The sequence below is a fragment of the Mytilus edulis genome, chromosome 5, assembly GCF_963676685.1.
Source record: "Mytilus edulis chromosome 5, xbMytEdul2.2, whole genome shotgun sequence".
NCBI classification, from domain to species: domain Eukaryota; kingdom Metazoa; phylum Mollusca; class Bivalvia; order Mytilida; family Mytilidae; genus Mytilus; species Mytilus edulis.
This window is the reverse complement of record NC_092348.1, coordinates 79,013,800-79,302,157: the sequence shown is the minus strand read 5'-3', so window position 1 is coordinate 79,302,157 and position 288,358 is coordinate 79,013,800. Positions and strand designations below refer to the sequence as shown.

The following is a 288,358-nucleotide window of genomic DNA, read 5'->3' as shown; positions in this document are numbered from 1 at the left end:
ATTTAAGACCGCAACATGTCTAAGTGTCAAAATGTGTATATTTGGTTGCTAAGGACAGTAAACAATAAAATAAACATAAATTGCATTCCTAGCAGATTTTTTACCTTCAGAACTAAATCAAGAACATAAAAGACTTAAGATTTGTGGTAAATTTTATCTTAAAAAGTGCATTTCTGTACTTTCTGATGTGCCATAAGGTAGCACTCCACAGTTAGAAAATAAAATTAAAAATGAGCCACAAAATGTTTTATCATCTCCTATTCCTGGATTTCTAATACATTAACCTAACTGTTTGTGTTGTACATGTGCACATGTATGTAATCAGTATATTCCATAGATTTGATTTTCAAAAGTTAAAAGAGTGAAAATTAATTCCTTTTATGTGTATCCATGGCAACATTCTGCATTTATTTACCATAAAATATTGCAAAAAGGGGGGTTGACATGTCACATATCACCCCAAAATTTTGATCAAACTAGAATTTCAATGCCTTTGAGTGATACCTTTTTAGAAACTGTTTTCATAAATCTTCCTAATGATCAAATAAAAAATGGGTGTCTTTCGCCTCATTTTTTCGTAAAATCCAATCACAAAGTTCGTGCGATAAAAAGTTGGAAAAAAACATTGCAATAATTGCCGGACCAATGTATGGTAGGGACATGCAAATACGGACTGTCATACAGAAAACAGCCTATATTACATACATTACATAATCTTGATGTTCATATAAACCCAATACAAAGGCTATTTTAATACTCAGCTATCCAAAAATGAATTTTATTGCACACTAGCTCTTATATTTGAAAAATCCACAGGGGCCAAAATGCGAAACTACACACCTAACTGTGGAGTGCTACCTTAAGGTGAAATTTTTCCCCTCCTGCCTCAATTTTTATTATATTTTCTGTGTTCTACTGGCTGTTACGATGAAAATGGTACCTTAGTTTTTAAAATTGGTTCAGTAATAAAGATTTTATGAAGGTTAGCAGTTGATGTTGAAACGCGACAAAAAGTGATTTAAAAATAAATGCTGGATCATAGTGAAAAACTTCAATTCTGTCTCATTTTTGGGGTAAATTTCTAAAACTTTTCCCATTATCTTATTTAAAATCATAAAATTACCTTCAAAGAGGACAAATTGTACAATTTTTAGGTATTTGAAAGCACTTATAGGTCAATTTTGCTGTAAATAGCATACCTAACCTTGGTTTAGAAGCTCTCAAGCAGGGTATAAATTTCTAGCAGTACTGGCATCATTAAATTTAATTAATGCCAAATTATAATATAAAATCCTGCTAAAAATGTTTATTTGACTTATTCGCATTCAAAAATATAAAGCGATACATTCTGAGGATATCATATAAAGCGCATTCTTTGGTTACAATGGTGAAGCTAATTGAGTACAAATTTAAGACCGCAACATGTCTAAGTGTCAAAATGTGTATATTTGGTTGCTAAGGACAGTAAACAATAAAATAAACATAAATTGCATTCCTAGCAGATTTTTTACCTTCAGAACTAAATCAAGAACATAAAAGACTTAAGATTTGTGGTAAATTTTATCTTAAAAAGTGCATTTCTGTACTTTCTGATGTGCCATAAGGTAGCACTCCACAGTTAGAAAATAAAATTAAAAATGAGCCACAAAATGTTTTATCATCTCCTATTCCTGGATTTCTAATACATTAACCTAACTGTTTGTGTTGTACATGTGCACATGTATGTAATCAGTATATTCCATAGATTTGATTTTCAAAAGTTAAAAGAGTGAAAATTAATTCCTTTTATGTGTATCCATGGCAACATTCTGCATTTATTTACCATAAAATATTGCAAAAAGGGGGGGTTGACATGTCACATATCACCCCAAAATTTTGATCAAACTAGAATTTCAATGCCTTTGAGTGATACCTTTTTAGAAACTGTTTTCATAAATCTTCCTAATGATCAAATAAAAAATGGGTGTCTTTCGCCTCATTTTTTCGTAAAATCCAATCACAAAGTTCGTGCGATAAAAAGTTGGAAAAAAACATTGCAATAATTGCCGGACCAATGTATGGTAGGGACATGCAAATACGGACTGTCATACAGAAAACAGCCTATATTACATACATTACATAATCTTGATGTTCATATAAACCCAATACAAAGGCTATTTTAATACTCAGCTATCCAAAAATGAATTTTATTGCACACTAGCTCTTATATTTGAAAAATCCACAGGGGCCAAAATGCGAAACTACACACCTAACTGTGGAGTGCTACCTTAAGGTGAAATTTTTCCCCTCCTGCCTCAATTTTTATTATATTTTCTGTGTTCTACTGGCTGTTACGATGAAAATGGTACCTTAGTTTTTAAAATTGGTTCAGTAATAAAGATTTTATGAAGGTTAGCAGTTGATGTTGAAACGCGACAAAAAGTGATTTAAAAATAAATGCTGGATCATAGTGAAAAACTTCAATTCTGTCTCATTTTTGGGGTAAATTTCTAAAACTTTTCCCATTATCTTATTTAAAATCATAAAATTACCTTCAAAGAGGACAAATTGTACAATTTTTAGGTATTTGAAAGCACTTATAGGTCAATTTTGCTGTAAATAGCATACCTAACCTTGGTTTAGAAGCTCTCAAGCAGGGTATAAATTTCTAGCAGTACTGGCATCATTAAATTTAATTAATGCCAAATTATAATATAAAATCCTGCTAAAAATGTTTATTTGACTTATTCGCATTCAAAAATATAAAGCGATACATTCTGAGGATATCATATAAAGCGCATTCTTTGGTTACAATGGTGAAGCTAATTGAGTACAAATTTAAGACCGCAACATGTCTAAGTGTCAAAATGTGTATATTTGGTTGCTAAGGACAGTAAACAATAAAATAAACATAAATTGCATTCCTAGCAGATTTTTTACCTTCAGAACTAAATCAAGAACATAAAAGACTTAAGATTTGTGGTAAATTTTATCTTAAAAAGTGCATTTCTGTACTTTCTGATGTGCCATAAGGTAGCACTCCACAGTTAGAAAATAAAATTAAAAATGAGCCACAAAATGTTTTATCATCTCCTATTCCTGGATTTCTAATACATTAACCTAACTGTTTGTGTTGTACATGTGCACATGTATGTAATCAGTATATTCCATAGATTTGATTTTCAAAAGTTAAAAGAGTGAAAATTAATTCCTTTTATGTGTATCCATGGCAACATTCTGCATTTATTTACCATAAAATATTGCAAAAAGGGGGGTTGACATGTCACATATCACCCCAAAATTTTGATCAAACTAGAATTTCAATGCCTTTGAGTGATACCTTTTTAGAAACTGTTTTCATAAATCTTCCTAATGATCAAATAAAAAATGGGTGTCTTTCGCCTCATTTTTTCGTAAAATCCAATCACAAAGTTCGTGCGATAAAAAGTTGGAAAAAAACATTGCAATAATTGCCGGACCAATGTATGGTAGGGACATGCAAATACGGACTGTCATACAGAAAACAGCCTATATTACATACATTACATAATCTTGATGTTCATATAAACCCAATACAAAGGCTATTTTAATACTCAGCTATCCAAAAATGAATTTTATTGCACACTAGCTCTTATATTTGAAAAATCCACAGGGGCCAAAATGCGAAACTACACACCTAACTGTGGAGTGCTACCTTAAGGTGAAATTTTTCCCCTCCTGCCTCAATTTTTATTATATTTTCTGTGTTCTACTGGCTGTTACGATGAAAATGGTACCTTAGTTTTTAAAATTGGTTCAGTAATAAAGATTTTATGAAGGTTAGCAGTTGATGTTGAAACGCGACAAAAAGTGATTTAAAAATAAATGCTGGATCATAGTGAAAAACTTCAATTCTGTCTCATTTTTGGGGTAAATTTCTAAAACTTTTCCCATTATCTTATTTAAAATCATAAAATTACCTTCAAAGAGGACAAATTGTACAATTTTTAGGTATTTGAAAGCACTTATAGGTCAATTTTGCTGTAAATAGCATACCTAACCTTGGTTTAGAAGCTCTCAAGCAGGGTATAAATTTCTAGCAGTACTGGCATCATTAAATTTAATTAATGCCAAATTATAATATAAAATCCTGCTAAAAATGTTTATTTGACTTATTCGCATTCAAAAATATAAAGCGATACATTCTGAGGATATCATATAAAGCGCATTCTTTGGTTACAATGGTGAAGCTAATTGAGTACAAATTTAAGACCGCAACATGTCTAAGTGTCAAAATGTGTATATTTGGTTGCTAAGGACAGTAAACAATAAAATAAACATAAATTGCATTCCTAGCAGATTTTTTACCTTCAGAACTAAATCAAGAACATAAAAGACTTAAGATTTGTGGTAAATTTTATCTTAAAAAGTGCATTTCTGTACTTTCTGATGTGCCATAAGGTAGCACTCCACAGTTAGAAAATAAAATTAAAAATGAGCCACAAAATGTTTTATCATCTCCTATTCCTGGATTTCTAATACATTAACCTAACTGTTTGTGTTGTACATGTGCACATGTATGTAATCAGTATATTCCATAGATTTGATTTTCAAAAGTTAAAAGAGTGAAAATTAATTCCTTTTATGTGTATCCATGGCAACATTCTGCATTTATTTACCATAAAATATTGCAAAAAGGGGGGTTGACATGTCACATATCACCCCAAAATTTTGATCAAACTAGAATTTCAATGCCTTTGAGTGATACCTTTTTAGAAACTGTTTTCATAAATCTTCCTAATGATCAAATAAAAAATGGGTGTCTTTCGCCTCATTTTTTCGTAAAATCCAATCACAAAGTTCGTGCGATAAAAAGTTGGAAAAAAACATTGCAATAATTGCCGGACCAATGTATGGTAGGGACATGCAAATACGGACTGTCATACAGAAAACAGCCTATATTACATACATTACATAATCTTGATGTTCATATAAACCCAATACAAAGGCTATTTTAATACTCAGCTATCCAAAAATGAATTTTATTGCACACTAGCTCTTATATTTGAAAAATCCACAGGGGCCAAAATGCGAAACTACACACCTAACTGTGGAGTGCTACCTTAAGGTGAAATTTTTCCCCTCCTGCCTCAATTTTTATTATATTTTCTGTGTTCTACTGGCTGTTACGATGAAAATGGTACCTTAGTTTTTAAAATTGGTTCAGTAATAAAGATTTTATGAAGGTTAGCAGTTGATGTTGAAACGCGACAAAAAGTGATTTAAAAATAAATGCTGGATCATAGTGAAAAACTTCAATTCTGTCTCATTTTTGGGGTAAATTTCTAAAACTTTTCCCATTATCTTATTTAAAATCATAAAATTACCTTCAAAGAGGACAAATTGTACAATTTTTAGGTATTTGAAAGCACTTATAGGTCAATTTTGCTGTAAATAGCATACCTAACCTTGGTTTAGAAGCTCTCAAGCAGGGTATAAATTTCTAGCAGTACTGGCATCATTAAATTTAATTAATGCCAAATTATAATATAAAATCCTGCTAAAAATGTTTATTTGACTTATTCGCATTCAAAAATATAAAGCGATACATTCTGAGGATATCATATAAAGCGCATTCTTTGGTTACAATGGTGAAGCTAATTGAGTACAAATTTAAGACCGCAACATGTCTAAGTGTCAAAATGTGTATATTTGGTTGCTAAGGACAGTAAACAATAAAATAAACATAAATTGCATTCCTAGCAGATTTTTTACCTTCAGAACTAAATCAAGAACATAAAAGACTTAAGATTTGTGGTAAATTTTATCTTAAAAAGTGCATTTCTGTACTTTCTGATGTGCCATAAGGTAGCACTCCACAGTTAGAAAATAAAATTAAAAATGAGCCACAAAATGTTTTATCATCTCCTATTCCTGGATTTCTAATACATTAACCTAACTGTTTGTGTTGTACATGTGCACATGTATGTAATCAGTATATTCCATAGATTTGATTTTCAAAAGTTAAAAGAGTGAAAATTAATTCCTTTTATGTGTATCCATGGCAACATTCTGCATTTATTTACCATAAAATATTGCAAAAAGGGGGGTTGACATGTCACATATCACCCCAAAATTTTGATCAAACTAGAATTTCAATGCCTTTGAGTGATACCTTTTTAGAAACTGTTTTCATAAATCTTCCTAATGATCAAATAAAAAATGGGTGTCTTTCGCCTCATTTTTTCGTAAAATCCAATCACAAAGTTCGTGCGATAAAAAGTTGGAAAAAAACATTGCAATAATTGCCGGACCAATGTATGGTAGGGACATGCAAATACGGACTGTCATACAGAAAACAGCCTATATTACATACATTACATAATCTTGATGTTCATATAAACCCAATACAAAGGCTATTTTAATACTCAGCTATCCAAAAATGAATTTTATTGCACACTAGCTCTTATATTTGAAAAATCCACAGGGGCCAAAATGCGAAACTACACACCTAACTGTGGAGTGCTACCTTAAGGTGAAATTTTTCCCCTCCTGCCTCAATTTTTATTATATTTTCTGTGTTCTACTGGCTGTTACGATGAAAATGGTACCTTAGTTTTTAAAATTGGTTCAGTAATAAAGATTTTATGAAGGTTAGCAGTTGATGTTGAAACGCGACAAAAAGTGATTTAAAAATAAATGCTGGATCATAGTGAAAAACTTCAATTCTGTCTCATTTTTGGGGTAAATTTCTAAAACTTTTCCCATTATCTTATTTAAAATCATAAAATTACCTTCAAAGAGGACAAATTGTACAATTTTTAGGTATTTGAAAGCACTTATAGGTCAATTTTGCTGTAAATAGCATACCTAACCTTGGTTTAGAAGCTCTCAAGCAGGGTATAAATTTCTAGCAGTACTGGCATCATTAAATTTAATTAATGCCAAATTATAATATAAAATCCTGCTAAAAATGTTTATTTGACTTATTCGCATTCAAAAATATAAAGCGATACATTCTGAGGATATCATATAAAGCGCATTCTTTGGTTACAATGGTGAAGCTAATTGAGTACAAATTTAAGACCGCAACATGTCTAAGTGTCAAAATGTGTATATTTGGTTGCTAAGGACAGTAAACAATAAAATAAACATAAATTGCATTCCTAGCAGATTTTTTACCTTCAGAACTAAATCAAGAACATAAAAGACTTAAGATTTGTGGTAAATTTTATCTTAAAAAGTGCATTTCTGTACTTTCTGATGTGCCATAAGGTAGCACTCCACAGTTAGAAAATAAAATTAAAAATGAGCCACAAAATGTTTTATCATCTCCTATTCCTGGATTTCTAATACATTAACCTAACTGTTTGTGTTGTACATGTGCACATGTATGTAATCAGTATATTCCATAGATTTGATTTTCAAAAGTTAAAAGAGTGAAAATTAATTCCTTTTATGTGTATCCATGGCAACATTCTGCATTTATTTACCATAAAATATTGCAAAAAGGGGGGGTTGACATGTCACATATCACCCCAAAATTTTGATCAAACTAGAATTTCAATGCCTTTGAGTGATACCTTTTTAGAAACTGTTTTCATAAATCTTCCTAATGATCAAATAAAAAATGGGTGTCTTTCGCCTCATTTTTTCGTAAAATCCAATCACAAAGTTCGTGCGATAAAAAGTTGGAAAAAAACATTGCAATAATTGCCGGACCAATGTATGGTAGGGACATGCAAATACGGACTGTCATACAGAAAACAGCCTATATTACATACATTACATAATCTTGATGTTCATATAAACCCAATACAAAGGCTATTTTAATACTCAGCTATCCAAAAATGAATTTTATTGCACACTAGCTCTTATATTTGAAAAATCCACAGGGGCCAAAATGCGAAACTACACACCTAACTGTGGAGTGCTACCTTAAGGTGAAATTTTTCCCCTCCTGCCTCAATTTTTATTATATTTTCTGTGTTCTACTGGCTGTTACGATGAAAATGGTACCTTAGTTTTTAAAATTGGTTCAGTAATAAAGATTTTATGAAGGTTAGCAGTTGATGTTGAAACGCGACAAAAAGTGATTTAAAAATAAATGCTGGATCATAGTGAAAAACTTCAATTCTGTCTCATTTTTGGGGTAAATTTCTAAAACTTTTCCCATTATCTTATTTAAAATCATAAAATTACCTTCAAAGAGGACAAATTGTACAATTTTTAGGTATTTGAAAGCACTTATAGGTCAATTTTGCTGTAAATAGCATACCTAACCTTGGTTTAGAAGCTCTCAAGCAGGGTATAAATTTCTAGCAGTACTGGCATCATTAAATTTAATTAATGCCAAATTATAATATAAAATCCTGCTAAAAATGTTTATTTGACTTATTCGCATTCAAAAATATAAAGCGATACATTCTGAGGATATCATATAAAGCGCATTCTTTGGTTACAATGGTGAAGCTAATTGAGTACAAATTTAAGACCGCAACATGTCTAAGTGTCAAAATGTGTATATTTGGTTGCTAAGGACAGTAAACAATAAAATAAACATAAATTGCATTCCTAGCAGATTTTTTACCTTCAGAACTAAATCAAGAACATAAAAGACTTAAGATTTGTGGTAAATTTTATCTTAAAAAGTGCATTTCTGTACTTTCTGATGTGCCATAAGGTAGCACTCCACAGTTAGAAAATAAAATTAAAAATGAGCCACAAAATGTTTTATCATCTCCTATTCCTGGATTTCTAATACATTAACCTAACTGTTTGTGTTGTACATGTGCACATGTATGTAATCAGTATATTCCATAGATTTGATTTTCAAAAGTTAAAAGAGTGAAAATTAATTCCTTTTATGTGTATCCATGGCAACATTCTGCATTTATTTACCATAAAATATTGCAAAAAGGGGGGTTGACATGTCACATATCACCCCAAAATTTTGATCAAACTAGAATTTCAATGCCTTTGAGTGATACCTTTTTAGAAACTGTTTTCATAAATCTTCCTAATGATCAAATAAAAAATGGGTGTCTTTCGCCTCATTTTTTCGTAAAATCCAATCACAAAGTTCGTGCGATAAAAAGTTGGAAAAAAACATTGCAATAATTGCCGGACCAATGTATGGTAGGGACATGCAAATACGGACTGTCATACAGAAAACAGCCTATATTACATACATTACATAATCTTGATGTTCATATAAACCCAATACAAAGGCTATTTTAATACTCAGCTATCCAAAAATGAATTTTATTGCACACTAGCTCTTATATTTGAAAAATCCACAGGGGCCAAAATGCGAAACTACACACCTAACTGTGGAGTGCTACCTTAAGGTGAAATTTTTCCCCTCCTGCCTCAATTTTTATTATATTTTCTGTGTTCTACTGGCTGTTACGATGAAAATGGTACCTTAGTTTTTAAAATTGGTTCAGTAATAAAGATTTTATGAAGGTTAGCAGTTGATGTTGAAACGCGACAAAAAGTGATTTAAAAATAAATGCTGGATCATAGTGAAAAACTTCAATTCTGTCTCATTTTTGGGGTAAATTTCTAAAACTTTTCCCATTATCTTATTTAAAATCATAAAATTACCTTCAAAGAGGACAAATTGTACAATTTTTAGGTATTTGAAAGCACTTATAGGTCAATTTTGCTGTAAATAGCATACCTAACCTTGGTTTAGAAGCTCTCAAGCAGGGTATAAATTTCTAGCAGTACTGGCATCATTAAATTTAATTAATGCCAAATTATAATATAAAATCCTGCTAAAAATGTTTATTTGACTTATTCGCATTCAAAAATATAAAGCGATACATTCTGAGGATATCATATAAAGCGCATTCTTTGGTTACAATGGTGAAGCTAATTGAGTACAAATTTAAGACCGCAACATGTCTAAGTGTCAAAATGTGTATATTTGGTTGCTAAGGACAGTAAACAATAAAATAAACATAAATTGCATTCCTAGCAGATTTTTTACCTTCAGAACTAAATCAAGAACATAAAAGACTTAAGATTTGTGGTAAATTTTATCTTAAAAAGTGCATTTCTGTACTTTCTGATGTGCCATAAGGTAGCACTCCACAGTTAGAAAATAAAATTAAAAATGAGCCACAAAATGTTTTATCATCTCCTATTCCTGGATTTCTAATACATTAACCTAACTGTTTGTGTTGTACATGTGCACATGTATGTAATCAGTATATTCCATAGATTTGATTTTCAAAAGTTAAAAGAGTGAAAATTAATTCCTTTTATGTGTATCCATGGCAACATTCTGCATTTATTTACCATAAAATATTGCAAAAAGGGGGGTTGACATGTCACATATCACCCCAAAATTTTGATCAAACTAGAATTTCAATGCCTTTGAGTGATACCTTTTTAGAAACTGTTTTCATAAATCTTCCTAATGATCAAATAAAAAATGGGTGTCTTTCGCCTCATTTTTTCGTAAAATCCAATCACAAAGTTCGTGCGATAAAAAGTTGGAAAAAAACATTGCAATAATTGCCGGACCAATGTATGGTAGGGACATGCAAATACGGACTGTCATACAGAAAACAGCCTATATTACATACATTACATAATCTTGATGTTCATATAAACCCAATACAAAGGCTATTTTAATACTCAGCTATCCAAAAATGAATTTTATTGCACACTAGCTCTTATATTTGAAAAATCCACAGGGGCCAAAATGCGAAACTACACACCTAACTGTGGAGTGCTACCTTAAGGTGAAATTTTTCCCCTCCTGCCTCAATTTTTATTATATTTTCTGTGTTCTACTGGCTGTTACGATGAAAATGGTACCTTAGTTTTTAAAATTGGTTCAGTAATAAAGATTTTATGAAGGTTAGCAGTTGATGTTGAAACGCGACAAAAAGTGATTTAAAAATAAATGCTGGATCATAGTGAAAAACTTCAATTCTGTCTCATTTTTGGGGTAAATTTCTAAAACTTTTCCCATTATCTTATTTAAAATCATAAAATTACCTTCAAAGAGGACAAATTGTACAATTTTTAGGTATTTGAAAGCACTTATAGGTCAATTTTGCTGTAAATAGCATACCTAACCTTGGTTTAGAAGCTCTCAAGCAGGGTATAAATTTCTAGCAGTACTGGCATCATTAAATTTAATTAATGCCAAATTATAATATAAAATCCTGCTAAAAATGTTTATTTGACTTATTCGCATTCAAAAATATAAAGCGATACATTCTGAGGATATCATATAAAGCGCATTCTTTGGTTACAATGGTGAAGCTAATTGAGTACAAATTTAAGACCGCAACATGTCTAAGTGTCAAAATGTGTATATTTGGTTGCTAAGGACAGTAAACAATAAAATAAACATAAATTGCATTCCTAGCAGATTTTTTACCTTCAGAACTAAATCAAGAACATAAAAGACTTAAGATTTGTGGTAAATTTTATCTTAAAAAGTGCATTTCTGTACTTTCTGATGTGCCATAAGGTAGCACTCCACAGTTAGAAAATAAAATTAAAAATGAGCCACAAAATGTTTTATCATCTCCTATTCCTGGATTTCTAATACATTAACCTAACTGTTTGTGTTGTACATGTGCACATGTATGTAATCAGTATATTCCATAGATTTGATTTTCAAAAGTTAAAAGAGTGAAAATTAATTCCTTTTATGTGTATCCATGGCAACATTCTGCATTTATTTACCATAAAATATTGCAAAAAGGGGGGTTGACATGTCACATATCACCCCAAAATTTTGATCAAACTAGAATTTCAATGCCTTTGAGTGATACCTTTTTAGAAACTGTTTTCATAAATCTTCCTAATGATCAAATAAAAAATGGGTGTCTTTCGCCTCATTTTTTCGTAAAATCCAATCACAAAGTTCGTGCGATAAAAAGTTGGAAAAAAACATTGCAATAATTGCCGGACCAATGTATGGTAGGGACATGCAAATACGGACTGTCATACAGAAAACAGCCTATATTACATACATTACATAATCTTGATGTTCATATAAACCCAATACAAAGGCTATTTTAATACTCAGCTATCCAAAAATGAATTTTATTGCACACTAGCTCTTATATTTGAAAAATCCACAGGGGCCAAAATGCGAAACTACACACCTAACTGTGGAGTGCTACCTTAACAAAGTCAAGGGAGAACTTAACAATAAGAAGCACAATTTGAAATTAATTTACAAAAACTGTGCTTTTAATATTTTTCATTTTTTTCATGATAAATTAAAATAATCTCTGTGATGCCCTTAGATGTTCAGGGCCGCATGCGCGCTACACTGGAGGAATCAGCGTGTCTTTGTACTTGCCTGGAAAGGTCGGGTAACCCGTTGAACCTCCTTCATGCTAGGGATTGGGGCTCTAATGAAAGAAAGTTTTGCCGTATACGGCATACATTCCATACATACAATCATGTACTTTCTTTCTGATATGTATATCACTATATATTCTTTCCTTTATGGAATTTTAAAATTACAATTTCTCTCTCTTTAAGAATATTCCGAATATTTTAAATTTAATACATGACCTCAGAAAATTCAGCAAAGGTTTAAAGATATTTTCAGTGTTGCAAAGATTAAGCAACACAGTTAGTCTCACATTTGACCCTAACCTTATATATACAACAATTCACATATAGATGATATACGATAAAAGCAAACCATAGTCAACCAACCATGCAGTGAATGATAGTATTAGAAGAAAGCAAAGGAAGGATCATTTCATGATCGCAAATTTGTTTGTAATTACAGCATTGATATGACCAGGAACATATATATTAACAAATATATTATGTTAGATATACTGTTCCCAGATATGACTGAAAAAATATATCCGATCAAAAACGTTGAAAAGCAAACGATATGGACTATCGAAGAATAATTTCCTTAAAAAGATACGAACACAACAGTACAATTACCCACAGATCTGGTTAACACTTTAATATTGTTTGAATCAATTCTCTTTTATACAATGAACTAGACTGATAAAATGTAGCTTCATTGAAAGTATGTATTACTGAGATTTGTCTAAATGTTTTACTATCACCGACATTTATAGCATCTTATCTGATGTCACTGCCTTTTAATTGGAAAATACATGTATCGGTGTATATAATTATAAGTTTTAGGTTTTTACAGAGGATGACCTTAATTTTGAGGTTACTTCGATCATGGAAGTATTATATTGACAATATAATACTTCCATGCTCCGATGTATTGCTATTGCCTAATATGCAAATTAGTTTTGGGATTTCAACCGATCTATAAATATTATAGATCCGCGGTCATTACAAGTGAAAAAAGTGCATTTTTATACCTGGAGTTTCCGTTCTCCGTTCGTACGATGTTTCAACAAAATATGGAATCATTTCAGTTGTTGATTTAGTAATGAAAATTTGACTGAATTATCTCTAATTAATAAATACGGTTTTATATGTTTAATTGGTGTTTAAGAAAGAGGTCAGGTGCTCTTGTTCATTCATAAAATGATCGTTCATTCATAAATTTATCGTAAAATCAAAATCACTACACAGGTCACACAAGTTATAAATACGTAGTGTCAAACCTGTTATCTAAAAATAGACAAACTTAACTGACTACCGTGATAACATTTTGTGAGGGAATTCGGACGATGCTTGCTATACCACTGTTCATTTCAACGAACTTTATATGACGATACCACTTTATCAATATAGCAGTGTTTTAAGAAATAATTTTACTTTAAAATCACGTATCATTTGTGAACTATTAAGGTTCATGTGGACCCTATGGCTAAAATGGCCGTATTTTCACCTCAAAATTTACTCTGAGTACAGACAAGCCTGCGCATCTGTAAAAATATTCAGGCATAGCATGCCCTAGATAAAATAATTTCATATATGTTTTATGCTTTAGAAAAATAAAAACTTACAAGGATTTTACCGTGCACTTTTTTTCAGTCCTCCAGAAGGTGCCAAAATAAACTAAGTTGGGAAACAGGTTTGAGAACTTCCCCACAGGTAATAATTGAAGTGAGCTGTATTGATTGACATGGACATTAGATGGACAATAGATACATGACAATAATTGGTTATGTAAACTGTGTACCTGAGTGGACCATATCAAGGTAAACTCAACTGTTTGTTAATTTTATCATCTTCTGCAGGGACGAAAAAAAAGTGTACGGCAAAATCCAGTTAAGTAATGAAATTTCTAAATCATACAAGGCATTTGAATTTTATTCATCTAGGGCATGCTATGTTTTAAAGCGTTTCCAGATGCACAGGTTTAACTGTACTCATAGTAAATTTTGAGGTGAAAATACGGCCATTTTAGCCATAGGGTCCACATGAACCTTAAATGTTCTTTTCAGTTTAGTTATATGTTTCAGCACATGTAGAATTAACCCCAACTTTAGGTAAACTTGTTGTCTCCTTGTGAAATATAAAACATATTAAAAATGATTTCCTGCTAAAGACTTTTATTGATATAATAGTTAAAACCTTCTTGCTTCTCACTAGACAAGGTATACTGGTCTGTATCACTACAATATAATAGTTATTATGGTGAAGTTGAATTTCATGTCATTTATTCATCATTCACTCACGAACTTGTATCAGAAAAAAGTATCTCTGTAAATTAACCTCAGTTCCAGGTATAGAGATGTGGTCTGTTTCTGTGACATGTACTTTTGACCATCCACAACAACCTGTGATGTTCAGTACTTCAGTACATTTGATTATATTTCCGAATATCATATATAGGCGTTTTGTTTTCTAATTTTTGGTCCAGATATTAAAGCGAGGCATTTTGTTCTCTATTTTTTATTCAGATATATAAATATAGATTGGCGTTTTGTCTTTTATATTTTTAGGAAGTTCTTATTTTCCATGGAGTAGCCTACATTTCAAATATGTAATGATGGAAAACTGTCATGTTCAACAATCCCATTTTTTTCATTCAGGCCTGTGTTTGATTGGATTAGTATTTCTTGGAGCTTTTTCAAATTAATGTACTAACCAGTTTTGATGTACTGCAACTAACAAATAGTGTTATTGTCATCTTGACAAAATGACAACATAAAAGTAAGTGTTATAGTTGTCTCGACATAAATGACACTTTCCATTTGATATTTTCGGATCATTTTTTCCAATTAGCCTTCAGTATGTCAAATATTTTGCATACATCTTTTTACTGTATTTTTCAATGCTCATAATATTATTTTCCAATCCCAATCCGGCCCAGTTTTCATAATGCAAATTGTTTCCCAATATTTACTCCTATATTTAAATTGAAATTTGTGGTACGCATGGTAAGAGACATCTTTATTTTTTTTATTGTACAGATATATTTGAGATCAAGCTTTAGTGATTTCATTTTTTTTTGTTGGGCAAGTTCATAGACTTTAAAATCTCAGGTTCATTGAATATTTCATTTTTATTTCGTTGTGTATGAAACATTTCGGTTTTCATAGTAAAATTTGCTTGAAATCTTTAGGGGTACCCTGTTTTGTCCTTGGAAATTAGAATCAAAATATCTTCGATCTTTTATGTTTTCACATATTTTTATTGCAGCTAATAGTCTGAATTCAGGCTAATTTTGTAGGTGGTTGTGAAATGACAGGTATTATAATAATTGTCTTTGTAAGTGTTTTTTTTTTAATTTAGTTAATTTATAAAAAAACTAACTAACTAATTTCATTCAGTATAAAATCCAGTACAAAAGGATCATCGCTGAAATAACATGTACATGAACACATAGAAAATCAAAACAAAAATAAAACATAACAGACAACAATTGTGACACTTATAACAAGCAACATACAAAACACCCGATTCATTATTATGCAACTATTTCTACTTTATATGTTTTGGGGTTTAGTATGACGTCCATTTTCACTGAACTAGTACACAACTAGGAGCCAGCTGCGGCCTATCTCCGGGTTCGGGATTTGCTGCACCGAAGACCCATTGGTGGCTTTCAGCTGTTATCTGCTCTTCGGTCGGGTTGTTATCTCTTTGACACATTTCCCATTTCCATTCTCAATTTTATTTTCTCTTTTCTAAATACCTTTTTTATTGAATGTATCATCAACATTTTGTGTATAAGGGTATTGCATGATGTTCGGAAGGCTAAATCACATTCGGATGTTTGATTATAAAATAATGCACCATCGTTCGTGTCAAGTTACTAAAGTGAATTGTTCATTTGTTGTATTCTTTACAATAAAGAATGGTAACATGGAATGTGTCAAAGAGACAACAACTGGTGGTATAGCAATCGTAATATACACACACCAAATATATTTGCTCCACTTCTGCTCCATAAAATGAGGTCAATGTCATGTCTGACGAACGTGTAGACCGTGCTTTGGAAGGATGTCACATGCCAGTAACAAAATATATTCTCTGAAACTGACATCATCAAGATGCTTGATTTCTTGATTGACAACATATTTGTGATGTTTGGAGGACGTGTTTTCCAACAGATTGTCGGAATTCCAACTTGGGAACCAATTGTGCCCCTATTAATGCCGACTCGTTTATTTATTATTATGAGGCTGACTTCATACAGGAACTTCTTAGGAAGAAAGATAAGAAGTTAGCAATATCCTTCAACTTTACGTTCCGCTATATAGATAATGTTCTCTCACTAAATAATACAAAATTTGGTGACTATGTTGAACGAATCTATCCCATCGAACTAGAGATAAAGGATACTACAGACACAGTTAAGTCTGACTTATATCTTGACTTACAGCTAGAAGTTGACAATGAGGGTCGTTTGAAAACAAAACTTTATGACAAAAGAGATGATTTAAGCTTTCCAATTGTGAACTTTCCATTTCTAAGTAGCAACATTCCAGCAGCACCTGCATACGGAGTATATATCTCCCAATTGATACGATATTCCCGGGCTTGTATTTCCTATCATGATTTTCTTGATAGAGGTTTGCTACTCACAAGGAAGCTTTTAAACCAAGAGTTCCAAATGGTGAAGTTGAAACCATCCCTTCGTAAATTTTACGGACGCCATCACGAGTTGGTTGACCGTTATGAAATAATCGTTTCACAGATGATATTGGATATGGTCCTTATGTCGTAACTACAATACCCTTCTCTTTTCACGAATGTGACCTACCGAATTAGGCTATTTACCGGGTTTGTAATAACATAAGCAACACGATGGGTGCCACATGTGGAGCAGGATCTGCTTACCCTTCCGGAGCACCAGAGATCACCCCAAGTTTTTGGTGGGGTTCGTGTTGCTCCATCTTTAGTTTTCTATGTTGTGTCTTCTTTACTATTATTTGTCTGTTTGTCTTTTTATTTTTTAGCCATGGCGTTGTCAGTTTATTTTCAATCTATGAGTTTGGCTCTCCCTCTGGTATCTCTCGTCCCTCTTTCGTTTGTGTTACTACGTCTTTTGATTGAGGTAAGCCATTCCAATTGATATTTTATAGTGTGTCTTTCTATGATGTGATGTTACACTGTTGTTTCAGATAAGGGTGAAGATTGTACCATTAAAAACGTTTAAATCCGCTGCAATTGTTTGCACCTGTCCTAAGTCAGGAATATGATGTTCAGTAGTTGTCGTTTGTTGATGTGGTTCATAAGTGTTTCTCGTTTTTTTTTATATAGATTATACCGTTGGTTTTCCCGTTTGAATGTTTTTACACTAGTATTTTTTGGGGGCTCTAGCTTGCTGTTCGGTGTGAGCCAAGGTTCCGTGTTGAAGACCGTACCTTGACCTATAATGGTTTGCTTTAATAAATTGTGACTTGTATGGAGAGATGTCTCATTGGCACTCATACCACATCTTCCTATATATAACAAATATAATGGGACGTGAATGGTCTCAATTATTTAACAGCTGAATGAAAATAGGAAATGTGTACCGTATGAGTACAAAGTACTGAAATCTCAAATCATTTATGGCAACAGATAATGACAAAAAGTCCTAACATGCAACACTTTAAGGATAACCTTCAAAGATGTATGTAGGGGCGACAAGCCAGTGACGGATCTAGAAATTTTCATAAGTGGTACCCCTTGGCTGACCAAGAAGGGGTCCGCTCTCGTCACGCTTCAGTGATTCCCTTTATAACCAATAAAAAAATGTCCACAAAAGGGAACCCGGGCCCCGCGCCCCTAAATCCGCCTTAGACCGAATTCTTCTGTCCCTATAATGCATATATTTACTAATTTACATTTGCTTTTCATTGATTTTGCTATTTTCTATTTTTTTTTTTCTTTTTTGCAAAAAAAAAAAAAAAAAAAAAATAGAAACTAACAAAATCTATAAAAACCAATTGTAAATAAGTAAATATATCCATTATAGGGACAGAAGAATTCGGTCTAAATCCGCCTCTGCAAGCTATTTTAAAACGTGACTCCTGCAGACTATGACGACATCGAAATTTATAAGAGTTTTGTTCTCCTCTTTCAACTGATATCAAATACAGCCGTGTTATTTCGTTAACAAAAGTTGATCAAGTTCGATTACTGGGCATCCCTTCTATAAGTATTAAAGTGTATAATAAAATTGAGAATGGATATGGCCGGGAATGTGCCAAAGAGACAACAACCCGACCATAGAAAAAAACAACAGCAGAAGGTCACCAATAAATACTTAGGGAGCTACCATTTGATTTTTATGGGGGGGCTAGGATGAAATTTGAAAAAAATAGGCAGGACAGGAGTTTTGAGTTAAAAAAAAAGGCAGGATGAGACACTTGGCAAAAAAAAAAGGTAGGATGACAATTTAGGTAAAAAAAGTCAGGATAAACTAATAAAAAAAAGGCAGGACCGAATAGAGTGAAAAATAAAAAGGCAGGACAGAGATTACAACTAAAAAAAAATGCAGGACAAAATTTTTCATCCTAGCCCCCCCCCATAAAAATCAAATGGTAGCTCCCTTAGTTTATTAAAATATGCGTAGCAAACTTGTAGATGACCTAATACATTTAAACATAATGATTCACTCTGCATGGGACTAACACTTCGCTATGAGTGTTTAAGGTTGTCTACCCGTTGTAGATTAACTTAGCCCGATTTGACACAACTTTTTGGATCTTTTTTTATTCCAATGCTTTTCAATTTTGTTGTTTTCATTTAACCCTTAAACTGTTTTGATACGAGCATCACTGATGAGTCTTGATTTTACGAAACGTGCGTCTGGTCATTAAAAATATCGTACTCAGATTTAGAATTATTCAACCAATCAAAATACTGGATTTGTTTCAAGCACTGTACTTCGATTACTGAGTTTGATGTGTATACTGAATTTACAAGTCGGGTATCATTGATGAATCTATTTTCGGACCTCTGCTACTAATATCACAATGAAAATGTGCCAATCATTGACTTATATTACTGTTTGGTGTGAGAAATAAATTAGCTTTGACACCAAAAGTAATCTGCAATTATCAATGTTCTTCAGGAAAAACGTGATTTTTATTACAACGATTTTCAATCAAATTCGTCATATTGTTGTAAAGTCTGTCAATCACATATAATAAAACGGATTTTTGATATTTTATTTTCGGACATTCTTATTTTATGTTGATTTTCTGGTCTCTATCTCAAGAACAATGCAATAAAACGATGATTATAGTTCATTTGATGGACAGTTTATGGCTATTTTTACAGGCGGCTAACCATGATGACATCATTCCACTTCCAGTTTCCTGCAAGAAAAAAAAATTAGTCTAAATACAAAAAAAACACCAAAAAAATGTGAGTGAAATAAATGCCAATTGTTCATACATAACATATGTCAGTTGATCATTTTAAATTGAAAACATGTTAAAAAAGGAGAAATTTCAAAAATAAATTACAGGAACGGATTCAGGCGCCCCCGTAAAATTTGCAAAGCATGGGTTGCCCTCAGCTAGAAGAATGTTTCGATAATTTTACCTAAACAATTAAGTTTGAGCCCCCTAACCTAAAATGCTAGATCCCTCACTATGCTTAAACAATTACGGGTTGACAAATATATGACCGTATATATATATAGATTTTAAATTTGCATCCAACATATAACATAACACTAGTAATAATTCGATAACGATTTTTACAGTTCATTACTAGGGAAGAAAAGAAAGATACAATGATTTTTATGACATTGACACGTATGATATACATTATTCAATTATCCCTACATAAAAATGTTAGTTTAAGCATTCATTACAATAGTTTGACGGAATGGTTAAGATTGGAATGATACTTATTGATATAAAAAAAAAAAACTGACAAAAGAAAATAAATTGTTAAAAAGACCTTAATAACAGAACATTCGGTATAATAAATTAAATAACACTAAGTCTTAGCTAAGAGGATGGAAGAGAAGACTGATACCCCTCTAAGAGAAATTGTCAACCTCGGCTCCGTCTCAATTGACAATGTTTTTTTTTCTTGAGGTAGAAATCTGCTGTATGTCTCTCTTAGCCATGTATTTATTATTGGAAAAATAATTACTTAATGTTTGTACATTCATAATAATCTGACACTAATGACTAGAAGTTGTCAACTGTCTTTTTCATTTTTTTTAATCATATATGACGATTCATTTAAACTTACTGAGTGTTTCAATAATTATTGAACGGGAAAAAAAATATAGTTAAAACGCCTATATTACACAATCTACAGCTTAGTAACAGATAAACCATGTTAATTTCAATGTATGGGCGCAGCATTTTGCATTTGAAGGGAACATGTCGACTCGAGTGACATATATAGAGACTATCTGTGATTGGTTGTTGTAAATTACCAATTAAGCATATTTCTACTGAACACTATTATGAAGGTTTCACGAAGGTATGGTGGAAAAAATCACCAAGAAAGTCCATAAAAAACAGCAGAATTCAAACATAATTACACCAGTTTTCTAAAAATAAGAAACTGATTTCTGAAGAAAGCTTTGACAGAGACGAGGCAAAAAATGTTGTTGTCAGGGGAGTGTGTCAGGTAGATTTTGGAAATGAAATGGATATCCTAGCTAGTCTTGTAAGAACCTTATTCGAAATAGATGACAAAATATATATATTTCGTAAGTTAACAAAATACAGGAAAATAATATGATGTGGTGTAAAACCCCATTATTAAGACTCACAAAAGGTGAAATTTATATTCCGTCAGAAGGTATACTATGTATCTATCCTCCTCTCCCTTTACCCACGAATATCAAATGTTCTTCTTATTTGTATATCGTCAACTTCCAGATCTTAAGAACTTGACAAATGTTCTTTCATTTGAAGGTTTTAAATAATATACATGATCGCTTATATCGAACAAGCTGACATTTCGTTTTGTCACACGATTAGTTAGGCAGAGCCAGATTTTAGTATAAGTTCCAAAGAGCTAAAAGGAGCGTTTTATTCGCTCAAAATGTAGTGAAGGTATAAACTGCGAAATAGAATTGAAAAACATACAATATAAGATTATTAGAATTTTACTCACTAAATTTGTACAGCAAGTGGACATACAAAAACCGGGTCTGATTGAAGTACGACAAAAATAAGAGAACTTAACTATTTTGATAAATCTCAATACTTACCATGAAGATTAACGACGACGGCTGAAAACTTTAGCCATAGCCAATGAGCGTGCGTCTTTTAAGCAACAGCCAACTCCCATTGGACTGCACTTCATGAGATTGGGTAATTTATAGGTTTTCATTGATTGGATCATACACATTTGTGGCATCATTCTACATGGAACAGCTTTTACATTTTCGGTCATTTTACATAAAGTATACGGATTGTTCAAAAATTTGCCGAAAAAGCCGCCTCCTCCTTTCATCATCATTAATGCCATTGGATTCATCTGTGCATCTGTAACGAAATAATAATCACATTACAGTGTATGTTTCACAAAAGTATAAAATTTAGAATCGAAATAGGGAACATGTCAAAGAGACAACAACCCGACCAAAGAGTGACAAAACAGAGCCGAAGGCCATCAATGGGTCTTCAACACAGAAAGAAAATACCACACCCAGAGGCGGACTTCAGCTGGACCCTTAGCATAAATGTGTACTAGGTCAGTGAAAATGAATGTCATTATCAAACTCCAAAACATATATTGTAGTTTTGAAGGGCAGACGACAATAGCGAGACATTAAAAAAATATTGTATTTCCCAATAAACACCAAAGATAAAAGCAGCATCTTGTTCTAACTAAGAAAATGTTAACATACAATGCAAACATCACAATTAAAGCAAATCTTGTTTTTACTTGTCATTTCTATGTTATAGCATAAGTATGTATTTACAAGAACTAAATGCTTCTATTTTGTAATTTTGAATCAAATGATGCTCCTCATCATCGACGATACTTAAGGGGGTTCGCGGGTCTGAATCATTTATATAGGATTTCTCTATATTTTTCTATAAATGAACTTTATCTTATAGTTAATAGAAAAATAAAATAAAAAAGTGGGGTCACCGTTCATTTGCTCTCACAATCTTCCTTCAAAAGAAGCATACATTTTTGTAAAGGTGTTTTTTTTCTGTTGAAGTAATAGGAGAAATAAAGGTAATATCGAAATAAAAACAAGAAATTTATTACAGAAATCGCTAAAATTTTACAATAATTTAGTTTAAGTACAGCTTATATGGAAATTATATTAAAAAAGATAGGTCACCGATGAGTTGAAAAAGATATTTCAATTTTAGAGCCAAAAAATGGCATTTTTCCACCAAAGGGAGATAATTTGGAACTTTTTCAATGATGTATACATTTTGAAAGTCATCTGGGGCCAACACGAATTGATTGTTTTGAATGATTTTTGTACCATATGATAAAGTAACAACTACAAAAGGAAATAAATAAAATTTGTAATGAAAAACAAATGTTTGATTTTTTTCTGAAATTTTTATACCCTCGAGCCTCCTTAATAAAAAAAAGTTGTAAGGGCTCCGCGGAACCATGTTTCTCGCCTACTTTTGCGATTTTAAGTGTGATAGGTGAATGTACATAATAGATTTACAGTTAATGAAATAAAATGTTTGAAATGTATGAAAAAAGTTCTGCTTTAAAAATTAATACAGACTGTCAGTATGCAATCAAATCTATAGATTTATAAAAGAGTTGAAACATTAATTTATTAAATGAACAAATGATAGGAAGATAATTTTTACATTTTCCTCTAGATACTATCTTTTAATTGTAAGAAGCTTCTGTCCAACTTTGTTAAAAATCCAGGAGGGTTATGAATCTAATAAATGATTTTAAAACTTAAACTTCAGACTGTATGTAATGTTAACTGGCAGAAAAATAAGTCCATTTATATAAAGTAAAATACGAATAAACAGGATATTTAAATAAAAAAAAAAAAAAAAATTCTGGATACTATCTCTCCATGTTTGGTACAAATCCAGGATAGTTTAAGAACGCTTTAACCACAGAGTGAATATTTGTGGACGACGCCGACGACGGAATGTAGGATCGCTATGTCTCGCTTTTGCGAAAAAAGTCGCAGGCTCGACAAAACTTAGTATATATCATATATAAATAGAAACTCGTACTTGTGTCATATATAACTATTTTCACAGAAAGTTCCACCAAAAAATAATGTTATCCTTTCAAACAAAACCAGTCTGGTGCATAAGTTCAATTACAATATAAACCCTTTTTCGGTCAATTTTTTTACAGGTATATTTTTTTTTAATATTTAAAAAAAAAAAAAGATAGACAGAAAAATCTTATAAAATTTGACTTACATGTACATCCAATTAAAACAGCCAATAGAAATATAATTTTTGTCCTCATTTTGATATTTTTGCCGGAATGATAGTATAAGCCGCCTGTAGATCCGAATGACTGTTAAGAACAACAACGCTCACCTTATATGGCCCATTGAAGCGTGAGAGTGAGTGACAGGGGAAAATTACAACACACAAAACACAATTTGACATTTTAATGGAAAACGGACAGTTTTTATAGAAAGTCTTAATATATCTTGTATTTTGTTCTATTTATAGCATGAAATCTATTGCAAAGCTCTATGATTAAATTTAAAAATAAAATTATTTGTTGAACATATATTAATCTACAAATGAACTATATAGTATTTTATAGTCAAAGTCAAATAATAACTATGATATATATGGTGATAATGATGATGATGGGAGTTTTTAACGACCTTGACTGGCTATACAGCCCTCGCACGGTCGGTTTAGTGATGATTATCCCTCATCCGGGTACTTATGCACCGATGAAGCTTTTTCGAAATCTATGTTTGCTGCGTGTTGAATATGTACCTCCGACGCTGAGATGTCGCACTTCCATAAAAGCGTTGTTCTTTTGCTTTAGTTGTTTTTAAATGTGTGTAGTTATTTTTCCACTGTATGAAGTATTGTAATATAGCTGCGCTAAATGAGCAATTTTGACAAAAATCTTATCTAAAATTGTCTTTCTAATCCATACTGATTTGTTCAATTGTTTTTAATCAAATATTACAAATAATCAATTATCATTGCTGCATGTAAATCAAATAAGACAGATATTACATTGCTTTTTATTTTTGCATGGATGCGTAGGGTTCTTTAAAAAAATCGTCTTTAATTGTTCGAATCACACGGATCTTTGAGAAATCTACTGTCAATTTGCCAGTAAACCAACGGGTTATGAAAATACATAGTTTGTCGTAAAGCGCATCTGGTGGGTAAACTTGTTATTACTAGACTCAAATCATCCATTTCTCAGACCAAACATGTTCTTGGTGGCCTTGAGCTGTTTTCTGCTCTTTGATCGGGTTTTATATTTTTGATACATCGCCCGTTCTCAATTTTATAAGTATCGTAGCACAAGAGAATACATTTTAAAACACATTGTCCGTATACAAGGCATTAAAACTTAAAACCATTTTTCGTACATCAGTTTTATGAAATATCAGCCTTCAACATAAAAGTCATGTTTATACTTTTTATCACTTTTAACTATAAATGGATGTTCATTAATTATCAAAGTTTTGATGTTTAAAGTTGTTTGTTTATTTATGTTTTATGACATCGTCAAGTTTGTTTTCTATTTTTCTTATGTTTTTTTCTTCAATCTCTGCCGATTTAGTAAAAATAATTGACATTGAACTTTATTTTTTCCCTTTATTTTTTTTTTTCGAAAGTAATTAAGTTCTACTTGTAACATAAAAGAAAAATGGTAAGATTGATTTCAAGTTTTTCCTTTAAAAAAAAGCAATTTTAAGATTAGCCATTTTATTTCAGAAGTCGAATCCTTTTAAAGCCGATTATACGGTATTTTTTTCCCATTGTTTAACCCCATACGTTTGCCTTTAATTGCTTACACCCTATTATTTGAATTTTGGTGATAGTTGTCCCATAAGAATTATATCAAACTTTTTTTTATAAAGACTCCCAAAAGCAAATCGGTGTGTGTGTTCAGGTCATATTATCAAGACAAAAGGAAACTTTGCGACCATCTAATAAACTCAAAAGATTTTTTCTCTCATTTTGTTCTTAGTAAATATACAAATATCAGAGTTTAATAGTTCTATGTTTAACGGACAGTCATTCGGGAGTCGGCTATGATTTTCAAAGAAAAGTAAGAGATTTATGTCTTTTTACAAGTATTGTCATTTGATTGATTGTTCTTGTTCGTTTCGACTTAGTATACATATGAAATTATGTCGGTTCGTTTTAGTGGGGGGAAAGGAGCCTGGAGGAACAACCAACTTTGCGAGTTAAATTTACTGACAAACCTAATCACATAAAACTGTATATCACAATTCATTCACCAACCCCATGCCAGTAGCTTCTAAAAGAGCCGATATATTACCATTTTATAAATATTTTAGATTTCAAAACTTATTAACATATAGTATTGCTTTATTGATCGGTGTTTAACGCTTCTTTCAGCACTATTGTGCTACTTTCTGACGGTCAGTCTTTTTATATTGCTGGAGAAATCCGGAGTGCCCGGAGAAAGCATCGACCTTCGGTAGGAAAACTGACAATCAAGATTAGAACCGAGCGCACCTGTCACAGCCCTGGTTTAACAACTTTTCAAAAAGTGGATGTGGTAGGATTGCCCATGAGACAACTCCTCACAAGTGACCAAATGACACAGATATTGACAACTATATAAAGGTCACCGTACGACCGTCAACAAGGAACGAAGCCCATACCGCATATAGTCAGCTAGTATAATCATCGGCAACAAAGGCCTCTTAAGTAAAAAAAATAATAAGGGGTATACATGATTGGGACAGCATTTACCAAACGCCATAGAAGCCAAAAACAACCACCGGACACCATGGAAGCTAAAATACAGCACATGGTCTTCCACAATACACAACAGTTTCACTGTCGATGAGCTACACTTCATGCTCTCGATTCTGCAAAATAGCTGTGAATAAATATTAAAAAGACATTTATGACTGATAGGCCTAGTCCAGTCCAGTGACCAGTATTCTTCGGTGCTGGCTTGAAAATACTGATATTATGTTTTTAAAATTTGCAGATACACAAGTTTTAAAATTATTTTAAATTTAATAAGGAACATATCTCCCTCGCTCAAGGCTTTAATTCCCTGCCCGGCTGAATTAACAATACTCTGTATCCATTTTTGTTTATAAGCTCTCAATTTGTTTTAATAAATTTTGGATTTTCATATATATTTTTGACTCGAGCATCACTGAAGAAATATTTATTGACCATGTTGACGAAATGCTCGTCTAATGCAGAACAATTGGTACCATTAATGTTATTTCAAACATCTGCAATTAATCAAAATTCCTAAAATTACAAATAAAATATAACTTTAGACAATCATTAACTTAGTTTATAGCCTGCATATATTTTGACACTACATGTATATATATATTATGTATATATATCTAAACTATCCAGATTTGTCTAGATATAACTGGAATTCACACACATTAACTTGCTCTATAACTGAATCTTACACCGTATTAATGATCTTTTTATTGTTTTCCCTTGATATTATTTTCAGTTATTATGATATATTGACAAAATCAGAATTTTATATGAACAGACCAGTATGAAAACATTAACTCGTTGAAAACTTCTATATTTATAAAACGTTGCGAATGGTGATTCATGCAAAAATGCAAAGGACATACATGTATACAATGTATAGGCGTTAGTTGCTAAAAAAGATTTTACGAGCCCGAAGTGCGAATGATTAAATTTGTACGAGACCAACGGTTATACACTTTGTCTATCATTGAACTTATAAATGCTTTTTTTTACACAAATAAGGCCGTTAGTTTTTCTCGTTTGAATTGTTTTACATTGTCATTTCGGGGTCTATTATAGCTGACTACGCGGTATGAGATTAGCTCATTGTTGAAGGCCGTACGGTGACCAATGTTGTTAATTTCTGTGTCATTTTGGTCTCTTGTGGAGAGTTGTCTCATTGGCAATCATACCGCATCTTCTTTTTTTATATTTAAGGTCTTGTAACGAATACATGTTTTTTGACACTATAATTCGAAAACACACATGCAGCAAGGAACATCTTATTTTTCATTACGTAAAAACGTAAATAAAAAAAAAATAAAGAAAAGAGAAACCAAACATTAAAGACAAATAGTATCTTTTCGCCTCTTGTGTGTTAATTCTTTTCGTGGTGGTGATACCTCCTTCCTATGAAGTGTATATTTTCCATTGTGTGTGGTTCATTTAACAAACTTCACCTTAACCATATTGATTCTCCTTTGGTTATAATCTGTGTTTTAAAACATTGCTGCCAGAGGCAATCTTTGACTTTCATATGGCAATTTAAAAAAGAAAATCATCTTTGAAACTACAAGTTGTAATGTTCAGATTACAGGGGAGCCGTCAGAGCCGGAGGTTAAATTTATCAGAAGTTTTTTTTCTTTTGAATGATGAAGGAATAAATGTTCCAAGTAAGTGATTCGGGCTCATAGGAACCTCACGTTCGTATATCTATCAACGTATCAACCATGTTATTTCTATATCATGGGATGGGCTTGCCTATTCTAATGAGCAATTGTAAATGATTAGTGGACAGTAAAGAGAAGATACTAGTACATGTTTTGTGTAATTCATCTTTTAAAAAAAATCTTCTCCGTTGATATATTGATATTGGTAGTCAGTTTTTTGTACTCATACTCCAAAATCAACCAATCAAAATGTTAGATTTCATGTTTCGAGCATGATTTTTGTGCTCCGAGGCACTGATCGCGAGCCAAGTTGTATAACTTCAACCCCGGGCCTTGCGGTCATAAAACTTTCGAGTCGTTTTTTTGTACTCGAAACTCGAAAGCAACCAATCAAAATGTTGGATTTCATGTTTCGAGCACGATTTTTGTGCTCCAAGCACTGAGCAAAGTTTCAACTATTCGTAAATAGCTGTGTGGACACAAAATTTCATCAACAGTCCATTGCGATGCGTAGTACACTCATCAACAATAAAGTAATGTTTAAATGGTTTACATATCAATTATTGGTCATGTAAATGAAATAAATTAGGCTGAACTGCACGACGTGATGTGCGTAAACGAAATCTAATCCATTCTGTCAAAATATGATGGGAACATAACAATTTACCGTGATAAATAGTTCGTCGTGTCTATCTTATATAAAAATGTAAAAAGAAGATGTGACAACCAATCATGAAGAATATCATTAAATGACAGGATGAGAAGATGCAGTTTAGTTCTGATCATTAATCTTTATTGTGTTGGTATCTAAATCATAGATATAAAAAGATGTGGTATGATTGCCAATGATATAACTCTCTATCCAAGTCATAAAAGCAAACCATTATATAGGTCTTCACCACGGAGCCTTGGCTCACACCAAACAGCAAGCTATAAAGGGCCCCAAAAATTACTAGTGTAAAACCATTCAAACGAGAAAACCAACGTTTCAATCAATATTTAAACGAGAAACGAGAAACGCTTATTAACAACATCAACAAGCGACAACTACTGAACATCAGATTCCTGACTTAAGACAGATGCAAACAATTGCCTTGATATTGCATTTCCAGTTATTTACTTAAATTTCGTAAATTTAATATTTGCCTGAAATTTTTTTAAGCGACATTGGTCAAGCAATTATAGAGAAGATAAGAAAATGAGCATTTCCGTGTACAGTAAAGTTACTCTTCATGTTGTTCAAACAACTTACATAAAGACAGGGTGCGTAAACGTGTTTCTTTGCCTGACTCCCTAGATAAACATAACTAAATCATACTTGGTAATTGATTTTTTTTATTGTAAAGTGAACTTGACTGTATACTTTGTTTATATCATTAGTAATTTTTTTTTATCAGCACATGACAAGAAAAGGTGACCAGTTACAGTAATTTAGTCGTAAAGTAATCGATAGAAGATCGAAATAATATGTGGTATAATTAACCATTTTTGTTATGTTTCTTGATCAATCCATCACTTGAAAATGTCAAGCAAATATTATTTTATTGCCTGGGAAATAACACGCATACGTCTTTTGACCGAAACATATGAAAATTTGTAAAGAATTGAAAACTAATGCAATCATTATTACTGAAACAGAGTTGGATTTTTTTTTTAAAGTAAACTGTTTAACAAAAATGTGCCTATATCCTTCGTAGGTTCGTTTAGACCTCAACATGGCTAAAGGTTCACCTCTGTATCAGAATTTAATTTTCTTTTATTCACAATTGTTTGATTGTCCATAACTAAAGAATCATTTTCCACACATTCTATATATTTTAGGACTACATCTTTAATGTTTGGAGGGTGTTACTGTATTGTCAATTATTCGACTACATGACTGAGGTGTAAAGTACCGGTATTTCATGGAATACAACGTACATTTTCATAAAGATTTTTTTCGATATATGTATATATATAATACTTTCATTTTCATAAAGATTTTTTTTCAAATATATGTATATATATAATACTTTCATTCCCAATTTACTTTTTTATCAAATTGTTATTGGCTATTGATTTAACACTTCCTCGATATTTTCTTTACAAATTTTAGTTTTTTCCCCATCACCATGAAAAGATACGAATGCATTTTTTCAATTGAACCACCTCTCACGACTTTGACACCAAACACACGCAACATCGTGACAATAAATTATCTCAAATTTCTGTATTTCATCTATTTTTGTATCCTTTTGACAGTTCAACGACATGTAATATCGTTTTGTTGCCAGGTTATTAACAAAGGTATTTGTTCTGGCAAGGCTTGTGACGTATAACACAAATCACCTATTTTGAATAAATTGTTGTATACAATATCAAACGGAAGTCGTCTGCTTGCGGCTGTAAAAACAAAAGTCATTTTAGAAGAGGGTGAACTTGTATACATGCAGATTATTCTTCCGGCAATTACTTTTTATGGTATTTTGGAATATTACTGCTGTCTACTCTATATTATTAAGTCTATCTTTATCTTATACAGGTACAGAGTCGTGAATCATAGAACATTTTTTTGGTTTTTACATTTCGTACATTGGCAGACTGGTACTGTTACCGCGGTCGGTGTGTTGTGATATATGAAATATTTGCTCGACATCTCGCGATCATTAAATGGTTACCATAACGTTATGATACATATCCGGTATCTTATATAAAGAATATTTGAAATAATTTTGTTTTCTTATCTTCAGTTTTCAACCCTTTATCATTTGAAAGAGAGTTTTAAAATTCAGAGTTTATTTTTACTTTTTTTTTAAAAAGATACCTTTCTGGAAAATAAAATGCTAAATTAAAAGCAGATTTTATAATTATTGAAATAAAAGATATGATATTTGAATATATGTGTGCAACCTGATTCTGCAACTATTAAAATGTTGAAGGCATGAGAAAAAACTGAAATTAAGTATTTTCAAGTCTATACCAGAAGAGGGGGGCAAGGGGGGTCCCTATAACAGCAAAACAGTGAATTGATTTGGTGAAAAACAGATAACAAGGAATTGAAAAGGGACAATAACAGATAACAGTAAATGAAATATGAAAATAAATCTGTCCAGGACCAATCCAGTAGATGACTCTTAGATCTTAGTATATAACTTGTGGTATGGACCTAGAAAATTGTAATTTGTGTAAACAAGACGTTTCGGCCGTTGAGGCAGTTCTGCCTTGGTTGATTTTTTTCCGTAACTTGTACAATAAGTTCAATAATAGTATGGATGTTGAATTTTTCTGAACGAAATTACTAGTTTCTGTTTTTGATACACGGATATTTTTAATCTAGGGCATTTGATCACAGGCACTTGTCTCAGAAAAAAAATTTACCTATATACCTTAATATAACTGTTATATTAAGGTATATAGGTAATTTTTTTTTTCTGAGACAAGTGCCTGTGCATTTGATGGATCAATTTTTAATGATTTAGGTTTTTTTAATTAATTTTTGAAAGTAGTGCAGCCAGTGACACTTTATTATCAATTTGATTTTTAGATTTTTTATTTCTGAAAAGCAATATATATACTTTACAAGTAATAAAAAAAAAAATGATGCACAATCTATTTTTTGTATTTAATGACCTCATGATAAAACTTACTTATAAAATACAAAAATACCCAGATCAGTGAAGACAGGACATGTAACTGACACACACATGCCTGTTATGGTTCTTCTGATAATAGAAATTGACTCAAGTGACAATTCTAGTGAAAATTTGGATGACACCAAGTGCAACACCAATCATGCATCTAATGTGAAATTATAGAATATGGAAAATTTGGGTACAGCATTGGAGAAGCTGTAGGATTTTTAAAAGGGTATTTGTCGAAAAATTAAACTGAAGACACATATTTTTTTGCATTAATGGTTTCTGAGGTTCAATTTTCGCCATGTGAAGCAATTAAAAAGCTTTTAAAAATATGGTGGTCAGGGTTCTCTTTCATGTAATCGAAAAGAGAGGGAGTAGCACTTATAATATAAATGCTAAAAGAAAAAGATGTATAATTCCCAAAGACATAATTCAAACCCATACCACTTAGTAATGTCAAACAATTCAAAAGAGAAAACTAGCTGCCTAATTTATCCACAAAATAGTGAACGAGAAACTTAGTAACACAGTAACAAACTACAACCACTGAATCCAGGCTCCTGACTTGGAAATAGGCACATACAGAATGTAACTGCGTCAACTTAAGCATGCTAGTTGGTGTCCAATCCTCTCCTAATCAGGGACAGCGGTGTAATAGTACAGCATAAAGATTAATTCTATGTGGTCATTGAATAAAAAAAATCTATAGGGTGTACCGAAGCCTTTTTTTTATAACAGAATCCATACTATAAGTTATTGTACAAGTAATAAGTGAATTATAATTTGAACAAAATGCTACATGTTCACAGACAACGGAATTTATTACAAAGGATAATAATAATATATACTGGAATGGTCCTGGGTCCAATTGATTTTAATATGTTTATGTGATGTATGTTACTGAAATTCTTCTGCAAATACAGGGCCACCCGATATTACCAGTAGAAAGACCCCCAATATATATGCATTGTAAGAAGATGTGGTAAGCGTGCCAATGAGACTATTATCCATTCAAATCACAATTTTCAATTATCTTCAATTTCTACGGAAGATTGGCTGTCAAAATGCTAACATTCCAATTTTCAATAACAGTTAACAGCAAATAGATTCTCACAATAACATATAACAAAATAGATAATAGTCCTATAACAGCTAACAAAGAATAAGACAATAACAGCTAACAGTAAATATATTTTCAGAATAACAGATAACAAAGAATTAAAATGCCCCATAACAGCATAACAGTTAAACCCCTTGCCCCCCCTCCCAGAAGTGCCATCTTCGCTCGCCAAGGGTAACGATCCAATCCCTCCTCCGGTTAAGCTTGGCTAGCGCAATGCAAAAGTGAGAAACAAAGCTAAAACTGTCGATGAACTTACAACCATGTGGTCGATATTGTCCGGAGACTTCATAAATAGTCATTGCAATGCATGCATTTCTATGATTCTCTGTGGTCTTGGTTTATATTTCGAAATAATAAAAAAAAAAACCGTTGTTATGGCAAAAAATGCCTGTAACTTTTCTTTATAATTGATACTTATTATCCAATAATTGCAGTTTGACTCCTATGATATGTATTGAGTATCACCAGCCATGTTCCTTGATGTATCAGAACCTTGGATATATTTTATCAAATACCACGAAATATTCAGAATTCAGTTCGAATCTTTCCAGCCGTTTCAAAAGAGCAGAGAGGTTTGAAAAGTTAACGCCGTCGACGAACATACAGAGGCAGCAATTACAATCAAGGTACTGATGCACTGAACATCGGATTACCGCAAGTTCTTGTGGACAAGCACTTGTTCCAGTAAATAAAATCATTTCTCTATACCTGAAAGTGAGGTTAATGTACAGATATAAAAAAAAATTGAGACAAGTTAGGGCATGGATGATAAATTAATGACAGGGAATTCAACCTCACCGTAATGACTTTTATATTGTAGTGATATAAATCAGTAAAATCGGTTTATTGTTAAATATTATAAATTCAGATTTGTATATTATTGTAATTATGTTTATATAATTTTTATATGTTTATATAATTTTTATGCATTTGTATATCATTTTGTTATACCTTAGTTATCATTTTCTATATAAAATAAGTACACAGTATTTTCACTATTTTTCAAATTTCAGGCGTTGAACTATTGGATCGGTCAATAGGCTACTCCTTAGACCAATAGTTGAACCTCGGGAACAATAAACTTACTATTCCACCCACACCCAGTCAATGAGTATACACTATTCTACTATATTAATAATAAAGCAGTGCAAGTGTATGGTGGACACTCTTCTGTATAAATAGTTCGATTTTTCTAATAGATTGGATTTGAGAAGGCATTCGTATTTTCTCGCAAAAAATGTTTAATCTCCCATGCCGAGTTATCGTTCCTTACGATTGCAAACGTTCTTGAAATATGCTTCCGCATGTGCATAGATATTATATATATATATATATAACAAAAATGTTTGATATTATTAACTTTTCTTTTTTAAAAAGTATTTGGTGAGTATTATTGAAGAAATGAATTTATAACAAGCGATAAGGAATGTTATTTTGCACTCGATGATTTCTGCGTATTCATCATGTTTATAGATCGGTTAAAAACCCAAAACGAATATTACGTAATGGAAATCTAGGCGATAGCAATACACCGGAATGCTCTCACGGTCATTCGCTGTAAAAAGGATAGTCCAATCTATTTTTCATTTCTATTATAAAAGTGGTTCAATTGTTTGTTGATTTTTTTTTCAAATTGTGATTTTCATTCAGCTAATATAGTTTACAAGATATTTGCTAACAAAAACCTGCTAAAAAAACCCTACATATGTAAGAGGCTATCACTCCAAAAAGAGGTGGTAAGCCTTGATCTGACATTTTTCAATCCAGCTGATCAATTCTAGAATTCTCATTTTTATTTAGCGCATGGTAGATTTTAAGTAATTGCATAAAGTGAAAACTTCGTTAGAAAAATATCATTTCAGGGCAATAACTTTTAAGTCTGTTGCCGATTTTTTCAGGATTTTTCAAGAAAGACATGGTACGATATCGGCTGTGTTTTATGTCCCATCTAGAGGTTTTATAATTTCGGTCTTCATGTACATTCGTTCGACCGTTAGTTCGTCCGTCTGTACCACTACTGGTTAAGTTTTTTTGTCAAGGTAGTTTTGATGATTGAATACCAATCAACTTGAAACTCTCTATGGTATGATGAGGGGGGGCAAGGGGGGTCCCCATAACAGCATAACAGTGAATTGGTTTGGTGAAAAACAGATAACAAGGAATTGAAAAGGGATAATAACAGATAACAGTAAATGAAATATGAAAATAAATCTGTCCAGGAGCAATCCAGTAGATGACTCTTAGATCTTAGTATATAACTTGTAGTATGGACCTAAAAATTTGTAATTTGTGTAAACAAGACGTTTCGTTGAGGCAGTTCTGCCTTGGTTGATTTTTTTCCGTAACTTGTACAATAAGTTATAGTATATGCATGTTGAATTTTTCTGAACGAAATTACTAGTTTCTGTTTTTGATATAGGGATATTTTTAATCTAGGGCATTTGAGAGATCAATTTTTAATGATTTAGGTTTTTTTATTTCATTTTTGAAAGTAGTGCAGCCAGTGACACTTTATTATCAATTTGATTTTTAGATTTTTTTTCTAGAAAGCAATATATATACTTTACAAGTAATAAAAAAAACATTGATGCACAATATGTTTTTTTTATTTATTAATGAGGGGGGATAGGAGGGGTCTTGATCCCGAAATCCCGGACTTGAAAAAAAGAAATCCCGAGGTCCCGAATTTAAATAAAGCAAATCCCGACATCCCGAAATCCGTAAAAAGGATTCCCGGACCCCGAAAGGGTCAATCCCGAAATCCCGAGCTTAAAAACACCCGATCCCGGAGTCCCGATAAAGGTCCTATCCCCCCTCATTAATGACCTCATGATAAAACTTACTTATAAAATACAAAAATACCAAGATCAGTGAACACAGGACATGTAACTGAAACATGCATGCCAGTTATGGTTATTCTGATAATAGACATTGACTCAAGTGACAATTCTGATAGTATAATAGAAATTGGACCTAGTGAAAATTTGGATGACACCAAGTGAAACACCAATCATGTATCTTATGTGAAATTATAGAATATGGAAAATTTGCGTACAGCATTGGAGAAGCTGTAGGATTTTAAAAAGGGTATTTGTCGAAAAATTATACTGAAGACACATCTGTATTTGAATCAATGGTTTCTGAGCTTCAATTTTCGCCATGTGAAGCAGTTAAAACACACTTAATAACACAGTAACAAACTACAACCACTGAATCCAGGCTCCTGACTTGGAAATAGGCACATACAGAATGTTGGTGTCCAATCCTCCCCTAATCAGGGACAGTGGTGTAATAGTATGTATACAACATAAAGATTATTATGTGGTCATTGAATAAAAAAATCTAAAGGGTGTACCAATACTTTTTTTTATAACAAAATCCATACTATAAGTTATTGTACAAGTAATAAGTGAATTATAATTTGTACAAAATGCTACATGTTCACAGACAATGGAATTTATTACAAAGGATAATAATAATATATACTGGAATGGTCCTAGGTCCAATTGATTTTATATGATTATGTGATGTATGTTACTGAAATTCTTCTGCATAGGGCCACCCGATATTACCAGTAAAAAGACCCCAATAGCTATACATTGTAAGAAGATGTGGTAAGCGTGCCAATGAGACTTTTATCCATTCAAATCACAATTTTCAGTTATTCTCAATTTCTACGGAAGATTGGCTGTCAAAATGCTAACATTCCAATTTTCAATAACAGTTAACAGCAAATAGATTCTCACAATAACAGATAACAAAATAGATAATAGTCCTATAACAGCTAACAAAGAATAAGACAATAACAGCTAACAGTAAATATATTTTCAGAATAACAGATAACAAAGAATTAAAATGCCCCATAACAGCATAACAGTTAAACCCCTTGCCCCCCCTCGTTAAAGGGTCGATTTTTCTTTTCTGATACAAGGCATCCTGTACCAGGAAAGAAAAATAGTGTTCATATTTTATAGGGTTAATGATAGTCCTGCAAAACACGACTTCATTGTTAAGGGGTCGGTTTTTCTTTTCTGAAACAAATAAGGCATCATGTACCAGGAAAGGAAAATAGTGTTCACATTTTACAGGGTTGGTGATAGTCCGAAAAACGAGACTTAATGTAAAGGGATCGATATTTTTTTCTGATACGAATAGACAAGAGATGTGGAAATAAGGGGACAATCATTTAACCTCAAGGAAGTATGTGTTTTCCCTAAAAAAAAATCTGAGACCCAAATTGATAAAAACAAATTCTGGACAAGCAGATAACAACAAAACATATTCTAATTCCGAAGCGCTGTTCTGCAAAAAAATCACAAGTAATGCTCAAACAATACATTTCAGAAACATGCTAAATGGACAAAAACACAATAATGGCTAAATCTGAAGGAGCCGGATTCTAACTCTAATTAATAATTTCTTGAGTTTTAAGTGGTGAATGTTTACAAAATTATAAACCATGCTCACAACCGTTAACGGTTTAATTTTATCGATGCAATACTTGAAACAAAACAAACAAAGCCTGAAATAAGAGAACAAAAATATGTTTATATAACATAGAGAAAATAGAAGACAAGAAGATTGTGTGCTTAGTACACAGATGCCCAACTCGCACTATCATTTTCTTTGTTCATTGGACCGTGAAATTGGGGATAAAACTCGAATTTGGAATTTGGAATAAAAATAAGAAAAATCATAGAGGGGGGGCAAGGGGTTTAACTGTTATGCTGTTATGGGGCATTTTAATTCTTTGTTATCTGTTATTCTGAAAATATATTTACTGTTAGCTGTTATTGTCTTATTCTTTGTTAGCTGTTATAGGACTATTATCTATTTTGTTATCTGTTATTGTGAGAATCTATTTGCTGTTAACTGTTATTGAAAATTGGAATGTTAGCATTTTGACAGCCAATCTTCCGTAGAAATTGAGAATAACTGAAAATTGTGATTTGAATGGATAAAAGTCTCATTGGCACGCTTACCACATCTTCTTACAATGTATAGCTATTGGGGTCTTTTTACTGGTAATATCGGGTGGCCCTATGCAGAAGAATTTCAGTAACATACATCACATAATCATATAAAATCAATTGGACCTAGGACCATTCCAGTATATATTATTATTATCCTTTGTAATAAATTCCATTGTCTGTGAACATGTAGCATTTTGTACAAATTATAATTCACTTATTACTTGTACAATAACTTATAGTATGGATTTTGTTATAAAAAAAAGTATTGGTACACCCTTTAGATTTTTTTATTCAATGACCACATAATAATCTTTATGTTGTATACATACTATTACACCACTGTCCCTGATTAGGGGAGGATTGGACACCAACATTCTGTATGTGCCTATTTCCAAGTCAGGAGCCTGGATTCAGTGGTTGTAGTTTGTTACTGTGTTATTAAGTGTGTTTTAACTGCTTCACATGGCGAAAATTGAAGCTCAGAAACCATTGATTCAAATACAGATGTGTCTTCAGTATAATTTTTCGACAAATACCCTTTTTAAAATCCTACAGCTTCTCCAATGCTGTACGCAAATTTTCCATATTCTATAATTTCACATAAGATACATGATTGGTGTTTCACTTGGTGTCATCCAAATTTTCACTAGGTCCAATTTCTATTATACTATCAGAATTGTCACTTGAGTCAATGTCTATTATCAGAATAACCATAACTGGCATGCATGTTTCAGTTACATGTCCTGTGTTCACTGATCTTGGTATTTTTGTATTTTATAAGTAAGTTTTATCATGAGGTCATTAATGAGGGGGGATAGGACCTTTATCGGGACTCCGGGATCGGGTGTTTTTAAGCTCGGGATTTCGGGATTGACCCTTTCGGGGTCCGGGAATCCTTTTTACGGATTTCGGGATGTCGGGATTTGCTTTATTTAAATTCGGGACCTCGGGATTTCTTTTTTTCAAGTCCGGGATTTCGGGATCAAGACCCCTCCTATCCCCCCTCATTAATAAATAAAAAAAACATATTGTGCATCAATGTTTTTTTTATTACTTGTAAAGTATATATATTGCTTTCTAGAAAAAAAATCTAAAAATCAAATTGATAATAAAGTGTCACTGGCTGCACTACTTTCAAAAATGAAATAAAAAAACCTAAATCATTAAAAATTGATCTCTCAAATGCCCTAGATTAAAAATATCCCTATATCAAAAACAGAAACTAGTAATTTCGTTCAGAAAAATTCAACATGCATATACTATAACTTATTGTACAAGTTACGGAAAAAAATCAACCAAGGCAGAACTGCCTCAACGAAACGTCTTGTTTACACAAATTACAAATTTTTAGGTCCATACTACAAGTTATATACTAAGATCTAAGAGTCATCTACTGGATTGCTCCTGGACAGATTTATTTTCATATTTCATTTACTGTTATCTGTTATTATCCCTTTTCAATTCCTTGTTATCTGTTTTTCACCAAACCAATTCACTGTTATGCTGTTATGGGGACCCCCCTTGCCCCCCCTCTTTAACAATGAAGTCGTGTTTTGCAAGACTATCATTAACCCTATAAAATATGAACACGATTTTTTCTTTCCTGGTACATGATGTATAGTGTTTTCGATGTCTATAATTATCATGAAAAAAACTGAACTATGATTTTTATATTTATGTACTCTATACGTACTACTGTTTGGCGTTAAGCATGCAAAAACTACACCAATTTCAGTCCGAATGAACGTGACTGCTGCATAACATGTCCTTTATTGTCACTAGGAATTTGTTTTGTTTGTTTAAATGTTCCTTTTAGTCTGACAAACAAATACAAAAAATATCAAAAATAATTTAAACAAGAGTGCACACACTGAAATGTCTCGCCTTCTTTACTAATCATTGATATTATGTTGATAGTCCTAAGTATAAAGCTTAATTACAACTGTCACATTAACTTAACATTAACCAAGATAGCTAAACAAAGACCAATGAACCATGAAAATGAGGTCAAAGTCAGATGAACCATGCCAGGCAGACATGTACAGCTAACAAAGCTTCCATACAACAAATATAGTTGACCTACTACTTATAGTTTAAGAAAAATAGACCAAACACAAAAACTTAACACTGTGCAATGAACCCTGCAATTGAGGTCAAATAAAACCTGCGGGACTGACATATAGATCATGATATATATCCATACACCAAATATAGTTGACCTTTGGCAATGTTTGGCATATAATATTAGATAAAAAGACCAAATCTTAAAAACTTAACTTTGACCACTGAACCATGAAAATGAGGTCAAGGTCAGATGACATCTGTCCGCTAGACATGTACATCTTACAATCATTCCATACAACAAATATAGTAGACCTATTGCATAAAGTATGAGAAAAACAGACCAAAACACAAAAACTTAACTATAACCACTGAACCATGAAAATGAGGTCAAGGTCAGATGACACCTACCAGTTGGACATGTACACCTTCCAGTCCTTCCATACACCAAATATACTAGCCCTATTGCTTATTATATCTGAGATATGGACTTGACCACCAAAACTTAACCTTGTTCACTGAGCCATGAAATGAGGTCGAGGTCAAGTGAAAACTGTCTGACGGGCATGAGGACCTTGCAAGGTACGCACATACCAAATATAGTTATCCTATTACTTATAATAAGAGAGAATTCAACATTACAAAAATTCTGAACTTTTTTTTCAAGTGGTCACTGAACCATGAAAATGAGGTCAAGGACATTGGACATGTGACTGACGGAAACTTCATAACATGAGGTATCTATATACAAAGTATGAAGCATCCAGGTCTTTCACCTTCTAAAATATAAACCTTTTAAGAAGTTAGCTAACGCCGCCGCCGTAGCCGCCGCCGGATCACTATCCCTATGTCGAGCTTTCTGCAACAAAAATTGCAGGTTCGACAAAAACCCCACAGGTAACGTATAATTAATTGTAGGAATCTTATGAACAGTAAATAGCAGTTGAAGGTGTGTAACTTGTCTCAATAATAGTTAATCTGAACTGTTTCGTAAACAAATCTCTTTTTTATTGCCTAGATTTAACCGAACTTCAAAGCAACTTAACTCATTTTCGTATTTATACCTGCATTAATTAAAATATAAAAAAAAGATGTGGTATGATTACCAATGAGACAACTGTCCACAAGAGACCAAAATGACACAGAAATTAACAACTATGGGTCACCGTACGGCCTTCAACAATGAGCAAAGCCCATACCGCATAGTCAGCTATAAAAGGCCCCGACATGACAATGTTAAACAATTCAAACAAGAAAACTAACGGCCTTATTTATGTACAAAAAAAAGAACGAAAAACAAAAAAGGTAGTTTGCATAAACAAACGACAACCACTGACAGTCAGAGAAAAACACCACCTTGTGCAATGCCAAGATACAGGTATCGACAGATTGTGATCAATGAAGGTGTATACGTATATAACATACTAATAATAGTTAGTTTGCTTTTAATACACTGATAACAAAATCAATATTTATACCAATTAAAACAATATTCACTGATCTCAATACAGTGTTGAAATGGTAACCTTTTAGAATTAGTTTATTTATAGGAGCGATAAGTTTACCAGGATCATTTCTAAATTTCCGGGAACGGATAACAACATTTCCGTAAAAATGAGGATGTACTATCCCGTATAAAATAAATAAGTTTTCTACAGGTACAACCAAACTTCAAAACAAAGTTTATTATCAACTAAAAGCATCCTTTTATTACAGTCTAAATAAAGCTGAAGACTTCAGAGTGCAGATTCATAGCAAAATAAAGCTGCAGATTTCAGGGCTGAAAAAAAGCTGGAGGTTTCATTAGCGAGATAAAACTGGAGATTTCAAGACAAAAAAGCTAAAGATTTCATGGCTCGATAAAACTGCAGAATTCAGGGCAGGATAAAGCTGAATATTTTAGAGCGAGATAATGCTGCAGATTTCAGGGCTATTTACAAATTTAGATTTCAGGGCTAAAAAAAACCCTGCAGATTTTAGAGTGAGATAAAGCTGCTGATTTCAGGGCTGTATAAAACGTCAGATTTCAGGGCTGAAAAAAACATGAAGATTTCAGATCTAGATAAAGCTGGATATTTCAAGGCTAGGTAAAGCTGTATATTTCAGAATTAGATATAGCTGGAGATTTCAGATCGAGATAAAGCTGGAGATTTCAAGGCAAAATAACACTGAAGATTTCATGGCGATATAAAGCTGCAGATTTCAGGTGGAGATAAAACTGAAGAATTTAGAACTAGATAAAACTGAAGATTATAGGACTAGATAAAGCTGCACATTTCAGGGCGATATAAAGCTGCACATTTCAGGACTGAATGAAGATGAAGATAATAGGGCTTGATAAAACTGCAGATTTCAGGGCTAGATAAAGCTGTAGATTCAAGGACTGAAAAAAGCTGACGATTTTAGGGCTAGTTAAAGCTGCATATTTCAGGACGTGATAAAGCTGCATATTTCAGGGCTGAATAAAGCTGAAGATTATAGGGCTAGATAAAGCAGCACATTTCAGGGCGAGATCAAGCTGAAAATTATAGGGTAAGATAAAGCTACACATTTTAGGGTTAAATAAAGCTGCATTTCAAGTCTAGACAAAGCTGCACATTTCAGGGCTAGATAAAGCTACAAATTTTAAGTCGAGATAAAGCTGAAGATTTCAGGGCAAGATAAAGCTAAAGGTTTCAAGTCGAGATAAAGCTGCAGATTTCATGGCTGCACACGCTAAAGATTTCAGGGCTAGATAAAGCTGCAGATTTTAGGGCTTGATAATGCTGAAAATTTCGAGGCAAGATAAAATTGCAGATATCAGTTCTAGATACAGCTGCAGATTGCAGGGCTAGATAAAGCTGTAGATTTCAGGGCTAGATAATGCTGAAGATTTAAGGCTAGATAAAGCAGTAGATTGCAAGGATCGATAAAGCTGCACATTTCAGGGCTTAATAAAGCTGAAGATTTCAAGGCGAGATAAAAATGCAGATATCAGGGCTAGATACAGCTGCAGATGTCAGGGCTAAATAAAGCTGTAGATTTCAGGGCTAGATAATGCTGAAGATTTAAGGCTAGATAAAGCAGTAGATTTCAAGGATCGATAAAGCTGCACATTTCAGGGCTTAATAAAGCTGAAGATTTCAAGGCGAGATAAAAATGCAGATATCAGGGCTAGATACAGCTGCAGATTGCGGGGCTAGATAAAGCTTTAGATTTCAGATCTAGATAATGCTGAAGATTTATGGGCTAGATAAAGCTGTAGATTTCAAGGATTGATAAAGCTGCACATTTCAGGACTAGACAAAGCTGCAGATTTCAAGGCGAGATAAAGTTGCAGATTTTAGCGCAAGATAAAGCTGCAGATTTCTTGGCTGAATAAAGCTGAAGATTTTAGGGCTAGAAAGAGCTAAAGATTTTAGGGCCTGATGAAATTGCAAATTTTAGGGCTAGATAAAGCTGCAGACTTAAGTGTTGAATAATGCTGCAGATTTCAGGATAAGGCAAAGGTGAAGATTTAAGGCTGCTAAAACCATCTTTGTTATTAGTAAAAGGTACCAGGATTATAATTTAGTACGCCAGACGCGCGTTTCGTCTACATAAGACTCATCAGTGACGCTCAAATCAAAATATTTATAAAGCCAAACAAGTACAAAGTTGAAGAGCATTGAGGATCCAAAATTCCAAAAAGTTGTGCCAAATACGGCTAAGGTAATCTATGCCTGGGATAAGAAAATCCTTAGTTTTTCAAAAAATTCAGAGTTTTCCAGTTAATACAGCTAAAGTTGGCATTTCTTTTGAAATTAATATTGATTCACATAGGGTCTTTGCATCATAAATATAAACATTCATTCCAAAACCACTTGTTGGTATGATATGGGTTATCAGATATAAGAAGATGTGCCTGCCAATGAGACATCTCTCCATTCAAGTCAAAATTTGTATAATTTATGATGGCATGATACTAATTCCCCTAACAGGAGGGATTGTGCTTGTTTTTAACAGGATCTTTTGATAAGTTTAATTGATACCTGGAGCTGGTATGTCAGAAATTGCTAGAAGTCCTTTGCTAATTTATGATTATCATAGTCATGTTGCTTAGTTTCTTGTTTTCTATCCTTACATTAGACTTTGTTCAGCTGAGTTTTATTGTGCATTATGCTGTGTGTTTGTTTATTCCACATTGGTTTGAGGTATAGGGGAGGGTTGAGATCTCACAAAACATGATTTAACCCTGACACATGCTTGTGCCTGTCCCAAGTCAGGAACATCTAGTCTTAGTTAGTTTTCTGTGTTTAAAAAAAAATTGGGTTCATTTGTATGTTTCAAAGTTAAGTATGACGTCCATTTCACAGGACACAGATCTACACCTAATAGTTTAGAAATACACACTGAGCCAGATTTTTAAAGGAGCTAATTCACAAGGTAATAGTCTACTGGAAGACATGTCGTCCTACCTTGATACATTATTCTAACTTAATTTCCTCCTCCATGCAGTGTGCTCAGTTGAAAAGCAGTAAATACCAATGTAAAAGTCTGGTTTGAAATGTTGAGGTGAAGAAATAAGCCAATATTCTAGCAACTTTGTTATCTTTTTTTTTATAAAATCAACCATTTTATTTCATATAATATAACAAATTAATAAATATGGAAGCACTAAAATAATATACAGCATATATATACACATTAGATCATTGACTGTTTACCAAGTTATTTGGGTGCTTTATTTATTCACCTGACGTCAGCAAAAACAATAATATTTGAGACAATGGCAAATATGGATCTTTTCTTACTGTAAATTCAGAAATTATTCCAATGTTTTTATTATTGCGAAAAAAAATGCAACAATTGCAATAATTTAAGCTTGCATTTTGAAATTTTGTATATGAATTAAACAAGAATTTTCTCTCAGTGTTGCATTTTGAAATTTTGTATATGAATTAAACAAGAATTTTCTCTCAGTGTTGCATTTTGAAATTTTGTATATGAATTAAACAAGAGTTTTCTCTCAGTGTTGCATTTTAATCTAAAATGACAAAATAGCAATAATAAATGCATGCAATAATTTACAGTACTTAAGAAAATCACAAAAATAAATAGCTCCAAGGTTTAGTAGAAAGGGTAAATGCCTCCTAAAAAAATAGTATCACTGAAAGTAGATTTGGTTTACAGTCTTTAGAAATATATTGCACTTTTCTTAGGTAAATTCTGAATTCAAAGGATCTATTAAAATGCATTCACAGAGCACATCAAATTAATGTTTTTTTTTGTTGCTCATTGTTAGTATTGAAAAAAACAATCATATTAAATGAAAAAAATCTTATTGCACAACTAAAATTTCTAAAAAAAAAAATCAGTTATAAAATATGTATAAATTTTGTTCATCTTTAACTTGAATTTAACACTAATTCAAATAACCAGCATTACACAATAACATTTCTGGCTTATTTAGCATCCATAGGTCTTGGATTCTACAATTTTATTTGCATGTGAGACAAAAAATATTATATATCTAATCTAAATACAAAAAAAAACTACCTCATAAATAAACTTGAATACAAAAAAATAATGATTTTATATAAAATAAAGTAAATTCACCAATATCCTCCTATTCTATATTCTAAACCTTCTAATTCTGAATTAAATAAAAAGTTACCTTTTTGAATACTTATTATTGTTATGACTAGATGCTCACAAGTGATGCATGTTCCTTTGGGTATAGATCCCAAATTTTTACTTTTAAAAATAAACATGATTATACAATAAAACTAGATGTTGATGAGGCTGATGACGATGGAGTGCAGGATTGCTTCATCTTGTTCTTGTTAAAAAAATAATTGAAGCTTTGACCAATTTAGGATCTAAGACATTATTATCAGGTTTCAAGAGAGTATAAACACATAAACAATAAGATGAGCATATGAAAAATGTTATAAACATAGTTAATTTATAATTACAAATTGTGCTATATGATCCCCTTGAGTAAAATTTAAGATATTTTTATATATAGTGTAACCTGTGTTATCAGACACATGGTTAACCAGAAAAAAATGTCAGTTTAAGCAGGGTGACGGAAAACTCAGTTTTTTTCTGCCAGGATAGTCATATTTTGGAACCTTGAAAATGCATCCATTAAAGCAGGATGTTGGAATACTCGGATGTCGGATAAGGCAGGTTACACTTTACTACATTGAATCCAGAAGACATATATGTATCTGGTTAATCTTTACCACATATATTTCTACTTTTGAAGCAAATCCAGAATTATGAAGCAGACCGGGCCTTACAAGTAGGCATGTTTGAAGTGGAATAGGTAAAAAGTCTGGATTAAACATGTAGCTCAATAAAGGGAGGCTTAGGAACCCTGTCCCCCTATATCGGAACTCTGAAAAAAGATCTAAATGAACAGTTGAAAATGTGAATGTAAATATTGATAAAGTGAATTGTAAATTAACAAGTGAAATACAAATAATAAATGATCTCAATGTGAATCACATAACAAGTGAAAATTAAAACAAGAGTGCACACACTGAAATGTCTCGCCTTTTTTACTAATCATTGATAGTATGTTGATAGTCCTAAATATAAAACTTTATTACAACTGTCACATAAACTTCACATTAACCAAGAAAGCCAAACATTGACCAATAAACCATGAAATTAAGGTCAAGGTCAGATGAACCATTTCAGAAGAGACATGTACAGCTAACAATTCTTTCATACAACAAATATAGTTGACCTACTGCTTATTGTTTAAGAAAAACAGACCAAAACATTAAAACTTAACACTGAGCAATGAACCGTGAAAATGAGGTCAAGGTCAAATAAAACCTGCACAACTAATATATAGATCATAAAATATTTCCATACACCAAATATAGTTAACATATTGCATATAGTATTAGAAAAAAGACCAAAACTCAAAAATTTAACTTTGACCACTGAACCATGAAAATGAGGTCAAGGTCAGATGACACCTGCCAGCTAGACATGTACACCTTTCAATCCTTCCATACACCAAATATAGAAGACCTATTGCATATAGTATAAGAAAAACAGACTAAAACACAAAAACTTAACAATAACCACTGAACCATGAAAATGAGGTCAAGGTCAGATGACACCTGCCAGCTAGACATGTACACCTTACAATCCGTCCATACACCAAATATAGAAGACCTATTGCATATAGTATAAGAAAAACAGACCAAAACACAAAAACTTAACAATTACCACTGAACCATGAAAATGAGGTCAAGCTCAGATGACACCTGCCAGCTAGACATGTACACCTTACAATCCGTCCATACACCAAATATAGAAGACCTATTGCATATAGTATAAGAAAAACAGACCAAAACACAAAAACTAAACAATAACCACTGAACCATGAAAATAAGGTCAAGGTCAGATGACACCTGCCGGTTGGACATGTACACCTTACAGTCCTTCCATACACGGAATATACAAGACCTATAGCTTATAGTATCTGAGATATGGACTTGACCACCAAAACTTAACCTTGTTCACTGATCCATGAAATGAGGTCGAGGTCAAGTGAAAACTGTCTGACGGGCATGAGGACCTTGCAAGGTACGCACATACTAACATTACAAAAAATTTTAACTTTTTTTTCAAGTAGTCACTGAACCATGAAAATGAGGTCAAGGACATTGGACATGTGACTGACAGAAACTTCGTAACATGACGCATCTATATACAAAGTATGAAGCATCCAGGACTTCCACCTTCTAAAATATAAAGTTTTTAAGAAGTTGGCTAACACCGCTGCCGCCGCCGGATCACTATCCCTATGTCGAGCTTTCTGCAACAAAAGTTGCAGGCTCGACAAAAAATTAATGACAACAAATTTCAATAAAATTGTAAATAAATTTATATTGCAACTTATAATGCTATCAGTGTCGCCACCTGTATTTGCCATTTATACTGCGATCAACTATTTTACTATACAGATAAAGCTATACGTATAAACGTAAGCTTTATACGTCAATGACCTCAACTAACCTATTAGCCCTGCCTACTTACCGGAACTACCGTATTTCATCAACAACATCACGTCACAACCATAACAACGTGTAGTAACAATGGTCAAACTTTTATGATTTAAACTTGTTATGTCTTCAAATTGGTAATTTATATACCATGTTTATCAAATGTTATTAATAAGTTCATTTTCCCTTTCTAATTCCTTAAAATGTCAATGTCTTACCGCCTGGACTACGCTCATAGGGAATTACCCCAAAATGGTACCCCATGAGGGAAATTCCAAATACTTTATTTTTTAACAATATTTGTTACATTTTTTTTATCGATTTCAGTATAAAAACAATATACGTATAGTGTCTAAATATAAATGTATGACTTACCTATAAAATTAACAATGTATCAGTAGATTTTATGATGTTGCAATAATTCGGGGGCATATAGTCCAATGTTTACCATTTTCACCCTAATAATTATATTCTGATTAGAAGCACATGAAGAGTAAAAATATCTACCCATGACACAAATTTCCATATTTTCTACACTTAGATTAATAATAAATAAATAAATTTTATGTTTTGAAAAAAAAAAAAAAATTGTTTGGTTATTACAGGCATATTACTTTTACTTTATTCCAAAATTATTGAAAAACAATAGCAGCACTTTTCTCTTGTTTTGTCACTTCTTGTGTATATATTGATTCATTTTTATTAGTCAAATATCAACTTTCTTGGATTATCTGCATATGATTAAACAAAGAACTCAAATGTTTTCGGCAAGGTACAAATTTTCTATAAGCTTAATGCAGACTTTTGCAAACAATAAAATCATATATCCACGAAAATATAACTGTCGTTATTCATGTAAATAACTTATTCCACAGTATAAGATTTGAAAGAATATAGATTTACCAATTTTACAAATTGCATTTAAAAAAAAAGAGTACAATTGATTGTCATGATTAGTTGTGTTTGTTTTCACTCAACTAAACATCTAATAAATAATATCATCTGCACCTCAGGGGTATTTTGATTTTCTTCCTTCAACCATAATTGTGGGCAGACAACTCCTTCCAACTTAAATTTAACCTCAGATTGGGTAAAAATAGTCTTGATCTGTATGATAAGTTCCAATGATAGTTGCATGTTCCTTCAATAGAACAACTCAGAAGTTTTGTTCCACACTATGTCTATTCCAATCGTTGACACATGGAAATAACGAAATCCCCCCTTGATGTATAAAGTGTCTATAATTTTTTATCCCTATAATAGTGTTATTAATATCATCTATCCGTCTGTATTAAATCTGTTTGGTCATGATGTCTGTAACGTAACATTCTATCCTGCCATTTCCACTTAATGAATACAATTATAAATGGTACAATACAAACACACGTTAGTCCAGCCATTATATAACCGGCTATTGTTAATGATTTAGTATTTGGATCTTTCTTGTTGTATCCACAATCTTTGTAGTTTCCTGGAAAAAAATAAAGTAATGTTAGAGTCTTGGTACACAATTTGTTCGGCTGTTAAAGCAATATAGCTAAGTTGACCTCGCTTAAAAACTGTCATCCATTAACAAAAGTTTATGACAACTTAAATTTAAGGACTATACATTACCTTGATGTGATGTAGGAGACAATGCACAATTTAAAATAAGAATACATTCTTTCAATTAATTCAAATGCCACAAAATGAAAATTTTCTTCATTAGGTTATTACTTTAAAAAGACATTCTGAATAAATCATATATCTAACAAACAAAAAACACTGAACAAAATATCTTTTTTTTACAGGGTTAAAGTTTTTTTGTAATACATGAATAACTATCTTCACTGTGCCCCACATCACAAAAACAGTAAAGGCCTCAAGCCAACACCAAGGTGTATTTTGGGTCACAAGCTTGAACTTTTTGTAAAACTTCAATCTCAATCTAGATTCTTTTAGTCTTTAATAGTATTTTTTTAGGGGGGGAGAAAGGGTTGTCCCAACCCACACAATTCAGATTTGAACCTACAAAAAGCACATACATAGTAAAATTTCAGTAATACCGTTTATCCACTAAAGTAGCCAATATATTGTATTGCTTTTTTACCCATTTAAACACATAATGATGAGTGAGTTGTCCATACAGTTGTCAGTGATAATGTGATGACAACCGTTCAAACCCATTAATATTTCTCTTATCATTAGTTAATCAAAATATGTTTAGAGAAAGTGTATATTCATTAGACTGTGTCATAACTTTATAAGGGGAGACAACACTAAAATATAAAATGATCCTTTAACCAAGTTAGCTTCAATAATACCACAAAGGTTGTTGATAATCATGATGATATGATTTTTGACTACTTATAAATAACCTGAATACATTGAGTCTCACATTTATCCTTCGTTGCTAATGAATGACTAACAAGTTCCATACAAAAGATAATCAAAGAGCTGAATAGCTCTGAGGGGAAAGACGGCCCTTGTTTTTATTTAATTATTTTTTTGGAAAGGGGGGGGGGGGGGGTATCTTTTGATAGTCTTCATATAAAGAATGATAAAAAAAACCAGCTAGAACATGTAGAAAGGTTGACGATATTTAAATCAATTGTTGTTTAATGTAATTTCGTTTCCTTAGATTAGGATTCAATTTCGACCAATGGAAGAGATCTGCATCTTCTAAATCTAAACATATGATTAAAGTTGATAGTTAATTATCTAAATTTCAACTGAATTTTGTCATTTCACAACTACAATATTTTTTGAAATCTTCATTGTGTACCACTGAACTGCAGGCTAGGGCCATTTTCCATTTTTTGTGACAGTACTCTTTGATTTGTAAGTTTTTTCTTAAGAAAGTTTGGACTGAAAAATCTATTCAGTTTTAACTTTCCATTGATAAAGTTCCCAGTTACAACTCTCATCACAGGGAAACAGGTACTAATGAAAAACAATATAATTGATGTAAACTGTGTGAAGCTTGTTTCCAAATCCTAAATTTGAAATATTTGTAAGTTTCATGAATAAATAGGTTTAAACTACAAAATGCAACATTATTTTTTTTTTTTTTACCATTACAATGATTACGTTGGTACACAAAAATTTAGTTTAAATGGAAGACTACTAATCCAATGAAATGTCACATTTTAAGTGTTTAGGTACATTAACTTTTATTTTAGTGGATAATTACTCAACAATTGAGGTGCTCCTAAATTGGAGGAAGATTCTCAAAACAGCATTTTTACAACAACAAACTAGAGGCTCTAAAGAGCCTGTGTCGCTCACCTTGGTCTATGTGCATATTAAACAAAGGACACAAATGGATTCATGACAAAATTGTATTTTGGTGATGGTGATGTGTTTGAAGTTCTTACTTTACTGAACATTCTTGCTTCTTACAATTATATCTATAATGAACTTTGCCCATTAGTAACAGAGAAAAATATTTGGTAAAAATTTACATAAATTTACCAAATTAATGAAAATTGTTAAAAATTGACTATAAAGGGCAATAACTCCTTAAGGGGTCAATTGACCATTTAGGTCATGTGGACTTATTTGTAGATCTTACTTTGATGAACATTATCGCTGTTTACAGTTTATCGCTATCTATAATAGTATTCAAGATAATAACCAAAAACAGCAAAATTTCTTTAAAAATTACCAATTGGAGGGCAGCAACCCAACAACCGGTTGTCCAATTCATTTGAATATTTCAGGGCAGATATATATTGACTTGATTAACAATTTAACTCCCTGTCAGATTTCCTCTAAATGATTTGGTTTCAGAGTTATAAGCAAAAAACTACATTTTACCCCTGTTCTATTTTTAGCCGTGGTGGCCATCTTGGTTGGATGGCCAGGTCATCGGACACATTTTTCAAACAAGGTACCTCAAAGATAATTGTGGTTAAGTTTGAATTAATTTGGCCTAGTAGTTTCAGAGGAGAAGATTTTTGTAAAAGATAACTAAGATTTACGAAAAATGGTTAAAAATTGACTATAAAGGGCAATAACTCCTAAAGGGGTCAACTGACCATTTGGGTCATGTTGATTTATTTGTAAATCTAACTTTGCTGAACATTATTGCTGTTTACAGTTTATCTCTATCTATAATAATATTCAAGATAATAACCAAAAACGGCAAAATTTCCTCAAAATTACCAATTCAGGGGCAGCAACCCAACAACAGGTTGACCGATTCATCTGAAAATTTCAGGGCAGATAGATCTTGACCTGATAAACATTTTTACCCCACATCAGATTTCCTCTAAATGCTTTGGTTTTTGAGTTATAAGCCAAAAACTGCATTTTACCCCTATGTTCTATTTTTAGCCGTGGCGGCCATCTTGGTTGGTTGACCGGGTCACGCCACACATTTTTTAAACTAGATACCCCAAAGATGATTGTGGCCAAGTTTGGATTAATTTGGCCCAGTAGTTTCAGAGGAGAAGATTTTTGTAAAAGATTACTTAGATTTATGAACTAGAGGCTCTAAAGAGCCTGTGTCGCTCACCTTGGTCTATGTGCATATTAAACAAAGGACACAAATGGATTCATGACAAAATTGTATTTTGGTGATGGTGATGTGTTCTTACTTTACTGAACGATTTTGCTTCTTACAATTATATCTATAATGAACTTTGCCCATTAGTAACAGAGAACTATATTTGGTAAAAATTTACATATATTTACCAAATTAATGAAAATTGTTAAAAATTTACTATAAAGGGCAATAACTCCTTAAGGGGTCAATTGACCATTTAGGTCATGTTGACTTATTTGTAGATCTTACTTTGCTGAACATTATTGCTGTTTACAGTTTATCGCTATCTATAATAGTATTCAAGATAACCAAAAACGGCAAAATTTCTTTAAAAATTACCAATTGGAGGGCAGCAACCCAACAACCAATTGTCCAATTCATCTGAAAAATTCAGGGCAGATAGATATTGACTTGATTAACAATTTAACTTCTTGTCAGATTTGCTCTAGATGCTTTGAATTCATAGTTATAAGCCAAAAACTGCATTTTACCCCTATGTTCTATTTTTAGCCGTGGCGGCCATCTTGGTTGAATGGCCAGGTCATCGGACACATTTTTCAAACTAGATACCCCAAAGATGATTGTGGCCTAGTAGTTTCAGTGGAGATTTTGTAAAAGATTACTTAGATTTATGAAAAATGGTTAAAGATTGACTATAAAGGGCAATAACTCCTAAAGGGGTCAACTGACCATTTTGGTCATGTTGACTTATTTGTAGATCTTACTTTGCTGAACATTATTGCTGTTTCTATTTATCTCTATCTATAATAATATTCAAGATAATAACCAAAAACAGCAAAATTTCCTCAAAATTACCAATTCAGGGGCAGCAACCCAACAACCAATTGACCGATTCATCTGAAAATTTCAGGGCAGATAGATCTTGACCTGATAAACATTTTTATCCCATGTCAGATTTCCTCAAAATGCTTTGGTTTTTGAGTTATAAGCCAAAAACTGCATTTTACCCCTATGTTCTATTTTTAGCGGTGGCGGCCATCTTGGTTGGTTGACCAGGTCACGCCACACATTTTTTAAACTAGATACCCCAAACATGATTGTGGCCAAGTTTGGATTAATTTGGCCCAGTAGTTTCAGAGGAGAAGATTTTTGTAAAAGATTAATTTAATTTATGAAAAATGGTTAAAATTGACTATAAAGGGCAATAACTCCTAAACGGGTCAACTGACCATTTTGGTCATGTTGACTTATTTGTAGATCTTACTTTGCTGAACATTATTGCTGTTTACAATTTATCTCTATCTATAATAATATTCAAGATAATAACCAAAAACAGCAAAATTTCCTCAAAATTACCAATTCAGGGGCAGCAACCCAACAACCGATTGACCGATTCATCTGAAAATTTCAGGGCAGATAGATCTTGACCTGATAAACATTTTTATCCCATGTCAGATTTCCTCAAAATGCTTTGGTTTTTGAGTAATAAGCCAAAAACTGCATTTTACCCCTATGTTCTATTTTTAGCGGTGGCGGCCATCTTGGTTGGTTGACCAGGTTACGCCACACATTTTTTAAACTAGATACCCCAAAGATGATTGTGGCCAAGTTTGGATTAATTTGGCCCAGTAGTTTCAGAGGAGAAGATTTTTGTAAAAGATTAATTTAATTTATGAAAAATGGTTAAAATTGACTATAAAGGGCAATAACTCCTAAACGGGTCAACTGACCATTTTGGTCATGTTGACTTATTTGTAGATCTTACTTTGCTGAACATTATTGCTGTTTACAGTTTATCTCTATCTATAATAATATTCAAGATAATAACCAAAAACAGCAAAATTTCCTCAAAATTACCAATTCAGGGGCAGCAACCCAACAACCAATTGACCGATTCATCTGAAAATTTCAGGGCAGATAGATCTTGACCTGATAAACATTTTTACCCCATGTCAGATTTGCTCTAAATGCTTTGGTTTTTGAGTTATAAGCCAAAAACTGCATTTTACCCCTATGTTCTATTTTTAGCCGTGGCGGCCATCTTGGTTGGTTGACCAGGTCACGCCACACATTTTTTAAACTAGATACCCCAATGATGATTGTGGCCAAGTTTGGTTTGATTTGGCCCAGTAGTTTCAGAGGAGAAGATTTTTGTAAAAGTTAACGACGACAGACGACGACGGACGACGGACGACGACGGACGACGGACGACGGACGCCAAGTGATGAGAAAAGCTCACTTGGCCCTTCGGGCCAGGTGAGCTAAAAATGGTTAAAAATTGACTATAAAGGGCAATAACTCCTAAAGGGGTCAACTGACCATTTCGGTCATGTTGACTTATTTGTAAATCTAACTTTGCCGAACATTATTGCTGTCTACAGTTTATCTCTATCTATAATAATATTCAAGATAATAACCAAAAACAGCAAAATTTCCTCAAAATGACCAATTCAGGAGCAGGAACCCAACAACGGGTTGACCGATTCATCTGAAAATTTCAGGGCAGATAGATCTTGACCTGATAAACATATTTACCCCATGTCAGATTTCCTCTAAATGCTTTGGTTTTCGAGTTATAAGCCAAAAACTGCATATTACCCCTATGTTCTATTTTTAGCCGTGGCGGCCATCTTGGTTGGTTGACCGGGTCACGCCACACATTTTTTAAACTAGATACCCCAATGATGATTGTGGCCAAGTTTGGTTCAATTTGGCCCAGTAGTTTCAGAGGAGAAGATTTTTGTAAAAGTTAACAACGACGGACGACGACGGACGACAGACGACGGACCACGACGACGACGACGACGGACGCCGGACGCAAAGTGATGGGAAAAGCTCACTTGGCCCTTCGGGCCAGGTGAGCTAAAAATGAATAAAATCGTTTCTCTCCCCTATCTCATGTATCCCCACGATCTTTGTTTACTTTGAAAGTTGTTTACCTACAATTTAAAGTATTGCATGTTGATGTTTGAAACATCTACAGCATACATTATTATGTTTAAATTTAACAAATACCAATGTGTAATTAGTGCACGATCTCTGAGAATGATTTAAATGGGACAACATCCCTAATGCGCCTTGAAATGAGGAACTCAAAAGTCATGTGTAAAGAAAAAATCTCTGTGTAGTGATATTGGACATATTTCTATTTTTAGCAAATGACTGAACTTAATTATTTGTGGTGATTAGGAAAGTAGAGGAACATAGAATAAATGTGTAAAAACTATGGAGCTATTGAATGTGTTCAAAGTATTAAATTTTCAAAGAACTTATTGTGTTAAAAAGGGGATATTTTACCACAAGGAGCCGCATCACAACATGATGTTCGGGGTTTGCTAATTTACGGAAAAAGTAATCTCACTTCGTACCCCGAAAATTTAACCACATATGTGAAAATGTCACAGCTTCGAAACAAGCTATCATACATATCCAAGTTAACGATATGGACTGAGCTACAGGAAAAAACGTTACCATTACCGCCTATGTAAAAACAATTAAAGATTTTGACCCAAATTAGAAGCTTAATTCCAGAAGTTGTCAGACTGATTTATGGATGATTTCACCTTGTACACCACCGAAAATGATGGTAAGTAGTTTTTTATTTATACCTAGATATCATAAATTGTTTAAGATAAATGTTTTTGATAAAGATCAGCAAAAACTCGAGGAAATTTTCGCTTTTAAAATGCATAACTGGCACGGGGCTGAACACTTGTTTTAGGCACAATCATAAATTTGTTTACTTCCGAGAGATCCGAAAGGAATTTGTTTACTACATTAAAAAGGCAAGAAATAACTTTTAAATATTATTAAATTGTAAGTAAACATGACACAATATAGTCTTTGTTATGTAATTATCACTCTGGTCTACAGGAATACCTGATAATCAAGGGAGATAACACACTTCATACGAGTAATATGAGATTCATCATCGCATGTGCTTTTAGCCAATGATTTGACCCCTGGTCAGTAGATATCATATGCACAAAAAAACAGACAAACACATTTACATGTTTTAAGAAAATCATGAATTATTATTTTTAATGCACATGAGCAAAACAAAAGATATTGTCATTTCTCAGTGAAAAAGGGGGAGGGTCAAACCTTCTTGAAAACAATATTTCTGCACCTATTCAACTATTAAGCTAGTTAGCTACTACCCATGGTTCTAATACAAAAGGTTTAAATGAAGGTGGCTAAGCCACAAGGGAGAAGCATTTGTCTTTCTTTGTGATTAAACTTTCAAGAATAGATTTTTCTCTCTCAATAATACTTATGCATTTAAATCAAATGATAACACATGTACAGCCTGAGTATTTTTTTTGTCTTATTTCAGTTCCAGACATACATGTATCATTATTTTTCAACCTGAGATGGCAAACTAGAGGTTTTAAAAAGTCCTGAATAACTGGTAAGCATTTTGTTTTATTAGGCAAGCTCTAAATTGTTTATTTCTGGTATTTATGCAATAGAAATTACAGTCAGTATGTTAAAAATATGCTAATATGAAAACTGTTGCTATGGTCTTGGTATTAAATGAAAAGGCTTAGTTACAGATCGTTTGGACTCAATATTTCGAGTAAAATCTTGCGGCAACTGTTTCTCACGTAACACTGCAAACTATTTTTAGCGCTATTTTGATCTGTCGTTATTTAATGACGCCATAATACATGTGATGTCACAATGTTTCCGTTAAGACCTCATGTGGATTTCTCACTGATAAAAGGTTTTCACTGAAAAACATGTAAAAAACATTTTTTCTCAAATAGAATTATGTGAAAGGACAAGTTTTGAAAATTTGCACTATATTGCACTCTAATTATATGATATGGATGACTTTCCCAGTAGTTTAGAGTGGTTTCAACAGTATTAAATACAAGATTTCCACTAGTAAGAATAATTATTTTGGTGTTGTTTTTTTATAAAACCTTCAGTTTTGCATAATTTCTCTGTCAAAATGCACTTTAAGGCACAAGAAAATTTTATAGAATGCTTTATCAGGGTCTGTGTATTGTAATTAAAGGTTATAATCAGAAGTTTTGTCCTTGTTTTGACTAGTGGAGGTAATCTGGAAGAAATTACTTATACATACTCATTGTATTCAAAATAAATGAATATAGCGACGAAAGTGTCATTGCCTTATAGTGCTAAAACAACTTTATTTTTTTTCAGAAATGGACAAAAATACAAAGATTCATTCAGAATATAATACCGATGAAGATCACATAAAAATATTTGGAAAAATCAGAAGTATGGATTTCAATATGGGACAACATCCCTAATGCGCCTTGAAATGAGGAACTCAAAAGTCACGTGTAAAGAAAAAATCTCTGTGTAGTGATATTGGACATATTTCTATTTTTAGCAAATGACTGAACTTAATTATTTGTGGTGATTAGGAAAGTAGAGGAACATAGAATAAATGTGTAAAAACTATGGAGCTATTTAATGTGTTCAAAGTATTAAATTTTCAAAGAACTTATTGTGTTAAAAAGGGGATATTTTACCACAAGGAGCCGCATCACAACATGATGTTCGGGGTTTGCTAATTTACGGAAAAAGTAATCTCACTTCGTACCCCGAAAATTTAACCACATATGTGAAAATGTCACAGCTTCGAAACAAGCTATCATACATATCCAAGTTAACGATATGGACTGAGCTACAGGAAAAAACGTTACCATTACCGCCTATGTAAAAACAATTAAAGATTTTGACCCAAATAACCAGTGAAGGATATCCCTGCTTCTGCGTAGTGTGGCATTCCAAGAATGACGTCACTATAAAATACAATGTAGGTTAGATATATTTAGAATATCTCGTCATACTGATTTTTTCCGGATTGTAAAAGAAACATAAACAGTGTAAAGGAGAGCTCAAGATACGATAATTTCGTGAGAAACAGAAGGGAAAGTGTAAAAAAGTGTTTAAAGTCAAACTATTCATTTCTGGGTCTCCTTCTCTTCAATCTTAGTAAGATTTGTTGGGGGGTTTTCCACACTATAAAAACAAAATGAATGATGTGAGGGAATGTCACTATGGTCAACCCCATAGGGGATTGACGGCTTGAAGCCGTCTTCCCCAAAAACTTAAAATACAGCGGTATAAAATAAGAAACAAATTGATCTTAACATATGTTTTTTTTTTAAATCTACAAAATGTATAGGCATTAAGTCTGTATCATTTCTGGAAGATGTAAGTAAAATATTCCAAAGATTTTCATGAGTTATCAAAAGATGTTAGAAACTTATTTTAAAATATTTCTCAAGGAATCTAGGTTTCTATCTAAAACAAATTTCAAACTATTTACAAAGACATAATGGTGCATCCTTCTTCAAACATTTATATGTGAAAACCACTGATAACCTTTTACAATGACAATCTTGTATTAGGTTTTGTTAGTGTTAATAAAAATGATATGATCATTACACCAGCAAATCAACTTATACCTGTAACTGTAAGGCTTGATGATTCATCATCATATGAGTCTTTGCAACCACATATATCTTTATACAGAAAAAAACTCATAAATGTAAGAAAGAAGAAAGGCCCTAATGTAAAGAGGTTTCATATTTGTTCATTGGTTCTGTTTAAAAACTTAGGATGTCTTAAAATAGAAAAAGTATACTGGTTCAAAGATATAGAACTAATTATGGTACATTGTAAAACAAAACTTTAATGCATTCTTGAACCATGTTTTGGAATTCCTTGCCTTTACCAGTAAAAATTATTAATACTATATTATTTTTTTTTCAATCAAATCGTTTCCTGTAGGAAATATTCTTTATTACTACCAAGGACTTTAAAAAAAATTAGATTTTCCTATAGTTAAACAGGGGTAATTATAAAACATACCTTTAATAAGCTTGGATTTAACATAATCAGCAGTAATTACGAATGCAAAACCAAAAGATTTCATAATAAATATGTCATAGTATATTTTAAATCAACTGTTTACAAAATTTTTAATTTTTGAAAAACTAAGGCTTTTCTACCTCAGGCATAGATTATTACCTTACCTGTATTTGGCATAACTTTTAGGAATTTGGTCCTTAATGCTCTTCAACTTCGTACTTTATCTGGCCTTTATAACTTGTTTGGATTCAAGCGTCACTGATGAGTCTTTTGTAGACGAAACGCGCGTTTGGCGTATATACAAAATTTAGTCCTGGTATCTATGATGAGTTTATTATTGATAGGAAAATAGTTATTGACAGAAATTAGATACTAAAGGTATTATGTATACAAACCTTTATATGGAATGTTACCAAGAATAGTAGATTTTAAAGCAGTTTCATCTCTCACGGGGCATGCTGATTCACCAAAACCAATTGTATTATTGGCTCTATCAAATATAACATAAAAACCTTCCATAGCTACTGCCCCTATTACTGTTCCTGGGATAAATAAAAAAATATGAAATTAATATAATACATTTCAAATCTATATTTCTGTCAAAGTCAATGAGGTAGAACTAATATAAAATCACACTATCATGTTTTATCGTTTCTATGTAATTGTACTTCCCTGGGTTTCAAATATTTTGGTTTGAGTGTCACAATGACGGTAAAACCACATAAAAACATCTGATGCTTACCATAAAAAATTTCAAAACATTTTTGTGCTTCAGAATGTTGTAAAATTGGACAAACAGAACATTTTAAAGTGCAGATTGTAAGTGTTTAGAATATAATTAAAATCACATATCTATAATGGCGTGGATGAATGTACAGCATTTTCAAAATCAACAATGATCTAATGAAGACTCAATGGAAATGTCAAAAGATCATTTCATGATGCTAGTGTTGCCAATCAAATTAACAGATTCATCATATTATCACATTTTGTTCAGTGTGATATGAGGAATATCGTTTCATGTGAGAATTAGGAGATAACTGTATTGTATTTTAAGCTTCGACGGCATCAATTTGGGATTTGATGGTCGCAAATTAAGTTAACTGGCGTTAGCGGAGACAGTAAATGGGTATTTGCGACCATCAAATCCACAATTGATGCCGTCGGAGCTTAAAATACAATATTGTTATCTCCATTCTAATGAAACTGACAGAAAACAACGTTAAAACATGTATTTAAAATCTGTCATATGCCATCTGCGCTTGCGCGTACGTCAGATAGCATCAATTGTCAATTGATGCCATGTAAATAAGTGACATTATCGAATCAAAATGAACGTTATAAACGTTGTTGCATTAGAATAAGAGATAACATGCCACAACTATTAGAGGAAATAGAGTACTGTTGGTTCATTTATTTTCATGGGTACCATTTTTCTGATTACGGAAAACTTGCATGTTAATGGATATTTAATTTCTTGTTTTGCAGTAGTCTGTTTAAAAGCCTATAGAAAATTTGTTATTTGTTGAACATTTAATTTCGTCTTTACCTGTACCCATGAAAGCCACGAAAATTGATATCCAACAAATAATAATGTATCCACAGTATATTACCTGATGTAGAATTAGATAAACCAAACTTAAAACAGTCAACCCCTGGTCCTTCATCATAAACTTCACCAACAGGTCTCAAATATTGCTGTAATAATGTCAAATAAATGTACTAAAGATAATTTATATCACAATAATAAACTCTGGAACTGTAATGTAAATACAGATTGCTCACATTTCACCTGTTTCTAAGGCGTAAGGCTTGTACAAATACAGCTGATATTTAAAGACACTAAACATTTATTTTCTATATTATGAGCATTTTTATTTTGACTGATAGGAGTCAATATGATGTTGTGACTTTGAATGACTTGATGAACACATTGATTTTATTATAATTCCTTTATTATCAGAAATCTAGAATATTTTCTTATTCTGATATTTTAACACTTCAAATTTTCTGCCAGAGAGTCATACTTTTTAAAAGATGTAATTAACATGTCCATACCTGAGGAGCAATTCTGAGCTCAAACATTGTACCATCACCTACTGGTATAGACAACGATATCACTGGAAAAAAACTATATGGAACGGCTGATGTTTTCCAACACATATGAGATAGACCACTATAAAACTGAGCTGATGGGGGTGCAGGCATGGTCTAGAAATTAAAAAAAATAATAATTTCAGATATCAGATTACCACTGAATAACATTTTAACATACATCAAAATTCAAATACAATGTATGAGTTTTAAACCACCCATGCATAAATATAGCAAATGCTTTCATCAGATTCTATTACTGTAGATTCATTTATTTTCATGGATATCAATTTTTGTTGATTGAGGAAAACTTTCATGTTCCTGGATATTTTATTTCATGTTTTTTTTTCGTGTCTGCAGACAAGCCTATAGAAAATTTGTCATTTGTTGAACTTTTAGTTTGTGGTTTACCTGTACCCACAAATTCCATGAAAATTGGTTCCTAATGAAAAATGATGAATCCACTGTATATCAATATTGGAATATGATTTTTGAACTAACCACACATATATATATAGCAAACGCTTTCATCAGATTCTATTAACCTACAGATTGGGCTAACATAGCTCAATTTGGCTATGTAACTTAAATCAAGTTACCAGTATACAAATTATTTCAATTTGCATTTATTTTTCAACTAAATCATCGCCTTCATTTCTAATAATTTCAGCCTGAATAAATTCCTTTCAAAAGTGTCAAAGGGAGACAATTTTGTATAGCTGAATTTTGTTAATATAGTTTAAGTTCTATGTAGGTTAAACACTAGCTTCAATACATTTACTGAACCTGTTCATAGAAATAAAGCATGCAAATTTTGAGAAGAGAGAGGGAGAGATAGAGAGATAACCTTTTTGAATATATCAGAGCTTCAATATATACAATAAATACTATAACAAAACCCTCAATTTATTTCAGTGATGTCTATACAATTTAAAAAAATAATATTTTCCACTTACCTGGACAAAACTTTTAACCTTGGAAACAACCCCTGAGAAAACTTTTAATGGAAGACGAAGATTTGTTGTACCACTGTCAACAATAGTTCTGTCAAAATTATACTGAAAAAGAATAAGTTAATAAAATAAAATAATGGATGGGTGTGAGCTCTGAAGGATAAAGATTGCATTCATTATGTAGTGGAACTAAAACTTAAACATTGGATAGTATTAAGCATTGGACTACGATCATGGACAAGGGTAAAAAACTTCAATCATTAATTTTACTTTAATAATGACATCATAACATTTTTGAAAAAGATAGTAATTTAGTCTTAGATGCATGATACACGTCCAATCTGTGGGTTTGTTAGATTTATCTATATTTGTATCCATCTGATGAGTTTAGCCTTTTTTCAACTGATTTTTATATTTCGTTCTAATGATGTACTGTTTCACCACTGTCCCAGGTTAAGGGAAGGTTGGGATCCCAATTACATGTTTAACCCAGCGAAATTCTGTATGTATGTGCCTATCCCAAATCAGGAGCCTTTAATTCAGGGGTTGTTGTTTGTTGATGTGTTACATATTTGTTTTTTACTATGCGGTATTGGCCTTCTCATTGTTGAAGACCGTAAGGTAACCTATAGTTGTTAATTTCTGTGTCATTTGGTCTGTTGTTAAGAGTTGTCTCATTGGCAATCCTAACACATCTTCTTTTTTATATAAATCAATGCACCATGTACAGTTATACACTTACACATCATTTCATAACTTAAATACCTGAGTACTGTGGATTCATTTAGTTTCATGAGGACCAATTTTCATAAGTGGATCCAGGGGAGCCCAGGCCCCTGCTTTGGTGGAAAAAATTTGGTTGATTATATAGGGAATCTCTGAAGCATGACTGGAGAGGGCCCCCCTTTATGAAAAGTTCTGGATCCGTCACTGATTTTCGTGGATTAAGGAAAACTTTCATGTTTGTAGATATTTAGTTTGGTGGATTTGCCGAAGTCTGCATACAACCCTACGGAAAATTTGTCATTTGTTGAACGTTCAATTTCTTGGTTTACCTATAACCACGAAATCTATTGGTAGCCAATGAATCCACAAGTACATTATATATTTCATTGATAAATTTCTTAACTGTATATGAATAAGATGTATTGAATAATTGTGGACAATGCACTATGTTTTTATATACAATTGTACTTTAATTTCTTTACATGTTATATCAAATTACAAATTATATAACATGAGAGCATACCTCTTTACAATCTAGGTTTAAACTGGTTCCACCAACTTTTACATCCACAATAACAATATCATAATACCACTGTTTGTGTATTGGTGTATAATAAATATCTCCTTTATATAATCCATGGTCTTTTCCACCAAATGTCTGAAATTATAAGATATTTGTTTTAGAAGCAATAAAGAGAACAGAAAATTGTTCAGTCTAAATATCTCAAAGTTAGGATATCCATTAAATTAACTTGTTAGCCTAGAGATCTAAAATATTTTCAACACATATTGTTATAATTGAGATTTGTAGCATTTAAAGGTACATACTGCTAATAAATATTCTGTTACTCAACGTCCACCTTTTTTTATAATATCATTTCAAATTATTCATGATTACTTGAACAAGAGTGCACACGCTGAAATGTCTCGCCTTCTATACTAATCATTGATATTATGTTGATAGTCCTAAGTATAAAGCTAAGCTTTAATACAACTGTCACATAAACTTAACATTAACCAAGATAACTAAACAAAGACCAATGAACCTTGAAAATGAGGTCAAGGTCAGATAAACCATGCCAGGCAGACATGTACAGCTAACAATGCTTCTATACAACATATATAGTTGACCTATTACTTATAGGTTAAGAAAAATAGACCAAAACACAAAAACTTAACACTGTGCAATGAACCGTGAAAATGAGGTCACGGTCAAATAAAACCTGCGCAACTAACATAAAGATCATAAAATATTTCCATACACCAAATATAGATGACCTATGGCATATAGTATTAGAAAAAAAGACCAAAACTCAAAAACTTAACTTTGACCACTGAACCATGAAAATGAGGTCAAGGTCACATGACATCTGCCCGCTAGATAGGTACACCTTACAATCATTCCATACAACAAATATAGTAGACCTATTGCATATACTATGAGAAAAACAGACCAAAACACAAAAATTTAACTATAACCACTGAACCATGAAAATGAGGTCAAGGTCAGATGACACCTGCCAGTTGGACATGTACACCTTACAGTCCTTCCATACACCGAATATACTAGCCCTATTGCTTGTAGTATCTGAGATATGGACTTGACCACCAAAACTTAACCTTGTTCACTGATCCATGAAATGAGGTCGAGGTCAAGTGAAAACTGTCTGGCAGACATGAGGACCTTTCAAGGTACGCACATATCAAATATAGTTATCCTATTACTTATAATAAGAGAGAATTCAACATTACAAAAAATCTGAACTTTTTTTTCAAGTGGTCACTGAACCATGAAAATGAGGTCAAGGACATTGGACATGTGAGTGACGGAAACTTCGTAACATGAGGCATCTATATACAAAGTATGAAGCATCCAGGTCTTCCACCTTCTAAAATATAAAGCTTTGAAGAAGTTAGCTAACACCGCCGCCGCCGTAGCCGCCGCCGCTGCCGCCGTAGCCGCCGCCGCCGTAGTAGCCGCCGGATCACTATCCCTATGTCGAGCTTTCTGCAACAAAAGTTGCAGGCTCGACAAAAATTGTAATCGATTACAGCTGATTAACGATTACAATTACAATTACCTCAAGTCTGATCATTTGTGAAAGAAGTTCTATTGTTTCAAAATAAAACAAGGAATCAAAAAGAACTATTTGAAACAGATTTTACTGAATTCTGAACTCTTTATAAGTGTTTTCTGAAAAATTGCAGAAACTTTATAAAAGAATCTTCTAGATTACTTTTTTTTAAAAGAAATTGAACTATATCATTAATAACTCAGAAGCTTTCTATGTTAACATAATAATATGGTGTGATTCAGTGTACATTGCCAAAACCTGAACTTGTTTGTTTAAGTACGTTGTCATTTTTTATTTAAACAAAAAAACTCAATGATCTGGCTTGGGCAGGGAATGCACCAGAAATCATCTATGAACCATTCTTTATAAGCTATATAAATATATATGTAAAAAATATTATAACTCCATCTTTGTAACACAGAAACTAAAGTTAATGCATTTTTTCCCCTCAAATTAACAAAAGCCATAACTCAAGAACAACAAATACAAAATCCTGAAATACATTCCAAAATTACAAATGATTTGGTCCATATAAACTCAAATTATCATGCAGGTACTAGAAATTTCAAGGGACATTATTCTTCGACAGAAAAAAAATAAATAATTCAGAGTTTCAAACACAATCTTAATCTGTGTTTAAAAGTCCCTACCAACATTTTCCAAATTTTAAATGATTCGATGAAGGCATACTGAAGTTATTGATGCCAAAGTTTTTATTTTTGTTATCTAAAATCTTACCTGAGTGAGTCTATCCTCCCAGTGATAGAGTCTATGATTGTAATGGACAGTCAATTGAAATCTCCCTCAGTGTGGTCAGGAATATGATTCATTTTACTGAAGGATGATATCTGTTATCCAAAATATTTATTGATATTCACTTTTAATGTTTCCTTTTTTCAATAGTGGTGTTGTTTTGTACACTTTCTAGGCATTTATATAATTTTTTTATTGTGAACACGTACCGTTACTCATGAAGATCCATCGTCTTAGCAAGAAAATCGTTGACTAATATCTAGCGCTTTTATATATATATATATATATATATATTACAAATACTTACCAATGTTCCTCCCATTTCTAAATCTGACATCTGATCTTTTTTGTAGACCAATCCACACAGCTGTAAACTGAAGACATTATCCAATCCACCTGTACTCACTAGTGAATCAAAGAATGGGGTCACCGATTTGTCAGGCTATAAATAGAAACAACTTTGTCTTAAACTTCACGAAATAACAAATTATTAACATCAGGCTATAAATAGAAACAACCCTGTTTTAAACTTCATGAAATATCAAATTACAACTACCGGTATTTACACGACCAGACAAAAATATATATGAAAGTATAATATCATTAATTATGACATTCATTTACTTTAGATATCTAAATTTTATTACTTAAAAATTTAAAATTCTACAAAAATTACTATCAAGAGTGGTAAAATATTGTTCCAAACAGGGTTAAAAGGAAGAATCTGTGTCTCTAATGATCTAATGTTCCGAATAAATAAGTTCGGGAAAAATAGAATTTGAGAAATATCTATATATGTATACTTAACATACAATAAAATCTTACCCGTGATATTTCCGCATAAGCCAGACCTAATATTCCTTGCCAGTTAGAGCCATTGATGAAGAAGTTATTTGATTCTGTAATAAAGGCTATGTTCGATCGTGAACTAACATTCAAAGACTTGGGTTTCACTAAATCTGTAGCTAAGACACCTTTCCAGTTACCCTGGGTGTAAGGGACATATATTTTTGTCCCTACTTCTTTATAAGATGATGATCTGAAAAAACACATGGAATAGAGATACTTAAAAAATAAATAAAAATAAGTTATAAATTTTGTTTATATTTATATTCAGTGTCTCTTTCAAGGATTTGGTGAGCTGCTGAGCTAGCTGCAAGAGGCTTTGACTTTTAAGATATGCAATGGACAAAATACTCTTTTCCTGCTCATTTAAACCTAGCCATCTATATATGGATTTTCTTCATATTATTGCAAATGAAAGGTTGCAGTAAGTGTAAAACATGGAATAAAATAAAATCTTCATATACAGTTCTGATGATGATAGACTATATGTTTCATGTCAGAGGAGTTTAATCATTTTACTATAAAGTTTTATTCCAGTCATAACTCATTCAATGTTTCCATCATTAGATATGCTTTGATTAATTATTTTCTCTGGCATCCTTTGTCATGTTAGTTTTTATCTCCAAAATTTTAACTTTCATTATTTAGTAAGAAATACATATCTAACAGTCATACATCCCACAGATGACTACCCAGTATTATCATGATTACATGTAAACTGATAGTACTTCCATGACATTATTAATATAACATGTGTTTTACCCATTTCTCATAAAGTAGTAATCTAAATCTTTATTAGGTGAGGCTGCCACAGCAAAATTACTGCTCCCTGTGTCTATCAGGACATTTATCTAAAAATAGAAATATTACATAAAAATTTATCTTGAATCAAATACTTTATGTACCGGTTATAAAAACTATACAGACATATAACATGAATCTTATACATATCTTTCAAAAAATTTCATTAGACATAACTTTGAAATTAGATTATTAAGTCTGTTCAAAGTAAATTTTTAACAAGATCTTTTATCAATTTTGGCAAAAAGTCGGAAGTAGCATTGTAGCATATTTCAACATTTTGTACATATTTTGTACATATTTTGTTTTATCATGTTTATTGAAACTCAAAACCATATACTTATGGTATACAAAGTGATAAAAGAGATTTATATCTACATATGTATTTCCAAAATGTTCGCCTATCAGGCCAAACAAAAAAGTATGTGTGTTTACTGTCTGACACATGTTGAAAAAATAGGGTAGGTATTTAGGGATTTTTAAATTTTTTTAATATTTTTTAACATTGAGTCTATCGTAGCAACATTGAGACTTTAACAGTGCTTAATAAAAAATGGACAAAAAAACTTCAGGGTAGGGGATAAAAATTGGGGTAGGTAGGGTGCAGTAAACACACATACTTTTTTGTTTGGCCTCATACAATCTTTAAGTGACCAAAAAGAGATCAATAGTATTTTTGAACTTGCATATTATCTTTAACTACATGATTGAGGTTATCAATTACAAATGGTACAGTCATGCTTAGATAATTTAACTCAGATAATATATTCTAAAATACTTAAACTTTTGCACATGATTTTGTCACTCATACAAAAAGTAACCAGCATAAAATTAGTAAACTGTTTTAAATCTCAATATCAAAAGTTGCAGATGAATGTAAATTAGATTATCTACCAGAATTCGACTACCGGTTTTCTGCATAACTAGATGAAAATATACCTTTTGAGGAGGTGTTCCTATAGCCACCTCTATGTAATATCCTTGGCCAGGTTTTCCTCTCAAATTGTGCCTTTGATTAACAAAGTCCTTAGTTCCAACACAAAATTCATGGCAAACCAGTAAAAAGAGAAACGAATAAGATAACCATTTCTTCTTAGATGGTAACTTTCTCTTTACACGAATAAGAAACTGAACACCCATCTCTTTTCTGACATGTGTATGTATGGATATTTTGAAACTTGATACTAAGAAACAAACTCCATTGGAAGCCTGAAATTCATAAAAATAAATCATCAATGATCTACTTGAATTCAGTGTGATAATATATAATCCATGCTGTTATTCGTCTAAGAGAATGATCACTTATCATAATTATATAATGTGAATTTTGTTATAAGTTTTATCTTCCTTGTCCATAACATTCACCTAATTCCTCAGTATGAACAAATTTTGTTTAAATGCTCAAGGTTGTTTGTATAAGAATTTTGATACAACCCTTAAGTTTAATATCATTTCACTTACAACATGTACAAATGTATTATTTGGTACTTTCTCACTCACTTTAAAAGTTTAGTCTAATACATTACAATATATTATAAATAAATTTGAAAGGACTGATGCACAGAATAAACAATAAAAAGACACAGATCATTTAGCAATAAAGATGACTTACTGATACACAAAGAATATATAGATAGTCTTAATTCCAAACATCCAAACTGAGAAAAATTTAACAATCAAACCAACTTGATGGAAATATGTGAATCTCATCTGAGAAAAAAATCTGACAAGTGTTACTACACAAAATGTAGCTAGTAGAAATAAGAGTCATTAAACATGTTAAAGTTTTATAATGTATTATTTTGTGTTATTAAGAATAAGTGTGATTACATGTAATGGGATCTATTATTTCACTACATGATATTTTAAGGATGATTTTATAATATCATTTTTTTTATCTAGAATGTTAAAAATAAATCAGGTAATTAACTGAAATGGATGTGAACAACAACACAGTTACTAACATGATTGATAATATTGAAACTGTGAGCTACTGCTCACAGATGATACACTGTCAAAAAAATTTGATTAACAGGAAGTTGTTGAGTGATGAATCTGAAAACTCATCAAAAGGTATAGCTGACTTTTATTAACCCTGAAACCAAATTTCAGAAATCCTCATGATGTAGTTCCTGAGAAATATGTGATGAGAAATTTTCATGGGACGGATGGATGGACAGACTGACAGAGGTAAAACAGTATACCACCACTATTTTAAAGCGGTGGTATAACAAGAAAACTACAATGGATATTTCTTTATTGATTTACAATTCTAACAAAATTTAAATCACACCAGGCATTGTCCTTTTGTTTAAATTGTAAGATGGGACATGAAAAAATAAAGGTTAGCTATATCATATGTAATTGTATATAGATACTGTGTAAGTACTTTAAATCGTGGATATCCGTTTTTCGTGGTATGAGCAATATTTACATGTTCGTAGGTTTTTAAATTGGGGGTTTTTGTTTTCTAAAAAAAAAATTGAAAAATTAAAGCCTTTAGAAACGAAGGTTAGTTACGAATTGTCTGGATTGAGGAAATTGCAAAGTAAACTTTGACCTGCGTAAATCTTAGTGATAACACTAATTAACCCATGATAAAGTGATCAACAGATTAAAGACCATCAAATTCAAAGGTACAAAATGTATTAATTAGGCCATAAACATGTCACCTAAAGAAAACAGTAACATAAACAAATGCTATAAACTTATCTTCAATTGTCAAATAATTCTAATCAAAATCAAGCCCAGCATGAAATTATAATTTCCCATATGTACAAGAACTATGAGGATATAAAATGAACACTTTATCATACTACAATGTAGCATATCAATACCGTAAATCTGACTTTCATCAATCAAAATTACTTTTAAGAGAATTAAAAGATCAAAAGTTGTTCAGTTTAGATTATTAAAGATTAAATGGTTAATCCTGCATGCGGTTGTAGTTCTGTGACTGCTATTAAAGTATTCTCAGATTTGACTTTATTCAATATATTCTCTAGATCATATCAGTCATTTGTCAGTAGTCAAACCTACCGATTGGAATCTTTCCATGTCTTGATTTGGACAATGGTTGTTTTATTTTGTTGGACACTTAAATTTGTTGCTAAAGTCACCACGGAGACCACGAAAATCGGTACCCCAGGAATAAAAGTACTTTTACAGGTAGATGAAACTTACATAAATGAAAAGATGACTGAAAAATTAACATATTCATGATACAATGTTTTGAGGCCTGATTTATATGATGAATCCAATGCCGTCAGTCTGCTCCAGAAGCAACACATACATTTTTGACGGGAAAAATATCAATTTTTTTATATGGGACGAGCTGTCACATCCCACTGCCCCAGCTTGACTTGCAAAACAGCTATTGGACATGGGGTATAATTAAAACTCTTCCCATGATATTTAAGCCTGACAGGCTAAAAGTGGCAGCTTACTTTTAGTTTTCCTGAACCCCAATCTTTACAAAAGTACTAGATATTTCTATTTAAATGATCATGCTAGCGGTACTTTTTGGTGCATGACAAAAAATGTACACTTTCTTTCAGAGGATGAAAAATTTAAACTGGATTGGACAAATCATGTTAATTTTTTACAAAAATAACTGTTACAATAAATATTTGAAACCTCTGACGAATCATGTTGTGGATATTTTGACGAAAGAAGGTAAAATTTTAATCAATATAAAATTGAGAATGGAAATGGGGAATGTGCCAAAGAGACAACAACCCGACCATAGAAAAAAAACAACAGCAGAAGGTCACCAACAGGTCTTCAATGTAGCGAGAAATTCCTGCACCCGGAGGCGTCCTTCAACTGGCCCCTAAACAAATATATACTAGTTCAGTGATAATAAACGCCATACTAATTTCCAAATTGCACACAAGAAACTAAAATTAAAATAATACAAGACTAACAAAGGCCAGAGGCTCCTGACTTGGGACAGGCGCAAAAATGTGACGGGGTTAAACATGTTTGTGAGATCTCAACCCTCCCCCTATACCTCTAGCCAATGTAGAAAAGTAAAAGCATAACAATACGCACATTAAAATTCAGTTCAAGAGAAGTCTGAGTCTGATGTCAGAAGATATAACCAAAGAAAATAAACAAAATGACAATAATACATAAATAACAACAGACTACTAGCAGTTAACTGACATGCCAGCTCCAGACTTCAATTAAACTGACTGAAAGATTATGATTTCATCATATGAACATCAGGCACAATCCTTCCCGTTAGGGGTTTAGTATCATACCATCATAACATATATGAGAAGAACATAACCCGTGTCATGCCAACAACTGGTTTTTGAATAAATGTGTTTAGTTCCGATGCAAAGACCCTATAAGTGAATCAATATTAACGCCAAAATATGCAATCTTTAATGACCTGACAACAGTATCGTAACTATATTCCTTCTTAATAAGTCTATTCAAAGGTTTTGTTAGTTTATGAGGTGAATACTGACACCTTTGTGCTTTATAAAGAATATTTCCATAAAAAATTGGATGTGAAATACCTGAACGTATAAGAAGTCTGCATGTTTACGAATGATGTCCTTATACCGATGATAAAATTTAGTAAATGTTTTGACTAGTTTGTGATATCGAAAACCCTGGTGTAATAATTTTTCAGTAATACATAAATTTCTCTCGTTAAAATCTAAAACATTGTTACATACACGAGCGAATCGTTCAAGTTGAGATATATAAACACCGTAAGATGGTGACAAGGGAACGTCACCATCTAAAAATGGATAATTAACGATAGGAAATGAAAAATCATCTCTTTTATCATAAATTTTAGTATTCAGCTTTCCGTTAGTGATATAGATATCAAGATCGAGACCACTTTCGAGTTTGTCTGTCACCGGAAAAAACATGTCAATGATGCAAACCATTATGATGTCATTTACAATGTACCAGATAGAGGGGATCAAGCGTCTTATATTTAGTGATCCTCATTGTGCATGATACACTGGAAATAATATTTGTTCCTAATCACAATTTCCTTATGATAGCAGTGCTGAATGTCAAGTATTAAAGAATTTAATTTGCCGAATACTTTATGCAATATAGCATTATCATTTTTTCCACCAATTGCTCAACAAAGGAACGGAAGTGATGCCACCCCTAAGCACCCGAATGATGTTCACTAAATCCAAAGTTTTTGATGGATATTCATTATTAAACACCATCTAACATGTCTAACTGCATTTAAATAAGTTGGTACCAGTTAGCAGTGGTAAGAGTTTGCATTGGTATGAGTTTTTTTTAGTGGTACAAGTTGACGTTGGTACGAGTTTACAATGGTACGTATAACTATAATTCCTCGAAAGTTGTCTACTTGACCCATTCACTAGCCGCAAAATGACTGTTTGACGACTGATGTAAAGGCATCACTACACTTATACAAGAAAATATAGATTGACAGATATTGATAGATATACTGTTCCTAGCCTCATATATGCCATTATTATATGGCAAATTATGAAATATTGATAAATTTATAAATGATGATATTAAACCCTCACCCCAACGCCACCGAGGTTTATATGAATAAGATCTATCGTAAAAATAAATAATAAGGCTCTGATTTTGACCTGTTTTACTCCACTCCAGTGAAAAGTCGAGTTTTCTGCAGCAAAGAAGAGAAAGATAGGTTGAATATCTCAATGATCCAGGGGATAAGATCGAAGATCGAACAACCACCTGTTGACATTTCCACTTCCGGTTGCTTCAAAACACACCAAAAAGTAATAAAATTAAACTGTTTAACTATTTCAGAAGTCATTTATAAAGATAAAAAGAGTGTTTGGTTGTATTTATAACGATTTTTTAAATTTAATAATGTTATGCAAATTAAAAAATCTGACTAGCAACACAAACAATATGGCCGACAACGTGTGAACGCTAGGTGGAAAAGTTGTAAAACAGAGATTTTTCTTAATTAATGGAGCTGCTTCTTTAAAGGTTAAGATTTTTTTAAAACAACAAATTTAATTGAGTATTCTAATCAATCATTTTGAGAATAAATGTTGAAAACGCATAGAATTGTACATGTCAGACCACAAAATAGTGCCCCTTATAAAAGGGTTATTTATTAACTTATTGTCTGATGATACACATCCCATACTCAATTTAACTTATAGATGTTCATCCACCGATCTAGTAGATATAAAGTTGCACTAGTGGAGATCTCCTTTAGCCCAGTTTGTAGCTGTGTCTGTGGCCTATATAGGCATTATAGGACTCATGTTTTTAATCTTTCTACTTCTAGTACAGTCAGATCATGTTTTTGTACATGTAGGTCATATGAATTTGTACTATATTATAATTATTACTATGCATGCTTTTTCAATGTCACGTCACAATGCATTTTTAACAGGGATTGAACTTGAGACTTTGGCATAGTCCTATACAAGAAAAGCAGAAATTTAAGTTGCCCACACCAAAATAGTATGAAAACCAATGAGACCAAGATACATTTGTACATAGAATAAAGAAAAGACAGTGCCGATTATTTGTTATTTCAGGATAAAAACATACCTTAAGGCTGTGTGTTCTCCATTTAAGACATATCCCAATGTGACGATTTCGTCCTTGTCTTTTAACCTTTAGTTTTGGGTTGGGACTAGCTCAGCATTAAAGAGGGGGGGCAAGGGGGGTCCCCATAACAGCATAACAGTGAATTGGTTTGGTGAAAAACAGATAACAAGGAATTGAAAAGGGATAATAACAGATAACAGTAAATGAAATATGAAAATAAATCTGTCCAGGAGCAATCCAGTAGATGACTCTTAGATCTTAGTATATAACTTGTAGTATGGACCTAAAAATTTGTAATTTGTGTAAACAAGACGTTTCGTTGAGGCAGTTCTGCCTTGGTTGATTTTTTTCCGTAACTTGTACAATAAGTTATAGTATATGCATGTTGAATTTTTCTGAACGAAATTACTAGTTTCTGTTTTTGATATAGGGATATTTTTAATCTAGGGCATTTGAGAGATCAATTTTTAATGATTTAGGTTTTTTTATTTCATTTTTGAAAGTAGTGCAGCCAGTGACACTTTATTATCAATTTGATTTTTAGATTTTTTTTCTAGAAAGCAATATATATACTTTACAAGTAATAAAAAAAACATTGATGCACAATATGTTTTTTTTATTTATTAATGAGGGGGGATAGGAGGGGTCTTGATCCCGAAATCCCGGACTTGAAAAAAAGAAATCCCGAGGTCCCGAATTTAAATAAAGCAAATCCCGACATCCCGAAATCCGTAAAAAGGATTCCCGGACCCCGAAAGGGTCAATCCCGAAATCCCGAGCTTAAAAACACCCGATCCCGGAGTCCCGATAAAGGTCCTATCCCCCCTCATTAATGACCTCATGATAAAACTTACTTATAAAATACAAAAATACCAAGATCAGTGAACACAGGACATGTAACTGAAACATGCATGCCAGTTATGGTTATTCTGATAATAGACATTGACTCAAGTGACAATTCTGATAGTATAATAGAAATTGGACCTAGTGAAAATTTGGATGACACCAAGTGAAACACCAATCATGTATCTTATGTGAAATTATAGAATATGGAAAATTTGCGTACAGCATTGGAGAAGCTGTAGGATTTTAAAAAGGGTATTTGTCGAAAAATTATACTGAAGACACATCTGTATTTGAATCAATGGTTTCTGAGCTTCAATTTTCGCCATGTGAAGCAGTTAAAACACACTTAATAACACAGTAACAAACTACAACCACTGAATCCAGGCTCCTGACTTGGAAATAGGCACATACAGAATGTTGGTGTCCAATCCTCCCCTAATCAGGGACAGTGGTGTAATAGTATGTATACAACATAAAGATTATTATGTGGTCATTGAATAAAAAAATCTAAAGGGTGTACCAATACTTTTTTTTATAACAAAATCCATACTATAAGTTATTGTACAAGTAATAAGTGAATTATAATTTGTACAAAATGCTACATGTTCACAGACAATGGAATTTATTACAAAGGATAATAATAATATATACTGGAATGGTCCTAGGTCCAATTGATTTTATATGATTATGTGATGTATGTTACTGAAATTCTTCTGCATAGGGCCACCCGATATTACCAGTAAAAAGACCCCAATAGCTATACATTGTAAGAAGATGTGGTAAGCGTGCCAATGAGACTTTTATCCATTCAAATCACAATTTTCAGTTATTCTCAATTTCTACGGAAGATTGGCTGTCAAAATGCTAACATTCCAATTTTCAATAACAGTTAACAGCAAATAGATTCTCACAATAACAGATAACAAAATAGATAATAGTCCTATAACAGCTAACAAAGAATAAGACAATAACAGCTAACAGTAAATATATTTTCAGAATAACAGATAACAAAGAATTAAAATGCCCCATAACAGCATAACAGTTAAACCCCTTGCCCCCCCTCATTAAAAACCATGTCTTGCGTTATATCTAGATATATATAACATCTAAGCCTAAGGTTCTGTTAAATTTTGACCCAACAATACACCTTATCGCTATTTGTCTGCCTTGTCTCACTACCGATAGAGGCAGATGCCTTAAGAAAGCTATAGCAAACTTTCCAATAATGAACATTCCTTTGAAATCATTGCAATTGAAATATCCAATAAAGCTGTGTGCAGCAGAGTTGGCCAGTCATTTTTTTTTTGCCGCAATTTCATTTTTATTTGAATTTAACAATTATTCTAGCTGTTGTATAAACAACTGAAAATTTTCGAGCTTGTGAATTTTACCCTAAATCTATATCGTAATGCTTATGTCATAATGTCACAGTGAGAAATGATATTAAAAGGCAATAAGTTTTCTTTTCTAGATTTCGGATATTTAAGTTAACAGTCACAGAAGCTCTATATTAAAGACAGATTACAGAAGATTTTTCTTTCCTAGTTGTAAATTTTACTTTGTTTAACCGTGATGTTCTTTTTGTCTTTAATTACAATGGGTATATTTCCTAACAGTCTGTCAACACTACAGTTATGTTTTTGATTTCAATGAATGATATCTATGTATAAATTATTAAGTCAGGGTCTCACAAATTACTCTAAAAATGTTACTAAATTCTTTAAAAGATACATACTACAAAGATTGAGTTTGGAAGTTAGTACTTTATAGGATTCATACTAAAAACAGGATATCACATCCTAAAATTAACAATGAAGTGAAAAAAATATAAAATCACTATTTCTTTTTTTGTAGACTTAAAAATGGATGAAAGACTGAAATGGTTAGAAGTGAGGATTAATTCCTCTCTTCGTCCAAGGAATGAAGACCTCAAAAATATGTTTCTCAATGACGAGAACAGGTATATTGTTTATTCTCATTCCTTTTGGTCTGTCTTTGAAATTTTTTTTCTGATTATACAGTTAATGATAATAATGCTATGATTTCAGAATTTTAGCAAATTTAATATTTTAACTCTAGAAAACAAGGTTTGGGTGAATATTTGGATCTCAATTGGTTTCTTACTGATCTTGAATTAGCATTTAACCACTCTTTGATGATAATTTAAATGTTGTTTGGTCAAATCTTTATTATAGAAACTTGTGTTTACATTTGTAGGTACATATATATTTCCTTAAATATAGTAATAGATCGAAATTGCAACACATGATATTTTCGATATTGTTTATACTTTTGTAGACTCATGATATCTTTGATATTGTTTATATTTTTGTAGACTCGTGATATCTTTGATATTGTTTTTATTTTTGTAGACTCATTAAATCTGTGATATTGTCTATATTTTTTGTAGACTAGCCTTTTATGAATTTATCAACAACGAGGATGTTAGATGTTTGTATGTGTTCAACAGACCCCCTAAACAGATTGTAGCCTCACTTATACCACCACATGAGATGAAGTACAAGTCAATATTCTTCTTAAAATGTAATGCGGGTACAAAATTGACCAAAGAAAATATAGGTAAGTTTAACAATATCTGTTGAATTATAAACCTTTGAGACAAAAAGTACCCTGGAAAAAATCTTCTACTCGGAGGAAATACAAAAAATATCAATTGTTTGATGATAGGCTATTATAGATGTTAATTGATTCGATGTTCTTTTTATTGGGTATATTTCATGAACTTTATAAAATCAAACAAGGCAGTTTAAAATTGTTTTGAAGCTTCAACTTATATCAATGTCATTCATTAACTCTACTTGAAAATAAATCAGGCTTTTGACAATATTGCAGTTGATACAAGGTTTTTGTGATTGGTTGCTCTTGAAAAGGTAAATATTTATGCAAAAATGAAGAAAAACACTTTTTTGAGAAGAGTTGTCTCATTAGTAATCATACCACATCTTTTTTTTTATATTTCGTTTAAAATTATTGGAAACATATATTTTATATTTCAGGGAAGGAAGTGTTTTACTTGGACTGTACAAACATTCCACTAGAACATTTGGAGTTAATTATTAGAGAGGTTTATCTCCCTTTATTATGTACCAACCAACAAAATCTGACCACTACAGGAGGAGATAAAGTTATGGATGTCTTACATCGCTTGATGTCAGTTGTGGAAGTCTCACAAGGTCATGCAGAGGTCAGTAGAAATAATCTGTCCTTGAACTCAGAACCTCTTTAAATTTTGCATATATCTAAAATGGTTTGTCATATGATAAAAAAAAAAAAAAGCACCACCATTGCAGATATTGTAAAAGATGGCCTAACTTTTTCGATATGGTGAAATGATATTTTTTTAATTTTGAACCCTTAATTGTTAGGTGATGAAAATTCTATTTTTCATGATTTAATTGGGGAGGAAAAACCCACAGAGTTTTTGGGGAACTTAAATCTATGTTTCTATGAGATCTGACTTGAAATTCTATGACAAGAATTAAGAATAAATATTTGTTATGTCATTTCAAATGCCGGAATGGCTACTGGAAATTTCAGTAAACTTAAAAAATCCTTCATTCCTATTAAAAAATGTCAATTACTTTAAAAGAAGTGTTTTATCTTTTTAAGGGAAGAATCATACTAAGTTTACCATCTATAGAAGTTCTAGCTGAAGCTGCAGCAGCTGTAAACAGGAGAGGTGCGGTATTACATGTTCTAGAGACCACTGTGTTAGCTTGGATTAAACAGATTAAGGTAAAAATACAAAGCTACCTGGTAAAGTTGATCATCTGGTAAATTCTTCTTTTATTGGACGAATACTGCTCAGCAATTGAGGGTATTTCAACTGATATCTGAAGATACATAAAAATCACAATTTTGACAAATCTGTGTGATCATGCACAAGATAAAAGTGATACGATCAGACTTATAGAATTTTTCTGTTGCTTTTCAAAATGGTTAAACTGTTGTTTGTCTCTAATATTATTTGATTGATTGATTATTTGATTGATTGATGACAAGAGGAAAAATATAAAACGTGTATTCAGGATGATCTCTCCTAGTCTGATATTACTTTGAAAAAACACATGTTTGGCCAAGAATTGGAAAAAACAAACTTTGATTTAATGCAGCCAAGAATCAAACTTTGCGGCTAACCTGGTTACCACTGCCATTATGAGAGAACCAAGGTCATATAAAATAATTGAGATCTGTCCATTATAAAAAATTCTGATCAATAAAATTGCAAGTTGCATTTTTTATCGGACTTTTTCCAAGATATGAAGTTTTATTATTTTATTATTTTATTCAGGGTGTACTACGTCATGATCCGGTCAGTGACTTGTTTGGCCACTTTGGACCAGAGCCAGGACCTTTAGATGAGATTAAGATGTGGGAACGTCAGTTAGGAAGACTGCATTCCATTCTTAAACAGTTAGAATCACCTGTAGCTAAAGATATTCTACAGAACTTAGACTCAGCACAGAGCCAGTACTCAAGTTCGTTCAACCATGTCAGAAGAGACGTGAATAAGGTAAGAGAATAATTAATCAATTTGATATCAGTTATTAGCTACCGGTATATTATAAGAAATTCATTTTGTAGATCATTTTGGTATTTAACTTTTACAATCTGTTTTCTTCACCTTAACATCAGTAAAGAAAATAACCTTTAGCTATCCAAGATGGTATTATACACATTTGACCATATAATCATCAGCATAAAAGAAAGTTTGTAGTGCTAACTGAATATCTGAATTTTTTTATTAGTAGTTCTACATGTTTTTGTTTATTTATGTTTCAGGCAGTACAAGAAACCAATAGAACCCTGAAATTTCTTACAACCATGAGATGGTTATTTGAAGACTTCCATGACACCATGGATCCAAAACACATGCTGGAACTGTTCAAACCAATGATGCAAGTGCTTTTCCTTGTATGGCAACATTCAGTGTAAGTGGCTATTATTCTTCATTTAACAGCAGAATTTCAGCTTACATCTTCATAACAGTTTGAAAACACAGTACAACTTTTCACACTATTTAGACTGTTGAAGTAATCATATACAGTGGAACAAACTATTGAACTACATTCTCCACTGAAATGAGAAATATCTAGTCAAAACTTGTATCTTAGTCACTGACAAATAAAAGGCAGGATTAAGTTTACATTTTATCATTTTCGGTTTTAAAATATACTCACAGAGGATTGCTAGATGCAATAAATTGTATTCTTACAAAATGTCTCTGATTTGTATGCATTTGTTTGATTTTTTTTTTAAAGTTTTAACCAATTTTCGCTTTTGAGGTTCTTGATTCTTTTTTTTTTATTAATCCTTGCTCTATTCTTTCCATCAGTACCACTGCAATTATAGTTTTTACCAATTTTACATTTTTGATTTTATTTAAATCTACAGGTATTATCATCAGATGGACAAATTTCACAACTTATTGAGACTGTTATCTAATGAAGTGGTACACAGAGCTATATCATTGGTGGGAGAAAATATACTGAGAGAACCATTACAGGTACATTTTCATATATTATAAAATGTAAAAAAAAAATGGAAAGCATATACACAATATAAAAGATTAACATTTCCTCACAGTAGAAATGTATCAAGACAACATTAGATTTCTTAGACACATGCATTAGTCAAACTATTTTAAAGAGCTTCAAAGACATTTTTAGTGAGAAAACAATATATTTTTTAGACCTAGAAAAAGCTGATATTGAAGCTAAACATATATGGTAATCCAATTCATGTCAATTGACACTCCATCAATATCATGTACTATTCCAAAATTGAAGGAAACTCAGAATATGTGACTGTTCAAATTAATCTGTATTATTTATTTCAGTCATATTCCAAGTTGAAGGAAGCTTTAAGAGTATGTGCAGCATTCCGTGGAACTTACTTGGATTTCAAAGACAAAGCTGATGAACAAAACCATGAAAACATTGTAGAAAATGCTGAAAGATTGTAAGTTATACCATTTTTAGGTTAATTTTGATGACACAAATTATAACTTCTAAATATATAGATAGTTGATTAAAGAACTTAAGAAAGGGAGTACTTTGCCTTTGTTTACACATATATTTTTTGTATATTTCATCCTTAAAAAAAAAAGGAATATTATTGAATTGAATTGTTTTTGACATAATCAGCTATAAGTAGATTGTCTAACTTATTTGGTTTATATTAAACAGGGCATCAAAGCCTCAGGGCACATTGTTTTTGACAAAGATGTATGGTCCCCATGCATACGCCCCACGGTATGGTCTAAGAACAGGAGATACAGGCAGTACGTCAACATTGAATGAAGATGAATTATGGACAGACAGCCCTTGGCCACCGAGAAATGCTCCATGTTTTGACCTTCTAAATAGCTTTATGGAAAGGTAAGATTCAATTGCTAGTAAGTTTGTTTTGTATTTATGTTGTTGAATGGTTGCTTTTCTCTGAATTTTAGTTTTTCATTGATGATTAATATTTATTGAAATTTAAATACAATTTCTTCAATTTAAAAAAAAAATCTATATCTCTTTCTATGGACATATAAAAAGGACACCCAGTTGCCCATCTGCACCTAAGGATTTTTATGATACCCTCAGTTTATTGTCTGTACATGTTTGGTTCCAAATTGAGAAAGTATCAGTAGTCTAATTTTGACTAGGTGACAAGAAAATTTTGTTTTTGATGATTTAAAATGCAACATTCAAAAGTTAAGGACTTCCTCATGTTCCTCTATATTCAATTTCAGATGCAATGATGTATTAGAATTAGTGGAGACAACTCGTCACTTCCGATTGTTAGCTGATGCTGCTGAGATAGGTGGCGCTGGTAGTATGAGTTTAGATGCTTTAGTGAAAGAAATTCATCAGAAATATAGTCAAGTGATGAAAGATTTCTTCTCAGTTGTAGAAAATGTACTTAGTATTGATGGATCTCAGAACTTTGAACGGGCATTCTTCAAATTTAGAACAGTAGTAAAGGTATGTGTATTTTCTTGTTTAATGTTTTGGGGTTCAATACTTGCATTAAAAAAAATATGATTTTTCCTTGTTTTTTTTTGCCTTTTGTTCAGGGAATGCTACAAAGGAAAATCAAAGTGTATAATTGTTGCTATTTTACTTGTTGCTCTTTTTTCGTCTTAAAACATTTCTCTTGACATTTATAACAAAATGTGAATAATACATTTCTGCAAAAATACTTTTCTTAAGGCATTTTTATTTCACTAACTGACAAATGTGCCAAAATTAACAGCAAAATATTAAAACTGAGCTGTATCAGTCAAGTGACAGTCTTGTTACACTAGTATACAAAACAATAACAAGACTATTTAAATTGATCTGGTTCATTTTTAGCTCACCTGGCCTAAAAGGCCAAGTGAGCTTTTCTCATCACTTGGCGTCCGGCGTCCGTCGTCGTCCGGCGTCGTCGTTAACTTTTACAAAAATCTTCTCCTCTGAAACTACTGGGCCAAATTAAACCAAATTTAGCCACAATCATCATTGGGGTATCTAGTTTAAAAGATGTGTCCGGTGACCCGGCCAACCATCCAAGATGGCCGCCATGGCTAAAAATAGAACAATGGGGTAAAATGCAGTTTTTGGCTTATAACTCAAAAACCAAAGCATTTAGAGCAAATCTGACAGGGGTAAAATTGTTAAACAGGTGAAGATCTATCTGCCCTGAAATTTTCAGATGAATCGGATAACCCGTTGTTGGGTTGCTGCCCCTGAATTAGTAATTTTAAGGAAATTTTGCTGTTTTTGGTTATTATCTTGAATATTATTATAGATAGAGATAAACAGTAAACAGCAATAATGTTCAGCAAAGTAAGATTTACAAATAAGTCAACATGACTGAAATGGTCAGTTGACCCCTTTAGGAGTTATTACCCTTTATAGTCAATTTTTTACCATTTTTCGTAAATCTTAGTAATATTTTACAAAAAACTTCTCCTCTGAAACTACTGGGCCAAATTAATCCAAACTTGGCCACAATCATCTTTTGGGTTATTAGTTTGAAAAATTTGTCCGGTGATCCGGCCATCAAACCAAGATGGCCGCCATGGCTAAAAATAGAACATGGGGTAAAATGCAGATTTTGGCTTATAACTCAAAACCCAAAGCATTTAGAGCAAATCTGACACTGGGGTAAAATTGTTTATCAGTTCAAGATCTATCTGCCCTGAAATTTTCAGATGAATCGGATAACCCGTTGTTGGGTTGCTGGCCCTGAATTAGTAATTTTAAGGAAATTTTGCTCTTTTTGGTTATTATCTTGAATATTATTATAGATAGAGATAAACTATAAACAGCAATAATGTTCAGCAAAGTAAGATTTACAAATAAGTCAACATGACTGAAATGGTCAATTGACCCCTTTAGGAGTTATTGCCCTTTATGTCAATTTTTAACCATTTTTCGTAAATCTTAGTAATCTTTTACAAAAATCTTCTCCTCTGAAACTACTTGGCCAAATTAATCCAAACTTGACCACAATCATCTTTAGGGTTAGTAGTTTGAAAAATGTGTCTGGTGACCCGGCCATCCAACCAAGATGGCCGTCATGGCTAAAAATAGAACATGGGGTAAAATGCAGTTTTTGGCTTATAACTCAAAACCCAAAGCATTTAGAGCAAATCTGACATGGGGTAAAATTGTTTATCAGGTCAACATTTATCTGCTCTGAAATTTTTAGATGAATCGGACAACCCGTTGTTGGGTTGCTGACCCTGAATTGTTAGTTTTAAGGAAATTTTGCTGTTTTTGTTCATTATCTTGAATATTATTATTGATAGAGATAAACTGTAAACAACAATAATGTTCAGCAAAGTAAGATTTACAAATAAGTCAACATGACCGAAATGGTCAATTGACCCCCTTAGGAGTTATTGTTCTTTATAGTCAATTTTAACAATTTTCATAAAATTTGTAAATTTTTACTAACATTTTCCACTGAAACTAATGAGCCAAGTTCATTAAAGATAGAGATAATTTTAAGCAGCAAGAATGTTCAGTAAAGTAAGATGTACAAACACATCACCATCACCAAAACACAATTTTGTCATGAATCCATCTGCTTCCTTTAATATTCACATAGACCAAGGTGAGCGACACAGGCTCTTTAGAGCCTCTAGTTATAACATTTTATAATAATTTTATTGAATATTTTAATGTTTCAGACATTAGAGGGAAAGCTGGCACAGATATTAAGGATCTCGTTTAACCAATGTCCAACAGTTGAGGCACAGTTAAGATTACTGGAAGTATTTGAAGGCATCAGTGGCAGGGAGCTTGTACAGGTATTTATATAATGATGCAAGCTGTCTTCATAATGTTGTTTTATTCTGTCATGCATATTCTAGTCATATCACAGCAAGGCTTGATTCCAATGCAACTTTTCTCTAGTTTCATACAAAGATAATTAAGGTGCTGTGGATTCATTTATTTTAGTGGATACCAATTTTCATGGTTTGAGGAGAACTTGCATATTAGTGGATATTTAATTTCCTGGTTTTGGCAAAGTCTGCATTTATTCCTTTTTGTAGTTCGTTGAACTTTTCAATCATGGTTACCCTGTATGGGCTGTACCCACTAAATCCACTAAAAATTTGGTATCCAACAAATATTAGTGAATCCACAGTATACTGTCTCGGCTACTTTTAGATTCACTGTATTGTTGTGATGTTCAACATTCTATTTATTGAAAAAGATAAATTATGAAAAAAAATAATATTATAAAAAGAAAACTTACAAGCTCATGTGATAAACTAGAATTATGTGTTTTTTCCTGTTTCAATTGATGATTCTTCTTTCAGGCACATTTGAAAGACAAAGATGAACAAATAGTGACAGTATTTACAGAAGAACTACAAACTGTTCAGAATATGTTTGAGGCTAATCAACATAATCCTCCGAGACATCTGAACATGCCACCGATCGTCAGTAAAGTCATCTGGGTTACTGCCCTTATTGATAGAATTAAAGTAGGTCATTTAATAGAAAAATAAGTATTTATTCTATGTTCCTGTTTGAATCATATCTTTAATTCAACTTTTTGTTAATTATTAACCTGCATTATATTACTTTTTTTTTCAACTTTAAATATTTTATTTCACTACTGGTTGTGAACAATGTCCATTAGCGCTACAACAATGATGCTAAGGTTCCTCCCTGTGTTATTAATTGCTAATGAAACCAGGGGATTTGATTAGAAAAATAATCTTATATATATCACTACATAATTTGGCCTGGTAATTTCATCTTTATGAGGTCCTCCCCATTTCTAAGATAAATGTTGTCTGTTACAAATAAATGAATAATACGAAATCTTTAACTGCACATTTGGGATTGGAATGAAATAAACGCATGTTCCTCCTTATTATAAATTTCAGTTGTAAAGTTTTAAAAAGGAAGCTTTGGTAGTTTAATTTTTTAATTTTTTTTATTAGGAAAGTCAAAATATTAAGACTGTTCCATTCCTTTTACATATATATAATATTCCATATTTTTAAGCAATTTTGTATTGACCAATCAGTGGCTGTATAAACATCTTTTTTGGGAAAAAATTAGAAAAAAAAACACATTATAGATTAGCAGTCAGCTGAACAGCTATATGTTAGAAATATTTTTATCAAAAATTAGGCAATATTTTTTGAACATTTTAAAAGGTTTTCCAAACATTTTTTATGGGAACTGATAATCTAAAACAGAATTGTTTTGACTTGATAAGATGGAAGCAATCAAATGTTCATGGTCATTTCCTCTAGGTTGAAGATATAGTTTTTTGTTCTTTTAAGCTTAACTACCTAGTATGCACCTTTTTCATGCTGGACTGTTACAAGAGCTATTGAAGAAAGTATGATGAAATAAAATTTGTGGAATGCAGTTAAAGTTACTTCAGGCCATTTTGCTTTCAATTGTACATATATACTGGTTTTGTTTTAACATCAAATAATTATCCTATAAAAGTAATATCAGTTAACAATGCTGCATATAACAAATATTATCGCTATTTTGTACATTTTTCCTTTGATCTTTTTTTTGTGATAATTTTCATATCATGCTCCTCGCTTAATATGGAAAATTATTGCTAGAAACTAAGCAGGTACGTGGCGTTGCTAACAAAATTGACATGAAATTGACAACGTTGTCATAGGTAAAATAGCGATAAACAGATTATCATTGATCATCTCAACTCGATTGCCTTTCTCGCTTTCGCCGTCCCGGCTCAAGCGAGAATATCAATCTCGTTGAGATGATCAACGATAATCTATAACTATATATTTGATGTGTATTAACCATATGTAGCTATTTGATATGTAATTAACAGAATACAATGGATAAAGTGGACCAAGTATGTTTTTCCTCTTTTGGGAAAGGAAACGTAGATAGGGTATTAAAATATGCAGGAAATAGTCAAATATTGATCATTATTGCATGTATTGCTTATAGTTTATATATAATGGAATATGGACTTTGCTTAAAATATTATACTGGACAAATTATGGAAGCAAAAAGTGTTAGGCATATTATCAATTTGTTAAAACATCTTGTGTTTCTCTGTCAGTCTGGTTTAAGGACATTGTTGATTTTATCATATTTATTCTTGAAATGTTCTTATTTTTCTCACTGTTCACAATATTGGAGTATCTTTAGACAAAGACCTTACAGATTAATATATTGGGCTTAATTTTTATGTTTTTATGTTCTAGAACTTTTAACTTTGGTTATTACAATACCGTATTTTGTAAATCAAATTAACTTTGTGACTAATTGAGTATAATAAATAAAAATACAGTTTAACTAATATCCAAAATACATTTCAAAATTGAAAAAAAATCATTAAATGAGTATAGTATTACTATAGGGGGATTGACAGTTTTACTAAATAGATTTTTTTTATACAGGGTAGCCATAGCAAAACTATCATATTTATATGGATCTCTTAATGTTAAATATTTCCAAAAGTTGTCTCCAACTTTGACAGGTATTCTTCCTAACCCTTGTTTTCTCCTCTTTAAAATATGTATTCACAACCCAAACCTTTTCATTTAGCAAAGGTTAAATTTGAAAAAGCCATGCTTATTTTAACATTTCTTTTCTATAAGTAGGAAACAAATTGTTTGGACAATTATTAAAATGTATATTTGGTCCACAAAGTACTAATAATAGAGAATACTTTCTCCTAAGAGAGACAACTCTTGTAAAATGACAAAAAGGGAAAATAATCCAAAGGGAGATTATATCAGGAATCATCTGCTTGTATTATGCTTTAGTTATGATATATATTACCATTTCCTAGAGGAGGAGGTTAAATATTATTCTACATACTGTGGATTCATTTACTTTGTGGTTACCAATTTTCATGGAATGAGTAAATGTTGCATTTTTGTTCAAATTTGATTTCATGGTGTTGCCAATGTCTGTAAACAAGTTTGTTACTTGTACATTATGTAAACCTCTACCTATGAAATCAATAAAAAAGATAATTTAATGAAAATTGGTATCCCATAAAAAATGATACCATGAATCTGCAATGCTATTCCTACTAACAACAAAAATACCAATGATCCCTTTAATTATTTTAAGACATATAGAGGCAGTTACATTCCATTTTGAAGATATTAAGGTGGCAGAATCTTATGAATGTATAAGTCATTGTAATTTTCACTGTCTCTTTTTCAATCAGCCTCTAACAGATAAAGAAAGCTGAATCGTTAAATGTTCTGTACAATCTTAAATTCATAATTCTGTTTATATTTCAGCTGCATATTTTAAAAAAGTCTTTATTGTGCTGTTCTTTGTACTTGATTATTTCCTTAAACTTGACAAGATTTGTTTTCTCTTTACATCCACCCTGTATCATTTCTTATTCGCTTGACAAAAAGTCTTTTCAAAAATATCTTCTGAATGAAAAACACTTACAACTGATAGGAAAAAAAAATCTTAAATGTTACAGTTATATGATAAAATATTTTGACCTTTACCATTCAAGAGAAAGTTGTTTTTATATCACAGCAACTTAATGTCAAGATTGCTGATTAATGATCATTTACATGTTAGATAAGTATACAAAATTTTAATATTCTTCCTGAAAAATTTCAATAGCCAAGAATATTGGAGTATATATGTAAATTCCCAAATTTCCATTTGCATTCTTAATACAAACAATACAAGAATTAATTTTCTATATTTATGATATTATACCTGTATAATAATTTTCCAGAGACCAATGGATAAGATTCGTCAAGTGAGTCCTCATTCCATGGAAGGAGAAAATGGTTGGCAGATGAGACATAGTTATAATAATTGTATGAAGATGTTAGAGAACTATCAAACACAGATCATAGCAGAATGGCAAAGTAACATAACAGCAGAACTAACCATGAAATTAAAACAAGCCTTACTGGTGAGTTATGTCCCTTTGTAAATTGAAAAAAATTCTGAATTTGTTGTTTCCGCACTCCTACTTTACTTTGCCCCAATCACATATTATGATAGTTATTGATAAAATTGAGAATGAAAATGGGAAAATAGACAACAACCTGACCATAGAGCAGACAACAACCGAAGGCCACTAATGGATCTTCAATGCAGCGAGAAACTCCTGCACCAGGACAAGTCCCTCAGCTGGCACCTAAACAAATGTGTATACTAGTTCAGTGATAATGAACATTACACTAAACTCTGAATTATACACAAGAAAAAAAATTAAAAATCAAACAAGACTAACAAAGGCTCCTGACTTGAGACAGGCGCAAAAATGCTGTGGGGTTAAACATATTTATTGAGATCTTAACCCTCCCCCTATACATGTAGCCAATGTAGAAAAAACAATCACACAATAATGTGCACATTAAAACTAAGTTTAAGAGAAGTCTGAGTTCGATGTCAGAAAAGGTAACAAAAGAAACAAAATGACAATATTACCTTAATTAGCAAAGGACTACTAGCAGTTACTGACTGATTTGCCAGCTGCGAAATCTCAATTAAACTTATTATTATTAAATTATTACATGATTTTGTTTCAGATTGCTGAGGAGTTTGACGAGGAGGTAGAAGTGAGACCACAAGTAATTCATGTCAATCTGGATTCACAGTTACCACTGATACTACGTGAAATACACTACCTCAGTCAAGCACCATTTGATATATTATTGCCATCCTCGGCTAAAGAGATTCTTAGGAACACTGATTCATTTGAATTAAGAGTAACTGCAACCAGATTAGAGACAATTGTATCCAAGTATAATACTATAATGAGAACAATTACAGAATTTGAGAAACCATTGTTTGAGAGGAAACTACTGAAAATTGACTTGGTAAGTCTATCTATCAATACACAGTGCTTTCCCCTTGCAATTTGTTTTTTGCTTCCTGACATCAAAATTATTTATGTATACTACGTATGCAGGGCCAAATTTAAGATTTCAAAGAGGGAGCAGTGAAGGCTCCTTCCAGCCAAGTTCCAGGATGGATTAGGGAGAAGTGGTATTTTTTTCTGGAAAAATTGATGTTAATTCACCATATTGGTTGCTTCTTTTTTTGTGTCTGTTTTCAATGGCACTTATAGAAATGACAGTAAATTTAAATAATATATTTTAATACTTTATATATACATCAAGCACTACATACATCATTCAATGAAAACTTATCAAGCACAATCTACATAAATGATATAATGCAAATCAGAGCACAATAGTCTACCAATCACTGTTCAAAGTTTCTAGCACTAAGTACACTTAATTTTGTAGATTTTTCTGCTCTCTTCTCTTCTTCCATATGGCATATGCAGACTTAAAGTTGAAAGCTAGAATGGATTGTCCATGCTTTTTAATTGTCTTTACATTGTTTGTTTTATTTGCCAAATTAGTGCTGTCATATGATTTATTTACTTCATTTACAATATTTGACATAATACTTTCTGCAATACATGACTGATGTTCATTTACAGATGCCTCACTGACATGACTAGCATTGTTTGCTTTTTGAAGTTTAGATGACACGTCTGACCCTACACAGTCTAATAATTCAATTAGTTTAGGAAACATACTATTAGATTGACCTGTAACTGCTAGACAATAAGAAATTGACATGGCAGATATGATGGCTTCTTCATTTGCACTAAGTTCATCTTCTAACACCTTTTTCATGGGAGCTTTATCTTTAAGTTTCAGGAAATCCTGTGCATCTATATGGTCATGAGCTGTAAAATACAAAAATAAAAATTAAGTTTTTTTTCATTATTTTTTTTTTTCAATAATTTAAAGTATTGCCTTTATTCATATACCTCTGGTTGAGATTTGTCTCAAGTCATATTAATCATACCCCATCTTCTTCAAAAAAAATTAAAAATAATACTAAATGATAATAATAAAAAGTATACTCAAATTAATGTTGTGGCATCTAATTATTTCTAGTACAGTCTCAATGTGCATCTAACCAACTCAATTCAATTAAAATACTAAATGCAGAAAACTTACTCCTAGTATGTCTCTGTTGATTTGTTGTCTTAGCAGGAACTAAATGGCCAAGAGCATAGGCATTGCCTTTTTTAGCAGCACGACAAATTTTACAGTGCCAAAGACCTTTTGGGTCTTCTTTATACCAATCAGAACAAGCTTGGCCCGTTACTTTAGAAAACTTCTTTGACTTAACATTTTGATCAGTCTCATCTGAGTTTTTTCTTTTTAAGTTTGATTTTGGTGATTGAGACTGATTTGGTTTTGGGGATGTAACCCCTGACCAGTTGGCCAAAGACATGATATTTCCAAAGCAATTTAATTAATGTTATCAGTTTTAACAGAATTTTGAATTTGATAAGGTAGTAAAAATCAGGACAGTTATATACACTTTGATTTTCTTTTGATCTTTTATTTTTGTGTACTTGAGTAATTTAATTTTCACAGCTTACTTTTATATTTTATTATCAAAGGATAAGTTATCAAAACATTGTGTTATTGTAACTCAAAATTCTCATACTCAATGTCATCCAAGCCAACTTTCAATCAAATAATTTACCTGTTAAAGCATATTATCTTTCATCTTTGGTTCTTTGATTTTAATCCTAATTATAAAACAAAACAATAATCAGCTGATAATGCTTTGTTATAATGGTGTCTTCAACATATGCCAACATTTGATAAAAACATATTCAACCTATGCCTACAAACGAAAAACAAAAGGTGTTGTTATAACAATTATTAATTAATAAAAGGTAAAATACAGTCAGTATATTTTAGCATTAAATATTACTTTTCATAATTAGTTTAAAAATTCAAAACAAAAATAAAGTAATTTGCAAAATTATGTTGTAGTAAAAATGGAAATATCAAAAAAATTCTAGAAGACAAAAATTGTAAAATAAAACCCTTGATACTAGAAAAATTGAGTTGAACTAAATATTATTATAAAAATTATAAAAAATAGACTAAATTTCTAAAATTTAACGCGTAAATATAACAATACTTGAGAAAAAAAGAGAAAAAAGCTATTTCATTTGTGCAAATTTTAAATATTTGTTCATTATTTTGTTCTATTTAATATGAAGCATACTTCAACAAGCAACAAAATATACAAATATAACATACTTCAACAGAATTTTTTTTAAATCAAAGTAATTTTAGAATATAAAATTTAAAATAAATTAAAAAAAATAGTGATTTTTTGGTTCAACTTTCCAGTGGGACAATGCACCATTTATTTACTTTTGTTTTAGTTTTAAAAAATGCAAGTTCCCCGTGTTTTTTTTTTATTAATTATATTGAGTTGTGAGATTTATGGTTAAATTTTGTGTCTCTAATTTGAAACTCCATCATCCAAATTGATAATAAGATAATTATAAGATAATTTGCAAAATTAATATATAAAATGAGTAATTTTATAAACAAACTCTCGTGGAGTCATTACTTTGTGACCAACATTAAAAGATGTCCAAATTAAGGACCACTTTGTAAAACCCACTTAAGACTAGAATATGCCATTAAAACATCCTAAGACATGTCTTACTCCTGAGATAGTTTTGCGAAACTGATCCTAGAGACTCAAGGATAAAGTTGAACATGACACCAGTTGATTGTGCAGATGTAGCATTATATCTTATAGTGTGACTATTGAGACAATCATATTAGTGAAATTCATCTTATTCTCTGTATGTGTTGGAATTAATAGTGAATAGATATTTTACATGAGTCAGTCTTTATGAAATTAACAAACTAATTCCTTTGTGAAATAGAGATCCTCAACACACCCAATTACCTTCATTTTCACTAATACTTGTATAAAAAATGTATATTGAGTATTCTTTAACGCTAGGTTTAAACTGGTTGTAGATTGATTAGCCCCTAATTAATTTATGTTTTTATAACACTTAATCTGTAACAAATTATTCAACCTATGCCAACGTTTTTTCACACAATTTTATACCTAAATTTCAAAATGTTGGCATAGGTTGAATGAACCGTTATAATCTTCCATTCCTCTGATAACCAAACTGTTTGGCAGATGTTCTTTCCTTGCAAAATTTGAATATGAATACAAGTTACAAAAATTGCTTTGTAAGAATTTCCACCAACCTCTTGGCTGACCAAAAATTACGTCTAGTAATAAAAATATATAATAAAATAAATTAGCTGACTTTGTGATTAACCAACACCATCATTACGGCATGCATGTTTAATTCATAACAAATGATATTTCGATTTCCCTTTTATATTTTTGAATATAAAATTCAAATAGGTTTAAAGTTACTGTTGTATATATTTGAATCAAACATCGACAGTACAAGTCCAGGGCCACTTCAAAATTTCTATTTTTCTTGATGGTCATCATTTTGATTTACCTGTGCTAAAAATAGTTAACCAAAAAATCCCAAATTTCGCGAGTTATCTCCCATTTACTGATATTTCAATAGCGAGATTTAGCGATTTTGAAGATTCTTTTGGCAACTCTAAAGTTATTTCGCCAGCAAGTTTATGGCCTGACTATGTGAGATATCATAAGAATTAAAGAGATTCCTTCATTTATCTTACAATGCTCTTCTTACCTGGGCTACAGAACCAATACATGCAAGTGGATAGGGCAACTAACAAATGAATCTCCCAATTTAGAGAATGCACTATTCTATGGATGGAGTGTAAAGAAGTCATGAACGATCAGAGAAACAGCGGCAGATCCAGTCATTTTTAAAGGAGGGTTCTAACTATAAACCCTCATCCAAATGCATTGATTATCATTAAAAAGGGGGGGTTCCAACCCCGGAACCCCTCTCTGGATCCACCACTGAGAAGTGCACATGTTTGTTCAATGCATAAATATAAGTAAACAGCATAAACAGGATGTTGTTTGTAGTTGAGAGTTGATCTCTGTACCTATATTTAGTATTTTTAGTCATCAATACATCAATGTTATATTTTTGTTTATATTTATTTCAGTTATTTGAATCCGGATTACAGCAGTTTACATGGAAGATGAAGGAATCGGGTGACTTTATAGAACAAGCTATGGCCTTAGTTTGTATGGATGTATTCCAGAACCTGGACATGGTACAGACAAACTGTCATGAGATAGCAGAGATTACTATCTCATGGTCTACAGGAATGTTAGACGTGTTTGCTGGCAGGACCAAAGATACATCTTATTCCATGGAGGAGTTGCTTTCTATGCAAAAGTAAGTTTCAGTTAAAAGTGGGGTTAAAAGAAAAGCTGAATGACCTGAAATTGAAAAAAAAGATGTACCAATAAAACACCTGCAAGTGAATAATTCATCATCAATGTTTCTTACCTTATTTTGACAAAATTGAACAATACTGGCTGCTAAAAGGGAATTATCATATCACTTTTCACTATCATTAATGATTGAACAAAAATATCCTATCTTTTTTTTTTTTTTTTTTTTTTTAAACATGTGTCAAAATTCAGAAGTAGCTCTGTTTTGATTGCTATATTACTAGACAAATTCTCTCTTCTTGAATCTTAATGTGAGTTATGGAATGGCAAGAATGTAAGATACAATTTACAGATTTCATACAAGTCAGGACAGATACAAATAATTCAAGTCTAACCAGAAATACAAGCAACCTTATCATTTACTTTTTAGGATGTTAACAGAAGAACATGAGGCCATAGTGGTACCATCAGGTTATAGGATACATTCGCTGGTTCAGATGTCATTTGAGGCTGTACAGATAAGTCAGGCCTCTCCAGCTTGGCAGGACTACATTGATTATATAGATGCCATTGTATTAGATGGATTGAAACAAGCCACATTGACCAGTCTTAAATCTATGTTGAATAATCTGGTCCAGGCTAATATGGCAGAGGTATATTCATCTTACTTCTTATATTACATATAAGTGATCTGAAATAATTGAGTCTTTTAGAAAAAAATGTCCACTTTTATGACTTGGTGCTGTTGGGCTGAGTCAGAGCATTGACTTTATATTTTTCAAAGGTATTTGCTTTGTGATCCATTTTTTAAATTAAGGTGTATAGTGTAACCTGTGTTATCCAACACACTGGGGGACCAGAAAATGTTTTCGTCTTAAGTAGGTTGTTGTAATACTCAGGTTTTTTCTGCAAGGATAGGCATATTTTTGGACAAAGAAAATGTGTCGGTTAAAGCAGGATGTTGGAATACTCAGGTGTTAGATCAGGCAAGTTACACAAGTACTGTATGTACAATTTCAGCTAAATAGAGATTTTATTTATACTTATGTGTTATACAGGAAAAAATAGTAAGTAGTTTATTGTTCAGATAAAAAAGTATAATATCTTTACTATGTCTAGTTGAATTCAATTTGGTGAGGGATGAATTCTTAAGGGAGGTTTACATTATCTTACATAGTAATACCTAGTCAGTCTTTATGTACTAAACTCTTTCTTTATAAGCTAGTCTTTGATTTATTTCATAAACATAATCTTTTATTCTAGGTAAATGTCTGAATTAATCATTTTAGATAAATGAATGTGTTTCTTCTTTCCTTCAATAAAATACAAATTAATTTCTTTTAACAGTAAATATTTACATCAATTTCTTTTCACTTTTTAATCTCAACCATGTCATGTTTTTGCTTACCTATGTTCATGGTGAACTCAGTATTTGTACCTTATTATAGTACAATTTTGAAGCTAGTTATTTATTATCCATAGAGATCAGGGTGTTGCTAATTTGAAAATTGAAACAAACTTTTCTTTTGGGTAGTTCTTTGAGATACTTTTCTGTTTAGCTGTACTTCTTTAATCAGTTTAAATTCAATAATTTAACAATGATTTAACAATCTTTGAAATTAAGGAATTATTGAAAATGTTGTCCTTAAAAAACACTGTTATTGCTTTCTTAAAACCATTTCCACATTTCATGTGATTGGAAAAACAGCTGAACTAACCCTTGCATGCAATTTTCTTTGTTTATAGAAAGAAATTAGTTTTCACCATTTAATGAAGATGGAAGGTTCATAGGACATTGAAAGTAAATTTTCAGAGGTCATTTCACATTTCTATAAGCCCTTTAAAGATTTGGTAAATTGAGTAGAATTTTGAGCTTGTATAGTATTTATTTTATGGACTTTTGATTTCCGAATTACTTAATCTTACAGGATGATGACACTCTGATGCCTGTATTGACCATCCGATTGGAATTGATAGACAACAGAGTAGCATTTAGACCTCCACTGGACCAATCCACCTCAGTCATCAGTGTCCAAGAACTGGTACAACAATGGTTAGATGGTTACCTAGCCAGGGGGAAACTTGTCAAAATGTTAGGACCCAAGGTAATATCAAATCTCATTTAAAACTTCAGTTTTGTTCATAGATTCTACATATGAGATTCCATTTAGGATTTTATTTCGACAAGTTTTATAAAATAAAATTTTACTTTTGATAAAACACAACTTTATATAACTTTTTATGGAAACTTGGAAATAGTTGCAAATAAAAACAATGTTAGATATCATAACATATATTTTTGATTTAAAAAAAGAAACTACATAAAAATTTAAATTGTAATTTATAATTACATAATTATGTGTTTGATTCAGGGAACATACCAGGATTACATTTCTGCTGATGATGAGGTAAAACAACTTCTACATAACATCAACAGACTTGTAGAAGAGAACAGTGATGAGTGCAAGGTAAGATTTAACCTTACTTGGTCATGTCCCTGGTAAAAAAAAAATCCTTTTCATTAATTGAAATGAAGTAAGGCTCTGTAGCAATTATTAGAGTCTCAGAGAGTCCATTTAAAAGAAAAAGGAGGACAACAATTTACAGAAAACTGTGGGAAACAAGTACATGTTTACTGTTTCTTCTAGTAAGGACTGTAACTTTCAATAAATAAAGTATTCCACTGTATTTCTTTGATTTTGAATCCAAATGGTAATTGTTGTAAAATTCTGCTTTTTTAAACTAAAAAAGGTTGAAAAAATAGATTTAAACTGCAATATGAAAAACCAAATTTAAGTCATTGGTATTATGAAAGTGTAATAAGCACATGTACAGTAACAAACAGATGAAATGAAATTTATAATATTATAATTTTATGTTTTTTTGTTTTAGAAATTGTTAGAAATATTTGGAGACTATTCCTTCTTATGGCTTCAAGATGTAAACTATACCTTTGATGAATTCCTCCGAGGGAAGCTGTCACCAAATCCATTAAGAAGTCCTAATAGAAACTTTGGTGGTAATGTCAAAGCTCTAGTAACAGAAAGATCAGAATCAAGGTAAACACAAGTATAATCCAAATATTGACCACATTTACGTCGATTTTTTAAATGATTTTAAAAAGTGCTAAGTCTTTAATTCACCTAAAGTGAAACAAAATTATATTTTCAGATACTTTTTAATTGAAATATTAGAAAATCAAGTTTATATGTACACTTGACATAATAGTTAGTTTGAGTTTTGAGTTATCTCCCTTGGTCACCATTTTGGAGGTGAACTGGTTGATTTTCTTATTTGAATAACTCAAATTGAATCATGTGGTAGAACAGTTGTGAGAAAATATCCGTCCTGGATTTAAGCGATGTATTTTGCAAGGCTTCAAGAAGTTAAAATTGTTTAAACAACATGTTTTATTTTAAAGTCGAGAGGAGAGTTTGAGCTGATTTATGTAGGAGCTTGTGTATATTTTATCTCCATCATGGTGACAAAAGGGAAATAACTCTTGTGTCAATAAAAAAAACTATGCACATGTGTTCATATTTTTATGAAATTAAAAGCTTATATGTATCTAGTTGGTGAATTTGTGGATTGAATATTGAGAACCTTTACAATTTTTCAGATCTTCTGTTGCCAGTAGTTTGAACTCCATGGCAGGAATGAGTGAAAGAAGAGCTTTCTTGACCCCCAAGAACTTTAGTGAGGAGATGGAGAAAGCAGAAATTCCTGCATTGGATGAATTTGATGCTGAAATTAACATCTACAGGGTAATCTTCTGTTTCACTACTGAATGTTGAACTTCTCAATTAAGTATTCACCTGGATTTGGATTAATCGATCTTAAAAGTACATGAAGAAACAATTTAGAATATATTAATTATATTTCCTGACTAGTCTATACATATGTATAGAGTCTATACATATGTATAGAGTCTATACATATGTATAGAGTCTATACATATGTATAGATCTGATGGATTATAAACAGACCTAAATTTAATGCTTGAATAACTTTTCAAAAATTTGGTGTTAAAATATATTTGCCGAAAATCTTAAATTTTGTATCAGCTATATTACAATATTTCATGTAATTAAAATAACTCCTTTTTAATCTCTCAGTCATAGGTAAAAGGTAATTATTACCTGATAGTGAATGAAAAAAACAACGTTCAAGTTATGTGTCCTTCTTTTGATATATCCAGATCTATTGTTAATGTTAGCCATGTGTATTTCAGACTGCAAGAGATGAGTTACAGAGTTTAGAAGACTACCATAATGTTGGATGGTTACGTGTGGATTTACAACCCATCAAACAAGTACTCACCACTTATGCCTCGAAGTGGATGTGGACTTATACAAAATATTTGTCTGATCAGGTAATATTTTTAAATATTCATTTTTAATGTTTTTTGCTGTCTACTTTTTACCACAAAACAAAGCATATAGAAGGGTTGAAGATAAACAGATAAACAAATAATGTAGAAAATTTGACGGAAAGTTTGAAAAGGGATAAAGTAGATATGAGGGGAAGTTTCAATAGTAAATGAAGTAGATATATAGTAAGTATAACAAATAAACATTTATGATTTAAGGTAACCAACATGTTGGAGAATCTTGATAGATTCTTGAAGAGAACAGAACCAGAAATAGAAAGTATCACAGGAGAGGAACGAGATACGGCCTCCTTTATGAAAATGATGAGATTATTCAATGAAGTAAGTTACTTTTGATGTTCTGTTTTAGCTACCAGCCAACATTTTAGATTATTTTCCTTAGCAGGGCCAGGCAAGGAACCTTGATGCATAAATAAAAATTTTTTAAGAGAAACTATGCCTGAATTGATAAGTTGCATGTAATTTTACAGCTATAAATGCAAAATTTTTAAAGTAACATAGCATGCCGGGGTTCTCGCTAAGATGAGTCCGTGCGTCCTGTACTCAATGAAAATATACCTGGACTCACCATTTTTAAATCTAGTGTGTCCAAAGCTGCATCAAGATTGAAATATTTTGTATAAACTGAACACACATATCATCATTTTATAGCAAAACTATAAAAGTAATCTGAATTTAATGTCATTTCATTGCTCTGATAGATCATAGGGCCTTAAATGATAAATTGTATTGCCATAAAACAATTATTTTCTGTTGGATTCACCGTGGTCCTCGCCTTCAAAAATCTTTAGTCAGAACTATGGCATGCATTTACAACAATTTTACATGAAATCATTTATAAGGATATAATTTCAGGTATCAGCCCAACAATCAGAGATGGATGGAAAGTTTACTGAGATGAGACGTACAGTACAGTTACTGAAGAAATATGGACAGAAATTACCAGATAAAACTCAGCAGCTATTTACTGCAGCACCAGGTCGATGGAACAATCTGAAAACCAAAGTGTCACTGGCAAAACAGAGACTTGGTCCTAGGATACAGGAAGAGTCTGTCAGGATTACACAGGTATCAATTCTTAGAATCAGATGTAAAAAAAATCACAAATTAACTTCATTAAAAATGCTTAAATTGTTGTAATGGTCATGATGCATGAATACATTTTTACTGGCTTTAAACTGAGTTTAATGTTTTATATTCCATTGGGTTTAACTGTTCATCAACTACATGCCTCTATATACTTTTGTGTTCATATAAAAAAGAGGTAAACGTTTGGTTAGAGGCTTGAACATATTTTATATGTAACTATGTTATTTGAATTATAGGATCTTGAAGCCTTTGGATACAGAGTGAATACCTTAGCCAAGGAACTGGAGAACTCAGACGTTTATAACAGAGAATGTAACATAGACGATGCCTGGGTCATCATTGATAAATTCTCAAAGAAACTCACAGTCTTAGAGAATGAAGCACAGGTATTTAACTATTCAACAAATAGGGAGAAAAAAAGTATTTTGAGAAATAAAACATTTACCGGTAACTTGAAACAAATATTCATTTCAAGAAAAAGTGTTGAAGTCTTAGATAAAGAAACTACATGTATTATCAAGTCATTATGTTAACAGTTGAAGGCTAAGGCTCTGTGTTGAAGACTTTGACCGATAATGATTTACTTTTAAAAATTATGTCTTGGATGGAGAGTTGTCTCATTAGCACTCATACCACATCTTCTTGTATCTATTTGATTTAATTCCTAACTGTTACCAGACTTAGAATTACTAGAAAAACCTTGTTCATATCAAGATACAGTATTTTTAAATACATTATTATTATAATTTCAGGATTTGATAGAACTACAAGAACTGCTTGAGACATCAGTTGTCAACTTTGCTATAATTCCTCAGTAAGTATTAGTGTTGTCTTGGTTACAATTTTGGCTTATATTATGATGGAGAAAAAAAAAGAACATAAGCACTGCTCTGCAGGCTGGTATGTATTCAGACAGTGTAGAAAAAAATAAATGCTGGTTCAACTATAAAATATTATCATAAAAATTCCTGAACTGAATAATATTTTTTTTATGAAATTAAACAGAGTGTGAAAAATATCTTAGCTAAAAATTAAAAAAAAACCTTCAACTAAACCGATCAGAAAAAGCATTCAAACTAAACATGACAAAAAAAAACTGCTCAACTAAGTAGATCAGAATTTTTTTTTACTAAAACTATATAATAAAAAAAAAGCTCAACTAGAAAGTACACATGCAAAAAAAGCTGTGTAAATGTTACTTAGAAAGGAATGCATAAAACAATACAAAGTGGTTATATATTTACTGTATATTGATTTTAAGTTGTAAATAGTCATATTAGAAATTCCTTAGATTAGTTCATCATTTTGTTTAAATTATGAAATAATGTATTTTTTGCTTATTGTCTATACCTATTGCAGTCCGGAGAATATGAGTTTGTAAGTCTGAATCGTCCAATAGATTCCTTAATTTTAAATTTTAATAATACTTCTTAGCCCTTTATTTTAGTGAAGTTTAGATAGCCCCCTTTATTGAGCATGTTTTAGGAGTAAGTAGGAGCAAACAACATATATTGCATGTTTTAATTTCAGATACACTTATTTTCAGACAGCTAAACTTACTAAGATATAAGAAATCTGCATTTTTTTTTATTTTGCATGTTTGTTTATTTGTAAAAAAAATTATAGAATTATTTTACTATTGAGCGTGCTGTTTTTTTTCTAAATTTCAAAACTTATATTTAACTATTTTTATTATACAATTTTTGCTTATCCATTCATCGCAAAATGCAATGATCACTAAGTTCACCAAATCAACACAGATATTGTGATTACAAAGGATTTATTCCAATTTTTTTATGCATCGGAATAGCACATTCACAAGGGTCATAGATGTCTAAAGTCAGCCTAAAGTCTTAAGAAGGTCCTTTTTAAAATGCAACTTTTTAATTGAAACACAACTTTTACAGGCTCTTAATTATTCAGTGGATTTTAATAATATTCATACAACTGTTTCTTAGAACAATTTATTTGTTTTTATTCTGTTTTCAAGATTTGGCTATATTCATGTTTTAAATTACCGTATAAGTTAAGTTCCATGTTTTTTCAATGATAAGCTACTGTCGTGAACCTTAAAGTATTATTTAAGAAATAAACAAACATCATTAAGAATTCCTATTCAAAGGGTAGTGGGTATGTAAAAAAATCTTTTTGGTAATTTTATTTGAAAATAACTTAATTTTGGATATTTATTCTTTATAATTAATAATGAATATTGGTGTAATATTTTTTATTATACTTGCAGATGTAGACATGAGCTGAACAACCTTAAACAAGTATGGGAGACTGTCAGGTAATATAAATAGCAGTTCTTTTACATATTCTTTATATTCCTAAATTGTTTACTTGGTTGATAAACATTATGAAATATTAATAACACTTATGATCTCTTGGCAACTGTAAAATGTTATTCCAAAGCTCAACAGACAAGAACAATAAAAATGTTTTTCGTTTTTATGCCCCACCTACGATAGTAGAGGGACATTATGTTTTCTGGTCTGTGCCTCTGTTTGTCTGTCCGCTTTTTTTTTAGTTTTTGAAGAAGTTGAAGTCCAATCAACTTGAAACTTAGTACACTTGTTCCCCATGACATGATCCTTCTAATTTTAATGCCAAATTATAGTTTTGACCCCAATTTCATGGTCCACTGAACATAGAAAATGATAGTGCGAAGTTCAGGTTAAAGTTTTTGGTCAAGGTAGTTTTTGATGAAGTTAAAGTTACACCAACTTGAAACTTAGTACACATGTTCCCTATGATATGATCTTTCTAATTTTAATTCAAAATTAAAGTTTTGACCCCAATTTCACGGTCCACTGAACATAGAAAATGATAGTGCGAGTGGGGCATCCGTGTACTATGGACACATTCTTGTTTAATGAATCAAACTAACTATGATATAAAATATCTCACAATTCTTAACATAGGTATAATTGTTTTATATGAGCTAGTTACAATTTCCTCGTACAGTTCCAAGTTGTAAAATCTTAGATGGAAAATTAGTTTTTGTAAATTCTTAGTTAGAAAATTGACGCTTGGGGAAGATTATTACATCTGTGCATGTTTATTGATAAATATAACTCTTGTAATGTTTCAGAGTTATTGATGACCAACAAGCAGAATGGAAGAGACACCGTTGGCAGAAGATGAACACAAAGTTTTTACGAGAGGAGACAAATAAACAGTTAGACATTGTTAGAGCTTTACCTGAAGATGTTTTTACATGGGATGTTTATATGGGATTACATGAGTCTATTACTACAATACAGGTAATGTAACATGAGGATGTCCAAAGGGAATGCACAGGCTAAATATTTGTGGGCCCTTGCAATTTTAACTTTCTTTCAACTGCATGCAGATGTTTAAAACTTCAAAAATTGTAGGGGCCTCGGTGGCCAAGTGGTCTAAGTAGTTACTACTGTAATCACTAGCCAGTCAACACTGAGGTTGTGATTTTGAACCCTGCTTGTGCGTGTGCACTTGACTCCAATCTTAATTGACTAGGATTGACAGTTTTCCTATCGAAGGACATGGTTTTCTCCGGGCATTCTGGCATCTTCCATCAATAAAAACTGGCAGCCACGAAATAGCCTAAATGCAGTTCTTTAAAGTGGTGTTAAAACACCAAAAATCAATTCAAATTAAAAATTGTAGAAATTTCATATTGGTGGAAATAAGCCAAACATGATATGAAAACATGCTACAGTAACCTAATTCAGTTTGCGGAAGTTTTCAATTTAAATTAATTAATAAATACACATTTGAATACCGTAGAAAGGGGTGTATAGTCCGCGGTTTTTTACCCTGGGAATGAAATTGATGGAAGGGGTGCGGACTATGCAGTACTATAGAATTTCGTGACATTTTTTTCCATGTTGGGATACGATGTTGAACGAGGTTTGGCCAAGTAAACAGAAACATCATGTGTTGTCAATGTTATAATGTATTCTTGACAACTCTTTGTATTATTTAGAAATAAAATAAACAATCTAACTGTATTCTTGACTACTCTTTGTTATTTTTTTTTTAATAAAATAAACAATCTAACAGTGTTGACTTAGTAATTTGCATAAAAATCAGCCTTTGATCGAATGTCCGCTTTGTTTCGGATTTGGTCAAATTTGTGTCTTGCATCTTAACAGTGTACCTGAATCCTGAATATCAATGAAAGATAAACCCTTCAATGGTCAAACCATAAAAGTCAAGTTTAAACCTAGTGAAATCTTCCCAAGATCGATTTTGTTTAATGTTATTCGCGTGTGTACAGTACAAGTAAACCACGATGCGCCATTTTGAAAATGTGTGATTAAAGTATCAAAAATTTTCGTATTCCAACTTTTTGTGTTTAACTCTTAACTTATCGTCGTAAATAAATCAAGACCTAACATTTTTTAATTGTAAATCGTAACCATTAATACTGAAAGTGTAAACCTGTAAGAAGTGGAATTTTGTATACGAAACTATATTTCCAGGTGAAAGGTCACATTGTGCAGGTGTATCGTCTTACATGAATGAGTTTACGGGTTTGTGTGTAAAGCAATTAATTAACCATGTCAACTTTTGACAAGTGATGAATGTAATTCAATAACCTAAGGCAGTTCTTCAAATCAATAAAAGAAATGATAAGATTAAAGAGTTATAACATTTTAATGAGTTCTAATCAATTTTTAAACATCAAACATCAAACTTTCGATCTTGAATGTTTGATCTTTAATTTTCTTTTGTTTAATAGCATACCAAATATTTATTTTTAGAATTTTAAACAGTTTATTGGCTTGGGCAAGCTACCACTTTCAATTTTATCAAAAGTGATAACGCTGATAGTTAAATGTACATGATTGAATTAATTAACATTTATTACATGAATACAGTTCTTACTTTCATTGTTTGGGACTTTAAATTAATTAGTAAAGAATGATAGTATCAAAGACGATTTAATTGAGCAATTAAACAGAATCTTTTGAAAACTTTTAAAATAGATTAAATACATATCTTTTTAAGTCCTCTTTTACAAACTGATCATAATTTTATATTAATCCATCGATCTTTTAACAACAATGATTACTGTGTTGCCAGTCTTTAACAAAGATTAAAAACAAATCTTTAAAGATCCCATTCAAAAACTTATCATAAGTTTTAAGTGACTATCGATCTTTTCAACAACAATACTTACTATATTGCCGATCTCGGCAAAAAAAAATATAAAAAAATACGCAAATTCGGCATTTTCCGTCATTGTTCGCGGACCCGATCTTGTCAAAAGTTGCCGCAGACTATACAAGCGAACTAGACTTTTTCCTGGATATTTGGGGATGAAGAGGGGGTGCGGACTATACACAACTGCGGACAATACACGGCCGTATACGGTACTTCTGAAATAAGCCTTATTATGCATAAATATTAAAATTCTAAAGGAAATTTTATGTAATGAACTAAATGTTATTATTCATATGAGAATAGAAATTTTATAATTAAGTATATATCTATGTTTTATGTTTTCTTTGCAGGCCTGTCTGCCTTTGATAGATGATCTCAGTAACCCTGCAATGAGAACAAGACATCTGAAGCTACTTGTACGTGTGACAGGTGGCGCTGTCAATATTGACAATGACACTCTCAAACGAATGACCCTCAAAGAGTTCATTGGCCTTGGTCTTCAAAGTAAGTATTTAAAAACATGTTCTATGAATTATGAATCTGTTTACTAACCAAATTAATTCTAAAATTATTTCTAAAAAGCAATCCAGACACAAAGGTTACTAAAACAATGATCATATCTAAGAGTTTCCCTTTCCCATCAGGTATTGGATATTTATATTTTTGATATTTACTACCTACACTAACTCATTTTAAGAGTGAATGATCTTTTATTGATTTACTTACCTTCTGTCCAATTATATATGTTTTCAATACCCAACTTTTTTTTTATATATATATATATATTTGGTACATTATTTGATAAATCATGTTGATTTTTTTTTAGAACATATTGATGATGTTAGGGCTATAGTCCAGAAAGCTGTGAAAGATTTAGCTATAGACCAGTCATTGAAGACTTATGATGAGATTTGGACCAGTAAATTGTTCAAACTGAGACTTCACACCAGAGTTAGAACTGAACAAGAACTAGTGGCTGCACCTGTAAGTTATATTGCTTGGACTGCTTGCTTTTACAAAATCAAGTCTTTCTCCCTAGTTTATCAACAGTTTATTCTTCAGTGTAATGAACATTTAAATTTTGCAACCAGCCAAAATCAAGTTGGCCAATCATCAAATTCATTTCTCTAGATTTATAATAAATCTAATGAATGCTTTTGCTGAATCTTTAAAAACATCTTACATTTTGACATATTTGTGTCATACATTGAGTAGAATTAATTGAAGGTACAGCAATGTTCTTATCTCTTTTATTCTTCATTTTAAATATATATATAACCTTTGAGTAATTGATTGTGTTACAGGATCAACATAGTGAATCCCAGAGTGAAGGAGGATCTCAGCCTCCACTGCCTATAACAAGTCGTAGTCAGGCCAGAACAACTAGTCGTATCTCCAACCAGAGCTCCACTGGCAAAAATAAACGTAGCAGTATAGCTTCACTTCCATCATCCTTACTGAACCTTGGACAGGTAATAATCAATAAATCAATAATTACAAAAATCAACAGTATTTGAAGGCATTTATCATCAAAGGCATTTGTACAATGAAGCAAGCACATATTGATCTGAGAAGGTTTTCATTATTTTCAAAATATGATTTATTTTATTTTTTTTCTTAATCGTACTGCAACATTTTTGAAGTTATAAAAAATAATTGCAGAGACAGATTAATATTTGGTGTAAAAGTTTGTGCTTTATACATTGTGCAAATGCTAGTTTATCAGAGAGACAAGAGGTTTTAAAAAAAAAAAAGAAGCAAGACATCATTTAGATATACATATTACACATCATTTGCATGACATCACATTTGTATTCATTGCTAGCTTTAATTCAATCATGATTTCTACTACTTCAAATGTATTGTTAATATAAAAAAAGAAGATGTGGTATGATTGCCAATGAGACAACTGTCCACAAGAGACCAAAATGACACAGACATTAACAACTATAGGTCACCGTACGGCCTTCAACAATGAGCAAAGCCCATACGGCATAGTTAGCTATAAAAGGCCCTGATAAGACAATGTAACACAATTCAAACGAGAAAACTAGCAGCCTTATTTATGTAAAAAAATAAACGAAAAACAAATATGTAACACATAAACAAACGATTACCACTGAATTACAGGCTTCTGACTTAAGACAGGCACATAAATAAATAATGTGGCGGGGTTAAACATGTTAGCAGGACCCCAACCCTCCCCAAACCTGGGACAGTTGTATAACAGTACAACATAAAAACGAACTATAAAAATCAGTTGTAAAAGGCTTAACTCATCAGATGGACAAAAATACAAGTAGACGTGGCTGGGTACTTATACATCCCGACACAAAAAGACACAATGAACAGATCTGAGAGTACTCACAGTTAAATTTACAATATCACATAGTTTATATCTTTATTTAAAATTAACAGTTGCTATTGGCTGTCATGGAATGTATTTATAAATGCTGGCATTATAGAATTATGGACTACTGCCAAGGATTTTTTGTACCTTCGATTATAAAAAACGACACATGCATTCATAAAAAGTTTATACCTTTGACAACTTTTATTAAAGACCTCACACGAATACAAACCATCAAATTTTCTTTTCTTTTTCTTCAAGTCATTTTTGAAATATTTAAATCTTGAACTGATATCAAACAGAAACTAAAAAAATTAAAAAATTGAGTAGACTTGAATTAGTAAAATTTTACCTGTCTTTAAGTTAATTATTAATTATCATTCTTTACAGGGAAAGAAAAAGGTGTTTTAAAATTCTATATAAGTAGTAGTTTATATAAGTATAGCTGTTAGAGCATGGAGCTTAACTTTTATTTGGGAACTAGTTACTCTTTAAGAATGTGACAGAAAAATTTACTCCTGATATATATTTATACTTGCATGATATAGACAGTATACAATTTATACATATATAAGTTATAGATATTTAAAGTAGAATCTGGTACCCTTTACATACCTGATCCCTGATCATTGTTTTAAGATAGCTCAGAAAGCAATATTGAAAAGCTATTAATACAATAAGAGCTGATTAAATTGAGAACGATTATTGGTGAATTTACTGTTTCAGATTTGAAAAAAAGTATGAATTAGTTCAATGATCTTGCACTAAATATAAAAAAGAAGATGTGGTATGATTGCCAATGAGACAACTCTCCACAAGAGACCAAATGACACTAAAATTAACAACTATAGGTCACTGTACGGCCTTCAACAATGACCATAAAAATGATAATAACATTGCCTCTTTAGTTGAATGATTCCATTGTTAAGGACATTGTCAAGGTCAAAGTTTTGATGTTTGCCTTTTTAAAAGAGGGACGAAAGATACCAAAGGGACAGTCAAGATAAGAGAGTATTTTAAAATGTTCACTAGAATTATTCCGATTCTTAAACTACAAAATAAAGCATTTTCCTGGTATATAATTTGTATGGACTACTTTTACAGATGAAGGATAGTGTAATTAAGGTATATAATGTGTGTGGTCTGCTTCGTTTTCTCATTTTATCTAATCTTTTACAGTAGCTAGCAATTTTATAAGATTATGGGACTGAATTTAGTTACACATTTTCATTCATATTAGAGATTAAAATATAAATCTTTCAATTTACATTTTCAGATTGCAATTACAATAACATGATTAAATTTTGTAGAATTTTTGTAATGAATAGCAGATATAATTTTCAGTTTTCATAATCATTTGATGTTGAATAAATGCTTTTTATATTTGTTTGTCATTAGCTGAGTCTGTATTTGTATTTTAAATTTTAGACATGCTAATATTAGCTATTTTTTACTTGTACTAATTTTTATTAATGGTATTTTTTTATAAAATACTTTGATTTTATTATATCAATCCTAGGGGACAAAAAATATCACAAATTTTAGTGAATTTTATCTCATTCATTATTCTGCTTTTCACCCAGCAAGCATTCAGACTTCTATATCAAACACTATCTTAGTATTTATAAGAGCACATCATGTATAAATAAAATAAACACAGAATATTCAAAACATACAACAAACACAAATATCTTTAGAATTTGAATGATTTGGAAACCATTTTTTGTACTGAACTGGCGCTTACAAAAGTAAGACTTTTGATCTAGCTTGTTATGTAGTTTCGTTTCATACCACCATTTGTTACCATTCAATTCAGAATTATCCTTACTCAGACATTTGTAGAATGAACGTGTTGTTAACTTGATCCATAAGAAATGAAAGTCTCCCATTTGCATCCCAATTTACTTTGTCAAAGTAGAAAGAAATAATAGTAATGCACCATCATAACATACATTGTTTAGTCTAAAAATATTTTACCTGTTGAGAGTAAAACTTGATAACTTGAATTTGAATTTTCCATAATGAAAGCCATTCATACCTTTGTGTGTGTGGAGCATGAAATTTTGGGGTTTGATGGATTTTTGGTGTAACACAGTTTGTTGATGAGCTTTAATTTGTCATTAGATATTGAAAAAATCTCAAATATTAAAAGTATGTAAATGAATATGCACATTATTCCTTTAAAATTTGTAAAAATACTACAGCAACCTGAAATATTTTATATAAGTAATAATATCACTATGTAATGGTAATGATGTGTATTCAGAGCTTCTGTTCCTGGACTTTGTATACACCAAATCCTTGAATTCTTTAATGATATAAGTAAATTTGATATTAAACAAACAAAATTTCAGTTTTCCATATTTTCATTTATTTCACTTTATTTCAAACATACAACAATTAAATAAAATTGAAATGTATTTGATTTACTTAATGCAGGACACAGGGCAGATATTCTTATTGAACAAAAGTGGACCAATCTTTGAAGAGTTAGAGAACCACCAGGTGGCCCTACAAGCAATGCAAAGTTCTGCTGGCTCCTTCCTGGATGATATTATCAAATGGCAGAAGAAATTACAACAGATAGAAGCTGTCCTTGTCATGTGGTTAGAGGTCCAGGATAAATGGATTGAACTAGAAGAGGTAGGGTCATATGAAAATCCTCAAAGCTAGATTTTTTAAAGATTTTTTCATGATTTAATTGTATTTTCAAAATTTTTAGTGAGCCAAATAACTTGATTTATAGAGGTTTTCAAGGGTTGTTGTCAATCAATTTAGGCTTTGAATAAACAAGGAAAAAATACTATATTCAATGATCAAAGTATTGGTCTATAAGTTTTGATACAATATGTATATAAAATAAAATAGATATTTAGGGGTTGTGTTAGTAAAAAAAGTGCTCTTTTTTTTATGGTTTAAGCCCAAACTAAAGTTTTGTGAGCTTTTAAGTATCAGTTTGTTTTTCTCTCTGTACAGGTTTAATGGAAAATTGATTGATGAAGAAGTACATGTTAGAATCACCGAGTATAAATCAGATAAAGATTTACTGAAGTTAACTTTATCATTCTTGAAAGAAGTAAATTAACATAAGAATAGAACTTATGTTAATTTACCTTCTAGAAAAAAATAACAGATTTCTATTTTCACTACATGTGTTTGTAAAATTACTCTCAGAAGGTTGGAGTAAAGAGGGGAGATAACCTAAGAAACTTAAGAAAATAAAATTTATGTGTAATCTTTAGAATACACAAAAATTAATGAAAATGCATTATATTTTTTCCATGATGGAGGTAATTCAATTATAAATTAATTATAATAAATTTGTTAACAGATATTTTCTGGTGCTGATGTTCGAACATCTTTGTCACATGATGCCAATAGATTTGCTGTTGTCAATAGAGACTTTAGACTCCTGATGAGAGCTACAGAGAAAAACCCTAATGTTAGACAGTGCTGTGAGAGAAAAAGTAAGTTCTACCTTTATTTGCACATGATCAGACAAGGGCTTCTTCAAACTATTAGCTATTGAAAAATCAATACCACTATAATTGTTTGTTTTAATTACATTGACAGAATGAATGTGTTTCACACAAGTGATTTAGAACAAAAGTTACCACTTTTTAAAGCCCCTGCATGAAAATAAGTAAAAGACAAATTTCTACTACATAACAGCCTTCTACAGTAAGCACAATCCAATGAAAATAGGTTTTAAAAGGCAAAGGCCAATGTTTGATTGTTAAAAAAACCCTATGTGATATTTAGTATTAAGGTTTTCAGTCACAAACTATGTTTATCTACCTTTAAATAATAATTGCTTCAAGTTTGATGTTACCCAGGATGCATTTCATATATCAGAAAACTTATATAATCTATAATGTGTTATTCTTTTCTTGTTCTTTTCAGATATTTTGGTAATATTAGAGCACATGAATCATAGTTTGGAGCAGTGTAGACGATCATTGTTGAACCATTTAGAAAGGAGAAGACAGATTTTCCCAAGATTCTACTTCCTGTCAATGGAAGATGTTTTACATATAGTCTGCAATGGTAACTATCAAAAATATTTTTAACTTCTGAGATTGATACATTGTAGCTTCATATTTTGCATGAATACTGATCAAATAATTTCTTTTGAATCTTGCAATAAATTGGCTTAATTTTTGTATAAAAGTTTAGCCCTTCAATTAGTAAAACAGAAAGTGTTCACTCTATAAGTGATCCAATAGTATGATATATTCTTAGATTACCTTTGATTTTATTCAGGTTCATTCTCAACCACAAAATTTCAGGTTACTGTTATTGGAAATTGCAAAAATTGCAAAAATCACCAACAATCAGCAACGGTAAGAATGTTGAATAATTTTGATAATAAATCTTAATTGTACATGTCTAATATCAGGACCAGAGTTCTTTTATAGCTGTATTTATTACTGTATACATATATTTGACCAGTATTCTATTGTATTCTAGGTTATGACCTAAACCAAGTGAATGTTTACATTGGTAAAGTGTTTGAGAATGTGGGCAGTTTGTTGTTTGAAGAAGTAGAAGACAATGAGAAATATCACTACATTATAACTGGTGTCAACAGTGTTTTGGGAGAGAGGCTAGAATTCCTACAGGTATGTCACATGACCAAATTATTAAAATTATATTATTTTCAGAAGGGCCTCAGTGACCAAGTGGTCTAAGCAGTTTTACTACTGACATAGTACTGTAATCACTAGCCAGCCAACACACTGAGTTTGTGAGTTTGAACCCAGCCAGGGCAGGTGCACTTGACTCCAATCTAAATTGACTAGGTTTGTCAGTATTCCTATAGAAGATCAATGTTTCTCTCCAGGCACCCCAGCTCCCTCCACCAATAGGGCTCTTTACGATTAGTTCGACCATATTTGATAGGGGGTAGATTTTCATAATGGAGGGAAAAATGGTGTGAAAAATACGGGAAATCATCATTAAAACTGAGCAGTTGCTTGGAAACACACATAGGATTTCCCATTCTTTCAAACTATTTCCACCTCTTTCTAAAAAATCTGCCCCCTATCCAATATGGTTGAACTAACCGTGAAGAGCCCTATTAAACTGGCCGCCGAGAAATAGCACAAATGTGGTGTAAAAACACCAAAAATTCGTATAATTGTCAGCATTTAAAAACAAAATTTCAGCAAGTGTTAGTGCAGTATGCAGTATAAATAAAGTTTCTTCAACAATTGAAGAGAATAAATATTAATATAAAGAAATTATGATATATTGGTAATTTTTTATAAAAGAATAAACAAAGTAAAACATTTTTTTTTAGCCTGTACCATGTGAAGGACAAATAGAAACATGGCTGACAAGTTTTATTCAAGGTCTAAAGAATGCTTTGCAACATCAGATGGCCACAGCATTAGGATATGAGAAAGCAGGACCTAAAACGAGACAGATTAGAAGTGCTGGGTCTCGTAAAGTAACCATTAAAAAATCCGGATCAGCGACTAAACAAAATGCTAAAGGTACAATCATCACTTAAACAGTGTTAATTTTAAGAAGTTAAAATAATTTCAGCAGTGACAAATGTGTTCAATTAATTATTTTTCTCTTCAAATGATACAGTTGAAATCAATTAAATAAAGGCATCTATATGGAGATAGTAAAATTCTGTACAACTTAATGAGTTATTATGACTTAACATTATTGTTAATTGTAAACTGTTATTCAACTACAACATACTTAGATTGTTTAGTTTTTTTTCATTTCTAAAATAACACATCAGTCTTTATCTTTTATAGAACAACATAATTCAATAAGAAAAAATAAATTAATTTATCTCCATTGCAATGTTACTATTTTAAAAACTGTCAGAAGGAAATGCAGTGTCACCCGTGTTATCCAACACACTTGGGAGGCCAGAAAAAAATGTTGGATAAAGCAGGGTGTCGGAGTACTCAGGATTTTCTTTCAAGGATATGCATATATTGGGACCATGAAAATGTGTCAGTTAAAGCAGGATGTTGGAAAACTCAGGAGTCCGATTAGGCAGATTACACTGTAGCTCAGATTTATAACAAAAATAATAAGAACTTTCCTATAATTAAACAGATAGAGCCTCAAGTAGAACTGGTAGTAGACAGGCCAGTAGACAAAGTAAGAAACAAGCTGAGGAGCAAAGTCGAGCATCATCGGTAGCTGACCAGTTATTAACAGATGAAAACAAAGATTCTCAGAGCTCTTGGACCTTAGACCATGTGGCTGAAGTAGTATACTTAGCTACTCAAGTACAGATGACAGAAACAATTGAAGGAGCTTTAAAGGAAATGGAAAATGGCACCAAAGATAAGCTAGAGGTTAGTAGAAATCTTTCTATATCTATCACCAATTGTTTACTTAGCATGGGAATGGAATGATTAAGTCAGAAATGGTAATAGAATTGTAATTTTACTGGACATATGATTGGACAAGATGTCATTTGTATGGAGACTGGACATTGGACACAAGTTGACTTTTTTGATTTTCTTCCATTGAATTACTATTTTTTCATTTATAAAACTGTATTTTTGCAAGTAAAAGCTGTTTTCAATACAAAATGCATGTTCATTTTGACACCTAGCTTATTTTGACTTTGTTTCCAAAATGTTTATAAAACCTGAATTTAGTTTATCTGTAGACAGAGGTATATTACACATGGGGTTTTCTCCTACTTGAAGGGTGTACCTAGAAGACCTATAGTTGCTAACATCCACATCCTCTGGTCTCTGGTGACAGTTGTCTCACCATCAATCATGCCTCATCATCTTATTTATAATAATTATATATGATATTTTACAGGCTGCATTAGAAAAGATAAATACAAGTATTAAGGCTACCACATTATTGCTGAAAGGATTGGAGGGAGATAAAGAAGCCAAACTTAGGAAGGAGAAAACTGAAAGTGAAGGTATTCATATCAAGACATTGTCATAATATTACCTCAAAGATGTTTCCTGCTCACCTTGTAAAATTTTCCTCAGTAATTTGTTACCTCTTTAATTGTTTTGTAAACTTCAATGTATAAGAAACTGCAGTAATCATTCACAAATAATCTGTCTGACTTTATGATTAGTTATTAAGATTTTCAACAATAAATTTTTCATCTAGAAACTAATAGTGTATATCATGATTATTCTCTTCTTAAAAGAACCAATGGAAATCAGTTGTCTCTAATATTAAAATAAAAGTGAGAATGGAAATGTGGGATGTGTCAAACAGACAAAAACCTGAACAAAGAGCAGAAAACTGCCTAGGGCCACCAATAGGTCTTCAACACATTTAAAAGTATAATTTTTACATGTAAAAAAAATGTCTGTTTATTTACATCCTCAGCTGCTAGGTCACAAAGAGATGGCATGGAAGATGAGAATGCATCTGTGGCCGGAGCTCGCAGTAGTTATGGTGGAGCATCATTGGAAGCCTCCAGGAAAGATGGATCTCTCTTAGATCTGGCAGATACAAGTAGAACTCCAATTATAGAGGAGGAAACAGAAAATGGAGGAGACGGTATATGTAAGTACTTGGAAACCGGTATAGAACATGATCGTACATATATATCCTTAAATTTGTATGATACTTCAAATCTATCCAAAATAAAATGAAAAGAATGGAAAGACTTTCTTTTTAAAAGAAAACCATTTTTTTTCTTCTTAATGTTCAGAAATATACTGCTATTAAATAATTGTCTTCCCATACTCTAATTCAAAGACAGCTTTTCTGCAAGCTGTAATCTTAAACATGACAAAAAACATAAAAGTATTCTAAGCCGATTCTGAAAGTAAACCATATCAATTAACATCTGTTCAAATAAACAAATGGGAACAAATGAAAAAAAAACCCATTAAAATACAGATCCTGACAACACCCTTTTCCACTTTTTTTGTTCCCCGACTGCCATTAAGTATAGGAGATCCCCTTCTAGAACTTTTAAGACCTACATGACCAACTGTCTAAACTTATTCTTCTTTTGACTTAAAATAAATATACTGACTACTTTTATTTGTAGCTATAGTAGAACCTCAAACAATGGAACCTATAGATACCATGAACATAACTGCTGCTGCTGCAATGGAATTACGACAAGAAGAGACAGAAATAGAGGAAGAAAAAATAGATCCATCAGAGCTCAAACTATTATTGTTCCCAGGACAAATACAAAAACTGTCTTCACTTTTGGCATTGCTGGCACATCTTAGAGATTTTATTGAGAGAATTATGGAATCTGATGCTGGAGCTGAAGCTAACTCGTTTGATTGGAGTGCTCAACTTAGATATTACTTCAATAAAGACAACAGATCTATAACTATCAAGGTGATGTTTCTTCATTTATAGTAAATATCTTTAGATAAAAATTACTGAAAATACGACATATTTTTATTAAGATACATACCACAAATCTCCATTTGCCCTTCTGTTTAAAACAAGGGAATGATAGATTTAACTAGATGTCATTACTGCATTTTTATTTCAATACAATTTTTTTTTTTAAATCAATCAGAATGTGTATCAGTATAATATAAGGTGTGAATTTGTTTCATTTGTATTAGTAAATGATCTGTCTGTTAGGTGTAAATATATTTTATTGTGATCTATCACTATTTGTACACAATTTTCTTTTTTTGTTACCTATTATTTGTAGTAGTTATTTTTACCGTTTTTCTCATTGCAGTCATTGAATGCTGACTTTGACTATGGGTATGAGTACATAGGGTCCAGTCCAAGAGAGGTGATCACTCCCCTGACAGAGAGAGTCTTTGTATCCTTAACTCAGGCTATTAAATCTCACATGGGAGCTATGTGTGTTGGACCGATAGTAAGTATAGTAAAAACAATCTTTCTTCCAAGGATGATAGTGCATAATCCTTTTTTGGTTCCTGCTCGGTTGTATTTGAATTTTACAAAGGTTGATTAAAAACTTGTTATATTCTTATTTAATAATTGCTTGCCTGGCTCAGATTGACCAAGTTCTAACTCAGCTATTTTTGTATTCTAGTAACAACCAGATTGATATAGCTCTTAAAACGGTTATGAATACTGACCAAAGTAACACCAATTGGATTTTTTTTCTAAATAACTATTCATTATGATTTTTAAAAAGGAGTAGGTTCAGTAAGACCCCTTTTTGGCCCCAAAATATAACAGTTTTACAAAATTGTTAAAATGTAAACTTTTAGTTATTTATTGGACAGTAGAATGCTTCTGCTACATAAATATGGGCTGTTTTTGACAATACAATGCATATATATCCGGTACTAGCACCATTAAGTCATGCTAAATTACTGAAATCTTCACAATTCTAGCATTTTAGTAAAATTTTAGACGGTTTTCGTGTAAAACGAAAGTGGCCGCATTCGTGTTCATCCTTAATATTAAAATGTCAGTTGTATTTGATGATAATACATAACATATATACAGGTTGAGGATGAACACGGATGCGGCCACTTCCATTTTTTCCAAAACCATCTGAAAAGTGACATTTTTCGGCATATTTGATAGATTTTTCATATTTGAGCTTGAATCGGATCGTTTTTAATGACTAAATCAGTTTAAATTTTTCCAATAAACTAATTAATTCAAATAAAATAGGCACTTAAGTATTTAAAAAGTGGTCAAAATATTTCATCAGATGAACCTGAAATTTGAGGCCAAAATAGGTCCTTACCGCACCTACTCCTTTGTCATCAGTGATAGATTTTTCCCTTTTAACTCATACAACATTTTAAAGAAAACACACCATAAGTCATAAGTACCAGAAAAAGAGATATATATATAAAAATTTAAAAAAATATAAGAGGTAAATAGGATATATTCTTATGCTCTTTTATATGATTTCAATTCAAATTAGCCTTGGAGTTATATTTTTTACATCCACTAAATATTTTAGCTGTACTGATATGATATCTTGTATTTTTAGGATTGTGGTAAATTCAAATTGCTGTAAATACAGAAATTATTGCCCCCACTTATTATTGCAATATTGTTATTTTAGACTAAAATGCCATTTTAATTTTTGCGATATTGAGAAATATACTGTTTACGGTAATTCATATCAATATTAAATTATTGTGATTTTAACCTGATCGCATTTTTCGCAATAATAAAAACTCGCAATAATTTCCGAATTTTCACTTGCCTGGGAGCAATTTTTGTACATTCACTATACTGATATGATATATTGTATTTGCAGGATTGTGGCAAATTCAAATGAGCCTGAGAGTTTTAATTGTACATTCATTATATATAGAGAATAATACATGGCAAAATCCGTATCATATGTCGTATCATCCCGAGACATCAATATCAGCCCAAGGGCCTTTAGGCCCAAGGGATGATATTGGTCGAGTGTGATACGGCATGTGATACGGATTTTGCCATGTATTATACACTTTATCATATATTTCAACAGAAGAGTATTATATTATATGAACTGTTTTCTGATCCATAGCACTGGGTTACCTTCAGTTCTACTTTTGTCTTCTTTCAAAGGCCTTAAAAGAACTGCTCAATTACTTATTCGAAGCACCTGGGTTACCTTACAATTTGCGTGCTGTTGTTTTAAAAATATGTTGTTTATTATTGTATTAATTTGTGTGTTTTGTATTTTTCATAGTTGCATTTAGTGTGCCAAAAAATATGAAAACTTGACGTTCGTGACGTCACATACAATATGAAAACTCGACGTTCGTGACGTCACACACCAAACAATGACGTCATTCAAAAAATTTACCTATTTTGAGGAAAATTTTTCTTAAGCAAAAAAAAAACCAAAAATGACTTTATGTAAAAAAAAAAAAAAAAAAAAAAAAGTAGGGGTGTGATAAAGGGTATGCGATAAAGGGTAGGGGTGTGATAAAGGGTATGCGATAAAGGGTAGGGGTGTGATAAAGGGTATGCGATAAAGGGTGCGCATCAAAGTTGCGCGATATGGATAAAACAGCAGGCTATTTATCACATATGCAAAACTACTGTATTTACTACTAAACATATGATAAAATATGATATCGTGTTTTTTCAGGATTGTGGTAAATTTGAGTTAGCCCATGAATTAGCCAGAGCTCTTGGACATCCATTGTACAAGTTTAGCTGTACCAATACTACAGATTATGTTATGTTACATGACATCTTTAGAGGTTTAGCATCAACTGGTAGGTTTACCTCTCTTACATCAAATTTGTCATGTTTGTCTTTAAATGTTTTAAAGCAGTCAAATAAATAGTTGGGTAATAAAAAATGGCTGCTTAGACTTCTTATGTCTAGTAGTAAGACACTTGTTGAGATGGTTTCCATAGGTTTACAAAATGTATAATACATGTACATTGTAATAGTTAGTGTGTTTTTAAATATTTAATCTTAAATATAATGTTGGAAATAGTCATGCTGTTTGTAGAGTATCTTTAAAATCTAAACCATCTGAGACTTTAAATACTATCATATTGACTTCTATTTTACAGGTTGCTGGGTATCTTTTAACAATCTGAACCATCTGAGACCATCAGTACTGAGTGTATTTGCCCAGCTAATACAGTCTGTTATGGATGCCCTCAAGGCAGGGAAGGGAGCAGTCCATCTTCAGTCAGATGACATACAACTCAACCAATCAGGAGCCTGCTTTGCTTTACTAGACAGTGCCTTACAGGTTCAATCAGGAAATCCTGATGCTTTGCTCCTATATCCATCAGCTACAGCAGCCTTACCTGACTACATTATGAATCAGTTCAGGACAATATCTATCATTAAACCTGACCTTCATTTGGCTTTAGAGGTCATGTTGTGTAGTCAAGGTAACCATATGTGATTGAATATGTTTTCACTTTATAGTAAAATAGAATTTAAACGAACTGTTAGTAAAGATAAGATATTACTGTAATAAGTTTTGCACAATAAACATATTTACACTTTTGGTATATAGCTGGGTTGTGTCCGAATTACCTTAGATCAGCTCCAAATAACCTCCTGACTTCAAGCAACAAGCACTTTTTAATTGTGACATCAATTTTTTAAAATTGTGATGTCAAAATTTACAGGAATTTATGTAATGGCGGACAAATTTGCATATAAGTGAAAATATGTCTATTATTGGAAATTTGTTCTCACTATAGAAACAATGTTTAAAATTTAATATTACAAAATAGAAATACAGTTGTTTGTTGTTTTTTTTAGACAGAGAAATCTAAAGTAGATTTATATTGTAGGTTTTCTTGGAGCAAGAGAGTTGGCAAGGAAGACAATGTCTCTTTATGAACTTTACCGTAGACTGCTAGGTACAAATGTACCAATATCAGAAAACATCATCTTAGGTACGTAAAATATATTGATAGTTTTACTAAATTAATTATTTCCCTTTTTTTGTATCCAAACTACATTTTAGTTAACTAAATTCTTTTTAATCCCTTTTTCATGTTTAATAACCAAATATCTGTTTATAGCCTCTTTTTCATTTGACTAACAGTTGAACAAGATGTTGTTAAGATGACTCATTGAGATAATTGCTGTATTTTTAGTACTTTAGAAATTGGTTTGAAAGGCTAGACAAACATTAGTTTATATTTTATTGGAGTTGGGAACCAGATATAGGATTTAGTAGTATTAATTGCTTTTTATTTTAATTATTGGAAATGGGAACCAGATTTTGTAGTAATATTGCTAGAGTAACTCAGGATTAGATGTTAAATTGATATTTATTATAACAGGTAGAATTAGAGTTATGGGTAAGTGTCTGTGCAATGACTGGGTGTAGTCAGTAGTCTGCATGGAGGGCTGTTTTAATAACTAGCTTTTTATTGTTTACAGGAAAATATGCTAACCATATTAAGATTATAAACATATAAATTATAAAGCAAAACAAGTTAAGGAGATTTGTGAAGCAGCTTATACTATACATCTTTTAGATAGTCTCGATATACATATAAATTATAAAGCAAAAAAAGTTAAAGAAGATTGTGGCTGGCATCAGCTTATACTCTATACCTTTTAGATAGTCTTAATTCAGCTGTTTTCAGCAGCTTAAGCTGTGTAATTATTCTTCATTCAGTTATCTGTACAACAAACTGTCAGTCAAATTTTGTGAAGAAATTTATTCCAAAAATTATTTACAGCGTAAATGTATTTCAAATTTCCTGGAGTAGGAGTGTAAATCTTGTGATTTTGATCAAATATTTACTTATCCTTTTCACTATGGGAAAATATTATGACCTTGATCCTTTGGGACTCAGTTCTTTTCTTTCAATTCTTAGACTATGGCTTCTACGTATCAGCGTTAAACAGCTATCAATCAATCAGACTAAATGGATTGGTCTAAATGTTAGTAATTGAAGTATTTTTTTTATTGTGTCTGGCCATTTCTTGACGTATTTTTTTCTTTCTTTAATATTCTTTTCATCATTTTATTTGCTTTCTTTTCATTTTCTAAATATTATAATGATATAATGATATATAGTCTCTATAAAATGGTATCTAGGATTTTTCTATGCACAAATCCGCATTTTTATTACTTGAACTTTTTTGATTTTGCATTTTTCATGTTATTCAAATTTAAAAAAGAAAAAAAAAGCAGTATATAAATCTTCTGTTCATCCAGTGTAGGCTAACTTTCTAATAATAGAAATTCATGAGTCACATTTAAAGTTTTCAGTATTTGTGATTATAAACAGTAAAACCTAATTGTTTTGTTTGTCAGTAACTTGTCTTCAGTTTATTTTGTTTTGATTCTTAACTTTTAATATGAATGTTTACTTTAGCTACCTTTTAGATGTTCAAATTGCTTTGCAGAAGAACATACACATATAATATCTATACATACAATATAAATATTAAAATTTACATTATTGTCACATAAATTCATTTACATATTCTATGGAGACTGTAAATGAGACAGGTTTTGTACAGTTTAAATTATTAAAAGTTTTTCTTATACATAAGTTAAGGCGGGTTTCGTGTTAGCTAGAATGTTTTAAATGAAATAAAGATAATAATGCTCTGGAAAAAAGTTATTTCAAATATACACTTTCATACCAATAAAAAAAAATCTACCAATTTTATAAAAACAAAAATTGCTGGACATATCAGTATGATATATGAATAGGGACATACAATTGCAAATGAAAAATAAAAAATAAAAAGCATGATTCTGTTTCATCATACAGATTTCTATCTGTTTTATACAAAGAATGAAATCCTTTGTTTTATGAAATCTTTTTGCAGGTTGTGATGTGAGTGGCAGTTCTGGTGGGTGGAGCATGAAGACCATGAAGGGTGTAGTATCTGAAGCAGGAGCTTACCTAGAGAAACTCAAAGAGGAACCAGTGGAGGAATCAGGTGAGAGTGCAAGACAAAAAAAATATTCTTTATCAAATAGAAAGATTCACTTATTTCTCAAGCATTGATTTTGTTAAAAAAAAAAAACAAGACAAAGTTAAGCACTTATACATGAGTGTGAAGATGTGCAATTCATTACAAGTAGAAAACAATGGAAGCCTATTCTTTCATTCTTGTCTATATCTTAGATTTTTATATGTTTGATGACTAGTTTCGAAGCTGAGACATATTCACAAATGTGGTTAAATTTTCGGGGTACTAAGTGAGATTAAATTTTTCACAAATTGAGAAACCTGATAGGCCTCATGTAATGCTGCTTCAGCAAGTGTAAAATCCATATTTTTGCACAGATAAATTTTCTGTAAATTCCATACAAATTTTTACCTAACTTTTCCTGTAGCAACTTTCCCCAATTATTATAAAGTTCTTAACTTACAGTAGTTCTTCTAGCTAGTACAGTGTACTGTGATAGGCAGTATTTGATATTCACCATGTTTTTCATATTCATATTTTTTCGTGAATTATAGGTTTAGATTTTACACAATGCTTTGTATTGTAGACACTCACAGACTTCTGGAAGAAGGAGAGGAAGAAGAAGAGAAAAAAGAAAAAGAAGAAAACAGTAAGTTTTGTTACAGAAATTTCACAAATAAAATTTAGAATGGAAATGGGAAATGTGTCAAAGAGACAACAACCCTCCAAACTCTATTAATTTGATACTAGATACCATGATCGCACACTTAATCTTGATAATTCTTATGAGAGACATTATTTTTCTTACTAAGCAAGCTTTGGTATTATTTTGTCAGTTTACTATAAAAATTATCCAAAGAAGGGCATCAAGAATGTTGACATAATGTCCCTTCATGTGCATCTTTACTTGATTAGATTAAAAAAACAAAATTTACATTTACCTACATTAATTAGGTCAAATAAAATGGGATTTCTCAATTCAAGTTACAATAATAGTCTGAAAATAATAGCTGTATGCAGTATTTATGCAATATTTTCTTTATTGCACAAAAGAACAATAGATATTACAGATAACTGACCTTCGACAAGTACAAGATCATTCAGTGATCTATTTAAATATTTGAATGATCTTAAATAATGGATAACTTGTTTATGATTTATAGATGGCTTAATGACAGAACAGAAACTTCACCAAGAAGAGAAATCTTTGGTCATGGCCATAAGGGATACTTTCTTGCCCCGTCTCCATGGTAGGGATGCAAGTGTGTTTGCTACACTCATCACTGACTTGTGGCCGTACCTTAATATACCCATGGTGTTTGGTGGAGAACTAGACATCCTGTCTAAGCCACCTCCATCAAGGACTAGCCATAAGGATGGATCAGGAAGAATCAGAACAGCCAGGAGTATAACATCCAGCAAATCTCTGAAAGGTAGGATACAACTTATATCAGCCGGTGTGATAACATGCCTTTTTGCTTGGAAGGGTAGATATTCAAATATCTCAGAAAATAAAAATAAAATGAATCAGTCATTAAATATATAGACTACAGCTCAATGAAATCTCAATAAACATTTGCAGTTAGATCTGCTTCTTAAATTTGATAAAAGTTATATCCCTTTAACTAGTATGAAAATGGTCAAATCAACAGTTTGGAGGTTGGGCAGGAGTTCATGTATTAGATTTTATGGGGTTTAGTTTGGTTTAGGACATATACCATATTTAGGTGCAGGCTGATGTGTTTTACCTCTAAATATTAATTTTAACAGGTCCATTTTCTAACAAAACATTAAAACATGATGTGAATGTGTGATGTTTTTATTAATCATTATGCTATCACTAAATGAAAACAATTATTACATGTTTGTATCTAAAGCTTTGAAAGGTAAGTTGGATAGAGTTTTATTTTCATTTTCATATCTAGCGTGTATCTATATAAAAGCTTTATGAAAAGTAACTGCAGCTTGACAATAATGTATTACAAAGCCAACACACAACTTTATATAGATGATGAATGCACTGATCAACTCGCTTGGAAATAAATCAGAGATGTTTGCATCTGAAACTATTGCAGATGCAATCTTTTTGTTTACTTTGCACTTTCAAATAGACTTGCACTTATTTTATATCAAACTGCCAGAGTAAAAATTGACCAAATATATCTGAAAAACTCATGGTCAATTCAGCTATACTCAGTTTCCATGATCCGAGGAAAGATGGGGCAAATGTGTCCAAAATATTTTATTTTTACAATTTCAATAAAAAAAATATGATATTGCTTCTGATGCTTTTTTGTTTTATATCATTCTTAACAAGTACTTTATCTTTGCTTCTCTTTTGACCTATAAAATTGGTAAGTTGAACTGTCAGATGTTCCTTCATTTTTAAGTATGTTTATTTTGTTATATAGTGGTATTTACATGTATTTTTAACTAAAAATTAAACGTTATAATATATTATAGAATAAAACATTATAATATATTATAGAATTAACATTATAAATTATTATAGAATTAAACATTATAATATATTATAGAATTAAACATTATAATATATTATAGAATTAAACATTATAATATATTATAGAATAAAACATGTAAATACAACTGACAAGCATTGGCTTTATTTTGCGTTCCTTTTCCATTGTTATGTTTTTTAGCAAATTTTACAGGTGTTGATTCATTGGTTTTTGTGTGGTACAAAATTGAACCAAATTTAAGTGTTCAACGAAGTATAAATTTACTGTAGGATTGTAAATCTCAAATTCTCAATCCACAAAAATTAGTATCCATGAAAAAAGAATCCATCGAAGTATTTATAATACAAAGTATTTCAAGTTATGATGCCATTGTCAGAGTAAAGTTATAAGATATTGTTTAAGAAAAAAAAGATGAATGTATAAATTACTTTTTAAAAATAAAATAAAAGGAGATTAAAGACTTGATAATATTTAAGGAATGACTGTAATATTTTTTATGTCTATGAAGAAATAACATAATAAATTTGGTGCACACTGAATAACGTGCGTAGCGGGTTATTTAACAGTGTGCACCACATTTTCTCATAATAAGTCATTTCTTATAATTTGATTCTAAATTCCATTTTAAACAGTAGAAAACCATGAAAAAACGTTGATGACGTCACGGTCACATGACTAAATTATGTCTATGGGCTCATAACAAAATAACGTCAGCCAATTAGAAGATGCGTTACATCCAAAATTAAATTATATATAAATGTTTTATCCCAAGTCATCTTTTATGTGATTGATTTATTTAGCAAACAAATTACAAAACACTTTGGCAGATGTCAGACCTAGAGGAGGCTGTAAGTCAAAAGACGAAAGTTTGCATGTGTTATTTTACTTCATTTTATTTCATGTATTATTTATGAAAAGTTTATTCAGTGGTTAAATTGTTATATTATCCATTGCTTGCAGTTTATGTTATTCCCACCTTAAATATATATCTTATTTTTACATTTTGATAGAAAATTGTGATGGAATTTAAATTTTGAAAGAGTTAAAGTTCTTAAGCCTTCAATGAAAGTTCAGTTGCAATAACAGTTTAACTTCAGTATAAATATTATACTATGGTATTTTTATGCAATTTTTTTCCATAATATAATGCATATTGTTATTACAATTGGGATTGCTGTATTTAGTAGATTTGTTAAAAAATTTAAACAAATAGACAGGAATAGCACTGATATGTTTTATTTTGACCCTTTCCTATATTTTAACTCCTCTTGCGTAAAATTTTATGTTATTGATCAGAAAAAAAACTTTTGAAATACATTTACAATGAATTTGTAATTTTATATGTTGAATTATGTGCAGATTATTTATTGTGTTAAAAAAAAAAAGAGTTGAGGTGTAACTGAATATTCCAATGAAATACTCTTGAAGTTCCCAAAATATATATGGATTTAATGACTATTCAATACTTTATTTTGTAGATTCCATTCCTTTGAATACTCCTGTAGTCCCACTTCAGACAGCACCAAACTTCTTAGATGCTCATCAGAGAAATGTGATTGAGGACATGCAGGATGCTATTGCTATAGCAACAGGGGAGCTAAATCTTCTGCCTGGTGTAGCATTCCAAGCCAGGGTAGCACAACTGTCTCAGCTTAATGCATCACATCAAACTGTAAGTGAATAATCATATAGATATTAAGTTAGATGTTTAGAAAGAATGAACTATGAAAATTTCATATTTTGATCCATGCTTCTTGCTTTTTATATAGATTAGACCATTGGTTTTCCCGTTTGAATGGTTGTACACTTGTCATTTTTGGGTCCTTTATAGATTTCTGTTCCATGTGAGCCAAGGCTCAAATATAAGAGAAAATCACTGAAAAACAGCAATTCATTAAGGAAATGATGAAAAGTACTTAGATATATTAGATACCCTTTTTAAAGAGTTATTTAGTGAATAAATTTTTGTTCTTTTTTTGCTTTTTAATCTAAAATTTTAGAAGATAAATAAAACATTTCAGATATTTGTGGTTGGACCACCTGGATGTGGTAAAAGTGAATGTATAAAGACATTTGCTGTGGCAGAGAGATCTAGAGGCAAAATTATCAGTGTACAGAATGTATTCACCAAAGCTGTAGAATCCGAGGAATTGATGGGATACCTCGATCAGAAAACTAAGTAAGTGTACTATGTTAAGTCAATTTAAGACAGTAAAACCTATGTTTTACCTAGGCCAAATATATAATACAAACCAATGGAGCTAGCTCCTTAAATTACTTTAAAAGTGAAAAAAAAATTGTAAAAGCTCAAGAAATTTCTGATTCTATTCTATAGAAGCTTAGTGTGCTGTTTGTTTACTGTCTCATTTTAAGTTTTGTTTATTTGCTGTCTGATTTTAATTTTGTTGTTGTAGAGAATGGAAGGATGGTCTTCTGGCCTCCATTTTAAGGAAGTTTTGTGTACAGCCACCAAATATCAATTATGATCTGAAGGCAAAACCCATCATGAAGATTGTACAAATGGATGGAGAGGTAACTCACTATTTTCTTTTCATAAGAAAAATTGATTTGTTAAAATTATGAAATAAGAAATAATTCAATGAGTTTCAGGTGATATATCTCATCTTCATGTATGTTTTCATTGTAACTGTAGCTTCTTTTTTTTTTATGATACCATATAATTTTTACTTAGCATTTCATTAGAAAATTGTGATATTTTTTTAAAAATTTGTTCTGTATTAATTATATACTTAAACTTTATCATCTTCAAACATTTAATTATGACATCACTTTGAATTTTTGCCAGTCTGAACCAGCCCAGATGGAGCTGCTTGGTGCTGTACTGAACAATGATGGAGCTGTTGTCCTTGGTAACAATGAGAGAATTGTAATAGCTGATACCATTAGATTCTTGTGGGAGGTCTGTATATTTGTTGATAGTAACTATGCTTTTTACCTCTCAATTTTATGTTTTCTTTTTATTTCTATAAATATTTATCTATTATGAGCAGTATTTTTCTATTCAGTTTGGTATAATATTTAATAGTAAATTGATAGATATCAAATGATTAGTATTTGACGATGCGTTCTAGTTAATCATTTGATTAGCTTAATCACAAGTTGAACAACAGATCGACCCCTGGTCATTTTGATGTCAGAGGTTAAAAACGGTTTCAAACAAATGTTTCTTAACAGATTCATAACTGACTTTATAGCTCTTTCACACTATAATATTTAACTATGATTTAAATTTACTCATTAGATGGAATCAGTTGCTCACATGAGTCCAGCATTACTAGCCAATGTTGGTGTGATGGTAATGACTCCAAAAGATGTGGGATGGAAATTGATACTAGTCCAGTGGTTAGAACATCGTCCAGAGAATGACCGAGAGTTACTGACCGGTTTCTGTGATGTATACATTGAGAAGACGATTGAATACCTTAATGATTGTTGTACACCACACATGTTGGGTGGTACCAAGAAAAAATGTCCACAGTATAAGCGTGTCATACAGCACAATATAGAGAACATGATTGGAACTTTCTGTACTCTCTTAGAGGTAAACATTTATTACATTTGTTTTCCCGGTTGAATGGTTTTACACTAGTAATTTTTTAGGCCGTTTGTAGCTTGATGTGCGGTGTGAGTTACTTAAGCTCCATGTTGAAGACTGTACTTTGACCTTTAATGGTTTACTTTTATAAATTGTGACTTAGATTGAGAGTTGTCTGATTGGCACTTCATCTTCTTATACCTAATTATTGTTTCTACTTAATTGAGAAAACATTAGATTCCTGCAAGAAGTATGTTTAATCCTTAAATAAAATATAAGTAAGATTGGAAAGATTTAAAGAACTTTTCATAAGTACATGGCTTTTTCTTTTCTTAAACTAATGTCAATTAAAGAAGTGAGCAATATTCTCCTATTTTGTTGATATTAGTTTAATAAATGTAATACACAAACATCTATGGAAGATTAATAAGAATTTTACTTAACCCAAAGTTCTTGATGAGCAGTCATTGTTTATTTTAAAGGCAACTAGCCTATTATAAGTTTGTATGGATTTTAAACTACCATTAACTTTTGCTTTTTAGGCTGTAGTAAACCAGACATCCACACAAGATTTAAGTGATGTGGAGTATGAGAGATACTTTAACTTCACCGCCATATGGTCGTTTGGTGGTACCTTGGAAGAGAAGTACAGAGAATCATTCAGTAATTGGTGGAAGGAACAGTTTGAACAACATATTGACTACCCAGAGGAGGGTACAGTGTTTGATTACATGGTCGATGGAGATAGTCATGAGTTTGTACTATGGAAGGATACGCTACAGCAGTATAGTGGAGAGAGTAGAAAAGGCATATCAGCTGAATCCTTTGTACACACTGTGTCTGTTGAGGTTATTATTTCTCTTTTCTCTCCAATTATTTTGACAAAACCCTTGTAATCAGCTTGATTTTTGTCATTTTTCTAGGAAAGGAAATGTTTGAACTTTCTCTTGAATCATTTATACAGCAATTTCAGCAGACAATTACAAAAAGCTTTAAAGATTTTCTCATGCTAGAATGTAAGTTGCAGATTCAAACAGAACTTTGTTTAGTAATGGACTAAACTTTTAAAAGACTAGACTATGAATATAATATTATTACGAAATTATTTTTAAGTAATGCTTTCTTAAAATATCTTAGTTTAAGAATTTTTGTATTGTTTATTTGAATTTAAGTGAGATTGAAGGTTTTATGTTAAGAAATCATAGTACATGTATTTATTTTATGTTTGTAGCAATTATCTTTCTTGATTGGAGTCCTGACAGAGTATGGTAAACCAGTTATACTGGTAGGAGAGAATGGATGTGGTAAATCATCCATTATTAACGACAGAATCCGTACCGTCTGTTCAGGGGAAGTTGCTGAAGTCTTGTCTCTTTCAATACCTGCTAATAGGTATGTAAACAGTCTGTTCTATGATATTATAATATGCCTATGGTAACATAACATTCTACAGGAGAGTATCCTGTATACCGTTTAAAATAAACACAGAATTATGGCTTTAACTTTTAAAGTGAAAACTTACATTTGTGTGAAAAATAATGGTAGTGAATGAATGAATTTCTTTATTGATAAAGATACTAACATCCTTTGCAAAATAACATAGAATTATTTAAGATAACTTTTTATTTGACAGATTCACCAATGCTCGTCTGCTGTATGACCGTCTTGATGAGAAACTAGAATGGAAACATGGAAAGACATATGTACCTAAAGGAAATAAAAAGTTACTGTGTATGATAGATGACATCAACTTGTCTCAGGTAATTCTTCCTTTAGTATACTGATATGAGATAGAATTTCTACATGTGTACTAACTTCATATGATCTCCTTGGATGGTAAAGGCATTTTTGTCTAAAAATATCATTGCAAATTCATATTAGCAGCCAAGTAAAGGTTTCGTTAATTCTGATAATGTTTGTTTTAAATAATATTCAGAGTAAAAGGTCTATCTTCCAAGTTTTTTTTACGATAAGATGTTTAGAAAATCCTTCTTTTATAGGTTGTTGGAAAAGAATTTGTGTACAAAAAAATTATATATTCCATGCATCTTCAACACATTTTCTCAGAAGCATGACAGTTCAAAAACTTTTTTTTGTTACAGGTTGACAAATGGGGACATCAGACAGCTATAGAACTAGTTAGAGAACACATAGATGATGGAGGGTTCTACAATCCAGACAGCCATGCCTGGAGATACATCAAGAATGTGACCTACATCAGTACAATCAACCCTTGTACAACAGCCAACGTGCCTAAACTGAGTCAGAGATTCCTGCGACACTTTGCTGTCTTCCATTGTCCATATCCTGGTCAAGAGGAGTTACAGACAGTCTTCAGTACTCTGCTTCACTGCCATTTTATACTCCCAGAAACATCAGGGACTGGTATGCCTGCTTCTCATCATGTTGATCTGAAGGTAAACATTTACATTAAAACTCCTAAGTATATATAACATAAAGAACAATTAAGCATTCTTCATGAAAAAGTATTTTTCTATTCTAGGTTTGTTTTTTTTTAAATTAATGCTTTTGACATTATTCTTAGATCTGTATTCCTACAGGCAAAATGGACCCTATATTTCTCTATTTTAGGTCCTTTTTGGTCATATAGATCTTCATCCTTGGCTTTAAAATATTTGGCTTTGACAGCTTCTGATAAATGCAAATAAAAAAAAATGTTTCAGAAACATGAAATTATTCATAGTTATTATCATTTTTTGAAATGACATGTAGTCACATGTTGCAAGACAACCTAAGATAAGCCATCAACACCAAATTCCTTGAGGAACAAACACACTCAGGTATAACATAGACAATTGGAACAAGAAGTAAAAACATCTGTGGTGTTGTCTTATAATAAGATCATTTATTTATATTTGATGTAGCATATGTATTGAAATATTAATAAATTTAGTTTCTTTTCATAACAAAATTAATTGATTGTATATATAGGAACACAAAAACAAGGTGAGAAAAGTTCTGTTAATTTTTTATTTTAATTATTTGGAGCACATAACGTATGTACGTCCCAAAATTGGTTTCCTTTCTCTAGCTTTAGTTTGTCTCAACCAAATGTTATGAGACTTAAACACAATGGAAAATACCACAGATAAAATTTGAATATTAGTGGTGTCACTTTTACTGTTCTAGAATTATGCCTTTACAAATGGAAAAATTCAGGAAAATGGAAAAATTCAGGAATTTTTCATTTCCATTCTTTAACTTTAGTTTGTCTCTTCACCGTTCTAGAGTTATGATTTTAGTTTTTTCTCAACGAAAATAATTTATTGCAAATATATCTATAGGAACACAAAAACAAGGTACTATTACCTTAAACAGGTCGGGACCACTACCTTATATGAAAATGCATAAATTAGCATACTTATGTACTCGTACATGTAATTGTTTATTTACATGTGACGCAATTTATTTTTACCTAGGTTTTTGACCAATCCACTAAATGAGTCACAATGCATGATGGACTACTACGTGTTTACAATCAACCAAGAACACGTGTTATTTACTGAAATACAACACATTTTTTCGTGCAATGCGGGATTCACAATTTCGCTTAGTTTTTCATTTTGTGTATCCTCATTTATAGTTCGTGATATAAAGTATTACTTCCATGCTCAGATTAACGAAGAGATGTTTCTATGCGAAGAAAAAGGGGTTTGAATTACCCGATATATAGCCATTAACATGTTTGATGATGGCTCAGAGATTTCATGTATTTGTCCACCAGAAGCAACGAAACAACAGCAAACAACACAATTACCCATGAGACAAACTTACTGGTGTAAAGTAAGCCGTCGATAACAGCCGGTGCTGATATTCAAGAGTACAGCAATGTTCGTATAGATGATTAAAGGCAAATGTGGGATCCTTGAATTTTGTGTTCGTAAAAAAGGCGAAGAAATATTTACATACATGGCAGTGTTAACAAAATCAATAAGTATTTTTGTTGGTCACATTTCAGTATATGGGACTTCCAAACTGTTCCCTTTTTTTTTTTAAGGTAGTGAAGTCAGCAACTGTAGCTTCAGTTTGTTCGTTTTTTAACGGGCTCGGACATTTGCCAAACTGAATAAAATCATTACAGCTGATTTCTTAAACCTGCAAAGTAAAACTTTGGTTGGCTTGCTTGCTTTGTTTGTATAGTTGTTTATACAAGCTTTGAAAATAAGATTGACATCTTTAAACAATATATATATATATATATGCATAGTTTAACTTGTATATTTTATATTTTGTACAATAGTATACAAACAAAGCAAGCAAGCTAACCAAAGTTTTGCTCCACGTGCATTAGGAAATAAGCTGTAAGGATTTTATCCATATGTATGTGCGACAAGATGGAAAATTTGATATATTTTGTGAAAATTGCAGCGTTGGATCTATAATAAAAAAGAAGATGTGGTATGATTGCCAATGAGACAGCTGTCCACAAGAGACCAAAATGACACAGAAACTAACATTTATAGATCACCGTACGGCCTTCAACAATGAGCAAAGCCCATACCGCATAGTCAGCTATAAAAGTCCCCGATATGACAATGTAAAACAATGCAAACGAGAAAACTAACGGCCTTAATTATATAAAAAAAAATGAACGAAAAACAAATATGTAACACATAAACAAACGACAACCACTGAAATACAAGCTCCTATACAATATATTTTTTTTTATGGGATAGATTTCTTGTCCTTTTATATATTAATTGGGCCGGTTTTTTTTTGTTTTTTTTTTTTTGTTTTTTTTTTTGGATTGTTTTACACAAGTAATTTTGGGGTCATTAATAGCTTACTTTTCAGCATTGGACCTATGACTGCTTACTTTACTAAATTATGTCTTTGTTGGAAACATGTCTCATTTGGCACTCATACCTCATCTTCTTATTTCTATATACAAAGCACGTTTTAGAAAAAAAAATGATAGGTAATATGGCACCCACTATGATCCAGAGACTTTTAATATTGGAGATATTTTACATATGTCAACAGGACAGCAGCCGAACGATAAAAAAAACCTCTGAGGTATATTTTTTGATAAAATTAGCAACAAACGGATATTATCGATGGATGAAACTATTAAAAAAAATGTATTGAGCTATATACCGTACCCGCTCAGTGGCGGATCCAGGGGGCGGGGGTTCCGCGGGATGGACCCCCTTTTTTGGACGATCAGTGCATTTGAATGGGGACATGTAGTTGGAACCCCCTCCCCTTTTGTCCAGGGTTAGGACCCCCTTTTTAAAATGGCTGGACCCGCCCCTGCCGCTTTCATAACACTTCTTTTTAGCATACTGAATATAATGATGTTCTTACTATAAGTTCAGGTCCTGATAAAAAAAAAAATACACATTCAGTACAGAAAGAAGTGTTTCAATGAAAGTTTCGTGTTTTTCTAGGCAGAAATGATTTTGCAATGACATTATACAGATTTAAAAGAGCTCAAATGATTTTCTTACTGGACAGTGGTCACTTCATTGGATATTTCACTGTGTCATGTCGTGAAATTAATGCAGGTTCAATTCATAACAATGCACAAAACCCGTTCAACTACTTTTGCAAGGCGAAAAAGAAAGTCGAATCGTGAAGCCAATAAACAATATTTTTTTAATCTGAGCATGCAAATTGAAGATTACGTTGTATATTTTACAGTAAATATATTTGCAGAATAAAAACTTTGGTAATGAGAGTCCCAGACAATATATTAATTGACTGTTTTCCCACTAATTCCACGTGTTTTAAGTAGTAGTTTACTCGTAGTAGCCCACAATGCATTGTAGTTCATTGAGTCGATTGGTCAGTTTTTCAAGGCCATATTGGCCTTGTGTTTTGGAAATTACTATGCAAATATATTCTGACGTCAGAAAATCTAGAGTTCTCGACCTGTTAAACCTCAAATCAAGTTTGAATTTTGGTGGCATCATTCTCACCGTTCTTTAGTTATGATTTTAGTTTTTTTGTGAACATAAATAATTTATTGTACATATAGGAACACAAAAACAAGGTTAGAAACGTTCTGTTGTTTTATTTTCAGTTTTATCTGGAGCATGTTTTGTCAGAAAATGATTTTCGTTAGTGTTTGAGAATTTTTTAATTACAATTTCAAACCCACATTCTTACAGATTTCTGAGCTTATACTAGCATTAAAAAGGTGATTTCAAGCCAAAATCCACACTGAAAGAGATAAAAATAAAAACAACCAGCTTGTATGCCTTCTAATTTTGGTGTTTTCTTCAAGTCAGAAAAGGATTCAAAGGATATATATACTAATTCTTAGAATTTTGATACAGTACATTCAGAAAATTCCCCTATATTTGGATGTTATCATTTTTGGCCATTTGATTATTATATTAATGAAAATGTTATTATACTTAATCCATAGATTTCATAATGTTATACCATATTATGCTTATTTATTTCATTTGCTTGATTATTGTGCCACAATAGAAATGAATATGAAGACCACATGTAAATTTATAAAGAAAAAGAAATTATTAAAATAAAAAAAAAACACCAGCAATCCCTGCGACTAAAAGACATCAACTTTTAAATGAGAGGAGCATCAATTGTATATTTGTCTATATTACTTGTTATCATTACAGGCCCAGCTTAAAGTTAAAGAAGATGAAGAGGCCATGAGGAAGCTGCTATCCTTGATTGTTAAAGTGAATGTAGAACTCCAGGATAGACTGAGAGGAATGTTCTTACATACAGCACAGAGATGTCATTACATCTTTACCACAAGGGATCTCTCCATTATATTTAAGTAAGTTTATAGTCGTACAGAAAGCACATAAGCCCATCATTTTAAAGGTCTATAACATGTACAATCTGACTAACGTTAACCTAATCTGACCCAGTCAATTGATAACCTGAGCGTGCCAAGAAATGGTCTTGTCCACGCTGTTATAAAAATAATTCTAAAATTGCCAGGCAAAAAACAACTGATTCTGAAGAAAGATTGTATTTCCTTGATATAAACAAAGAAATGTATTATTAAACATTTCTGAAACTATCCAAATTTTTATTATAGGAATTTATGCCTTTCACTCCAGCCAGATTGTGCCCACAGAGATTTATTGTTACTATGGCAACATGAATGTGCCTGGGTATATGGACATCGTTTAGTGACAGAAGTGGATCACAAAAGATATAAACAAGCTTTTGTTAATGCTGTCAGAAAGGAATTCTCTAGCGATGAACAGGTAACTGTTTGGTAGAAATTACTTGCTTGATAATTATACCCCTGCTTTAAATCCATCAGTCCATCCATCATTCAATTGCCATCTGTCCCATGAACTACATATCAAGGATTTCTAAAATTTGGTTTCAGGGTTTATGAAACAGCTATACCATGTGATGCGTTTTCAGATTCATAACTCAACAACTTCCTGTTATCCAAACATTTACATAATTTTGAAAGTTGAAAATTTTATTCACATTTTTCTTAGGAACATTACACTACAATTTGGTTTCAGGGTTTATATAAGTCAGATGTACCATGTGATGTGTTTTCAGATTCATCATTTAATAACTGTCTGTTTACCTAAATATTTGGGCCGGGGTATCATCAGTGAGCAGTAGCTCACAGTTTCACATGTTAAACACTAGTAGGTTTCTTCGATTTCTGTTTGAATTTTCTATGGCTGCCTGCTTATGTCCTTTGATGATGAACAATATTTTACCTCATGTATTATTTTGCTTACAGATTCGCCTAGTGGTATCCAATAGACAGCCATTATTCAGTAACTTGATTGAACAAGACAGTGGTGTAGTTACAGCTGGGATGATTGATGCTCGACACATCTCTAACATCTCTGAAGAGGAAGCCAAGACAGATCTATACAAACCTAGGTTTAATATGAAAGATGTGAAAGATCTAATGATCAAAGGAGTGGAGGAATACAACAAGATTCATCCCAGGATTAAATTAGCACTTTATAAGGTACAGATCATAACAAAATAGATCAAAACATTCTTATTTTGGTAATTGTAAATTCTAATTGAATTAGGGTTGATAGCTATACTTTAATTTTGATTAAGCTAAAAAATTAGGTGCAACTTATTTTGCTTACAGAATTGACTAATGCTAATGTGATAAAAAAAACCAAAAAACCACAATCTTGAAAGTTACTATTAATAAATCGAAAATTTAATTTATACTATTACAGTATTATCAAATAGAAAATGTATTTTTATAGTACACAGCATTAATAATAAGTCTTTGACCATTCCAAAATTGTATTTGATTTAAGTGCACATATTCTTTTTATGTAAAAAAGATAATATATTTTAATTTATGTTTTTCAGACTGTTGTTGAACAAGTATGTAGATTAGCTCGTACTATAGCCTCCCCTCAAGAAAGTGCCCACACAGTACTAGTAGCAGAGGGGTGTGCTGGTCGCTGTACTGTCATTGCTAAGTTAGCCTCTCATCTCTGTGGTTATACAGTGTTCCAAGTCAGTCCATGCTCTCTACAGAGTTCAGGGGAATATAAGATGGAGCAGTTTAAGTCTGACTTAGTGGAGTGTTATACTAGGGCAGGTTCCAGGGTTAGTATATAGTGTTTTAAGTCAGACTTAGTGAAGTGTTATACCAGAGCGGGTTCCAGGGTTAGTATATACTGTTTTAAGTCAGTTTGTGTTCTGTACTGATCTCAAGGAAGTATATGATGGACCTTATAAAGTCATATTTAATTAAAATTTTAAACAAAAGTTGTTTCAAGCGTTAGTATACATCATACTACATGATATAAAAAATAAGGGGATATGATTGTCAATGAGACAATTATTTATTAGAGACCAAAAGAAAAATGTAAGACAGATCATTTTCCTAACATTATTCTTGGGAGACAGAATTGTCAATATCAGTTACTCTTATAGAAAAATAAAATTATAGCATGGTGACTATACCTTCTACTAATTTAGCCAATTTTCTTTAATGAGCTCTAAGAATTGAAAAGTTGCTCGTTTTCAGTAGAATTTAGCCATAATAGTTAACAAAAGCTTTCTTTTCAGTGGACTATTTCAGTACTTATTCTTTATTTTTCTGATGCTATATTTTTGTATTTTTAGGGTGAAAAAGTTCTGTTGCTGTTAAATGAAGAGGAGTTGATGGAAGAAGATTTCTTGGTGTTCTTGATAGAATTTATTGTGTCAGGATCTATCAGTCATTTGTTTACGTATGAAGAACAAACAACAATTATAAACTCTATAAGGACTGAGGTGACCTTAGCTGGACTGACATACACTCGGGACACAGCTTGGAACTTCTTCCTGGGTATCGTCAGAAATAACTTCCGTGTTTGTATGATTGCCTGCGATGGTGGTCAACAGTTTCAGAGACGATGCAGAGAATACCCAGCATTCACTGAAAATGTTAACTTCCTGTGGTTCCCTCATTGGTCCAAATCCAGACTCATTGAGCATGCGTTGTACCACCTTAAGGGTAAGTACTGAATAGTTTATATTATAAATTTTGCAATGGTATGAAATTGTTGTTGTCATCGTTAGAAGACATTTGGTTTCCTAACTGTTTGTGAATTAGGGGCCAAGAAGGGGCCAAAAACAAGTATTTTCTTGTTTCAGGACGATAACTTGGGTAAAAGTCTATGTATCTCTATTAAATTATACCACAAGATTTCATACAAAAAAGGAAGGTTTGGATTGAATTTGGGGATTATAGCCCAAACGGTATTGGAAAAAAATTACAATACTTTTCTAATTCTTATTATAAATTGTTTATTTCAGGACAAATTCAATGGGGTTTAATTCAAAGTCTATGGGTTCCTATATATGATGAATCTGTGTATTTAGATTTTGAAGTTTGAGCTCCGATTCTAAATTGGTCATCATCAAGTTCAAAAGGGTCCTAACGAGACTTTGTTTCATTTTCTACAAAATATTGTTGAAAGAATATGATTCTTTTTTGCCTGTGGTGCTCTCTGAATGCTCAGGCTAAACCTATTGCCACACAAAATTATGTCTATACTTGCATATTTTTGGAATATTCTCTTGTCTCTTTTTAGCTATAATTTGTATTGTATTTGAGTTATTTACTTAGCCATCATCAAAACTGGTAAATGATTTTTACAATGAATAACATTTTTATAGAGTGAAAAAATATATTTCAATACTCCATGTTCTCATTTCAACAAAAATTATTATATTTACCTGTGTACGTTATTTTATTTAACACCATTTTGTCCAATTTTATAGTTGTCTTCCTGATATTGGTTTACATCTCCCCCTTTTTAGCTCACCTGACCTGAAAGGTCAAGTGAGCTTTTCTCATCACTTGTCGTCCGTCGTCCGTCGTCCGTCGTCCGTAAACTTTTACAAAAATCTTCTCCTCTGAAACTACTGGGCCAAACTCTACCAAACTTGGCCACAATCATCCTTGGGGTATCTAGTTTAAAAAATGTGTGGCCTGACCCGTCAAACCAACCAAGATGGCCGCCATGGCTAAAAATAGAACATAGGGGTAAAATGCAGTTTTTGGCTTATAACTCAAAAACCAAAGCATTTAGAGCAAATCTGACATGGGGTAAAATGGTTGATCAGGGCAAGATCTATCTGCCTTGAAATTTTCAGACGAATAGGACAACCTGTTGTTGGGTTGCTGCCTGTGAAATGGTTATTTTAAGGAAATTTTGCAGTTTTTGGTTATTATCTTGAATACTATTATAGATAGAGATAAACTGTAAACAGCAATAATGTTTAGCAAAGTAAGACCTACAAATAAGTCAACATGACAAAAATTGTCAGTTGACCCCTTAAGGAGTTATTGCCCTTTATAGTCAATTTTTAACAACTTTTCATCATTTTTGTAACTTGTATAAAAATCTTTTCTAAAACGACTTGGCCAAATTTAACCAAACTTGGCCACAATCATAATACTAGGGTATCTATTTTAAAAAAAAGTGTCTAATGACCCTGCCTACCAACGAAGATGGCCGACATCAGTAAACACATTAACAGGTGAGCGACACAGGCTCTTGAGAGCCTCTAGTTTTTTTATTGATATTGCATTTATATTGTGTGATAGATAAAATGTATTCGTTCAATGTATAGTCAATTGTGTAAAGATGTTAATATCAGTGGAAAAAAAAAAAAAAAAAAAGAAAAAAAAGAGAAAAAAAAGAGAAAGAAAAAAACAAACTAGTCAAAACATTTACTACATTTTATCATCGGTATAAAGACATCATTCGTAAATATAACTCAACATGCAGACTTCTAATACGTTCAGGTATTTCACATCCAATTTTTTATGGAAATATTCTTTATAAAGCACAAAGGTGTCAGTATTCACCTCAGAAACTTACAAAACCTTTGAATAGACTTATTAAGAAGGGATATAATTACGATACTGTTGTCAGGTCATTAAAGATTGCATATTTTGGCGTTAATATTGAGTCACTGATAAGGTCTTTGCATCGGAACTAAACACATTTATTCTAAAAAACAGTTGTTGGCATGACACGGGTTATGTTCTTCTCATATATGTTATGATGGTATGATACTAAACCCCTAACGGGAAATATTGTGCCTGATGTTCATATGATGAAATCATAATCTTTCAGTCAGTTTAATTGAAATCTGGAGCTGGCATGTCAGTTAACTGCTAGTAGTCTGTTGTTATTTATGTATTATTGTCATTTTGTTTATTTTCTTTGGTTACATCTTCTGACATCAGACTCGGACTTCTCTTGAACTGAATTTTAATGTGTGTATTGTTATGCGTTTACTTTTCTACATTGGTTAGAGGTATAGGGGGAGGGTTGAGATCTCACAAACATGTTTAACCCCGCCGCATTTTTGCGCCTGTCCCAAGTCAGGAGCCTCTGGCCTTTGCTAGTCTTGTATTATTTTAATTTTAGTTTCTTGTGTACAATTTGGAAATTAGTATGGCGTTCATTAACACTGGACTAGTATATATTTGTTTAGGGGCCAGCTGAAGGACGCCTCCGGGTGCGGGAATTTCTCGCTACATTGAAGACCTGTTGGTGACCCTCTGCTGTTGTTTTTTATTTGGTCAGGTTGTTGTCTCTTTGACACATTCCCCATTTCCATTCTCAATTTTACTTGTTTTTGTTAATATTTGTTTTTGATTGAGTTCAGCCATTTCAATTGATACTTCATAAGTTCATGAAGACCTGTTGGTGACCCTCTGCTGTTGTTTTTTATTTGGTCAGGTTGTTGTCTCTTTGACACATTCCCCATTTCCATTCTCAATTTTACTTGTTTTTGTAAATATTAGTTTTTGATTGAGTTCAGCCATTTCAATTGATACTTCATAAGTTCATAGTATGTTTTTCTATATTGTAATGTTACACCACTACCCAAGGCATGCAAGGTAAGGGTGTAAGTTGGCGACTGTTAAAATGTTTAAACCCACTGCATTTGTTTGCACCTATCCTTAGTCATGAACCTGTTGATCAGTGGTTGTCGTTTATTTCATAAGTGTTTCTCTTTTCTGTTTTTTTTTAATATAATTAGACGGTTGGTTATCCAGTTTGAATGGTTTTACACTAGTCCTTTTTTGGTGCCCTTACTTTGACTAATAATGGATTACTTTTACAAATTGTGACTTGGATGGAGAATTGTCTCATTGGCACTTGTACAACATCTTCTTATATCTATCTATTTAGATATCAACTGGAACTCTAATATGAAGCTTTTTAGAGAGATAATTACAGTGACTTGACTGTAAGTGTTGCTATCCACCAATTGCAATTCATTCAAAATTTTGACCAAATTGCAATTTGTTTTATTAAACCAAATTGTTCAACTGGTCAGAAATTTGAACCAACTGCTGTAGAAAACCACAGTCAAGTCGTGAAAGTGCAAGGTGATAAATTAAAACATACTTACAATCCTATAAGACTTTAACTCCACTTTATTGATGGTATTCCTAAATCAGTCTATCAATCTGTATAGTTATATTATAGCCATTACCATACTAAAGGTGAACTGTTTTATTTTTAATTGCTATAAAAATGTCCAAACTAAGCTTTTATATAGTTTTTCTTTCGAAAAGTATTCTATATTCATAAGAATCACACATTATGTGAATAAAAACATTTCATATTCAGTAAAATATTTGTGAAATTGCAATATGTTTGTAGGAAGGGGAGATAATCTTTTTTGGTTTCAAAAAATCTTTATTCAAAAGAATAGTATTTTAGGTTATCTCCCCAAGGAAACTTATCAATAGCATATTCTTATTTCACACATATTTTACTGAATATATGATGTATTATTTTAAATGATATATTATTCTTATAAATATAAAATCCTTTTCGAAAGAAAAACTATATAAATGCTTAGTTTGGACATTTTTATAGCAATTCAAATTCAAAATAAAACATTTTACCTTTAGTATGGTAATGGCTATAATATAACTATACAGATTGATAGACAAATTTAGTAATAACATCATTAAAGTGGAGTTAAAGTCTTATAAGATTGTAAGTATATTTTATTTTATCACCTTGCACTTTCATATTTTGACTGAACAATTTGTTCAATATTCTGACCAGTTGAACAATTTGATTTTAAAAAACAAATTGCAATTTGGTCAAAATTTTGAATGAGTTGCAATTGGTGGATAGCAACACTAACAGTCAAGTCACTGTAAATGAGCATACAAAAAAGAAATGCCTGATAGCCAATATAGAACAAAAACATTTATTTCCCTTTGCATGTAAATATTTTTTCTGAAGCAACCAGTTTAATTTCGGTTTGTGACCCCATTTAAAAAGGATGCTTCTCTCTGGGTACAGCATGCATGATGTTACAAATCTTTATTCAAATTGGACAAAATATAAGAATTGAACAAAAACCAACAAATTGGATTTAATAAGCTTATTACATAAGTATGATATTATCACTGAACTGTTCTTTAGATCTCATTAACTCTTTGATTGACCTCATGTTGTTGGTTCCATTGGTTCAGGGCATCATATACCTGGTTCATATGGCATGGATTACCATCAGTTAAGTGTGTAATCCATTTAATAAATTGATCTTTATCACATTCATTAAATTTCTCCAATAGTTCAGAGGCCTGAAATAAAAAAAAACTTTTTTTTCTACAATTGTATAGCTAAAAATAAAGAGCAATTTAGTTACAATAAAATATTACATTACTGTTGACTTATGTGACTGTACGTACATAGATCATTAAAATTTAAGTAATGAAGATTTTGTTTCAGAAAGAAATTATGGCCAAGTGGTCTATGTAGTCAAACTATTGTATCACTAACCTGTCAACACTCAGGTTGTAAGTTTGAATCCACAATAAAGTGGAGTTAACCATCAATAAATCGGTTAAATATCAATCAAAGGGGATTCAATTTTTTTACTATAATAATATTTAATTTTTTAGTTGTATCTAAGTTTAAAATAAATATTTTGTCTCTGGATAAACATTCCTAAAACATGCACCTGTAAAGGGTGAATGGTTAGTGTCTTAATTTTCTTAGAAACTAAAGGTAGCACAAGTATGAAGTAAGAGTCTTAGGTAGGTGAAGAGGACAGAACTGTTAGCAATTGTTAACTTCTATGTCATTTGGTCTCTGGTGGAGAGTTTTCTCATTTGCAATCATACCAAATCTTCAAAATACCATATGACACCAGTTAATTATCAAGTTCAAGCTGTGATAATTTCTATATTGTGGCTTGGAACTTAATTTTTGAATTTTGATATATTTCTATTTTATCTATTTAAAAATCTACATAAGAATACAGAGGTGCTTGTCCAATTTCAATAGGACAAATAATTGTCTAGAAAGGGAAATTATGGTATGAGTATTGCTCATTGTTGATGGCTGTCAGCAGCCTGTAATTGTTCACATCTTTGTCCTTCAGTCTTAATTATGTACAAACGCTTCAAAATCGTCATACTTATAATCTGAATTTTTTACAGTTTGTGTAACTTTTCTTTTGCACAAATTTTTCTTTTGAGCTGGAGATTATTATAATGGATATTATTGCAAATCACAAAAAAATTGTAGGTAATTTCTTCTTGGAAAATGTTAATGATATTAGCTGATATTATTTTGCATTTATAAAGTAAAGCAATTGTTGTACAAATGAGAAAAATGTGAGATTATTTATTGTAAAAATTCAAAATTCCTGAATTTATGGTACTTTTAGTTTTTGCAAACAAATCTGCAATGATTCATTGGATAGAGCATTCATTTTTTGATAAGAGGCAATATAAAATGATTGTGATTTTACCTTATGAATTCCATTCTGTGCTAGTTTTCTTGAGTAAGCATCACCAATGCCTGGAACATGTTTTGTTGTCATCAAAATCATTGAACCAGACATAAATTTATTATGCTTCTTAGTATAAATATTGCTCATCTTCTGTAAATAAATGGTAGTTTTAAAAACCTTATAGCAAAATCATGGAAATTAAGAAAAAACACTCATAAGATTAGATTTTTAGTCTCTGGATTTTAACTTTAATTTTTGTGCCCTGCCTAGAATAGTAGAGGGCATTATGTCTTTAGGTCTGGGCAATGATATTTAAAATTCAGTTGTATAAGGATTGTCTCATTTCATTTAAAATTTCCATGGATATTATTTGGTTCCTATAAGCTCTGTTATGTTTTTTTTTACTTTGAAATTTTATTCATACTGTTGATTCATATTTTTATTGAAAACCTATTTTCTAAGCCAAAACTATTCCATAAAGGAGCAGCAGCAAAGCTAAAATGTTTATTACTGTATGAGGTAATTCTTACCTGTTACTGAATTTAAAATAATAATGTTTTCTTTGAAGCAATTTTGTAAACACAAAGGAGCCAAATTTTCAAAAGTTTGTAAGTCTCAAGTACCATTGTCCTGATTAGTCTCACTTGTAGGATTTGAACCTTTATGTTCTCAAGAAGAGTTTCAGAGGATGATAAATAGTTGTCATGGGTGAATATTAATGCTCTTTCTTGGATTTTATCTAGTTTAAGAATTTTTCTCTGTACAAAAATGCCAATTAATTGCTGAAGGCTACATAAATATTATCAAGTAGAAATAACAGCTTCAATCTTTTCATCACACCTCCAGTATTATATCTAGCATGTTTACCTTTCTCTTAAAGAAGAAGATTTACCAAACAACCATTTAATTAAATATGAAAACCTTTTGTTTGATAAAATTGTGTAGAAGTGTAGTGTAAAGAGTAGAAAAGTCAAAACTGTCAACAGAATCAAAAGAAACATCAAAAATAAGTAATTTATCTAAAACATCCAAAGATTTTTTTACACTCGTAAAATTGTTAATTCCACTTTTTTCATATATTTCATTTCAAAAGTTTATGATAAGTTCTTTTATAGTAGTTAAGGAACTAGTTAAAAGCACTGAAAGATTAGTTGTAGAACACTTACTATAGACCAAGATGAAACCATATTTTACTGTTTTTTTTGTGCAGTTTAGGTAGCCAATACATAGTAGGGACCTTCAAATGTTCAGAAAAAGCCTTAAACTGTGATGTGATTATGATATGTTTGTTTACTATATGACTCTCTGAAGAGCGCACTGACAGAAATGTAAATGAATTTAGAATTTCATTCTTAACGTCTGTAGTATTTACGGCATACCACTACCACATTTTTGGCTGCTTTGTATGCTGGTACAAACACAAAATGCTTTGAAAGTTCTTGAAGTTTATTTGCTGTCTGAAGTTGTTGAATCCAAGAAAGTTGATAATTTTACGAAATCTTCAAATGGTTTATGCGACTGCCCTTGTAGTTTCTGGATGCGTTCAAGTGATTGGAATCTTATAAATTCAATATTTTGGATGTGTTTGCCTAAATATTGGTAATTAATGCTTTTGAATTTCTTAGGTTTTTTTTAAGTGGTATAGATGTTCCTGTGTTTGTTAAAAAAATTCCCCGTTCTTTTTGTCCTATATATTGTATACCACACTTTGGCTTTATTGAAGTAACCAGATAGAATGAAATTCAAAACAATGTAGCTGTGGCCATTGATTGACACATTAAAATCATCCATTGACTGGGACAATTTACGTGAACGTTTGTCTGTAACGACCACTGTTCATGACGTACCTACGATAGACATTTAAACTGTGGGGTCACCAAAGGTTTCTTAACGCCTTTTAATTATAAAATAATTCGAAAAATTATTCAGGAATAACCTTTGTGTTTTGATTTATATAATTGATATAAATCAAAATATCGTGTTATTTCTGATTAATTTTTCGAATTACTTTATTTAGGTGTTGAGAACCTTTGGTGACCCCATAGTTTAAGTGTCTTTAAAAAGTACACAGTGAGCATTGGTCGTTACATACAAATGTTCACCTAAATTGTCCCAGTCAATGGATGATTTTAATGTGTCAATCAATGGCCACAGCTACACTGTTTTGAATTTCATTCTACATGAGGCTGTTAGTTTTTCATGCAATGTCATAGGAAAAGAAAGCCAAAAAGCTCTCCCTTTCACTGTTGATCTAACAGTGTTATCAGAAGATAGTTTAGATCAGGTATGTCATTTTCTGGCATTGCATGGGAGTATTTGTGAATATTCACATGCATTTTTATTTAATAATCCGGCTGAAGCAGCATTTCCCCCTTTGACACAAATGTAAAAAAAGACTAAATTTAGCAGGGGAATTTCGGTTGAGGGTAGTTTAATTCATTATAGGAATGTGTTTTTTTGAGCATGGGAATATCCTTGAAGGTCTATTTTAATGGAAATGTGTGAAATTTACAGTTTGCTCATTCTTACTTTACTTTGCTACAACCAAATGTTATGAAGCTTATACATAATGCTTATTACCACCAAAACACAAATCAAGTTCAAATTTGGGAGCCGCCACTATCACCGTTTATGTGTTAAGAAGAAATAAAAGTCATTCAGTTTGAAAGTAAACGAATGTCAATAGGTTTCATTTAAATTAGAACATTGACTACATATTTACAAACGATGTATGTGTGTGACACATTCTTCTTTTATGTAAACTGGAAGCAGAAAATAAATCATAGATATAATTATTTGACACCATAAGGGAATATGACTTAAACCAAAAGTATCTGTTGTTTATTGTCTTGTATATCATAAAAAAAGTTCAATAAAGTATATGTTTTTGGAATCAGTTTTAGATAAGCTTTTAAATGGAAAAAGATTTAGGTGTAAAGACATTCAATTATTATTCTCTGGACAATATTCATAAACTATTCTTTTCTTTTTCCAAAATTCTCATGTTTAAAGCCACGTGTCACTTAATACAGTACGTATAATTGTACAATTTTTTGTATTTGATCATGCCATAAATAACTAATTAGAATTTGTGCAAATTGATATTGTGTATTTTCTTTCACAAGTATTCTTTACTTATTGAAAAGATCTAATAATCAATTTAAAAACTTACTGATAAATTTTTTGAGCAACTAAAACCATGCGGTCTTTGTTTCAAAATGGAAGTCAAGCACGAGGGTACAACCAAGGTCACATGATCAAATGTGACGCAATCAAATTTTTTTAAGCTTAATAACCAATGAAAATAGTTTTTGTTTCGTTACTTTGTCTTACTTTGTCTTAAATGAAACATGAAGATCTATATTAATTACAAGTATTTAAACATTTGTACGGACATATGTTTGTGTAAGACAGTGGTTGGAAGGAATTTTGGTACACCTTGCAAAATGCTTGAATTAATTTCCAGATTGAAAGCTTCAGGTTTATAGATTAAAAGGCTGTAGTCAGACAATTAGTCCTGAGCATTTCCAAGAAAAACATTCCACTGAAAATTGTGGAAATGTCCATTTAGTTCTCTGCACACTATGATGATACAACATTATAAAAAAAACATTAACTACAAATTGAATTTCTATTAAGCTGTTAAGGGCTGCTCATTCATGAACAGTTATGAAAGTTCATGATACTCATTATTTCATAACATGAACAGTACCTGGATGGAAATAATGAGAAATTCAGTTTTAGCACATACTTACAACCTTTATCCAATCAAATCGCTTAAATTTGCCTTCTATGTTTCATTACAGTCGATAGTACATTCTTTTCTGTGTACTATTATTAAGTAACAATGCATGCATGACCACTATGGTAAGATTTTATTGTAGCGTTATTAAGATATTATGAACAATAAGTGCAAGTGGTCATTTGGGGAAACAAATTTTGTGGCCGAATATTTTTTTTCTTGCTTTTAAGATCCTAAGTTTTTGTCCAGCCTGCAACGGTAGTTGCAGAAAGTGTGACATAGGGATAGTGATCTGGCGGAGAACTAACTTCTTAAAAGCTTTATATTTTTGAAGATGGAAGACCTGGATGCTTCATACTTTGTATATAGATGCCTTATTTTATGAAGTTTCCATCTGTCACATGTCTATTGTCATTGACCTCATTTTCATGGTTCAGTGACTACTTGAAAAAAAAGTTAAGATTTTTTGTAATGTTAATTTCTTATTATGAGTTATAGGATAACTATATTTGGTATGTGCCTACCTTGCAAGGTCCTCATGCTTGTCAGACAGTTTTCATTTACCTCTACCTCATTTCATGGATTGGTGAACAAGGTTAAGTTTTGGTGGTCAAGTCCATATCTCAGATACTATAAGCAATAGGTCTCATATATTCGGTGTATGGAAGAACTGTAAGGTGTACATGACCAACTGGCAGGTGTCATCTGACCTTGACCTCATCTTCATGGTTCAGTGGTTATAGTTAAGTTTTTGTGTTTTGGTCTGTTTTTCTTATACTGTATGCAATTAGTCTACTATATTTGGTGTATGGAATGATTGTAACATAGTTCAGTGGTTAAAGTTTAGTTTTTTTTAGTTTTGGTCTTTTTTTTGTAATTCTATATACAATAGGTCAATCATATTTGGTGAATGGAAATATTTTAGATCTACAGTTGCGCATGTTTTATTTGACCTTGACCTCATTTTCAAGGTTCATTGCTCAGTGTTAAGTTTTTGTGTTTTGGTCTGTTTTTCTTAAACTATAAGCAATATAGGTCAACTACATTCGTTGTATGGAAGAATTGTTAGCTGTACATGTCTGCCTGGCATGGTTCATCTGACTTTGACCTCATTTTCATGGTTCATTGGTCAATGTTTAGTTTTCTTGGTTAATGTTAAGTTTATGTGACAGTTGTAATAAAGCTTTATATTTAGGACTATGAACATAATAACAAAGATTAGTAAAGAAGGCCAGACATTTCAGTGTGTGCACTCTTGTTTACATTTGTATGCATTTTTTATGCCCCACCTACAATAGTAGAGAGGCATTACGTTTTCTGGTCTGTGCATCCGTCTGTTTGTTCATTTGTTCGTCCGTTCGTCTGTTCATTCATTCGTTCGTCCGTCCTACTGTCCGTCCATCTGTCCATCTGTCCTGTTTCAGGTTAAATTTTTTGGTCAAGGTAGTTTTTGATGAAGATGCAGTCCAACTTGAAACTAGTACACATGTTCCTTCTGATATAATCTTTCTAATTTTAAAGCCAAATTATAGTTTTGACCCCGATTTCACGGTCCACAGTGTAAACAATAGTGTGAGTGATGCATCCTTGTACTATGAACACATTTTGTTGGTGATTATTTTGTAAAGTATAATAGATAGTAAAAATCAGTATCCAAAAAAAGTGAACAGCAAGACAAGATTTACAACTCCTTTACATAAAGAAGTATATTTGGTCAGTGGAAAATTCTACTGGCACATAAACAATTTAAAAATTTTAACTTTTTTTTATTGGTTTATATTCTACAGATGTTGAATGGATGAATGATGTTCAGAGAGAGAACATAGCTCACATGATGGCCTCGATGCACCTCGTCCTCAGACAACAAGATGGTGGAGAGAAGGATGCTGGGGAATACAGACATGTTACTAATACATCATTTGAAAAGTTTGTTGAAAGGTAAAGTTTTCATGTAATAAAATATTAAAATTCAGTTAAAATTTAACATTGTAACTATAATTAATGCATGCATTAATACCAATAAATATGCTTTATTCATATAACAAGTCATAATATAAATTCAGTTAGTGATTAATACAGAGAATAATTGGAGTGAATATTCATGATGGAAATATAAAAGTTATGTATACTTGAATGAATTTTAGGAATTTTCACATTTTGTTAAAGGCATATATGCATGGTATATTTTTTTTCTCTCAGTAAATTTAATTGTAACATTGTATTTGTAGATACATCTCCTTAGCTAACACCAAACACTTTGAAATCAATGATATTAATGACGCTGTGTCGAAATCATTGAAGCAGATCAAAAGTGAAAATGAGGTTGCTGTCAAACTGAAGAAACAATTGGAGCATGAAATGGTAGTTCTAGAGGAAAGGAAAGCTGTAAGTTTTGTTGAAAACTTGTGTATTTATTGAGTTTACAGTAACCATTTATTAAACAATTTGTATAATTCCTAGATTACTATTAAACACAGTTTAATGGTTGTCATTAAGCTTGATACTGTTGACTCATTTATTTTGTGGATTGTGGGGAAAAAATGTAGTTTCATGGATATATTGATTTCTTTGTTTTGTCAAAATCTGGATACAAACCTATAGTAATGTTGTACTTCGTTGAACATTTGAATTCTTGATTTGGTAATCCCCCAAAATTGTATCCCACAAATAATAATGATTCCACAGTACTTTGTTTTAAAAGTTGTTGAAATAATTGTAATCAATTTAATACACAACTTATAATTTAAAGCAGTATATGAATGAATAAATTATCTTTTTTTAACAGAGTGCTGTGAAATTTCTATGTCAAATTGGACAAGATACTGCCATCACAGAACAACAGATCAAAGTAGTCAAAGCACAGCTGGAGAAAATATCTAAACTTAAAAAGGTTGGTACTAATGTGTATTTGAATGTGTTGTACCTTGTATGTTTAGTATCAGGTAAAGATGGTACGTAGCCATTTTTGCTGTAATAAAAAGAAGTTCTTTTGTTAAAAAGGGTCTTTGTTTTTATTCCTTTTAACTGTTTGCATAGAATCATAATAGAAAATATTTAGATGTGAAGTTAAACCTTGAATGAAGTTTTCCATGACCATCATTTTCCTTGATGATAAAGGATGACACAGTAGAACCGAACAGTTTGTTTTGTTCATTTTACAGTCTCTCAGATACAGGATATGACGCTATGTCATAAATAAAGAAGGTGACTCGGTGGCCAAGTGGTCTATGTAGTTTTTCAACTGTGATCAACTAGCCAGTCAACACCAAGGTTGTGAGTTCGAAATCCTGCTAGTGCCGGTTCACTTGACTCGTATCTAAATTGACAAGAATTGACAGTTTTCTTATCGCAGGTCTGTGGTTTTTGCCAGGCACTCCAACTTCCTTCAACAATAACAATTGGCTGCCACGAAATAGCCCAATAATGGCACTTAAAAGGGGGCGTTTAAATACCAACAATCAATCAGAAATTAACATTTTGTTATCTTATGACTACAGTTTCATGTTTGTGGTAGTTATAACTAATTTTTTTTTCATTTCAGTTACTTCCTGAATATCAGATAGCAGAACAGAGAGCTGTGTTTAAAACGACCCAGATTTATGGAGATACAATGAAGGAGGTAGAGAAAATGAACCTAGACAAACACAGTCTTGGAGAACTGAGAGGGATGAGTAAACCACCTCTAGATATCGAAGATCTAATGGCAGCTGTTATTATGATATGTAAGTTACTTTCCTTGACACATTTAAATTAGGCCTTGCGGTCATAAAACTTTCGAGTCAATTTTTTGTACTCGTACTCGAAAATCAACCGATCAAAATGCTGGATTTCATGTTTTGAGCATGATTTTTGTGCTCCAAGCACTGAGCAAAGTTTTATGACTTCAACCCCAGGTTATGTATTTTGATTTCATAGAGAAAAAAGTATATTAGATATCCATCCATGACACAAAGTCAGTACATACACAGGAATAAACACACGAAAAGAAGCAGAACTTTTGCTGTTCTTCATCTCAATGCTTTGATTACTTATCATATTTACTATGAATGTTAATCTCACAACAAGCTCATCATTCGTGCTATTGTTTATTACAGTAAAGTCTCCGTCAGCTGATTTGACATGGCAGAAAGGTGCAAAGAGACAAATGGCAAACTTAGAAAGGTAGGTATCATTTTTGTTGGTGGTTATTAATTTTCTGTCAGCAAATATTGTCAATAAATGAAATTAAAACTAGTTTTTATCAAAGCCTCCTCTTATAATTTAACTTTTGCCTTTTTCTTTTCTATATCTAGCAACTTTTCTGATTTTTCATTCTATAATCAAATGTAAAACAATTGTTAAGCACACCAGTAAAAACATTACAGACAATACAAATTAATTTATAATAATATTTTTTTGTAGATTCATTGATGAAATGATGGTATTTGACAAGAATCAGCTACCAGAGTCTACTTTGAATTTGGTAGAACCTTACCTGAAGAAGGCCTCATTTGACCCAGATACTCTTGAGAAAAAGACTGGTAACCCAGCGTGTGGATCACTCTGTAGATGGGTTAGGGGTGTTGTATGGTAAGTTTGTGGATCACTCTGCAGATGGGTTAGGGGTGTTGTATGGTAAGTTTGTGGATCACTCTGTAGATGGGTTAGGGGTGTTGTATGGTAAGTTTGTGGATCACTCTGTAGATGGGTTAGGGGTGTTGTATGGTAAGCCTGTGGATCACTCTGTAGATGGGTTAGGGGTGTTGTATGGTAAGTTTGTGGATCACTCTGTAGATGGGTTAGGGGTGTTGTATGGTAAGCCTGTGGATCACTCTGTAGATGGGTTAGGGGTGTTGTATGGTAAGTTTGTGGATCACTCTGTAGATGGGTTAGGGGTGTTGTATGGTAAGTTTGTGGATCACTCTGTAGATGGGTTAGGGGTGTTGTATGGTAAGTTTGTGGATCACTCTGTAGATGGGTTAGGGGTGTTGTATGGTAAGTTTTAAACAATAAATGATGTCATCATGAATTTTATCTCTATTGTTTGTGTTATCCATCAAAGATAAAAGAGGACTTAACCATATATAAACTAAAAGTTTTCAGTCAAAATGTATTATTATTAAAAACCATAGCATTACTTTCTTGGAATAAGAATTATTGATATTAATATTGCTTTCAGATAAAGCCCCTCAAAAAAATCAGGATTTTTATGTAATACAATTATGTTCAATCAGGTACAACAGAATGATGATATCCAAGGTGGAGCCACTTCATAAGAAAGTCAAGGAGACAACACAGCAAGTCGATGATGCAGAACATAGAATGGCAAACTTGGAAAAGAAAAGAAAGGTAGATAACTTTGTATAAATATATCACAGAAAAACAAGGTAGACAACTTTGTATAAATATATCTCAGAAAAACCTTACAGAAGAAAAGAAAGGTATTAATTTGTAAAAATATCTCATGTTCAAAACATTCCTTTAACCATCTATATATTATGTAAGAGTATGGAAAAAAAAACACTACACCAAAATTTAAGCTGAGCTTAATTTGTTGGATTTTGATTCCTTAAAAGTGTGTTTATTGTGCTAATATTTCATATAACAACTTTGAATTCCTAGAAGCTTATATTGTATAAATATTTTTTGACTGATTGATAATTGATTATTGTGTATTTTAGGACCTAGAAAGTAGATTACAAGGACTTGCTAAGAGTTTTGAGGAAGCAACTATTGACAAAAACAAACAGGAAGAAAAATGCATCAAAATGAAAAAGATGTTAGAAACAGCAGCCAAACTTAGAAAGGTAAACACCAAATTAATTTTAAATAATAATGTTGACTTTTGCAGTAATAAATACAATATGTTTAAGTTTGTTTTTGACATATTTATTTTGGAATTAGAAATAAATAACTGACCAAAATACTTAAAACTATTGATTCATTTATGTTCCAGGGTATCAATTATCAGACATTGAAGAAAATGATATTTTCCTTGAAACATGATTTCATGGTTATTTCATAGTTTGCATACATTCCATACAATTCTATGAGAAATAAATACTTACTTTAACCTTTAAAAGTGTGGCTCATCTTACCCATGAAATACATGAAAATTGGTGCCCAAAATAGTAAAATTTACATTTTGTTCTCAAAGCAACAGTTTGATTGATCATTAATCATTAGCATCAGACTTAATGAGATGGCATATTCTTATTCTTACTGTATAATTTGAATTCCAGATTTTAAAAGGAGAGCGACAAAGATGTCAACAGATTTACGATTCCCACGAGAGACGATTGGTATCCATTCCAGGTGGTTGTGCTATGGCAGCTGCCTTCTGTACATACCTTGGTACCTATCATCATAACTTCAGACGTATGATGCTCACTGTACACTGGCCAAACTGTTTGAGAGAAAGAGGTGTTCCTCTCGTCATTGACTCCATTGATGGTCTAAAAGGTATTTTTTTATAACCAATATTTGTTATACTGTATTGTAAAGTTGTCTTTTTAAACATGACCCTTGTATACTGGATATTGAATACTGTGGATTCATTATTATTAGTTGAATACCAATTTTCGTTGGTTTTGTGGGTACAGTTGAACCACGAATTCAAATGTTCAACGAATAATACATTTTCAATACACTTTGTTTACAGAGATTGGCAAAACCAGGAAATCAAATATCCATCAAAATGCAAGTTTTCAGCAATCCATGAAAATTGATACCCGCTTAAATAAAAGAAACCACAGTAAATTTATTAACTAAAATTTTCAGTAAAAAACTTAGCTGTTACAAAAAGAGAAATGCTTTGTTTAAGAAAAAACACTGCAGTATTATACGAATATGTTTTTGTCTGTAGGTCGTGTTATAGACTGGTCTATAGATTTCCTGAAGACAGCCACAGGAGCCAGTCAGGTTTATGACATAGACTATACCTCAGCCTTACTGGGACAAGGGGATTATGATGAACAAGCAGACGATCAGGCTCAGGTATTTATGTTTAATACAATAGAAAATATTGAATGCTAACTTCAATAAAATTTTATATTGTTTTGACGCCTTTTTTTCTCTTCATTTATTTTTCAATCGGTCCCATGTTTATAAATTAAGAAACTTTCGTTCATTTATTAGTGTTTTTGACATTGAAAACAAAACCTGTACGAGGAAGATACTCTATTAATGTCAGTACTTATTTACCACTTGTGTCTTCAGTGCAATAGACAGCTGATGTAATGTTTCGTTTAAATTTGAACCTTAAAGAAATATTAACATTAACAGGATGCAAAGGGTGATATTAATGAGTTGAAAGAAGAAAATGAAGAAGAAGTTAAAGAGGACAATGAAGAAGAGGGAAAGGAAAAGACAGATGAACCTGAAAAATCTGAAGTAGAAAAGACAGAAAAAGAAGAAGAGAGTGGCAAAGGTATTTATCTTTATAAACTGATAATTATTGTAAACAAAAAAAATCTGACTATATCCTGGAATAAATATAGGAGTTACAAATGGTAGGAAGAAAGAACTCTTTACAACATTTTGTGTTAGATTTCATTAGAAAGGGTTATTAATATTTCAGTATACTATATGATCTCCAATGTTTACTATCGATTCAAAATTTTGTTTGACCTTTAAGGTGGTACCCAACACTTTCACTAAAATTAATTGAGCTCATTTAATTTTCATAAAACTTTGTCAAAGTATTTACTTTGACACTTTAACAAAAATATAAAAATATAAAATTTTTTGAACCAACCGTTTTGTCAGAAAAATTACACTGGTTATATAGGAATTTGACAAACACCAATTTTGATCATTGAGAAGCTTAATATTCTTTTTACAACACAACGTAATTAAAATGTTTTACTGACTTTACAGAGTTACCTCCCTGTAGTGTTAGGTACCACCTTAACTTATTATTTCATTACTTTTTAGAATCATCAGCCTCAATAAAGGATGATGATCAGAAGACTGAGAAGACTTTAGATAAGATACAAGAGGAGGAGAGCAGTGATGTCCAGGAAGATGAGAACCAGACAGATGTCACAACCTCACCTGTACTAACCTCTACACAGTATAATAGATATGTCGGATCTCTCATTAAAATATTAGTAGGGGAGACAGTTCTGAATGACTGGACGAGGAAAGGTAAATATTGATCTACCACACCTGTACTGACCTCTACACAGTAAAATAGATATGTTGGATCTCTCATTAAAATATTAGTAGGGGAGACAGTTCTTAATGACTGGACGAGGAAAGGTAAACATTTGTAAAGTTCTGTAGAATGAGACAAAATTAATACAAATAGTGGAATAAATGACTTGATTTTAAAATGAAACATACAGAAGGATTAGAAGTTTTATGTTGATATTGCTTAATTCCTTCATTAATATGATTTTAAGCCTCCATCTAGGAGCATAATGTTTTTTTGGTCTATGTGTCAGTTAGTCTGTCTGTCTGTCCCTCTTCAGGTTTATGTTTTTGTCAAGGTAGTTTTTGATGAAGTTGAAGTCCAATCAACTTTAAACTTAGTACACATGTTCCCTATGATTTGATCTTTCTAATTTAATGCCAAATTTGAGTTTTGACAAGTTTTTCATGGTCCACTGATCATAGAAAATGATAGTGCAAGTACATTGTACTATGGACACATTTTTGTTAGTTTCCATTAATTGTTCTCTGAAAATGTGTCAAAAAAGGCTATTGAATATATTGATAGAACAGTCCCTTCAGAAAATACTCAAAATATGATGGCTCTAGATACACTGTACAAATTTTAAGTTAAGGGAGTACATGCATGTGTGATTTGTATTTTGATACAATGACTGTTGTTTTTGTAGACTTTGGACCAAGACAATTAGAGAATGCTGCTATAATGATATCATCTTGGCAGCGACCTCCCATGTTGATAGACCCGAATGGTGAGGGATCACATTGGCTTGGACGACTCAACAAACTCATGAATAAACGTAAACTGGTATCTCTAGACATGGAAACTCGGTAAGAAATATACTTGAATAATGCTTGACAATAATATGTTTGATTAAAACAAGTCATGAAAATAAACAGTGAATATACCAGGTTGTGCATTTAATGAATATTCACATTTTCTAATTCTTTTATCAATGAATTTACAAAAAATTTAATCCAAATATTTGCATGTGTAATTTGATTGTGATTTTAATGAACTGTGAAAAAACATAACATTTTTAACATTGTTTGATGTTTAACTAATATATAACTGGTTTCTCTTTACCCCTGTGTGTGTGTTGCTGTGTGGATTACTCTAACAACTTCCAATCATACAGCTGGTAAGTTATCTAACAGTTACCTCCCTTTAATTGTTGTTTCCATATGAATCTCCACCCCAATTTATAGCTATTTTTGGAAGACAAAATTACAAACTAATATTGTTTTTTCATATGAGGTTGTTGAAAAGTATTTATTTTGTGTGACGCTCATCAAAAATATTGAAGATCTAAACATAAAGCAATAAATACCTAAAAAAAAATATTTAAAAAGAATGTGTCCCAGGTACATGGATGCCCCACTCGCACTATCATTTTCTATGTTCAGTGGACCGTAAAATTGGGGTAAAAACTCTAATTTGGCATTAAAATTAGAAAAATCATATCATAGGGAACATGTGTACTAAGTTTCAAGTTGATTGGACTTCAACTTTATCAAAAACTACCTTGACCAAAACTTTAACCTGAAGTGGGACAAATGGACGGACGAACGAACAGATGGACGCACAGACCAGAAAACATAATACCCCTCTACTATCGTAGGTGGGGCATAAAAACCAACTGTTGGATTCATTTATTTCATAGGTATCAATAATCATGGATTAAAGTTAATTGTATTTTTGTGGATATTAAGTCTTTGTGATTTTTCAAAAGTTGGTTAACAAGAATAAAGAAAGGTTGTACATAAGTGAACATTTTATCTAGGGCAGCTAAAAAAAAAAATATGAAATAATTTCAACTGACAAAAAATGTTGGTTCACAGAGTTAAAAAGAAAGTAAACTTAATAAAAAAAAAGATAACGAATTGATAGCTTACATATATTATAATTATATATGTTATTTAGGTCTGATCCTCATGTGATCCTGACACTGGAGAAAGCCATAATGAGAGGAAAACCTGTGATTCTCAACAACTGTGAGAACCATATTGACAACATTATAACTCCATTGATGCACCACAGAAATACAGCTAATCCTCAGGACCAGGATGAAGGTAATATCTCTGACTTGTTTGACAAGTTCTGTGGGGTTTTTTTTTTTGACATAGGTTCCAGTTTTCATGTATTGAGGGAAAATTGCATTTTTGTGCAAACTTGATATCATGGTTTGAACATTTTTGACGTAGAAGCCTAATGAAATATTGTAAATTATTGAAAACTTAAATTTGTGGCTACCCTTAAAGTCATATGAAACCTCAAATTAAAAAAAAAATATGCATATGTTTTTTAAAACTAAATGGATAGTTTTTATTATACAACTTATGTACATATAGTTTTTTCTGAGGAAAATTCTTTAATTTGTCCACATTTAGAAGAAGTTTACTTATTTTTAATTGCTTGCTGCCAGGAAGCAATTCGCCGACATATTTTCCGTATGCATAGTGACCTAAGCGTGACCCTCCTCGTAAAAATCCGGTGATAGCAATACGCATGAATCTGTCATTAAAATAAACAATTACCTGATTGTATATGTTAAACACGTGCTAAATACCCATGCTTTTTGTTGATTATTTATTATAAGGTGACAATCGGTAAACTTCGGCTTCAAAACACGGCATTTAATGAGTAGCCAGCCATATTTGTTAAATCATAACAGACAGATAGAAAAAAAAAAATTGACGATTATACGATATATTTGCGTAAAAAATGATAAAATCGTGCACAGAGGACTAAGTTTATGATATATACATGCATTGCTTCAAGAATTGGATAAACATTATTTTTCACCAGTCACTCGTTTCTTATGACTTTAAGAACAACGTCCATGAAAAATAACTATCAAATGAACAACAATTAATCTAAGTTCTGAGCACTTTTTATGATACATACAAATTGAAGTAATTCTATTTATATCAATTTAGCTAGTTAATATATGATTCAAAGATGACCACACATATGCATGAAAACAAAATGAAAAATAAACATGTTTTTTTATACATTACTAATTTCCATCCATACTCAAACAATTATTTTTTTTATATTTTAGTTGTGTTAGAAAATGGTAATTTAACTTATTGGACAGATCTTAGATTTTTTTTTTTTTATATGAAAATAGTACCTACCTATTTTTCAATTTTCCTATCTCTATTTCAGAGCCTAGAATGATAAGATTTTGTGGACGTAGAGTCCTTTGTCACCAGGACTTCAGATTCTACTTGTCAACACCACTACCCAAACCAAGATTTAATCCTGAGATTGCCTCTACCACTACCATGATAAACTACGGTGTCTCACATGACACACTTACAGAGGACCTGCTCACAAGAGCATTTTCTCGTATCAGACCTGAGTTATACAAAGAGAAGAGAATTGCCTTACGTAACATGCAGTTACAGAAGGATACCTTATTGAGGTTGTCAGACATTGTTAAGGAGAAAGTCCTGACCAATCAGGAAGCCATGTTAGGAAGTGCTAAAGCCTTGACCTTCATAACAGATATTACTAACGCTAAGATTGAGGTAAATATGCATTAACACACTTTACTACAATGTTACATACTTCTTCACTTCAGGGTAGTAACTAAATGCATGATGATTTTAATTAAAGGAATGATTTTCATATTATGAAGTAGCAATCTGCTTAACTTTCTATTAAAATAATTGATCCCTTTAAAACATTTAATGACATTTCAATTTCACAAGCAGGGAGGAACTACTTCTGAAATGAAATATGTATAAAGTTTTATGAGTTATTAATTTGAACATTGCCTATTTCTTTAAAAAAAATGAAGTAATGACTGTAAAACTTCATAACATATATTATATATTTCAGCTTGCTAAGAGGTTAGAAGAGACAAAAACATTACTGGTTGATATAGATGATCTGAAGGATGAGTTATTCCCCTTGGCTAGGAGAGGTGCCATGTTGTTTGCCATTGTAAGAAGTTTACAGAGTGTACACAATGAGTACCAGTTCTCACTGAAGTATTTCCTGGAATTGTTTGATGAAGCTGTTGGGGATGACGTACCAGAAAATTACAAGATAGACGATGATGAATCATCTGTAAGCATTTTATTTGTATAAATTATTGGAATTAGATGCCACTTTCATACAATTGAGAGGTTTAGCTAGCTATAAAACCAGGTTTAATCCACCATTTTCTCTATAAGAAAATGCCTGTACCAAGTTAGGAATATGACAGTTGTTATCCATTCATTTGATGTGTTTGAGCTTTTGATTTTGCCTTTTGATTAGGGACATTCCGTTTTGAATTTTCCTTGGAGTTCAGTATTTTTGTGATTTAACTTTTTTCCTGTTTATAACCTAGTAAGATGGATTCAAGATTTCATCCTTCAGGTTTGGTTCCAGTCTTGCTTAGGACTTTATAAAAAAACTTGACATGATTCACTGTCTTTACCTTTAATGATAAGTTACTTAGAAAACAATCATGATTCAAGTGACTTACCACATTACATTAAAGAATCAACAATCAATCAATCTTCAAATCCATCAAATCCTATAGAAGTAGCAATGCTGAACCTGAAAAAACTCCTCTGACACTTTAAGATGAAGGAATGGCAATGAAATTGTTGTTCTTTTGCTTTAGGTTTTGTGAAATCAATGAGTCTTTGCTCATTGTTGAAGGTCATAAGGGGATCTGTAGTTGTTAATTTCTGTGTCATTTAGTCTCTTGTGGAGAATTGCCTCATTGGCAATTATACCACATTTTTTTATTATACAAACATGTCTTTATAATGAGTTCTTTTAAATGGAATTCTTAGGCTTATGAAGATGATGACGAAAGTGTAGTGGCTCCAAAGGTCAGACACAGCAGTACATCTTCCCAGGGGTCAAGACAAGCACAGGCACAGGGAGAGAAACAAGGAGAAGAAAAGAAGTCAGAGAAAGGAGACGGAGAGTATGAAGATGATTTTAATGACACAGAAGGTATGCATATACATTGTATTCAGAAATAGTTAATCGTGGTTAATAATTTTGTAAATGTACTCTTTTTATTTTGTTAACAATATTTTAATATCTAATAATTTAGTAATCATTCTAATTTTAGTATCAATAGTTTTATATCTGTATTAATCTTTTAAAATTATTAAGTTAGTATATTCACTATTTAGCTTCATTGTTCATTTCTATTTAGTTTAGTTCATGCTAATCTTTTGTAGAGTAGTAACACATCTTACAATGTAATCATCGTAAAGTGAGCAATAATACATGTATAAATATTGTGTTATAACTTTAATACAGAATTCTCAAATCTAAAAAGCATTAAATGTATAAATTAGACTCAGAATGTCAATAAGTTATCTGGTTCCAAATTAGTTCATTTTTGCAATAATATTGTAATCTCTTAATAAATTTATTTGACATTTTTGTGAATTTTGTTTGAAGACACATAAAATTTTGGGGTAATTTTGTTATTATAGATCCCAGGGTATACTATTTGTGGGATGATATTTTTTTTGAAATAAGTGTACATATTAGCAAATTCCAATGCTCAACAAATTACATTTCCAATAGACTTGCATGCAAAATTATTGTTTTAAATTTATTTTTTGATTCAATAACTCTAGATTGGAGCATTTTTTTCTGTAGTTCAGTGGTTTCTTACAACCAGATAATTTATTTTATGTAGCATGTGTATAAAAATATTAATGAATTTAGTTCTTTTTTAACAAAAATAATTCATTGTATATATAGGAATTAAAAAACAAGGTGAGATTTGTTCTGTTGTTTTGTTTTTTGTTTTATCTGGAGCATGTTTCGTCAAAAAAATGATTTTGATTTAAGTAATTCAGAATTTTCTATTGTATATCATTACATTCATTTTCACTTGTATCCCATAATTCATATTGGAGATGGAATGAATAAGATAAATCCTGTATGAAAAACTAGAATCTTTTGTTCAAATTTTAACTGAATTTGAACTTCAAACCTGAATATTTAAATAGTTAGATCTTCACCTTAATTGATAATTGATTAATAAGAGATCCCAGGTTTTACATGGGGTTCCAAGACCTATGATCAGAAATTAATTGCTGAGGAAATTATATCAGTAATGAATATTATTAGAAAATTTTGAATACTGATTTGAACTATTCATTGCAAAAAATAAATGAAGAACTTCAGTTATTATAAGTAAACAAAAAACTAAATTTATGAAAGCATGCTTCAGAAAAGATATTGAGAATCGACGGCCAATAATATTCGGTGCTGCATTGATTGAAGTTTTCACTCCTGAAAAGGAAAGATGGTTGTTTCTTGCACAAATAACATGAATGAATGCACTGTTGTTATATTGAGTCATTGTTGACATTTGTTTTGTTTAGACAGTTTTTATTTTTAATACACCTTTCCAACATACCTAACATTGATGACCATATTTAACATTCTTATTTTTTATTGAGCTTTTAGACATTATTGTAAATGATTTTTTTTACAATTTTTTATTTGTAGAAATATACTGTATCATATATTTTTTTTTTTACTAAATGATTATTAAAAATCTATTTTGAAGTATGCTTCTTTGATAATTTTACCTTTTGATAAAAGGAAATTTAATCTGTTTTTTGTTCATCATGAGTAGAACAACATGTTTGTGTCCCTCTACACTAACTTGTTACAATTCTTTTCAGAATCTAAAGGACTATGAGTAATCTCATTGTTCATACACCAAAATGAAAATAATGTTGCATCATTGGTTGAATTTTAATTGTTTAGAATGTTTTTAAACTAATCACAACGTTTTGTTGTACACTTTTGAAAATATTACACAGAATACATTATATTCTGAAATGGTGACTGGTCAATATTTTTTAAGAATGTTATGTTTTATTTAACAGGTGATTCTGCAAGTACAGCAGCAGCACAAAAACTAATTGCTGGTACAGAATCAGAGGAGTTACCTCCTCTTGAAATACCTGAGACTGTTCCATTACCATCTGAAGGGTTGGAGTACTCATCTCTATCTGCCAATCAAATCAAACAAGTGATGGACAAGTTGACAGGACTTGTATATCGTAGAATTAGAGAGTAAGTTTGACATTGTCATAATTTTTGTTGCCTTGAAAAACGTAAAAATGTTATCAAGAGTTTAGAATTATATCTGTCTTTTTCACAGAATGCAGAAATTTTCATCATATCATTTAATACATAGTACTTTATAACCCATTTATTAAAAGGAAAGGACATTTTACTTGAGTATGACACTTTGTAAAATAAAAAATTCTTGTTATCTGAAGTTAATATGAAGTGTGTCAAATACAGCATTGATTTAGAAAAATATCATAATTTGTCAGTGGTTTAAGGTTTAATAAAAAGTTTTCTGTAGTAATATGATATGTCTTATATGTTAACTTAGTTGTTTGTTTATTTTTTTCTAGGAGTTTGTATGAAGAAGATTGTCTTCTGTTTGCCACCTTGTTATGTCTGAACATTGAAGCCGAAGGAATGGAAAACTTTTCTAATGAAGAAATGTCTCTATTGTTACAAGGTACAATTTCCACATAAATATCAATCATGCTCCTGAATTAAAAGTAAAAGTAGGAATTTGATTTAAAAGTACATGTACTCATCTATTTGAAAAAGAAATCAGTTATGATTTGTTTTTTTTTCTTCCTCAACCATTATTTTGATAAGATAATATATTGCATGTTTCCATATAAATTGAACAACTATATTTGAAATAAGTATCAGGTAATGATTTTCTGTCATTATTTTCATTAAAGGTAATCCTGGTCTTGGTATGCAGCTGACTTTAAATGATTTTGACTATAAGGATGATCCACCTACATGGCTGCCTCAGGAGAAATGGGAAGATATCATGGCCTTATCTGTCCTCCCGGGACCATTAGACAGTCTGTGTGTTAACTTTGCTCAAAATTCAGATGCGTGGAAAGCTTGGTACAAATCTCCATACCCAGAGAAAGAACCACTTCCACTGGCTGTAGGGGGAGAGAGTACAGGTAAGGTTGGGTTTTGTTGTCAGTAGAAATTGACCATTGAATGAATGAATAAATCTTTATTGCAAAAGCATAGACATGCTATGGCAAAATTAGCAACATATATTACATAATATAAAACATGGATAGACAGCAGAGAATAATAGTATAATACAATGATATATATGGTATAGTTATGAGACTATATTACATCGAATATTCCATGCAGCTTTTTACAAAATTACATTATTTCATTGTAAGAGACTAACTAGAAGCTTGTAGTATATTCAATAGTTTGTAATTATTAGGCCAAGAACAAAAAATACTGTTTCTAATGAAAACCCAAGTTTATTATACAGAAAAAGGTTTTGGTAAATTTCACATCAAAATAGTATCATCTGTACTGATTTCTATTTATTATTGTTGTTTAGAACGAAGACCTGGTTCTAGTGGCAGCGTTGGGAATGCAAAGACCCCAGATTTAGGACCAATGACAGAGTTCCATCAGCTGTTACTTCTCCGTATGCTCCGACCTGACAGACTACCAACAGCTCTCGTTAACTATGTCAACAAACACCTGACATTAAATCTACCTGACCAATCAGATTTTAATTTAGCCGACACATTGAAAGATGCCAAACGTCACCTTGGTGTGTTGTTATTACTGCCTCCTAGTGTTACAAGTGAACTCAAACCATTTTCAACAAAATTAAGAATGACTGACCAACCAATAGATGTTTTATATAAGATGGCTCAGGTAATGCATGATTAATATCTTCAATTTACAGGCCACTACCACTATTACTAATATGAATATATTTACTAGTATTTTAATTGGTACCAACTTTGTGGATTGAGAAAAGGTGTTTTAAATGAAACTTGACTCTGTGGCTTTAACAAATTCTGTATACAAGCCAATAGACAGCTTGTGGTTTGTTGAACACTTTGTTATGTGGTTAGCTGTTATCCATTTATTTTACCAAATGAATCTGCAGTAATAAATGATTTTTAACATCACCAATCTTAGTTTACACTTTTTAAATGTTAAAAGTTTATAAAGTTTAATTGAAATGTAAAAAACTATAAACTTGAAAAGGGCAATGAAAAAGAAGGTTCAAAACACATTCTATCAGTTTATTAATAAAATTAAAAATGGAAATGGGGAATATGTCAAAGAGACAACAATCGACCAAAGAGCAGACAAGAGGCAAAGTCCACCAATGGGTTTTGCACTACCGTAGTTCAGTGAAAATTGACATCACACTTAACTCCAAAACATATAAATGAACTAAATTAAAATTTTTACATTTGATTTTCACAAATTGTTTTGACATATTTTCAGGCAATTGGTTCCAAAGTAGAACATGTAAAGATAGGAGAAGGTTGTGAATACATGATCCAGGAAGCTATTGATGGTGCTGAGAAGCATGATGGATGGGTTATCATAGAAAATCTTCATCTGGCTCATGATACACTGTTTAATGATCTGAAAAAACAATTAGTGAGGGTAGCCAGATCTCGAAGTAAGAGTTAGTTATTTATCCACAAAGATGGGTATTATTTCCTGTTAGATGTGCCGTGATCCACATAGGATATTTTCACAATTTTTTTTCACACATTGTAGAAGGGGATGTAAAACACCTGTTGATAATTTGCCAAAAATGATTCCTATTAAATATGATGGTGTCCACAAGGTATGTGTTCACATTTTTTGCACATTTAGTCAGGGATAGAGAGAAAAATAGAGAAGAAATCATATTTTGTAAGACATGCAATTGTCCTCAAATGCTGTAAACCAAATAATTTCACTACCAATTTGTTTTCTTGACTTTCTAGAGTAGGAAAATAACAAATATGTAAAAAGTTGCAAATATGTAAAACATGGATCTTTCCTTATTATCTTCATGAAACTGATTTGAAAATCACAAAATTAAATTGCAGAGAAACGGGCTAGTAAAGGCTAAATGCGTTTATAGTAATATAATCATGTTACAACAAAATGACAGGTAACACTTCTGTAAATATAGTCAATGCTATTTCCCATAGTAACTCCTTTTAGGGCTTAAACGGTGTCTCTTTTACAGTGAATTTTTATGCCCCATTTATTATGCCTCATTTATGAGCATTATGTTTTCTGGTCTGTTCGTTCGTTTGTCTGTCTGTCCCGCTTCAGGTTAAAGTTTTTGGTTGAGGTAGTTTTTGATGAAGTTGAAGTTCAATCAACTTGAAACTTAGTACACATGTTCCCTATGACATAATTTTTCTTATTTTAATGCCAAATTAGAGATTTTTCACGGTCCACTGAGCATAGAAAATGATAGTGCGGACAGGGCATCTGTGTACTGGGGACACATTCTTGTTGTAAAAAATTTAATTCTTTAATGGAAAGTTCCTATGCACTGCTATTATTTTCTAAGGTTGAAACAAAGGGCTGTGCAATATATTTTCAAACATTTGTATGCCTTGAAGTTCTAAGAGTTTAAACTTATACTTAAATTATGTACAACCCCTGCCTTTACTTTGGGTCTTCCTCATAATTAAATTTTGCTGCAATCCATGTGTATTTATAGATATTTATACTGGTATAATCTGTTTATCTATGAGATGATACATTGAGATCTTATTTTGGAACAAGAAGGTAAACTAGAAAAAGTATCTTTGAATATTATATATCTCCCCAAAAGAGACTTGGTTGGTGAAAAAGCTGTATTTACAAAGAGCAACCTGTATTTTTTGTGATTGGCAACTCAATTCACCTTTAGAGAGAACACAAGTAATAAAATTTGGGAAAGGCTGTACACTTTTAAATGTCATATGATAATGGGTATGAAGGTATATAACTATAAAGGGGGTCACATAATGCACTTAAACAAGTATTGGTTTGCTGTTACCACTTGTTTAACTAGCCCAAATATTCTGATATAATTTCAAACATTTATTTCCATTTTCCTCGATTATTCTAAGCAGGATTTCGAATTTTCAATTTAGTTCAATTTAAACATATTCATGTGTGTTTAGCTGCTATTTATATAATATATCTGTGATAATATTAATAATTTATTTCAGTTATATTTTACAATTTGTTGTGATGTATTTATTTTCTGTCTTCAATGAGTGTAAATGATTTGGCAATGAATTCAATTGTACTTGTGAAACTCATTGATCATTTATATGAATTATATGCTGCTGTTTGAATTGTTTGAATTCACATCTTCATACATGCATATTAATTAGCAATTAATTGATAAAAAAACATTGGTTTCTTTGTGCATGAATGGTTTCCTGTAAAAAAACCTTGAAGTATATTGTGCAACTATAAATTTAAATGTACTATAAAAATGTTAAATTTGTATCTGTGTTTATATAGTTAGAGTTTAAAAAGGTCATGTTTATGCATATAATTTTTCAGCTAATTCAATGAATAATCATTTATTTCTTCTTTAAACAAATGTATTCTGACAATAAGAATTAAAAAAATTATAGAGCCTCATAACTACTAATTTAAATATAGATATACCAGATTTTATTTTTAGCTCCAATAATCATCTTTTGAATAATTATTTATAACACATGAATGCTAACTTTTGCACCATTTTGTTTAGGTGTCATGCAGGAAGACAAGCAGAAAGGAAGTAGATTCTGTGTATGGATAACATCAGAACCATGTCCCAGGATAACAGATTTCCTGATCAGGAACCTACACAAAGTGTCATGGAGTCACATAACTCAGGATGTAATAACACCAGAGGGCAGCACTGCTGACGAAGGAGGAAAAGTAGATGCTCCATTTACAATACAACACAAATCTCCACAATCATATCTACACTCAGGTACATTGTACATAAATTTTGACATATTTTATGACAATTGATAATTATAATAGTGCGATTTGATGAAGGTAGTATACTAATCTGGCTTCCATTCTCAAAATTCTTTAAAAAAATGTTCACTTATTCCTTCATGAAGGGTTAAAATTGGCATAGAAATATTTGTGATAATACGTTTAGGACAAAAATAATTTTTTTTTGCATCTTCCTTTAAAATTCCTGAAGCTATGACCCTTAAATACACATTATTTGTATTTTAGGTCAATTTTTGGGGAAAAAAATCCATAATCTTAATTGTTTTTGGCATATTTAACCTTGATTGCTATCCATAATCCTAATTGTTTTTGGCATATTTAACCTTGATCGCTATCCACAATCCAAAAAGTTTTTATATTGATGCATTCTATATCAAAATTGAAATCTTTTGGCTACAAAACATTTTGGATCTTAGGTGGCAGCCAAGGTTTTCCTAAAGCTTTTAGGTCTGAAAATTGCCCAAAATCATCATATTTTGACAAACAGCCCAAGTGGGCTTTTTTAGCCAAATTTCCTGCATGTAATTTTTTTTTTCAGCAATCGTGTCCACTCTGAAGCAGACATCAAATGCTGGAGTGTTTGACAAACTATCAACAGAATCACAAGTCATCAAATCTATAGCCTTCGGTCTCAGTGTCATACAGGGAATGTTGTCAGCTAGACAGTTGTTTGGATCCCAGGGACTTAATCAGTGGTATCCATTCAATAAAGTCCAGATGGAACAAGCCATAGAAATACTAACAGGAAAATTACTTAGACCTGATGGAACGGACCCCAAAGTTGATAAAATGACCAATATGTTTGCCCAGGTATGTTTAAAACATAACATGATATCATTCCATTTATAACAAAATTTGTTTATGTTAAAAGTTACAAGTAATGAAATTTTGTAATTCTGATATATTAAGCTTTCTCAGAATTAAATATCATTTTAATTCAAAATCAAGATGATTCAAATTCTAATTTTTTTTCAAATGAAATTATAAAAAGATTTATTTTATTCAACTTCGTTGAAATTAAAGCATTTGAATTTAAAGTATTATAAAAGTTCTCAAGTGATACTCAAATAAACATTATAAATATGCCAAAATTGATAAGTATTTAGTCAAATGATTTATATTGTTTAACATTCCTCTAATAGATGGAATCTCCATGGCCAACAACATTAGGCTTCGAGGCACCAAATTTTGAAAATCTGGATTATTCCATTTCCTCGGTAAAGATTTAACTGGTGTTGGTACACAGAACTGGCCAACTAAGCACATATATTTCCCATTTATAGAGTGAAGATATGTTTTGAAAAAAAGCAATTGCAACACATATTAAGTCATAATGGTCTTGGTTCTAATCATCTCTTAGTTGTGTAATGATCAGTATTTTCTAAGAATAACACCCCTCCCCCCCCAAAAAAAAAAAATAAAAAAAAAAATGAATGTCTCAAAGTCTAAAGCATGCAAATGAAAAGCACTGTTTTGAAGTGCACTGTGATACATCTTTTTCCAGGATATAAGAAACGTTTAATTGTAACACATATTGCAATATTTTGTACTCGGTAACCATAAACACAATTGGGTTTTGGTGGCTGATAAAAAAGCACATGGCTTTGCAACATGTTACACTTTATGGATCAAGGTGTGTTATTATAACTCACTTTTATAAGACAAAAGTTTAAGCAGTTTATTTTAAAAACTTTAGAGAAAGAGTAAAAATTAGTGGAAATGTAGTATAATGGTATTGAAAGTAAGTTGTCATCATACTGAATAATACTGCTTGTTTAGGAAAAATATTCTGAAAGATTATTTATTTATTGATATGTAAATGGTTTGAATTGAAATGTATTGATCAGCTGATTTTTTCTCCTTAAATTTAATGCACATTAAAGAAAACATGTATATAAAAGAACATGATACATATGTATATAAAATGCTAATGGTTTTGTAGTTGGTGTACAATAACTGTGTGACAAGTGAGAGTGATATGACCTATATTGAAGCTGCTGTAACCCATGTCCTGTATAATCTATACCAAGAAAGTTCAGGCTCACTGGTATTAGGGAGTGTAGCTATCCCTACTCCACCAGCTAATGTTGGTAAGTAATGTAGACAACAAGATAAGCTCTGACAAAATTTTGCTTCATATACACCCAGTTATTTGTTTGCTTATCTTGCCTATAGGGCAATTTGAGCTTTTCTCAACACTTTGTGTTTTGTGTCTGTCATGGACCATTAACTTTTACAAAAAAAGTTCTTGTTTTAAACTGGCCTTATTAATTGAAACTTGATCACAATCACCTTTAAGGGTATCTAGTTCAAAAATGTGTTCATGATCCTGTCTTCAAACCAACATTGCAACCAAAACTTGAAATAAAAGAAGTTATTGCCCTTTAAAGACAATTGTTACCCATTTAAGAGTTGTTTCACAGAAATTATAACCAGGAGATCAATACAGGCTCCTTGTCAAAACGGAAATTTAACAACACATGACAATTACCACTAATTTGTTTGGATTTTCATCTGACTTTTTTATTTCTTTTTCACAGATCCACAAGAATATGGTTCATGGTATGAGAAGAATGTGGATGAAGAATTCACAATTTCAGCTTTACAGTTACAGTCAAGTGTAGAAAAAGAAAATAATGATGCCAAGTAAGTCTACATTGATTTAATCTTTTGGCAGACATGTTAGACAGTACTAGCCAAGTCACTTCACTTACCCATCCCATCTGTCTATCAAGTATAGAGGAGAAGCCTCTGTGGCAGAGTGGTCGAAGTAGTTACTACTGTAATCACTAGCTCGTCAACACTGAGGTTGTGAGTTTAAAACCTCGCTATAGCAGGTGCATTCCATTCCAATCTTAATTGACTAGGAATGTCAGTTTTCCTATTGAAGGTCATGGTTTTCTCCTAGCACTCTGGCTTCCTCCACCCAATAAAAACTGGCCGCCACGAAATAGCACAAAAGCTATGCTTAAAAGTGGCGTTAAAACACATAAAATCAAATCTACAATAGAGAGATGTTGTGTAATGATGATGAAATTGTCTCCTTGATACTGAAATTTTTATCAGTTGTCATCAAAACTTTTCACTACCATGCTGACTGGTAATTTTCTTTCTCTGGTTTATTTGATGTTGTGTTGACCAAATAAAAGACTTACCAGACTTCAAAGGTTTAAAGTTACCGTTTTGAAGTCCTTTTATTTATTATATGATATCAGACATTAATTAAAAAAAGTTACTCAATTCTTTGTGTTATAGCATAAGTATTGTTGAGAGATAAATGATAATAAGATTTTTCTTTCAGCTCAAGTGTTTTTATCCGACATCTTGACCACATGTTTGAAACACAGAACATGGAAGCTGGAGATGTAGCTAAAACTACAGGAGAAATTAACATAGCTAAATTGAGATCAGCATTAGATTTGTGTTTGGAAGAGTTACCTAACCTGTTGGAGTTGGGTAATGTGATAGATGTAATTGGTGAAGACTATGATTTCCCATACCATAGACCATCAGTTATCAGCCTGGCTACTGCAGCCAGTTCACAGATGCCAGAAACTATAGGATATTGTCTATTACAGGTAAGGGGAGATAATTAGTGGTTCATGTTTTAATTGAAATATACAGAAGCAAGTTGTAATTGAAGACAGCTAAATTACAGCTGAGACAGGTTCTTATGTTGCATAAATGTTTTAGAAATTCAGATAGATGACTCCTGCATTATTCAGAATGATTTGTGGAATTCTAAAATAAAGACACCCTGTGTTATGCATGTCATTTCTTTGAATATCCTATGAAATTGTTTGATGTTCATATATCTACAATTATTTTTCCTCAGTGTGTTTATTTGTGTTATTCAGGTATTATTTAATGTGTATCAAAAGTCATAACAATTGCAAAAAGGGAAATAATCAAACATTGCCAACTTTGCTCAAATGTTTTTGTTGAAGAAATTGTTTTTTAATTACAGGAATGTTTGTGGTTTAATACCATCCTGTGTCACATCAGACAAGAAATTAATGTTCTACAATCACATCTACTGGGAGGACCAGAAGCTTTACCAAAGATGTTGTCATCTACTGTTTCTAGCTTACAAGAAGAGTTTATACCTATATCATGGATTCATCCTAACTGTCAGCCTTGTACTCATTCACTGGTGTCCTGGCTTGAAGGTAAGTGATATGTATAATGTGGATACATCCATTTAATATTAGAATGAACTTTAGACTATCAATTTATATTCATATTAAATTAGGCCCTTGAGTTCCTCTCTATTTTTTTTTTTAACATTTTGTCATGCAGGGACCTGTTATAGCTAACTACGCAGTTTGGGTTTTGCTCATTGTTAAAGGCTATACATTTTCGTTAAGTTGTATATATTCTTGTCTGTTGGAATCTGATTGATTGGTTTCTCCTTAACCATTATATCACATTTTGGTATTGTTAAATTATACCTAAGACCTGAGGAAAGGATATACACTTTGATTTATACCGGTATAAGGAAAAAAACCCAGAGTTGTCTTTCTTCTTATAATAAGTTAGATAAAAATGGCTTGAATTAGTGTAAAACCATTCAAACGGGAAAACCAACATCTAATCTATATAAAAAACGAGAAACACGTATAAATTACATAAACAAACGACAACTACTGTACATCAGATTCCTGACTTAGGACAGGTGCAAACATTTGTTGGTTTGCTTTAATGAATTTGGCATAATAATTGTACACATTAATTTTCTACATCAAAGTAAGGCAAAAATATGTAGATTATGAATGTTAAAGTTATGTATTTGTGATGGTTAAAGAAAAGATATCTACTTTAACATTTGATAACAATGGATTCACCTCTGAGATAGTTGTCAAATAATTACTGTATTTGTTAAATTCATGGAGTTCATTAATGCATTCTAAGTAATTTGTAATATGAATTGATTTTATTACTAGATACAAAGAAGAGACACAAGCAGTTATATGACTTTGTAAGACATGGTATGATACCTACCTACAAAGATGATGGTGATGATAATCCAATCATAGCCTCAGGAAGACTGACAAAGATCTGGCTTGGAGGCCTGGTCAATCCACAGGCTTTGTTGACATCTCTTAAACAGGAGAAGGCCATTGTCACTAACACTAGGGTGGATGATGTAGGTCTTTAATATGTATATTAATTGGCATATAGCTGTATAAACCTGATATTGTTTTTAGGTGTAATACCACCAAATCATGGTACGTCACATCCGGTTGTATACGAAAGTAGGTCTAAAAAAATATTCCCTTGAATTTGACAGTTATAGGTAATTAATCCTACATTTTATTTCAGTAAAAACATTTCTGTGTCATAAACATATGTCTTGGGTATTTCAAAACACCATTATATTTTATTTGGGATTTCTATAGAAAATTTTGTAATCTTGAGGTAACATGGTGACTAAACCTTGTACACAGATAAAATAAGGGGAGAAATTTGATTGGTTAACTTCCAATGATGGTTATTTTCTTATATGCAATGAAATGTTATGTGAATTTTTTTCTATAGTACTGGACAGGATAAAACTTTACTCATGCCAAGTATTTCTTTATTTGAAACAAAGATAAATTCTGCACTTTTTTTTGAAAAGTGCAAATTTAACAAAGACTTATAAGGGGAAATCAATGGTGGTATTACACCTATAGACTTCAAAGTGGAAAAGATAAATCAGCAAAATTGCCAGTGCATTCTGAATTCCATGTGACAACCAAGTACAATAATATTTTTGTTATTTTTTATATTGGGTTCCTTTTAACAATGTTTTAACTCTTGTTGGTGAATTTAAATGAATGATTACATATCCTTCCATCCGTCATATTTTATCGTATTCATGGTAATGGAATGTTCAGTAAGTCAGAATTATTAGATATTGACTCTAGTTTAGACAGTTATTTTATTTGAAATTATAAAAGGTGTACTAAAACCTGAAGTGGTTATCGTTGGGTTGGGTAATAGTGAGTGGATACCAAAAGGATAATAAAGACTACAACACCCATCAATTACCGCATGGTAAGAGTTTATTCAGGTTAATATGTTTCGTCATCAAGCAAAAATTATTTATTTGATAAGATGAAAACTAACTTTTGGTTCCAAGGCATCAGTCATGCTTTATTTAAAATGTTTGTATGTGTTAATTTCAGATGTCATTTGAGTGTGTAGTTATGGATGACATAAACACAGAGGACTATGAAGTCGATGAGGGAGGATTATTTTTGACCAGTATATACCTACAAGGAGGTTCCTGGGACTATGATAATGATAGTCTAAAGAACCCTGAGTAAGGATCCGCTCATATGTTGATCATTATTTTGTTTGTACATATTTCAACCTGCATGTATATTAGTATAAGATTGGGAGAAGTCAGACATTTGTTTATTGTGTTCTTTTTTACAATAAAGATAAAATAAACATACCCTAGAACAGGGCTTCCAAAAAACATTTGAGCCAGCCGGACATTTTATATCTGATCCCGATTTTAATCCCTTAAGACTTAGTCACAAAAGGCAATTATGGTAATCAGATGGCAATTCCAATGATAATGACATTAGATTAAAAAACGGTTTTAAACTTTACTTTGATATGAATTTGATGTTTGGATGTAAACTGTTAAATTGGCAGTGCATCATTCAAAGTGTGCACATCAGCGTGCTCGTATCTGCCACAGACTCTTTACTTGTGCAAAATGACATGTCAAAAACTTTATTTTCGTTTTTAAATCATGTTTTTCTTAAACCGGATGTTGACTTGACAATGGTAAAACATGGACCATAAACGGATACGGAAAATCCCTGTACGTTTACAAAGCATGACTGAGTGAAGAAGCTCTTTCCATGTTATTTCTTCAACAAAATACTTGAAATGAACGTTTAGATACAGGTATCAATGATAATTTTAGCATTTTGAAGAAATAAAGGATGCATAATTAAATTTCCCACCTTTGCACATGCGCACACGTGTTCTAGTTCATTCAACGTAGATCTGACGATTTTTCATTTAAACCTTTTAAAATTGTTCATCAAATCATGTAGATAAACTAATTTCTTATAATTTTAATCTTTTGGACTAAATCAATGAGCTACAAACCGCGGAAATGTAAGAAAATAACTGTGAATAGACCGATCAATTTATACGATGTCCGGTACTGAACATAGTTTACCTGTCACCTAAACAGGTAGATATCACCTGTCCAACAACTAATTAGCCTTGATTAAAATTAGAAAGTATTGAAGTAGGGGTTGTTTTGATAGTAATTAATCATCATGTCACTTTTATGACCGGAAATTTGTGGATGTTAAAGGCAAAGGTCTGGTCAAAAAGATCGTGAATTATGTTAAAATGACCGAAAAAAGCCTTGAAAACTAAAATGTACAGTATATGACCGTTTCATGCTTTGCCTAGCCGGACTTTTATCGGACATTATTCAAATGTCCGGAATATATGACCGTTTTGGAAGCCCTGCCCTAGAAATGAAAACAAATCTCTTTTTTTTTTTTTTTGAATTTTGTTTGTGCTAAATTTTACACCTAATGTTAATTGAAGGTACATATGTAGTATATGATAATTAATGTGTCCCTTGTTCAATCAACACTCTTTATCCAAAGCTTCTCTTCAACAAGTGATAAAATTTTAGGCAGACTTTTAAAAAGTCTTATTTGCACCCATTACAAAAAGTTTACAACATCAAAAAAACCTGATGCAAAGAGACTTTTTACAGAATTAACCATGTTGTTCCTACCAGCTGAAAAAGTACTGAGATTCAGTCGCTAATGGAAATATTCATTAAATTTCTGAACAAAAATGTTATTATGAAAAAGATTTTTCATCATGTCAGCAAGAAATTCATTTTAATTAGATAAAAAAGATGAGTTAGAATCCTTGAAGATAGTTCTTATTTAATGATATTTTAAAATTGATCAGATCTAATCTGCTTTGACATTCATTGACATATGATTATTTTGTAGATCTGGTTTGTATTCCATTCCATGTTTATACCTGAGACCAGTCATAAGAAGTGACCAGGAAGAAAAGGAGGAAAAGAAAACAGTCACATATCCCTGTCCTATGTTCATGAATAAGGTAAATACAGTCACATATCCCTGTCCTATGTTTATGAATAAGGTAATTAAACAGTCACATATCTCTCTCCTATGTTGATGAATAAGGTATTAACACAGTCACATATCCATGTCCTATGTTTATGAATAAGGTAATAACAAAGTCCCATATCCCTGTTCTATGTTCATGAATAAGGTAAATAAATAGTCACATATCCATGTCCTATGTTCATGAATAAGGTAATTAAACAGTCACATGTCCTTGTCCTATGTTCATAGATAAGGTGATTAAACAGTCACATATCCATATCCTATATTCATGAATAAGGTTATTAAACAGTCACATATATCCCTGTCCTATGTTCATGAATAAGGTAAATAAACAGTCACATGTCTTTGTCCTATGTTCATGAATAATGTAATTAAACAGTCACATATCCATGTCCTATGTTCCTGAATAAGGTAAATAAACAGTCACATGTCCTTGTCCTATGATCATGAATAGGGTAATTAAGCAGTCAAATATATCCCTGTCCTATGTTCATGAATACGGTAAATAAATCACATATCCCTGTCCTATGTTCATGAATAAGGTCTTTTTAAAAACCGTCACATATCCCTGTCCTATGTTCATAAATAAGGTAATTAAACAGTCACATATTTCTGTCCTATGTTCATAAATGAGGCAATTATACAGTCACATATATCTGTCCTATGTTCATGAATAAGGTAATTAAACAGTCACATATCCATGTCCTATGTTTATAGATAATTAGGTAATTAAACAGTCACATATATCTGTTCTATGTTCATGAATAAGGTAATTAAACAGTAACATATCCATGTCCTATGTTCATGAATAAGGTAAATAAACAGTCGCATGTCCTTGTCCTTTGTTCATGAATAAGGTTATTAAACAGTCACATATCCATGTCCTATGTTCATAGATAAGGTAATTAAACAGTCACATATATCTGTCTTATGTTCATGAATAAGGTAATTAAACAGTCACATATTCATGTCCTGTGTTCCCGAATAAGGTAAATAAACAGTCACATGTCCTTGTCCTATGATCATGAATAAGGTAATTAAGCAGTCAAATATATCCCTGTCCTATGTTCATGAATAAGGTAAATAACTCGCATATCCCTGTCCTATGTTCATGAATAAGGTCATTTTAAAAACTGTCACATATCCCTGTCCTATGTTCATAAATAAGGTAATTAAGCAGTCACATATCTATGTCCAATGTTCGTGAATAGGTAATTAAACAGTCACATATCTCTGTCCTATGTTCATGAATAAGGTAATCAAACTGTCACATATATCCCTGTCCTATGTTCATGAATAAGGTAATTAAACAGTCACATATTCATGTCCTATATTCATGAATAAGTTAATTAAACGGTCACATATTCATGTCCTATATTCATGAATAAGGTACTTATATATTTCTGTATCGGTTTTTGTCTGTTGAGGACAATTAAAATAGTCATTATAATGTAAATGAAAAATGTACATTATTTTCAGTATTTGTTTTCAACAGATGACTCTGAAAATAATATAATCTCCATTGTGTAGAAATAATAAACTTTGAGTTCTTTGTAACGAAAAAAGTTATAAGAATATTGTGTAAAATTTCACAACTGTATATGATTGGTAGATGTTAATAATTGATAAAATTTGTTTTATTTCAAAATAGCTTTTGTCTTTAGAAATTTTTACCTTGACTAGTTTTGAAAAAAATATAACCTGGACTTATAATAAATAATCACTTTTTTTTATAATTGAAGAGTCGTCAAGTTCTTTGTGATACATTGGATCTGAATTGTCCAACACCAGTAGATAAATGGAAGCTATCCAGAACAGCTTTAATATTAGATGCAGGTAAATGCTAGCAATCAGTTAATGTCATATTCAATAAATATTTTTTTTATTTCTATGCACTCTTTGTGTTGATCATATCTTCTGGACTGTTAAATTCCTTTGATTTTATTATTGTGATATTGACGATAAAAGGCGAATGCTTGTTGATGTCATATAAAAAAAGACATAATCTTGAGATTTATAAAAATAAGAAGATGAGGTATGATAGCTTATGAGACAACTTTCCTCTCGAGACCAAATAACATATAATTTAGCAACTCACTCACTCTCAATAATGAAATCTTGAATATATGAAAGGCTCAGCTAATCTCAAGTTGCAATTTATAAATTTATTTTTGAGTGGAAAATATTTTATAATGCTTGATGCAGTGGTAAAACAACATGAATGTAGAAAAAAAACTTTTATAAATAAAAAGAATTAGACTAAACACAAATACAGGTAGAATTTTTTTTAAAAGGTTAAGAAACACAGAAAGAACATAAGTTTTGCAGAATACCAGAAAAGAAAGAGAAAGTTTGCATATTTTGTGGTCTAATAATCATTTGAGAAATAGGTTCTTTCATCAAATCTGGCGTTGTACAGTATTTTTCATCTGTAGAAAATTAAATTTTAAATATGCATGTATTAAAGTTATTCAAACCTATTGTGTTAACATTTAAAAAATTTGGAGAAATATAATTATATAAAAATGAGAAGATGAGGTATGATTGTTAATGCGACAACTATACACCAAAGTTCAAATGAGGTGGATGTAAGCAATACACCTTATTGCTATTTGTCTGCCATTACTGAACATTACAAAAGTTCCCGTAAATTTTGACGTCATAATAGAAAATATCTGACGCCAAAATGGAAAAGTGATTGTTGTATGATGTCAAAAGTTCAAGCTGGACAGATTCTCAGTTCAAGCTGGACAGATTTCCAAATAGTGATAAGGTGTACAATAGGCAACTGTACAGCCTTATTGATATTTTGTTTCACATTTTTCAAAGTTTTATTTTCTATTGTTAGGTCTACCAGAGGATGGAGCTAAGAAGTCTCGATCCTATCTAATGTTATTGAAGGCCGGTCCATCAATGTTACCTGCTGAGGGGGAGTCAGAGATCCAATCAGAGGAGGACGATGAAGAGTTACAGGAACTAGAACAGGAAGAAGACTTTGATGCCAATCCATCCGAGGTGTCTCAGTTGTCATATAGAGCAATCACTCCTAAAGCTCCACCACTACCACCAGGCATGGGATTAGTTAAGGAACCTCTTATGGCTGAAGGAGAGAAAGCACGCTCTACAAAGTCAAGTCCTCACCCAAGTGGTAAAGGTAGTCCTGCAGTACAATCTAGTCCAAAACCAGCAGGAAGTACCATCAGTGGCAAAGGTAGTCCTAGGAGTGGTAAAGCTGGAAGTACCGTCTCATCAAAGTCAAAGGGTAGTAAGAAAACAGCTAAAGCATCACCCATACCAGAAAAGACCTCTCGACCTACAACTAAAGGAAGTAGAGGATCGAGAGGGGCAGAAACTCCTGTCAAACCTGGATCACAAAAAGATGTCAGTAAATCATTTGATAATGAAAATGACAATGCTAGGCCTCGTTCCCAGATTGAGGAACCAGTCACACAAATTGAAATAGAAACTGACACTGATAACGAAGCAGGAGGTGAAACTCAGAAACAGGACAAAAGTGAAACTGAGAGAAGTGTAAAAGCTGATACTGGGAGAAGTGTAAAAGATGACACTGCAAGAAGTGTAAAAGATGACACTGCAAGGAGTGTAAATGCTGACACTGCTAGGAGTGTAAAAGCTGACACTGAGACAAGCGCTAAAGCTGACACTGAAAGCAGTTTAAAAGCTGACACAGAGAGGAGTGGAAAAGCTGAGACTGAGAGGAGTGTTAAAGCTGACACTGAAAGGAATGGTAAAGCTGACACTGAGGAAGCTACAAGAGGAAGTTCACCTCCCACTCAGTCACAGAGTGAAGACCATCAGCTTAAGAAACAGCCATCTAGGAGTAGTCTAAAGAAGGCTGAATCTAAAGACAGTGTGAATGCACAGAGTCTTCCTAGACAGTCCTCTGCTGGTAGCCTAAAGAAAACACAGTCGGGGGAGCAGGTAGATAGAAGTGACAGTCGAGGACCAGTTACAGGTGCTTCTGGAGAAAATGTTGAGCGAAGTGGTAGTAGAGGAAGTAGAAGACAAAGTGAGACTGGAGGATTAGGAAGCAGAAGACCATCAAATGCATCTAGAAAATCTAAAGAATAGTGCTGTTCATGTTAAACATTTTTGCCAATTTTGATTTATTTAATTTGTCTTCAACCTATTAAAAAAATTTGTTGACACAGATAATGCATATTACTATTGATTGTCACATTATAAACTTTGGCTTAAGGTCTTAAATTGACAACAACTTTGATTAAATTTGAATGTTTTTCTTTATATTTATTGTTTATGTAAATGCTAAAGGATACAACAATATTTTTTTCCGTCCATAATAATTATTTATTTTTATATGTTTGTTATATTTTACATGTTTAATGTGAAATAATGTTATTTAATGTTAGTGTATTGTATGGAAGACTTGTTTTGTAAAATGAAATAATTCTGTAGATATATGATTTATGAGCATGTGAATTTTAAGAAATATAAAACAATAAAAAAAGTTTGTTCTATATTATATGTATTGATAAACTGTTTTCATCATCAGCGTTTAGATTTAAAATATTGATTTAATGTAATTGTAATTAATTTCCTATATTTTCTGTGATATCTACAAAACTTTTACTTGAGAATACATATAACTTGTTTTTCTTTATGATAAATAAACCAATGTATTACTGCTGAGTGTAATTCTGTACACTGCCTGATATTCCATCCATTGTAGTGCCTTGATATATTTTTTGTTATATGATTATTTTTATATGAGAATTTTTGTTCAACGTTAGACATTTTTGTAAACATTATTTTTTTGTTCCTTGACACTTACTTGTGGAAGTTTTTACCTTGTTCATTTTTGCAAAGTGAAAATAAAATATACAAATCTTTGTTGAGCTTTTAATGTTGATGTCCATAATCTATTTATGGTAACTTACAAAAAAATCCACTTCTTTAATGGTAACTGTTGTACAAGATAGATAGTCTAGGATAACATATAAGCTGATCTAGATTTCGGTCAAAGAGAGGCAAAGGATACTAAAGTGACATTCAAACTCATAAGTTGGAAATATCAGTTGGCTATAAAAAAAGAAATGTCCAAAAGACAAACAACACAACAGGGAAAAATTCTTAATTTTACTTGATGCTTCATACCATGATGCAGATACCTTTGTTATGTCATTTGTCCATTGTTCTTGACCTCATTTTCATGGTTCAGCTACTTTTTAATGTGAATTTCTAACTTGTTATGAGAAATAGGATAACTTTATTTAGTAAATAGATTTCTTTCCACGTCTTCATGTCTGTCAGTTGCACCTGACCTCAACCTTTTATAGATCAGTGATCAAGGTTAAAGCTATGTGATTATGTCCATTTCTCAGATACTATAAGCAGTAGTTCAACTATTATGGTGTATGGAATGATTGTAAGGGATACATGTCAGTCTCGGCAGTCTGGCAGATTTCATCTGACCTTGATCTCATTTTCATGGTTCATTGGTTAATATTAAGTTTTTGTTTTTTTATCTGTTTTTCAAGTACCTTAAGGTTTAGGTCATCTATATTTGGTGTATGGAAGGATTGTAAAATGAAAATGTCTGTCTGACATGATTTATATGAGCTTGGCCTCATGTTCATGGTATGTCGGTCATTGTTTGTGATTAAGGTATACCTGTCAGTCTCTCAAGTCTCATCTGACTTTGATCTCATTTCCATGATTCATTGGTCAATGTTAAGGATATTTTTTTCCATAAGCAATAGGGTACATATATTTGGTATATGGAATGATTGTAAGGTGAACATGTCTGTGTGACAGGATTTGTGACCTATACCTCATTTTCATGGTATGTTGGTCAATGTTAAGGTTTTCTGTATTTCAAGTACTATAAGAAACAATTCATTTGAAAAAAACTAACAGCCTAATTAGTAACAAAACAATTTATGAAAAACAAATATGACAGACATGAACCAATGACAGCCTCTGAACTACAGGCTCTTGTGGTAATTGCATGCATGGCCTGACTTGTAACAAGCACATAAAAAATGTAGTTGGGTTAAACATGTTTACTCTTTCAAACAGTTTGACACCTTGTTATCTTGGAGGTTTTTTATAGCCTGCTTTATAGTATTGGTTTTGCTCATTGTTGGTGACTGTAAAGTGATTTGTGATGATTACATTCCTACCTTTAGTTTTTGGTGAATAAATGTTGCATAGGCAAGCAAACCTCATCTATTTTTTCCTTTACAAAAACTTGTAAGAAAGCTTTAAAAGCGGTATCACCGATTTCCTCTACATTGAATTACTTTTAAAATCATGTACAAATTGGAAATCCAATATTCACCAGTAAAAATTGATTGAGGATCATGGATTAGATCATGGATTATTGTACTAGATGAATACTTAAAATGTTTAAGAAACAACAATTCACAATAGATATAATTTGATTTGCCTCAAAGAAATAAACTTTCCTCTGCAAAAAACAACAACAAATGTTAGCAAGCACTAACCCCCATCAAAGACGTATTGTATGTCTCTGCCACTAGAAAACAAATTCAGTATGTTTTCAATTATCTTCTAATAGTTCTTGGTCAAATGCTTAGTAACATCTAGTATATTTGAGGATTAAAACAAGAGGCTGTCACAACGACAGCAAACCGGATTTATTAATATTTATTTGTGTCCTGGCAATATCACAAGAACCATTACTGATGAATGGTGAAAGTGAAAATCGTCAATATCAAATTTGACCTCCATTTTGTCATCAGTATCAACATATTAAAATTTGAAAAGCTTAGATTGAATGGTTCATGAGTAAATGCAACAACGTGAATGGAAACACCATTTTACAATTTTTCAAGAACCATAACTCCTGAACGGTAAAAGTCAAAATCGCCATTATTGAACTTGACCTTCATTGAGTTGTCAGTAACAACATATTAAAATTTTAAAAGCTTTGGTCGAACGGTTCATGAGTAAATGCACTGACAACATTTGATTGCCGCCCGACCGCCCGCCCGGCCGCCCGCCGTACATCCCCAAATCAATAACCGACATTTTTGTCACAAAAATCCTGTTAACAACAAAGCCATGTGGAAAAAAACCGGATGTGCTTGTGGTTCAAGAGAGCCTCAGGGTTTACTTACTTTGAAATTCCTCTAAATGTATTATGGAGTTTCTCTGCCTTACTGTACCTCCTCCTAAAACGTTTACTTATTTTAGGGCTTCCCCAAAATGATTTAAAATCAGCATAGCTAGTACAGGAACATATATATTGACGTTAGGTATACTGTTCCCAGGCTTGTATATATTTTTTTATTAACGGTCTTAATTATTGTTCTTTCAATATGCTTCCCTACTTTGAATTATGTTAAGATATAAACTAGAGCTTCTCTATCTTACAATATCCCTTATATATTTCTTGTTTTATAGGTTTATTTGAAAATATTAATGAATTGTGTTGTATGTTCTTTCTATTTTTGGATGCTATGTCGGATATGTCAGCTGTCTTTTAACGTTTGTATGCCCTTTTCACGTCACAGACAATCCTTTTGAACACTTGTATACATTGTATATAATAATTCAAAAGTTTAATCTTATTGTAATATAATATTCAAATGTCTCCCGGACAAGGTGACATCTCGATCGCATTTAAATTGTAATTGTTGGTACCGAAACGGTATTATTACATACTTCTATCTGTTCCAAAACAAACAAGTTTGACCATAAAATTGTAACAGTAACGAGGAAGTACTTAACAGTTGCATAATATGGGGACACATTATATAATGTTTAAAACTATAAAAAAAAAAAAAAAGAAGTTGAAGATTTTTTATAAATGTTTTTCTATTTAAGTTAATATCGAACATCAACGGGCTTTGATGGTGTGTTGCTTACTTAACTTCCACAGACAAATAATGCATGCACAGTCACATCGAGAAGAAATTTTAGAATCAAAATATTTATGTTCTGCAACGTAGGTCGAACTTGGTGAAAAATATAGACTGCCTCTGAAAATGAGGTTCTGCGGGATAGGGACAGAAATAAGTCCACCTACGGTCCAATAGTTGTAAGGATTCTGTAGCGTTTATAGAGCGAGGCTAAATGCTTTTTTAAAGAAAGAAACAGGTGGGGAAAAAAGGATTGATATGAAGCAAGTTTTTCTTTTTCAAAGCCGATACATATATACAACAACCAATAGTAACATGAACTCTTAGGATATTTTTCAACCAACTATATAAAACATCGCATATGCACACACAAGCACTATACACACAAAAAACATAAAAGCATGCATCATTTCATAGTCCCAAGTCAGGAGCCTCTGGCCTTTGTTAGTCTTGTATTATTTTAATTTTAGTTTCTTGTGTACAATTTGGAAATTAGTATGGCGTTCATTATTACTGAACTAGTATATATTTGTTTAGGGGCCAGCTGAAGGACGCCTCCGGGTGCGGGAATTTCTCGCTACACTGAAGACCTGTTGTTGACCTTCTGCTGGTTTTTTTTTCTATGGTCGGGTTGTTGTCTCTTTGGCACATTCCCCATTTCCATTCTCAATTTTATCATATTAAAAAGCAAAGACACAATAGCAAAGTTTATGTATTTTAGGGATAAACAAGAAAGAGAGAGAGGTTGTTAAAATACAATTTATTTTACACACAATATAAATGAAATCTGATAAATCAGCTCTAATTTTTCAATTATTGTTTTACCAAATGGTGAAAATGGTCGAAAAAAGTCTATACGAAAATTTCATAAAAAAAACGAATTACTGAAAAATTGTGTCATGAGAAAACATTGATTCACATAACCTACAGTGACATACTGTGTGAATTTGTAAGAAGATTTGCACCAATAAATCTATTTTATAGGCAGATATTTATATAATTTATTACCAAGGCCATCGTAGCAACTCATTCAGGTACAATTGGGACCACTTCATTTGAACTTCGGTGATTATAGTTGTCTCATTGGCAATTATACCATAACTCCTTATTTTTAACGGAACATAAAACTGAAAGAAATGCATTCATGGTATTCTCCAGAATCATTATAGGTATGTACATTGTACTGTTTGTTTTCTTCTGATTTTTTGTGTTTGCGTGAATTAGATAGTTCCATCAAGTCTCCGTGTTCAACAGAAATTGCTGGTGGCGTACCGCATGTTACAACTGCTGTACTTGTTAATTGAGAATAAAAGGAGCACAAGCAACTGGAGACACAAATGGAACAATCACAAAACAATATAAAGAGACAAACAACATTGATTCATTTGCTATTCCCCTTTTATTTTGTTTCAGTGATGAGGGAAGTAGCCGGCAAACATTTCGTCTGTGTGCATTTAGCTCCAAATCAAATATAAGACATATACTTGTTAACTCTGCATCTATAAATTGTTTCATTTTATGTTCATAAATATTGTTGGCAAGAGAAAAATAAATCCAATTCAAAATAATTTGTAGAATTGTATACAAACAATAGATTTTTTCTTTTTTGTAATTGCATTTTATTTTATTATTCAAGAAATAGAAACTTTTCTTTTATACATTTATCAAATATCAAGTATAATATAATTGGTGTAACTTTAGTGATATTTCATATTGAAACCATTATGACCCATTCTTAGTGTCATACTTTCTTTAAGGCCATGTAATGTTACAGATATTTTGTTTATAAAGAAGTCCATTGGTTATGATTTTCATATCCATGATAGTTGATTTACTATATACATTTTTTTTTATCATAATGGCTTTTATCAAAAAAAAATTAAATGCAACAGTTGAATATTATATTCCTGCAAAAAATCGAATCAAAATTTATGTGTTACTTATTAATTTCATGTTTTATAGAATGGGTTGCTTGAGCTGTTACGATAAAATCGATAGAGTCACTGGTCGTTTATTTGGTCAGTACGGGGCCTTTGTTGCTAGAAACCCATGGACGCTGATTGCAATATCTCTAATCGGTAATGTTTTGCTCGGACTCGGAGTTACAAGAATAGAAATTGAAGACGATATTGAGTTGCTTTATACACCATATAACAGCCAATCTTCGCAAGACAGAACAAAAGTCCAGACTTTGTTTGGTGACGTTTCTGCAAAAAACTTTTACCCGCAAAGTCAAACAGGAACTGGTTCCCATGGCGATATAATCTTCCAAAGCACAGACGGATGTATTATTTCACTTTCGCATATTTCACATATCAAAACTATGTATGATAAAGTTTTGAATATTACATTTGCCGACAAAAATAACAATAAACTTAGATATTCCGATGTATGCGCCAAGAGAAATGGATATTGTTTTGTGACGGGTGACATCATATTTACACCTTCTTTTAAATTAAGTATACTTTCGAACAATATAACATATCCATTATTTGAAAATGTTTCTGTTAAAGAAATTTTTGGAAATGTTGAAATCGAAAATGGCACACTGCATAATGCAACACTCATTAAATTGAGATTTAACTTGCGGGAAGATGCAAAATCAATAGAAAACGTGAAATTATGGATGAAATCATTCCTTGCGCAAATGAAAACCATGCCAGCGTCAAGAAGCAAGACTGAAATTATTTTCGCACATAGCAACTCCTTGAGCGATGAAATATCCTCAAACCTAGACGATGATATCTTGTTGTTTGCCTTGACCTTTGTTTTCATAATTTTATATGCTAGCTTTGCTACAGCAAACTGGAAGTGTATTTCAGACAAACAGAATCTGGCTAAAGCTGGTGTCCTTGCAACACTGTTGTCCATATTGGGGTCAATTGGATTGGTTAGTTCTTGTCATGTGAAGTTTGTTACTATAGTTGGTGTTATGCCATTCCTTATTTTAGGTAAGTTTTAGATCTTTTTATCGAGACGAAAATCCAAAATGTATCTTGCGAGTTGTTTCGGCATAAAACATTAACATAACAAAACTGTCTATAGACACGGATAATCTTTCACTAACTGGGGACAAAACAAACCGAATACAATTCAAAATAAACACGAAAACAAGTAAAGCTTTTTCAAAAAGTTTTAATCTTTGAAAATAAAAATTCACAGTTTCACAGCAAAAATATATGTGCTTGCAATCATTACAAGATTATCAAGGGACATAACTATGAAATGAGTACGATGTTGCTAATGTATTAGCTATTCCGATGTATGCAGGGAAGTGTGCCAATACTTTAGTGTATTTGTCTTTGTTAATTCTTAATAGAATTACATCATTGAAGCTTACTCGAAAGATAAGCGAAAAACCTAGTCTGTCTTACATCCTTATATATGAACATAAACTTATTATTTTTAATAAATTTAAGCATTCTTTCTTCTTTATTGAGCTGGAGACATAATAGATAGGTGAAAAATATCAAAATTTATTTTCTCTAGGCTTTTCGTTGATATTACATTAAAAAAGGAAGTGTTTTTAATCTTTTATTGGAACTTTACAAAAGCGACCCTTCTATACTTCTAGATCATTGTAAATAATTCGCAGTCCAGTAAAAGAGGCGGAAAATACCAACTTGATATTCAAACTAATAAATCGTAGTAACTGACAACGTAATTTCAAAAACGAAAAACGACCACAACACAAACAGCAGTCTACAAAACACAACAGAGAAAACTAAAGACAGAGCCCACCAAAAAAAAAAAAAAAAAAAAAAAAAAACGGAAGAGGGGGAGGTTCAGATGCTCTGGAAGGGTAAGTTTCACTTGAATCAACCGTCGTGTTGCTTATGTATATTCTGTGATTTCGAAGAAAAGATTCGGTTACAAAAATGAAACATTTCCCATCGTCACATATCCCATATATTAAACAAATAGTCCATAACTGTCAACCAACTAGTTATGGCTTCCTTTAAAGGTTTGAAGGGATCAACTTTACCACTTGGAATCCTAGGTGCAATAATAGCTTCCTTGTAAACAAAAAAAAACTCTACATAAGAAATCTTGATTGAAAATTCCAGCTGTGGAATATTCAATCAACTTGGAAGTATATAATCCATAGGAATGCGCTACTGGAATGCTGCTACATAGAAATCGAAAGTGCACAGTTATGAATCTGAAGTCCACTCTTAGTAGTGAAGTTTGGGTCTCTATAGCTACTGACCCTAATTTGTCAAAAAAAAAAGACGCGGTCACCTTTATCTTTTATTTTACTTTTAGGTATAGGTGTTGACGACATGTTTGTGTTGCTCTCTGGATTGGCTGAAACGTATGACGAAAGTCCTAAAATGGAAATTGAAGAAAGAATAAGTAATGTGATGAAAAGCAGCGGTGTTGGCATAACCATAACAACACTCACGGACATAATAGCTTTCTTTGTTGGAACGTCATCTTCGTTCTTGAGCGTTAAAAACTTTTGCATCTTTACAGGTAAAAATCTATTATAATGAAAATATGTTTCCTCCGTTAGTGCGGTAATTTCTCGCTGCATTGAAGACCTGTTGGTGACCTTCTGCTGTTGTCTGTTCTATGGTCGGGTTGTTGTTTCTTTGACACATTCCCCATTTCCATTCTCAATTTTATTCCTTTCATTTCTCTATCTTAATTTACGATTTAATGACATTCCAATCTACGTTTGTGTTCAAAACAAAAAACGAAAACAATTCTGATTGAAAGACAACGCCTAAATTACACGATCCCTTCTTGAAAAGATCGAATATCGCAGGATTAAACAAGTTTGTGAGCGCTCATTCCTTTCCTTACACAAATGAGGCGTCGTTACAGTATAGAAAGCAACAAAAAAAAAAAACCCTAACAAAGACTCAAGACATGAAGAACCTACCTTAGAGTAAGTGCAGATATTGAAATATAGTTTCAATTTAACCACGTTTTTCAGGCTAGAATATCTACTATAGAGGTACAGACACAGCAATAAGTCACCAGTGACAGCTGTGCTATATATTGTACTGACGTCTGTGTTTCAGTACTTTTTCTAACCTGCTATATTTCAATTCAACATTGAAATAAAAGTTCCTTATGAAAATAACTCAAATGTTTGTAAATAATGCATTTCTGTTCCTGAATCTATGATTTTAGTAGATTTTGAATTATACATAATTACTCCTTCAGGTGCAGCGGTTCTACTCTGTTATTTGAATTATGTGACATTGTTCATGGCGTGTATGACATTACACGAGCAAAGAGTAGCAGAGGGAAAGCATTGCTGTTCAAATAAGAAGGTTAAAATTGAAAAAGAAGAAATTGATAAAGGGAAATCCATCATGTGCAGTGGCGCAAAACCCATGTGCAGAGAAGATATAGAAGGCCCAATGGAGAAATATCCTCAGAAGTTTATTGCTAAGATTGTACTGATGAAACCTGCAAAAGTTGTAATAATTTGCATATTTATCATTTATTTGGGGATTTCTATATGGGGATCACTTCAGTTTCAACAAGGACTTGATCTTAGTCTGCTAGTTACCGAAAAGTCTTATCTATACAAGTACAACGAAGTAGACAGAACATACTTCACTAAAAGTATTCCGATTTCTTTTGTTATTCACCAGAGTGGGGGATACGAAACCGAAACAGCATGGGGAAAAATACAAAAATTACAAAGTGACGCCGAAAATGACGTAGTCATCGATCCTTTAAAGTCTTTAAACTGGCTGAGAGATTTTCGTTCTTCGTCATATTATGATAATTCATCTGAGGTAAATTTTACAAATGCCCTACGTACCAAATTTCTTCCAGTCATGCCATTTTATCAAAACGATATCATTTTTGATGATACAAGCTGGCTTGTTAAAGAATCTAGATTTTTTGTTTTCTCAAAGGACACTGCAGACATTAATCATTTTTATGATGTTATGCCTAGAATGAGAGATATCGCAAAAGGTGCACTTCCAATTACTACTTACTCTCCAGCTTTCATTTTCTTTGAGCAGTATCAAACCATAGTACCAGAAACACTGCAAAATCTCGGCATGACAGTTGTAGCCATATTTGTTGTAACGTCAATATTTTTGCCTCATCCTGTTCTAATATTTTTTATAACACTAACACTTCTCATGATACTTGTCGGGTTATTTGGGTTTATGTATTTTTGGGATCTTACTTTAAGTTTTTTGACAATGATTCACATCATAATGAGCGTAGGGTTCTCTGTAGATTTTAGTGCCCATATATGTCATGGATTTATGGATACTAGATCTTCTGATCGACAGGAGGGATCACGTGGTGCAATAAAGAAGGCAGGGGCACCAGTATTCAATGGGGCCGTATCTTCATTTGTTGGTATATCTATGTTGGCTTTTTCAAAATCATATATTTTTCAATCATTTTTCAAAGTCATGCTGTTAATAATTCTGTTTGGTGCAGCTCATTCCCTTTTCTTCTTGCCGACAATATTGTCTTTAGTTGGTCCAAAGTTCGAAGAAAAAAGTGAAAAAGAAAAGCATCTAGAAATTCCTTCTGAAATATGCGTTGTTTGCAATAATAAAGTCTATCCCCACGATCATAATGCAAAAAAGAAATTTTCTGCTTTAGGGATGTTAAAGCATATGATGAAATCCGATAAACGTAACGTTGCATGGGAAAAACGTAGGAACTCTTTTTGACTTTTTTGTGAGTCTTACAATCTTATCAAATTTCTCGGAAAAGAACTTTGTCTTGGCAACAATATTACGTCATATATGTACTATTCCTTAAGCTCTTTAAAGTCGTAATATATATTATAAATTTTGAAAGCTTGCATACAGGTACTTTTTATCATGTGTTATGTTTTGTACTTTAAACTGAAACTGTGACTTAACAATGTAGGTATTCTTACCCCATTATTTTAGTACAATAACTTTACACTATTCAATTGTGAGTGCTAAATTCATCCATTTATTTATGTATAACTTTCTGTAGATATTTTCAAACAGAGAACATTCTGTGTTGCCTTTTTGTTAGTAATAATATGAGTTCTAATGTAGATAACGAATGAAGAAATGACACTCATTGAACATGTTTTGCGTTCAAAGCACTTTTTTTGGATTGATTTTATTTTTTGGAACGCTCAAATTCAATAATTCGACTTGAATTGAGGCATATAAATATCTCAATGAGGAGTAACATTTACAAAATGGACCTGATTGAAAAACCTAATTCATCTAAAGTTAGATGTACACCTCTGAGTAGCTAAAACTTACCTAGAATTAAAACTGTTTTCTTGTTAGGTTTTAAATGACTTAACGAAAAGAAAATTGGTGAAGAAAAAAGTCATATGGTAGTGCACTTTTTTTTATTTGCTACGAATATTTTAAAGTAAAAAATTCTGATGGTTTCATCAAAATCATCAAAGTTTTACAGTTAATCTATTTTTCATACTTTCAATAAAGATGAAGTTGACCAATCTGAATAAAAACTTTAAAAAAAAGAAGTACTATAGATAGGTGTTAATATAAGAAAGTTTTATAAAATTTAGTTGCTATTTTATAAATATAAAAGAAAATTGAAAAGAAAAAAAATGATATCAGATGTACATGTTTCTGGTATAATCATTTCGTGTACCTCTCATCCATTTTCTTAACATTTTTGCTAATGAGACTGACTTGATTGGTAATTCGATGTGAAAATTTAATTATTTAAAAACCATTTATTGTAAATTAGCAATTTTTTCACAGAGTTAAGTTTGGTTTAAATATTTCTGAAATTCATTGATCTTTTCGACTTGTATTACATTTTTTGGGAAATAATTCCAAAACGAGAGATTTCAACTGACTGATACACCCTTAACACTACTGGTGTTAGTAGTTATCAAAGGTACCAGGATTATAATTTAATACATCAGACGCGTTTCGTCTACATAAGACTCAGCAGTGACGCTCAGTTCAAAAATGGTGCCAACTACGGCTAAGGTAATCTATGCCTGGGATAAGAACATTCTAAGTTTCGATAAATACAAAGTTTTGTAAACAGGAAATTTATAAAATTACCATATAATTGACATTCATGTCATGTAAATACTGAAGTGCTGACTACTGGGCTGATATTACACTCAGAGATGAAACGTCCACCAGCAGTGGCATCGACCCAGTGGTGTAAATAATTACGCTAAACGCGCATTTCGTCTACATAAGACTCAGCAGTGACGCTCATATCAAAATAGTTATAAAGCCAAACAAGAACAAAATTGAAGAGCGTTTGACAAGTTATCGTCAGTGATCTGACTATTGTTCATCATCTCGCATTTAACGAACTAATGCTGGAAAACTATACAGCAAGGCAAATAAAGACATGGGATATACGTAAATGAGAGGAAACTCGCCGACAAAAATACCAAAAGTTAAATTACTGTCTTTACAAATAGAACCAAATCTGAGACATTCTCATAGTTCAAACTTTTTTTGTTTATAAAGTAAAGTACTTGATTGTTGTGTCTGTTATGCAAAACGGAACTGTTGGTAACCTTATGTTGACAAATATATTAATTTGTGTTAAATTCTTATATTGTATGATTAAGATTAAGAGGTATAACCATTATACACTGTATTCATATCACAATTGCTATTTTTTTTAAATCTCAAAATCTTTACTTAAAGTTACAGTATGTCAGCTTCACGCGTTATTTATAAAGGTTTTTATAATATGATGGCGTATTTCAGAACATTGAACAAAATTTTAAAAATGGCTGAAAACTTAAATTTTATATGTAAAACAAATTGGTTAATGATATCCTTAAATGTTATTTTTTTTCCCGCATTAAATATGTGATATTTTGACAAAACTTCAATGTATAACGCCGAATAAAATATAATTTTAAGTATTTTTTTAAACGCACTTCATAATCTTAAATGTATGATATTATTCAAACTCTTCAATGTTCAAATTCAAGTTAGTGTTAAACAATTTAAGAATGTTAAACAGGTGCAAATGAAAGAAATTCGGGAGAAATTTACCTACATCTTACAATGTTATTTACCTTGTATCGATAGTTTCACGATTATTGAATCACATTTTAATATTTTAAAATTATACGTTTTTGTCACCCAACCCTAACCCCTTTATGTAAAAAATATGTCAAATGATGTTGTTACTGATTGTTACTTATATACTTTGATTATTAAGGAAAGTATAAAGACAATATAAAATTACTTTACATCTACATTCAATTTTTGTTTTGTTATGCAATGTACAATGCAAATTTTTACCATTTGTTTGGAATTTTTTCCATATATGATATATATATAGTGTGTCTATATTCATTTTGTGTTTTATATTATTTTTTCCTGCAATACACAATGCAACCGTTTTTTGTTTCATCTATTTTATGAAAGTAGTGTAGCATATGACAGTAATAATTGAACAATTTTTATATAAATTTGGCATGAATTGAAACATGCATATATGACATAGAAAATATTAAAAGATAAACAAACACGAGTTATACCTATAGCTAAGATCTGCAAATGCAATTAATAAATGATTAAAGGAAAATCTACTTCTCCACTTAAACATGCGCGAGAAACTACCATCGGGATATGCTTTGTATGAATTGCAATAAAAACCAAACTTGATTTATGTTATAAAAACTATCTAACGTAATTCCGTACAACCAGCATAACATTGTTCACGCTTTATCTTATTGATCACTCTTTGATAGAAATATAATAGAAACAAATTACGAAATTGATCAAATTCAGAGCGCTGAAAAAAATATGCACACCTTTATTCTCAAACCTTCTTCGACCGTATTAAAAGAAGTTGCACTCGTAAACATACGAGGAAAAATACAACAAAATAAGATCTAAAATCGAGTTTGTTACATAGTTTTTTTCTGTAGGTATTGAACAGTTTGTATTTAGAAATAAGAAAAAATCGTATACGTGCCAATGAGACAACTCTTCGTCCAAATCACACTGTGGTCAAAATGCGGTCTTGACTCACACACTTGTATGCTCATCTTATTTACGATTTTATAAATTGTATTCTATATTTCTGTTTATCTTGTTGGTATTGATTAAATAAAGATTGTAATTTTGAAAATGTGCTGTTTTGGGTTGGTTTTTGCATACCCTAAAAAAATACAAATACCTTTTTCTGATTATCTCCAAAATTTCGTGTAAGGTTAAAGTTTATGTTATATATATATTTTTTATGAAACAGATTATTTAAGAATTATAGAAAATAGAATGTTTTCACACATTGCGCACAACAAAACTAGCATACTCCTTCCAGGGAATGGGCGAATATAGTTATTGCATGGAAATGATTCCTATGAGAATTCGTTTGATGATTTTAGTAATGTGTATTTTGCTTTATATATGATAGTAAAGCTTTTTATCATCTGTCCAAAGTTTGTTTTTAAATAAGCAAAAGATTAATAACAGCACGAATCATCTTGATGTAAACAATGCTAAATAAATGTCAAAAGGAGTTTGTGAATTTAATTTTCTGTATCATTGATCGTGGATAAGGTGCTGAAATTCTTATGTTAATAAACAATTCCACGGGTTTGATAGTAGAATTACTATCCACATGAAACTATATCAAATGTTTTCTCATAATATAAACTCTGAACTATAGGTAGGTACATCTTGTTAATATCAAAGGAATTGAACAACAAGGTTTCATAGTTTAAGGAGTTTAAAGTAATGGCAAACAGATTAGATGGCCATGGAGACTTTGTCAAAGAATACAAACTGTTGGCAATATGAAGATGTGGCATATCTATAGATAGTTAGATTTTCATGGATCATAATGTATGTTGATTCAGGTCAAGTGCTAAAGTATTTTATAAATTTAAAGAAGCATGCGATCAAAGTTAATATACTCCTAATGATACTAGTTTCGTTGCACACAACAGGCTTCTGGGTATTTTGTCAAGTATGGCAACGAATCAAAGACAAATCAAATAAAAAACTATAGTTCAAAATATTTGCCTAAATATTTTGCAATTTAAGGTTAAGTAAAACTAAATAGTGAGTAAGAAACAGTCAGAATACCTGTATTGCGCATTGGGTATGGTGTCCTTTGATAGAATGTTCAGATTTTGTTTCAAGACGCATTTACAATTTATCAATGTTGTTAGTACAATCATAATTATTCCTTTGTCAATTACATAGGAAGGTGTGTTAGAAACTTCAGATTTTATTTTTATCGTGTCACACATAGCTAAGTGTGAAACAATCAACAAAAGAGACCACAAAGGAACAACAAAAACAAAGTAGTAATTTAAAAATTAAATTTATCTTGTAGCAATTTCTGATGTGATAAAAAGAAAGGAAAGTGAGAACACTATAGAAATAATGACAATTGAGTAACCAAAAGAAATTTAAAAATTAAAGTATGAGCATTTTAACGGCCATTAATCCAACATTATGTATGTACCTCCCTAGTCTTGGGCATAAAATTAAGTTGCTGTTTCTTGTGGACACGCTATTGTCTGGAAAAATATCTTATCAATAATTGATTTGGATTCTAGGATAAACACAACAAATTAAACCAAGGCTGGGTTGTGAAGAATGTTTTTTTTAAACAAGGGAGAATTATATTATATTTGTGTTCAATAATTATTACTAGTTTTTATATTGATAAATCAAGATAAACGACCAATTTACCATCACTGGCAGTTTTAAAAAAATCTTTCAATCTTTCAATGATTTTTCTATAATATGATGTCGTATTTCGAACATGGAAACACAATTAAAAAAAATCTTTAAAGATGGTCGTGGAAGGGGGGGGGGGGGGGGTTGCAATTAGGCATACATTTCACAAAAATTAAAATTAAACAAAAAAATCAAAACCATTATCAACAATCAATTACTCATCAATTGAAGTTGGTTAATGATATCCTTCAATGTAATTGTTTAACAAAAACATGGAAAATATATGTGATTGACAAAATTGTCTTTAACATCAATGTATAACACTGAAGAAAAAACATTTTGATTTAAAGTATATGTTTAAAAGCATTACAAAATCTTAAATGAATTTAATCTTCAAATTCCAGTTAATGTTTAAAACAACTTGAGTATTTTAACCAGGTGCGAACGAAAGAAATATAGCGAACGTTACACGTGCTTTAAAATATGAGCGCATGTTGGTTTGCAGTTATGGAATAGTCATTTCACAGATGATATCGGATATGTTCCGTATGTCGTAACTACCATTACCTTTCCTTTTTCACGAATGTGACCTACAGAATTAGACTTTTAACCGGATTTGTAATAACTTAAGCAACACGACGGGTGCCACATGTGGAGCAGGATCTGCTTACCCTTCCGGAGCACCTGAGATTACCCCAAGTTTTTGGTGGGGTTCGTGTTGCTTCGTCTCTAGTTTTCTATGGTGTGTCTTCTGTACTATTATTTGTCTGTTTGTCTTTTTATTTTAGCCATGGCGTTGTCACTGAAGAGACATGTATTGTCGAAATGCGCATATGGTGCAAGAAAATTGATACCGTTAATTTTATGAGTTTGACTCTCCCTCTGGTATCTTTCGTCCCTCTTTCAACCGATAATATTTGTATGTACTAATGTTAACACACTTTGTCATTTTTTCACTTTGTATATATAAATATCGAATGATCTTGTTACTGATTGGTACTTACATAACTATGACAAACATTATAAATATAAATGGAATAGATCTCAATTAATATAAACATACTTCAGAAAGGGGTAGATTACCTTAGCTGTATTTTGTAAAACCTATCCGATTAGGGTCCTCAATGCTCTTTGGTTGCGTACTTTATTTTTCTATTCTATTTATACTTTTTCATAGACGAAATGTGTGTCTTAGTTTAATCGATGCCACTGTAGGTGGCGGTTTCTTCCTCGAAGATATAACCAACCCAGTAGTCAGCACATCTGTGTCGACATGAATTGTCATTGATAGTCATGGTTGTAAATGAACCTTTTTTTTTTACAAAACTTTGAACTTTTCGAAACACTAAGCAACTTCTAACTCATAAAACTATTACCTAAGCCGTTTTTCACAAAAAACTTTCGGAATTGTGGAACATCAATCCTTTTTAATATCGTACTTAACTTGGCCTTTTGAACTGTTTTGGGGAAGTCCTTTGTGGACGAAATTTGAGTCTGTCGTACAAAATACTAATCCTTGTACATATAATGAGGTTATTTATAACTATTTTTAAATGAGCGTCACTGGTGAGTCTTATGTAGACGAAACGCGCGTCTGGCGTACTAAATTATAATCCTGGTACTTTTGATAACTATTTACACCACTGGGTCGATGCCACTGCTGTTGGACGTTTCGTCCCCGAAGGTATCACCAGCCCAGTAGTCAGCACTTCGGTGTTGACATGAATATCTATTCATTTTCGTTCATTCTTATATTGTGGTTAATAACTACGACCATTCGTCAGCTGTGCGCTTTTAATTACGTATATTGTCGGTAAGCTATAAGAGTTAAACAGCTTTTATTTTCCCCAGAATTCAACACATCGGGCTAAAACGTCACAACCCACTCGAGAAGGTCAACCAAAAAAGTTACAAATACTTGATTTTCTCCGTTATTAGAAGGAATATAAATTTAAAACTTTGCAAATGTGTTTTTTTATGTTAAGTTGAAAATATTAATTAGATGATTAGTAAAATATCGCGGAATTTCCCTTTAATTCCACTATTTTCATATATTTAATTAAAAAAGTTAATACGTTCTTTGATAGTAGAAGTTAAAAGCAACGAAAAATTAGTTGTAGAAAACTTACTAGCTGTTTTACGTTTCTCGTTAGAGAAGAAGGCTTTAAATGAGAAAATATAGTGGCGTTAAATGCATTTGCCTTCCAAGGATTGCATATTTAAAATTAAGAATTCAAAAGAAATATATCTATTGGTGCGTTTTTAAAGTGTCAGTATCTGATAATTTGACAAACTGTCTTCAACATTATTATTTAACGCTGAAAAAAACTTTTGATTTTATGTTAATGTTTAAAAGCATTGCAAAATATATAATGGATTTTATTTTCATTCTTCAAAGTTCAATTTCTAGTTGATGTAACCAGGTTCAAATGAGAGAAATTCGTGGAAAATTTCCCTACTTCTAAGCATGTTGATCGTTGCATGTTTTTTTTTTTTTTTTTTTTTTTTTTTTAACTAAACCGCGTTTTCATACTACATAAAAGTTTGCATAAACCAATGTTTACATTTTTGTCATTTTCTATTTTTGTTTAAAATTGATTTACACATACTTCAATATTTTCATCATTATGTTTATACACAATGCAAACGTAAATTTCTTATTTGTATTCTGGTGTAGAAACAAATTAAACGTTTTTTGTTGTCAACTTTGCATTTAATTTACTGGAGGGTTTAGTAAAGTTAGTAAGAGATTAATCTTTATATAAATTTGGTTTTGTTCACATATCGTTGCCAATATAATAATGGAATTGTATGCGACTGTCATACTAGTGATATGTATAACTAGCTATAAAGCCAGGTTTAATCCACCATTTTCTACATAAGAAAATACCTGTACCAATTCAGAAATATGGCAGTTGTTATCTATTCATTTGATGTGTTTGAGCTTTTGATTTTGCAACTTGCTTAGGGAGAAAATGAACTCCGAGGAATATTAATAAAGGAAAGTGCCTAATCAAATGGCAAAATCAAAAGCTCAAACACATCAAACGAATGGATAACAACTGTCAAATTCCTGACTTGGACTTTCTGTTAAGAACTTTTCTTGGATTTCGGTATTTTTTTCTTTTTTCAAAACTATTATTTTTTTTTGAAAGACTAAGGATTTATAACCACACGAAAAGATTACCTTAGATGTATTTGGCAAAGCTTTTCGAAATTTAGGGACCCCAATGCTGTTCAACGTTCGTTATTTGGCATTTTATACTTTTTGTTGAGTCTTTTGTAGAGTTAAACTCGGGTATGGTGTTCAACATAATCCTTTTATCTTTTATGAGGTTATTTACCAACATTACATGGAAACAATTAACCGACATGAATTTAAACATGCATATATGTCAAAGAAAGTATTTAAAGTCATACAGAAATGAGTAATATACAAACCCAATGATCCTTAGATCTACAATAAATAAGTGATCAAAGTAGAATCTTCTTTTACTCGACTTAAGGGAGTGTGCGAAACTGTCATCAGCATATGTTATATCTGCAATAAAGAACGTTTTTTTGTAACATGAAAACTATCTATTTTTTTTCGTAGAGGTGTTTTTTTCAATAACGAACACGATTATGATACAAAATTTATCGAGAGGAATTAAAAACAGTTTGTATCAAAGCTTTAAATTCACCGCTTTATGTTCATTCTCCAAATTTACAATTTTATTTTCTGTTTTATCATGTTTTTATGATGTTTGGTTGTTGCATACCCTACAAAAATACCAAATCCATTTTATGAGAATACCCTTTTAGGGGGAGAGATAATTCATTAAACGTAACTCTTCATTGATACAACTCTTAAATAGTTATCAAAGGTACCAGGATTCTAATTTAGTACGCCAGACGCGCGTTTCGTCTTCATAAGACTCATCAGTGACGCTCATATCAAAATATTTATACAGCCAAACAAGTACAAAGTTGAAGAGCATTGAGGATCCAACATTCCAAAAAGTTGTGCCAAATATTGCTAAATTGCTAAATAGTGCTAAAAACAACAAAAAGTTGTGCCAAAAAAGTTGTGCTAAAAAGTGTATCTCAGACGTGCGTTTTGACTACATATGTGTGTTTTGTCTTCAAAAGACTCATCAGTAATGCTCGAAAAAAGTTAATCGGTCGTATCAAGAATGAAAGATAAGAGTAATAGTATTGAGAACCGAAAATTCCAAAAGGTTTTGCCAAATATATCTAAAGTAATCTATTTCTAGAACAGCACATCCTTAGTACTTTCAACAATACATATTTAAGTAAATAGAACATTTATGTATATGAACATATCAATGACAATTTGTGTCAATACTGTTTAATTACTTATCATTTATTAAGCCTAGTAATGGAATTATGGTACGGCTAAAATATGAAAGAAACATTAGAATCTATCTGGACTTTTCGATTTTAAACGAAAATAAACTGCAGCTCCATGTACAAAAAAAACAACAATATAAAAAAGAAGATGTGGTATGAATGTCAATGAGACAACTATCCACAAAATGACACAGACATTAACAACTATAGGTCACCGTACGGTCTGCAACAATGAGCAAAGCCAATACCGCATAGTGAGCTATAAAAGGTTCCGATAAGACAATGTAAAACAATTCAAGCGAGAAAACTAACGGCCTTATCTATGTAAAAAATAAATAAGAAAAACAAATATGTAACACATAAACAAACGACAAACACTGAATTACAGGCTCCTGACTTGGGACAGGCACATACATAAATAATGTGGCGGGGTTAAACATGTTAGCTGGATCCCAACCCTCCCCCTAACCTGGGACAGTGGTATAACAGTACAACATAAGAACGAACTATAAAAATCAGTTGAAAAAGGCTTAACTCATCAGATGGACAAAAATACAAGTGGACGTGGACAATTGAATGGTCGAATTTCATTTTAAAGGATGATGGAAAAAATTGCATTTGAAATTCATTATTAGTACAGGCATGTCTATTTCCCAAACTAAATGTGAGAGAAAACGACATCAAAGGAATATTCCAACTCATAAGTGGGAGTCTAATTAACCATATTATGAGAAAACAAATGACAAAGGACAAACAATGTAACACAAAAAGCACCATAGAAAACTAAGGACTGAAGAACACAAACTGCACAAAAAACCTGGATCATCTTAGTTGCTATTTGAAGACATGTAAGAGACTACATGTATTTCAATTATATCCCGAAACACATAATTCAGGGTTGAAACATATTTGTCGTAAATATACATTAAATCTTAAAAGGAATGACAAAAAGAAGTGAATTGATAACTCGCATTTATTCATATGAATTTCCGATATAAAAAATAAAGGAAAGAGTATTCCAAAAATAATAAGGTGTAGCCAAATGAGTTGTTGTCGTTGTTTGCCTTTAAAATGTTGTTGTCTATAAAAAAAAAACCCACTTCTTAATATACAGTTTTGATGCTAGAATATAAACAACAAAATAGATGAAAGACTCAAAAGCTTGGACAATGGAATGCTCTTATTTGAATTTCAAATATTTCAAATATGAAACGTAGAAATTCATCTAACAATTGCATAACAAAAGTTGCACAACTTTAACATAAATTCTTGTGCACTCTTCCTATGAAGTTTCGGGGATCTGGGTTAAAAAACTGTGAGAGGTGTTGATTACACAAAACTTGTAAGCTAGTTCACAAGTTTTGGAAAATGTGAATATATCCCTCAATCAATTTCATATAACAATTGAGCAACCTGAACTTATGTGCAATCTTCCTATATGAAGTTTCAGGGATCTGGTTTGATAAATGTAATAGAAGATAATACATAACGTCGGCCAGAAACACAAAAAGTCGTCAAAGCAAAGTGAAGGGAAGACATTTAGCAACAGCTGTATATTCAAAGCACGATAGACTAAGCCTATCACAAGCAGTATATGGAACCAAATTTGATCAAGTGAGCCGATAAAATACACTGTTCTAATTATTCAGAAGGATATTTTAACAAACTGTAGAAGTCAATGAAGCCAAACCCAACCATCAATATTCTGATCAAGCTGATCAAAACAGATAGTGCAGGAGAGATAACTAAAAAACAAATAGTGCAAGAGAGAAACACTACAAAACTGATAGTGCAAGAACAATCGATAGAGAACAGCACGTGAAAGAGTGTAACACAAGAGAACAGTACATGAATGAGAGATACGCTAGAAAACTGATAGTCCAAACGATCGATAGAGAACAGTACATGAATGAGAGATACGCTAGAAAACTGATAGTCCAAACGATCGATAGAGAACAGTACATGAACGAGAGATACGCTAGAAAACTGATAGTCCAAACGATCGATACAAAAAAAGTACATGAACGAGAGATACGCTAGAAAACTGATAGTCCAAACGATCGATACAAAAAAGTACATGAACGAGAGTAACACAAGAGGGCATTAAGTGAAAGAGGGATACATTAGAAAACTGATAGTGCAAATAAGATAACCCGGAGAACAGTAGGCGAAAGAGAGTTTCACCATAGGAATACCATATTTTCTTCTGAATACGTTGACGATGGATAAAGTGTGATTTAAATAATTCATAGCACTGCATTCAAGACTGAGAGTGTATACATATATTCAAAGTGTTTGAACGAACTTAATAGAACAACATTAAAAGTCCTGCAAATTGAAATTGCATGGTTCGCCACAGTTAACCGTGTTATCTTTCCAGTAATATCTTCAACAACACGTGTAAATCACGTGTTTATACTCAATTATAGACATTAATATTTATTTATAACAAGCTGTTAAAAGTTATGGCTCTTGTATTATGTCTAATATTAAAACCAGAAACTTTCAAAGACATTTTTTTTTAAATCAATGAACTACGCCTTGTATATTTATATGTCATGCATTTCATAATTTCTATGTGGTGTGAAAATACTGTTCTATTATGTTTATATTGTGTTGTTGACATTTTCATTATAAGATGGTTTATGGTCCATAAAATTAATAGTTTTACTTCAATAAGTAAGAGGGAGTAACATGCACGTTAAAAGTTCCTATGAACCTTTTGTATCGAAGGAATGAGTTGTTATTATGGGTTAAAGAAATAATTCAAAGGAATACTATTTGTGATTTTTTTTATTGTATCATTATACTTCATCTAAGTTTTGGGTTTAGTTTCTGTCATAATGATGTCTGTAAAGATCAGAATAGACTTCAAGAAATTAGAATTTCCATAAAATATAGGGTTAACGAGGAAAAATTGCGTTGGATTGGTTATGTATTGAGGAAAGACAATGCAAATATCACCAAGAATGCTTTGCGATGGACACCTGCATGATGGTAGACGAAGAAGAGGAAGGCCAAAGAGACCTACCGTAGAATGGTAGACACTGAAATGAAGACCTTGGGGAAAACTTGGAAGGAAATTTGAGAAGAAGGCAAAAGATAGGCAAATCTGGCGAGTACTAGTTGAGGCCTTATGTGCTGACAGGCACGAAGAGGATTAGTGAATGAGGAAAAAGCTTTCCAACAACGATAAAAATAAAAAAGAACCATACAAAAACTTAAGACAACACTATCATGTATATGACAACAAAACGAAATACATTTACGAATTCAGTCAAATCAAAAATAAACTAAAAATGTATCATTATATTGTTCATTGATTGTTAGTAACTTCCTATTGGTGCTGCGGGTAGTAAGTTTTCCAGTCAAACCTAACGAGTTTAGTGTAAATGTATAATTCCAATAATTATAGGTAAGAAATGTTTTACAAAAACTTGACTAAGTGGTATCAACAGTATTATTTCGATATAAATAAATATATATATAATTATGTAATTAAGAGGGTTTTTTATAACTTGAGAGATATTATCCAGACGCTATCAAACCACATCAGCATGCATGTTAATTGAAATAATTGACCATGTTTCCAGGTTAATAATAGTCACAGAATATCTGCCACCACGAAAGTTTTTAGATAAAATTATCCAGTGATGTATAAGAATTGTAGATATCTCCCTATTATATAATTTCATGCAATTTTAATGTAATCTATATCATAAAATGTATGATTTATCCTGTCTATGAACAGTATTATTACTGTGTATAAGTAACAACCAGTTTGATATTTCTTTCTTCTGTAATTACTTAATATACTATGCGGTAAATGTACATTTATACAGACTTAAAATCCACGGCTAAATACTAAGGCGCCATGGTCTTTTCTCTATAATCATACTGCCTCGTTTGGATTACAATATATGGTTTTGTAATGGTTCTTTTTGTTTTTAATGGATTTCAAGAATTTCTAGTATCATATCGGATAAATCGGATATGCTAAGAACGTTCTTATCAGACGAGATTTACTCCAATGCTAATTCGCGTTTATATTTATTCACGGCAAGCGATCCTGACGTATAAAAGTTTTGAAATTCATGTCAAATATAACTGAACTGTTGTTTATTCAAAATTGTCTGACTGTTTACCATAAAGCAGCACGTTATAATTATTGGAAAATAGTCTCTTACTGTCGTCAATGGGTTTTAATAAAAGCCATGATTTATAAATAATAAAATGGAAAAAAAAATGTTTACCTAAATGTTAAATCTCTGGTCATTAACTATTGTAAAACTTGGGAGTAACCTCAAGTTCTCCGGAAGGGTAAGCAGATCCTGCTTCACATGTGGCACCGATCGTGTTGTTCATGATCATCCAATTGGACAGCCAAAGGACCATCAGTGTTGTAACTTTAATAGATAATATTTCGGGACAATTGGGGATGCCATATGTTGTGCAGGATCTGTTTACCCTTCTGAAGCACCTGAAATCACCCCCAGTTTTGGGTGGGGTTCATGTTGCTTAGTCTCTATGTCCATATGTTGTGTTTTGTGTACTATTGTTTGTCTGTTTGTCTTTTCGTTTTAAGCCAGGGCGTTGTCAGTTTAGTTTTGATACATGAATTTGAATGTCACTCTGGTAGCATTCGCTGGTCCCTCCATTAAACCGACAATGCAATTTAACACAACTTTCGATATTTGGATACGATGAAAAGTAGTTAATATTCGTTTACTAGGGAGCCAGTGAACGAACTTTCTTTGGATGAATGTTCTTTGATTGTTATTTACTTCAAAGCAATGTCCAGTCGATAACCGTTTACTAACCTTCTTACCTGAAAATAAGTACATTAAGGATACTTATGTGAAAATTATTACATTAAGGATTCCGAATTGATCTGTGCTGTATAAATAAGGTCCCAACAAACACTTTTGCAGATGTTCTTAACGAGACCTTACAGAAATAAAAGTCACTGATCAGTGTTATTAATAGGACATACGTCTTATCATATTATCGATACAAATCTCTACAAAGACTTCAAGCTGTGGTAATATTACATATTGGGTTGACTATTTTCGTTTGTTGTTCAAAATGTTCTCACATTAAACTTACAACCATAAGACATATATATATCTTTAAGTTAAACTAACTATATAGAATCATATCATAATTTTGTTCACCAAAAATCAAAGAAACGAAGGAACTTGTTAAAATGCTTTATGCTATTCAGTCCTATACAAGTGTAAAAATCGCAAGCATGACTCATAAACTTGGAAAACTTAGTTTGCTCATTATTCATCGTTTTGAGGGAAGGAAGGAGGAGGTGGGATATAACACTCACACGTTGTCGTTTTGATTTCAAATATAACTTTTAAAACTTCTGCGCGAATATAAATGCTAGTATAGATAAATAAGATAGTGGAGAAAAAGGACCCAAAAAAAATGATATAATGAATTACCAAGAATATTGGACAGTACAACAGAGACAAACAATCAAAGGGACGAGTCTTTGATATTTTTTTTGTTATTTTGGTTAAACGTACGATTTTAAAGTTAAGCTGCTACTGTATGATTACCAGCGAGACTACCTTAATGTAATTATAATAAGCAAATTGGTCAGTTTTTATAGAAATTTATATTGTATAGAATACTTAAAAGGAATAAGCTACAAATTACTAAACAACAAAATAATGAAAGAACAAATTAAACAGAACAACACATAAATATCCAGTATATATGAATACCTTTTATATAAATTGAGTGTTATTATTACAGTGGAAATGTTTTCAAAGGTGTTTGTTTATATGTGGATAATAAATTTCTTTAACAATCTAAAAGGACGATGAGGAATCATTTCATCATAGTGTTATCACAGACCCATCACATTTTGACATCACATGGCTCGATATCGATTATCGCTTACAATTCAATTGCATTCTAATACGATAAGATTGAAAAAATCTGACATGGCGATTATTCTAATATATCAGGTAAACAAACGCGCTCATCTTTATTTTTTTTGGCTTTTAAGATTAGATGCCATCTGATCTGGAAGATGGGAAGATATGTTCAAGGATTCAGCTGCATATTTTATCACGTATGTCAGATCTATCTGCACTAGTCTATTGCAGATATTGACATCAGAGACCTACATTAAAGATATTATCTGATTATCTTGGGATCAGGTTGCTCAGTCAGATCCAAAGGCAAAAATGCAGAAAATAGCAGTACAATTAATACATTTTATGTTGTTTAGAGAATTATGATAAAATAATTGATTTACTACTATCAACATTAAGTTTTATGATCACTATAAAGAACTGCAAAGAGTATAAAACACTTATCTTATGGTTGAAAATAAGTAACTTAATTGATACCCCCCTGATATTGTAAATTTATTCAAATATTGAATTCTTTTGTAGTTCAAAACATTATTTTAAATATTTTTTTTTGTTTCCTACACGTCCTTGAACCACTTTATTATTATAAAATTTAACCGAATAATTTATGTCTGAAACGAATTAAAAGAAAATCTATCCCACATTCCTTCTTTTAAACAGCGACATACGGAAGTGTTTAGTTTTTGATTAGTTCCAAATTGAAGAAATATGCTTGAATTTCATTTTAGCATCTAACAGAATAAAAGGTATTATAAAATAATTATTTTAAAAGGAGCAAAAAAGAAAATGACTGTGCATGCTTGTAACAAAATACAAAATATCCAGTCGGAAGAAATATACGTCCACACACCGAACAATACACTGAAAACAGAGTCAACCCCTGCAAAAAAAACCCGGCGTGATGTCAGTTGCTCCGGAATGGCTAGCAGATCCTGCTACTTATGCAACACCCGTCGAATTACTTCATACATTATTGTTTTTGGTTGAGTTCTATTTATAGTGAATACATCTACCAAATTATTATTTGGCTTCGACTTAAAAAAAAATAATATGTTACATTTTACCACTGAAAGGTTCTTATTCGTGTTTTCTTTTGCTGAAACCTGTGTTAACCTCTCGATATATTTTTTATTTACGTTACCGGGTAACGGTATCATTGACTAATTATTAATTAGTAATTAACCATCATAAAAATTATTTTACTGCTAAGTTCAGATATTTTACCATTTGTATATTTTCTAGTAACCTTGTTTTTTATTTAAAAGTTGAATGTTTCTTCTGTAAATTCATTGGAGTGTATAAAAGCGTTGACAGAGGTACATTCGTATGAAGCGCGGAAGCGCGTCATTCTAAAAATGTGGTTACTGTAAACACTATGAAATAACCTTCATTACTAAAAGAAGCATTCAATACTCATAAATTTTCTTTTTTCTTTAAGATCATGAAAACTAGATTACAATATAGTTTTTCTTTTATTTACCTGTGCACTGTATTGTGGAAACGTGTGTCATTATGAATGTTAGTACTTACAATTCATTTTGATATGAATGTTAATTCAGAATGACGCGAGATAGCTGTTAGTCAATAAAAATAACGTATTATAGAAAATACATCTGTGATGACTTTGAATCTACAGTTAGATTGTTTACATTGGTTACAGTTCGGTAGAAGCATTATTTTATGCATTGTATATATACTTTAATAAAACATAGTAAAGAATTGGATGTTTCGCGGGTAAAAATTGGGCCAGGTCAAATGTAAAGGGGTGTTCCTTAGGAAACTCAGATACTGGTAAGAAGGCACTTTGATAGAACACCCTCCTTCAATAATGGTACGGCTACCATTGGGGTATATAACCAGGAGATATTCCTAGCTCAGGGTCGATTGTCATAAGTCTTCGTAGACATAAGACCAAGGTACGGTACGTTGTATTCGAGATCGTAGTCTCGTTTATATTAGATTTATTAGATAATATTACTAAGTGTAATAAAGAACAGGTTGGTTCCTGTTAGAAATACGGACTTGTACGTTTACAAGCTGAACCGTATTGTACCGTATAGGACAAGTGTGAGTCTGTGTGACAACCTTGTAAAGTACATAATTGTACCAACGAAACAAAGACAAGTGTGTAAACTTGTAGGGTACATTATTGCACCAGGCGGACAAGTTTGTTCCTGACCCAAGGACACATTTGTAATAGTACAAATGTGTACCAGTTGTATATATATATATTAAAGTAGAATTGTTTATAACTAGTTTATTAAAGATTGCAAAGAGCAGTTGTATATATTATGGTTCATTGATGTTAATTTATAAATAAAGATTGTTTGTTATATATTTGGTAAATAGAACAATTTTGGGTTCAGTATCAAACTGGTAACGAACACATTCTAAATAGAAATAGACACGCTTACCCTGTGTACACGTTACACATCTAATGTAATTATTTGGTAACAACATGACTTACACTTGTCGTAGATATAACTTAAAATTGAGAATGAAAATGGGTAATGTGTCAAAGAGACAACAACCCGACCAAATAAAAAACAACAGCAGAGGGTCACCAACAGGTCTTCAATGTAGCGAGAAATTCCCGCACCCGGAGGCGTCTTTCAGCTGGCCCCTAAACAAATATATACTAGTCCAGTGATAATGAACGCCATACTAATTTCCAAATTGTACACAAGAAACTCAAATTAAAATAATACAAGACGAACAAAGGCCAGAGGCTCCTGACTTGGGACAGGCGCAAAAATGCGGCGGGGTTAAACATGTTTGTAAGATCTCAACCCCCCCCTATACCTCTAACCAATGTAGAAAAGTAAACGCATAACAATACGCAAACTTAAAATTCAGTTCAAGAGAAGTCCGAGTCTGATGTCAGAAGATGTAACCAAAGAAAAAAAAAATGACAATAATACATAAATAACAACAAACTACTAGCAGTTAACTGACATGCCAGCTCCAGACTTCAATTAAACTGACTGAAAGATTTCATCATATGAACATCAGGCACAATCCTTCCCGTTAGGGGTTTAGTATCATACCATCATAACATATATGAGAAGAACATAACCCGTGTCATGCCAACAACTGTGTTTAGAATAAATGTGTTTAGTTCCGATGCAAAGACCTTATCAGTGACTCAATATTAACGCCAAAATATGCAATCTTTAATGACTTGACAACAGTATCGTAATTATATCCCTTCTTAATAAGTCTATTCAAAGGTTTTGTAAGTTTCTGAGGTGAATACTGACACCTTTGTGCTTTATAAAGAATATTTCCATAAAAAATTGGATGTGAAATACCTGAACGTATTAGAAGTCTGCATGTTGTACTTTTAGAACCCCTATTAATTTTAAAGCTCATAGAGTAATTTGAATAACTCAATCTTTATTAAACAATTTATATTATATTCAGGTATTTTGGATGTCGCCTTTTGGTCTATTTTGTAACACCTTGGAATTTTAACATGCTCTCCAAACCATAGCACATGCAGCATATTTAGGTTTTGTGGTGTTTTGATAAACTAGATGCTTGCAATTTGTCCCATTATTATAGCGCTTTACACAAACAATGTTGTTTAACTTGCAATAACTGGTTTACTTCCTATTCTAATTAAAAACTTAGCTCATTACGACTTATTTTATCTCTCTAGTTAGCTTCATTTTTGAACCTAACATAGATTTAATCTTTCTAGATATTTAAAGTGACGTGCCAGCTTCCACCATTGCTTCCTCTCCCGCGGTTTTAATTAGTCATCCCAATACCAGGTAAACTGCTTTGTTGATTTGATGCTAATTATATATCTTGTCACCTGGGGAGAACATACATGATGTTAATACCAGCTGAATGTATCTTAATGATTTATTTCTTGGTTCTGGAAACGAGATATTTGTGGTCATAAATCACACAAGAAGATCAACGTCTTATATGACGGACGATAGGGTGAAATCATACTTTTATATCCGGCTGAACATGGTTAAACATGAACTTATGATATACCTTCCTGTAGATGCTGAGAAAAACCACAGCAGTGTTGTTTGCATTGAATCAGTTTTAGATATGGAATGTTTCCGAATATAATCAAATTGATAATGAAAATGGGGAATGTGTCAAAGAGACAACAACTCGAACAAAGAGTAAAAAACAACCGAAGGCTATCAATGGAACTTCATAACAACGAGAAAATCCCGCACCCGAAGGCGTACTTCAGCTGGCCCCTAAACAAAAATGTATACTAGTTCAGTGATAATGGAGGTCATACTAAATGCCAAAACATATAAATGAACTAAAATTAAATATTATTAATAAGGCCAGAGGCTCCTGACTTGGAACAGGCGCAAAAATCGAATCAATGAAGTATCTGTTGGCGACCTTCTGCTGTTGTCTTCTATGTGGTCGGGTTGTTGTCTCTTTGACACATTCCCCATTTCCATTCTCAATTTTATTCTCTTCGTGTTTCCTGGTATAGTTGCCATTGTGAGACGAGGGGTGGCAACATGTTTCAATCCCTCCCCCACGATATTTGAGATACCTTAATAGTTCAATTAGTCATTCCTTGGAATGAATTTTTCTCAATATAACGGGTCCGAAAGTATATGAATTTTGATACGACCCATTAATAATTATTATTTGATAAAATGAGTTATAAGTTCAGTTTCTTGGTATCATAACCGATGACATGATAACAAAGGAGATTTACCACAACTACGAAACTAACTAACAGGTCTTCAATGCAGCGAGAAATTCCAGCACCCGGAGGCGTCCTTCATCTGGCCCCTAAACAAATATATATACTAGTTCAGTGATAATGAACGCCATACTAAACTTCAAATTGTACACAAGAAACTCAAATTAAAAATGATACAAGACTTACAAAGGCCAGAGGATCCTGACTTGGGACAGGCGCAAAAATGCGGCGGGGTTAAACCTGTTTATGAAATTTCATCCCCCCCTAATACCTCTAGCCAATGTAGAAAGGTAAACGCATAACAATACGCACATTAAAATTCAGTTCAAGAGAAGTCCGAGTCTGATGTCAGAAGTTGTAACCAAAGAAAATAAACAAATACAATAATATATAAATAACAACAGACTACTAGCAGTTAACTGACATGCCATCTCCAGACTTCAATTAAACTGATTGAAAGATTATGTCTTCATCATATGAATATCAGACACAATACTTCCCGCTAGGGGTTTAGTATCATACCATCATAACATATATGAGAAGAACATAACCCGTGTCATGTTAACAACTGGTCTTAAAATAAATGTGTTTAGTTCCGATGCAAAGCCCCTATAAGTGAATCAATATTAACGCCAAAGTATGCAATCTTTAAAGACCTGACAACAGTATCGTAACTATATCCCTTCTTAATAAGTCTATTTAAAGGTTTTGTTAGCTTCTGAGGTGAATACTGACATTTTTGTGCTTTATAAAGAATATTTCCATAAAAAAATGGATGTGAAATACCTGAACGTATAAGAAGTCTGCATGTTGAGCTATATTTCCGAATGATTTCTTTATACCGAAGATAAAAATTAGTAAATGTTTTGACTAGTTTGTGGTATCGAAAACCCTGGTGTAATAACTTTTCAATAATACAAAAATTTATCTCGTTAAAATCTAAAACAATGTTACATAGTACGGGGCGCCGAATGGGACTCTTGTGGTTTTGTACAAAATTCAATTCTGTCACAACAAAATCATTTTTGTCTTACAAAACTATGTGCTAAAGACTTGTTTTATGAGAACTTCAATTTTGTGATGACAAAATTCATTTGTGTAGACAAAATTCATTTTTGTAGACAAAACTCATTTTTGTCATGACAATAGTCAATTTTGTCTAAAAGGTATGCAAATATAAACATATTTGCATACAAAATTGACTTTTGTTACCTGATATGGAAATTAAATCACAAAAGTCACTTGTGTGAGATAAGAGACAAAATTAACTTTAGTGAGACAAAATTGATTTTTGTGAGACAAAATTAACTTTAGTGAGACAAAATTGACTTTTGTGAGAAAAAATTATCTTTTGTGAGACAAAATTCAATTTTGTCAATTTTGTTGAGACAAAAGTCAATTTTGTTAATTTTGTTGAGACAAAAGTCAATTTTGTCAATTTTGTTGAGACAAAAATCAATTTTGTCTATTTTGTTGAGACAAAAGTCAATTTTGTTTTTTTTGTTGATACAAAAATCAATTTTGTCAATTTTGTTGAGACAAAAGTCAATTTTGTCAATTTTGTTGAGACAAAAGTCAATTTTGTCAATTTTGTTGAGACAAAAATCAATTTTGTTGAGACAAAAGTCAATTTTGTGACGACAAAATTCAATTTTGTAACAACAAAATTGACTTTTATGAGACAAAATTGACTTTCGTGAGACAAAATTGACTTTCGTGAGACAAAACTGACTTTCGTGAGACAAAAATCAATTTTGTTGAGACAAAATTCAATTTTGTCAATTTTGTTGAGACAAAATTCAATTTTGTCAATTTTGTTGAGACAAAATTCAATTTTGTCAATTTTGTTGAGACAAAAGTCAATTTTGTTTACATTGGTCAATTTTGTCTCACAAAAGTCAATTTTGTCAATTTTGTTGATTACATTGGTCAATTTTGTCTCACAAAAGTCAATTTTGTCAATTTTCGTTGAGACAAAAGTCAAGTTTGTCTCACATTGGTCAATTTTGTCTCACATTGGTCAATTTTGTCTCACATTGGTCAATTTTGTCTCACAAAAGTCAATTTTGTCTCACAAAAGTCAATTTTGTCTCACAAAAGTCAATTTTGTCTCACAAAAGTCAATTTAGTGTAACAAAAGTCGATTTTGTATGCAAATTAGTTCACAGAATCCAAACTAAACAAATTTGAATACAAAATTGACTTTTGTCGCCCAATTTTCAAATTAGGTAACAAAAGTCAAGTCTGTGTAACAAAAATGAATTTTGTCATGACAAAAGTGACTTTTGTCCGCTGATAGATAATTTTGTATGACAAAATTTTAAATTTGTAGTATGATACAAATTTTGTTAAACTGAACTCATTTTTGTTGAACAAAAGTCACTTTTGTCCGTACAAAATTGAATTTCTAGTACAAAACCACAATAGTCCCATTCGGCGCCCCGTACATACACGAGCGAATCATACAAGTTGAGATATATAAACACCATAAGATGGTGACAAGGGAACGTCACCATTTAGAAATGGATAATAAACGATAGGAAATGAAAAATCATCCCTTTTATCTAGATTTTTGTATTAAGCTTCCCGTTAATGATATATATATCAAGATCGAAGAAAGGGCAGTGGTCATTGTTAGTATTAGCTTTATTTGAAGTAAGTTCAACAGGATAAATTTCTTTAGTATACATACTGAAGTCGTCATTATTGAGAGCCAAAATATCATCCAAATATCTAAAAGTCTTATTAAAGAGTATATATCTGAGTAATGTCCAGGCTCTATATTTGCTAACCGCTTCACATTCTGTATGTGCTCTCCCAAATCAGGAGACTGTAATTCATTGGTTGTGGTTTGTTATTGTGTAACATATTTGTTTTTCTTTCATTATTTTTAATATAGATTAGGTCGTTATTTTTCTCGTTTGAATTGTTAAAAATACATTAATTTTGTCATTTCAATGCCTTTTATAGGGATGGGATTTGCTTATTAGCCTCTCGATGACCTATAGTTGTTAATTTCTGAGTTGTCATTAATTAGGTCTCATGTGGAGAGTTGTCTTATTGACAATCATACCCTTCTCTTGATTATATATATATCGGATACTTGACAATAAACTAATTTTCCACAAAATCCATGTAACCTGCTATACCTCTTCAATACTAATCACAAAGTTGAGAAAATGTCAAAATGACGAGGATATTTGAACACGATGTATAAATCTCCCCTTTATTCCTAACTCAAAGGTTTAAACAGATTTTGGTTTAGAGGTCTTCTATCCGGCAGTTAGATCATAGTTAAAAGAAAACTATAAATGTTCGGGATGTATAAGTACGCAGCAACGTTCGGTCGGAGTAGGGACTACGTTCGGACAGTCGCTACGCTCTTTGCATGGTCGCATGTTCGTAAGAGAATCTTTGCGACAATTCTTTTAGAATACGAATGGAAGACAAACGCCATCGACTCAAATAAGGGAGCAACTATTTAACTTCAAGGGGGCGGGAATAAAATTCCCGCGAACTGCGAAAATATTTATTAGTTTTTCGGTGCTTTCAATCAAATTAGTTTTTTTCTCCAAATTTAACACTACATGTATAAGGTAAAGGTAAATTATGGATTCAGATAATTTCTTTTCGCCACAATAATTTTTTTCATAAAATTAGAGATCATTTTGCTTATTAATAATAAACTATTGTTGAAAATTTCAGGTATTGGACAGGTAATACTTTTCTGTTTCGATCCTTTTTTCGCTTTTAAACATTTTAGATTTCTTGTTTTAACATAAGAAAAATATATAAGCATTTTGGGCCCGTATAAGCCAATGCTCCAAGGTCTTACATTGACCTATAATTGCTTACTGTTTACACATTGTGACTTTGATGGAGAGTTGTCTTATTAGCACTCATACCATATCTTCTCATTTATAATCTATAATGTCTTGATTTGACAGATCCTTTGTTGAGATGTGCTTTGTAATACGAAACTATAATGAAATGTGTGATTATTTTCTCTTGGTCTATCTGTCTAACTTTATGTGCTTGCTTTTTCAAGTGATAAGTCTTTGGGATTGCCAGTTTACAGCTGATCAATAGTTTTCCTGAGTGGAGGCGAGTTAATACATCATTGCAATTGTGTGGGAATGATACATGTAAACAAGATAAAAAGAAACAACTTGCAGATTCTTTTATAATAAAAAAAATACAATCCTAAAAACCAATGATAAATCTGAAAAATTTCAGTTCACATTCTGAATCATACATGTGTTCTACATTTATTTCATCAATTGTTCTCTTAAATAATCAGCCATATCTTCTTAACACCTATATATTACACAATTTGAATCGAACATATTCCGTAATACATCTAAAGGAGACATATTCCATTGATTTTCGTTAAAGCATTTTTCACAATGCACATACAGAGTGTGCCATTAACCAAGAGGAGAGATTTCACATCTATTCCTTTGATATATTTTTTTCTAAAACTATTCGCTTTTTCTAACAAAATTTGCATCAGTATTTTTTCTTTCTTTTATTTTCTAATGATTTACAAGACTTACTTTACATCGGTGGAGAGTTTATAACATATTATTTTCCTTTCAGAAAATTTACCATATTAGCTTTTGCCTAAATAGAAGTGTGGTATATATCCAGCTCTGCCTAGGATCATGAAATTTAAGGTCGATTGTTTCAAATGTAGTATATGCATGCAATTATCAGAAAGGAACTCAAAATTTTCAAAACAACAAATTTCTCATCAATATGAAAGTATAAGTAAATAGTTTTGTATTTTACAGATCTTATATTATTAACTGGTTAATACGATATAATCTTCGTTCATTGGTGAAAGCCTTACACTACATGCAATATAGTTGCTTACACTCTCGTCCTTCGGTATCGGGTAAATAGTTGTCTCATTGGCTATCATACCAAACCTCCTTATTATTATATCAGGTGATAGATTATTTTTCTGCTACATTTTTGTTGCAACCTATATGCCTTTGTGGCCCTGGCTTGTTAAATATTTTAAGAAGTTAGCAAATAAAAAGGTCAAGAAGTTCAAATTAAACTCTTTATACAATATATATTGTTTTGACACAATACCGTTCTGATAATTTGCATGATTTTAATAATTAAGACTGTTGACGCTATTAGATAAACCATTCTAGTTGTGTGTTTATATAAGCATGCTAATCCGGAAGTATAATATAAGAAGAGAAGTGATTTTTGGAATTATCTTTTTCGAGCTTAATGAATGTTTAATTAGGGGTGAAACGATTCGGAACTGACATTTGCACCAGACGCCTTTTATTATTACAATCTTTCTTTTGATGGTAAGCTTATGAGGAAATGAAGTGCTATAGTTGATAAACCATGGAAAAGCCAGTACTTTATAAGATCTTTAGAAGTATGTACCTATCAATTATACATATATTCTAACAAATTCATTTTACGAGGAATAACACGCTAATGTAACAACAATGAAACATATTTCATCAAATAGCTTAATGGAGTATACCAAGGTGCAATACATATGAGCTGTCAAAATTATGCACGATTCATTATAATTTATGCAACTTTACAAATGATTAATTAAACGTATGGAAGTTAATATTTATCTGTGTATGTTTTATCTCAAAGAATTGTTATGCATTCTGGTTTCTACACTTGATATCTTTGAATGAGAGGCAAAAGGTACCAAAGATATATTCAAACTCATAAGTCTAAAACAATTTGACAACGCCATGGTTTAATAAGAAAAAGACGAAGAGTCAAACATAACACAAAACACTAAATAGAGAACTTAATACTGAGCAACCAACACACGGGGTGATCTCAGGTTCTCAACTTAATACTGAGCAACCAACACACGGGGTGATCTCAGGTTCTCTGAAAGGGAAACTTAATACTGAGCAATCAACACACGGGGTGATCTCAGGTTCTCTGAAAGGCAAACTTAATACTGAGCAATCAACACACGGGGTGATCTCAGGTTCTCTGAAAGGGAAACTTAATACTGAGCAACCAACACACGGGGTGATCTCAGGTTCTCTGAAAGGGAAACTTAATACTGAGCAATCAACACACGGGGTGATCTCAGGTTCTCTGAAAGGGAAACTTAATACTGAGCAACCAACACACGGGGTGATCTCAGGTTCTCTGAAAGGGAAACTTAATACTGAGCAACCAACACACGGGGTGATCTCAGGTTCTCTGAAAGGGAAACTTAATACTGAGCAATCAACACACGGGGTGATCTCAGGTTCTCTGAAAGGGAAACTTAATACTGAGCAATCAACACACGGGGTGATCTCAGGTTCTCTGAAAGGGAAACTTAATACTGAGCAACCAACACACGGGGTGATCTCAGGTTCTCTGAAAGGGAAACTTAATACTGAGCAATCAACACACGGGGTGATCTCAGGTTCTCTGAAAGGGAAACTTAATACTGAGCAACCAACACACGGGGTGATCTCAGGTTCTCTGAAAGGGAAACTTAATACTGAGCAATCAACACACGGGGTGATCTCAGGTTCTCTGAAAGGGAAACTTAATACTGAGCAATCAACACACGGGGTGATCTCAGGTTCTCTGAAAGGGAAACTTAATACTGATTAATCAACACACGTGGTAATCTCAGGTTCTCAACTTAATACTGAGCAACCAACACATGGGGTGATCTCAGGTTCTCAACTTAACACTCCGCAACAAACACACGGGGTGATCTCAGGTTCTCAACTTAATACTGATCAACCAACACACGGGGTGATCTCAGGTTCTCAACTTAATACTGATCAACCAACACACGGGGTGATCTCAGGTTCTCTGAAAGGGAAACTTAGCAACCAACACACGGGGTGATCTCAGGTTCTCTAAAACCTACAGTAGTTGCTGCACAACATCTGGCACCATTCGTGTTGCTTATGTTAATACAAATCCGGTGAAAAGTCTTATATGGTAGGTCACATTCTGGAAAATGGGATGGGATGACTGTGGTTTTTTTTTTAAATTAAATCATAATGTCATATGTTGTCGGTCTATTCGTTTATGACAGCTACCCTATGATACAAATAACCAACATGATTGTTTGGTTTATGAAAAGAAAAAGGTTTTTTATTTCGTTGATTTTGTCTAATTTTATGTCTTTTAAAATTGTCAATGTGTGTCGTAGTTATTCAGATACGATACTTAAACAACATTCTTTTAACCAGAAATTAATGAATAAAAAAAATCCGATGATGTTGTTAATATTATGGTATGACAACGAAGACTTTCCTGTTATGGTATGTCAATGCTGACCTCTTATGTTATATCAATTAATGGTGACCGATTTTGTATTTAATGTCAAAGCTAATACCTGCTCTTATGGTACATTAATGTCGACCTTTCTTGTATATAAGTATGGCAACGGGGATACGTTTCGTATTTACGTCAAAAAGAACCATTGTCATTATGGTGTCTCGCCGACCTTTCTTGTATATAAGTATGGCAACGGGGATGAATCTCGTATTTTACGTCAAAAAGGACCATTGCTCTTATGATGTCTCGGCGACCTTTTTTGAATGATAGTATGGCAATGCTTATCATGTTGGTATTTTTCGTTACAACTGACCATGTCTCTTAGGGTGTGTCAATGCCGTCCTGTTATGTATAATAGAATGGCAACGCGAATCATTGTTGTACCTTACGTCAAAGCTAACCTTTACTCGAATGGTGCTTCTTTGTCGACCTGTCCATAGATTCTCCCTGTCCATCTTCATAGTCTAAATGCTAGCCTGTATGTCTAAGGTGAAATTCATTTTATGGTATGTAAATGCTGACCTTTCCTTTATTATACGTCAATGATGACCTTTCCAGTTATGGTACGTCGATGTTCACCTTTCTTTCATTGCAGTAGTTTCCTGATATGGATCTTGATTCTAATCATCTCTGATGCAGAATGTCAGTGCCAACTATATATTTTATGCAAAAGTCGTTATTTTCTGTCATGGCACGTCAATATACATAAAAGGAGATTTGGGATTTAAAATCAATGAATCGGAAAGAAACTTAAAGACGAAAGTCCATATCGGGTGTTGATCTATCATTTTATCTGACATTCACGTAATGGTTTGAGAATTTTGATTTTTTTTTGTATATATCTGAGTCTATGTATAATTATTTACCATTGCTGACCTTTCAAATTATAATATAACATTACTGACCGTTCCTACACCAGGATGACACTGGTAAACCGTTCCTTATATGTTTTTTTTAATGAATGTTCTTTCTTGTTCTTGTATCCAATAACTGACTTTCCCTAGTTTTGTTTATCAATATACTGACCTTCCATAGCTGTATTATCATTTATTGATATCAGAAATGATGTATTTTTCTAAATTTTTAATACGATGCACACGTTGCTGCCTCTGAGACCAATAAATCATGATTTATAAACATGATTGGATCGGTTATCAAATGATCTTAACCCCTTACCATGCCTTTTCTTCTGATATACCGTCTCTAAATCACGTAAACGGTACAGTAGATAGTTACCACACACCAGTTTTGCAAATTATACCAACCTTTTCATTAAAGAAAAAAAGAATAAAGAATAAATAAAATTGAGAAAGGAAATTGGGAATGTGTCAAAGCGACAACAACCCCGACCATAGAGTAGACAACAGCCGAAGACCACCAATGGGTCTTCAATGTAGTGAGAAACTCCCGCACCCGGAAGCGTCCTTCAGCTGACCCCTTAAAAATGTGTATAATAGTACAGTGATAATGGACGTCATACTAAACTCCGAATTATACACAAGAAACTAAAATTAAAAAATCATACAAGACTAACAAAAGCCAGAGGCTCCTGACTTGGGACAGGCGCAAAATTGCGGCGGGGTTAAACATGTTTATGAATTCTCAACCCTCCCCCTATACCTCTAGCCAATGTAGAAAAGTAAACGCATAACAATACGCACATTAAAATTCAGTTCAAGAGAAGTCCGAGTCTGATGTCAGAAGATGTAACAAAAGAAAATAAATAAAATGAAAATAATACATAAATAACAACAGACTACAAGCAGTTAACTGACATGCCAGCTCCAGACCTCAATCAAACTGATTGAAAGATTATGTCTTCATCATATGAATATTAGGCACAATCCCTCCCGTTAGGGGTTTAGTATCATAAAATCTATTACACCCGTAAAACCAACTCTCGTTTTACAACATGTAAAAATAAATAAAAGATTGATTTAATGCAGATTCCAGACGCTTTTGGGTGCTTTTGGAAGAGTGAAAAGTTAGATTTCAATCTCGAAGTTTTGTATATTCCATAAGCATGAGTAATAAGCCTGTATTTTGTTATGACCATTTTGGTTTCCTAAAAACTATATAACCATATTGGTTCTCTCAAAACCGTATTAAAGAATTCGATCGATATGTAATTTGCTATCCCTACACATTCTCACATAAGTTAGACTGGTGCATGTATCATAGCATTTATAAAAGTCTATTATTGAAAAGTAACTGTTCCTCTTTTTACATATTACAATATACTTTTCAAACACCCAACAATAGCATATTAATAACAATTAACATCAGTTCATTATAGCTATTCCAAAGATGGCAGAGTATAGAAATATGACATGTCACCAGAAATAATTATTTCTGCAAAGTCTGACAGTGGAAATTGAATCACAAACGCCTGTTGGCAAAATGCAAGGTTGTTATTAAAAGCACACGATCAACAACTCATTGCAGCGTTGTTGACTTATTGTAGCAAAAAGAGGATCAGTTTGTGAAATTTACATATTCAAATTGTTTTGAACGGTACTCGAATTCACCTTAACCTTAATTCGTTAAACAAATAATAATCAGCACATAGTTTCCTTATCATACAAATGCATGACAAAACATCAAACATTAATTAAAAACTCATAACACAGTCTCCCAAAAAAAAATTGTGATTAAGTCGGATAGAAATCACTCCTATGATTTTTTGTAAAAAAGGAAAAATATACTAAACCAAAAACAATGAGTTGAAGAAGATTAGAAATAGATACAATGGCCTTGAGAAAAAGATAAACAAATTTTCCGACCCTAAAGGAAACAAGAATTCTAGAAGTATAGCTGTATAAAGGCAAGACAACGAAAGCTTTAAACAACACGAACTATCAAAAATTAAACTGATATTACCAAATCCAACACAGAGAACTAAAGCGATAACAACAAGGACCCACGAAACTGGAACTAATAAGAAAAGCACTTTTGCGGTAACATCTGTACTTTTTATCACATAATTAAGTTGTCAAAACGTAATTTTGTATATTCATCTTACTAACAATACAAAATGTGTTCTATTTCTACATTTATAGCATGCAATTTGATAACAAATTTCAAAACTTCTACTTATTTTCTGAATGATTCTGATAATAAGAGAAAGAATTTGATTAAATTTTAACCACAATGCATACATGGTCGGTTCTCAGACATGTATTTCATGGCTGACGAATGATTGGTTTAGTTATAAGTTACAGTAACAATGTATTTGATTGGATTTAATGACTTCGATTCACATTAAACGCTATGTTATTAGTCAGCAAGCAGAAAATAATGTATTTTATATAAAGATTTATTGTTTCCTTAGAACAGGCGAGAGATGAGCCAATCAAAACCAACTTTAGTGATAATCCCCTTACATCGTTACAGGAACAGGTACTGCATAACTGCAAATATTCTCTATAAGCACAATACTTATCTTTCGCTTCTCTTTTGTTTTTAGTTATTTATTTGGTACATTAATTAGGCAGTTAGTTTTCTCGTTTGAATTGTTTTACATTTGTGATTTCGGTGCATTCTATAGATGAATATGCAGTATGGGCTTTGCTCATTGTTGAAGACTGGTCTCTTGTGGAGAGTTGTCTTATTTGCAATCAATACCACATCTTCTTTTTTAGGCGTATTATTTGAGTTAGAAGTATTCTCGTTTCCAAACTTGAGATTCATTCATCTAGGGTTCTAGTCAAAAGTAGTAACAGTACATTAATGGATTATGATGCTTGTACCTTTGATAACTATTTACACCACTGGGTCGATGCCACTGCTGGTGGACGTTTCGTCCCCGAGGGTATCACCAACCCAGTAGTCAGCACTTTGGTGTTGACATGAATATCAATTATATGGTCATTTTTATAAATTTCCGGTTACAAAACTTTAAATTTTTCGAACAACTAAGGGTATTCCTATCCCAGGAATAGATTACCTTAGCCGTATTTGGCACAACTTTTTGAATTTTGGGTCCTTAATGCTCTTCAACTTTGTACTTGTTTGGCTTTTTGAACTTGTTTTTGATCTGAGCGTCACTGATGAGTCTTATGAAGATGAAACGCGCGTCTGGCGTATAAAATTATAGTCCTGGTACCTTTGATAACTATTCACACCACTGGGTCGATGCCACTGCTGGTGGACGTTTCGTCCCCGAGGGTATCACCAGCCCAGTAGTCAGCACTTTGGTGTTGATATGAATATCAATTGTGTGTCATTTTTATTAATTTCCTGTTACAAAACTTTAAATTTTTCGAACAACTAAGGGTATTCTTATCCCAGGAATAGAATTACTTTAGCCGTATTTGGCACAACTTTTTGGAATTTTGGGTCCTTAATGCTCTTCAACTTTGTACTTGTTTGGCTTTTTTAACTGTTTTGATCTGAGCGTCACTGATGAGTCTTATGTAGACGAAACTTGCGTCTGGCGTATTAAATTATAATCCTGGTACCTTTGATCAACTATTCACACCACTGGGTTGATGACACTGTTGGTGAACGTTTCGTCCCCGAGGGTTTCACCAGCCCTGTAGTCAGCACTTTGGTGTTGACTTGAATATCAATTATATGGTCATTTTCATTAATTTCCTGTTACAAAACTTTAAATGTTTCGAACAACTAAGGGTATTCTTATCCCAGGAATAAATTACTTAAGCCGTATTTGGCACAAATGTTTTGAATTTTGGGTCCTCAACGCTCTTCAACTTTATACTTGTTTGGCTGTTTTAACTTTTTTTTTTATCTGAGAGTCACTAATGAGGCTTTGTGGAATGTGTAATATTTACAAAGAATGACAGAATTACCCAAAGTATTTGAAAGTACATTCATTGAACACTAATGACCGATCTAAGCCATATCACGATATGACCCATATACCAACTAACTGGTAAAATCGCTTGTTCGTTCTTAGTCTTGTTTTCAAGTGTACAGTATAATAATTGGAATTACCCTCCTTTTTTCCTGGTTCCACTCACATTTCAAAATACCATTTAAACTGCTATATTTTCATTTCATCCTAAAAATGAATAAAATGTTTGCCACTCGATAATTTCAACAATAAAACTAAATATCAAGCCAAACGTTTGAATTGCGGTTTGACGGATCCAACTGTTGGAAATATACGGATAGATATATAATTTGGATAGCAAATGTCCCAGCAATGTCACGCGTTCTTGAATGAGCCGATTGATAGCATTTGATTACAACTACCATTACAGGTTCAGAATTTTCTCAAGGTTACAAAACAAATAAAAGTGCAACAATTGGTAAATTATGCCTGGGATCTCCCGAGATTACCAGTCTGCATTCTTCGTTTGCAGCTGCTGGTTACATAATAAATATATCCCCTTTAATTCAAAGTATGTAACGTACTTAGTATGATGCCTTCCATGCAATAGTTGAATTTATCTTTACTAGTCTAGAGCCACTTTTTTTGGGAAGCAACACATTCAAAATACCATATATCATAATTAACCGATGAGTTTTTATTGCGTTATGTGTTGTTAAGTCTTTAAATAGTTTTCTTTGTTGTGTTTTGTGTACTATTGTTTGTCTGTTTGTCTTTTTATTGTTTATCCATGGCGTTGTCAGTTTTTTTTTCGACTAATGATTTTGAATGAGTTTGAATGTCAATCTGGATACTTTTGCTCCCATTTTTTAACAACAAACACGACAAAAACATTGAAAACTGACAGTAAAATAAATAATCGAACACCCATACAAGTCCAACAAGTTTGATGGTTACTAGTACATGAAGTTGTCGTTAACAATATAAAACAGATATTGTCTGGTGCTTTGTTTCGTTTGACAAGTTAATAAAATCCAACTTAAATACCATATTTCTCATCATGTGCATCAAATGTGCAAGGGTTGTTGTTTCTGAAGGCAGCAGGTGATGACATAATCAGTATATCTGCACTACTTTGTTTGAATTAAAACAATGTTCTGTAGCTTATCTACACGTTTAATTTGCAAGAATCATGTAATTTTCTTCCAAAAAACAGGTGATTATTTTAGGATCTTGAAATGTGTTTTCATATTTCTTTGGATTTTAAAACCTTTGACCATGAACCCAACTTATAATGGTTAAAGAAAAAGAAACCAATGTTAATCTATTATCTACAACAGTGTAGTTTGTTTGTACTTTGTGAGAAATTCACAGAGAGGAAGACGTTATGACTAGGCCATAGAATCCGAAAAACAAATTGCTTTCTTTCAAAATCTGTCAAATAGCATAAGAGTACAAGAACTTTATTAAAGTTTGCTCAAACAGAAGACCAATATGTCCTACCAACTGCCTTTATCAAAAATTAAATAAAAGATAGCTGAAAATAGAAATAAAATTGTATTCAGTATATGTTTATAATAAACTTATCATAGATACCAGGACTAAATTTTGTATATACGCCAGACGCGCGTTTCGTCTACAAAAAGACTCATCAGTGACGCTTGAATTCAAAAAGTAAAAAAGGCCAAATAAAGTACAAAGTTGAAGAGCATTGAGGACCAAATTCCTAAAAGTTTTTTCAAATCCAGCTAAGGTAATCTATGCCTGTGGTAGAAAAGCCTTAGTATTTCAAAAATTCAAAATTTTGTAAACAGTTTATTTATAAATATAACCATATCAAAAGTATGTGACATGCAAGACAAGTTTTACGCAACGGAAAACGAAAAAACTACCGAATGAAAGTAACAATTCAAGCAAATGATATCATGCTATATCAATTTGTTGTCTCGTCAATAACCTAAGTATTACATGATCCTTTTATTATTTCACTTTCAGAAAGTTTGAATTGCTAAATGTTATGAACAAAATGATATTTTCAAACTGCCAACATCGACTGACACAAATGCACTCAAAAAGTATCTAAACCTGCATTTCAAAAAACCATTTATAATGTGATACCAATATGCAACAACAGTATGCCTATTCTTTCTCTGACAATTAATGCACTGAGATATGTAGTAACACTAATTCACGTGTAATTAAACAGATACTATAGTTTAACATTAAATAAATACAGATAGCATTTTAATGTCTAACACGAGATACTAATTAGCCCAGAATTCTATTCAAACATCACAAATCTTAAGTATTTATTGATAAATGTTTGTAATGAGTATTCTGTAATATGAAAAAATCTGTTACGCTGACTTAGATGTTGCTTTTTCCTACCTCTAATGTTAAAGAGATGAATCCTAATTAGTTATAGATACAGTCTTAATGTAAGGACTTTTTATCAGATTAATGGCCCAAAGCGTCAATAAGTAAGTCTTAGATATAAATTTACAAATAAATAGCAGAAAATTGCGAGAGAAAAAAAATTCTTTCAAAATAGACTTCAATACTGATAAGTTTCCCCTTTATGCTTTTAATGTTTATGTTAAATTTGAAACTCATTTGGTTCCAAGGAACTATTGTGTGTAACCAAATTTAATTTCTATTTACGATCGATCCAAAGCATCGGATCAATCATTCGTTTAATCTCATTCTATAAATGTTTGCGTTTTAAAAAAAATATTTTTTATAAATACGTGGGAAAAAGCGCTTTCCGATTTTTACGAAGTCATTTCCGGTTTTATACGAAGTTGTCAGTACACTGAATTCAAAATATTTATGACTAATAACATCCTTTAATGAAATATAGACACGGTTGTGTATGGTGACATATCACGGATTTCATTCACGTTTAACTTTAATATGTTTAGGTTTCTAAAATACTTTCAGATTTAACGCCGGGAGTATGTAATTTAGTGGTTGTTGCTGGTTCATGTTCGTCATATTTGTTTTTCGTAAATTGTCTTATTATGAATAAGCCTGGTGGGAAGTTGTCTCATTGGCAATCAAACTTCATCTCCTTATTTTTCTACATTTAGTTTCTCGTTTAAATTGCTTTATATTCTCAAGTCGGGGCCTTTTTTTAGCTGACTATACAGTATGTAGGTGGTTTTTTTTTATTGTTGACTGTCGTATGGTGACTTATAATTGCTTTTATCTTCGTCACTTGAACTCTATCAATAGTTGTCTCAAGACAATCATACCACATCACCTTATTTTTATATTGAAAACGAGAGAGAAAAAAAAAACATCGGATAGAATTCTATGGTTGTAATTGTTAAACGGTCAAATGTCAACAATAGGCAATACATCAAACTAAGTATCCTATACACTACTATTTTTACAAGGATGACCTTGAGGGAATCCGTAGCAATGCTATGGGACAATTTATTCGTCTGTTTGGATTGCATAATCGATCTTCTGAGTTGTGCTTTATATTGACCTTGAACTGGAGTGGAAAAATACAAACAAAGTCAGATATTTGTCTTTTTGATAAAACCCGATTACAATATCTAATACTAGTAATGAAGCATACACGATTTCATCGGACTCTCTATCATAATTAATTAAGGATAACGCATTGAAGAGTCGAAATGTAATTATCATAAATCTCATTGCATGCACATTTGTTCGCGTGCAACAATTTGTTTTAACAGCTCTCAACTCGTACTGTAGTCTGAAAAAGCCTTATTTAAAAGCTGAAGACACTTCAGTTCCGGTCACAGATCTAAGATAAGATGATTGTTGCGCGTTCGTAGTAGTAGACTTCTATTACTGACCGGAAAGGAAAAACTTGATCATATGGGAAGATAATCTAAGATTATTTGGATTTCGCGTGTTGTATTAATTGCATTGTTCATGAAATTTCAAAAGATACCACGAAAATATATTGTCTTCGTGTTATAACTTTTACGGCGAAAGTCCTGATCTTTGATTCCTTTATGACGTCAGCCTTTAAAACAATGCTCGTGAAAAAAAATCCAAACCAAACGTAATTATCAAATGAAAAAGAATTGAGATAGAATAAAAAATTAATGGGCTGTCTTTTATCATCTTGTACATGTTTTAGAATCTTACCAACATTCTTTAAAAATAAAGGCAATAGTAGTATACCGCTGTTCGAAACTCATAAATCGATAAAAAAACAAATCCGGGTTACAAACTAAAACCGAGGGAAACGCATTAAATATATGAGGAAAACAACGACACAACAATAAAATGTAACACACACAGAAGCGAACTAAGCATTAGACAAAATCCGATGAGAATAACAAATATAACATCAAAACTAAATACATGAATTTTGGATAGAAAGGTACCGTGACACGTCTTATAGTAATGTGAATTCACAATCAAATATAAGAGGAAACAAATGGCACAACAGAACCACAACGTTAAAATTTAACACACACATAAACGAACTATAATATAACAATGGGCATATTCCTGACTTGGTACATGACATTTTTTAAAGAAAAAAAAGGTGGGTTGAACCTTTGTTTTGTGGCATGCCAAACCTCCCGCTTTTATGGCAATGTTAAATATAACATTAAAATGACAACAAAACATTACGGGACAACAATACAAATACATAGGAGAACATATTGGACAAAGAAACACGAATAATAGTTAACAAAAGGCACCAGGTTTAATACGCCAGAAGTGCGTGTCGTCCACACAAGACTAACGAGTGACGCCCAAATACAAAAGTTCGAAAGCCAAAACAAGTACAAAGTTGAACAGCACTGAGGACCAAAAGTTTTAAAAAGTTGTCCCCAGTACGGCTTAGGTTTTCTGCTTGGGATAAGAACATCTTTATTATATATACTTTTGTAAACAGTAAATTTTATAAAATGACTATATAATAGATATATATAATAAAACTGAAGTATTAACTAATTACAGAAAAAAAACCGGATACATTACATAAACCAACATAATCCAACACAAAAAAACAATACATACGAGTTAGTCAAAGCCTCAACGCAAAAAGTGAGGTCACATTTGAAATTGTGAAAAAAACATAAAAAATCACGTCACATTTGAAATTCTAAAACAGCACACAAAAATGACGTCACATTTGAATGACTAAAACTATTTCTCAAAAATAAGATAGAATTAGAATTGAATTAAGATTATATTTCTACTAAAATACTGATATTACATTTAATAACAATGAAAATTGCAATACTAAAAAAGGGTCATTGAAAAATATTGATACAACCTTACAAAACAGTACAATTTTTGAGTGTTGTTTTTTTTAGCTATTTTCTTTTTCTTTATTTATATCTAGTCTTTAGATCAACTTTTGAAGGGTAAGAGAATTGACATAACAGATGATTTATGAATTAACTAAAGGATAGGTTACACAATTATCTGACTTTGATATTGCAGTCAGACATTTGTCCTTGTGGTAAAAACCGATCTCAAAATCTGAGGATTACCTCTCACTTGAACGAACAAGTAAAAGTTTGAGCTAGCTATAATAAAACCAGGTTCAATTCATCATTTTCTACGTTAGAAAATGCCTGTTTCAAGTCAGAAATATGACAGTTGTTATCCATTCGTTTAGTGTGTTTTATCATTTGATTTTGCCTTTTGGTTGGGGACTTTTCTTTTTGAATTGTCCTCGGAGTTCAGTATTTTTGTGAGTTTTACTTAGTACACGAGACATTTACAATACAGTTATTGTATGATCCGACTCACCGATGTATTTTAACAGAAGCAATTAGAAAAAACTTTCGACTCTTTCCGGTTTTTGGTGGAATTCGTGCTGTGCAATATTTCCTGTTGTAAATTTTCAGCATTCTGAATTTTCACTCAACACATATGCATACCACCATTTTTAAGAATGCGTTATAAAGCATTAAATGGAAAACAATAATCACAAAAGTTTGGCGTTGATAACTGCAAAAAAATATTTGCCGGTACTTTTTTGATGCAGCCAGTGACTTCTGATTTTTCGCTTTTTTATATTCTGCTATTGATTGAGAACGCTTGATGATTTGATTCTAAATGTGTTTTTCTTGGACAAAGTATCGCAATTTTAGGTTAAAAGAACATTATTATTTGTAGTTAATCACTGTGAAATTAGATATCAAATATTGATAACTGTTCGTTATAGTTATTTGATCCGCCATTCTTTGAAATCGAATCAAAGAAAACTGCAGAGAGATAAATAAGAACTTAGATGTAAATCTTTACAAAGTGACTCGCTTACACCCAATATATATTTATACCTTATGAATTATTCGGTAATGAAATAACTTATGTCTTTGATATAGTGTATTCTTAGTATTTCATTTGGCGCGTTCTCTCATGTTCGTGCACCACACGCCCTTTCTTTTCTAGTTACAAAGGGCACGTAAGGGGTATCTTTCGCCCCACATTTATGAAACATAAAAACCTACAACACATAACCGACGATCTGTTTTATCAATGACAATGTCAATGTCACATTTAAAACTTAAACTTTACTGGCATATAGTTTCTGCTTAAAGCCTTTTGTCATAGCTTGCTCTTAGACTAGAGTTAACAAATATGGTCACCCCTCATCATCTAGCGATAAACCCCATGCTATATTAAGGGAGTTCGCCTCTCAGTTTCAAAGTAATTAACTTTTCAAAACACTAGTTTATATTGATAGGGAATAAATAAAGTAATTAAAAGAGGAAAAAAAATGTATAGGTCACCGTGCTTGTTTTCGAGATATAAGCCATTGAAATTTTGGTGGGAAAATATTCTCTCTTGACCTTTCATAGCTTTATAATTGACAGGTTGAAGTTCTCAAAAACTGTTAAAAAGTAATTAAAATTGTATAAGACTTTGACAGATGGCTTATCATTATACATGTAAAAGATTTACAAAAAGAAAAAATGGGGGTCACCGGGCAAATTTTTTCAAGGCATTCAAATGGATTAAACCAGAGGATACCGAAAATATGACAAAAAATCCAAAACATGACAAGCCAGCTTCCTTAAAAGAAGCGTTCGTTTGGTTTGGATTGGCGAGATATGGATAGTGCTAAACTCTCTGAATGTTGAAAACTATTGCAATAACTCTGTATTAAAAGTATCTGTAGGCGGGTTACTTAAATGTCAAAATTCAACCTGTATCCAGTGGCGGATCCAGGGGTAGGGTTCCGGGGGTTGGATCCCCCTCTTTTTGGACGATCAATGCATTTGAATCTGGACATATAGTTGGAACCCCGACTTTGTCCTGGGTTGGGACCCCCCCCCCCCCCTTTTTAAATTGCTTGATCCGCTCCTGTGTATTGAATACATCCTTCTTTCGTAGTTGTAGTCGAAATCTCCGACCTTTATGCCGATTTATACATTTTGACAAACCTATTTTTTTAGAATTTATTATTCTAATTAGTTATCAAAGGTACCAGGATTATAATTTAGTACACCAGACGCGCGTTTCATCTACATAAGACTCATTAGTGACGCTCATATCAAAATACTTATAAAGCCAAACAAGAACAAAGTTGAAGAGCATTGAGGATCCAAAATTCCAAAAAATTGTGCCATATACGGCTATGGTAATCTATGCCTGGGATAAGAAAATCCTTAGCTTTTCGAAAAATTCTAAGTTTTGTAAACAGCCAGGAAGCAATCATTTTCATGACAGTGTCTTGAATCCAGTACTTATTTCATGTGTTACACAAAAGTGAGCATAACTGTTAGGTATGTGACAGTCTATTATAGCCACCTGACCGAAGCTGCAATAGACCACTTTCGAGTTTGTCCTTCACCGGAAAAACTCGTCAACTATACACGCCTTAATGACGTCATTTGCCAGATAGAGGGGATCGTAAGAATGCCTGCACTTTTAACCGTTCATCAAGCGTCTTCGTGGTCGTCATTGTGCAGGATAAACTAGAAATATTGTTTGTTCCGTATGTACTTAATTAATCACAATGCCCTAATGATAGCAAGACTGATTGTCAATTATGAGATTCAATTTGCCGAATTATTCGTGCAATATAGCATCATAGTTTTCCAACCACTCGCCAACCTAGAAAACGGAAGTGACGATGCCCCTAAACGCACGAATTATGTTCACTGAATATATTGAGCTTTAACTACAATTGCCTTTGGTTTTTTTTCTATTCGATATATCTATGTAAGAAATACACGCAGCCTCTTAATTTGATATAAGAAATACACGCAGCCTCTTAATTTGATTTAAGAAGATGTGGTACAGTACAGCCTGTGACATTCTCTTAATTATGTCCACCCTCTTGCATGGTCAACATCCAATGGTGGCTATTTATTGGGGTATTCAATCTTGAGATGTTGGCCATTTATTGGGGTCATAAAACATTGGTTGATGTTTTATCTAATAATGTTACCTGTTGTAATCAATCAGGGTTGAAGTTTTCTTTAAAATTTACCTGTACAGGTAACTTAGTTTTTTTTCAAAATTGACATTTCACCTTTTTTTGAAAATGTAGAATAAGACATTGTTTTAGTCTTTGTTAATTAAATATTATTTTTGATTTTTCTGTCTTTTAAATTTATTCAAATTTATTTTTTTATTTGTTTTTATTCATTTTTGTATGATTTTGTTTCTTATTCTTTTAATGTCTTCTTAGTAAGAATCTTCAGAAGCAAATAGACAAAAATGTCAAAGATAAACTTATTGACTAGCATTTGAAAGACAACAGACTTTAATTATTTTTTTTTTTAAAGTAAAAAAATAAATTAATGTACATGATGTTCATTGTATTTAATTGTTTATTTGCATTATTCAATGAATTATCACTAATAATAACTAATAATCAAGCAAATGATATTTTTAAAGAAACCATGAAGGAAGTAATTTTTAGCAAGCCTGTTTCTTAACAAAATAAAATGATCAGACAATATCAATCCTCTTATAATAAATTTTTTTAACATCGATTATTATTCAGGAAAACTACAAATATCATTATACGTTTTTAATAGGAAAAAACTATTTTGGTCTATCTTTTTTTTTTAAATCTGAAATCAGGAGTTAACATAATGGACATGTTGAAGAGACTTTTTTTCAAAAAAAATATTTAAAGAAAAAAACTGTCTTGCTTTGCCTTTTTGAAACAAATGTGAACTTATTAAATATGACATCTTCAGTTTGGCTAATATCTGTCAGTTAAAAGCCACGATTTGACAAAATACACTTATATAGATGGTTACACTTTTATGGTCATTTTTTTCTGTGTACATTTATATTGTTTGAAGTGCTGGACTGGTATGATACATATTCTTGGTATATATTTGCAAATATTTCCCTAAACCCAGGCCTTTTAGATAAAGTTAACAATTTCAGGGACTTGAATGAAAAATCAATTTAGAGAAAAATATAAGAACATTTTTGAAAATAGATTTAAGAATAAAAACTTTGGTAAAAACTGTATACTGAAATGTGTCACATAGAGAGTTAGTGGTCATAAAATTTTAGAAATAGAAAATAGTGGACAATATAAAATTCCTTGAAAAGATAGAATATGTAAACTGTGCCACTTGCTGGACAATGAAGACCACTCCTTCCTTAATTGTAAAATTAACAAAACAACTTGAAATAATCTATTTGAAAATTGTTCACCTTCTCATAATATTGTCTCTTACCCAAGAACAAAAAGTGAAAGAAATGCTAAACCTTTATTACATCAATATGTTGAAAATATTGGCTCCCTGATAAAATAGTCATTGTTAGAACTGAGGGCAGAAACCTAAAAAAAATCGATGTGTTTTAATTTCTAATAGAGTTGTTAATTCTTTGCATTATAATTGGGATTTTTGTTTGTTTGTTTGTTTAAAATTTTGTTGAATTAATGAATATTTTGAATATTTATTCAATAGAGAAATAAGGAATTGCCTAGATTTTATTTAGAATAAGTTCTTAAGACAATCTTTAACATTTGTAAAACAGTATTGAATGCAGATAAGTATATATCTACTATGATTTAAGTATAAATCATTTTGATTTAAGAAAATTAATTTGAGAAACAACTTTTCAATAGAAAAAGGCAGGCATTAGGAAAGTTTGCATTATATTAGAAGATGATATTCATTTATTCTTCACTCACCATAAAGTACATGTAAAAAATAACTTAAATTTATTAAAAAGGTAAAATGTCAAAACAAATATTCATGAGTCAAATTAAAAAAAAAAATCAGCTATTTATTCAACTAGTTATATTATTTCATTTTATTTTTTAATTTTCTTGTCATAATCACAGTAATTAAATTTCGACACACATACATGTATATTTTACCTGAAAAACATGACCTGTAAGTTATATAATTTTAACGCTTCAATGCAGTCAAGATTTACCTTTATCCTTTACTAGTTTTTGATTAATACCTTGTGTATTAATTAAGCAATAGGGGGTATAATGATGGACATATAGGGCCACCATGGTGGACATAACTTTTATGGCCACCATGAATAAGATAATGTCACAGGTAGTACTGTATGAGTGCCAATGAGGCAACTCTCTCATCCAAGTCACAATTTTAAGGGTAAACCATCATAGGTAAAAGTAAATCTGTTTAAAGTCTGAAATATTAGTTCCGATTACAAATTCAATCTTCAGTGATAAGATATATATTACCCCCAAAAAATCAGCTAAATTATGCACAATATAGTATTACTTAAGGCGTGGCCATCGCACTTCAGCGCCCCCATCGTACATCTGAGCCCTACATATATAACCCCAAAAATCAGGTAGATTAATCACAATATAGCATTACTCCAGCGTGACCATCGCACTTCAGTGCCCCATCGTACATCCGAGCCCTACATATATAACCTCAAAAATCAGGTAAATTATTCACAATATAGCATAACAAACGATCAATTTGTTTTAATTAGAAAGCATATCATTATTGTTATTTGCTATTAGCATTGTTGTGGTGATGAAGAAGTCTTTAATTAAGAAAACGGTAACAGCAATTACTGCTTAGACAAAAAGTCTAAATGCTGATAATTATGACAGCACATCAAATTACACGTGACAAAAAATTGACAGTAATCGAATTAGCGGCATAAACTTGTTTTTCGATGGATTTAACCACCTTAAAGTTGATCTGAAACCTGGATAAATTTGACACACAATCATCCGCAATGTACAAACACCTACAGTAAATGGTCGATGTTTCAGATTTTTATCAGATAATGTAAAGGCATGTAACACTTTTACACATCAGAAGTTATTTAGTATTTTTATAAATGATAATACTTTTATTAACTGAAGGAAAGATATATAATGGTACAATGGTTAGGGGAAACAAATTTTGAATATCATAAATACCAAAAATATTTTCATAGCAGATGTGTATAAAGTAAAATCACAGACATACTGAACTACGAGGAATATTCAAAACGAAAAGTTTCTGACCAAATGGCAAAATCTGCTCATAAACATCAAACGAATGGCTAACCACTCTCATATTCCTGACTTGGTACAGACATTTTCTTATGTAGACAATGGTGGATTAAACATATTTTTATAGCTAAGTAAACCTCTCACTTGTATGACAGTCGTAAAAAATACCATTATATAAGCAACGATGTGTGAACAAAACAAACAGACTTATAAAGCGTAGTCGGTTCCTAACTATTCTTATCATGTATAAACCATTCTAATACTTTGTTACCAGACATGCACCAATAATTATTCACCAACCAGTTGATGTTTTGTTCTTCTGTAAATTTTAGTTTCTTGTGTACAATTTGGAAATTAGTATGGCGTTCATTATCACTGAACTAGTATATATTTGTTTAGGGGCCAGCTGAAGGACGCCCCCGGGTGCGGGAATTTTTCGCTACATTGAAGACCTGTTGGTGACCTCCTGCTGTTGTTTTTTTCTATGGTCGGGATGTTGTCTCTTTGGCACATTCCCCATTTCCATTCTCAATTTTAAAGAAAGAAGAAGAACCCCCGAACCAAAGGCCATAAAAACCAAAGTAATATTAATAAGTTTAAATGCATTAGAACCAAAAGGAACTTAAAAGGATAGCCGAAACCTTTTTATCCAATTTCATTAAAAGACTTTTGCAATTGACATATGTTTTAGTCGAAGTGCAATCATTAACTATATGTAGTATATAATTTAGAAAATTTGTTATATTTTTTTTTTTGAAGTGTGGTTGCAAACCACGCAGTAGAAAGACAATAGTCTATACCAATCAACGATTGCAGATAAAACGTGACTAAACAATGTTGTGAGCGCACATTTCTGTTTGAATAATTGTATAACATTTGTCCTGTAATATCGAATGTTTATCTTTGGATTAACACAAGGCTTTCTCACAATCCTATCCAAATAAATGATATAGAAGAATGACAAATGTCTTTTTGTTTAGAATTAATGTGATCTTATTGAAAATGATACTCTTTTTCACAGTAATATAGTGATGCCATATTAAGACAAATCATACAATTAAGTGCTTGTTCGTCTAATCTTTTATTATCTTGTCAAGACAGCACAAACGTTATGAGAAACGTATTGTGCGGAGGTGTGACGGAATCTTCAGGGACTGCAGTAAATTCATCCAACATTAAAACTGCATTATGTAATGTTTTTCTTTCAAATGAATTTATAAAAAATGTAATTTATTGGGAGTATCCGAATGGTATAACAATAGAATATCATAACTACTTGTTATAAGATATTTTGGGCGATTTACTGCATATAGATTGCAAAAACGTAATTTAATGAAAACTGATAAAAAGTGTTACCGTCATCAGAATCTTTCGGAGTCTAATATCAGTAAAACCAATAATGGTTCTATGTTATCAAATGGTCTTTAAAGAATAGCTGAAACCATACTGAAGAAGTTTTAAAACTCCTGAAGGCTAAGTGGAGCAAAGACGCTCATAGCTCTTTTGTATAATGTTAAGGTAACAGTAGTATATACCGCTGTTTAAAAGTCATAAATCGATTGAAAATAAAACAAACAAATCCAGTTAACAAACTAAAACCAAGGAAAACAACTATAAGAGGAAAACAATGAATTTCGATTAAATGCTTGAGAGTTTTTGGTGTATTCTGTCCGAAGTTTTTGACAAAGCTTCAAGAAGATTGTTTTCTAGTATTACAAGGCTCGCGTCGTGTTATGGTTGTATGTTTTTCATTCTCCTTATCTTAAAAACAGTGATGTTTTATTTATTATTCGTTTGGTTTTCCCCTTTTAAATATCTTGTAACGTTTTTTGGGGAAAAGTCATTTGCTGCTGATCTCTACATTTTGTTCTAATTTTGTATTTTTACACCACTGTCTGATTGTTGGGGCCCGTATGATTGCCTATAATTGTCCACATACCAGATCACCTTATTTTTATATGATATATTCTATACTGTCCTGATAATAACGCCAAAAAATTTCCACTTTATAGTCTTTACGACCTAAATGGAAAAAAGGAACAGAGGGATCTCTCTCAGGTTTAGCTTTAATCAATCAATCAACCAATCAATCAATCAATCACATTGAACTAGAGAATACTGAAATAAGAGATGTTATATATGCTGTCAAATGTTATAAAAAAAGAGGATATGCTGAATTGGGAATACATTTTTTCTTGTAATCAGCCACCTACATACCCACTGAAAGTTAAACAGAAGTCATCACATTTAACGTCCAATTTACTCACACAGGACGAAGCTACGTATTTATACACCCTGTACAATAAACTGGGCGATTTTTGTATGCTTCGGAGGGTGTATACCTAAGATAAGCACTTTCTTATTAAGACGACACTCCGATTATTTAGAAGAATATTTTGTTTCTTTAGAGGAAAACTTTATTATAACCATCTAAAAAAACACAGTAGTTGCTTTCATGACAAACCGTCGGTCAAAAAGTTAAGTACTTTAAATATATCTTAAATGAAATAACCCTGACTTTATCGATATCATCAATATCATTATGCTGACGTACGTTGCACATTTTAGTAAAGCAACTTGGCATCATTTTATTTTATGAATGAAACATACAAATGATTTAAAATAAATGATTTGCTTTTTCTTGTCAAAAACGAAATCTCTTGTGTTTGCAGTTGACTTAAATTATGGCAAATACCTAGCTACTTCAGAACCATTTCATATTAAATTGAACAAACGCATGCAAGCTTTAAAGCCTGAGTGTTGTTTTTATAAATCATTTTGCACATAGTATCTATTTGATCAATCGCTGATTAATCGATGATAGCAAACAACGAGTTCAAACTTGAAAGTCAGTTCTGCTTCCTTTGTACTGATATTTTGATGGCATATGTCAAGCTGATATTTACACTTTTTATGTTTCATTAGTATTTGTAGACATTCTAAAAACAGCTTGCAGAAATCAATTTGAAAATGCATTGAAAAATTATGACGAGAATGTTACAGTCAATATTTTGCCTCTTATGTTGGAGAAGTTTTAAATGGTAGCGAAATTCAGGTTTTTTGTTTGAACATTTTTTTAAATACATGTAGATAGTGACAGTTAAGGATTACTTTATAAGTTTTAAAAGTTGTGCGTAATCTTCGATTATAGCAAATCCAAATGGTGACGTTCTGAAAACAAATTCTTAGTCTGCACGAATTTTAAAGACTTGTTTTGGGCATCCGTTTAGCTTCAAAATATTTTAAAATACATAGCTAGTTTACATGCGGTCTGTATAGGGAGGTTACATAATTCATCGTCCGAGTTTCGAGCATACAAAACTCGCATGCTTTAATGGTAAAATCTACTTTTCAGTTTCCCTTCTTTTCCATAATGAATCAAAGACCACTGTATGTTAATAAAAAAAATTAAAAAAAAACCAATGCAACATTTAGATTTAAATTGCGATAAAAACTGACGTTTTGTGTCTGAACGAGAAACGTTTGGATAAATCTTGTATCTCTTTCATACTACCGTAGATAGTAAAATTTATGGAACGATGCAATTTATCTATCCCAATGAGGTGGAAAATATAAATTTACCATGAAAATATATAAATAAGTTCGATGAGTATGCATTGCCATATTACAAGGGAAATTGAAAACCCTACAGGACAATAAAAACCTGAGGTTAAAAGATAACCAACAAAATTCTGTTTTATTAGTAGATAACATAATCGGTATCAATTAAAGGCCATACGGAAACATCGAGAAACTACTTTATCTGTTATCCTAAACCATGAAATTCCGTAATTCTTAGAACATGAAATACTTTGATTCCTTGACCATGCAATCCTTTGATTCCTAGACCATGTAATCTTTTGATTCCTAGACCATGAAATCCTTTGATTCCTAAACCATGAAATCGTTTGATTCCTAGACCATGAAATCCATTTATTCATAGACCATGAAATCCATTTATTCATAGACCATGAAATCCATTTATTCATAGACCATGAAATCCATTTATTCATAGACCATGAAATCTGTTTCATTCCTATACCATGAAATTCATTTGATTCCTAGACCAAAAAATCCTTTTATTTCTAGACCATGAAATCCATTTATACAAAGACCATGACATCTGTTTCATTCCTGGACAACAAACTCTGTTTCATTTCTTGACACCATGATATGTTTCATTATTGGACAAAATAATATGTTTAATTTCTGAACAGCAAAGTATGTTCAATTTCTGGACTACATAATTTATTTCATTTCTGGACAACATAATTTGTTTCGTTTCTGAACAGCATAATATGTTTCATTTCTAGACAGCTAAATGTGCTTCATTTCTGGATAGCACAATATGTTTCATTTCTGGACAACATAAAATGTTTTATTTCTGGACAGCATACTATCTCATTTCTGAATAACATAATCTGTTTTATTTCTGGACAGTGTAATATGTTTCATTTCTAGACAACATAAACAAAGACAACAGTAGCATACTGCTGTTCAAAAGTCATAAATCAATTGAGACAAAAAAAAAATCGGGTTACATGTCATAAGATATTTCATTCCAGAACAAATGACAAATCCGGGTTTCATGTCATAAGATATTTCTGGACAGCATAATCTATTTTATTTCTGGACAACATCATACGTTTCATTTTTTGACCGCATACTATCTTTCATTATTGGACAACATAATCTGTTTTATTCCTAAACAACATAATATGTTTTAATACTAGACAACATAATATGTTTTATTCCTAGACAGCATAATATATTTCATTTTTGTACAACATAATCGGGTTTTTTTTTCTGGACAGCATAGTATGTTTTATTTCTGTACATCATAATATGTTCCATTTTTGGACAACATAATCTGTTTCATTCCTAGACAACATAATCTGTTTTATTCCTAGACATAATCTTTTTTTTTTAATTTCTGGACAACATTATCTCTTTTAGTTCTGAACAACATCTGTTTCATTTTTGAACAACATAATCTGTTTCATTTCTGGACAACATAATCTGTTTTATTCCTTGCCATAATCTTGTTCTTTTAATTTCTTAACAACATTATCTCTTTTATTTCTGGACAACATGATCTGTTTCATTTCTGAATAACATAATATGTTTCATTTCTGGACATAGTTATATTGTTTCATTTCTTGACAACATAATCTTCTTTATTTCTGGACAGCATAATTTGTTTTATTTCTGGCAGCATAATATGTCTCATTTCTGGACAACATAATATGTTTCATTTCTGAATAACATAATATGTTTCATTTCTGAACATAATTATAATGTTTCATTTCTTGACAACATAATCTGCTTTATTTCTGGACAACATAAAATGTTTCATTTCTGAACAGCATAATTTGTTTTATTTCTGGAAGCATAATATGTTTCATTTCAGGACAGCATCATATGTTTAATATCTGGACAGCATAATATGTTTTATTTCTGGACAACATAATATGTTTCATTTCTGGACAACATAATATGTTTCATTTCTGGACAAAATGATATGTTTTCTTTCTGGACAACATAATATGTTTCCTTTCTGGACATCAGTATATGTTTCATATCTGGACAACATAATATGTTTCATTTCTGGACAACATAATATGTTTCATTTCTGGACAACATAATATGTTTCATTTCTGGACAACATAATATGTTTTCTTTCTGGACATCAGTATATGTTTCCTTTCTGGACATCAGTATATGTTTCATTTCTGGACAACATAATATGTTTCATTTCTGGACAACATAATATGTTTCATTTCTGGACAACATAATATGTTTTCTTTCTGGACAACATAACATGTTTCCTTTCTGGACATCAGTATATGTTTCATATCTGGACAACATAATATGTTTCATTTCTGGACAACATAATATGTTTCATTTCTGGACAACATAATATGTTTCATTTCTGGACAACATAATATGTTTTATTTCTGGACAACATAATATGTTTCATTTCTGGACAACATAATATGTTTCATTTCTGGACAACATAATATATTTTCTTTCTGGACAGCATAATATGTTTCATTTCTGGACAACATAATATGTTTTATTTCTGGACAACATAATATGTTTCACATCTAGACAACATAATATGTTTCATTTCTGGACAACATAATATGCTTCATTTCTGGACAACATGATATGTTTCATTTCTAGACAGCACAGAATGATTTATTTCTAGACAGCATAAGATGTTTCTTTCCAACACCACTGAATTTATTTCAATTCCATAAAATCAATTTCTTTTAACTATTATTTTAAAGAACGAAACAAACATTAATTTATGATAAACGATATTTGATTGCTTCTGATTAATTTATTCCCAACTTTTGTTTAATTTGTTTATAATTGACATGTTTCATTTCTTTGTATTCTTTACTTTCGTTTTTGCTTATGTGCTTGTCTATATGCCTTTTTGTCTTTTCTTGTTGACAAAGGAGTAGGTCCGGTAAGGACCGATTTTGGCCTCAAATTTCAGGTTCATCTGACGAAAGATGTTGACCACTTTTTTAACACTTAAGTGTCTATTTTAATTGATTCAATTAATTTATGTGAAAGATTTTAACAAATTAAGTCATTAAAAACGCTCCGATTCGAGCTCAAATATAAAAAATCTACCAAATATGCCGAAAAATGTCACTTTTAAGATGCTTTTTGTCAAAAATGAAAGTGGCCGCATCCGTGTTCATCCTCAACCTTTATATATGTTTTGTATTATCATTAAATACAACTCACATTTAAATATTTTGGATGAACACGATTGCGGCCACTTTTGTTTTACACGGAAACCGTCTAAAATTTAACCAAAATGCTAGAATTGTGAAGATTTCAGTAATTTAGCATAACTAAATGGTGCTAGTACTCGATATTTGTCCATCGTATTGTCAAACAACAGCCCATATTTATGTAGCAGAAGCATTATACTGTCCAATAAATAACTAAAAGTATACATTTTAACAATGTTGTAAAACTGCTATATTTTGGGGCCAAAAAGGGGTCTTACTGGACCTTCTCCTTTGATTGTTTTTATAGTGATTAAGATTACAAAAACTAGTCTTGTCTTCATGAACGGTCCGATTTCTGTTTTGTACAGACAGTCCAAGTTGTCTTAGAATCGGTCTTGTACTTAGTCATGTGAATAGGATTCGTTGACAAGATAATTAATTAAGCGATCTGGAATATCCCCACCATTTTACGATACATGATAATTTTCTCACTATTTCATGCCCATAAGCAAAATGTCCCTATAATTAGAAAAAAAGTAGGTGTAATGATGAATAAATTTTATGATAGTTCTCGAAAGATTTCAATTTGGTAGATAATTTAAGCGTGTTTTGCTCTTTTACCCTTAGAAAATAAACTTCATCCCAATAGGCACGTTTGAAATATTTAAGAATATAAAGTTTAAAAAACACATTACGTAAAACGTTTAGAGGAGCACCAGATGACGGAAGAGCTAAAACCATTTCCCAGAGTGAAGGGCAAGAAATTTAAGTTTAGTTTAAGTACAAGTATATAATTTATACAAAATCAACATGTATCATTTAAAGCATGTCAGTACCGAATATAGATTTATCATGTCATAAATTGTTGTTTCTCTCAGTTTGATTGATGTAGTTTTCGGCAGTTGGGGAACGGTTTTATTCTGTTTTTGTTTTGTTAAATGCATGATTAGTTTAGGAAATCAGATAGTTGCATTCCAGTATTCTTAAAAGTCATGTATTTAATACAGACACATTAAATCTGGAACAACAAAAGAAGAAATAATTAATTATTAAAGATGATAAAAAATAAAATAAAGTTCCTTCCTGCATTTATGAGATTTCAGGCTTCAGAACATTACATTTTTGTGGCAAAGAGTTTTTTAAGGCTGCGTGGGATGTACAAATACACAACGTATATCGGTATATAGGCAATGATTTGTGGGCGATGTGCAGTTTAAACATCTCCATATAAGGCGTATTGGAAGGTTACACTTACTATAATTGGCTTGCTTTTTTTAGCAACATGATATTTATCATAGAAAAATTAACATGCCGTGCAATATTCGATGATATTACACTAGTGCAAATATAGGTTAATAGCATCCACGTGTCATCATTGACAAAACATGTATTTAAAAAGTAAAATCACTAAAAACTGAACTCCGAGGAAAATTCAAAACGGAAAATCCCTAATCAAATGGCAAAGTCAAATGATAAAACGTTTCAAGCGAATGGACATCAACTGTTATTTTCCTGACTCGGTACAGGCATTTTTCTAATGTAGTAAAATGTGGATTGAACCTGGTTTTATAGCGCTAAATATCTGATTTGTATGACTCTTGCATCAAGTTGCATTATATTTACAACGATGCGTGATCTTTCATCAGTTTATTCCTCTTGTTCAAAATCAGATTGATTTTTTTTTTATTGAATGAAGTTCTAGAGATAGGTGTTGTTCCATTTTCGGTTCTATTGCATAATTCGAGTGTTTGTGTCAATATAGCGGCTACCTCCTTAGCTACGTTATGTCATTTGTAGATTTAACGATGAACAGTAGCAAATGTACAAAATTGTGTATGTTTCAATTCTATATTTGTTCAACTTTGCAATGGAATTTATGACAGCATTTCACCCACATATTTTAAACGGTTGCATAATGTTCAGATCAATTATTGTTTTCTAATGTCATCTGTCTATTAAAGAAAACATATACACTATTTGAGAAATGCAAAAGCTTCTGGATTGGTTTCCGTTTTCCAGGTTTTAAATTGGCATTTATAAAAATGGTGTAACTATGTGGTGCTTTTTTGTCAATCCATTGATTTATTTTCTTCTTGTCTACCTTGAAGGATATGACTCCCCTAATTATTTGCAGTATTTCGAGACTGGTTGTAGCTGACATGTATTGTCATAAACTATTCGATATCTTGGACCTCGCATATTTTCTCTTCGATAGCCAAATTCCCTAACAGCAGAACGCAGCTGAAATAATCTGTAGTCAACAAATCACAATTTTATATACGTACATGTCTTATAGTTGTTTTCGTCTCATTGTTCCCTTGACCATGAAATCCTTTGATTCCTTTACCATGAAATCCTTTGATTCCTAGACCATGAAATCTTTTGATTCCTAGACCATGAAACACATTCATACATAGACCATGAAACCCTTTGATTCCTAGACCATGAAATCATTTGATTCCTAGACCATGAAACACATTCATTCATAGACCATGAAACCTTTTGATTCCTAGACCATGGAATCATTTGATTCCTAGACCATGAAACACATTCATTCATAGACCATGAAATCTGTTTCGTTTCATTTCTGAACAACGTTAAATGCTTCATTTCTATAAACATAATCTTTTTCATTTCTGGATATCATAGTATGTTTCATTTTTGGACAAAATAATATGTTTAATTTCTGGAAGCTGAATATGTTTAAATTTTGGACGTTTTATTTCTTGACAACATAATTTGATTCATTTCTGGACAGCACAATATGTTTCATTTCCGGACAACATAACATGTTTTATTGCTGGACAGCATACTATCTTTCATTTCTGAATAACACAATCTGTTATATTTCTGGACAGCGCAATATGTTTCATTTCTAGACTAAATAAATAAAGGCAACAGAAGAATACCGCTTTTCGAAAGTCATAAATCAATTGAGACAAAAACAAATCCGGGTTACATGTCAAAAGATATTTCATTCCTGGACAACATAATATGTTTCATTTCTATACAACACAATATGTTTCATTTGTGGACAGCATAATTTGTTACATTTCTATACAACACAATATGTTTCATTTGTGGACAGCATAATTTGTTACATTTATGGAATGCACACTTTGTTTCATTTCTGGACAAAATTATCTGTTTAATTCATGGACAGCATAATATGTTTCATTCCAATACCACCAACTCGATTGCATTCCATTAAAATGTATTTCTTTAAAATATGACAACTATTATTATAAAGAACGAAACAAAAATCAATTTATGTTAAACGATATTTGATTGTTTCTGATTAATCTATTCCCAACTTTTGTTTAATTTGATTATACTTGGCATGTTATTGTCTGCCTCAAATATTTGTCTTCTTGTCTTTCGGTTTTGCTTATGTGCTTGTCTATATGCTTTTTTGTTTTTCCTTGTTGACATATTTGTTTGTTTTTATTGTGATTAAGATTATATAAGCTTGTCTTGTCTTCATGGGCGGTCCGATTTCTATTTTGTATAGACAGTCCTAGTTGTCTTAGATCGGTCTTGTACTTAGTCATGTGGACTGGAATTCATTGATTAAAAGACCAATCCGGAATAGCCTCGCCAAATAAATCCCCAATATGCACATTTGAAACATTTAAGAATATAAAGTTTGAGAATAAGTTGCGTAAAACCTTTAAATGAGTATCCGACTGCAGAAGAACTAAACATGTTTACACGCTGAAATGCAACAAAGTATATTTTAAGTACAAGTATATATTTTAAACAAAATCAACATGTATCATTTAAAGCATGTCACTACCGAATATAGATTTATCATGTCATAAAATATTGTTTCTCTCAGTTTGATTGATGTAGTTTTCAGCAGTTGGGGAACAGTTTTATTCTGTTTTTGTTTTGTTAAATGCATGATTAGTTTAGGAAATCAGATAGTTGCATTCCAGTATTCTTAAAAGTCATGTATTAAATACAGACACATTAAATCTGGAACAACAAAAGAAGAAATAATTAATTATTAAAGATGATACAAAATAAAATAAAGTTCCTTCGTGCATTTATAAGATTTCAGGCTTCAGAACATTACATTTTGTGGTGAAGAGGTAGTTTAAAGGCTGCGTGGGATGTACAAATACACAACGTATACCGGTATATAGGCAATGATTTGTGGGCGAGGTGCAGTTTAAACATCTCCATATAAGGCGTACTGGAAGGTTACACTTACTATGATTGGCTTGCTTTTTTTTGGCAACATGAATTATCCTAGAAGTTATAAAAAAACATACCATGCAATATTAGATGATATAAAACTACTTGTGCAAATATAGTTTCAAACAATCGACGTCATCACTGACAAAAATGGTTTTAAGCAATTTATTCCCTCGCTTCAAAATCAGATAATGTCTCATTAAAATGAAGTTTCTGAGGTAGGTGGTGTTTTAGCTTCGATTTTATTGCTCAATTCGAGTGTTTATGGTTTTTAGCAGTCAATTAAGCGGCTACCTCCTTAGCTACGATATATATGTCAATTGTAGATTTAACGATAAACAGTAGCAAATGTACAGAAAAAGTATGTTTCAATTCTATATTTGTTTGGAACTTTACAATCGAATTTCTGACAGCATTCCTCCCACATGGTTTATGCTGTTGCATAATGTTCAAATCAATTATTGTTTGCGTATGTCATATGTCTGTTAAAGAAAACATATATACCATTTGAGAATGCAAAATATTCTGGATTGGTTTCCGTTTTCCATGTTTTAATTTGGCATTAATTGAAATGGTGTTACTATGTAATGCTTTTCATATCAATCGAATGATTTATTTTTCATTCTTGTCTAACTTGAAGGGTATGACTTCTTTAATTATTTGTCATATGTAGTATTTCGTCGCTAGTCGTAGCTGACATGTTTCGTCATAAACTATTCGATGTCTTGGACCTCGCTTGTTTTTTTCTTGGTTAGCTAAATTTCCTTTCATCAAAACGCAGCTGGAATAATCTATGGTTAACAATTTTATATACATATGTAGTTCTTTTAGTCTCGTTGATGGGATGTTATCTATACCTTTGATCTATCTTTGAGTAAGTGTTTTATAGGATTTCATAATGTTCTTGTTAATACTCTATAAACAGTCAAGTTTTTATTCTATCAAATTTAACAGCTAGAATTTTGGATTGCAACAAAATCTTCAAATGCACTTGAGAAAATCCGTAAAATATATAACGGCAATCCTAAATAGCTAGGTGTTAGTTCTGTAATAGACGGTAAGTAAAATCTACAAAAAGATAACAGCTAATGGCAATTTTCGATATTCTACAAAAAGTATGTATTTTATTACTGGTATAAAAGAGACTCGAAAGATACAAAAGGGAAACATAGTTGGTAAATGTAACTTTAAAAAGCATTAAGATTAATTGTTTTTATGCAATTAAATGAAAAATTGAAAAATTAATGCATCATTGTCATTGACAGTGAAAAGGTGGTTGATAAAGTGATGTTTTTTCTTTAAATATGAAAAATAATTTTCAATACAGTTCCAGCCTATAACAAAAACATATATCAAAAGAAGAAATCAAAGTGTCCAATCAATGTGAGTGCAATTGTCCTTTGATAAAGTTGCTGTAACTGTAGCATATACTGTAGAGATATCATCTGATAAAACATTTAGCTGAAAATGATGTGTTCGCATTGGGAATGGCACTGATGAATGTTGTAAGTGTAAAACGAATTTAATTGTTACATCATCCACTTCTGTTTTAACCTCTTACTCTTATGTTCATATATTCATAAAATAGATTGGACGCGTAATAGCAAATGTATTACCTCGGATTAGTCAAACTACAATTTTGAGGTTATTTTTTTTTATATCGATCAAATATAAGAGAGTGCTAACAAACAGAAGAAACACATTTATATCCTGGCGAAATACCGAGTCCAGAATACTGTTTTACCTGAAGTAATTTTTATTACTCACCCCATTCTTTTGAAAATGTGTTTTGGTAACTTTATATTCCTGCGAACCTATTTTGTTAGGTTTCTATTTTTGACAAAAAGTGCATCTGGCGTATCAAATTATAAGCTTAGTATGTCCGATGTGTTTATTTTCATACTTACTTCGCGTTTGATTTTGTTAATACTCACTACCATTTGGCACAGTTTTTCAATGTGTTGACAGTTTGGGTTCAGCTTAAATATGACAATTGTGAGATTATGGCAAAGTGTTAATTGTCATGACAGTTGCTGAATGCTTAGAATTAGACGCTTCACCTTTTGCACCATTATTTGCTCCTTTTCGATCACTTAAGTTTAGTTTTGTCTCTTCCTTTATAATTTATGAAATTTGAACATCGATAATTTATTACCAAGTTCTTTTTGTGAAAACTGATAGAAAATAGTGACTTAGTACATTATTTTCAATATGTTCGCAGAACATTTTTAAATAACGTTCTATCATTGGATGTTAGACCTACAAATAATCACAAACGTCTTCATGTTTTCATGAACTAATTTGAAAGAAATAACATAATTGATTTGTAAGTTGTTGTTGACTTGGACTAGCTTTCAGTAATTGAAATCTTCGATTTGTATTTGTTGTCTTTTGTTTTTAACTTTTTATATATGGATTATATTTGCTGTGTACTAATCTGTTGAACAATATGAAAATAAGAAAATATGGTATCATTGCCGCAACAGAAGGCCACCATACAGCATTCAACAATGAGCAGTGTCCATACCGCAAAGTCAGGTATAAAAGGCCCCGAAATGACAATTGTAAAACAATTCGAACGAGAAATATTACGGCCTAATCTAAGTATCTAAAAAAAAAAAAATAACGAAAAAAATACGACTGCATTTTTCAACTGATCTTTACATATCTGTACCACGTTAGGAATAGGACAGTTTTTTTTCATTCGTTTGATGAGTTTAAGCTTTTGATTTTTTCATTTGAAAAGTGAATTTTCGATTTTAGTTTTCCTTGCATTTCGGATTTTTTGCTATGTTATTCTTATGCTATGCTGTTACAACACTATCAGAGGTTTGGGAAGGGTTGAGCGCATACTACCATATTCAACCCTGTAAAACTCTTCACGTACCTGTTCGAGGACAAACACCTCATGCATTAGTTGTCATTGGGTGCTGCCAAGTCATATTTAATTTTCATTAATTGTACTGTAATAAATCACGCCATTGGTTTTCTCGTTTTGACTGTTTTATATTTTGCAATGCCGGAAACTTTTATAGCTGACTATCCTGTGTGGGCTTTGTTCATTTTTGGAGACCTAATTGTGATTCATGATGTTTACATTGACGTCATTTGGACTATTTTGTCGTTTGTCAACAAACAAATATAAAAACAAACAAAATTGTTGTTGAAGCTATTCTTTCGCTAATTCTGATTGTTGTAACATGTCAGTGATTGGTGTACGAGCAAATTTATTGTCCCTGTAAAGAGAATTCTTTTGCAAGTACATTTCTAGATACTGATGTTTTTAATTTGATATTGCTGTATGTAATACGGAATAACCACAACCTAGTGTCAAACGTTGTTATTCTTATTACCGGGTTACTGTAACCCATATATATTTTTGCGAACAATTTATTTTCGCAATTAACTAAAAATTAGGCGAATACAAATCGTCATGAATATGTCAAACTTTGATCGTATCATCTATGTATAATACATAAAAAAAAAATAATAGATGTCGAGAAAACCAAAAAGCACGAAGTAGACTTGAGAGGGATGAACACTCTAAAGAATAAAGCGTCTGGTAGACTCTGTCCCAGGGTATGGCAATCGTCTAAAACCTAGCGCATTTTGGCTCTATAATTTCACAGGAAACTATGCCTAGTTTATGCTATTACTACAGTTTATGACGTCATAATGATATCATGATTCACGTTAATGTAATGCACAGGCCGAATCGTATTATATTCATTCGTTTGATAAAGGACTTTCAGTTTTTTGAAGTTTCCTTGAAGTTCGGTATTTAACCTTTTTAAATAATTTTCTTATTGATTAAACGATTACAGTTTTTTTGTGTGTGTGTTTGCATTCAAGCAAAGTCATAAACATGTAAAAGCCAAATAAAATGTGCACTTGTACAAGGCTGATTTCAATCTGACGCAGCTCAAATGTAAATCCAATCAGAAAGGAGCTATTCAGTTCATAGTATTACATATATATATTAATTATATAACCACAGTGAAATTGAACTAATACATACTAAGTATTACGGCAACGACTTATATATTTTAGATAAGAAGCATGAATAAAGACTTCAAAGCAGGAATGCTACATATATTTCTGCTATGAATACTTGTATTCATTATATTGTTTTTAACTTTATCAACTATCTCAAACATAGTGATCTCATATGTTTGATGTGTTAACGAGTATACAATGATTATACATACTTTAAGAGAATCTAGAATATAAAGTTATGTCGTTGCTTTTTTGTTATTTTCTTATTCATAAACTTGTGTTTGACATTTTTACCTATTAGGTCTCCTTGTTTTGTTCACGCATCGTTGTCAATATAGTGGAATTTAATGCGACTGTCATACAAGTTAGAGGTTTACCTAGCTATAAAACCAGATTCAATCCAACATTTTCTACATAAGAAAATGCCTGTACCAAGTCCGGAATATGACAGTTATTATCCATTCGTTTGATGCGTATGAGCTGTTGATTTTGCTATTTGATAAGGGACTTTTCGTTTTGAATTTTCCTCGGAGTTCAGTATTTTTGTGATTTAACATTTTTTGTATAGTCAAAAGATATTCACAATGTATTTGGATAACAAAATTTAACATAAAACAATATGGTATAACAAATTTACTGGACGTCTGTAAACCATTCATACGTGCTATCAATGAGACATCTACAAATTAAACCATTAGCTAGAAATGACACGTAGTTATATATCTTCCTATTGTCTTTAACCATAGATAAGTGCATATATATAATTTTTAAAGTCCATTACTAGAAATAGTACTAGTAATGGACTTCTGATAATATATTAAGCTGATAAATCGGCTGAGTCTAGACTATATATATTTTGAAGATATATGTCACAGACAGGTATAACTATATGGCACCATCACAAAATTCTGTCAAAAACAGAAGTACTACGAGTTAAACATAGACAAATATTGAGACTGCGAACTTAACATTAAATTTGGTGGATTTGAAATGTTTGAATACTCAAGCCTTCCATGACCACATTCGGGAAAGATCCTTTCGATCAACTTTCATTGCAACGTTTGACAAGTGACTGACGCAAACATTTTTCATAACGCAACTTTGTAAAAAGAAAATATAGTGCCTCTATGAAATCTATAAATATTTGATCCGCTTCTTGCAATGACAAAGTTTATGTATTAATTAAAGGTACAAGCTCTTGAAAATTCAAAGTACACAATAATGTTTTAAAAATTTCAGTGTAAACATTTATGATAGAAATAGAACCATGCGTCGCATGATGCTGGTTAGAAAAATATTCTTCAGCGCCTTGACGATTGAACAGGTGTATTTATTTCTTCCTTCCAATAAAAAAAAGCACAAATATAGAAGTGCCAGTGGTATTTAAAAGAAAGTTCATGCTAAATTCTATATCTCAACTGGTTGCAACTTAAAGCCCCAATTTGTCCTGATGAAAAATGATGTGCGCACAGATATCCAGTATGTCACGTGTTTGTACAATTAATACATTTAGTTTCCTTTAATCGAAAAGTATATTGCACTGTTCAGTTTGTAGACGATTGATCTAAACCCCACTCGACAAACTGTGCAACTACATAGTTGTAAGTATAAAGAAAACAACATTCATCTCTTTCGTAATTACCATTCTGCCCTCACTGACCAACAGACAAATAAAGAATAACTCTAAATTGAATAGTTAGATGTAAATCTTCGTTGGGCGGAAAATCTTAAATGGTTCTATAATTAAACAGGGAATAGGATTTTTGCAACTCCGATTTATCTAACGTCTATATCAATGTTTTACCTATATTGGACGATTTCCGCCAATGTAAAATAGATAATAGTGATTCCCTGGGGATGAATAACAGTAATACGTATAACTCGTAGTTATCAGAGCGTTTCCCTAATGTGTATCAAAATGAAATCTAGCTTTTCTACTGTCAGATTAATGTTTTGACAATCAGGTTTAGAAGAATTTCTCTTCATAGTTTTGGTAAGGGATTCTCCATTGCTCCATTGCACTTTTTTTTTACAATTAAAAGTTTAATGGCTGCCTTAAACTCAATGCACCAAAAAGTTTGTTTACGTTATATTTATATAGGGATAGTGTTTGTAACATAACTTGCTGTACATTAAAATATTTATCACCATGATCGAAGGCAACGCATCATCCTTCAATAGATAAAAGACGAATCATTTTCAAGGTTTATTTTGCATATCTTTAAACTTACAATATAAAACATAAACTTTCAAAAAAAATTAAATTATGTAATATTTTATATGTTCAATGGGGGCAGTTTAGGTACACCGTACAGTCCCATGTATCATCACTTTGTTGGTCTGTCGATGTTTTTTTTAAAACTTGTATTTACTCCTTTTATTGATATGGAAGTGTTATTCTCCAGTCCTACTGAGATCTACAGTGACCTTGATATTACCTCCTAATAATCTATGGTTTTATTCAAAGCAAAACGTTCAAGAACATTTTGTATCTTTATATAGAAGTTACTTATGAACCAGTTGGTAGTCCTTTTGTAACAATCAATGGTTTAATATTGGTTTTTTGTTGCACTTAAGTGTTTTTTTTTTGTTTTTTTGTTATCTCTAAAAGGTGAAGTGTTTCCTTCGGTTTTAGTTTGTAACCTGGATTTGTTTTCTCTTAATCGATTTATGACTTTCGAACAGCGATATACTACTGTTACCTTTATTTCAAAGGGTGTCTTCTGACATTTACAGTTAAAATAATAAAAGACCTTTTCAACAAGACATGCAAAAATTCACTATGACATTAAGATTTTTTTCAAGCATAATCTTAAAAGTACATGTTTAACTAGTCAATTTAACACTTTTGGTATTAATTATCTCCTTACTAGAAGTAATTGTTCTTGCATCAATAGGGAAGAAAAAATGCATCGTCGAAATATCTAAAATATGGAATACACTAAATGTAAAATCAATCTTTAACTGTCATAATCATTTTACTTGCATCCCAAAAGCATCCTTAAACTCAGATTCTCCAGACAGAAATAGTTAGCCACTTTTAGCCAGATATTTGTAAAGCGTGATTGCAATTCTCATTTTTTTAGTCTGTTAAATGTATTTAGAATTTTATCAGTATATCAATACTATCTTTCAGATATATTCATCACCCGGGTCACATAAACATTCAAGTAAAATCTATGTAAACGGATGATAAATAAATAGCAGAGCATATTTACTCTCCTTTAAAGGGGTATTAGCTACGTGAGATATAAACAATATAAAATATGATTGCTTTTTTTTTTGTTAAATCATTAATAAAAGAGAAAAATAATTCGCTTTTAGCAGCTTGTATGGTTCAATTTTGTCAAAATCAGCTTAGAAACATTGATGTTAAATTATTCACTTACACGTGAATAATTCGACCTCATTGAATCCGTATTCATGTGAACTTCAAATTAATTCCTTAGCTAGAGATGAATAACGCATGATATGTGCGTATTCAGTTACTTTAAAGGAAAAGTATGGCAGCATTGAAAGTGAAACAGAGGTAAATTATTTGATCGACTGATAAGATTCACACAAAAAACCATTCTTATACAAATGAAAACGATGATTAACATATATTTTTAATCTGTAATATGAAATTAAACCGATTTAAAACAATTCAAATTGCACGAGTTCGCTTTCTATATGTATATTTTGCTTATATGACCATCGGATTTCTTCGGAGGTCAAATTAATAGTTGATGGTATGGCGTCTAAATTAAAATACACACGAAAGGCAGCTACATATTATCGATCTCATGCCCTGCTTATTGTCGCAAGTTAGTATAGACTTTTTATAATTTGGATAAATGTTTTACATTGCTATCAATCAAATATGAGAATTTGAGAATCAGAAAAAAATAAATTTGACAGCTGGTGCCCCTTTATTATACAGCTCCCGATCATATCGATTGCCTATTAAGACGACAGAAAATTGTAATATTACAACTAATGAATACATACCTACCGAAGATTACTATTTACCGGATTTCTAATAACATAAGCAACACGACGGGCGCCACATGCGGAGCAGGATCTGCTTACTCTTCCGTATCACCAGATATCACCCCCAGATTTTGGTGGGGTTAGTGTTGCTTAGTCTTTAGTTTTATATGTTATGTCTTCTGTACTATTGTTTGTCTGTTTGTCTTTTTATTTTTAGCCATGACGTTGTCAGTTAATTTTCAATTTATTAATTTGACTGTCGCTCTGGTATCTTTCGTCCCTCTTTAATGAAACATAAATACACATTTGAAAACTTACCGAGACATTGTTTCCAATAAAAAAAATTTACGTATTTTGAAAATTTTGCAAACATCACGGGCTCATATTATTCAGCTTTATTTCTTTTCTTGTTCAAAGGGGCATATCCGCCATTATTCTTGGTATCATACAACTGAAATAATACACATAGATATTGAGAACGATTTTGACACATTTTACTTAACATTTTGTCCTGAATGACGTTCGTAATAATAATTGCCTAGTATGTTTTTGAATGTTAATTCACAAAAATACTCGAGAAAGACATTTTTGCTTTCATTTAAAATTCCCTGCTCATTCGTTTCGAGGTTAATTTGAAAAAATTCTACTAAGTTGCAGTTTGATCGAACATTCAAATTTTTATTAATGTTCAGAAATATAGCATGAAGTTGTCAATTCTTTAATTTTTTGGTGAAGGTGGCGTAAAGCAAATAGCAATCAATCAATCAAACCCTGAAAAACACCCACACATGTTAAAACAATTTATAGACTATTTTTAAAGAAATGTACATAACTTGTAAAATAAATACAGGGAAAATGGCAATACCTCTATAGACATTTGCACAAATCCAAAAATACTTATTCATTTATATTTCATCAAGGAGAAATGATTAACTATTTTTGATAGTATGCTGAAAGACGAAACATATCATATAGATAATTACACACCTAACCTTTATATGAACTGATATATAATAAATCATTACTATGCTTCATGGAATTCATTGTAAACAATGAAACAATTAATGTATTGATAGCTCTAATGACATGTTTGTTTCTGATTATTATGCAGACCGTTTAATTGGTCCTTGGTTTAACAACATCACCTTCCTATAAAAATCAATATTTTAGGAGACGAATATGCAATGCTACTTATATTATTATTGTACAACATTTTTTTAAATAAATGGCAGCAAATGATTATGCGTCAGACAAAAAGTAAAACTAACGTCAGACTCATCGTTTGGCAAAAGTATACACTATTATCAATTGCCATTAAAAATCAATTAAATGTCGAAAAATTAATCCTCAATCAAAACCCCGAAAAATCTAATCAAATATATATTAGTGGAATAGATAAGATGTACTGTCATTTACATCACTTAAAGTGATTGAGATAAATTTTAACTGATGTGAGATCAACCTGTGTATAGAAGTTAATAGGGGCGTGTTTTTAACTGCATACGAAACAGGTCTTTTGCACTTTAATCGACTGGTAATGAACAATGTCAGAACATTATATTCAAATTGGAATGTTATTATCTCTAATTTGCATGAAGATCTAATAATAATGCAAAAATTAACCAATTATCAGGAATGTATGCGAGTATATCTAATACTTAATTGCTTTTTCTTACATTCATTAAACGACAAAGTCCTGCTTTGAAGAAGTTCTGGTAATGAAATACTTAATAGATTTTGGAATAAACTGACAAATATCATAATAATTACCAGACTTGATTGAATAGTTTCGTATAAAAATTGAATTGAAAGGGCACATGACTTACAATGAACTATTCTGTGTATAACAGTAAAAATCTTCCGTTCCGGTGTTGTGCAAATATATTTAAAACTACACTACAATTATATTAAAATAAAACATAAAATAAAAACAATAGAAAACCGAACCCGAGCAGCACACGTCTATATTGATAAAAGCATTTTTGTTTTATTTTCTGTTTCTGGTTCTTAGTTGCATTGTATAATTTCATGATAGAAGTATTTTATGACATTACATTCTAAAAAAGATTCAAAAAGGCATGACTCACTGACCTAAGAATACTCGAAGTAACAGAATCTTTAATTTTTCGTGGAAGTACAGAATATCTTTAAAAATAATTTCTACAGATTTTGCGTATAGAGCTTTTAAAACTGAAAATACGGAAATTGATTTCTTTTAGGTAAATTTCTGTTATTAAATTTGGAAATAATTTTGAATTGAGATATATAATCGCGTGCATATCTGGTTCTTTTTCGTATTTTTTTTTACCTTTGATTCTTTTCAATTGAGATATTTCGCCGCGTGCATATCTGGTTCCTGGTCCGGGTTTATCTTTTCTACCTTTGATCCTTTGAAGTTTTATCAGCTCGTCAACGTTTGTATGAGGTTGTTGACTTATTTTGACTTCCGGAGTATCAATGAAGTCATTTTTTGTCGAAATAGGCATCTGGTAAAGTAAAATTTGTACTGTTAATGCTATTAACGATATTATAAAAGCATATTATTTTGCATGTATGAAACATAATGAGATATTGTTTCAGTAGTTTAATAACTATTTTTCCAGATTTTAAACAGAAATTACTTGTACTGTCTACAGTAAGAATCATCAAGCTTCCTGACGAGATGAAAATAGTTCCTGAAATATTGAAAACATAAATCATGGATAATTCGTATGAATATAAAACAAAAATGTGTCAGAGAATGGATTTAACACATTGGTATTTGTTATAGTATGTAAGAATGAAATGTGTTCAAATTTATGAGGTAATTCACTTGAAGCAGTTGTTAAAAAATAATTTTTGAAAAGTAACAAAAATGGAGATGTTCAGATAGAAAATTTCAAACGCTGTAAAAATTGTATGCGGTCGTAGCGTTTTTCTGTTTATACCTTCATTGTATCGTATTTGAATGGTTCTTTGTTATTTCAGATTTAACATTGAAAATGGCAAATGTGTTTGTCAAACAAGAATACAAATATTTAAAAAAATAGACTACCGATAATATGGAGATAGAGGCAAAAGATTAACCAATTATGACGCTTTAGTTCACACTTTTTAAAATATTTCTCGGATTGCATGAACAAATTCATATCTTGTAAAAGTATTCACATTTTTGTCAGCTTAGTGATATTCATAATGTTCCCATTCTGTCATTAATTCATCAATGGTTTGTAAATGTATTCTTAATATCTTTCATATTTCTTAATTCTAGAATTATAACCTGAGTGATTCCGTTTTCAATTCATTCCTAGTTTAACTTAACAAATCTCGTATTGTGTTATTGGTTTTGTTAGTATGAAAGAGACATCGCAAATGTGCTTGTGAAGCTCTTTGTTTCTATAAATATCTGTTCTTTCGTTTTATATTACTGAAAAATATAAAGTTGTAATTGATATGAGGAAATTGAAAATCAAAATGATGACGTTCCGTTTTCAGACATGACATTTATAACCTAGTTTTGTCTTTAAGTAATACATCGGGGTTTGTTTTCTCATGTGGGTGGTTTCTAATAATGATATTAAATTTATTTTATAAAGCGCCGTATATGAAAATATAAAAATAACTCTAAAGTGCTATACAGGGTAATTAAAACAAATCAAAGACAAAAACATCAAACATACACTGTGTCAGCTTCAGTTTCTAACAGTATTATATGCTATCAATTCTCTTCAAATTCGTACTTTATTAGTCCCTTTTGATTGGAGTATTTTTTATACAGAAAGTGAATCTGTCGTTATCTATCTTAGGATTAGGACATGTCCTAAGACAATCTTTAATGTGACAAGTCTTTGCCCTTAGTCGTGTTCTCGAAGCTCTCTTAGCTTATGATAACTTTAGGATACCTAATTAATTGTCTTATTAACTCGTATACAGAAATTGTGCATGATTTAAAACTTTCGATACGATAACACTACGAATTCATTATTCTCATTTCAAAACAAATTGTTTTCCAGTTTAAATCATAATCCTTATTGATATTATTTTATAATTACATTTGAAATCATGCATTTTATTAAATACATGTTATTATACAATTTCTCGAAAACAATTTTATTAATTGGTTTTGTCTTTAATAAATGTTTTATCAATCTATTACTTTAACTATTCAAAATTTCGGACATAGGATATGTTTAGGACGTCCTAACATCAGATGATTCTGGGATAGTTTCGAGCCACAACTTTAGAGTGTCATAAGATGATGCTAATAGATAAAGGCAGATGTGGTGTGAGTGCCAATGAGACAACTCTCCATCCAAATAACAATTTAAAAAAGTAAACCATTATAGGTTAAAGTACGGCCTTCAACACGGAGCCTTGGCTCACACCGAACAACAAGCTATAAAGGGCCCCCAAATTACTAGTATAAAACCATTCAAACGGGAAAACCAACGGTCTAATCTATATAAACAAAACGAGAAACGAGAAACACGTATATATTACATAAACAAACGACAACTACTGTACATCAGATTCCTGACTTAGGACAGGTGCAAACATTTGCAGCGGGATTAAACGTTTTAATGGATCCAAACCTTCTCCCTTTTTCCGAAACAATAGCATAACATCACAACATAGAAAAACATACGATAAAATATCAATTGGCAGACTTAACTCAATCAAAAAACGTATGATTACACAATGAAGTCCATTCTAAAATTGGTCTTATCTATGACTGAGGAAAAATCTTAGGATACTTTCGAGAACACCAACCCTGGTATCGTTGATGAGCATACTTCGAAAACATGCGAAAGATGAATCTTCTGTTTTAAACATATGACATGATGCAGAAAACAACTTTGAACCTCGACTTACCTTACAAATACGACTATTCAAATTCATATGTTTTGGTACAATAATTAACAAAACAATGATCATACTTTAATAGGGGCGAAAAATACAAAAGGGACATTCATACTGATAACGCTATGGCAAAATACGGAAAAGACCAAAAGAAAAACAAAAGTATACAAATCATAACATATAAAACCAAAGAGCAACATGATTAGCTATCAAAGGTATCAGGCTTATAATTTGATACACCAGACACGCGTTTCGCCTGCATAAGACTCATCAGTGATGATCGGATCAAAATAGTTAGAAAGGCAAACCAGTATATAGTTAAAGAGCATTGAGGACCCAAAATTCCAAAAAAAAAAAACGTTTCAAATACGGCTAAGGTTATCTATGCGTTGTATTTTGCAAACATATATTTTTAAAAATGACCATATTATTAATACTTATGTCAACATCGAAGTGTGGACTCATGGGCTGGTGATAACCCCGGGGACGAAACTTCCAATAGCAGTGGTATTGACCCAGTGGTGTTAATAGTGATCAAAGGTACCAGGCTAACAATTTGATACGCCAGACTCATGAACTAATATATGGTATCTACACATTATAAAGTTTATTAGTGTCCTATTCAGTATGAAGATGAACATATCTGAAGCTGAAATCGCTGGTGTTTTACATCAGCTTGCATGCATTCTTCATAACATACTCTATAAATTAGTAACACTTAAACTATTTACTTTAATACTTTAAACAATAATTATTTCCGTGATAGCATACCTAGACAATTACGATTACATATATACGCATGTGTTATAAATCGTCAAACATTAAACTAACATTGTATGATCTGTTTTTATAAGAGGGTAACGTCAAAGGTTTGAAAAGTGTGTGATATGCAGATATAAAAAGTCTTTTAAGTGTTTTACTCTGAAAATGCCTTGATACTATAACATCATCGAAATAGTGACTTACTATTTTCAACCATAAAATGATGAAGATATTTATGAAAAGGTATGGCGATAATGAAAAATGCAAAATATTGAAACAATTTCTACTACAAGATATACAATTGAAAATCAACCACAACAGGTGAACAAATGGAGTGCATGTTTTAATGCTTCGATTTGAATTCCAATTATCTGTATATGATCAGACTTAACATGCCAATTATTTCTGTATTCTAAAAGGATATTAGATTTATGAAAAATGTTTGGAACCTGTATGGCCAAAAATTAGGGAAATTAACTTATAATTAAGGTTTCATCCATTAAAATGTGTTGTTATTATAATAAACAACATTGTTGAAACTAAAAACAAACTACAAAATGTATTGTATTTCTTATTATGATTTCCCTGAGAGAGTGTTGCTGCTTACAAGCCATCGACTGAACCAAAAGTTTCATTTGGTGAATTGAAACCATCTTTTGTAAATTTTACGGAGACCATCATGAGTTGGTTTACCTTTATTGAATAATCGTTTCACATATGATGTCAGATATGTTCCAATTGTCGTAACTACAATCCCGCCCTCTTTTCGCAGTATGTAACCGATCGAAATAGACTTATCATCGGGTTTGTACTAACATGAGCAACGCTACATAAGCCACATTCAGAACAGGATCTGTTTACTCTGCCGGAGAATCCTGAGATCACCCCCATTTTTGATGGGTTTCGTGTTGCTCAGTGTAAGTTTTCTATTTTGTGTTTTATGTACTGTTGTTTGTTTGTTTGTCTTCTTCTGTTTTAGCCAATGCGTTTGTCAATTTATTTTCGACTTATTAGTTTGAGTGTCCCTTTTGGTATCTTTTGTCTTTCACTACAGTGATTACTGTCCTTAAGGGAAGAAATAGTACATAGGATATGGCACAGATTTTGGTAAATTTTGGCATACATTGTTTGGCCAGGTGATAGTTTTAGACTCCTTTGAGTCTCTAGTATACTGCTAGAGTTACTACCAGTTGGTCGGTTGATAACGCCGCTATTGCACCATCAGTATATCATTAGTCAAGGAGCAACTATTTTAGTGATGACCAAAATGATATGTTTTCTAAATTGATGTTTATAACTTATGCAGTTTTTCTAAAACTAATGTGGCAAAATCTCTTATTCAAAATTGACATTAGAAAGAATTAACTGTACTGCTTTGGAAAATTGGAAAATGCTTTCAAGTTTCAAAATATTTAGCTTCTTAAAGTTTGTATACATGCGTTCCTGATTAAAGTTATTTCAATAACACTTGCAGTTTGTGTTCGTCTAATCGGAAACCTTTACCCTGTACTTATATAACACTATCCAAACAATTAAGATTATCGAATATTAGTTTTCCAAACATTGTTTACAGTGCATATCATCAACATTCTAATCAACAGATGCATAACTATAAACAGACCGGTAAAATGTGCAGCCAACAATGCCAGACAAAAATGTCATCATTACGACTGTATCAACATTTGGTATTATTGTTTATTGATAGGTATTACAAAAAATCATTGAAAAAGTCTTTGTTCTGGTCACGAGGAAGACAAGTCTTATAATTCATAATTGAACTTATAAATATCGTGTTTATAACAGTGTTTCAACAGTTTCTGTTCATGTCGTTGAACTGTGCCAATTTAATATATGGAAACGCCTAAAAGTCATAATTAAGAAATAACTTCTCCCAATAGTTGTATCTGAAGCATATCGACATCGAGACTGTCGAATTTAGCTGAAACATTGATCTTCTTGAGTGAGTTAGTTATTGATTCGATTTCCGGCAAGACTTTGCAATTTGTTTTTTCTGAGTAGTCGTCAGTTTTGAGTAAACGAATAGACTTAGTCCATTCGGAGGTAAAATATTGAATAGCCCTTTAACGAGTAATGTTTTAAGGATTTTAGTTGACAGAACAGAAAAGAAATCATATTGTGCAATTATTATCAAAATCCCAAGTTTATATAATAGTCCCAGATTCAGGGTAATATGAAACAGTTACACTTTATAATAGACATGGTAAACCAAGCCACATTTCGGTATGTGTCTGTCCTAAATCACGAAGCTGTAATCATATTTGTTGATCTTTTATTGTTTTGTACATAAATCTGGCCATTGGTTTTGTCTTATGAATTGTTTCACATTTTGTCATACCAGGGCCTTTTATAGACTGTAAAATGCCCTCTGGTTGTTGAAGACTGTATTATGTCATACAGTTGTTCAGATCATTGTCCTGTTATATATATCCTCATTAGCAGTCATACTACGAATGGATGAATGGCTGTTTCAAGTTGTTCAGTTGCAAATAAAATGCATTTTCAGGACGAGAGCATGATAATCGGATATGAATATAAACCTTTGGAATTTGATGCGACTGACATACAAGTGCGAGGTTTGGCTAGCTATAAATCCACTTCATAAGAAAATGCCTGTACCAAGTCAAGAATATCACAGTTTTTGTCCATCCGTTTGATGTGGTTTAGCTTTTGATCTTGCGATTTGATGTAGGACTTTAGATTTGAATTTTCCTCGGAGTTCATTGTGATTTTACTTTATACTAGACCAACACGCTGAGTTTTATTTTTAGCGTGATATTCTACAAGGTAACAGTTCACAAGAAAACATGTCATCTTATATCCGTACATATTATGGTGACAACCGAATTCTACTAATCCAAACCTTTGTTTTCAGCCAGCCGACTATCAAACTCGCGACCATCCTTACTCATCGCTTTCAATTTACCACATCTCTTTATTTATAGAATTCATGTTTAAACATAAAAAGTTTCTATGACAACCATCAGTACCTCATCTTCTGTTTTGTTTTAAATTAATGCAATTAGATATTGCCACTAAAACTACTAGTATTGCTTATATTTCCAATATAGAGTTTTGGTGGCAATTTTCCCTGTCAGGTTAATATTACAATTGAAACTTTATTGTAATGTATCTTTTAATTTTCCAAGTAACCTCAGTTGAATTGAGTTTTTTTATCAGATCGGAAAAACTTAGAATTCATGAAATTAACATCAAAATGCAACTTTTAATGAATTTTCTTTTTAATTCAGTATTTTTAAAATATAAATCAATTAAATTCTAATAACATCTGAAAATGTAATTCGTGAAGAGATCGCGTTTTTTGTGTTGTGCATTATTTATGAATGATAAATCATATAAGACAGTACGTTTTACTTTGATTTGACATTAATGGGTTGACCTTCACTGCTGTTCGTATTTAAGTCCCTGTGAGTATTAACAGTCCATGTTGGAAACTCCGTGTTTAATTTCGCGTACATTTTACAAATTCTCAGCTGACAAATATTTTGGCAAGGTTTTTAACATTACAAAATTCATACTTTGTTAAGTTATATAGCCATAGACAAATTTTATTACGACGTTTTAATAATTTTGGTTGTATATGAAATTGATAATCTTTTGATTCAAGCGCAACTGATGAGTTCCATGTTGTCAAAACGCACATCTTGCTTACTTAATCATAAGACTTGTTTCTTCGATATTTTGTTGCAATTATATTTGACTAAAAGTCAACCTAAGGCAGTCCTGACAACTACTTTATACCTTATTTTATTCACCATATTTGCAGCTTCAAATTCCTCTAATTTCCCATTATTCTCTATTCTCATCAGGACCCTCAAACATGAGGTGACAGACTACACATTTATTTTTCATATGATGTTTTCAAAATTCAAATATTTAAACACAACCCTGTATTTCTAAGGTTACCTTATGTCATTTTGAGATATGAATTATATAAAACTGCTCTATGCAAATTCTGAAAAGAGACTACACTCATTCATCTGCAGTACATACATTACCTTTCGTTGGATATATCAATTCTATTCTTACATGACAAGACTGACAGTATGGGAAATTAATTATTCAATTCATGATGTACATCATAAATGAATGAAATATCAAAATTAAAATGCGTAGCCTTTTTCCAGCAGAATGACCTTTGTTTTTTTGTTGTTTTTTTTTAATTTCTATATGGAACCTTGTATCGAGAATGACGAACATTCGAACGTCTCAGAAAGTAAGAAGCTATTTCCAAAGTTCGTTTTGAGATGGTATTGTATCGACTTTCATAACTCATTGTTGATTATCGTTTCTATTTTTGTGTATAACAATTAACCTTTTTGCACTATTAATGAGACATCTTTATATTTAGTTTATTAGTTATGATTATTCAATTACGATGCCTAAAAACTAAACAGTAGGAAGAAAAACTAAAATACCTACTAATGAATGTTTATAAACAATATTTACGCGGCTTGTTATGAAATATAAAAATAAATAGTTATTTGTCAATTATTTTTTGTTTCATCTTTTGGACAAATGTTGTATGCACCATTATTTTTGCTTCAAAAAATTTCATTTCCGAAACGTTTTCTTGTTTTTGTGAACAATGAATGACACTATAGTTAGTTCCATTGTTGAATACTATTCGAGATACACACCAAAAGTTGAATGTAAAGGTGTTATTGGTTTTCAAAACATTAGTGATCTCCAAGCTTAATGGGTTGAATTGTCACATTAAGCATTAATAAAAATAAGACGAATTTAGAATTACCATTTATTTAAGAATCAATGTCTGCCTTTGTATCTTTCTGTTTGAAAAAGTTTGTTTACTTTTTGATGTCCATGCTAGTTAGGATATTTGTATAAAGAGTTCATTTAATGGCTACTTAAATCGAACTGATAAAGAATAAAAATAGTTCAATTACAAGCTAAAATATGGATGAAATCACTGTTCAAAGTTGCTTAAATAACACCAGCACATTTGTTCATCGTCTTAATGTTAATTTGAATGAGTTGCCAATGAAAACAGTTTGTCAAAACTTTGTTTGATATTGTTCAGTTTTTATCAAATATAAATGTTGCATAACTTTCAATATGTCTTACAATTTATCTAAATTTGATGGAATACATAGAGATACACATGTAATACTTTTCACAAATAAGCAACAGGTTGTGAACAATTATTTTTCTCACAAAACTTTTAATTTAAGACATATTTATAACCGATATATTTCTAGCCAAGATATTTGCAAAATATTTATTATAATTTTCAACTGGCATTATCTATTCATGATGCTGATAACGTTCTACATAAAATGTCACATGTGAGGCATGATCTGCTTACCCTTCCAGATCACACGAGTTTCCCCTTGTTTTCAATGGCCTTTTGTTGCTTGGTCTTTAGTTTTCTATGCTGTATTTTGTATATACTAGTATATACAGTTATTTTTGGTTTGGCCGTTTTTCGTTTTCTAATGCATTGCGTTGTCAATTTGTCATCGACTTGTAAGTTTGAATATTCCTTTGGTATCTAAATATATAGATACTGTCAATAATAGCTTCATGTACTGCTTCATTTCTAAGATGTGGGACACAGTATATGTTTGCCAAAATTTGTCGAAGTGTAAATTATTCCTAACTGTAGAATTTCGTATTGCATCAGTTTGCTTTGGAATTCCATACCAAGTTAATGCTGTCATTAATTATTATAATTAGTTAAATGTTTTTAAGTTTAAACATACAAAGTTTTGACTGCTGATGTTCCACAGAAGTCCGTAATAATTAAACTTGAATTAAAGAAAACGAAGCCCGAATCTATTATTTCTAAATATGCATGCTTAATGCAGTCACTATTTTAGACCAGTCTCGGTAGTTTTTTTCTTTCGAAAAATCAACTTTTTACATTTGTAAAACAAAATCTTATCTGAAATACCGCTGCATATGTAGCAATGTGATGGGAAATGATTAGATAAGTTACCCTGATTTTATGGTATTAATGCATGGGTAGCATTAACATTGGGTCTAGTTGTTTCCTCTAATCGTTTTAAGGGGCCTCGGTGGCCGAGTGGTCTAAGTAGTTACTACTGTAATTACTAGCCAGTCAATATTAAGGTTGTGAGTTCGAACCCCGCTCGTACGGGTGCACTCGATTCTGATCTTAATTGACTAGGATTGTCAGTTTTCCTATCGAAGGTCGGCGGTTTTCTCAGGGCACTTTGGCTTCCTCCACCAATAAAAACTGGCCGCCACGAAATAGCCTAAATACGGCGCTTGAAAGTGGCGTTAAAACACCAAAAAATAGTCAAATCAATATAATCGTTTTGCTATACGGTAGCCGAATATTAAGTTTTATGTTTACCTGTGCTTCAGCAAATTATTTTATAAATCACTAAGATAACTTATTTCAAAGCAAAGCAATGAAAATATTAAACGATTCTCAATCAACAGATTACCTTGAATAAAAGACTAAAATTCACTCGAATGCAGTCAGGTTAATTTCCAGAAGAGCAAATATGTTCATTTACGTTTATTGAAGTTGTAAGTCATATTCGTGCGATGCCATCATCTTTAGAAACAAACATAACCTTTTCATAGGTGTAACGTTCATGTGTTTTATATGAAATAATAAAATAAATATTGTCGATATTTCTGACATAATCTCCTGTTGATATTTATTTTACTGGTCGGCAAATGTATCCCATGATATATTTTTCTAATATATCAAAGTTGCCTCTTCAAGTATAAAAGGTATCATTATTCAAAGAAATATAAATATAAATACCTATATAATTGAGCAAATATAAGATGGCGACTATGATCTGAGCACGTTTTGACTTCAATTTTGAAGAATGAGAAACTTCACAAAAGATCAAAAACAAGGCAAAGGACGACGCTTTAAATGTCACTTTTAATCAATAACACCATAAAATACAAACTATAATGTCCAAACAGTTAGCGATATCAAGTGAAAAGTCTATGTTTGTTTTAAATATTAGAACTCAGAACTGATCGGAAGTTTACAAAATTACTATTAATGATTTCATTCCAATTTGCAAATATATGCTCTACATTGACAATACTATGATGGTTAGTTGTCTATGACTATTTTGTCCTTAGTTGAAAGCTTAAGTTCTGTGTCTGTTACAGTTCAAACAGAAAAATTTACCATACAATATACTGTAATTTACAAAGAGCTGCAGGCATGCACCAAACTTAACTTTGTTCATCTGTACACCTTATAAGTGTTAAACCAAAATTGCACACCTACATCACTAACCATGGACGAAATTTAAGAGAATCAAAACTTGATACTTTTCACCTAAAGAGCAAGCTTTGAATTTCTCCACACAAATGTACTCTTCACTCTAATAAGATTTATGCTAGATGTGTTTTCATTATGATCATGATGATGATTTCAATAACATTAATTTTATAAACTCTCGACTCAAAAATTCTACAGCGAGGTTAAGGCGAATAAAAACTAAACATATCCGTTTACAAGTTCTTCGACGGTCGTAAACATAAAAGAGGGACGAAAGATACCAGAGGGATAATCAAAAAATAAATTTACAACGCCATAGTTCAAAATAAAAAGACAAACAGACAAATAATAGTACAGAAGACAAAACAAAGAAAAATAAAGACTGGTTGATTGCTGCAGTGCCCCTTTTTCAAATGTAATTGTTAGTTAACATAAAGACTGAATAGATAAAAATGCATGTAGGTTAAGATATTTCTATAAGCATAGTTTTTAAAGGGTTGTACTTAACTTTCCAAGAAGGGAGGAGAAAATAAGGAAATTAATAATAATAGTAATGATAACATGGGTCGTCGAAAATAATTTTTGTCTGAAGATTTTACGTGTTTATAATAACATATTCTGTTATTTATTACATTTATAATTATGTAATTAATATTACGTCCGACCAATGTAAACTAATTTTTCTTATCACATATACAACCTGATAGAAGTTTGAAGTAGTATGCTTTATCACCAGTCAGTTGGCATTTAGTACACCTTCATTTTGGCAACCTCCAATTTCAACAAGTCATAGTTTATTCCATGTGGATGAAATTTTTCGATTGCTTCATTAATTGTTTTCTGAGTTATCGAACAGATTGAAAAATACAAAAAAATTAAATTGCCATCGAAGAAAAAACTATTAGATTCGCAGATTATAGCATTATAGACAACCCTGGCAGTCTAAATATCACAACATACTGTCTTACTCTCGTTGCAGTGAGTGCTCTGTTTGAGATAATAACTAATAAGATGGCTTTAACATTGACTTTCTTTCTGTGGATTTCTCATTCATCATCATAATACAATAAAAACATTTGAAATACTTAACTGAAACACAATCGACAATAAATGGCTATTCAGTGATGATCGAGGCAAACATGTTTGAAAATCGAAAATTTATTTAATGATTGTAGAGCATTTTCTTATGTAGAGAGATTATGTGAGAAGTTAAGCTAGCTATGAAACTAGGTTTAATCCACCATTTTATGCTTAAGAAAATGGCTGTACATAGTCTAGAATTTGATAATTGTTATTCATTCTTTTGATGTGTTTGGGCTCTTGATTTTGCCATTTGGTTAGGGACTTTACGTTTTGAATTTTCATCGGTATTTTTGTGATTTTACCTTTTGTCTACATAAGAATATACCTGTACCAAGTCAGGAACTTGACAGTTGTGTAGAAAAAACGCGCGTCTGGTGAATCAAATTATTTTGTGTATTTTGTCAACAAAAGATTTAACCATAATTGATAATTTCTGCTTTTAAAAACATCGTCATTGATTATTGAAAAAAGCAAGCATGAAAATTGATACCCTTTTCTTTATCATTTGCTCTATCCACTATACAAAACATGAAAACATAAGAACAGATTGCAACAAGAGCAGACGAAACAAAAAAAAAGAATTAACAAAATACCGAATTCTAAGGTTAATTCATCCAACTCAATCTGACACTATCAAACTATGACTATACTAACTAACAGAACGAATGGAATGCAATTGTTATATTTTTGACTTGGTACAGGCATTTACCGAAGAAAATGATGCGTTTAACCTGGTTTTATATATAAATCTATACCTTCCACTTGTATTACAGTAGTTGTTTACAGTTACTTTTTTATTGACATTAAGCAAGCATCCTTACGAGACATAATTGGTTAATTTCACTATAATTGGGACCCAGCAGTCAAAAAAGTAATGTGTAAACAAACATCACAGAAGTACAACACAACAGACTAAAAATCGTACAAAGACGCCAAGAACAAAACTGTATAACGAAAACAGCAAAAATGATTTAAACTCAAACACTAAAAAAGATCTGTAATTTTAACACTATATAAATGCAACAGTAGTATACTACTGTTAAAAAGTCATAAATTGATTGAGAAAAAACAAATCCTGTTTAGAAACTAAATCCGAGTGAATGGCATCACCTAAAAAAGGAAAACACCGGATAAACAGAAAATCTGAAGTGCAACCAAAACATACGATAATATAACATACATATAAACGAACTTCTTGTAACAACTGCCATATTCAGGACATTGCAAGAACAAAAGGGTGGGAAGAAGCTGGCAAAACCTCGCGCTTAATGACAATGTTAAAAATAGCACAACAATGACAACATTACATGAAGGAATACAGTACAAATAAATGCAAGAAACCTCAGGACAGAGAAATGCACAAATAAAAGATATAATTATAGTACATTTCGATATGTTCATCACAAAATTACAACGAATACCTAAAATTAATTTACGACAATTAAAAAAACAGCATAATGGAATGCCGAACTGTGCGTCACAAGAATGTACCAACGCTACAAAAAGTGACAAAGTAAGTAAATTTCTTAACATTTAATATGGATCGGGATAAAGTTTAAAATGGTGTTATTTGATGTATTTTATAACGACTATAGGAATATTAATATAGATGTGTATAAGTAATTGTGTAATTAATTCTTTTATCTAACTATGTCGGTTTTCTTTTAAATCAAACTGTGTAAAACAAATTAATCCTGTGCATAAAGTTGCTTGAAACTAAAATCATATGAATGAACTTGTTGATTAATTATCTTTACTATCACAAACAAGCAAACAATAAAAAATGGATCTAAAACTTCAAACGATAAGACATAAAACAATTTCCATTCAGAATAACAAATAAAACATAATAACTCAAACTTGAATGTTGGATATACAAATACCGTGACACGTCTTTTATAGCAAAGCGAATTAACATACAGCAAAACAGTCATATTCGCGAATAGGTCGCGTTCGGTACTTAGAAGACCAGACGACATGGATGGTAAACCACAAGCTAAGACGTGGTTAAATGTCCTTAGTAAGTTAGTTTAGACACAGATACGTCGTATAGATCAACCAATTCGTGATGGTATCCATACAATTTACAGAGTGTCATGTTTCATCTTTCCTTCTAATATTTCTGATGGAGCAGTTTTTGCGTAAGGAGTACACTCCTGTAAATGAAGTCAGTATAGTGTGAACATGCACGAGCACTAAGTATCAGTTGAGATATGTAAACACCATACAACGGAGCAGAGGGTATGTTACTGCTGAGAAATGGAAAATTGACGATTGGGAAGTTGAAATCGTCTCGTTTGTCATAGATTTTAGTTTGAAGTCGTCCATCTGTGTCAATATTGGGGAAAAGATCAAGGTATGAAGCAGTCCTTCTTGTATCATTAGTATCCTTAATTTCAAGTTCACTAATATATATTAAATGTAAGAACTGGCTGAAATATGGGTTATTTAGTGATATGAAATCATCAATAAGTGAGGATAATGAGCAATGGCCAAATTTTTTCACATTGAAAATCGCGAAATTGATAGGAGTTGGTGCGAAAAAAACTAATGACAAAAAATCTCATTCAAAATTGATTAGACAGGATGAAAAGTAAAACGAGCACACAATAAAACTACATTGACCAACGAAAGAAAGACACTATCATAGCTTACAGACAAAGACAAAAAAACAACAGCGTATAAACACATGCAACAAAGACAATTGAAAATTGAGCAACAAAACTCATACGAAATATTGGGGGAACTTATTTTCTCCAGAGGTGTAATAGCTCCTGCTACAATAATAACACCCTTCGTGCCACTCCTATTTGATTCATTAATGGTCCAAGACCGATTATTAAGCCATCATGCAACAAATGAATGGTAAACGACTCTTCTAATTTTCTGATTAGTGAAAGTGAAGAGAAACTTTAAAGTGTCTAAATATTGTTTTTAATGGATTTAAACATATTTTTGCAAATCGAAATGTTATTCTACACCAATTCAAAAGAAAATATTGACCATCTGTAATTGTCCAGTTATATTTTAATTACATTAAGAGCTGACTAGATTGTATGGTCAAGATATTATTAACTTCGGTGGAATTTGGTAACATTGCCAGAATCTATCAAAATATATCTTTCAGCTAATTTTATTTTAAGATTTAAAAGATATAAATAAACTCATCAAAGATACCAGGACTAAATTTAGTATATACGCCAGACGCGCGTTTCGTCTACAAAAGACTCATCAGTGACGCTCGAATCCAAAAAAGTTAAAAAGGCCAAATAAAGTACGAAGTTGAAGAGCATTGAGAACCAAAATTCCTAAATGTAAGAATTTGTAGCAGAACGTCCGGTTGATTCCAGTGTCACTGATGAGACATAATGATATCAGAAACCTTAAAACACATAAAACCGATGAATGTAGTAAAATTTTCAATAGTTTTTAAAAATGCCCAGCCTTGAAAACCTAGAGTAACTATTTAAGCTGAAAAAAGTTTTGAAATTAATTTCAGAGAACCAATTTTTCCTACAGGAAAATGAAATGAGGAATAACAACATTGTTGGATTGTGTAATTAAATTCCTTCTAGCAAAATATTTCCTTCATGTTTTGTAACGCCTATGTAGAAACAGTTTCGTTAGCCTTTTATACACTTCTCAGATAATGTAAACAAGCTGTCTTAAAAATATGTTTTAGTCACACCAGTGTATTGAAAACACAGTTTTTCAATTATTTCAATAACTGATAATCCATTTATCTCGATTGCTTGATTGCCGTCTGTAGCAGACATTGGCATTACGTTGTGGAAACAAATATGTTATTAAAGCGATCGGCAGAATAATAAAGACATGCTTTATAAAATATATCGACTTAAAAAAATACGTTACTGCATTTTTTTCTAAGACTCCAAATTAAGTTTTTTTTATATTAAGATTCAGTTGAGGACATGGACTGAATTCCAGATTTAAGATGAGTTAAATAGGAAATTTTATCATTTGCCAATTGATTAAGGACTTTCCGTTTTTGAATTTGCTCGGAGTTCAGTATTTTTTTAATTTACTATTTATCAAAACAGGAAAAAATGCTTTTATATTCAGTTAATAAAAATTACTTAATGAAACTCCTTTAATTCGCCTGGCCTAAAGGGTCGATGTGAACCTTTACAATTTGATGACTCTTTGTCTGTCGTCAGCATATTTTTTCCCAAAGATCAAATCTTGTAAAACCACTTAGTTAATTAGATCCAAAGTTAAACTGGGTCAGCCTTTTGCAAATGCTTTTAAAATGAAGTCATTGGTTCCTGTAACAAGAAATGTACAAGAAAGGAATAAACTGGTAAGAAGTAAAATCACAAAAATACTGAACTTACAGGAAAATCAATTCGGAAAGTCCATAATCACATGGCAAAATCAAATAACAAAACGCATCCTTATTCCTTTCTGTTGGATATTTTTGTAATTAAGGCGCTCAATTTTCAATAAAAGGTGAAAAAGGAAAGAATGTATCTTAAGCGCAATGGAAATCATTATAAGTAAGACATCCGAAATGACAACAATCCAAAAACAAAAAACGACGAACAAAACAGGGTCAAGACAGCACGAACTTATACTAGCACAGTCCGGCTAGATAAAGAGACCACATTTGGGGAGGTCAAACCAGCTTTATGTGCATAAAAAGTCACTTTTTGTCAATCTTAACTATAAGTTGAACACGTAAACCACATATGTATAAACAATCACAGTTCAGCTACAAACAGAATGGTCACAAACTTCAACAAAGAAATAAAAGCATATGATTTGGAAAGCAGGGTCAACAATGGGCTCGCTGCCGTATGGTATTATTATTCATAATGCATTCAAGCAAGATTATAAATTGTCCATCAAACATTTCCTTAATAGATTAATTTTATAAATGCTATATATAAACATATTATTTAGTATTTTAAGAGCTGTTTGCATGTCATCATCCGTTTGCAAGAGTATTCAAACCATATCTTCGGATGTGTCATTGGCTCGTCATTGGAGTTTACGCAAACAATAATAAGTCGTTCCGGTGGTTTCTGAACGCCTATCGAAAATGCGGGCATGATCAGTATACATTTAATTTTCTTACAACATATGCTTTTTTGCATAAAAATCTAACTTCACATATTGTTATTTGAATTGTTAATCAGCTTGTATTGTTTACGGGTTCTGGTGTTGTGTATATGTCAGTTAAACGAGCGGTAACTAAACAGACGAATTTGCGGTCATAGATCAAACATAGGTAACAATAGATCAGGCATCGGTTACGAGGTTAATGGCATTGTTTATCAGCACTTCTCTCATCCTAACTTTGAGAGATACTATAGAACGTCGAGGAAATAGAATATAAGCATTGCAATCTTTACCTCGCAACACAACTCCTTTGAAAAAGTGGTTACTGGAGGTGACAACAATTATAACTCACCAACATCACTCTGTGATACTGGCATTGGCAGTTAAAGACTATAGAATTAGGCAAGGACTTGTATAGTAATCTTATATTAAAGTGAGAGGGTTAGCGCTATAGAACCAGGTTTAATCCACCATTTTCTACATTTGAAAATGCCTGTACCAAGTCAGGAATATGACAGTTCTTGTCCATTCGTTTTTGATGCGTTTTGTTATTTGATTTTGCCATGTGATTATGGACTTTCCGAATTGATTTTCCTCTAAGTTCAGTATTTTTGTGATTTTACTTTTTACTACTAGTATACAAATACTTTCTTTAGAGTATAAATATGCGATCATGCCGTTCCTAATGCTTGGCGAATGTCATGGGTATTCTTGATTCTGTTTTGAGTTGTAGATTGTTGGTGCTGGAGATGAGTATCGTTTTATTCACTTAACATTTCCCCCTTTATTTGCCTTTGATCTATGTTCCTTTTGTTTGAATGACCCTTGACGTGACTATGTATTTGTACATCAAACCATTGGTGTTTTGGCTTTTGGCTTTCTTAGTCGAGAAGAGTTCAAGCATGTGATTTGGGCGCAAGAGGTTTTAACAGTGCTGTTTTTGTTACTCTTCTCTTTTTATATTTTACTCGATTTGTGCTTGATCTGGAATTTGTAAACTGTTACGGCTTTATGTTTAATAAACTTTTTGTACCATCATCTAAACAAACTGAACACTCTTTTTGTTTTCATATTTGTTACATGTAAACGTATGTTTGTTCGATTTTTTTTAGTCAGTTGAGTTGTGTGCCTGTTATTTTACATCGTATTGGCAGCTGTATTTGTATGATTGTCACATTAACAATATATGTATTTTTGGTTGCTTCCAAATTTTGTTAATATAACGGAACTATATACCACTGTCATACAAGTGGGATGTTTAGCTAGCTGTAAAACCAGGTTTCAACCACCATTTTCTTTAGAAAATTTCTGTACCAAATCAGGAATATGATTCATGTAGTTATTTTTCATTCATCGTTCTGTTGGTTGGTGAATTTTAGAATTTGACTTTTTCTGGTTTTTTGTTATATTATAGTTCGTTGGCCATTGTTATATTATAGTTCGTTTCTGTGTGTGTATCATTTTAACGTTGTGTTTCCGTTGTGTCGTTTTTTTCTCTTATATTTGAGTGTGAATTCACATTACTATAAGACGTGTCACGGTACTTTTCTATCCCAAATTCATGTATTTGGTTTTGATGTTATATTTGTTATTCTCATCGGATTTTGTCTAATACTTAGTCCGTTTCTGTGTATGTTACATTTTAATGTTGTGTCGTTGTTCTCCTCTTATATTTAATGCGTTTCCCTCAGTTTTAGTTTGTTGCCCCGATTTTGTTTATTGTCCATAGATTTACGAGTTTTGAACAGCGGTATACTATTGTTGCCTTTATTTATAGATTTCACCCTTTTTGAATTTACCTTCGAGTTTGGTACTTTTGTTAATACTAATTTACTAATTACTTTTCAGCCCTTCATCTTTACTTTCTCAATATATTACATATTTAGCTACTTTGGTGTCCCTTATTTGATACAAGTTATAAGTCGACCATACTTCTTAATCGATAAAAACATGTTTCTATATCATAGATAAGAAGATGTGGTATGAGTACCAATGAGTCAATTCTCTCGTCCAAGTCACAATTTGTAAAAGAAAACCATTATAGCTCAAAGTACGGTCTGTAACCCTGACGGAGACCTAGCTCACACCGAACATCAAGCTCTAAAAGTCCCCAAAATATGACATTTTTAAAACCATTCAAATTGGCAATCCAGCGATCTAATCTATATATATATATGGAAAAAAAAGAGACACGAGAAACACTTATGAACCACATAAAAAAAACCTATTGAACATCAGATTCTTGACTTAAGACAGGTGCAAACAAATGCGGCGGGTTTAAACCGTTTAATAAGTACCATCATTCGCCCTTATCTGAAACAATAGTGTATCAATAGTGTAACAAATAAAGTCGAAATTAACGACACTAACTTATTTTATCTCATGGTATAGGTATTAAAGAAAATTTATTATATGGCCAATTTTGTTCACAGAATGATTAAAAAGCTTTTCAATTATATATAATCTTTCAAATAATAGTAAATAATTGGTATCTCATCCTTTCTACTATCTGATAAGGTCTATCTTTTATAAAGTAAGTAAAGCGAATCTCCTATGCTATGAAAATGTGTTCGTATGGATTATACAAGCAAATTCGAAGCTCTAAAAGATTTAGATAAGAATAACGCATACTCACAAAAAACTATTTATGTAAATGCATTATATTATATCTAGTCATATGAACACAAATGTTTGGGCCCTTTCATGACAGCTTGCAGTTCGGTGTAAGTCGATGCTTCGTGTTGAAGGCCGTACTTTTACCTATAATTGATGGTTTTTTTTTATACATTGTGACTTGGATGGAGAGTTGATTCATTCGCACGCATACCACATCTTCCTATTTATATCAAAAGAGTTCCTCAAAAACGTTTATTTATATTTCGAGTTTCTTAAAATGTTCACGGACATACGGGCCTTTTGAACAACTGATGAATTTACATCAAATAAATTTGTCGATTACTAATGATAATTATGATAGTGATGAAAAGTGGTTCTAACGCATGGAATTTGTTAAGTGTTGTTTTTCTTAAAACAAATTTATGATAAATCTTTTGTTCGAAAAGAGCAAAGAAATTAAATAACAAATGTAATGCTGATCATTCTTTAATTGCAATCAGCAAGATGTAAAAGTCAAATTGTCATATCAGTTAATAACAAATAGTTCTGTATAGATGCTTTATTTTCTAAAATATGCTTTCGATCTTTATCTAATCCTATAATCAACGTTAGATTTGGTAGTTTACTGATTGAAATGTGACTTTTAAATGTTTTTCTTACTTTTCCCTTTAATATTGCAAAAAGTTTAAAATGAAAACAATTCTTAATATAAGATATTTTAAATAAATTTATTGGCACAAATTAATGCAACATTCTGAATCTGTCTGCACAGTAAAAAATTCTTTTAGTAATTTAATTTTTCCAATTAATGTCAGATCGTTACGCAGAACAAGGGTTAACTAACAAAAATTATATTGCGGAAAATTCTCTTTTTCACTAGCAGAGTGTATAAGTAGGTGGGCTCGAATAATATGTTTGTGTTGCAGTTTTTTCAGGAGTTAAACTCATGTAATGATTATTTTCATTGCATGCTATATGTATGTATAAGATAAATCTTGTTCGATAAGATTGACAATTATTGATTACTTAAAAGTTTGATCAGTTCTCTGATAAATAATGAAACTTTTGATTTCCCTCCAAAAAAAATCACTGCCAAAACCTTTCACGTTTTATCTTGCTTTTATTTTGTATTTAAGAGGAAATTTTTGATCTTGTTTATTTACCAAACGCGAAGTTAATCTACGGGGAATAGAAATTGCATAAACAGACTTACCATTGATTTATTTGTTCAGAAATTTATGACATAAAATATCCGCAGTAAGCTTTAAGGTTATCAAAGAAAGAAAAAACAAAAGTCATGACTATATGGCACCACACGAAGACATTCATGCACACTTCCTTCCTATCCTTATATTATAAGACCGAGTATTGTGACTTAACGCTTTGTTTTCAATGCTCCGCAGTATGTGCCATTTTCAGTGTGTTTGATTGTAGCCCTCCGAACAAACAGTTGTATATTTAACTACAGTTGATCCGTTCCCATTTATATGCCTGTTTTTCATGTTTGATAGAGGATATCCTTGATGTGAGAAGGAATCAGTCCGCGACATAGACATCACTCGTTCGAATGTTCGCTTCACTCTCGAACCAAGAAGCATATCTTTCAAGGTCCTTCTAAATCGAGCACTAAGTCCAACGTATATCCAAAAGTTACAGTGATAACTAAGCAATAATATAAAATTATGGAGAATTGCAAATGGATAGTCAATACTTGTTGGCATTATTGTATTGTCGGGGTCATAAATTTTTATTGCAAATACTATTCCATTTGGAACTTCAACAATGAGAAATATAATCATTATGATGACAACCATTAAAGTTGTACGGTGTCGGTGCTGGTAATCCTTTTTTTGTCCGACTCCTATTTTTTTCGACATTCCTCTTTGGAAAATTTTCTCGTTCCTCAGTTTATGAGCCAAAACAGCGGTGCTTACCATCATAGACAAGCATGGAAGCAACTGGACAGCAACACTTCTTAGCACGTGATAAATACTCATGTATGTAGAAATGTTCCGATTAAACCAGTCGGCGTAGCTTTCCATGCAAATTTGAGAACCATCAGCCATTTCTTTCACTGAGTAATCTTTCATGAAAAATAAGAATATAAAGAAAACAATAGCGATGAGGTATGACATTGTCGTCATGATCACGGAGTTTTTCATGGTCCAGATTCTTGGTCCTTTGAAAGGAAATACAACTATTATACAACGCTGAATTCCTAAAGTCATTGTCAACCATACTGAAATGGTGTGAAGAATCACTGCAATATACAACCCATAATCATGAAACACACAGAGCGGGTATGATATCGGCTCCGTATACGGTTTTTGTCTTATTCCATAGAAAAATAAATGGACGCAACTCCATAGAAATGCGCCAAGGGTATCTGACACTGCTAGTCCAACTAAAAACACTGTTGTAACTGATCGCATCCGACGTTTCATAAACACACAAACTACAAGGATGTTAGTTACGAGTGTCAGAATGGTGACAATCGGAGTGAGAACTCCGTAGATAGGGAAAGCAAGGTCTTTAGGAAAGTCGGAAATTTGGAACATAAACCTTTCATTATCCAAACTGCAATTAGAACAGTGTATGTTTTCCGCTGTATTGTTGAATTCCATTCTGATTTTGTTGCCTTTTGTTAAAAAACTTACCCTAAGGTGTTTTTTTTTTTATATAACACCAAGTTAAGAAATAGTTCTCTGTATGTACTAACTGTTAACGTCTATAGATAAATAACACTACTGTATAGGAAAGCATTTAACTGACCTGTCAGTGAGAAAAATCAGTAAATTGAATATTTCAACAAATTCATCCACGTTTGTTATTTTAGCAGCCTACGATATAAACGAACAGAAATCTGCAATTGTAAATCTAAGTGGTTTTATCAACACTCGACACGCGATCACTGGTATCTGTTTTCTCCGTAGGAATCAAATGTTCCCCTGGAGCAACCTTAGATATTTATTGGTAGATACTAAAGATAAAGAGATACATAGTCATTACATCCACAGCACGTGCCATACATCTAAAACATAAATTAACGAATCAAATGATACAATATAAGAATAAGTTAATGTTTCGAACAAACGGAAAATATAAATCAAATGTTAATTTTTTATTCGTTTGATGTGCGGATTTATTGAGGTTGCTGGCTCCGTCTCTGGTTAATATTATTCATATTTGATAATATTATTAATCCTTAGATACTAATATTTAGGTGCATGAACTGACCTTCACAGAAAATAACCAAATTATCTCCATTAATTATCCATTCATTAAATGAAAATGTGTTCCTTTTCGGATTTCATATTGTAAATGGTAAGACTGTTACAAAACAAGATCGTTAATTTGTATAGTAGTTAAAACGTTTAATTAGCTTGATACAACATGGCTAACATATAATCATGACTGATTATTAAACAGCTTGTCTGCTGTTTAAAATACCTTAAAAGATTCATAAAATTCTTACAAGGATATTGTTCTAGTTATTCCTTCCGGTAATGGTTTGCTATCAACCCATTAAACAATGTCAATCTTCCGTAAATCATGAAAACGTAGGCTTCACGCAACTGCAGCTCTGGTTCGTTAATTCTAATGCTGCAAGTTTCTTCTGATGTTCTCCTTAATGACAATTTGTCGAATATAGCTCAAATTTCCTTCGTTGCACTAACCGCAGACTCGCTGTTGGTAGGTTTTCTCAGTTAGCTAAACATCAATTCTGAAAGAAACAATCAGTAATGAATTTATTTTCATAACCACTGCAGCTAGGATATTGAAAACAAAATTTGATTGGATAAAATAATATTAGCAACTAAAATAATTAAAACTGCACATGTTCCTACGAAAACATTCAAAATTAATTTAGATATATACATGTGGCAAGAAGCTAAATGCATTTAAGAAATAAATACTTCTTTTTTTTAATTTCCTTTGGGGTTTAAACAGTTTATCAGTAAAATTTTGGACAGTTTAAGCATGAAATAATTTTAATATACTTCCATGGTTTAAGTAAACAAAATATTGTGCGAAATGTACTCTCAGAGATCATTAGTTTTGGAACCTAAACTGGTATACTAAATATGCTATTAGACGCATTTGTGGGTACCCCGTCCGCAAGTGCTCCTGTTGTAAAGGGGTATATATAGTTCCTAAATAAATGTTTATACATATATATAACGCTTTGACCGAAGCAGACTTAGTATTTTTAATTTCTATGAAACATATAGTTATGTACTAATTAAATATAACCGTTCCATACATAACAGAAATGTGTATGAGCCGTTAATTTTCTCGTTTGAATTGTTTAACATTTGTCATTTCGGGGCATTTTATAGCTGACTATGCGGTATTGGTTTTGCTCATTATTAAATATATGGTGACCTGTAGTCGTTATTTTCTATATCATTTGGTTTCTGATGGAGAGTGTTCTCATTGCCATTTATACCACATCTTTTTATATTTATATATGGGTTATACAAAAAATGTTCAAAATACGTGGAATGTTTATTTTTTTCCTACTCTAGATTTAATAACAGGAAAATATTTAAGACATTTATTGAAGAAAAAACAACAGTAACACTGTGTGTGTAACATGATGAACTCGTTATGTTTTGTGTCACATGTATCTGTTGATGAATTCTCTTAATGTATCTTTTATTGAACTAATCATGGCATATTTTCAAACTGTTCAACAATAAAATTTAGAATGGAAATGGGGAATATGTCAAAGAGGCAACAACCCGACCAAATAGCATGCAGTCAATAGCCGAAGGCCACCAATGGGTCTCCAACGCAGCGAGAAAACCCCACACCCGGAAGTGGTCCGCAGCTGGCCCTGAATAAAACTGTGCATACTTGTTCAGTGAAAATGGACGTCACACTTAACTCCAAAACATATAAATGAACTAAAATTGAAAAAAAGAACATACAAGATTAACAAAGGCCAGGGGCTCCTGAATGAATTTTGCTTGTCAACTGAATAATCTGATACAGTTGTGTAGGAAGTTCCTTGGTTCCAATTGAAGATACCTTCCTTTATTTGAAAAGAGTGACAATAGGATTAGTGAAATGTTCGCTTAAACTATTAGAGACTCATAAATCACAGAAAATAAGCTGCATAAAAACAATTTATGAACTATTATTAAAATTATTTAAACTGACGAATTTGTTATAACAAGGAAAAATAAATTAAGTCTATATTCTATAAGGATATCAAGACAGTTTAATTCCTGAAGTAAAAATGCATAAGATTTTTAATTTCATTATGAAACGGAAAAAAAAACTACACATGATTTTGTCAACGACAGCAATCTAATAAATTGTTCAATAATATATATGAGCCAATGGAAGCTGTAGATAAAGTAAATTGTTAACAGCTTAGTTGCAATACAAATTCAAATGATTAATTTGTGTTAAAAAAAATTACATATATATAGTTGGGCCTAGTATGGATGTTTGCCTGATTTCACCACCAGGATGTATGAAACAAAATGGTTTGCAACCATCCTTTTATTAACGATTAATTAGTCATTAAATAAGGCAAACATTTTTAAGAGAGATACTCCATTCTAATGCAACAACGTTTGTACCGGTCATTTTGATTGGATAACGTCACTTTATTACATGGCATCAATTGACAATTGATGCTATGGGGTGTACGCGCAAGCGCAGACGACATATGACATATACTAACGCGTCACCAGTAAACTTAATTTGCGACCATCAAATCCCCAATTGATGCCGTCGGGGCTTAAAATACAATACAGTTATCTCCTAATTTCAAATCTTTATATAAACAGGCAAAAATGCATTGACATTGATATCAAGAGATATATATTTAGGATAAACTTCAATTAGGGAGCAATATAGAGGTTTGCATTACGGTCTTTAAAATTGCATACGGTCTTTTAAAATGAAGATCATATTAATCTCTGAATCTAAAATTCCTCAAAATTGGTATGAGCGCAGAAATACAGAAAAGTGTGCTAATACCTATACTGTGAAGTTGCAGCTTTGAATTAGTGCACTTTAGATTCCTGATCCCAATATGTAGGCGGGCAATGCTCTCGGTCAATTACTTTAATTGTGGTCCAGAAATTCCCACAGGAAATTGCAACAGGATACATAAAGAGTTTGATGTCCTGAAAAATGCTTTAAATTGCGAATAGGAACCACCGTAGTGCCATTTAGTTTTTATAGATCCAATGTTTGGTCTAAATTTGGGCAATAATTTATCTCATCTTACATAAATCACTTAATTGTACTTATATCATTTTAGTCCTAAATGTATGGCAGAAAATTTTGTTGCATTTACGCTGAGCAACTGCAAATTACAGCTTCATGATAAGCTTTTTAAACAAATATATAATAGTATATATAGTATATAGTATATAAGTAGCTCATATTTTTTTTATCCGTTTACCTTCTTTATTTTGTCCAATCATATGTACATGTGCTTTGATGTACGTATTCGAAATTTCAGTCGCATTTTTTCTGTGCAACTACAAATAACAATTTTGGTGATGTCCGTAAGCAACTTCTAAGCAAGGACCGAAGCTCATAAATAAACGCAGGACTTCGGGAAAGTTCGGAGAGCAGACAACCTTGCTTCGGAAGTTGGTCCGTAAGGTTTGAAAGAGTTTGATTGATTGGAATTGAAAGGAATAAAACCCTTAGCTTCATTGCCACATTACTTTCTGTGTTAAATTCTGCAATTTCAAAAATTCTACGCTACTCTGCCTTAAGATCAAATAAAGAAGTTGTAATTTCTTGTCATTATTTTACCTTATCTAGATCTTTTCTGGAAAATTCAACATGTCTTTAATTGCATATTAGAGCGCATTGGTTCTCGGAAGTTTTGTAGTACAATAAAGGTACATGTTACTTGATCAACAGGAGAAATTTCCCTCTTTTTTGAATTTCATTTACATTTTAGTATTTTTCAAAAAATAATTTCAATAAGGTTTTTACCGTGATACCAAGTTACAGCCAGGCGTAATAACTAGGATTCTATTTTGTTTAAAATATTTTCTATATGTTTTCTGACCGAGCCAGAATTAGTAATTGCATACATTAAGATTGTTAAGTCGTCTTGCCAATTGTACAACACAATTTTCGTGTTTGGAAATGCAATACTCTTAATTTGAAGACAAATAAACAGTTATTCACGAGTCTGAGGGTTATAAAAACATTCCATATTTTTTTAATGACTTTCAAAACCTTCAAACTGATTTGCTTATAGTAATTGTATGTCTTAAATAGAGCTATACAATGTTATTAACTGTTATTTATTTTTTAATGTAATTCATTTGCGATGAAAGCTATGGTAAGACAATAGAAGTGATAAAATCTCTGCATTAACACGGATACATGCATGATGGTGCAAGCACACTTCCAGAACGAACCTGTTCTCACGTGCTATAAAATATAATTGTATTCTTGACTTACATTATTATAAATTACCCAACTTACCACTATTTTATAAGCAATTGACAGAACCAATTGACTTTACAAAGCAGTTGCAAAAATAATCCATCATATATATTACATTATAAGACATTAAATGAAGTAGAAAGACCATTTAATGAAGTTTTATGTGCTCTGATACTATCATAGTGTTACACAATTCCATAGATCAAGGAGTCATTATAACCAGTTTGTTATAAGATCTTATCAAGGTTGCGGGGAGCCACTTTTTCATTTGGAAGACTATATCATACTTATGTATACAAATTTGGGGATTAAAGGGACCTCAACAGGTTCATAAATATAAAGATGTTTTTGTTTACTTTCATATTTATTTGATGAGTATTTAATCCTTGTCATTTAAAAATTTATGAGGCAGAGTGAAAAAGTTGGCTGAATATATCTATGCGACTCAAATATCCGGTTTACAACTGCGAAAGCAATACCCTTAATGTTTTTAACAGATATGATTTCTCGTACATTCTATTTATTTTTGCAATTCAGGTCTTTAATAAATGGATAAGATGATAAAAATCAAAGAAACAGCTTGTAGATAATAATATGGATTATGTCATTTAAGGAAAAGTATTGAAACGTTACAAACAAATAAACATCTTTATCAAAAGTAAGACAACAACATCGAACTTGTTAATACCAAGAAGGTTATTTAAGATAACATCCTTGTTAGTACTGACAACCAACAGACTGGTAAATACATGTATTTCCAGTTTGTATAGGATATTGTAAAAAGCAATAAGATGAACATTGAAATTGGCAGACTCATCACATTTATTTTAATCGTTATACATACTGAATATATTGCACGTTTCTGTTTTCTTAATACTATTTTGCACTAATTTAAAGGCTAATCTAAAGCATATTCACATTTAACAAAAAGTATATGTTTGACACTGATAATTCGTTGATTCAGTAAAAGCTATAATAAAATTCTTATTAAACTTTTTAAAAGTTAGTTCATTTATCTAGACGAATTGACATACATTGAAGCAGGTAGCTACGGGGCGCCGAATGGGGACTCTTGTGATTTTGTACTCAATTTTGTACGGACAAAAGTGAGTTTTGTTCAACAAAAATGAGTTCAGTTTAACAAAATTTGTAGCATACTACAAATTTAAAATTTTGTCATACAAAATTATCTTTCAGTGGACAAAAGTTACATTTGTCATGACAAAATTTTGTAACAGATTTTGGCCTCAAATTTCAGGTTCATCTGACACAAGATTTTAAACACTTTTTAAACACTTAAGTGTCTATTTAATTGGAATCAATTAGTTTATGTGAAAGATTTTAACTGATTTAGTCATTAAAAACGATCTGATTCAAGCTCAAATATGAACAATCTACAAAATATCCTGAAAAATGTCACTTTTTAGATGGTTTTTGTCAAAAATGAAAGTGGCCGCATCCGTGTTCATCCTCAACATTTATATATGTTATGTATTATCATCAAATACAACTAACATTTCAATATTGAGGATGAACACGAATGCGGCCACTTTTGTTTTACACGAAAACCGTCTAAAATTTAACTAAAAATGATAGAATAGTGAAGATTTCAGTAATTTAGCATGATTTAATGGTGCTAGTACCCGATATTTGTGCATTGTATTGTCAAAAACAGGCGATATTTATGTAGCAGAACCATTCTACTGTCCAATAAATAACTAAGAGTTTAAATTCTAACAATTTTGTAAAACTGCTTTATTTTGGGGCCAAAAAGGGGTCTTACTGAACCTACTCCTTTGTTTACTTTGGATTCTGTGAACTAATTTGCATACAAAATCGACTTTTTTGACACAATATTGACTTTAGTGAGACAAAATTGACTTTTGTGAGACAAAATTGAGATTTGTGAGAAATTAATACATATGTACTTTGCATTGTGAAATTTTGTATTTATTAATATTTGATACTTTGTCTCACAAAATTGAGTTTTGTCTCACAAAAGTCAATTTTGTATGCAAATTTGTTTACTTTGGATTCTGTGAACTAATTTGCATACAAAATCGACTTTTGTGACACAAAATTGACTTTTGTGAGACAAAATTGACTTTTGTGAGACAAAATTGACTTTTGTGAGACAAAATTGACTTTTGTGAGACAAAATTGACTTTTGTGAGACAAAATTGTCTTTTACATATGTACTTTGCATTGTGAAATTTTGTATTTAGTAATAATTGATAAAAGTATAAAGTCAAATTCAAACACTAAAAATGCAACATGAAATGGAATTATATATTAGTAAAAGTATCTGCTTCGTTGGTCACATACCACACAGGAAATGCTTTATTGTAGCATTTCAATTAAATGCTCCCAATAGCAGAACATTTTTAAAGGTCAAAATTAATCAAGATGATATGTATACAAAACACTGTCTATATATATATTGATCAAGTGCAACATCAATATTTTATTCAGAGAACTTTCTGCCTTTTCCTAATATGGCGTTTCATTTCAATAATTCAACATTATATATACTCTTCTTTGTAAGTAACTATCCTCCCTTTTCCTCCTACATGTACTTCAGAAGTAAATCTTACATTGTTGCACACATTAAATGATCCCTTTGACGCGAGATAGAAATAAAGTATGAAACACCTTTGTTACTATGTTACATGTGTTTTGTTTCAGAACTTTTGAAAGTTACATGCCACGCAGTAAATTTTAGCTTCATACAACCAAATCGCATTATCTGTGGGTTAACGGTAAAATGTTTAAATTTCGAATTAAATTAAGTAAAATATCGTAAAACAATATGATTCTGCAATAAAAACTTTGTACACGTAAATAATTAGTTTAAACATATTTATTTATAGTGGATCGGGAAACAAGTTTTGTAACTTATATTAATCCCTTTCCACTTTGCGGGTGCGAGTGCTGCATTGTAGCGGCATTAGCCTGCTCTTTTTCGAAATCTACTATCATCGTTTCCTCAAGACCATACTCGCAAATGGTGTCAAGGGAGAGCCGAAAATTTTACACGTAATTATTAAGTGATAATTATGAGCAAATCAGCCCTTATACCGATAAATCAGCATGTGTAATACTGAAAACGTTCCACTGTCGATATAAATCAAGAGTTACTATTCTCGACTCTTCGAGTCTCGGGTCCAGTACAGCTTACCTCGAATCTATTACAGGACCAATACAGAAACAGCCAGTTAATAACACTATTTTGATGTTCGGTCAGAAGTGAATAGCTTGTTATTTTGTTGTCCTTTTAGTTGTTAAACATTTGTCATTTCGGGGCCTTTAAAAGATGACTACGTGGTATGGTTTTTACTTATTGTTGAAGGCTGTACGATGTCCCTAAGTTGTTAAATAATTTCAGCGTTATTTGGTCTCTTGTGAAGAGTTGTCGCATTGGCATATCATATCACATCTTATTTATATAGCACATGAGTTAGGTATCAGTGCTGCTCGGTCCAAAATGCATAGCACATGAGTTTATTATCAGTGTTGTTCGATGAGAAGTGCAAAATGAGTTAGTTAACAACGACCCTATAGAAATAAGAGAAATACATTGGTTTTCAAGAGGGTAAAGAAGTAAATCAAATAATAAGAGACAATGAGACAAGTTGAATTTTCCATCAAAGTATAGCTTTTAATAGGTCTGTTTATTTATTTATTTTTGCTCCAAACGCTTAAGATTGAATATTTAAATAATACATATACAGATCAATACACAAAAAGTAAACGAAAATTAACATTGAGGTAAAAGACATTGACTGTATTTGGTTTATTGCTCGTTTTACTTGATTTATGAATGAGCTGGTAGTTAGTAATATGTAAGTGTATAGTCGTTCATATTTAACTTTTTGTATTTGTTATGGCTTATTGTACTCATTAAGAATTTAATAAATAAATAAATAACAGTATAAAATTTATGATTTATGACTGAAACCGTACTCGAGTGATCATTTACATTCAGTTTATTGACACTTAATCATTATAAAAAAAAAGTTATATCTAATTTTCTTGAACCAAACTTCAAGTGAAGACGTTCAATTATCTTTTTTATTATCGGAATTAGTTTTTTGCAAACATCATGCCATGTCAATTTGAAATACTGGAATCACGTCTTTTACTACAACCATGTAGCTTTTAACTTTCCCATAAAGTGTACGATACGGAAAATTGGAGTTATGATTTTACTATTTCAGTAAACATTCACTGTCAACAAATTGAGAATGTGCAACAGTGTTAAAAACTCTCCGTTTTCTGTTTATTTTATTTTGTTTTTGCTCTTGCCTTGGTCTGTAACTTTGTATCGGGATGGTACTGTCCCAATGATTTTATAATTAGTTTAAACATATTTATTTATAGTGGATTGGGAAACAAGTTTTGCAACTTATATTAATCCCTTTTCACTTTGCGGGTGCGAGTGCTGCCTTGTAGCGGCATTAGCCTGCTCTTTTTTCGAAATCTACAAGGGTGTCTTTAACGTGCAAGAGATATGGCTCTCTCTTAACACGGGTCAGCCATTTTTTCGTCCCCTCCTGACGGACTATCATCGTTTCCTGGAGACCATACTCGCAAATGGTTTTAAGGGAGAGCCGAAAAATCAGTTCCTGAAATTTTCATCCCAGACGGGAATCGAACCAGGAACCTTTGTATTAGTAGTCCGATGCACCAACCACTACACCACGGCTCTCTATAATTAACACAATGCTGAATTTTTATTAGGATTGAACGAATCGGGAGAACGGTGGAAAGCGTCATGAGTTATCAAACAAACGACTCAAAATAAACCCAAAAATATAGTAATTGTCGGATCTTTTAGATACATTACAGATACATTAGTTGATAACTATTCGTATACAAACTAAGCTAATAATTATTTCATGCTGTACATTTGTGAACTGTAAAATTATAATAACAAGATTCAATATTACGTAACATACACGGGGAGTTTTATTGAAAGAAACCCACAATCATACTGTTGTCAATAAATTGAAAAACAAAAAATGTAAATGACTTCTATACCTATGTTTATGTAATTTGTTTGTGAGAGTTCCATTATAAACAGACAGTACAGAGAAATACATTATTACAAATTGAGCATAATATTTCTGTAAGTGCATCCTTATAATTATTCATAATTAGTGCATTGTAAAAAATCTTCTGTTGCCAGAAGTTATGCATGCAAAATGGAAAACTCATTTGCTTTTCATAAAATGAAACGATTTAATTCACTTGCTTCACAGAATTATCTAAATTTCGACGATGCCGGTTCATTTTCTTTCGCTCTACTTTCCGCTTGGTAATTATCTGTTTAAATTAAATCCTCATCCCTACTGTTTCAATTACAAAAAATAAGATAGATTTAATTATGTTCATGCTTTATACTTAACTTATATTTGATAACAATATTCTTTCACTTAAATAAGAATATTGTCTTTTTATATACTTTTTACCAAGAAATATTTATAAAAAGAGTTCACTGGAAAAGTTGAATGATCATAAAACGTGAATGCATATGTTGTTGTATTTATTATCCATAAAAATGCAAGTATTTTAGACAACTTATTTGCAACTCCGTTTCGAGTAAATCGCGAGAAAAAAAATCGACGGTACTGGTAAGTCTGGCTCTTTTAAACAAGCCAATTTTTATTATGCCCCATTTATGCCTGTGTTGGGACCAGTGGTCGAGTGGTTGCTGTTAGTTGCCATCAGCAATAATTATTTTTCAGATCGTTAGTTTCCCTGTCATATTTTGCATTATTTGGGGCCTTTCATAGCATCGATTTTTGTTCATTTTACATCCCTTGGTCTTTGGTTGATATTCTTATGGGCTTATTATTATCGCATATAATTATTGTCATCCTATAAAACGACAAATGTTAAAATTCCGAATATTATGAGCCACTTTGTTTGTTTGGTAATAACTCTAACATTCTAAAACGGAAACCATACACAAAACAACGACTTCAAAGATAAAAACGTCAATGAATAAGACAATAATAAGAAGACAAAAAGATCTGGAAACGGTTGAATAAAGAAATACGAAAAAAATAATTTGAAGTTATTTTTTAAAACACATAATGAAAAATATCCCTTACCAAAACTCAAATGTTTAATCCCTTTTATTCAACATTTGGTAATTTATTTAGACCAAAACAACATTAAGAATGAAGGGGTCCTCTTAATGACTGGACCTGTGATTCAACTGTATATGGTCTTAAAAAAAAACAAATATTGTAAAACTGGGTATATTTAAAAACTAACTGTTTACAAAACTTGAATTTTTGAAATATTAAGGCTGTTCTACCTCAGGAATAGATAACTTTAGCTGTATTTGGCAAACTTTTTTTTTTTTTTGGTAATTTTGGTCCGAAATTTTGGTCCGCAATGCTCTTCAACTTCGAACTTTATTTGGCTTTTTTTTTTTTTTTTTTTTTTTTAAACTTTTTTTGATTCGAGCGTAAATACAAAATTTAATCCTGGTATCTATGATGAGTTTATTCTTAATAATTCCACCTTATTTAATAATACTGTATTTTGATTGGATGAGAGAAACGGTATTTTTCACAAATTTTCTATACACATGGAAAAAAGTATTGCAACACCAAATTAAAATTGAAATTAAAAAAATACTTTTTATTTTTTTGTGATATGATTTGGTAAAATAGAACAACTTAAACATTATTTAAGTATTACCTGATTTTAATCAATAAATATCGACTAGATAAGTTTTTATCTGCACATGCAGCTACTATACCCGTAAACAGCAAAACAGATGTTTTTATCCTCATTGTTTTCAACACTTTAAATCACCAAGTTTTTAAAGTTATGTAATTGACACCTTGTAATGGGTCCTCGACAACTCTAAACTGCAGCAAGATGGCAGATTATCAGCATGAGAGAACAGGGATGTCGCTGTAACAACTGCACGTATTGTTGGTCATCACCATTCCACTATAAGTCGTTTTGAGAATAAAAATCAGGCACTAAACGATGTTAAAGACCTTCCGAGATAAAGAAGACCCCCTAAACCTTTTGCTAGTGAAAATCAAGCATAATGAAGGTTGGTCAGAAGGAAACCCATTGCATACAATACAATCCTAAAAAGAGAGTGGTGGGCATACAGGAGCCTTTTAACAAGAACTGTTCGAGATCGACTCATCGCTACTGGTTATCGTGCGATAAGACCATTTCGGAGACCTTTGCTTACGAACAGACACACAGTGTTCTGTATCCAATGTAGTGCAGAGCTCGCTAAAGTTGGAAATTAGCATCGTGGAGGAAGATCCATTGTTCCATTGGAATTCGGTTCATCTTCCTTGGCCCGATCGTAGCCCGGATTTGAACCATATCGAGCATATATGGGACACTATTGGGTGGAAAGTGCGCGAAAGGAAACACCAGTTCAAACACATCATGAAATAAACAATGCCCTTTATCAGAAATGGTTGCTGCTACCTTAGCAACAAATTAGTCGATTTTTGGCAGGAATCAGAAGACGTTTAGATGCGGTTATCCGTTTGAATGGAGGCTGCGCACAAAGTACTAATTCTTTGGCGTATAACGATCAACCATGATGTGAACAGTCATCTGAAGATTAATTTTGAAATGTCTGACATTGTAAAGTTCGACTACAGTAAAAGTTGTAAAATGCATTTTTTTGTACAAAAAACACTTCATTTTTTTATTAATATTGTGGTTATAAAATTTATTTTTTTTTAAACATTTTTTGTTCGTTTCAATGCCAATATTATCATAAACTATGTTTCAATAATATTATACAAATATTTTATTATATTTCATCCAAAAAAAGAGGTTGATTTTTCAAGTTTTAAAAAATCAAGGTGTTGCAATACTTTTTTCCATGTGTATATATATTGAGATTTTCTTTTCTCTGACAGGGTATGTATTATCAAGGAATATCATTTGCCGTGGAAACACGCCTTCCAACGACCTCTAGACATTTCAGATGAATACAAAGAGAATTCGGTAGAATTAAACAATTATATCATGCTTGCAAGAAGTTGCTTTGGCACATATCCTTTTTACGCATGATACATATTTTTGTATAAGATATACATTAAAACATTAAAAAAAAAAAAATTTCAACAATAATTAGATTTTCAATTTTTTTATAATATTGCTAAGTTTTTAAAAGTCGATATAATCTTCTGAGTAAACGTGAATAACCCTTGTCGGATATCCTACCTACTCAAACATTTATGCCTTTTTGTTTTAAAACTAAACATCTTTAAAACACCGAACTCCAATTTAAATTGAAAATAAGGAAAGTTCATAAAACTGACAATATTAAAGGTTATTAAGCAACAGAACGAATGAAGAACAACTGTCATATTCCTTTCTTTCTTCGGACGCCCGATGTTTACAACTTGTTGTTTTCATTGATTGGGACAAAGCAAAATGCTGGTTTTAACCTGGTTTTGAGCTAGCTTAACCTCGCACGGGTACGACAATTTCTTATAGTTTCGTTATATTTACAAAATTGGATGAATAAATAAAGGCAACATAGTATACCGCTGTTCAAAACTCATAAATCGATAAAAAAAAAAAAATCCGGGTTACAAACGCATAAAATATAAGAGGAGAACAACGACACAACAGAAACACAACA

At 31.7% G+C, this 288,358-nt stretch overlaps 4 protein-coding genes and 1 long non-coding RNA gene across 6 annotated transcripts; 2 read left to right on the top strand and 3 right to left on the bottom strand.

Annotated features, from left to right (window-relative positions):
- Positions 1-19,491: 19,491 nt before the first annotated feature.
- On the bottom strand, positions 19,492-23,826 carry LOC139525484 (uncharacterized). Its single transcript, XR_011664903.1, has 3 exons — positions 23,691-23,826; positions 21,524-21,800; positions 19,492-19,655 (listed from the first exon to the last, which is right to left on the bottom strand). It is a non-coding gene; the product is annotated as an uncharacterized lncRNA (long non-coding RNA).
- A 24,648-nt stretch (positions 23,827-48,474) lies between these two features.
- On the bottom strand, positions 48,475-72,966 carry LOC139524530 (beta-secretase 1-like). Its single transcript, XM_071319367.1, has 11 exons — positions 72,829-72,966; positions 68,156-68,425; positions 67,178-67,266; positions 66,395-66,608; positions 65,877-66,011; positions 63,265-63,399; positions 62,019-62,120; positions 61,027-61,179; positions 60,582-60,666; positions 59,364-59,510; positions 48,475-49,095 (listed from the first exon to the last, which is right to left on the bottom strand). Exons 2-11 carry the CDS (start codon positions 68,354-68,356, stop codon positions 48,899-48,901), a joined length of 1,458 nt encoding a protein of 485 aa, XP_071175468.1. The 5' UTR covers positions 68,357-68,425; positions 72,829-72,966; the 3' UTR covers positions 48,475-48,898.
- Positions 72,967-73,098: 132 nt separating this feature from the next.
- On the top strand, positions 73,099-178,589 carry LOC139525471 (uncharacterized). Its single transcript, XM_071320826.1, has 101 exons — positions 73,099-73,198; positions 76,475-76,580; positions 77,031-77,200; positions 77,638-77,825; positions 78,251-78,376; positions 78,933-79,154; positions 79,424-79,572; positions 80,036-80,147; positions 80,481-80,602; positions 80,830-81,021; positions 81,384-81,615; positions 83,814-83,933; positions 84,450-84,617; positions 87,860-88,042; positions 88,665-88,955; positions 93,066-93,301; positions 93,731-93,953; positions 95,229-95,405; positions 95,673-95,768; positions 96,193-96,359; positions 96,920-97,064; positions 97,532-97,672; positions 97,889-98,011; positions 98,546-98,758; positions 99,016-99,165; positions 99,532-99,593; positions 101,022-101,069; positions 101,874-102,045; positions 104,284-104,437; positions 104,760-104,917; positions 105,238-105,405; positions 107,388-107,408; positions 108,723-108,926; positions 109,615-109,750; positions 110,187-110,330; positions 110,754-110,905; positions 111,586-111,781; positions 112,368-112,612; positions 113,094-113,202; positions 113,628-113,807; positions 114,301-114,605; positions 114,964-115,107; positions 117,310-117,439; positions 117,746-118,075; positions 118,487-118,591; positions 118,985-119,002; positions 120,495-120,608; positions 121,168-121,230; positions 121,745-122,014; positions 122,941-122,970; positions 123,862-123,909; positions 124,540-124,733; positions 125,083-125,240; positions 125,476-125,593; positions 125,868-125,981; positions 126,324-126,623; positions 127,160-127,465; positions 127,849-128,009; positions 128,251-128,377; positions 128,720-129,034; positions 129,570-129,584; positions 129,923-129,937; positions 133,232-133,395; positions 133,663-133,834; positions 134,338-134,574; positions 134,940-135,182; positions 135,705-136,077; positions 147,384-147,534; positions 147,825-147,981; positions 148,382-148,486; positions 149,138-149,318; positions 149,691-149,757; positions 149,998-150,165; positions 150,810-150,924; positions 151,257-151,382; positions 151,818-152,037; positions 152,441-152,571; positions 152,860-153,004; positions 153,511-153,723; positions 154,419-154,578; positions 155,672-155,820; positions 156,920-157,284; positions 157,598-157,828; positions 158,548-158,713; positions 159,482-159,496; positions 160,624-160,813; positions 161,164-161,273; positions 161,509-161,745; positions 162,153-162,478; positions 163,064-163,250; positions 165,324-165,551; positions 166,122-166,393; positions 167,526-167,673; positions 168,124-168,229; positions 168,885-169,161; positions 169,551-169,752; positions 170,527-170,729; positions 171,754-171,890; positions 173,575-173,689; positions 175,461-175,554; positions 176,567-178,589. Exons 2-101 carry the CDS (start codon positions 76,483-76,485, stop codon positions 177,808-177,810), a joined length of 17,703 nt encoding a protein of 5,900 aa, XP_071176927.1. The 5' UTR covers positions 73,099-73,198; positions 76,475-76,482; the 3' UTR covers positions 177,811-178,589.
- Positions 178,590-182,633: 4,044 nt separating this feature from the next.
- LOC139524529 (patched domain-containing protein 3-like) lies at positions 182,634-189,060 on the top strand. 2 transcript variants are annotated; one of them, XM_071319366.1, is made up of 4 exons: positions 182,634-182,755; positions 183,549-184,537; positions 185,853-186,062; positions 186,762-189,060. In XM_071319366.1, exons 2-4 carry the CDS (start codon positions 183,550-183,552, stop codon positions 188,249-188,251), a joined length of 2,688 nt encoding a protein of 895 aa, XP_071175467.1. In that variant the 5' UTR covers positions 182,634-182,755; position 183,549; the 3' UTR covers positions 188,252-189,060. The 2 variants fall into 2 exon arrangements, with proteins under 2 accessions (XP_071175467.1, XP_071175466.1); XM_071319365.1 differs by lacking the exon at positions 182,634-182,755 and having other exon boundaries at positions 183,504-184,537.
- Positions 189,061-273,475: 84,415 nt separating this feature from the next.
- LOC139524528 (sex peptide receptor-like) lies at positions 273,476-275,993 on the bottom strand. Its single transcript, XM_071319364.1, has 2 exons — positions 275,747-275,993; positions 273,476-275,302 (listed from the first exon to the last, which is right to left on the bottom strand). Exon 2 carries the CDS (start codon positions 274,893-274,895, stop codon positions 273,687-273,689), a length of 1,209 nt encoding a protein of 402 aa, XP_071175465.1. The 5' UTR covers positions 274,896-275,302; positions 275,747-275,993; the 3' UTR covers positions 273,476-273,686.
- Between the last annotated feature and the right edge of the window lie 12,365 nt (positions 275,994-288,358).

Bases quoted from the DNA above. Each gene is read 5' to 3' on its own strand.
- LOC139524530 (XM_071319367.1), bottom strand. From the start codon at position 68,356: ATGGGTGTTCAGTTTCTTATTCGTGTAAAGAGAAAGTTACCATCTAAG. The intron at 66,012-66,394 runs GTAAGATTTTAT...TTCTATTTATAG, and splicing joins CTTATGCGGAAATATCACGG to CCTGACAAATCGGTGACCCC. The intron at 61,180-62,018 runs GTAAGTGGAAAA...TTTAATTTCTAG, and splicing joins AGGTTAAAAGTTTTGTCCAG to ACCATGCCTGCACCCCCATC.
- LOC139525471 (XM_071320826.1), top strand. From the start codon at position 76,483: ATGGATGAAAGACTGAAATGGTTAGAAGTGAGGATTAATTCCTCTCTT. The intron at 76,581-77,030 runs GTATATTGTTTA...TATTTTTTGTAG, and splicing joins TTTCTCAATGACGAGAACAG to ACTAGCCTTTTATGAATTTA. The intron at 148,487-149,137 runs GTTGGTACTAAT...TTTTCATTTCAG, and splicing joins AAATATCTAAACTTAAAAAG to TTACTTCCTGAATATCAGAT.
- LOC139524529 (XM_071319365.1), top strand. From the start codon at position 183,538: ATGTTTTATAGAATGGGTTGCTTGAGCTGTTACGATAAAATCGATAGA. The intron at 184,538-185,852 runs GTAAGTTTTAGA...TTTTACTTTTAG, and splicing joins TATGCCATTCCTTATTTTAG to GTATAGGTGTTGACGACATG. The intron at 186,063-186,761 runs GTAAAAATCTAT...TTACTCCTTCAG, and splicing joins AAACTTTTGCATCTTTACAG to GTGCAGCGGTTCTACTCTGT.
- LOC139524528 (XM_071319364.1), bottom strand. From the start codon at position 274,895: ATGGAATTCAACAATACAGCGGAAAACATACACTGTTCTAATTGCAGT.